General features: G+C 43.9%; 6 protein-coding genes and 1 long non-coding RNA gene across 7 annotated transcripts; 5 read left to right on the top strand and 2 right to left on the bottom strand.

Moving 5' to 3' along the window:
* Positions 1-25,325: 25,325 nt before the first annotated feature.
* Positions 25,326-39,230, bottom strand: LOC141207905 (uncharacterized). Its single transcript, XM_073664467.1, has 6 exons — positions 39,089-39,230; positions 38,780-38,959; positions 38,574-38,697; positions 38,393-38,490; positions 38,104-38,194; positions 25,326-26,863 (listed from the first exon to the last, which is right to left on the bottom strand). The coding sequence occupies exons 1-6, from the start codon at positions 39,164-39,166 to the stop codon at positions 25,536-25,538; spliced, it is 1,899 nt and encodes a 632-aa protein (XP_073520568.1). The 5' UTR covers positions 39,167-39,230; the 3' UTR covers positions 25,326-25,535.
* A 7,639-nt stretch (positions 39,231-46,869) lies between these two features.
* Positions 46,870-54,755, top strand: LOC141207929 (gastrula zinc finger protein XlCGF53.1-like). The gene is made up of 4 exons (XM_073664499.1): positions 46,870-46,934; positions 54,190-54,329; positions 54,459-54,563; positions 54,638-54,755. The coding sequence occupies exons 2-4, from the start codon at positions 54,261-54,263 to the stop codon at positions 54,689-54,691; spliced, it is 228 nt and encodes a 75-aa protein (XP_073520600.1). The 5' UTR covers positions 46,870-46,934; positions 54,190-54,260; the 3' UTR covers positions 54,692-54,755.
* A 76-nt stretch (positions 54,756-54,831) lies between these two features.
* Positions 54,832-59,828, top strand: LOC141207927 (uncharacterized). Its single transcript, XM_073664497.1, has 3 exons — positions 54,832-54,939; positions 55,136-55,226; positions 57,590-59,828. The coding sequence occupies exon 3, from the start codon at positions 57,676-57,678 to the stop codon at positions 58,612-58,614; it is 939 nt and encodes a 312-aa protein (XP_073520598.1). The 5' UTR covers positions 54,832-54,939; positions 55,136-55,226; positions 57,590-57,675; the 3' UTR covers positions 58,615-59,828.
* A 37,156-nt stretch (positions 59,829-96,984) lies between these two features.
* Positions 96,985-230,832, top strand: LOC141207933 (uncharacterized). The gene is made up of 3 exons (XR_012278209.1): positions 96,985-97,157; positions 97,240-97,363; positions 230,762-230,832. It is a non-coding gene; the product is annotated as an uncharacterized lncRNA (long non-coding RNA).
* LOC141207925 (uncharacterized) lies at positions 97,443-103,068 on the top strand. The gene is made up of 2 exons (XM_073664494.1): positions 97,443-97,544; positions 101,187-103,068. Exon 2 carries the CDS (start codon positions 101,336-101,338, stop codon positions 102,788-102,790), a length of 1,455 nt encoding a protein of 484 aa, XP_073520595.1. The 5' UTR covers positions 97,443-97,544; positions 101,187-101,335; the 3' UTR covers positions 102,791-103,068.
* LOC141207894 (uncharacterized) lies at positions 116,846-134,255 on the bottom strand. The gene is made up of 2 exons (XM_073664457.1): positions 134,167-134,255; positions 116,846-118,002 (listed from the first exon to the last, which is right to left on the bottom strand). Exon 2 carries the CDS (start codon positions 117,815-117,817, stop codon positions 117,134-117,136), a length of 684 nt encoding a protein of 227 aa, XP_073520558.1. The 5' UTR covers positions 117,818-118,002; positions 134,167-134,255; the 3' UTR covers positions 116,846-117,133.
* A 204-nt stretch (positions 230,833-231,036) lies between the features above and the next one.
* On the top strand, positions 231,037-235,638 carry LOC141207928 (uncharacterized). Its single transcript, XM_073664498.1, has 2 exons — positions 231,037-231,148; positions 233,405-235,638. The coding sequence occupies exon 2, from the start codon at positions 233,554-233,556 to the stop codon at positions 234,340-234,342; it is 789 nt and encodes a 262-aa protein (XP_073520599.1). The 5' UTR covers positions 231,037-231,148; positions 233,405-233,553; the 3' UTR covers positions 234,343-235,638.
* The last annotated feature ends 2,177 nt before the right edge of the window (positions 235,639-237,815 follow it).

Raw genomic sequence — 237,815 nt, 5'->3', positions numbered from 1 at the left:
TTTTGTATTATCATAAGGGTAACAGGATAAATTGCACCATGAAATTTGTTGTGTAATTTCTCCTGAACACGCCGATACCCCATATGTGGAGGCAAATTACTGTTTGGGCACATGGCAGGGTTTGAAAGGGAAGGAGCGCCATTTGACTTTTTGAATGTAAAATTTGTTTGAATAATTAGCAGACGCCATGTCACATTTGGGGAGCCCCTAATGTGCCTAAACAGCGGAAACCCCCCACAAGTGCCACCATTTTGGAAACTAGACCCCTTAGGGAACTTATCTAGATGTGTGGTGAGCACCTTGCACCCCCAGCTGCTTCACAGAAGTTTATAATATTGAGCCGTAAAAATAAAATTTTCACATTTTTCCCTCAAAAAATGTTTTTCATTCCCTAATTTTGTATTATCATAAGGGTAACAGGATAAATTGCACCATGAAATTTGTTGTGCAATTTCTCCTGAGTACGCCGATACCCCATATGTGGGGGAAAACCACTGCTTTGGTGTACGGCAGGGTTCGGAAGAGAAAGGAGCGCTATGTTGGCTGGGATAGGCAGCAGACACCATGTCACATTTGAAGAGTCGCTGACATGCCAAAACAGCAGAAACCCCCACAAGTGACCCCATTTTGTAAACTACACCTCTCAAGGAATTCATCTAGGGAAGTAGTGAGCATTTTTTAATTTTTAAATTTATACCATTGGGCAGTGAAAAAAGCATAATTATATTTTTACCACAAAAAAATGTTTTACCCTCAGATTTTACATTTTCACACAGGGTAATGGGTAAAAATGGTGCCAAAATGTGTCACACAATTTCTTCTAAAAGTGTCAATACCCCATATGTGGCTGTATCGTACCACTTAGCCATACGGTGAGATTTGAGGGGGAAGGAGCGCTATTTGACAATTGGAGAACAAATTATTGTAGAATAGGCATTTGGATTTGGGAGCACAAAATTTTCTGAATTTCTTTTGGGGGGCAAGGACCATTTTGCTTTTCCAGAGCCTTTCTGCTACCAGTAACTTGGAAGTCCCTTATATTTTTAACAGATGATGGACCTGAGTGGGGACTAGCTTTTTTTGAGGACTGAGTTGAAGCTTTTATTGGGAACATTTTACGTAACATTTATCCGGCGCTCTAGGCTGAGCACTTACATCGGGGTTTCCATCTAATTTTCCAAGTGATGTAATTCAGATGAAACCCCTGCAGGATCCATTCACTGTAATGAGGCAGCAGAGTTACTCTGGACTCCGTCTGGCCTCTGTTTAGTGGTGTCCTTTTTTTCAGAAGTGCACAAAACTGTGGCCAACCGCACTTTTATGCACGCCTAAAACAAATGACACCGTGGGATCCCAGGCTAGACGGCATCCAGAGTGGCCTATATCTGCCTCATTACAGGGAATCTTCCATCATGGGTTCTGGCTGAATCACGTATTTCAGAGATTTACACGGAAACTCTGGTGTAAGTGCTCAGCGCAGAGCACAGGATAAATGTGAGCAGAGCCTTACTGGGATCTTTGGGAGACATAATAAACAAATCAGTAGCAGGTGAATAATATTTGTTTTATTTATTTTTTATGCCGTTCCTAGTGTGATATAACTGATTAGATTACTTTATTCTTCGGGTCGGTGCGATTACAGAGATACCAGATTTATATCGGGTTTTTATGACTGACAGCTGTCACACACTAAAATACGCTTTTTTTGCAAAATCTAGTTTTTGCATCACCATATTTTGAGAGCTATAATTTTTCCATATTTCGGCCGATAGAGTCATGTGATGGCTTGTTTTTTGCGGGACGAGTTGAAATTTTTATTGGAACCATTTTTGGGCACGTGACATTTTTTGATCGCTTTCTATTCCGTTTTTTGGGAGGTAAAGTTAACAAAAACAAACACTTCAGGAATTGTTTTTTGAGTTTTTTTTTATGCCGTTCTGCGTGTGGTAAAAGTGATCAGGCAGCGTTATTCTTCGGGTCAGTACGTTTACAGCGATATTACACTTACTGTATTTTTTTCATGTTTTGGCGCTTTTATACAATAAAACAATTTTATAGAAAAAAAAATATTTTTTTTGCATTGCTTTATTCTGAGCGCTATAACTTTTTTATTTTTTGGCTGATGTAGCTGTATGGCGGCTTTTTTTTGCGGAACAAGATGACGTTTTCAGTGGTACCATTTTTATTTCTATTCTGCTTTTTGATCGCATTTTTTTCCACTTTTTGTTTGGCGATATGATGAAAAAGCATATTTTTTTGCTTCGATTTTTATTTATTTTTATTACGGTGTGCACAGAAGGAGTTAATTAGTGTGACAGTTTTATAGCTCGGGTTGTTTCGGACGCGGCGATACCAAATATGTGTACTTTTTTTGGTTTTGTAATAATTTACGGATTTATTGGTTTAATATTTTATTTATTTATTTTTATTTATTTTGTGATTTTTTTTTTTAATAGTTTAAAAACTTTTTTTTTAATTTTTTTTACATTTTTACTTAGTCCCTGTATGGGACATTAATTTTTATTTTTCTGATCACTGATCTCATGTAATGTAATACACATATATTACATTATATGAGATCTTCACTGACTGTTTCAGTCAGAGTCTCCTGTCTGACTTCAGCTACATACAGGCTGAAGTCAGACAGGAAGGACACCATATATGGCAGAGCTGGAGGCGGTCATGTGACCTCCAGCTGCCATAGCAACCCCAGGTCCTCAAACGAAACGGAGGTCTTCGGAGGTAAGTAAGACGACCCCCTCTCTTCCTGCTGTCTCCTATATGCCGTGATCACTATAGATCACAGCATATAGAAGACAGCAAAGGGTTAACATCACTGGGACCTGATCTAATCAGGTCCCGATGATGTACCCTGTCAGAGCTAACGCTCTGCACCGGAATCGCAGTGCTTGCAGGACCCTGGGGGTCCTGAGCACTGCGAGACCACCCACCGTTTTTAAACGTCGGCACTGCACAGAGCCCGGCAAGCGCCGACGTTTATCTACAGTGGGCGGTCGGGAACCGGTTAAACAAGCTTACAGCCTGCCATGACCTTGCTTGCTGCCACCTCAACAACACCGGAGCTACTGCAATCCCCCCAACCTACTGTCTCCTTCCCCACCATCCAGTAAAATGTAAGCCCACAAGGGCAGGGTCCTCTTCCCTCCGTACCAGTCTATCATTGTTAGTTTGTTTACTGTAAGTGATATCTGTATTTTGTATGTAACGCCTCCTTATGTACAGCACCATGGAATCAATGGAGCTATATAAATAATAATAATAATAATTTTGTATTTGTATAGCATAACCTTAGCAACTAGCCGTGATGGATTTTGAATGAGACCAAATATCTTTATTTCTGGAGTCTTCATAAGATTCCATATGGTCCCACTCGGGGGAGACATTAAAAAATGAACTGACCCTACTAACAGATATGTGGTGCTCATACATGCACTATGCACTTTATATTTATATGTATGAAGTAATCATATAGTTAGTGTTTATTAGATATTTCTCCATATGGATCTATATATGTATTTTCACATCTGGCATAAACTATAAGTAAAACTTTTTTACCTGTTACTTGTTCATTTGCAGTAGATTTCCCTTTTTTAATTCTGGTTTTGTTTTTAATTGTTGTCTTTTTAATATATGTTCAATAACATAATTATTATAGTTTGTGTATGGGAGTTGTTCGTCTTCGGCTTTTTATAACATTATGTGAAGCACCTGTGTGTTCCAGGTGCTCACCACAAAACTAGATAAATTCCTTGAGGGGTCTAGCTTCAAAAATGGTGTCCCTTGTGGGGGGTTGCCACTGTATAGGCACATCAGGGGATCTGGAAACCCGACATGGGGTACGCTCTCGAGTCCAGACATTTTTGCATACAAAAAGTTAAGTGGACTCCTTCCCTTCCTAGCCCTGCTGTAGACCCAAACAGAAGTTTCCCTACAACAAATGGGATATCGGCTTACTCAGGAAAAATTGCACAACAAATTGTATGATGCACTTTCTCCTGTTACCCTTTGGAAAATGCAAAATTTGGGGGTAAAGTAACATTTTTGTGGGAAAAAGTAACATTTTAATTTTTTCCCTTTGCCATTGCTTTAATTCTTCACACACTGGTCAGAATTGAAAAAAGTGACCTGTAAGGAAGGTGAAACAGAATCTGGGGTGAAAGGGTTAATAAGACTTACAAGTGGAACCGGTCCAGAAAGCAGAAGATCCAGCAAGTATCTGCCACATATTCCTGCAAATCCCCCAAATGTCATCACTAGTATCTACATTATTGTGCTGGAGCTAGGAGAGGAATAATGGCGTTGTGTGAGGACTTCTCTGGGCTTCTGTCCTTCATCCTGCAGTCGTCTGAATGGATCTAATGTGGACGGGAACCAGCTAAGCCGCATTCTGTCCACAGCTGTTACCTCACTGTTCACACCACACAGAGACCCCAAAAGAGTCTCCGTGCTGAAGGGGTTAATGCCCCCTGCGCCCGGTAATGGGGTCTCCACATACCTCCACCTGCAGAGCTGCCACCACATATATGGCTGCTCTGTGCGCACAGGAGCTGTGATGAGGTCACAGGAGGGGAGGAGTCAGGGGTCACATGATCAGGGGCCTCAGTGAATGCACAGTGTGAACTGTGCGGCTCCTGTACAGTGATATCCGGAGTGAAGACGCTACATGGAGACGTCTCCGCAGTCAGTGACATTTCCGGCATTATTTGCCCCTCACTACGGGCACAATTACCCCGCGCCGCCTTTTCTACAGTTTTATGTGTGAATGTAATGTGGGATTTTCCTGCTTGGAGACAAATAGACGACACATGAGGTGATTATCACCAGTTACCCGACGTCTACTATATGGCGGCATATGATTGTGCCATCCACTTCATACCAGGAGCTAAAAGGCCGAAATATTGTATGTTTAACCCCTTCCAGGGAGGGAGGCCTTGAAAGACTATATTCAGAAGAGTCCGGCTGAGGGCAGAGACAGACGGCCGTACTTCTCCTGCGAGGATCACATCATAAATCTCGTACTGGCCGACACCTCTCCTGACCTGAGCTTGACAGCTACATAGAAATACATCACGCTGTCATGTTCAGGTCAGGAGAGGTGCGGGCCAGTCCATTCAGTGCGATGCGATCCTCGCACGAGTTATACGGCAGTGTGTCTCTGCCCTAAGTGTCATATACGTCCATCCACCTCGCCGTGAGGGTTTGTCTTGTTAAAAAAAGGATGGAGAGTTGCATCCGTACTTGGATTTTAGAGAGATTAATAAAATCACGGCTCACAATTCCTATCATTTACCCCTTATACCGGACCTGTTTAAGCAATTATCTGGAGCTAAATGGTTTTCCAAACTTGACTTGAGAGGGGCATATAACCTTATACACATACATCAGGGTGACGAATGGAAGACCGCATTCATTACGCCTCAGTGCCATTTTGAAAATTTGGTGATGCCATTTGGGTTAACCAATGCACCTTCAGTCTTTTAAAATATCATAATATTTTTTGCTCACTAGTGGGTAGACTTGTGGTGATTTACCTGTATGACATATTGATTTATTCACATACTCTGGAGGAGCATCACGAGCATGTCAGAGAGTTTCTTCAGGCTCTACGTGACAACCATTTATTTGCAAAACTGGAGAAATGTCAATTTGAGGTCCAGCAGATAAGGTGACTGTCTTGACCGATCATAAGAACCTGTTGTATGTTGACGATGCTAAGTGCTTAACCCCTTAACCCCCGAGGGTGGTTTGCACGTTAATGACCAGGCCAATTTTTACAATTCTGACCACTGTCACTTTATGAGGTAATTACTCTGGAACGCTTCAACGGATCCCCCTGATTCTAAGAATGTTTTTTCGTGACATATTGTACTTCATGATTGTGGTAAAATTTCTTCGATATCATTTGCGTTTATTTGTGAAAAAAACAGAAATTTGGCAAAAATTTTGAAGATTTTGCAATTTTCAAAATTGGAATTTTTATGCCCTTAAATCAGAGAGATATGTCACACAAAAGAGTTAATAAATAACATTTCCCACATGTCTATTTTACATCAGCACAATTTTGGAACCAAAATTTTCTTTTGTTAGGGAGCTATAAGGGTTAAAAGTTGACCAGCGATTTCTCATTTTTCCAACAAAATTTACAAAACCATTTTTTTAGGGACCACATCATATTTGAAGTCACTTTGAGAGGTCTTTATGACAGAAAATACCAAAAAGTGACACCATTCTAAAAACTGCACCCCTCAAGGTGCTCAAAACCACATTCAAGAACTTTATTAACCCTTCAGGTGCTTCACAGGAATTTTTGGAATGTGGAAGAAAAAAATGAACATTTAACTTTTTTCACAAAAATGTTACTTTAGACCCAATTTTTTTTATTTTCACTGGGGTAACAAGAAAAAATAGACCCCAAAATTTGTTGTGCAATTTCCCCTGGGCACGCAGATACCCCATATGTGGGGAAAAAACACTGTTTGGGCGCACGGCAGGGCTCGGAAGGAGCGCCATTTGACTTTTTGATTGTAAAATTTGCTTGAATAATTAGCGGACGCCATGTTGCGTTTGGAGAGACCCTGTGTGCCCAAACATTGGAGCTCCCCCACAAGTGACCCCATTTTGGAAACTAGACCCCCCAAGGCACCTATCTAGATGCATAGTGCGCACTTGGAACCCCCAGGTGCTTCACAAATTGATTTGTAAAAATGAAAAAGTGAAAAAAAAAACACTTTTTCATTTTTATGAATCAATTTGTGAAGCACCTGGGGGTTCCAAGTGCTCACTATGCATCTAGATAGGTGACTTGGGGGGTCTAGTTTCCAAAATGGGGTCACTTGTGGGGGAGCTCCAATGTTTGGGCACACAGGGACTCTCCAAATGCAACATGGTATCCGCTAACAAATTGTCGGCTCAATTTGTTAGCGGACACCATGTCGCGTTTGGAGAGCCCCTGTGCGCCTAAACATTGGAGCTCCCCCACAAGTGACCCCATTTTGGAAACTAGACCCCACAAGGCACCTATCTAGATGCATAGTGAGCACTTGGAGCCCCCAGGTGCTTCACAAATTAATCCGTAAAAATAAAAAAGTGTTTTTTTTTCCACTTTTTCATTTTTACGGATTAATTTGTGAAGCACCTGGGGGTTCCAAGTGCTCACTATGCATCTAGATAGGTGCCTTGGGGGGTCTAGTTTCCAAAATGTGGTCACTTGTGGGGGAGCTCCAATGTTTAGGCACACAGGGGCTCTCCAAACGCGACATGGTGTCCACTAACAAATTGAATGGAAAATCGGCTCAAATTGTTAGCGGACACCATGTTGCGTTTGGAGAGCCCCTGTATGCCCAAACATTGGAGCTCCCCCACAAGTGACCCCATTTTGGAAACTAGACCCCCCAATGCACCTATCTAGATGCATAGTGAGCACTTGGAACCCCCTGGTGCTTCACAAATTGATTTGTAAAAATGAAAAAGTGAAAAAAAAAAAAACACTTTTTCATTTTTATGAATCAATTTGTGAAGCACCTGGGGGTTCCACGTGCTCACTATGCATCTAAATAGGTGACTTGGGGGGTCTAGTTTCCAAAATGGGGTCACTTGTGGGGGAGCTCCAATGTTTGGGCACACAGGGACTCTTCAAATGCAACATGGTATCCGCTAACAAATTGTCAGCTCAAATTGTTAGCGGACACCATGTTGCGTTTGGAGAGCCCCTGTGTGCCCAAACATTGGAGCTCCACCACAAGTGACCCCATTTTGAAAACTAGACCCCACAAGGCACCTATCTAGATGCATAGTGAGCACTTGGAACCCTCAGGTGCTTCACAAATTGATTCATAAAAATGAAAAATGTTTTTTTTTTCACTTTTTCATTTTTACTAATCAATTTGTGAAGCACCTGGGGGTTCCAAGTGCTCACTATGCATCTAGATAGGTGCCTTGGGGGGTATAGTTTCCAAAATGGGGTCACTTGTGGGGGAGCTCCAATGTTTGGGCACACAGGGACTCTCCAAATGCAACATGGTATCCGCTAACAAATTGTCAGCTCAAATTGTTAGCGGACACCATGTCGCGTTTGGAGAGCCCCTGATGTGCCTAAACAGTGGAACTCCCCCACAAGTGACCCCATTTTGGAAACTATACCCCTCAAGGATTTTATTAAGGTGTATAGTGAACATTTTGAACCCAGAGGTACGACACAGAATTTTCTAACATTTGGTCATCATATTGAATAAGTTGTCATTAGTCTTGAGCGCAAGTGCTCGCTACTTGAGTTTCCATTGGGTACTCAGGTATGCACCATGTACAGCGTGTGCTCGATTGACATGCTCGAGTCCCTGCTCCGCATGTTTCATGGTTATTAGACACCCAAAAAAAAACATGCGGGGATCGCTCGTGCATGGCAGGCAATCCCCGCAAAGTTTTTTTGGCCGCGAAGCATATGGGGCGGAGACTCGTGCATGTCACTCAAATACCCACGATACTCAATGCATACCAGAGCACCCGATTCAAACTCAAGTAGCGAGCACTTGCGCTCAACACTAGTCGCCATATCGTCATCTTTTTTTCTTACTTTTGAAAAAAATCCCAACCCCATCACAACCCTAACCCCAAACCCAGCCCTAACTCTAGGCCAACCCTAGCACAACCCTAACCTGAGAGTTTATTTTTTACGCCGTTCCTCATGCGGTATAAGTGATTAGACGACTTTATTCTTCTGGTCGGTGTGATTACAGCAATACCAGAATCATATGGGGTTTTTATGACTGACAGCTGTCACACACTAAAAGACGCATTTTTTGTAAAATCTAGTTTTTGCATAGCCATATTTTGAGAGCTATAATTTTTCCAGATTTTGGCAGACAGTCATGTGACGGCTTGTTTTTTGCGGGATGAGTTGACGTTGTTATTGGTGCCATTTTCAGGCACGTGACATTTTTTGATCGCTTTCTATTCTGATTTCTGGAAGGCAGAATAAACAAAAAACAACAATTCAGGAATTGTTTTTTTTGTTTTTTTTTATTCTGTTCCGCGTATGGTAAAATTGATAAGGCAGGTTTATTCTTCGGGTCAGTACGTTTACAGCGGTACCACATTTATATAGTTTTTCTATGTTTTGCACTTTTACATAATAAAAGCAATTTTATAGAAAAAATTATTTTTTAGCATAGCTTTATTCTGAGAGCTATAACTTTTTTATTTTTTGGCTGATGGAGCTGTATGGTGGCTTGTTTTTTGTGGGACGAGATGACGTTTTCAGCGGTACCATTTTTATTTATATTTGTCTTTTTGATTGCGTGTTATTCCATTTTTTGTTTGGCAGTATGGTGATAAAGCATTGCTTTTTGCTTCATTTTTTATTTTTATTTTTACCGTGTTCACTGAAGGGGTTAACTAGAGGGACAGTTTTATAGGTCAGGTTGTTCCGGATGTGGCAACACCAAATATGTGTACTTTTATTGTTTTTTTTTTTTTTTAATAATAATATATATTGATGGGTACATTATATTTTTATTTTTGGTGGATTATTTTTTTTATATTTTTGCAATATTTTTTTATATTTTTTTTCTCACTTTCTGATAGTTTTTATACTTTATTACTTTGTCCCACTCTGGGACTTTTTTTTCTCTGATCGCCTGCATGGCACAGGAATGCAGCACCATCCCTGTGCCATGCAGGCTTTCAGCGCTGGACAGGGAGAAGATTGTTTGGAGGTTCACTGCGCATGTCCAAAAAATCTTCCTGCTGTCTGGTGACCCGGATGTTGTCATGACGACATCGGGTCGTCATGGCAACATCCTGGAAGCCACGGCAGACAGCGCTGGAAGCCGGAAGAGGAGGTGAGTATCTGCGATCACCTCCCCTGGCCTCCGCAATGCTGCGATCGACTTCGATCGCAGCATCGCGGGGGTTAATGTGCTGGGAGCGGTGCGTGACCGCTCCCTGCACATAGTACCGGGTGTCAGCTGTGACAATCAGCTGACACCCGGCGGCGATCGCGCCCGCACAGCCTGTGTGCGCGTGCGATCGCCATGACGTACTAATACGGGTCTGGCTCTTAAGTCCCAGGGCACAGACGTGTATTAGTATGTCAATTGTTGTTAAGGGCTTAAACACCAGACGGGCTTGGTGGGCCTTGTATTTTTTGCCCGGTTTGATTTTGCCATTACTTATCTTCCCGGCTCTACGAATGTCAACACGAAATTCAAGTCAAGATTCTTAGTGAAGGGGTGGGGAAGATCTCAGGCAGCACATTCAGGATGCTCAGGACAGTGCGCAGGAAGGTTTACCTATAAATAAGCTTTATGTACTGCCCTCTTTAGTCATAGATCTTCTTAATGAAGTACATGATTCCTTTTTCGCTGGCCATGTGGGTTCTTCTGCCTCTTCAAGATCACTTTCTGGGTCTTTTTAGTGGCAGAATGCTCTTAAGGATATTGAAGAGTATGTCTGAAAATGCAAAGTCTGAAAGTCTGTGCCAGGGCTAAAGCCTCTAGTTGTCTCTTCCCTAACGATGTTCCATTACAAACCTGGACCCACTTGTCTATGGACTTTGTCACTGATTCGCTTAACTGGTGGTATTACTGTCATGTGGGTGGTGGTAGACCGTTTTAGCAAAATTGTTCTTTTGGTCCCACTTCAAAACATGTCAACTGCTAGGATCTTAGCAACTTTGTTAATTTCTCAAATCGTTAAATTTCATGGTGTTCCCAAAAACATAATTTTCGTTTGAGGAGTTAAATTTCTGGCTAGTTTTTGGCTTAGTTTTTGCTCCAGATTGGGTATCAATCTGTTTTTTCTCTTAGTGTATCATCCCGAGACTAACAGTCAAACAGAAAAGGATGAACCAGGAAATAGAGCAGTATTAGGGATGTTTTGTCTCCTCTAATCAGGAAGACCGGGTGGAATTTCTGTCCCATACCAAGTGTGCTCTAAATAACCATTCCTCTAAGACTACCGGGACCTTGCTTTTTTTAGCTGCTGTAGTTTGTAGTGTTTGGGAATTTTTCAGAATTACAATCCTCCATGTCAGAGGAAGAGAGATTTTGTCCCCAATTAATTAAGGTCTGGAGGGAGGTCAAAAGGGATCTTTTGGTAGCTAGTGACCAGGCCAAAAGTGGTGCTAACCACAGAGGTAGGAAGGCTTCTATCTTTAGGGAGGGAGATTTTGTGTGGTTGTCTTCAAAATATCTGCACTTAAAGATCACATCTAGAAAGTTTGTGCCTAAATTTGTAGGTCCTTATAAAATTATAAAAATTTTAAATCCTGCAAGTTAAGTTGCAACTTCCTATTGCCTGGAAAATCATAATTCTTTCTATTCTTCTCTTTTAAAAAAAAAATTGATGGGGCCTCAAGACATAATTGAGGTGGATTTGGAAGGGTGTAAGTAGTATGAGGTAGGGCGAGTGCTTTGTTCCATGTGGGTCAGGTGCCGTCCACATTGTCTCGTTAAGTGGAAAGATTATGGTCCTTAAGATAGCTCTTAAGTTAATTTGGGGATCTTCATGTGATCAGATAGACAGATTATTGGGTGGGGCTGGGGAAAATCCAGCAGTCATGGTACGCATGGGTACCAATGACAAAGTTAGAGGGAGGTGGAGGGTCTTTGAAAATGATTACAGGGAATTAGGAGAGAAGCTGAAGTACAGGGCCTCCAAGGAAGTATCTTCAGAAATACTTCAGATTCCACTATCATCACTAGAAAGTTAACTGGATCTTAAAGAGTTAAATAAGTGTCAGGAAGAAAGGGTTTGGATTCATGGAAAACTGGGCCAGCTTCTCTGTCAGCTACAGGCGCTACGATAGGGACAGGCTGCACCTTAACGGGGAGGGTGCAGCTGTGCTGCGGGAAAAAATGGTCAGATGGATGAAGGAGCTTTTAAACTAGGATCTGGGGGGAGGGAGGGTGCTTGTGCAAATAAGGGGATACAGTAGACAGAGAGACAGTAGGGGTCAATGAGGATTTTTGGGGGCTAGGACATTCAAGTAAATTAAGTAGGCGAGTAGGAGTAATAAATGTCTGCTGGCAAATGCAAGAGGTCTTGCAAACAAAATGAATGAATTAGAGGCTCTTGTGTCAGTCACAGATTACAATGTGGTGGGCATTAGGGAAACCTGGCTAGAAAGCCATGACTGGGTGACAAACAGAGGGTTACACTACACTTAAAAAGTTAGGAAAGAAACAAAAGATAGAGGGATGGGTATTTTCATTAAATCCAATTTATAACCTGTGCTCAATGACGACAATGTAGAGCCAGTATGGGTAAATCTACATGGAAATGGCAATAATGGAAAGCTGCTAATTTGCGATTGCTACAAGCCTCCTAATATAGCTGAACATGAAAAGGATGATATGCTGCAACACATTTAAAAGGCAACAAAAACAAGTCATGGCCATAGTGTTGGCTCCCTTGAAATTGTTCCAGAAAATTATTACAATTACACATGTTTTGTTATACCCGTATATTTCCTTTGTGTGTATTGGAACAACACAATAAAAAAGAGAAAAAAAGGCAAATTGAACATAATTTCACATAAAACCACCAAAAATGCGCCGGACAAAATTGTTGTCACCTTGTCAAAATTGCATCTAGATAGGTGACTTGGGGGGTCTAGTTTCCAAAATGGGGTCACTTGTGGGGGAGCTCCAATGTTTGGGCACACAGGGACTCTCCAAATGCAACATGGTATCCGCTAACAAATTGTCGGCTCAATTTTGCATTTGAAGAGTCCCTGTGTGCCCAAACATTGGAGCTCCCCCACAAGTGACCCCATTTTGGAAACTAGACCCCACAAGGCACCTATCTAGATGCATAGTGAGCACTTGGAGCCCCCAGGTGCTTCACAAATTAATCCGTAAAAATAAAAAAGTGTTTTTTTTTCCACTTTTTCATTTTTACGGATTAATTTGTGAAGCACCTGGGGGTTCCAAGTGCTCACTATGCATCTAGATAGGTGCCTTGGGGGGTCTAGTTTCCAAAATGTGGTCACTTGTGGGGGAGCTCCAATGTTTAGGCACACAGGGGCTCTCCAAACGCGACATGGTGTCCACTAACAAATTGAATGGAAAATCGGCTCAAATTGTTAGCGGACACCATGTTGCGTTTGGAGAGCCCCTGTATGCCCAAACATTGGAGCTCCCCCACAAGTGACCCCATTTTGGAAACTAGACCCCCCAATGCACCTATCTAGATGCATAGTGAGCACTTGGAACCCCCTGGTGCTTCACAAATTGATTTGTAAAAATGAAAAAGTGAAAAAAAAAAAAACACTTTTTCATTTTTATGAATCAATTTGTGAAGCACCTGGGGGTTCCACGTGCTCACTATGCATCTAAATAGGTGACTTGGGGGGTCTAGTTTCCAAAATGGGGTCACTTGTGGGGGAGCTCCAATGTTTGGGCACACAGGGACTCTTCAAATGCAACATGGTATCCGCTAACAAATTGTCAGCTCAAATTGTTAGCGGACACCATGTTGCGTTTGGAGAGCCCCTGTGTGCCCAAACATTGGAGCTCCACCACAAGTGACCCCATTTTGAAAACTAGACCCCACAAGGCACCTATCTAGATGCATAGTGAGCACTTGGAACCCTCAGGTGCTTCACAAATTGATTCATAAAAATGAAAAATGTTTTTTTTTTCACTTTTTCATTTTTACTAATCAATTTGTGAAGCACCTGGGGGTTCCAAGTGCTCACTATGCATCTAGATAGGTGCCTTGGGGGGTATAGTTTCCAAAATGGGGTCACTTGTGGGGGAGCTCCAATGTTTGGGCACACAGGGACTCTCCAAATGCAACATGGTATCCGCTAACAAATTGTCAGCTCAAATTGTTAGCGGACACCATGTCGCGTTTGGAGAGCCCCTGATGTGCCTAAACAGTGGAACTCCCCCACAAGTGACCCCATTTTGGAAACTATACCCCTCAAGGATTTTATTAAGGTGTATAGTGAACATTTTGAACCCAGAGGTACGACACAGAATTTTCTAACATTTGGTCATCATATTGAATAAGTTGTCATTAGTCTTGAGCGCAAGTGCTCGCTACTTGAGTTTCCATTGGGTACTCAGGTATGCACCATGTACAGCGTGTGCTCGATTGACATGCTCGAGTCCCTGCTCCGCATGTTTCATGGTTATTAGACACCCAAAAAAAAACATGCGGGGATCGCTCGTGCATGGCAGGCAATCCCCGCAAAGTTTTTTTGGCCGCGAAGCATATGGGGCGGAGACTCGTGCATGTCACTCAAATACCCACGATACTCAATGCATACCAGAGCACCCGATTCAAACTCAAGTAGCGAGCACTTGCGCTCAACACTAGTCGCCATATCGTCATCTTTTTTTCTTACTTTTGAAAAAAATCCCAACCCCATCACAACCCTAACCCCAAACCCAGCCCTAACTCTAGGCCAACCCTAGCACAACCCTAACCTGAGAGTTTATTTTTTACGCCGTTCCTCATGCGGTATAAGTGATTAGACGACTTTATTCTTCTGGTCGGTGTGATTACAGCAATACCAGAATCATATGGGGTTTTTATGACTGACAGCTGTCACACACTAAAAGACGCATTTTTTGTAAAATCTAGTTTTTGCATAGCCATATTTTGAGAGCTATAATTTTTCCAGATTTTGGCAGACAGTCATGTGACGGCTTGTTTTTTGCGGGATGAGTTGACGTTGTTATTGGTGCCATTTTCAGGCACGTGACATTTTTTGATCGCTTTCTATTCTGATTTCTGGAAGGCAGAATAAACAAAAAACAACAATTCAGGAATTGTTTTTTTTGTTTTTTTTTATTCTGTTCCGCGTATGGTAAAATTGATAAGGCAGGTTTATTCTTCGGGTCAGTACGTTTACAGCGGTACCACATTTATATAGTTTTTCTATGTTTTGCACTTTTACATAATAAAAGCAATTTTATAGAAAAAATTATTTTTTAGCATAGCTTTATTCTGAGAGCTATAACTTTTTTATTTTTTGGCTGATGGAGCTGTATGGTGGCTTGTTTTTTGTGGGACGAGATGACGTTTTCAGCGGTACCATTTTTATTTATATTTGTCTTTTTGATTGCGTGTTATTCCATTTTTTGTTTGGCAGTATGGTGATAAAGCATTGCTTTTTGCTTCATTTTTTATTTTTACCGTGTTCACTGAAGGGGTTAACTAGAGGGACAGTTTTATAGGTCAGGTTGTTCCGGATGTGGCAACACCAAATATGTGTACTTTTATTGTTTTTTTTTTTTTTTAATAATAATATATATTGATGGGTACATTATATTTTTATTTTTGGTGGATTATTTTTTTTATATTTTTGCAATATTTTTTTATATTTTTTTTCTCACTTTCTGATAGTTTTTATACTTTATTACTTTGTCCCACTCTGGGACTTTTTTTTCTCTGATCGCCTGCATGGCACAGGAATGCAGCACCATCCCTGTGCCATGCAGGCTTTCAGCGCTGGACAGGGAGAAGATTGTTTGGAGGTTCACTGCGCATGTCCAAAAAATCTTCCTGCTGTCTGGTGACCCGGATGTTGTCATGACGACATCGGGTCGTCATGGCAACATCCTGGAAGCCACGGCAGACAGCGCTGGAAGCCGGAAGAGGAGGTGAGTATCTGCGATCACCTCCCCTGGCCTCCGCAATGCTGCGATCGACTTCGATCGCAGCATCGCGGGGGTTAATGTGCTGGGAGCGGTGCGTGACCGCTCCCTGCACATAGTACCGGGTGTCAGCTGTGACAATCAGCTGACACCCGGCGGCGATCGCGCCCGCACAGCCTGTGTGCGCGTGCGATCGCCATGACGTACTAATACGGGTCTGGCTCTTAAGTCCCAGGGCACAGACGCGTATTAGTATGTCAATTGTTGTTAAGGGCTTAAACACCAGACGGGCTTGGTGGGCCTTGTATTTTTTGCCCGGTTTGATTTTGCCATTACTTATCTTCCCGGCTCTACGAATGTCAACACGAAATTCAAGTCAAGATTCTTAGTGAAGGGGTGGGGAAGATCTCAGGCAGCACATTCAGGATGCTCAGGACAGTGCGCAGGAAGGTTTACCTATAAATAAGCTTTATGTACTGCCCTCTTTAGTCATAGATCTTCTTAATGAAGTACATGATTCCTTTTTCGCTGGCCATGTGGGTTCTTCTGCCTCTTCAAGATCACTTTCTGGGTCTTTTTAGTGGCAGAATGCTCTTAAGGATATTGAAGAGTATGTCTGAAAATGCAAAGTCTGAAAGTCTGTGCCAGGGCTAAAGCCTCTAGTTGTCTCTTCCCTAACGATGTTCCATTACAAACCTGGACCCACTTGTCTATGGACTTTGTCACTGATTCGCTTAACTGGTGGTATTACTGTCATGTGGGTGGTGGTAGACCGTTTTAGCAAAATTGTTCTTTTGGTCCCACTTCAAAACATGTCAACTGCTAGGATCTTAGCAACTTTGTTAATTTCTCAAATCGTTAAATTTCATGGTGTTCCCAAAAACATAATTTTCGTTTGAGGAGTTAAATTTCTGGCTAGTTTTTGGCTTAGTTTTTGCTCCAGATTGGGTATCAATCTGTTTTTTCTCTTAGTGTATCATCCCGAGACTAACAGTCAAACAGAAAAGGATGAACCAGGAAATAGAGCAGTATTAGGGATGTTTTGTCTCCTCTAATCAGGAAGACCGGGTGGAATTTCTGTCCCATACCAAGTGTGCTCTAAATAACCATTCCTCTAAGACTACCGGGACCTTGCTTTTTTTAGCTGCTGTAGTTTGTAGTGTTTGGGAATTTTTCAGAATTACAATCCTCCATGTCAGAGGAAGAGAGATTTTGTCCCCAATTAATTAAGGTCTGGAGGGAGGTCAAAAGGGATCTTTTGGTAGCTAGTGACCAGGCCAAAAGTGGTGCTAACCACAGAGGTAGGAAGGCTTCTATCTTTAGGGAGGGAGATTTTGTGTGGTTGTCTTCAAAATATCTGCACTTAAAGATCACATCTAGAAAGTTTGTGCCTAAATTTGTAGGTCCTTATAAAATTATAAAAATTTTAAATCCTGCAAGTTAAGTTGCAACTTCCTATTGCCTGGAAAATCATAATTCTTTCTATTCTTCTCTTTTAAAAAAAAAATTGATGGGGCCTCAAGACATAATTGAGGTGGATTTGGAAGGGTGTAAGTAGTATGAGGTAGGGCGAGTGCTTTGTTCCATGTGGGTCAGGTGCCGTCCACATTGTCTCGTTAAGTGGAAAGATTATGGTCCTTAAGATAGCTCTTAAGTTAATTTGGGGATCTTCATGTGATCAGATAGACAGATTATTGGGTGGGGCTGGGGAAAATCCAGCAGTCATGGTACGCATGGGTACCAATGACAAAGTTAGAGGGAGGTGGAGGGTCTTTGAAAATGATTACAGGGAATTAGGAGAGAAGCTGAAGTACAGGGCCTCCAAGGAAGTATCTTCAGAAATACTTCAGATTCCACTATCATCACTAGAAAGTTAACTGGATCTTAAAGAGTTAAATAAGTGTCAGGAAGAAAGGGTTTGGATTCATGGAAAACTGGGCCAGCTTCTCTGTCAGCTACAGGCGCTACGATAGGGACAGGCTGCACCTTAACGGGGAGGGTGCAGCTGTGCTGCGGGAAAAAATGGTCAGATGGATGAAGGAGCTTTTAAACTAGGATCTGGGGGGAGGGAGGGTGCTTGTGCAAATAAGGGGATACAGTAGACAGAGAGACAGTAGGGGTCAATGAGGATTTTTGGGGGCTAGGACATTCAAGTAAATTAAGTAGGCGAGTAGGAGTAATAAATGTCTGCTGGCAAATGCAAGAGGTCTTGCAAACAAAATGAATGAATTAGAGGCTCTTGTGTCAGTCACAGATTACAATGTGGTGGGCATTAGGGAAACCTGGCTAGAAAGCCATGACTGGGTGACAAACAGAGGGTTACACTACACTTAAAAAGTTAGGAAAGAAACAAAAGATAGAGGGATGGGTATTTTCGTTAAATCCAATTTATAACCTGTGCTCAATGACGACAATGTAGAGCCAGTATGGGTAAATCTACATGGAAATGGCAATAATGGAAAGCTGCTAATTTGCGATTGCTACAAGCCTCCTAATATAGCTGAACATGAAAAGGATGATATGCTGCAACACATTTAAAAGGCAACAAAAACAAGTCATGGCCATAGTGTTGGCTCCCTTGAAATTGTTCCAGAAAATTATTACAATTACACATGTTTTGTTATACCCGTATATTTCCTTTGTGTGTATTGGAACAACACAATAAAAAAGAGAAAAAAAGGCAAATTGAACATAATTTCACATAAAACCACCAAAAATGCGCCGGACAAAATTGTTGTCACCTTGTCAAAATTGTGGGGTGTGGGTAAACAACTTTATTTCAAGCACGTGAAGCTCGTTCAAACTCAATTGTGGCAACATGAAAATCACACCTGAAATCAGATAAAAAAGGGAGAAGTTCATTCAATCTTTGCATTGTGTGCATGTGTGTGCCACACTAAGTATGGAGAACGAAAGAGAAGAAGAGAACTGTTTGAGGACTTGAGAACCAAAATTGTTGTAACCTTGAAATTGTTGATATTTTTCAAGTCCATCTCCAGAGATCTGGATGTTCCTTTGTCCATGGTGCGCAACATAATCAACACATTTACAACCCATGGAACTGTAGCTAATCTCTCTGGATGTGGACAGAAGAGAGAAACTGACGAAAGGTTGCAACGCAGGATAGTCCAGATGGTGGATAAGCAGCCCCACTAAAGTTCCAAATAAATTCAAGCCATCTTGCATGCTCAGGGTGCATCAGTGCCAGTGTGAACTATCAGTCAACATTTGAATTAAATGAAACGCTATGGCAGGAGACCCAGGAGGACCTCACTGCTGACACAGAGGCATAAAGAAGCTACACTGCAGTTGGCCAAAATGTACATGAATAAGCCAAAATCCTTCTGGGGAAGCGTCTTGTGGACAGATGAGACCAATATAGAGTTTTTGGTAAAGCACATCATTCTACTGTTTAAACAAAATGAAGCCTACAAAGAAAAGAACAGAACACAGTAACTACAGTCAAATATGGTGGAGGTTCAAATATGTTTTTGAGTTCTTTTGCTGCCTCTGGCACTGGGTGCCTTGACTGTGTGCAAGGCATCCTGAAATCTGAAGATTAAGAAAGGATTTTGTGTGGCAATGTAGTGCCTAGTGTCAAAAAGCTGGGTTTATGTTCTAGGTAATGAGTCTTCCAGAATGACAATGACCCCAAGCATACATCAAGAAGCACCCAGAAATGGATGGAAACAAAGTGCTGTAGAGTTGTGAAGTGACCAGCAATGAGTCCGGATCTAAATCCCATTGAACACCTGTGTACAGATCTTAAAATTGCTGTTTGGAAAAAAATATTAAAATTTGAGAGTCTTCAGTGGTTGATACCTTTGTTTAACTGAAAAGATGGTAACAAATTACAAGCTTTCGAGACTACTCAGATCTCTTCAGTAGACATAGTATAACACAAAATCTGAAGAGTCACATATTTATACACAACAGGGCACAGGAATAATGCAATAGATAAGACAAGTGACGTGAAACAGAACTATCAGTATGGGAGAGGGAGAAGCAGTTGTGGCTGTGAATATTGGAACAGTTCATTGAGAAGGAGTATAAAAGTTTTATTGCCCTGTGATTGAGGTCTGGTCCATGATTGTGATGCCCCCAAACAGTCTGAGGAGCACATTCCTTAGTTGATGTAGAAAGACATATATCCATGCGACACATTCATTCCTGCTCTGTGAGTGTGTCAAAGATTGTCATAAGTTTGTAATTCCACATTTTTCCGTCTGAGATTTGAAGTTACCTTTTAAAACAAGTAATTTCATGTCCATGATGCTGTGATCAGGGATAAAAAAATGTTAGGCCACAGGTAGATCTAATCTTTTTTCTTTTATTGTGTGGCGATAAGAATTCATCCTTGTTCTAAGTTTTTGCCCTGTCTCCCCTACATACAGACCCCTATCTGGACATTTGGTACATATAATTAAGCACGCTACATTAGATGTGATGCAGCTGAAAGTACTTGGGATCTTGTGGTTGTCTCCTGATTTGAGTTGGGAATCTTTATCTTGTCTGTGTTCATTATAAATAGACAGATTTTACATTTGTTTCTGGTTGCAGGGAAAAGTTCCTGTAGCTGTTGGTGAGGACATGGAGCTTCTGAAATGATGCTTTTTAGTTTTGGGGGCTGCCTAAAACACAGAAGTGGGGGATCTGGAAATATAGATTGTAAGCGGGCATCTTTTTGTAATAATGGTTGTAATTTCCATGTAGCTCTACTTAGCACCCCCAGAATTGGATTTTAGGGGACTATTAGAGGCACCAGATTGCTTTCTTGTTTAGTTTTGTAATGTAGGAGATGATTCCTTGATATTCTGGTGGCTCTTGCAATCTGGTTTTCAATTCTTCTTGTATGGTATCCCTCGTTCAAAAAAGTCCTTCTGAGGCCACCAAGGTGTTGTCTCTGTCCATAGGGTTGGAACATATCTGATTGTATCTTGTCACGGGGTCCTTCTCCAACATCACACAATCAACAGAGCAAGAGAAGATTGAACAATTCCAAGACCTTTATTATAGGCAATACTGAAAGATCCATATACAATCCACCACACAGAGGATAAAAATAGTCCAGAAACATGAATGCAGTCCGGTAATGGTACCAACGCCCTGGGAGATGAGAGTCCAACAATCCAGCAGACAGAGGATAAAATAGTCCATATGTTTCTCCATATATATTCCTTCAAGAAATATTTCCAAAGTCATCCAGGCTTCTCCCATTCTCTCTGGCATGCTGTCCTCACATCCTCGTCCCATACAGAATCCCACCAGTGTCTCTCCTGGCTGTGATATTTAAAAGTCCCTTCTCCTCATTCACAGGTCAGGGAGGGAGGTCCCATTGCTGGTATTTCCATTACATTGCAAAATCAACAAGCTAGCCTGGTTCAATATGTCATTAGCATATTAGCAAACAGCATTATTCACTGACCCTGGGCAAAGATAACAGTATAATAAACTGTGGGAGCTGATATCAGATGATAAATACCAGCTATTCATCAATTAACAAATATCAACTCATCCTACAAGAGAAGTCAACATTAGAGGGACACAGAGCAACAAGAGAACACTATGAAAATCAGTAAAATATAACTATACACAAAAAGATACCCACATATCATATCACACCATCACATATCTAATGGGTTGGTTGTAGACAATAGAGTTTTATTATGTGTTTTGGATGGAGACTGACCCAAGTAGAGGGACAGGGACATCTCTATTTCATTGTTCAATAGCTTGAAGGTGTCTAAAAAGTTAAATTCAGTACAGGAGTGAATAGTTGCGTGATGAGTTGATGGTGGGATGAAATATATTAAAGTGTTGTGAGGAGTCTGCTCTGTGGTAGGCGCTGGTTCATACAGGGATGCAGTGCGCAGGTTCAAACAAACTGGTGGTTTATTAAATGTCCATAAACCAGGCGGGAAACAAAACATAACAGCCTATTTTAGGTTCCAAAAAGGTATAACAGAACAAAACACAAAATATCTAGTCCATACAGCGCGGCCTCAGTCGTTTAAATGCAGATGCCTTTCTCTGCCTTCAGCAAGGTCTGAGCAGCACATGCAAGGTCTGCTCACTTTGCACAACACACACACACAGACTGAGACAAGCTCAGCTGTCTTAAATCAGGCCTTCCAAGACCTGGACTGGAGGTAAGTGAGCAGCTGATCACCCCAGCTCTTTTAGATGCCCGTAAAACACGGCCCTATAATCCGAGCCCATTAAATACCTCTCAGCACTATGTGTGCTGCAGCCTACTTTTCCGAGTCCTACATTATTATTATTATTTATTATTATAGCTCTATTTATTCCATGGCGCTTTACATGTGAAAAAGGGGTATACATACATGAACTATTACAAAGATCTTTAACAAAACGTGACAACAACTGGTACAGGAGGAACGAGGACCCTGCCCGCGAGGGCTCACAATCTACAAGGGATATCAACAAAAAGCAAGGATCCAACAACAAACATCCAAATAGGAATCTGAATGTGTGTTAAAACTTCATGTTTATTAGAATTCCTTTAAAATCATGCTGTTAAAATTATAAATCCAGGGGATATCTACAAGGGATAGTTCAGCATACAGTAAGTGAGGGTAGAGCTAGTCGTGCACCAGTATGGTGGAGCAATGGTTACTGCAGATTGTAGGCTTGTCGGAAGAGGTGAGTCTTCAGGTTCCTTTTGAAGGTTTCCATGGTAGGTGAGAGTCTGATATGTTGGGGTAGAGAATTCCAGAGTAGGGGGGATGCACGGGAGAAATCTTGTACGCGATTGTGGGAAGAGGAGATAAGAGGGGAGTAGAGAAGGAGATCTTGTGAGGATCGGAGGTTGCGTGCGGGTATGTACCAGGAGACTAGGTCAGAGATATAAGGAGACAGGTTGTGGATGGCTTTGTAGGCCAGGGTTAGGGTTTTGAACTGGATTCTCTGGGCAACGGGGAGCCAGTGAAGGGATTGACAGAGGGGAGAGGCCGGGGAATAGCGTGGGGACAGGTGGATTAATCGGGCAGTGAGCTTGAGGGACTGGGTAGAGTGGGCAGCCATTGACGTTGATAGATAGGTCAGGCGGGGGGATGAATGAGATGGCGGAAAGACCATGAATTCTGTTTTATCCATGTTAAGTTTTAGAAATCTGTCAGAGAAGAAGGATGAGATGACGGACAGACATTGTGGGATTTTGGTTAGTAGGGAGGAGATATCGGGTCCAGAGAGGTAGATCTGTGTGCCGTCAGCATAGAGGTGGTACTGAAAGCCATGAGACTCTATGAGTTGTCCTAGCCAATGGTGTAGATGGAGAAGAGCAGGGGTCTTAGGACTGAACCTTGGGGGACATCGACAGATAGGGGGTGAGATGAGGAGGTGGTGTGTTAGTGGGAGACACTGAATGTCCTGTCTGTTAAGTATGAGGAGATCCAAGATACGGCCAAGTCTTTGATGCCAAGAGATGAGAGAATTTGTAGAAAGAGGGTATGGTTCACTGTGTCGAAGGCAGATGACAGGTCTAGGAGGAGGAAGACAGAGTAGTGTCGCTTGGATTTGGTGGTTAGTTGGTTGTTGGTGACTTTAGTCAGGGCAGTCTCAGTAGAATGGTGCGGTCGAAAGCCAGATTGGAGGCGGTCAAAGAGAGAGCAGGAGAAGAGGTGGGAAGACAGTTCAGAATGGATGTGTTGTTCCAGTAGTTTTGAGACGTAAGGGAGAAGTGATATGGGGCAATAGCTAGTCAGAGAGGATGGGTCAAGGGAGGGCTTTTTGAGGATGGGTGTGATCGAGGCATGTTTGAAGTATGAGGGGAAAATACCAGTTGTTATTGACAGGTTGAAAAGGTGGGTAAGGGTTGGGATGAAGACTGTGGTAAGGTTGGGGATGAGATGGGACGGGATTGGGTCAAGTTCACAGGTGGTGAGGTGTGATTTGGAGAGTAAAGAGGAAAATTGGTCTTCCGTACATCACCAAGGCTTGGCACCTTGAGGACACTTACCTCCCGTCCACGACATGTCCAGCTGCAACCTTACAATCCCTCCCCCATCTGCCCACCTTTGGCACCTTCTGCCACCATACAAAGACCCTTGATAAGGTATCATCATTCCCATGTTTTTTCCCAGGCCTATGCTCCACCTGGAAACTAAAAATAAATAAAAAGGGAGCGCAAATTGCGCTGTTACCAGATTAAGTTGTGAGAAAACAGAAATTTCTCACCTTTCTGGGTTGTGAAATGCATAACACATGTGGTATGTATAGTGGAGGGCTGCAGGCAGCACTGAATCCACAGAGGGATAAACAACAGAAAGCCAGAAAAAGATTTGCGCACTGTGGAGCCATTTTACTTCCCATTGCTGTACCAGTCTCCTGTAGATAAATGTTGTTATGATATTCAAATAATTGTGAGTGAGGATGAATTTTGTAAGTTTCACCACAAAGGTGAAACAATCCTCCTTCTCTGTTTGCTTTCCCTCCCAGTACCTTTTCTTTCTACCAAGGTTAGGTTTCTGGAAAGTTATACTTATTCCTTTTATTTTTGGTTCTCATTAGCTTGTCTTCTTTGCCCTATATGAATGGGTTTCTCACTCAGGGTTTTTCATATCTTACTTCACACTTTTCTTTCCCTTTATTGACAGTGTGTTGCGGCCTCCTCTCTGGTATGAGAAACTCCTCAAATGCCTATTTAAGGGTTAGGTCCTAGGTTGTGTTTTTAGTTGTGCAGCTATGGCCTTTCTAATCTGTACAGAGACCAGTAGGGTGCAGTCGCGGCATTCTCCTCTGTGTGGGTTCTCCCGTGGCTATCAAGATGCACTTTCTAGTTAAAACATTTCCCACATTTTGAACATGAAAAAAGCTTCTCCTCTGTGTGACTTTTCTGATGTTTCTTAAGAGATGATTCCCATGTAAAATATTTCCCACACTCTGAACATGAAAAAGTTTCACCCCTGTGTGACTTTTCTGATGTGTATTAAGAGTTGATTTCCGTGTAAAATAATGTGAGTCACAACACTGCTGGAACAGCACCAACACGGGACCCGAGTATGAGTTTTTTTATTTTATCAAGGCCAAACATGAAAAAAGAGTTGTCCTAGTAGTGAACAACCCCTTTAAGAAGATCCAATTTTCGGTTAAAACGTTTTCAACATTCTGAACATGAAAAAGGCTTCTCCTCTGTGTGATTTCTTTGAAGTTTATTAAGAATTGATTTCCAAGTAAAACATTTCCCACATTAAGAACAGGAAAAAAGCTTCTCACCTGTGTGACTGCTCAGTCTGGTGCTTAACAAAATTTGATTTCTGTATGAAATATTTCCTACATTCTGAACAATAACGGACGGACGGGCTTCAGCACATAACATTGATTCAGGTAATGCCATTCATTAGCTTTTATCCCTTTGTCCACGTGACATAGTGATTGCGCTTCATACTTTTTGACAGCTGTTTCTGTTCCCTATGGGCACCTTTCTACACTATTAACAATATTGGTTGTAGTTTTAAGTTCTCCATAAGGTGGCAGCATGGTCATTACACAGCACCATACAAATTAATAGTGACAATTGCTTCACAGACATAGGTATTTTTCAATGCTATTATTAGATTCATTTTTACTTTTACATGTCATGAGATAGCAATATAGTCACATTTGTGAATAACATATTGTAAACTAGTGATTCATGATTTTTGGTGGCATTGGGATATAAAAAGTTTACACATATACTGTTTAGATTGCATATTTATTAGCCCGTCCATATTTGTGAAGCACTGTGATTAGTTTTATCATGTTTTAAATAATGATTTTTTTCCAATAAAATTTGATTTTATGGTTCAAATACTCGTTTAAAGACTTTTCTTAAGGGGCTTACGTCCCGTCTGAGAAGAGGAAATGTATTCTGAACAATAAGAATATAATTTAAGAAAATAAAAAAGGCTTTTACCCTGTGTGACTTCTCTGGTGACTAAGAAGAGATGATTTATCTACAAAACATTTCCCACATTCTGAACATGAAAAAGACTTCTCCCCTGTGTGACGTCTCTGATGTTTCTTAAGAGATGATTTCCGTGTAAAATATATCCCACATTCTGAACATGAAAAAGGCTTCTCCCCTGTGTGAGTTCTCTGATGTATATTAAGATGTGATTTCTGTACAAAACTTTTCCCACAATCTGAACATGAAAAAGGCTTCTCCCCTGTGTGGGTTCTCTGGTGCTTAACAAAATCTGATTTCTGGCGAAAACATTTCCCACATTCTGAACATGAAAAAGGCTTCTCCCCTGTGTGGATTCTCTGGTGCTTAACAAAATCTGATTTCTGGTTAAAACATTTCCCACATTCTGAACATGAAAAAGGCTTCTCCCCTGTGTGAGTTCTTTGATGTGTAAAAAGAGTTGATTTATCTAGAAAACATTTTCCACATTCTGAACATGAAAAAGGCATCTTCCCTGTGTGAGTTATCTGATGTCTGATAAGCTTTGATTTCTCTATAAAACATTTTCCACATTCTGAACATGAAAATGGCTTCTCCCCTGTGTGAGTTCTCTGATGTGTATTAAGAGTTGATTTCTTTGCAAAACATTTCCCACATTCTGAACATGAAAAAGGCTTCTCCCCTGTGTGAGTTCTCTGATGTGTGATGAGATGTGTTTTCTCTGTAAAAGATTTCTCACATTCTGAACATGAAAATGGCTTCTCGCTTCTGTGGATTCTCTGGTGGCTATCAAGATTTGTTTTCCATTTAAAACATTTCCCACATTCTGAACATGAAAAAGGCTTTTCCCCTGTGTGGACTCTCTGGTGATTGAGAAGAGATATATTCTTCACAAAACATTTCCCACATTCTGAACATGAAAATGGCTTCTCCCCTGTGTGAACTCTCTGGTGACTAACAAGATCTGATTTCTGGTTAAAACAACTCCCACACGAAAATCTATTATCTGCTGTGTGAATTTTTTGATGTTTAAGAAAAGACGTTTCAAGCGGAAAATGATTTCCATATTCTGAATGTGAAAATGGCTTTTTTGCTTTAGAAGCAATTCGTTTTTTAATGCTTATTTTGTGACTTTGATTTTCCTTAGTAGTCGGTAATGAATCAGAAGATAGAACCTGTTTCAAAGGATCAGATGACAGATCTTTGCTGTGAAGGGATGATGGTATATCTGGAATAATGGCATTCACTTCAATTGTATCCTGTGAGATCTCAAAATTATTTGATTTGAAAATTGAAGACGTCAGCTGTTCCTCTGATCTCCTGGTACAGACATCTGCCAAGAAGAAAGCAAATTATTATTTTTTTTAATAAAGTATCCTTGAATTTTATATTTTTGAACATTTCTACTTAAACTGTCAGTAAAAATGGCAAGTTATGCAAAAAAATTGAATTATTCACCAAGACACTGATAGTTCACAGTCTAATAGAAAACCTCATAGCATGAAGCAGTAGACCGTGGTGTTCAACTGATTGTTCATTCTGCCTCCCAAATATGGAATAAAAAGCCACAAAAGAATATTATGCAGTCAAAAATAATACCAATAAAAACTTCTATTCATCCCACAAAAAACAAGTCCCCACTCAGGTCCATCATATGTCAATGGAAAAACAGAGGTTTCCACATTATTAGTGGCTCAAAGGCTTTTGAAAAGCAACATGGCTTCCATAAACCAATCCAGCAATATCCACTCCCCCAAAGTCAGATCTCCCCCTCACTTCTGAGCCTTGCAGTGCCCCCAAGCCACATTTAGCCTCCATGTATTTGACATTACTATAGTGAGAAGAACCCACTTAATTGATGTTGTGTGTCTCCTTTAGCACAATCTGGGCACTATGTGTTGGGTAATGAAATAATATATTTGCAATTTTCAATCTACAACATCCAGTGTGTGTTAATTTCAGGAAAGTGCTGTGGAGTCAAAATACTCACTACTCCTATAGATTATTTCACTGAGAATTATAATTTCCAAAATTGAGTCACTTTATGGGGATTTCTACTGCTCTGGTTTTCTGCCATTTTGTTATATTAGGGCTTCTGTAATTGTGTCCCATCTCCTCCGGGATCTGCTCCTGTGACGTCACTAGGAGCCGCCTTATTCATCCTGCAGGTGGCGCTGGTGATGGAGGAGACGTCAGAACCAGAAGTTCTGGGTGGTGCAGGCTCTGTCCAGCCAGTAAGATTAGGGTGCCTGGGACCAGTAGTACCATCCAGTCTAGCAGTATGGGGGTGTGTGCTGTCCAGCTGGAGTAATCTGCTCCCTGCTTCAGCCAACTGGAAAGCACCGCACCCTACTAAAGCTGGAAGCATATTGCTGGAAGCTGCCAGATACAGCCTTGTTCTCCTCTGGTTCAGGCCTCTGTGCTCAGCTAACGGCTTGTGTATTTGTTTCTGTTGTGACCTCGGCCCGTTTACTGACTACTGGTGTCTTCTGATTTTGTATTTTCTCGGCCCTGCTGGTTCTGACCCGGCTACCTGACTATTCTTCTTGCCGTCTCACTCCACAGAACTGCAGGTAAGGCCACAGCCCCACTATCAGTATTTGTTCAGGATTCGGTCAGTATTTTCTCTCCGGAGTGGGAGCCAAAACCAGGTGAGGAACAATCAGAGAAAAGGTATAATAGAAACAAGTCACCAATTCTGCATTTATCACCCACTCCTGGTTTTGGCTACCATTCCTGAGAAAATACTGACCAAATACTGATAGTGGGGCCGTGGCCTTACACCGTGGCCCAAGCCTTGAGGTCTCTGTGTAAGTCCAGATATATGTGTAGGGGTTAACTCCTTTACCCCCCCAAAGCCTGTTTTCACCTTCATGACCAGTCCAAATTTTACAATTCTGACAAGTATCATTTTATGAGGTAATAACTGTGGAACTGACAAATAAAAACTGGAAAATGCCACTGCTCCTTCACACGCGGCAAGTTCAGCCGCAGGCAAGCCACCGGCCGGGGCTCCCTGCGTGCTCATGCCGCCAGCTCCACATCCAAGTAATCAGCACTGACAGCTTCAAGCATCGGACATCAAAACGCCGACGCAACGAGTTATTGCGGACCTTCTCATATAGGTCCCACTGCTCGTCTCTCGTGGGCTGTCATTCAGGAATGTTAATGGACAGTAATTAACTTCTAACTTGCATACAAGCATCGGGCAATAAAACGCTGACACAGTGAGTTATTGCGGACCTTCTTACATAGGTCCCGCTGCTCGTCTCTCGTGGACTGTCAGTCAGGAATGTTAATGGACGGTAAGTAACTTCTAACTTGCATACAAGCTCTAAACACATGGTGTGTATGGTGTATATGCAAAATCGTGCAGGTCCATGTAAACCTCATTGGTTGTATATATATATATATATATATATATATATATATATATATTTTTTTTATCGGTTTATATGCAAATTTTTCTTCATTTGTGCGGTCATTGGATTGATTATATATGATATAGCATAACCAGTGAGGTATTGTTTTTTGATATACAGATTGCTATTATATGGCTATTAAACTGCATTGATGTCATTTATACAGTCTAGATTGACCAATAAGGATCAGACTGCAGGATCCTCCACAACATATACAGTACAGACCAAAAGTTTGGACACACCTTCTCATTTAAAGATTTTTCTGTATTTTCATGATTATGAAAATTGTACATTCACACTGAAGGCATCAAAACTATGAATTAACACATGTGGAATTATATACTTAAAAAAAAAGTGTGAAACAACTGAAAATATGTCTTATATTCTAGGTTCTTCAAAGTAGCCACCTTTTGCTTTGATGACTGCTTTGCACACTCTTGGCATTCTCTTGATGAGCTTCAAGAGGTAGTCACCGGAAATGGTCTTCCAACAATCTTGGAGGAGTTCCCAGAGCTGCTTAGCACTTGTTGGCCCTTTTGCCTTCACTCTGCGGTCCAGCTCACACCAAACCATTCAGGTCTGGTGACTGTGGAGGCCAGGTCATCTGGCGTAGCACCCCATCACTCTCCTCCTTGGTCAAATAGCCCTTACACAGCCTGGAGGTGTGTTTGGGGTCATTGTCCTGTTGAAAAATAAATGATGGTCCAACTAAACGCAAACCGGATGGAATAGCATGTTGCTGCAAGATGCTGTGGTAGCCATGCTGGTTCAGTATGCCTTCAATTTTGAATAAATTCCCAACAGTGTCACCAGCAAAGCACCCCCACACCATCACACCTCCTCCTCCATGCTTCACGGTGGGAACCAGGCATGTAGAGTCCATCCGTTCACCTTTTCTGCGTCGCACAAAGACACGGTGGTTGGAACTAAAGATCTCAAATTTGGACTCATCAGACCAAAGCACAGATTTCCACTGGTCTAATGTCCATTCCTTGTGTTCTTTAGCCCAAACAAGTCTCTTCTGCTTGTTGCCTGTCCTTAGCAGTGGTTTCCTAGCAGCTATTTTACCATGAAGGCCTGCTGCACAAAGTCTCCTCTTAACAGTTGTTGTAGAGATGTGTCTGCTGCTAGAACTCTGTGTGGCATTGACCTGGTCTCTAATCTGAGCTGCTGTTGACCTGCGATTTCTGAGGCTGGTGACTCGGATAAACTTATCCTCAGAAGCAGAGGTGACTCTTGGTCTTCCTTTCCTGGGGTGGTCCTCATGTGAGCCAGTTTCTTTGTAGCGCTTGATGATTTTTGCAACTGCACTTGGGGACACATTCAAAGTTTTCCCAATTTTTCGCACTGACTGACCTTCATTTCTTAAAGTAATGATGGCCACTCGTTTTTCTTTACTTAGAATTTGTATTATGGCAAGAAAAAAGCAGCTAACAGTCTATTCAGTAGGACTATCAGCTGTGTATCCACCTGACTTCTGCACAAAACAACTGATGGTCCCAACCCCATTTATAAGGCAAGAAATCCCACTTATTAAACCTGACAGGGCACACCTGTGAAGTGAAAACCATTTCCGGTGACTACCTATTGAAGCTCATCAAGAGAATGCCAAGAGCGTGCAAAGCAGTCATCAAAGCAAAAGGTGGCTACTTTGAAGAACCTAGAATATAAGACATATTTTCAGTTGTTTCACACTTTTTTGTTAAGTATATAATTCCACATGTGTTAATTCATAGTTTTGATGCCTTCAGTGTGAATGTACAATTTTCATAGTCATGAAAATACAGAAAAATCTTTAAATGAGGTGTGTCCAAACTTTTGGTTTGTACAAACTTTTGGTCTGTACTGTATACAGTGCCTACAAGTAGTATTCAACCCCCTGCAGATTTAGCTGGTTGACACATGCAGAATTAACTTGGCATTGTGACATTTGTACTGTAGATCAGCCTGGAAGTGGGAAATGCACTGCAGCAACTTTTTTTTTTTTTTTTTTAAATGTTAAAAGTTAATTCAGAGTGTCATTTATTATTCAACCCCTCAAACCACAAGAATTCTGTTTGGTCCCCCTAAAGTATTAAGAAGTAGTTCAGGCACCAAGAATAATGAGCTTCACATGTGTGGATTAAAGATATCTTTTGCCAGCCTTTTCTGACTATTTAAGACCCTCCCCAAACTTGTGAACAGCACTCAGACATGGTCAACATGGGAAAGACAAAGGAGCATTCCAAGGCCATCAGAGACAAGATCGTGGAGGGTCACAAGGCAGGCAAGGGGTACAAAACCCTTTCCAAGGAGTTGGGCCTACCTGTCTCCACTGTTGGGAGCATCAGCCGTAAGTGGAAGGCTTATGAAACTACTGTTAGCCTTCCACGGCCTGGACAGCCTTTGAAAGTGTTCTCCCGTGCCGAGGCCAGGCTTGTCCGAAGAGTCAAGGCTAACCCAAGGACAACAAGGAAGGAGCTCCGGGAAGATCTCATGGCAGTGGGGACAATGGTTTCAGTCAATACCATAAGTAACGTACTCCACCGCAATGGTCTCCGTTCCAGACGAGCCCGTAAGGTACCTTTACTTTCAAAACGTCATGTCAAGGCTCGTTTACAGTTTGCTCATGATCACTTGGAGGACTCTGAGACAGACTGGTTCAAGGTTCTATGGTCTGATGAGACCAAGATCGAGATCTTTGGTGTCAACCACACACGTGACGTTTGGAGACTGGATGGCACTGCATACGACCCCAAGAATACCATCCCTACAGTCAAGCATGGTGGTGGCAGCATCATGCTGTGGGGCTGTTTCTCTGCCAAGGGGCCTGGCCATCTGGTCCGCATCCATGGGAAGATGGATAGCACGGCCTACCTGGAGATTTTGGCGAAGAACCTCCGCTCCTCCATCAAGGATCTTAAGATGGGTCGTAATTTCATCTTCCAACAAGACAACGACCCAAAGCACACAGCCAAGAAAACCAAGGCCTGGTTCAAGAGGGAAAAAGTCAAGGTGTTGGAGTGGCCTAGTCAGTCTCCTGACCTTAACCCAATTGAAAACTTGTGGAAGGAGCTCAAGAATAAAGTCCACATGAGACACCCAAAGAACCTAGATAACTTGGAGAAGATCTGCTTGGAGGAGTGGGCCAAGATAACTCCACAGACCTGTGCCGGCCTGATCAGGTCTTATAAAAGACGATTATTAGCTGTAATTGCAAACAAGGGTTATTCCACAAAATATTAAACATAGGGGTTGTATAATAATTGACCCACACTTTTATGTTTAAAATTTAATAAAATTCAACTGAGCAACATAACTTTTTGGTTTGTAAGATTTATGCTTCTGTTCATAAAACCTACTCTCGTTTGCAGTTTGAAGGCTCTAACTTATTTGCATCTTATCAAACCAGCTAAATCTGCAGGGGGTTGAATACTACTTGTAGGCACTGTATATAGTGCATGTGGTTTACTTTGTTTTTTCATAACAATATTTACGGGTACATATATATATATATATATATATATATATATATATATACACACACACACACACACACACACACACACACACACAATGGGTGCGGAAAGTGTTCAGACCCTTTGCTCAGTATTGAGTAGAAGCCCCCTTTTGATGTAGTACAGCAATGAGTCTTCTCAGGAATGACGCAACAAGTTTTTCACACTTGGATTTGGGGATCCTCTGCCATTCTTCCTTGCAGATCTTCTCCAGTTCCGTCAGGTTGGATGGTGTACATTGGTGGACAGCCATTTTCAGGTCTCTCCAGGGATGCTCAATTGGATTTAGGTCAGGGCTCTGGCTGAGCCAGTCAAGAATGGTCACAGAGTTGTTCTGAAGCCACTCCTTTGTTATTTTAGCTGTGTACTTAGGGTAATTGTCTTGTTGGAAGGGGAACCTTCGGCCAAGTCTGGAAGAGGTTTTCATCCAGGATATCTCTGTACTTGGCCGCATTCATGTTTCCTTCAATTGCAACCAGTCGTCCTGTCCCTGCAGCTGGAAAAACACCCCCATAACATGATGCTGCGACCACCATGTTTCACTGTTGGGATTGTATTGGGCAGGTGATGAGCAGTGCCTGGTTTTCTCCACACATACCGCTTAGAATTATCACCAAAAAGTTCTACCTTCGCCTCATCAGACCATAGAATCTTATTTCTCATAGTCTGGGATTCCTTCATGTGTTTTTGAGCAAACTCTATGCAGGATTTCATGTCTTGCACTGAGGAGAGACTTACAGTGCCTACAAGTAGTATTCAACCCCCTGCAGATTTAGCTGGTTGACACATGCAGAATTAACTTGGCATTGTGACATTTGTACTGTAGATCAGCCTGGAAGTGGGAAATGCACTGCAGCAAATATTGCTTTTTTTTTTTTTTTTTTTTAACGTTAAAAGTTAATTCAGAGTGTCATTTATTATTCAACCCCTCAAACCACAAGAATTCTGTTTGGTCCCCCTAAAGTATTAAGAAGTAGTTCAGGCACCAAGAATAATGAGCTTCACATGTGTGGATTAAAGATCTCTTTTGCCAGCCTTTTGTGACTATTTAAGACCCTCCCCAAACTTGTGAACAGCACTCAGACATGGTCAACATGGGAAAGACAAAGGAGCATTCCAAGGCCATCAGAGACAAGATCGTGGAGGGTCACAAGGCTGGCAAGGGGTACAAAACCCTTTCCAAGGAGTTGGGCCTACCTGTTTCCACTGTTGGGAGCATCATCCGTAAGTGGAAGGCTTATGGTACTACTGTTAGCCTTCCACGGCCTGGACAGCCTTTGAAAGTGTCCTCCCGTGCCGAGGCCAGGCTTGTCCAAAGAGTCAAGGCTAACCCAAGGACAACAAGGAAGGAGCTCCGGGAAGATCTCATGGCAGTGGGGACATTGGTTTCAGTCAATACCATAAGTAATGTACTCCACCGCAATGGTCTCCGTTCCAGACGAGCCCGTAAGGTACCTTTACTTTCAAAGCGTCATGTCAAGGCTCGTCTACAGTTTGCTCATGATCACTTGGAGGACTCTGAGACAGACTGGTTCAAGGTTCTATGGTCATATGAGACCAAGATCGAGATCTTTGGTGCCAACCACACACGTGACGTTTGGAGACTGGATGGCACTGCATACGACCCCAAGAATACCATCCCTACAGTCAAGCATGGTGGTGGCAGCATCATGCTGTGGGGCTGTTTCTCAGCCAAGGGGCCTGGCCATCTGGTCCGCATCCATGGGAAGATGGATAGCACGGCCTACCTGGAGATTTTGGCCAAGAACCTCCGCTCCTCCATCAAGGATCTTAAGATGGGTCGTAATTTCATCTTCCAACAAGACAACGACCCAAAGCACACAACCAAGAAAACCAAATCCTGGTTCAAGAGGGAAAAAGTCAAGGTGTTGGAGTGGCCTAGTCAGTCTCCTGACCTTAACCCAATTGAAAACTTGTGGAAGGAGCTCAAGAATAAAGTCCACATGAGACACCCAAAGAACCTAGATAACTTGGAGAAGATCTGCATGGAGGAGTGGGCCAAGATAACTCCACAGACCTGTGCCGGCCTGATCAGGTCTTATAAAAGACAATTATTAGCTGTAATTGCAAACAAGGGTTATTCCACAAAATATTAAACATAGGGGTTGTATAATAATTGACCCACACTTTTATGTTTAAAATTTAATAAAATTCAACTGAGCAACATAACTTTTTGGTTTGTAAGATTTATGCTTCTGTTCATAAATCCTACTCTCGTTTGCAGTTTGAAGGCTCTAACTTATTTGCATCTTATCAAACCAGCTAAATCTGCAGGGGGTTGAATACTACTTGTAGGCACTGTATGTCGGTCCACTGGTGGAGGACTGCAGTGACTTTGTGAAACTTTCTCCCATCTCCCTGCTGCATCTCCGGATCTCAGACACAGTGATCTTGGGGTTTTTCTTTACCTCTCTCACCAAGGTTCTTCTCCCACGATTGCTCAGTTTGGCTGGACGGCCAGGTCTAGGAAGGCTTCTGGTGGTCCCAAACTTCTTCCATTTAAGGATTATGGAGGACATTGTGCTCTTAAGAACCTTGAGTAATGCAGAAATTCTTTCGTAACCTTGGCCAGATCTGTGCCTGCCTTGCCAGCTTCAGTATAAACAACCAAAGGTTTAGCTTTGCTTAACATGAACATCACAGCTCCAGAGCTCGTGCCTCCAGGCCCTCTCCACACTAAATGCTCTGAAAGGCCGGGAGCCCACTAGCATAAGGTATCTGATCCGATATGCTAATGACATTCAGCTCATGCTCGCTGCGAGCGGGAGTCGAATGTCAGTGCTCTGATCCTCTAGCACAGAGAGGATCGCAGCACAGCTGCGGAGGGAATGGAGAAATCAATTTCTCCAACTCCTCTGTTGCTGGTGTCGGAGGGAATCGAACTGCGCTCGGGTGATATCCGAGTGCAGTGCGATGTTTCACACGCACCCAAAGTCTTATATATGTGTGTGTGATCTGAATCCAGCATGCTGCGATTTTTTTTCAGCGTGATCGTAATCTAATCGGTGCTGGAAAAAAAAACGCCACTGAGCCCACCACCGATTTTTGCAATCCGATCGGATGGCAGAGGGGGCTCTGTCCCTCTGCCTGTCTTCTAAATGCTGCGATGGATGTCAATCACAGTAATTCGGGGGTTAAAGTGCTGGGAGCGGTGCCCTGAGTGTTGGGTGTCAGCTATCAGATCAGCTGACAGCCAGTGGCGATTGTGTGTGCATAGCTCCTGGGCACACAAAATCGCCTGGACGTATACATAAGTCAAGGTCATGAAGGTGTTAAAGGGTGATGAGCAAGACAATCCCTGGGATTTGGAAAACGGAATAGATAGAGCCAAGCCTGTTTGTGGTGGCCATTTTTTGAGCTGCCAGGTGACCACGAACAGTGACCCCAATACATTGTGTCTGCAAACTATTCCAGCAAGATCTGCATTCAAATAGCTAAATGGCACTGCTTCCCTTCTTAACCTGCCATGTGCCAGACAGTAGTGTACAACCGTATATAAGGTATTGTCAGATTCAAGAGAAGTTGGAAAATAATTTGTAAGGTCCATTTGTTTCCTATTATCCTTTGTGAAGAATTCCAAAGTTATCACCACATAAAGTGACACATGTCAGATTTGAAAAATGGGGCCTAATTAGGAAAACAAAACTGGCTGCAGGAAGGGGTTAAATCAGAGTATTTTGGACACTAACTACTATAGTCAAAACTGTGAGTATAGACAACAACACATCTACTGAAATGATCAAACTCAACAGTCTTCATCAGTAATAAATAAGTAACTAGTGGTGAAACCTCTCTGGGGTAATTGGAGTATGGGGCTCAATGGCTCTTGGCAATCTAAAATTTCTATTTATTTTTCAAGTGATTTTCTCACTTGTCAGCACGTTCTACGTACGCTGTCATTTGGCTTTGTAGTTTACAGATCTGGGCAGGTAATGGTCAGCGTCTTCTAATCCCAGGGGGTCAGTGGACCTCCCAGGTTGCAAGTTCTCTAGAAAAGGGCTTTCACTGCCCTAAGCCAAACCTGGGCAAAGTGCGGCCCGCACATCCGGCCCTCTGGCTGCTCGAGTCCAGCCCACGGACTGAAATGGCCGAGGGGCTGGAAAACAGTGGCCTACGGGACGCACCACGCCCTCCCCCACCGCCTGCTCGCCGGCCGTCTGCTGTCTCCAAACTCTCCATCCGCGCCGACTACATTGGTGGAGGAGGGGCCTTTGGCCCCTTCCTCCACAAATCAGTATGTGAAGCAGCGGAGAGGGCAACAGAGGCAGAGCGTCGGGTGAAGCGAGGTGAGCATGGGCTCTCATGCCGAGCATGGGGCAGGCCATTGGGCTCTCATGCCGAGCATGGGGAAGGCCATGGGGCTCTCATGCAGAGCATGGGGAAGGCCATGGGGCTCTCATGCTGAGCATGGGGCAGGACATGGGGCTCTCATGCCAAGCATGGGGCAGGCCATGGGGCTCTCATGCCGAGCATGGGGCTCATGCTGCACATGGGCAGGCTGTGTGGAGCTCATGCTGTATATGGGGAGGCTGTGTGGGGCTCATGCTGAATATTGGCTGTGTGGGGGCTCATGCTGTATATGGGGAGGCTGTGTGGGGGCTCATGCTGTATATGGGGAGGCTGTGAGGGGGCTCATGCTGTATATGGGGAGGCTGTGAGGGGGCTCATGCTGTATATGGGGAGGCTGTGTGGGGGCTCATGTTGTATATGGGGAGGCTGTGTGGGGGCTCATGCTGTATATGGGGAGGCTGTGTGGGGGCTCATGCTGTATATGGGGAGGCTGTGTGGGGGCTCATGCTGTATATGGGGAGGCTGTGTGGGGCTCATGCCGTATATGGGGAGGTTGGGTGGGGGCTCATGCTGTATATGGGGAAGCTGTGCGGGGGCTCATGTTGTATATGGGGAGGCTGTGTTGAACTCATGCTGTGTATGGGGAGGCTGGGTGGGGGCTCATGCTGTATATGGGGAAGCTGTGTTGAACTCATGCTGTATATGGGGAGGCTGTGTGGGGCTCATACTGCATATGAGCAGGCTGTGTGGGGCTCATACTGCATATGAGCAGGCTGTGTGGGGCTCATGCTGTATATGGGGTGGCTGTGTGGGGCACATACTGCATATGAGCAGGCTGTGTGGGGCTCATGCTTTATTTGAGGAGGCTGTGTGGGGGCTCATGCTGTATATGGGGAGGCTGTGTGGGGGCTCATGCTGTATATGGGGAGGCTGTGTGGGGGCTCATACGATATATAGAAGGGGCTGTATTCAGGTTTAAGTGGTATATAGTTAGAGGTCAGCATGCTTAATTCAGCTCCATATTAATGTAATTAATTGATGCAATTAATTATTAATTATATTAATATTATCATTAATATATTGATATTAATATTGAGCAGAATTAATTTCAGCCAATTGGTTCGGCCCTTCACAACAGTCACGATCTCTAATGTGGCCCCTCGGGAAAATGAATTGCCCACCCTTGCCCTAACAGTTTTTGGGTGGAGGAGAATGTTGTGGTCTAGCGGCAAAATGGTGATCACACGATTGTGATACGTCCGGACTACACCACCGATAAAGCAGCCACAGCCGCTGACTGAGAAGAATCTGTGACTTCTCTGCATTTATTGGTTACTACTCACCTGGGTAGTCATATGTAGGAATCTCCTCTTTACACCGCTCATCACTCCTCACATATGTCTCTGTAGTATTAATATGGGTCAGATCTTCACCCTGAAACAAATATTGTAAAAGTCACAGACAGATGGAGAAGTCACATCTATGATCGGCTCTAATCCTGCCATCTCCACCGTTCTCATTACACAAGTATAAAACATATAATACTGGTGGATAAAACAAGACTGAACACAAGACCTTCACAGCTGTCTACACATCATAGGGGAGATCTCATGACACCTTCTCTCCATCTACCTGATGATCCTGAGGAATATTGGGATCTTCTTGTTTACAGTCCTGTGGAAGAAGAGGACGGGGACATCTCTCTGGTGTTGTCCTCTTACTGGATAGATCTGGAGGAAACACATACAGGGACTGAATTCATTCTTTACATACAGATAATTATAGGCCGTGTGTATTTAGTCCTGTCTATTACCTGGAGATGTGAGGGGCTGAGGAACCGCCATCATGACGTCCTTGTACAGATCTTTGTGTCCTTCTAAATACTCCCACTCCTCCATGGAAAAATAGACAGCGACATCCTGACATCTTATAGGAACCTGACACATACAATGATACCGTCATCCCCCGATCCCTTCATAGCGTTACTGTATAATGTCCCAGCATTCCCAGCAGTGTCACCTCTCCAGTCAGCAGCTCAATCATCTTGTAGGTGAGTTCTAGGATCTTCTGGTCATTGATGTCTTCATGTATCAGGGGGTGAGGTGGAGGTCCCGTGATTGGGCTCAGGGGTCTTCCCCATCCCTCAGACACAGGGTCCTGACAGCGCTCACTAGAGGTCTTCTTCACTATTCTGTAATCCTGGTTATAGAGAGACACATTAATAAATCTCCCTCCAGACTTTTCCAGAGTCCTCACCTCTCAAGTTCTGTCCATCTGTTATTCCCATAGATAAGAATGATGTAATGTGACGTCATCAGAATCTCTCACCTCTCCAGTAAGCCGGAAGAGGATCTCTAGGGTGAGGTGTAATATCCTCTCCGTCATCTTGTCTCTATCCATATCCATCCTTGATGAGTAAATCAGGAAATTCTCTTATATAGATCTTCACTGAGAGGATCTGATATTGTAGAGACCTGAATGAGAAGATGATGAGCCGATGTAACATCATAAAAATCCTGTGTAATAATACAATTACTGGAGATAATAAGGGAAACATATGAGGAGATTTATTATTTTACAGTATTTAGTTTTCTTCTTTACATCTACTAATAAAACCTATATATTTTAGGCCACAGACAACAAGCAGTTTCTTCCTTGGAGTTTGCATCTGAATACGTTTCTCATAGACTCATCTTCCATAAAGCTAAATGAAAAATAATTACTTCATGATGAGGACGACATCTTCATCTTCTACTATGTCTCTAGAGACATATTTAGCCAGAGTCGGTCACTGACTACATCTCCACCGGTCGTCTATATGTTTCCCGTCTTCACTGGACTGTAATTTTCTATCACGTTAGATCTCATGTTTGATTCACACTCAGAAGTTTGAGGCTTTTATAAAAGTTTGTTTGAAAAAGCATGGAGACAAGAGATATTTAATGCCAAATTCTCCATATGTATTTTTCTTTCTCTGGATATGATGGGATATTTTTTAACATTTTCATGCAGGTTTCCCTACATTGCATGAAAAACACCACAAAAAAATAAAATTGGGGATGGAGGTACTGGGGGAACATTATACTGTGTGTGGGAACCAAGAAAGGGGCACTGTACTATGGGAGCAATACATGATTCCTGCACAAAAAATCACCTCACAATTTGTCTATCTTCAGGGTAAATCACTATCTAACCATTTGATTAGAGCTGATACTATTAAGCTAAAGTTTCTAAACAGACTTTCTTCAAATCCATAAAGGGGCACTTTTCCGTGTTTTTCATGCCAGAACTGTTGGAGGATTATTAAAGGTGATAGTTTTCCCACCAATTAGTCCCCAGCGCGACTTTTGATCACCCAGGGCAGCGCGCCGTCATCTGTGCGTCCTGCTCATCTCTTGTTGGGACCTGTAGATTATTTTTTTGCTCCTTCATTCACAGTCGGAGCCGGCAGAACTTTCTCATTTCTTTGTAGCTTCACTATACGACATCCGGCTTTTCTGTAAGGCCGTGTTCATACAGTGCAGAAATACTGTGTTTTTGGCTTTCTGCAAGATTCGCACCAAACTACAGAATAACAATCTTCTCTAATTATTGCCGCATTTTTTAGGCCTTTTCCTCCTTATTTATCACAAGGGGGCACAATTCTCATGAAATCACATCCACTTTGCTTGGACAGTTAGGCCGGTTTCACACGTCCGGATATTTCCGGTACAGGAAAAACCAGTACCGGAGATATCCGCAGCCGTGTGTGGCACACGTGTGGCAACCATGTGCTGCCCGTGTGCCGCATCAGGAGCACACATATCGGCGCTTAGGAATCAGTGTACAGTTAGCGCTGTTCCTCATCATTGTTTCCTGCTGGCGCTGTGATCAGCACCAGCAGGGACAATGATGAGAGTAGTAGCTGTAATCCATGGGACAGATCACTCGTGCAGCAAGCGGGCCCCAGAGCTGCCCTCAGCAAGTGACAGGAAACCGCTCATGAGCTCAGCGCAGCTCTGGGGCCCGCTCGCTGCAGGAGTCATTCTCTTCAGTTCCTCGGTGTGATCGGTCGCATGGATTACAGCAGGTGACACTTAGGTGAGAATATGGATTTTTTTTTTCTATTTTTACAGGTGTAGAAACCGGGAGCAGACTACTACTCTCATCATTGTCCCTGCTGGTGTTGATCGCAGCGCCAGCAGGGACCAATGATGAGGGCAACGTCCAGCACCCCCTGGCGCTTGGGAACAGCGCTAACTGTACACTAATTCCCAACTGCCGGTATGTGTCACATGGATGGCATCCGGGTGCGGTATGTGTTTATATGGATCCTTTGACTTGAATGGAGCTGTGTGATCCGTGCTGACGGCCAAAAACGGATATGTCTACACGTGGATCACACGGACACACGCTCCGGAATGTGATTCCATGAAATATCAGCCCTCTGTGGTCTGAAGACACTGCAGAAATCTGCGGTTTTGGTGTATTTTTTCTCTATAGGCTTCTTCTGAAAAAAAAAGCATGAAGAAAAAAACACTGTAGCATTTTTAAGTGCAGAATCAAAGCTTTTCTGTACTAATAAAAAAGCATTAAAAACGCATCTTCACATCTGCACCAAAATTGCATCAAATAAGCAGGAAAACGCATAAAAGAAACGCAGCAAATACCAATAGTCAGAGAAGATTGTTACTGCGTCGTGTGCTGCAGACATCTACAGAAAACGTGCAGAAAAGAAGCATTAAAGAAAACGCCGCACTTAATCTACATGTGAACACGGCCACAGCGTTACGCTGTTAATACATTTCTTATAAGTTTAATAGAGAAAAAATATCAATCACGCCATTTACTGATTCCCATAAAGTGAAGTGAATATTATAAGTGTAATTTATGCGCTTCACAGGGAGGAGCTACGAAGATGTCCGAGAGGGGAGTATGAGCCGGAGAACAGCGGAGACGGGACGGGACAGTCCCACAGAATACGGGACGGGACAGTCCCATAGAGTACGGGACGCTGGGAGCTGTGCCACAGAAACCGCTGAGAAATAATCATCTAATGCTGCGATTCCAGGATTATTCTAGAGGGAATTGGCTGCGATATCCCCTGTGCAATATATATCTAGTATTAATGCTCCAGTAATGGGGGATCTCCACATACCTCCACCTGCAGAGCCGCCACCACATATATGGCTGCTCTGTGCGCACAGGAGCTGTGAGGAGGTCACAGGAGGGGAGGAGTCAGGGGTCACATGATCAGGGGCCTCAGTGGATGCAGGACTCTGCTGTGCTGGTTGTCATGGTGCTGGATGAGCTGAAGTTTATGTGTGGGGTCAGGAGGGGTTTACAGTGTGGATGTAGCAGAGCCGCGTGTGTACGAGGCGTACGGAGCGGAGCCGCGCGTGTACGAGGCGTACGGAGCGGAGCCGCGCGTGTACGAGGCGTACGGAGCGGAGCCGCGCGTGTACGAGGCGTACGGAGCGGAGCCGCGCGTGTACGAGGCGTACGGAGCGGAGCCGCGTGTGTACGATGCTTACGGAGCGGAACCGTGCGTATACGAGGAGTACGGAGCGGAACCGTGCGTGTACGAGGCGCACGGAGCGGAACCGTGTGTGTACGAGGCATACGGAGCAGAACCGTGTGTGTACGAGGTGTTCAGAGCGGAACCGTGTGTGTACGAGGTGTACGGAGCGGAACCGTGTGTGTACGAGGTGTACTGAGCGGAACCGTGTGTGTACGAGGTGTACTGAGCGGAACCGTGTGTGTACGAGGTGTACTGAGCGAAGCCGGGCCTGTACGAGGTGTACTGAGCGGAGCAGCGCGTGTACGAGGTGTACTGAGCGGAGCCGCGCGTTTACGAGGTGTACTGAGCGGAGCCGCGCGTGTACGAGGCGTACGGAGAGGAGCCGAGTGTTCGAGGCATTCGGAGCGGAGCCGCGTGTGTACGAGGTGTACGGAGCGAAACTGCGTGTGTACGAGGCGTGCGGAGCGGAACCGTGTGCGTATGAGGTGTACGGAGCGGAGCCACGCGTGTCCCCGCTTTCCCCCACATTTCCCAGAATAATGCAAAGTCACGTCCAATTATTATGGGATTCAATAGGTCCTTAACGACCGCCACTTCATGAGATGTGGTGCCACAGTCCGTGTTTACATCCACCGGGGCCATTGGCCCAGGAATCAGTCCATGAGGGAGTGTGGCCCTTATCAGGGTCTCCAAACTTCCTGAGTCCAATAGTCCAGAGACTTGTGCCCCCTTTACTGACACTGAGCATGCCTGAGGGCCCTTGCCATGTTGAGAAAACGCGTCGCAGGCAGGGTAGGCAAAATAAGAGCAACGTCGGCCCATGTTGCAGTCCATTGGCTCAGAGTTTACGGAACACCGGGCGGCAGTATGGCCAGGGGTATGACATCTCCAACACACTATATTATGAGGTGGGACGTTGGGCAGCAACTCAGACCCCTCCTGAACTCTATGACGCCCCCCAGGTGTGGCGCTAGCTACCTTCTTTTGGTTGTCCGCTGCCTTTTGAGAACCCCAGTATTGAGAGACTACGACCCCTTGTTTTTCCAACGGACTCTCAACCGCCTGGTATCTTTCCACCAACCCCACCAAGTCATCGGCATTATGGGGATCTCCCTGAGCAACCCAGGATTTCACCAACTTCGGAAGAGAGTGTATAAAACTGTCTATAATGACCTTCTCCACCATCTGTGCTGGGGAAGAAGATTCAGGTTGCAACCACTTTTGGACCAGGTGTAGGAGGTCGAACATCTGGGACCGGGGAGGTTTGTCACTGCAATAGGCCCAGTAGTGCACCCATTGCGCCCTGACAGTCAGAGTCACTGCTAAGCGTGCCAAAATCTCAGTTTTCAACTTAGCGTACTCTTTCGCGTCCTGCAAGGCCAAGTCATAGGCCTTCTGCGGCTCACCTGTCAAATGTGGCGCCAGCACCTCCGCCTACTGCTCCGGAGACAATTTTTCCCGCTCTGCCACCCTCTCAAAGACAGTCAAGAACGCCTCAACGTCATCACCCGGGGTCTTCTTTTGTAATGCTCTTCTTACCGTCTTCCTGACGTATGAGTCATCACCTGGATCTGAGGATGTGGCGGTCGTCCTGCCATGGATCTGCTCTGCCAAGATTTTCATTTGTCTTTGCTGCTGTTGGATCTGCTGCATCAGAAGTTTATTTGTTTCCTGCTGCAGCATGCTCTGCTGGTACTGCTGCTGGTGTTGCGCTTGTTGCGCCTGCTGTGCCTGCAACAAATGTTTAAGCAGGTACTCCATTTTGTCTGGCGACACTTGCTGGCTTATGGCGGACTTCACCCAGGACATATACGTCTTCTTGCAGCAGTCACACTGCTGCTTGGGATCTGTGCCCGTGCTTCTAGCACCAATTGTAGGGATTTGTACTCACTGAGCCACGTTGGAGGTAGGCACAGATTCACACAGTGATGCAGTCCGCGGGTTCAAACAAACTGGTGGTTTATTTAGTGTCCATACAACAGTGAGGAAACAAAAGTAACAGCCTTTTCCTGGCACAAAAAGGAATAACAGAACAAAGCTCAAAATAACAAGTCCATGCAGCACGGCTTCAGCCGTTTAAACAAAGTGCCTTCCTCTGCCTCCTGCAGAGTCTAAGGAGCACATGCAAGGTCTGCTCACCTTGCCCAACACACACAGACTGATAGAGACAGGCGCCGTTGTCTTAAATCAGCCTTCCAAGACCTGGACTGGAGGTAAGTGAGCAGCTATTTCCCCACCCCCCAGCTCTTTCAGCTGCTCGTAAAACCGGCCCTGTAATCCGGGCCAATTAAATTCCTCTCAGTACTATGTGTGCTGGAGCCGGCTTCTCCCAGTCCTATATCACCGAAGCTTGGTACTTCGGGGACACATACCTCCCGTCCACGACCTGTCCGGCAGCCACCTTACAATATATATATATATATATATATATATACAGTACAGACCAAAAGTTTGAACACACCTTCTCTCTTAAAGATTATTCTGTATTTTCATGACTATGAAAATTATACATTCACCCTAAAGGCATCAAAACTATGAATTAACACATGTGGAATTATATACTTAACAAAAAAGTGTGAAACAACTGGTGTGGGGGTGCTTTGCTGGTGACACTGTTGGGGATTTATTCAAAATTGAAGGCATACTGAACCAGCATGGCTACCACAGCATCTTGCAGCGGCATGCTATTCCATACGGTTTGCGTTTAGCTGGATCATCATTTATTTTTCAACAGGACAATGACCCCAAACACACCTCCAGGCTGTTTAAGGGCTATTTGACCAAGAAGGAGAGTGATGGGGTGCTACGCCAGATGACCTGGCCTCCACAGTCACCAGACCTGAACCCAATCGAGATGGTTTGGGGTGAGCTGGACCGCAGAGTGAAGGCAAAAGGGCCAACAAGTGCTAAGCATCTCTGGGAACTCCTTCAAGATTGTTGGAAGGCAAGAAGTCCCACTTATTAAACCTGACAGGGCACACCTGTGAAGTGAAAACCATTTCTGGTGACTACCTCTTGAAGCTCATCAAGAGAATGCCAAGAGTTTTGCAAAGCAGTCATCAAAGCAAAAGGTGGCTCCTTTGAAGAACCTAGAATATAAGACATATTTTCAGTTGTTTCACACTTTTTTGTTAAGTATATAATTCCACATGTGTTAATTCATAGTTTTGATGCCTTCAGTGTGAATGTACAATTTTCATAGTCATGAAAATACAGAAAAATCTTTAAATGAGGTGTGTCCAAACTTTTGGTCTGTACTGTATGTGTATAGGGTCAGTATGTATATATTCTGTACTGTATGTGTATAGGGTCAGTATGTATATATTCTGTACTGCATGTGTAGATTTATAAAGATAAGTGATATAGTGATCGTACACCTCGTACACACACCGCTCTGCTCCGTACACCTTGTACACGCGTGGCTCCGCTCCATACATCTCGTACACACGCGGCTCCGCTCCGTGCACCTAGTACATGTGCGGCTCCGATCCGTACACCTCGTACACTCGTGCCTCCGCTCCGTACATCTCGTACACACACGGATCTGCTCCGTACACCTCGTAAACACGCGGCTCCGCTCCGTACATCTCGTAAACACGCGGCTCCGCTCCGTACTCCTCGTACACACGCGGCTCCGCCCCGTACATCTCGTACACACGTGCGGCTCTGCTCCGTACACCTCGTACACATGCGGCTCCGCTCTGTACACCTCGTACACACGCGGCTCCACTCTGTACACCTCGTACACACTCGGCTCCGCTCCGTACACCTCGTACACGCGCGGCTCCGCTCCGTACACCTCATACACGCGTGGCTCCGTACACCTCGTACACGCGCGGCTCCGCTCCGTACGCCTCGTACACGCGCGGCTCCGCTCCGTACGCCTCGTACACGCGCGGCTCCGCTTCGTACACCTCGTACACGTGCGGCTCCGCTCCGTACGCCTCGTACACACACGGCTCCGCTCCGTACACCTCGTACACACGCGGCTCTGCTCCGTACACCTCGTACACGCGCGGCTCTGCTCCGTACACCTCGTACACACACGGCTCCGCTCCGTACACCTCGTAAACACACGGCTCTGCTCCGTACACCTCGTACACACGCGGCTCCGCTCCGTACACCTCGTAAACACACGGCTCTGCTCCGTACACCTCGTACACACGCGGCTCCGCTCCGTACACCTCGTACACGCGCGGCTCTGCTCCGTACACCTCGTACACACACGGCTCCGCTCCGTACACCTCGTAAACACGCGGCTCTGCTCCGTACACCTCGTACACACGCGGCTCCGCTCCGTACACCTCGTACACACGCGGCTCCGCTCCGTACACCTTGTACACACACGGCTCCGCTTCGTACACCTCGTACACACGCGGCTCTGCTCCGTACACCTCGTACACACGCGGCTCTGCTCCGTACACCTCGTACACACGCGGCTCTGCTCCGTACACCTCGTACACAGGCGGCTCTGCTACATCCACACTGTAAACCCCTCCTGACCCCACACATAAACTTCAGCTCATCCAGCACCATGACAACCAGCACAGCAGAGTCCTGCATCCACTGAGGCCCCTGATCATGTGACCCCTGACTCCTCCCCTCCTGTGACCTCATCACAGCTCCTGTGCGCACAGAGCAGCCATATATGTGGTGGCGGCTCTGCAGGTGGAGGTATGTGGAGACCCCATTACTGGGCGCAGGGGGCATTAACCCCTTCAGCACGGAGACTCTTTTGGGGTCTTGTGTTGCCCCTTTATAAGAATCATAAGGTCTTTGTTCTGTTTCCTGTAATAGATACATACGACCCAACTATGGAGACAGGAAGGGAGGAAACGTATTGTTCTCATAGTACAGGACCCCTTTACTGCCCCCCACAGTGTAATGCCCCATTATGCCCCTTATGCAGGATGTATGATGCCCCCACACAGTGTAATGCCCCCATTATGCCCCTTATACAGGATGTATGATGCCCCCACACAGTATAATGCCCCCATTATGCCCGTTATGCAGTTTGTATGATGCCCCCACACAGTGTAATGCCCCCATTATGCCCCTTATGCAGGATGTATGATGCCCCCACACAGTGTAATGCCCCTTATGCAGGATGTATGATGCCCCCACACAGTGTAATGTCCCCGTTATGTCCCTTATGCAGTATGTATGATGCCCCCCACACAGTGTAATGCCCCCATTATGCCCCTTATGCAGTGTGTATGATGCCCCCCACACAATATAATGTTCCCATAGTACCACCTGAGGTTTTACAGTTGGAATAATCCCTCTGGAGTTGGTTTTCCCTTTGCCTGCTCCCCTACATGTAGACCCTCGAGCATGTATACATGCATGTAGGGGAGCAGGCCTTACTAGATATCGAGGCTTTGTACAGTAATATACCGCATGAGGATGGTATCAGAGGAGTAAGACGTTTCTTGAAATCGAGATCAATAGAGTGTAGCAGACATAATGACTTCATGGAGGATCTTCTAAAATTCACTCTTACTCATAACTCCTTTGTTTTTGACAGGAAGTACTTCCACCAGCTCAGGGGTACTGCGATGGGTAGCCTCTGTGCCCCCTCATATGCTAACTTATCCCTGGACTGGTGGGAGGAATCCACAATATTCAGGGATGATGATAAGTGATGGCATCCATATATTGGGGTATGGTACAAATATCTTGATGACATTTTTATCACCTGGTCAGGGACGAGTGAACAATCTTTTGAATTTGTCGGGGAACTCAACATCAATAGAGTGGGCCTGAGATTTACATCTGAATTTATTATAATAATAATTTTTATTTTTATAGCGACAACATATTCCACAGCACTTTACAATTTTAGGGGGGACTTATACAGACAATACAGACTTTACAGAATAAGCATAACTCAGAAATTAAAAGGAGTGAGGGCCCTGCTCGCAAGCTTACAGTCTGTAAGGAAATAGGGGAGACACAAAAGGTAAAATGTTCATATATTGTATAATACAGCCTTAATATACTAAATAGGGTAAGTACATAACACCACATGAACTGGTCGCCAGCCAGTATGTGCCAGTATTTTTGAAGAAAATTTTAATATGGGCCAAACTGGGACAGTTAGATAAGTGTGTTGAGGTGATAGGCCAATCTAAAGAAATGGGTTTTTACGGCACGCTTAAAACTGTGAGTATTGGGAATTAATCAAATTGTCCTGGGTAATGCATTCCAAAGAATTGGTGCAGCATGCGAGAAAACTTGGAGACGGGAGTGAGAGGTTCAGATTATGGAAGATTTTAGTTTTAAGTCATTAGCAGAACAGAGGGCACGGGTAGGGTGATAGACTGACACGAGGGAGGTGATGTAGGGCGGTGCAGAATCGTCAAGAGCTTTGTGGGTAAGAGCAATAAGTTTATATTGAACTCTGTATTGGATGGGCAATCAGTGCAATGACTGGCACAGGGAAGAGGCATTGTTGTATCGGTTGGTGAGGAATATGACCCTGACTGCTGCGTTCAGGACGGATTGGAGAGGGGAATGTTTAGAAAGAGGGAGACCGATAAGTAAAGAGTTGCAATAGTCCAGACGAGAATGAATAAGAGCTACAGTAAGAGTTTTTACAGAGTCAAAGGTAAGAAAATTTCTGATTCTAGAGATGTTTTGGAGGTGTAGATGACACGAGCGAGCGATTTGATGTGAGGAGTGAAGGAAAGATCTGAATCAAGTATGACCCCAAGACAGCGGGCATTTTGCTGGCGAGTAATGATGGAGCCACAAACGGAGATGGCAATATTGGGCATAGGTAGGTTAGTGGAGGGAGGAAATACGAGTAGTTCAGTTTTTGACAGATTCAATTTTAGATAGTGTTAGAGACAGCGGAAAGACAATCACTGGTATTTTGTAATAATGCAGGGGTGATGTCCGAAGAAGAGGTGTATAATTGGGTGTCATCAGCATAGAGATGGTACTAAAAACCGAATCTGCTGATTGTTTGTCCAATAGGAGCGGAATATAAGGAGAAAAGAAGGGGGCCTAAGACTGATCATTGAGGAACCACGACAATAAGGGGAAGGGGAGAGGAAGAGGAGCCAGCAAAAGACACAGTGAAGGAGCAGGCAGAGAGGTAGATCCACAGTGTCGAATGCTGCAGAGAGATCCAGGAGAATCAGCAGGGAGTAGTGACCATTAGATTTGGCTGTTAGTAGATCATTAGACATTTTAGTGAGTGCAGTTTCAGTAGAATGTAAAGAGCGGAAACCAGATTGTAAAGGGTCAAGAAGGGAGTTATCTGAGAGATTGCAGATTAGACAGCAGTGGACCAGTCATTCCAGGAGTTTAGAGATAAAGGGAAGATTGGAAATAGGTCTGTAGTTAGCAGCACAGTTCTGGTCAAGGGATGTTTATTTAAGTAATGGATGTATGCTGGCGTGTTTAACCCCTTTATGACCCAGGGCATATTAGTACGTATCTGTGCCCTGGGCCTGATGCGTATTAATACACCCTGGCGATTTCGCCCACACACAAGCGGTGCGGGCGAGATCGCCACCGGGTGTCAGCTGATTGTTACAGCTGACACCCAGTGCTATGTGCAGGGAGCAGCCCCGCACCGCTCCCGGCACATTAACCTCCGAAATGCGATCGAAATCAATCGCAGCATTCCGGTGGCAAGAGGAGGTAAGCTCGATACTTACCTTGTCTGCCGGCGTCCAGCAGCATCGGAGTCCGGTCCCGGATGTTGCCATGGTGACCCGACGTCATCATGACAACATCTGGGACACCAGGAGGCAGGAAGTTGCTTTGGTCATGCACAGTGCACGACCAAAGTAACTTCTCCCTGTGCAGCGCTGACAGACTGCATGGCATAGGGAGCTGCTGCTCTCTATGCCATGCAGCCGATCAGGCTGCAAAAAGTGAAAATCCCATAGTGGGACAATGTGTAAAAGTAATAAAAATGTCAGAAAAAAATAAATTAAAAATAAATATATATATATATATATTGTACCCATAAAAAAATAATCTTATGAAAAAAAAAATAAACCAATAAAAGTACACATATTTGGTATCGCCGCGTCCGGAACGACCTGACCTATAAAACTGTCCTGCTAGTTAACCCTTTTAGTGAACACGATAAAAAAAAAGCAAAAAAACGAAACATAAAACCATGCTTTATCATCATACCGCCAAACAAAAAATGGAATAAAACGCGATCAAAAAGACAAATGTAAATGACTGTCGGCCGAAATATGGAAAAATTATAGCTCTCAAAATATGGCGATGTAAAAACTAGTCTGCAAAAAAATGTGTCTTTTAAGTGTGTGACAGCTGTCAATCATAAAAACCCGTTATGAATCTGGCATCACTGTAATTGCACCGACCCGAATAATAAAGTCGTCTAATCACTTATACCGCACGAGGAACGGTGTAAAAAATAAACTTTAGGGTTAGGGTTGTGCTAGGGTTAGGGTTGGGGTTGGGCTAGGGTTGGGGTTGGGCTAGGGTTAGGCTAGAGTTAGGGTTGGGCTAAGGTTAGGGTTAGGGTTGGGGCTGGGATTTTTTCAGAAGTAGAAAAAAAAAATGACGATAAGGTGACTAATGTTGAACGCAAGTGCTCGCTACTTGAGTTTGCATCGGGTGCTCGGGTGACATGCTCGAGTCTCCGTCCCAAATGTTTTGCAGCTGTTATACAGCCAAAAAAACCTTGCGGGGATTGCCATGCACCAGCGATCCCCGCATGTTTTTTTTTGGTGTCTAATAACCGTGAAGCATGCGGGGCGGGGACACGAGCATGTCACTCGAGCACCCGCGATACATGGTGCATATCTGAGCACCCGATGCAAACTCAAATAGCGAGCACTTGCACTCAAGACTAATGACAACTTATTAATATGATGACCTAATGTTATCAAATTCTGTGTCGTACCTCTGGGTTCAAAATGTTCACTATACCCCTTGATAAAATCCTTGAGGTGTGTAGTTTCCAAAATGGGGTCACTTGTGGGGGGTTTCCACTACTTAGGCACATCAGGGGCTCTCCAAACGCAACATGGCATCCGCTCTCGATTCCAGACAATTTTGCATTCAAAAAGTCACACAGTGCTCCTTCCCTTCTGAACTCTGCCGTGCGCCCAAACACTGTATTTTCCCCACATATGGGGTATTGGCTTACTCAGGAAAAATTGCACAACAGTTTTTGGGGTCCATTTTCCCCTCTTACCCTTGTGAAAATAAAAAAATTGGGGCTAAAACATAATTTTTGTGGTAAAAGTTAGATTTTTTTATTTTCACGGCTCCATGTTATAAACTTCTGTAAAACACTTTGGGGTTCAGGATGCTCACCACACATCTAGATAAGTTCCCTGAGGGGTCTAGTTTCCAAAATGGTGTCACTTGTGGGGGGTTTCCACTGTTTAGGCACATCAGGGGCTCTCCAAACACAACATGGTGTCTGCTAATTATTCAAGCAAATTTTACATTCAAAAAGTCAAATAGCGCTCCTTCCCTTCTGAACCCTGCCGCGCATCCAAACAGTGGTTTTCCCGCACATATGGAGTATCGGCTTACTCAGGAGAAATTGCACAACAAATTGCATAGTGCAATTTCTCCTGTTACCCTTATGAAAATGCAAAATTGGGAGCTGAAAAACATTTTTGCTGAAAAAATGTGAACATTTTATTTTTACGGTTCAATGTTATAAACTTCTGTGAAGCACCTGGGTGTTCAAGTTGCTCACCACACATCTAGATAGGTTCCCTAAGGGGTATAGTTTCCAAAATGGGTTCACTTGTGGGGGGTTTCCACTGTTTAGGCACATCAGGAGCTCTCCAAACGTAACATGGTGTCCGCTAATTATTCAAGCAAATTTTACATTCAAAAAGTCAAATGGCGCTCCTTCCCTTCCGAGCCCTGCTGTGTTCTCAAACAGTGTTTTTTCCTCACTTATGGGGTATCTGCGTGCTCAGAGGAAATTTCACCACAAATTTTGGGGTCCATTTTTTTCTGTTACCCCTGCGAAAACAAAAAAATTTGGGTCTAAAGTAACATTTTTGTGAAAAAAGTTAAATGTTAATTTTTTTCTTCCACATTCCAAAAATTCCTGTGAAGAACCTGAAGGGTTTTTAAACTTCTTGAATGTGGTTTTGAGCACCTTGAGGGGTGCAGTTTTTAGAATGGTGTCACTCTTGGGTATTTTCTGTCATAAAAGCCCTTCAAAGTCACTTCAAATGTGATGTGGTCCCTAAAAAAAATGGTTTTGTAAATTTTGTTGTAAAAATGAGAAATCGCTGGTCAACTTTTAACCCTTATAGCTCCTTACTAGAAAAAAAATTTGGTTCCAAAATTGCGCTGATGTAAAGTAGACATGTGGGAAATTTTATTTATTAACTATTTTGTGTAACATATCCCTCTGATTTAAGGGCATAAAAATTAAAATTTTGAAAACTAGTTAGGTGAGTGGTGGCAGCTGGAGAAAGGTACTGAAGGAGATGTGAAGGAATAGGGTCACTGGTGCAGGTGGTAGAGCGAGAGGAAGCAAGGAGCCTTGTCACTTCTTCTTCCGTTACTGTTTCGAAGTCAGAAAATGAGCAAGATACAATGTGGGACGGAGGAGCATGCATAACATGTGGGGATTGAGAAAAAAATTTCCTGTCGGATATGGTCAATTTTTTCTTTGAAATAATTGGCGAGATCGTCAGTGCTGAGGTCGGTGGTTGGGGCCTGTGCTTATTGATTAAGGAGAGAGTGAAAAGTGTCAAACAGGTGTTTAGGATTATTGGACCATGAGATGATTAGGTTGTCAAAGTAGGTTTGTTTGGATAGGTGAAGGGCGGCTTTATAGGTTTTAAGCATAAATTTATAATGGAGGAAATCTTCGGCCAGACAAGATTTTGTCCACAGCCGTTCGGCACACCTGGAGCACCACTGGAAAAAATGTGCTTGCAGCGTGTTCCAGGGTTGTCGCCGTCTGTGCCGAGTTGTTCTCTGTGTAGGAGGTGTGCCTTCATCCAGGGCGCATTGCAATGTTTCGTTATAATGCTTCAGTGCAGAGTCAGGGCATGAGAGGGAGGAGATTGGGGCCAATGATCATTGCAACGTTTTCATAAATTTCTGGGTGTTAATGGCATGTATATTTCTATAAGTGTGGAAAGTAGGGGTGTCTTGAGCAGGGTGACAGTTCTTGACAGAGAATGAGAGAAGGTTGTGATCAGAGAGTGGAAGAGGAGAGTTAGTAATGTCATGTATTGAACAGAGCTGGGCGAAGATCAGGTCAAAGAGTATTTCCATCTTTATGTGTAGGAGAATTAGTAAGCTGTGAAAGGCCGAAGGAGGAAGTTAGCGATAAAAGATGAGCGGCAGATAGGGAGAGGGAATCGCTAATTGGGATGTTAAAGTCTCCCATGATGGGGGTGGGGATGTCATAGGATAGAAAGTTTGGAAGTTAAGTGGCAAAGTGATCCACAAACTGACGGGAGGGGGCCGGAGGGCGATACACAACCGCCACTGGCAGGGAGAAGGGCCGGTAGAGTCTGACTGTGTGGACCTCAAAAGAAGGGATGAAAAGTGAGGGTACTGGGGGATAACCTGAAAAGTACATTTTGTTTAAAGGAGCAGACCAACACCAATTATTACCAGTTGCCTTTCCTGTATGTACTGATCAAGAAGGATTGTAATGGGACCATAGGGACACTCATCTACCATAAACCTTCAAGCACTAATAAACTATTGAAGTGGGATAACCACCACCCCCACCCCCATCCCCATAAAAAGAGGAAAACCCAAGGGCCAAATTTTACGGTTGAGAAGGTACTGCTAGAATGTCACAGATTTTAATATACAGGCAATAGACCTGAACACCAGATTAAGGGATGAAGGGTACTCATGGTACAGTTTAGATTCCGCACCATCGTTTGCAGAAAAATGGTCTTATCCATCAGCTTATCTTTTTCTCATTCAGATCTCTAAAATACCGGATCCTCTCAGTGAAAGTCGTCTATATAAGAACATTTTCCTGATTTATCCAGGAAAATGATGGACAAGATGGTGGAGAGGATATTACACCTCACCCTAGAGATCCTTTTCCGGCTTACTGGAGAGGTGAGAGATTCTGATGACATCACATTACATCATTCTTATCTATGGGAATAACAGATGGACAGAACTGGAGAGGTGAGGACTCTGGAAATGTCTGTAGTGAGATTTATTAATGTGTCTCTCCATAACCAGAGATTAATCACGAGGCCTCCACCTCACCCCCTGATACATGAGGACATCAATGACCAGAAGATCCTAGAACTCGCCTACAAGATGATTGAGCTGCTGACTGGAGAGGTGACACTGCTGGGAAATTATACAGTAATGATATGAAGGGATTGGCGGGATGACGGTATCATTGTATGTGTCAGGTTCCTATAAGGTGTCAGGATGTCGCTGTCTATTTCTCCATGGAGGAGTGGTAGTATTTAGAAGGACACAAAGATCTGTACAAGGACGTCATGATGGAGGTTCCCCAGCCCCTCACATCACCAGGTAATAGACAGGACTAAATGCACACGTCCTATAATCTGTATGTAAAGAATGAATTCAGTCCCTGTATGTGTTTCCTCCAGATCTATCCAGTAAGAGGACAACACCAGAGAGATGTCCCCGTCTTCTTCTTCCACAGGACTGTAAAGAAGAAGATCCCAATGTTCCTCAGGATCATCAGGTAGATGGAGAGAAGGTGTCATGAGATTTCCCCTATGATGTGTGGACGGCTGTAAAGGTCATGTCTTCAGTTCTGTTTTATCCACCATTATTATGTTTTATACTTGTGTAATGAGAACGGTGGAGATGACAGGATTAGAGCTGATCATAGATGGGACTTCTCCATCTGTCTGTGACTTTTACAATATTTGTTTCAGGGTGAAGATCTGACCCATATTAATACTACAGAGACATATGTGAGGGGTGATGAGCGGTGTAAAGAGGAGATTCCTACATATGACTACCCAGGTGAGTAGTAACCACTAAATGCAGAGAAGTCACAGATTCTTCTCAGTCCCCATCTGTGGCTGCTTTATCGGTTGTGTAGTCCGGCCATATCACAATCGTGTGATCACCATTTTGCCGCTAGACCACAACATTCTCCTCCGTCTGAAAATATTCAAATTTCTTTGTGTAATTGTGAAAGCCCTTTTCTATAGACCTTACAACCTGGAGGATCCACCAACCCCCTGGGATTAGGAGATGCTGACCGTTACCTGCTCAGATCTGCAAACTATAAAGACAAATGATCGCGTATGTAGAATGTGCTGACAAGTTAGAAAATCACTTGAAGAAAAATATTATGATGGGCCTGTAAGAGAAAGCGGAGGGTAATGATGCTGTTGGCTTCCTAGATCCCTGATATCTTATTGGATGAATCTACCTTCTCTCCCTTCTGTGCTGCTGAATGTGCCCATATGGTCCCTACAAGACCAGGTCCAGTCTTTCTGACCAAAGATCACTTTTATTATCGACATTAAATGTGCGGTGAGGGCCAAGTGTGAATTTCTGTACAATAACAGCAGAGTTTCCCTTTATCCTGACTTTTCAATTTCTTTTAAAACCAACTAACTTCAAACAGGATTGTGATAAACTATACAGAAAACATTACACCTGTGCCATGATATATCTCTAAGCTGTGCGTGGCTGATGGCTGTAATATACATTTATTCACGCCTGCAGGAGATGTGTTGGCATGGCTCGAGCCCTGGTTTCATGGATTCACTCCACGTCATAAATTCCATTATGTTTTCAATCCTAAGGAATTCAGATCACTGCACAATCTCTCCTGAAATGGGGAGCACTAATACTTTCTCTACTCTTCTGGTCAGGACTCATAGTTGCTCCAATGGTCCACCATAAATGAGTGCAAGTCCAGTTTAGTGTTGGATTTCTCCCTTCATACATACGTTGTTGTTGGGGATGTTACATGTTTTTATATTCTTTCTTTTTTTTACAAGTTCATTCTGTATGATAGTTTCATTCTGGTGGGATCGGCCGGCCTCACTTATGTGACTCTATAACTCCCTGGTCGTCTTTCAAAAAGATCTCCATTATCTCTTCCAAATGCCCGAGATCTAAATTTAAGACGCCTCATCTCTGCAGTATTATATAAAAGTTCACTTTAAATGTCTAATATTTCTTCTTGACACTCATCTGACAGAAAATATTGTCCCTTACGATAGTTTAGATTGTAGTTACTCATTTTTCCCTGATGAAGACTGTTCAGTTTGATCATTTCAGTAGATGTTTTATTGTCTGTAGTCACAGTTTTTGACTTCAGTAATCCTCTGATTTAACCCCTTCCTGCAGCCAGTATTATGTTTCTAATCAGACCCATTTTTCAAATCTGACGTGTGTCACTTTATGTGGTGATAACTTTGGAATTCTTCACAAAGGATAATAGAAAACAAATGGACCTTACAAATTATTTTCCAACTTCTCTTGAATCTGACAATCCCCTATATACGGTTGTACACTACTATCTGGGCACATGGCAGGTTAAGAAGGGAAGAAGCGCCATTAAGCTATTAGGAATGCAGATTTTGCTGGAATAGTTTGCAGACACAATGTATTGGGGGAGCTGGTCTTGGTCACCTGGAAGCTCAAAAGATGGTTACCACGAACAGGCTTGTCACTATCTACCTTTTTTACAGATTTCACAAATTACTTTGCTCATCGCCGTTTAACCCCTCTACATGGATCTGAACTTACACAGAGACCCCTAGGCTTGGGCCACGGTGTTACCTGCTATTCTGTGGAGTGAGATGGGAAGAAGAACAGTCAGGTAGCCGGGTCAGAGCCAGGAGAGCAGAGAAAGTACAAAATCAGAAGACATAAGAGTAGTCAGTAAACGGGCCGGGGCCACAACAGGAAACAAATACACAAGCCGGGAGCTGAGCACAGATGACTGAACCAGAGGAGAACAAGGCTGGATCTGGCAGCTTCCGGCAATATGCTTCCAGCTTTAGTAGGGTGCGGTGCTCTCCAAATGGCTGAAGCAGGGAGCAGATTACTCCAGCTGGACAGCACGCACACCCATACTGACACCCTGGATGGTACTACTGGTCCCAGGCTCCCTAATCTTAGTGGCTGGACAGAACCTGCGCCTTTTACTCCATATTTGGGAGGCAGAATGAACAAACAGTTGAACACCACGCTCCACTGGTTCATCCTATGAGATTTTCTATTAGATGGTCATTGTCCTGGTGAATAAGTGAATTGTTTAATATAACTTGCCTTTTTTACAGTCAGTTTAAGTAAAAATGTTCAAATATATAAAATTCAAGGATTTTTTATTAAAAAATAATAATTGGTTTTCTTCTTGGCAGATGTCCGTACCAGGAGATCAGAGGGACAGCTGACACCTTCAATTTTCAAATCAGATAATTTTGAGATCTCACAGGATACAATTGAAATGAATGACATTACTCCAGATATACCATCATCCCTTCACAGCAGACCTCAATCATCTGATCCTATGAAACAGGTCCTGTCTTCTCATTCATTACCGACTACTAAGGAAAATCAAAGTCACAAAATAAGCATTAAAAAACAAACTGCTCCTAATGCAAAGAAGCCATTTTCACATTCAGGATATGGAAATAGTTTTCCTCTCAAAAAGTCTTTTCTTAAAAATCAAAAAATTCACACAGCAGAGAAAAGATTTTCTTGCTCCAAGTGTGGGAGATGTTTTAATCAGAAATCAAGTCTTGTTAGGCACCAGATAACTCACACAGGAGAGAAGCCATTTTCCTGTTCAGAATGTGGGAAATGTTTTACAGAGAAATCAACTCTTATCAAACATCAGAGAACTCACACAGGGGAGAAGCCTTTTCCATGTTCAGAATGTAGAAAATGTTTTAACCAAAAATCATATCTTAATATACATCAGAGAACTCACACAGTGGAGAAGCCATTTTCATGTGCAGAATCTGGGAAATGTTTTGCAAAGAAATCAAATCTTTTCCAACATCAGAGAACTCACACAGGGGAGAAGCCTTTTCCATGTTCAGAATGTGGAAAATGTTTTACAGAGAAATCAACTCTTATCAACCATCAGAGAACTCACACAGGAGAGAAGCCATTTTCATGTTCAGAATGTGGGAAATATTTTACTGTGAAATCAAATCTTATCAAACATCAGAAAACTCACACAGGGGAGAAGCCTTTTCCATGTTCAGAATGTGGAAAATGTTTTAACCAGAAATCTAGTTTTCTTAAGCACCAGAGAACCCACACGGGGGCAAAGGCTTTTTCATGTTCAGATTGTGGGAAATGTTTTGTACAGAAAGCGCATTTTGATAACCACCAGAGAACCCACACAGGGAAGAATGCCGCAGCTACGCCCAACTAGTCTCTGTACAGACAAGAAAGACCCTAGCTGCACAACTAGAAACGCCACCACAGACCTAACTCCCTAATAAGTCGTTGAGGAGTTTCTCATACCTCCTTAGGAATCAGAGGGGAGGCTGCAACACATTGTCAACAAGGGGAAAGGAAAGTATGAAGTAAAATACGAAGACCCTGAATGAGAAACAAAAACTCATTAATATAGGGCAAAGAAGGCAAGCTAAGGAGAACCAAAAATAAAAGGAACAAGTATAATCTCCCAGAAACCTAACATTGTTTGAATGAAAAGGTACTGGGAGGGAAAGCAAACTGACCGGGAGGATAGTTTCACCTTTGTGGTGAAACTTACAAAATTCATCCTCACCAACTGTATATGTAAAACCCGTCCATTTATAATGACCACGGACAAGATAAAGATTCCCAACTCACATCAGGACCACAAGATCCCAGGTACTTTCAGCTGCATCACAATGAACTTAATTATATGTTCCAAATGTCCAACTGGGGGTCTGTATGTAGGGGAGACAGGGCAAAAACTAAAAACAAGGATGAATTCTTATCGCCACACAAAAAAAGAAAAGAAAGAATAGACCTACTTGTGTCCACACATATTTACGGCCACAACTGCTTATCCCTTTCCCATACTGATAGTTCTGCTTCACGTCACTTGTCTTATTTATTGCACTATTCCTGTGCCCTGTTGTGCATAAATATGTGACTCTTCAGATTTTTGTGTTATACTATATCTGATGAAGGACCTGAGTAGTCTCGAAAGCTTACTGACTAATGGCTAACTGAAAAGATGGTATCAACCACTGAGGACTTGCAAATTTTAATATTTTTCTCCATACAGCAATTTTAAGATCTCTCCACAGGTGTTCAATGGGATTTAGATACGGATTCATTGCTGGTCAGAACTGTCCAGAACTTTGTTTCCATCCATTTTCTGGGTGCTTCTTGAATTATGTTTGGGGTCATTGTCATGCTGAAAGACCCATGACCTAGGACGCAAACCCAGCTTTCTGACACTAGGCACTACATTGTGCCCCAAAATCCTTTGCTAATCTTCAGATTTCATGATGCCTTGCACACAGTTAAGGTACCTAGTGCCAGAGGCAGCAAAACAACCCAAAACATCTTTGAAGGGCCACCATATTTGACTGTATGTGTTGTAAATTTATTGATTATGTTGCGCACCTTGGACAGAGGAACATCCGGATCTCTAAAGATGAACTTATAACCTTGAAATTATTGATATTTTTCAACAATTTTGGTTTTCAAGTCCTCAGACTCATGCGAAGATTGAATCAACTTCTCCCTTTTTTATCTGGTTTTAGTTGTGATTTTCATATTGCCCACACCTACTATTTGCGACAATTGTGTTTTAACAAGCTTCACATGATTGAAACAAAGTTGTTTACCCACAATTTTGGCAAGGTGTCAACAATTTTGTCCAACCTATTTTATGTGGTTTTGTGTGAAATTATGTTCAAGTTGCCTTTTTTTTCTGTGTTTTCTTGTGTTGTTCCAATACACACAAAGGAAATAAGCGTGTATAACAAAACATGTAATTGCAATAATTTTCTGGGAGAATTACTTCATTTTCTGGAACAATTTCAAGGGATCCAACACTTTTCACCATGACTTGTTTTTGTTGCCTTTTTAATTTGTTGCAGCATATCATCCTTTTCATGTTCAGCTACAGTGGTGGCCAAAAGTATTGGCACCCCTGCAATTCTGTCAGATAATACTCAGTTTCTTCCTGAAAATGATTGCAATCACATTCTTTGGTCTTATTATCTTCATTTAATTTGCTTGCAAGGAAAAAACACAAAAGAGAATGAAGCAAAAATGAAATCATTGATCATTTCACACAAAACTCCAAAAATGGGCCAGACAAAAGTATTGGCACCCTCAGCCTAATACTTGGTTGCACAACCTTTAGCTAAAATAACTGCGAACAACCGCTTCCGGTAACCATCAATGAGTTTCTTACAATGCTCTGCTGGAATTGTAGACCATTCTTCTTTGGCAAACTGCTCCAGGTCCCTGATATTTGAAGGGTGCCTTCTCCAAACTGCCATTTTGAGATCTCTCCACAGGTGTTCTATGGGATTCAGGTCTGGACTCATTGCTGGCCATCTTAGAAGTCTCCAGTGCTTTCTCTCAAACCATTTTATAGTGCTTTTGGAAGTGTGTTTTGGGTCATTGTCCTGCTAGAAGACCCATGACCTCTGAGGGAGACCCAGCTTTCTCACACTGGCCCCTACATTATGCTGCAAAATTTGTTGGTAGTCTTCAGACTTCATAATGCCATGCACATGGTCAAGCAGTCCAGTGCCAGAGGCAGCAAAGCAACCCCAAAACATCAGGGAACCTCCGCCATGTTTGACTGTAGGGACCGTGTTCTTTTCTTTGAATGCCTCTTTTTTTTTCCTTTACACTCTATGTTGATGCTTTTTCCCAAAAAGCTCGACTTTTGTCTCATCTGACCATAGAACATTCTTCCAAAACGTTTTAGGCTTTCTCAGGTAAGTTTTGGCAAACTCCAGCCTGGCTTTCTTATGTCTCGGGGTAAGAAGTGGGGTCTTCCTGGGTATCCTACCATACAGTCTCCCTTTTCATTCAGACGCCGACGGATAGTACGGGTTGACACTGTTGTACCCTCGGACTGCAGGGCAGCTTGAACTTGTTTGGATGTTAGTCGAGGTTCTTTATCCACCATCCGCACAATCTTGCGTTGAAATCTCTCGTCAATTTTTCTTTTCCATCCACATCTAGGGAGGTTAAATACTTGAAGAAAGAAATACGACCATATCAACCCAAAATAATAATAAAATTTAACTTTTATTCATAAATAGTATAAAAAGTTACTTCATAATCAATATAGGGCACAGTACAAGAATACATAAAAACACATATCATGTATGATGACCATCTCATTGAAGGGACGATCCAGTCCACATGTAATAGGCTCCGAGGCACCACAGCAAAAAAGCATATATATAGTCCTTCATATAACAGACCAATAAAGAGGATTATCAAATGACCACAGTTCATAACCTATACTGTCAGGGTGCCATATACCTAGGCTAAGATATACCTTCATCATATCAAATGCCACATAAGGGACACTAGTAATAGCCACTATAGCACCATTATAATCGAGGTATAACAGCTAGAATGGTTCAGTTAATAGAGTTATGTTGACAGGGTGTATACCAAGCGAGTATAAAGATAGGTGAGTAAAAAACAAGTGCTGCGTTATGTAGGGGAGAATTACCTGGGCCACAAGCTGTGATGTCAGGGCACCCTCACGTGGACCGCTCGTCCACCCCAACGCACGTTTCGGCGTTTGCCTTCTTCAGGGGGTGTCAACTTCCTCTAGGGGCGTGTATATTTAAATGTGTTGGCCAATCGAGTGAAGGGGGTGGACCCGCAGTAATGCGCGCAGCGTCCCCGCTACCAAGCAACCGGTGGCGCGGGCGTCATGCAAGGGATCACGTGATGGTCACATGGACCCAAGCGATACAGGTCCTTGCATAGAGACGCCAGGCGGCACGGGGTACTCAGAAAGCGGCGACGCTCGCGCGTAAGGTCCTTAAACCTCCCATAGTCAGGAACCATAGCAAGAGGTATAAGCTCAATTAAATGACATATATACTTCCACTACCACCACATAGATATATAGGTAGATCGTATAATAGAGACAGTATCCCAACCAAATGAATTAACAATATGGCAATCTGCATACAATATATCATCACATCAAGTAGTATATATAACAATATGACAAAATGCCTATACAGATCATGTTCAATCCCATATATATATAGAGAGAGGAATGTGGAAAAATCATATTGTCCTAGCATTAATATATAGTAGGTGGAATATCAAAAGATAACATCCTATATATCACCATGATTAAATCAAGGGGGACAATATCTAATGTAGGGGTAGCGAACTTCTCAGATATAACTTCCATTTAAACCAATTAACATATAAGGATCTTCAAACGCGAAAGGAAGATCCACAATATATATACACTGCAGTAGTCGTTCCCGGATGAAATAGATTATTCAGTATATTCTTATTCACATATTCATCCATATGATATCAGCCATAATGAAGAGACAACACGCCAGAGGAAGTAAACTGCAAACGGATGATGAAGAATACTAAAAATAATAATAAAAAAATGTTAAAATCATAAAAACCACAACAAAATATGTGACAGGGGAGAGATTAAAGAAAGGGAGCGAAGCTGAGATTCTCATTCAGTCCATTGGGATGTACAGTATTTAATCGCCAAATCCATCTAGATTCGAGCTGAGCCAAGCGTTGGCTCAGTTTACCTCCACGAATACCAACTCTTAACGCATCTATCCCACGAACCCTCAGGAGGGAGCTATCGCAGTCATGATGGAGTTTAAAATGTTTAGGTATAGTCCTGAGTGTGGAGGGATCCGCGCAGTCGATCGCCGCCAATATCCCCAATACATGTTCTCTTATTCTCACTTTGAGTTGGCGCGTTGTTAGGCCAACATAAATAAGCCCACAGGGGCAAGTAGCATAATAAATAACAAAGCGTGAGATACATGTAATGCGGCTCCTTATTTCATAGGTTTTCGTGCCAGCTGCATTGGAGAAAATATTGGTTCTATCCATATTGGGGCAAGCGACGCATCGACCGCACGGAAAACTACCACATTCAGGACCCGATGCACCAAAAATTGTAGACATGCCAGACACAGTTTGGTAGTGACTATGTACAAGATAGTCACGGAGATTCTTGGAGCGGCGTACAGTAATGGGTGAGCGATCAGGAAGGATTTTTGACAATACCGGATCTATCAGGAGGATGGGCCAAGCTTGAGTCAAGCATTTCCTCATCCGTCCGAATTGTCCATGGTAGTTTGTTATAAATCTAGGTTTGTCATTGATCTTAGGATTTCTTTGCAAATAAAGCAAATCGTACCTATTCGAATATTTAGCGCGATAGTACGCTCTTTTAACCACCCGTTTACTGTAGCCCCTCTCATAGAATCTCTTCTTCATGTCCTTGGACTGTCTAACAAAATCTTCATCACTGGAACAAAGTCTGCGGAGACCCAGAAATTGCCCAGTGGGTACAGATCGAACCATCCACGGGGGATGGGAGGACGATGCGTGGAGCAACATATTCTTGGAGGTATACTTTCTATAGATGTTTGTTTGTATCAAATTATTATGATCCCTTGTAAGGGTAACATCAAGAAAGTTCACTGTGTCAATATCCCAATTGAAAGTAATATAGATATTCATCTCATTAGTGTTGAGGAGTTGCACAAATGTTTGCAAGTCCTCAACCGAACCCTGCCAGATCAGCAGGATATCGTCAATGTAGCGCGTCCAAAAAGGGACGCGATCCATTGACGCCCGCCGATCCGGCAGGGAGAGGCCCTTCTCCCACAGCCCCAGGAACAAATTAGCATAGGCCGGCGCAAAAGATGCACCCATTGCAGTACCCTGGAGCTGTAGGTAGAAGGACCCCTTAAAAGTGAAAAAGTTGTGGGTAAGGGAAAATTCCAAGAGGCACATCACCAAGTCGACAATATCTCTCGGTAGATTAGAGGTATTGAGGAAAAAAGCGCAAGCTCTTAGACCATCCACATGCTTGATATTAGTATAAAGTGATTCCACATCACCCGTCACAAGAATCATTTCTGGGTCCAAATACAATCCATCAACTTTCTTAAGTAGATCACATGTATCTAAAAGAAATTCTTTATTGGTCTGTTATATGAAGGACTATATATATGCTTTTTTGCTGTGGTGCCTCGGACCCTATTACATGTGGACTGGATCGTCCCTTCAGTGAGATGGTCATCATACATGATATGTGTTTTTCTGTATTCTTGTACTGTGCCCTATATTGATTATGAAGTAACTTTTTATACTATTTATGAATATAAGTTAAATTTTATTATTATTTTGGGTTGATATGGTCGTATTTATTTCTTCAAGTATTTATCTATGTCGAACGACTTAACCTATATTCCTACCATTAGGTGCTAGCCATTGAGCAGTATATATATTATCTTTAATATTCACCAATTGAGAAACTTATATTGGATCTAGGGAGGTTAGCCACAGTGCCATGGGCTTTAAACTTCTTGATGACACTGCGCTTGGAAGACACAGGAACATTCAGGTCTTTGGAGATGGACTTGTAGCGTTGAGATTGCTCATGCTTCCTCACAATTTGGTTTCTCAAGTCCTCAGACAGTTCTTTGGTCTTCTTTCTTTTCTCCATGCTCAATGTGGTACACACAAGGACACAGGACAGACGTTGAGTCAACTTTAATCCATGTTAACTGGCTGCAAGTGTGATTTAGTTATTGCCAACACCTGTTAGGTGCCACAGGTAAGTTACAGGTGCTGTTAATTACACGAATTAGAGAAGCATCACATGATTTTTCAAACAGTGCCAATACTTTTGTCCACCCCCTTTTTTAGGTTTGGTGTGGAATTATATCCAATTTGGCTTTAGGACAATTCTTTTTGTGTTTTTTCATTGAAGACAAATTAAATGAAGATAATAATACCAAAGAATTTGTGATTTCAATCATTTTCAGGAAGAAACTGAGTATTATCTGACAGAATTGCAGGGGTGCCAATACTTTTGGCCACCACTGTATATTAGGAAGCTTGTAGCAAAGTCCAATTAGCAGCTTTCCATTATTGCCATTTCCATGTACATCTACCCATACTGGTTTTAAAATGCAGAGGGCCAAAATGAAAAACTTGGACAAAGTTGTGGACCAACCAGTATACAGAATAATGGGCCCCACATAGTCCTCCATACAGAATAATGGGCCCCACATAGTCCTGCATACAGTATGATTGGCCTCACATAACTTTCCATACAGTATAATGGGCCCCACATAACTTTCCATACAGTATAATGGGCCCAACATAACTTTCCATACAGTACAATGAGCCCCACATAGCTTTCCATACAGTATAATGGGCCTCACATAGTCCTCCATGCAAAATAATGGCCCCACATAGGTGTGGTGGTTCTGGTGTCGTGGGTCAAATATAATCACCAAGAGTTGGGCATGTGTGCAGTACATTGTCGAAGCTCCCCCCCATATCGTCATTGAGCTTGAGGTCTTAAGTTGGTTTTAACGAAAATACCCCTCTACCTATTTTTCTTTCCTATCCATTTCAATGTAGTCTAACCCTCTGTTTGTCACCCAGTCATGGCTTTCACCCAGCCAGCTTTCTGTAATGCCCACCACGTCGTAATCTGTGGCTGACCTAAGAGACTCTGATTCATTCATTTTGTTTTCAAGACTTCTTGCATTTGCCTGCAGACATTTAATACTATTAACACATTTATTACTGCTACTCGCCTCCTTACTTTCCTTGAATGTCTCACTCTCTGTCTACTCTACCCCCTTATTTGCACAGCTACCTTCCCTCCCCCCAGATCCTAGGTTGAAAGCTCCTCCATCCATCTGACCATTTTTTCCCCCAGCACATCTGCATTCTCCCCATTGAGGTGCAGCCTGTCCCTATCGTAAAGCCTGTAGCCGACAGAGAAGTCAGCTCAGTTCTCCATGAACCTAAGCTCTTTCTTCCTGACAATTATCTCAAGTTCCCGCTGACTTTTTAGTGACGTAGTGGAATCAGCAGTATTTCTGAAGACACCACCTGTACTTCAGCTTCTCTCCTAATTCCCTGTAATCATTTTTAAAGACCTTTCACCTCCCTCTAACTTTGTCATTGGTACCAATGTGTACAATGACTGCTAGGTTTTCCCCAGCCCCACCCAATAATCTGTCTATCTGATCGCCTGAAGATCCCCCTGTTAGGGGCACACAAAATGTGTGTGTTCTCGTCTTAAGTTGTCTGCCGCCAAACTGTATATAGGATCTATACGGTTGGAGAAATCACAAATGAAAACTGAGTAGTGTCTCAAATAGGCTTTTTATAGGAAATATCAAGGACCTTTCCACACATTACCTCATTGCCTTATCTCATAATTATGGCTGACATCTGTCGCTAATGGGTCATTATTTTAATATGTAAACAATTAAGTCAAGCTGACTCTCAATTAAATCAGTTAAGTCTGTCTTGCAAGTAAGGTTCAAAGGTCAATCAGTATAGTCACTTATCTTTTATTATTCTGTAATTTCTCTAAAAGAAATAAAGATCATTAGCAAGCTCTTATTATCAGATTAATATGTTAGTCAATAATCATTAGGGATTTTCCATAATTCCATGTTCCACGTAGTATGTGGATGTTTGATCATTATGAGGTTATTGGTGCAATGTGGTACGGGCAGGAGGAGGGCATTTTGGATTGTCTGCAATTCTTAATACATAAAAGTATGGAGTTCCATTTTCATATAACTTCCATAATCATACATATATTTATCTATAACACCCCAAATTAACTTAGGAATTATCTTAAGGACCATAATCTTTCCACTTGACGAGATAATGCAGACGATACCTGACCCACCTGGAACCAAGAATTCGCCTTACTTCATACTCCCAATACCCTTCCAAATCCACCTCAATTATGTCTTGAGGTCCCCTCAAATTTTTTTAACCGCTTCCTGACCGCCCACTGTACATAAACGTCGGCGATGCCTGGGCTCTGTGCAGCGCCGACGTTTATGAACGGTCGGCGGTCCCGCAGCCCTCAGGACCCCCAGGGTCCTGCAAGTGCTGCGGTTGCGGTTCAGAGCGACAGCTCTGACAGGGGACATCTTTGGGACCTGATTGGATCAGGTCCCAATGGTGTTAATTAACCCTTTGCTATCTTCTACAGTACAGACCAAAAGTTTGGACACACCTTCTCATTTAAAGATTTTTCTGTATTTTCATGACTTTGAAAATTGTACATTCACACTGAAGGCATCAAAACTATGAATTAACACATGTGGAATTATATACTTAACAAAAAAGTGTGAAACAACTGAAAATATGTCTTATATTCTAGGTTCTTCAAAGTAGCCACCTTTTGCTTTGATGACTGCTTTGCACACTCTTGGCATTCTCTTGATGAGCTTCAAGAGGTAGTCACCGGAAATGGTTTTCACTTCACAGGTGTGCACTGTCAGGTTTCATAAGTGGGATTTCTTGCCTTATAAATGAGGTTGGGACCATCAGTTGTGTTGTGCAGAAGTCTGGTGGATACACAGCTGATAGTCCTACTGAATAGACTTAGCTGCTTTTTTCTTCCCATAATACAAATTCTAAGTAAATAAAAACGAGTGGCCATCATTACTTTAAGAAATGAAGGTCAGTCAGTGCGAAAAATTGGGCAAACTTTGAAAGTATCCCCAAGTGCAGTTGCAAAAATCATCAAGCACTACAAAGAAACTGGCTCACATGAGGACCGCCCCAGGAAAGGAAGACCAAGAGTCACCTCTGCTTCTGAGGATAAGTTTATCCAAGTCACTAGCCTCAGAAATAGCAGGTTAACAGCAGTTCAGATTGGAGACCAGGTCAATGCCACACAGAGTTCTAGCAGCAGACACATCTCTACAACAACTGTTAAGAGGAGACTTTGTGCAGCAGGCCTTCATGGTAAAATAGCTGCTAGGAAACCACTGCTAAGGACAGGCAACAAGCAGAAGAGACTTGTTTGGGCTAAAGAACACAAGGAATGGACATTAGACCAGTGAAAATCTGTGCTTTGGTCTGATGAGTCCAAATTTGAGATCTTTGGTTCCAACCACCGTGTCTTTGTGCGACGCAGAAAAGGTGAACGGATGGACTCTACATGCCTGGTTCCCACTGTGAAGCATGGAGGAGGAGGTGTGGTGGTGTTGGGGGTGCTTTGCTGGTGACACTGTTGGGGATTTATGCAAAATTGAAGGTATACTGAACCAGCATGGCTACCACAGCATCTTGCAGCGGCATGCTATTCCATCCGGTTTGCGTTTAGTTGGACCATCATTTATTTTTTAACAGGACAATGACCCAAACACACCTCCAGGTTGTGTAAGGGCTATTTGACCAAGAGGGAGAGTGATGGGGGGCTACGCCAGATGACCTGGCCTCCACAGTCACCAGACCTGAACCCAATTGAGATGGTTTGGGGTGAGCTGGACCGCAGAGTGAAGGCAAAAGGGCCAACAAGTGCTAAGCATCTCTGGGAACTCCTTCAAGATTGTTGGAAGACCATTTCCGGTGACTACCACTTGAAGCTCATCAAGAGAATGCCAAGTGTGTGCAAAGCAGTCATCAAAGCAAAAGGTGGCTACTTTGAAGAACCTAGAATATAAGACATATTTTCAGTTGTTTCACACTTTTTTGTTAAGTATATAATTCCACATGTGTTAATTCATAGTTTTGATGCCTTCAGTGTGAATTTACAATTTTCATAGTCATAAAAATACAGAAAAATCTTTAAATGAGAAGGTGTGTCCAAACTTTTGGTCTGTACTGTATATGCCGCGATTTTTAGTGATCGCGGCATATAGAAGATAGTGAGCGGAGAGGGAGTCGTCAACTTACCTCTCCGACGGCCCCCTGATGTCTTCCAGGACCTGCCGTTGTTATGGCAGCCGGAGGTCACATGACCACCTCCGGATCTGCCATATATGGTGTCCTGCTAGGCTCAGCCTGCAGCTGAACTCTAGCAGGAGACACTGACTGTGAAACAGTCAGCAAAGATCTCATGCAATGCAATACATGTCTATTGCATTGCATGAGATCAGTGATTAGAAAAATAAAAATTAATGTCCCATACAGTAAGTAAAAATGTAAAAAAAAGAGTCAAAAAATGTTTTCAAACTGTTAAAAATAAATCACAAAATAAATAAAAATAAATAAATAAAATATTAAACCAATAAATCCGTATATTTATGTAAAAACAAAAAAAGTACACATATTTGGTATCGCCGCGTCCGAAACAACCCGATCTATAAAATTGTCACACTAATTAACTCCTTCTGTGCACACCGTAATAACGGCCAAACAAAAAGTGGAAAAAAATGCGATCAAAAAGCAAAATGGAAATAAAAATGGTACCGCTGAAAACGTCATCTTGTTCCCCAAAAAAAGGCCGCCATACAGCTCCATCAGCTGAAAAATAAAAAAGTTATAGCTCTCAGAATAAAGCGATGCAAAAAAATTTTTTTTCTATAAAATAGTTTTATTGTGTAAAAGCGCCAAAACATAAAAAAATATACAGTAAGTGTAGTATCACTGTAAACGTACTGACCCGAAGAATAATGCTGCCTTATCACTTTTACCACATGCAGAACGGCATAAAAAAAAACTCAAAAAAGAAATCCTGAATTGTTGGTTTTTGTTAATTTTACCTCCCAAAAAAACGGAATAGAAAGCGATCAAAAAATATCACGTACCCAAAAATGGTACCAATAAAAATGTCAGCTCGTCCCGCAAAAAACAAGCCATCACATGACTGTCGGCCGAAATATGGAAAAATTATAGCTCTCAAAATATGGCGATGCAAAAACTAGATTTTGCAAAAAAAAAGCGTCTTTTAGTTTGTGAGGGTATGTGCTCACGTAGCGTTTTACAAGCGTATATGCTGCGGAATTTCCGCAGCATAAACGCTTCAAAAACGCATGGTAATCTGCCCCCCATGGTCCTCAATGACAAGCCGCACTGTCAATGCCCATGCTGCGAATTTTTCCGCAGCGTTTATGCTGCGCTCAAAAATCCGCAGCATGTCTATTAATTTTGCGGACACGCAGCGTAATCGCCGCCATTGACTTGCATTGGACTGCGTGACATCCGCATCACTACATGTGCACAAGCAGATATCACACGGTTCAATGTGCGGATGGTACCCAAGTCTGGAGGAGAGGAGATTCTCATCCAGACCTGGGCACCATAGAAACTGTGAAAAAAAGAATTGAAAATAAAAAATAAAGTTTATACTCACCTTCCGATGTCCTCCCGGTGTTATCTCTGCCGCGTCCGCTCTCTTGCATTGCTCCCGCTGTTGTGAAGGACCTGCCATGACGTCACTGAGTCATGTGACCCATCACATGGCTCAATGACGTCACCGCAGGTCCTTCACACCATCGTGAGCCGCCCAACACACCTTACGCGGCGGAGAGAACACCGGGAGGACACTGGAAGGTGAGTATAAACTTTATTTTTTACCATTTTATTCTTTTTTTTTAACTAACTTGGTCACACTACTATAAATCCATGCCGGTTGCATGGATTTATATAATGTGAACAAGTTGTCAAGCACTTTTCCAAGTGATGCTAAAATCGCTTGGAAAAGCGCTTGATAACCCGCATGCAGAAATGCATGCAAAGACGCTTTACAAACGCTTCTACCTGGCGGGAAAAATGTATGTAAAATCCGCATGCGTTTTTCCTGCCAGGGAGAAGCGTGAAAAATATGCTTCATTTCCGCAACGTGGGCACATAGCCTGACAGCTGTCAGTCATAAAAACCCAATATAAATCTGGTATCTCAGTAATCGCACCGACCCGAAGAATAAAGTTACACTGTGTTCCAAATTATTATGCAAATAATATTTTCTCAGATTTTCCCAAATTACCTATATGAATTGCAGTCATTGTAATTTTCCAGTCAAATAACTATTAGAGTACAATTGAAAGGTTTTTATACAAACTGCCTATGATAACAGTATATTTTTTAAAAAATAAAAAACTCAAACTGCGCTCAAAATGCATGTTCCAAATTATTATGCACAGCAGAGTTTTCAACCTTTTCATTTTAATAAAGAACAAAAAAATGGTCATTTTTGAAATTATAAGCATTAGCAGGTTAATACAAACTGAAATCAAACAGTTTTCAACTCAAAACTTTATTCTAGGTGATGTTACATTTGCACATAGGACCCCTTGTTCGAAAGGAGCTTCTGAACTCTCTCGTCCATTGAATTTGTCAGGTTTTGGATGGTTTCTGCTTCAATTGTTTTGCATGAGGACAGAATACCCTCCCAGAGCTGTTGCTTAGATGTGAACTGCCTCCAGCCATCATAGACACTCCTTTTGATGATGCTCCAGAGGTTCTCAATGGGGTTGAGGTCAGGGGAGCATGGGGGCCACACCATAAGTTTGTCCCCTTTTATGCCCACAGCAGCCAGAGATGCAGGATGTGTTATGTGCAGCATGAGACGGGGCATTAATATTATTAATAGCCTAGGAAGGGTTCATGAATATTGGCCCCCTCCGAGGCTAGAAACAACAGCCCTCAGCCGCCCCAGAAGTGGCGCATCCATAGGATGCACCAATTCTGTCACTTAGCCTCCGCTCTGCCCACTGCCCTGTAGCGGTGGCAGTGGGGTTATAGGGCTGGGGTTGATGTCAGCTTATAAGGCCAGCTGACATCAAACCCAGCTTAGTAATGGAGAGGCGTCTATAAGACGTCCCCATTACTAACACCATAGTGAAAGTGATATGTGAAATAACTACACTGCTCAAAAAAATAAATCTTACCAGCTTCCGCCATCATCTTCACAAGGTCTTTTGCTTTGGTCCTTGGGTTGATATGTACATGTCGGACTAAAGCACGTTCATCTCTGGGACCCAGAATCCATCTCCTTTCTGAGCGGTATGATGGCTGGACATTCTCATCCTGTTTGTACTTGCGTATAATTGTTTGTATAGATGAACGAGGCACCTTCAGGTATCTTGAAATTGTACCCAAGGATGAGCCAGACAAGTGCAAGTCCACAATTCTCTTTCTGGTATCTTGGATGATTTCTTTAGACTTTCCCATGATGCTCCACAAAGAAGCAGTGTGTTTCAGGTGTGCATTAAAATACATCCACAGGTGTGTCTGAGAAGCTTCGAAACACATGACATTGTTACGGATCCAGGTGGTGGAACCTCTGTGCTGGGATGCAAGGAGGGACTAGAGGGGCGTAACTAAGTGCCTACTCTGACCGACCCTGGTCACACGGTGGCTTAGTTGACTCCGTGAACCAAGGAGGGATCGGACAGGTGGACTAGGTACCACACTGGGACCGACCTTGTGTGAGAACAGGCAACTCCCATGGGTCAGATGGCTGAAGCTGACAGGTACAGTGGGAGAGCACGGCAGGTAGCCTGACGGGTGATAGACAGACTGGCGGGCACGGCTAACAGACTGGCTGGCGGGCACTGGAACCTGAGGGCTGAGGAGAGTGTTAGTACACAAACGACAAACTTGCACAGGCATCCCTTCCAATCCACAAGAAAGAAAGTCTTTCCTCTTACCCTCTTGATGGCCAAAATGTTCTCTACCTCAAAGACGTCCTCAGTGGAGACTGGAGCTGGAGCGGTACCTGGATCGTCAGAGAATGAATTAAGGACAACAGGGTTGAGGAGAGACATGTGAAAGGAGTTGGGAATCCGTAAGGAGGCCGGGAGTTTCAGCTTGTAAGCCACTCGATTTATTTGGTTCTGAATCTCGACCGGACCGATGAACCGCGGACTCAACTTATATGATGGTATCTTGAGACGGACATATTTGGAGAAAAGCCAGACCTTGTCTCCCAGACGGAATTTTGGCGGATCCAGACGTCTCTTATCAGCATGCTTCTTCATCCGCTCGGAGGACTGAAAAAGCGCAGATCTAGTGTCCTCCCAAATCACAGAAAATTCACTGATGAGAGACTCCGTGGCAGGATTGTCCACTGCAGCGGAGACGGGAAACGGAATCCGGGGGTGTTGACCGTAGACCACAAAAAATGGAGACTTAGCAGAGGACCCACTCACATGGTTGTTATAGGAAAACTCGGCCCAGGGCAGGAGCTCAACCCAATCGCTATGGTGAGCATTGACAAAGTGCCGAAGAAAGCTGGTAAGGATCTGATTGATACTTTCCACTTGACCATTGGACTGAGGATGATAGGCTGAAGAGAAATCCAAAGAGACATCCAGCAGCTTGCACGTGGCTCTCCAAAAGCGAGAAGTGAACTGAACTCCTCGGTCCGAGACAATGTGGAGGGGTAAGCCATGGAGACGGAAGATTTGACGGATGAAGTCCTTAGCCAGCACAGGTGCAAACGGTAGACCAGGCAGAGCGATGAAGTGAGCCATCTTGGAGAAGCGGTCGGCGACCACCCAAATGACTGTACAACCGGCCGATACAGGGAGATCTGTGATGAAATCGATTGCAATATGTTACCACGGAGCGGAAGGCATGGAAAGAGGAAGGAGGTGACCGGCTGTAAGGTGCCTAGGTATCTTGTTACGGGCACAAGAGGAACAAGTCGAGACAAAATCTGCAATGTCCTTGCGCAGGGTGGGCCACCAATAGTGTCGGGCAATGAGCAGAAGTGTCTTCCTCTGGCCGGCATGGCCAGCCAGTTTGGATGAATGGCCCCAGAGTAAGACCCTCTTCCGATCTTGAGCCGCTACAAAGGTCTTACCAGGAGGTAGATGAGACAGGTCAAACGGAGCAACAGTCATTATTCTGGAGGGATCAATGATGTGTAGAGGCTCCTCCTCCAGTTCGGAAGACAGAAAAGAGCGGGATAGAGCGTCGGCTTTAATGTTCTTGTCTGCTGGGCGGTAATGGAGATTGAAGCAGAATCGAGCAAAGAATAAAAACCATCTGGCCTGACGCGGGATAAGTCTCTGGGCGGTCTGCAAATACGTGAGGTTTTTATGGTTAGTGTAGATGACCACTGGGTGCAGAGCCCCCTCAAGCAAGTAGCGCCACTCCAGCGCTAATTTAATGGCCAGCAGTTCTCGATCTCCTATGGAGTAATTATGCTCGGCCGGAGAGAAGAGTTTGGAGAAGAAGCCGCAGGTCACCATTCGCCCGGACGAGGATTTCTGGGTGAGCACTGCTCCGGCTCCGGAGGAAGAGGCATCAACCTCCAGGAAGAACTGTTTATTGCCATCAGGATGGTGTAGCAGAGGAGCTGAGGAAAAGTCTTGTTTAAGAGAGATAAAGGCATTCTCTTACTCAGGAGACCACTCCCTGGGATTTGCTCCCTTACGGGTAAGAGCAGAGATGGGAGCTGTCCGGGAGGAGAAATGAGGAATGGAGAGGTGGTAATAGTGAATCCCAGACACCGCTGAATAGCCTTTAACCCCTCCGGTCGGGGCCACTTTAATACGGCAGATATGTTCTCGGGATCCATCCGCAGTCCGGTCTCCGAGTTGATATACCCCAGAAATGGCAGGAAGGTCTGCTCAAAGAGGCATTTCTCGTACTTAGCATACAGGTGATTCTTCCGGAGCCTCAGCAGTACCTGACGAACATCCCTCCAGTGAGAGGGCAGATCAGGGGAGAACACCAAGATATCGTCCAGGTACAGCACCACGCAGGAATACAGGAGGTCTCGAAAGATATAGTTTAGTAACTCCTGGAAGATGGCTGGAGCATTACAGAGACCGAAGGGCATCATGCGGTACTCGTAGTGACCATCCCGGGTGTTGAATGCAGTCTTCCACTCGTCTCCCTGGCAGATCCGGACCAGATTGTACGCCCCACGCAGGTCGAGTTTAGTGAAGACCTTTGCGCCCTTTAGGCGGTCAAACAGCTCCAAGATGAGAGACAGGGGGTACTTATTCTTGATGGTAATCTGGTTGAGGCCCCTATAGTCGATACAAGGACGAAGAGAGCCGTTCTTCTTCTTGGCGAAGAAGAATCCTGCTCCAGCCGGAGAGGTGGATTTCTGGATAAATCCCCTAGCAAGATTTTCTTCAATATATTCAGACATGGCACGGGTCTCGGCCAGCGACAAGGGGTAGATTCGCCCGTGAGGAGGTGAAGCACCAGGTATTAGGTCGATGGGGCAATCATACGGCCTATGAGGTTGTAGTGTCTCTGCCTCCTTTTTATCAAAAACGTCCGCATAGGACCAGTAGGGTGCTGACAGGCCTGGTACGTTAGCCGGAGTAGACAGGGGTCGAGCAGGACGAACTGGAACCAGACAGGTCTTATGGCATTCCTGACCCCAACGGAGCACGTCTCCCGAGCTCCTGTTCAGGACAGGCTCATGTCTTTGTAACCAAGGCAGGCCTAGCAAGATGGAATGAGAGAGACCGGACAGTACGAAAAAGGAGAGTGCAGCATTCCCACCTGAAGAGTTACCGGCTCAGTGACCAGCAAGATGGTTTCAGGGAGAAGCTTTCCATCCACAGAGGAGACTGCTAAAGGGTCCGCCAGACATATGGTAGGAATCTGAAAGTGCTCCGCAACGGCTTGTTGGATGAGATTCCCAGCGGCTCCGGAATCCAGATGGGTAGTCTCAAAAAAGCGGGTCTCACCACTGGTAACGGAAACGGACAGAGTCAAGGGCAGAGAGAAAAAACTCTTGCCTAGGACGACCTCTCCGAGCGGTTCTAGACACTGGAGTTTCCCGGTCTCACCGGGCAAGAGCAGATAAGATGCTCATTATTGCCACAATAGAAGCAACTCCCCTCAGCATCTTGACTTGGTCAATTTGCATAGGCTCTGGAGAAGACACCCGGGGGAGTGCAGGTTAGCAGACTAGACTTTGGAGGACGGGAGCGAGGTGGGGAGGTTTCCTCTCACGGGTCATCTCCTTAGCGCGTTCCAGGAAACGAAGGTCAATCCGGGTAGCTAATGACACCAGTTCGTCCAGGGAGGGAGGTATGTTACGTCCGGCTAGCTCATCCTTGATCCGTCCGGAAAGGCCCTCCCAAAAGGTGGACACCAGGGCCTCATTGCTCCAGGCAAGTTCAGATGCGAGGGTTCGGAAATGTACGGCATACTGGCCCACAGTGAGACTCCCTTGGCAGAGTCGGAGAAGTGAGGAGGCGGTAGAAGATTTTCGTCCGGGCTCATTGAACACCTTCCGGAAGGCCGCGAGGAAAGCCTGAAGATCGGACACCAGAGGATCCCCTCTCTCCCACAGAGGATTAAGCCACGCCAACGCCTCTCCGGTGAGGTGAGACATGATGAATGCCACCTTGGCCCTGTTGGAGGTGAACTGGTGTGCCAGGAGTTCAAAGTGCAGCGTGCACTGATTTATGAAGCCCCGACATAGTACGGGGTCACCACCAAAATGTGGATGCGCAGAGAGCCGGGGTCCAAAGCCGGGTGCCACAGCGCCGCAGGGTTGAGGTGCCGCTGGAGCAGGTGCCGCTTGGATAGAGGCGGACACAGTAGGGGTGGACAGCGCGTCCAGGTGGGAGTTGACTGTCCGCAGATAGGACAGGATAGTATCCTGTTGGGATCTCTGGTGAAAGACCTCTTGGTACAGGTCAGAGAGCGAAGGAGCCTGGGAGCCACTGGGTTCCATGGCCTGTGCAAACTGTTACAGATCCGGGTGGTGGAACCTCTATGCTGGGATGCAAGGAGGGACCAAAGGGGCGTAATTAAGTGCCTACTCGGACCGACCCTGGTCGCACGGTGGCTTAGTCAACTCCGTGAACCAAGGAGAGACCGGGCAGGTGGACCAGGTGCCACACTGGGACTGACCTTGTGTGAGAGCAGGCGACTCCCACGGGTCAGATGGCTGAAGCTGACAGATACAGCAGGAAAGCACGGCAGGTAGCCTGACAGGTGATCTGGGTTGGCAAGCAGGCGGGCTTGGCAGGTAGCCAGATGGGTGATCCGGGTTGGCGAGAAGGCAGGCACGGCAGGTGGCCTGACAGGTGATCCGGGTAGACAGGCTGGCGGGCACGGCTGCTAGACAGGCTGGCGGGCACGGCTGCTAGACAGGCTGGCGGGCACGGCTGCTAGACAGGCTGGCGGGCACGGCTGACAGGCAGCGGGACCTGAGGGCTGAGGAAAGTGTTAGCACACAAACAACAACCTTGCACAGGCACCTCCATTTTGGAGGAGGTGCTTTATATAGGAGTGGTCCTCTGGCCATTGGCCGGGGACTCTTTAGGACGGCGCGCGCGGCCTAAGCACAGTGCCCGGGAAGCAACAGCAGGTGCAGGGGAGCTGGAGGACGCCGGACCGGGACCGCGGCGGTGAGGGAAACGGCGTCTCTGCCCGGCAGGAGGCTCCGCTCCGTACACCTCGTACACCCGCGGCTCCGCTCTCTACACCTCGTACACACGCGGCTCCGCTCCGTACACCTCGTACACATACGGCTTCGCTCCGTACACCTCGTACACGCACGGCTCAGCTCTCTACACCTCGTACACATGCGGCTCTGCTCCGTACACCTTGTACACACGCGGCTTCGCTCCATACACCTCTTACATGCGCGGCTCCGCTCCGTACACCTCGTACACACGCGGCTCCGCTCCATACACCTCGTACACACGCTTCTCCGCTCCGTACACCTCATATACGTGCGGCTCCGCTCCGTATACCTCGTACACACGCGGCTCTGCTCTGTATGCCTCGTACACACGCGGCTCCGCTCCGTACACCTCGTACACACGCGGCTCTGCTCCGTACACCTCGTACACACACGGCTCCGCTCCGTACACCTCGTACACACGCGGCTCTGCTCCGTACACCTCGTACACACGCGGCTCTGCTCCGTACACCTCGTACACGCGCGGCTCTGCTCCGTACACCTCGTACACGCGCGGCTCTGCTCCGTACACCTCGTACACACACGGCTCCGCTCCATACACCTCGTACACGCGCGGCTCCGCTCCATACACCTCGTACACGCGCAGCTCCGCTCCGTACACCTCGTACACACGCGGCTCCGCTCCGTACACCTCGTACACACGCGGCTCTGCTACATCCACACTGTAAACCCCTCCTGACCCCACACATAAACTTCCAGCACCATGACAACCAGCACAGCAGAGTCCTGCATCCACTGAGGCCCCTGATCATGTGACCCCTGACTCCTCCCCTCCTGTGACCTCATCACAGCTCCTGTGCGCACAGAGCAGCCATATATGTGGTGGCGGCTCTGCAGGTGGAGGTATGTGGAGACCCCCATTACTGGGCGCAGGGGGCATTAACCCCTTCAGCACCGAGACTCTTTTGGGGTCTTGTGTTGCCCCTTTATAAGAATCATAAGGTTTTTGTTCTGTTTCCTGTAATAGATACATACGACCCAACTATGGAGACTGGGAGGGAGGAAACGTATTGTTCTCATAGTACAGGACCCCTTTACTGCCCCCACAGTGTAATGCCCCCATTATACCCCTTATGCAGGATGTATGATGCCCCCACACAGTGTTATGCACCCATTATGCCCCTTATGCAGTATGTATGATGACCCCACACAGTGTAATTCCCCATTATGCCCCTTATGCAGTATGTATGATGCCCCCACACAGTGTTATGCCCCTTATGCAATATGTATGATGCCACCACACAGTGTAATGCCCCCATTATGCCCCTTATGCAGTATGTATGATGCCCCCACACAGTGTAATTTCCCCATTATGCACCTTATGCAGTATGTATGATGCCCCCACACAGTATAATGTTCCCCCAGTACCGCCTGAGGTCCTGCAGTTGGAATAAGTCCTGAGGTTTTACAGTTGGAATAATTCCTCTGGAAAATGGTTTTCCCTTTGCCTGCTCCCCTACATGTAGACCCTCGAGCATGTATACATTCATGTAGGGGAGCAGGCCTTACTAGATTTCGAGGCTTTGTACAGTAATATACCGCATGAGGATGGTATCAGAGGAGTAAGACATTTCTTGAAATCGAGATCAATAAGAGTGTAGCAGACATAATGAATTTATGGAGGATCTTCTAAAATTCACTCTTACTCATAACTTCTTTCTTTTTGACATGAATTACTTCCACCAGCTCAGGGGTACTGCGATGGGGAGCCTCTGTGCCCACTCGTATGCTAACCTATTCTCGGGCTGGTAGGAGGAAACCACAATATTCAGGGATGATCATAAGTGATGGCATTCATATATTGGGGCATGGTACAAATATATTGACGACTTTTTTATCATCTGGTCAGGGACGAGTGAACAATCTTGAAATTGTCAGGGAACGCAACATCAATACAGTGGGCCTGAGATTTACATCTAAATTTAATTAATACCAGTTGCCTTTCCTGGATGTACTAATCAAGAAAGAACTGGATGGGACCATATGGACTCTCATCTATCATAAACCTTCAAGCACTAATAAACTATTGAAGTGGGATAACCACCACGCCCATCCCCATAAAAAGAGGAATACCCAAGGACCAATTTTTATGGTTGAGAAGGTACTGCCATAAAGTCACAGATTTCAATATACAGGCAATAGACCTGAACACCAGTTTGAGGGAAAAAGGATACTCATGGTACATTTTGGATTCCACATCATCGTTTGCAGAAAAATGGGAGAGACAGACACTCCTCCATACCTAACCAAGAGACCAAGAAAAAGATGGGATAACACGAGTAAGAAAAACTTATGACAATCAGAGTGACCATATCTTTAATATACTCAGAAAACTCTAGGATGTACTTGTGGCTGACCCGGACCTGAGGGTGCTGTGTGATCTACTCCCACAATAACTTTCAGAAAGGGTCGATTAATTAGGGACCATTTAGTGCATAGTTTCTACAAAAAACCTTCACCCAAGGGGACTTGGCTAGATAGAAGAATCTGCGGTTTCTTTAGATGTGGAGAATGTTGTACATTTAGTTGGATGAGACCATGTAAATCTTTCTTGAGTTCCTCCACTAGTAAGTGGGATTATTCAAACTGTAAAACCTCAGAACCACATGCACCTGCCCCCTAGATTATGTAGGCAAGACCAAGAGAGAGTCTAGGAGGAGGGTGGGGGAGCATTTGGGTGATATATGCCATCTTCGGGACACCCCATTAGCGAGACACATAAACAGTGTACATCGAGGTGAAACCGGAGACATCTCCTTTTGTATCATTGAGGTGGTTAAACCCAATGTGAGGGGAGGTGATCACAATACATGTATCCTCAAAAAAGAAAGTGAGTGGATTTTTAGACTGGATTCACTAGGCCCTAAGGGACTGAATGAACAAATTTTCTATGCCTGTTTTGTGGGAATACAGCCCCATTCTGGATTATATTTTTGGATTTTATACTCTACCCATTGCTACTCAGTTCCCTGTGAATGGGGTTCACATATTGTACTTCATCAAGATATCTGAGCTCCTATATCAGAATTATTTCTTATCAGTTATCTCCTACATATACTATTTCTTAAATAACAAGTGTGGTGATCCTTGTGTATCTCTAATTATGCAATAGGGGTCAAATATGACCATTTAGAAATATACTGTGGGCCATCATCCCATATTTTATGTAGTGATAAAGTAGATCTACATGCCTATTGCATGATGGGAGGATGTGCAACGCTTGTTTTTAATCTCCCATGATGATCTCAGAGAGAGGATTTTTCTGATGATGGAATGCAATCTAATACCATATGCGCTCCGGCGTGGAACGCAGACATTCGAGCATGCGCATTCGCAGACAATGTTCCAGTGTGTTATGCATAACTATGGGAATGCGCACTCACGGGTACCAGTGGGGCGGTGGCAATCAGTTTATCTGAACATGCACACTAGAGGATGGAGATTATTGGACTTCTAGCGCATGAGAAGTAGCGCAGGCGCAGTACATTATTGTAGAAAGACTCCATTCTATATATCCTATGACAATTCACCTCTAGGAATGGAAATGGGTCTCCTAGTCTGGGGAGGGATTTTGGATGATGTGGGATATTTATACATGGAGACCTGGCTATTAGGCACACTATGCTGAACATCATGAATTATCATCCTTGTATCAAGCCTCCTGATGAAGCTGTTGGGGAAACGCGTTGAGGCAGATTACTGAAACATTCTCTGAGTACCATACCCTTCCCTTTATACATACCTTGATACATATCTGGTTTCATGACTGCCCCATGGCTGATTAAAGGGAATCTGTCACCCCTGGGGCTTATCTGACCTTTAAAATGGGCATACAGATGATAGAAATGTGAATCTATACTTATACTTATGTCCAGATCCTGCGCCTGTGCGCTTTTTACGGTAGTGATGCACTTGTACTGTGTACAATGCTGTCATTTCAATGCAGGGATCTTGTGCCCAGGTGCCGGGAAGTCACAGTGACTCGCCTGCGCACAAGATCACTGCAGTAAAAAGTGAAATACGTGGGACTTGGACATGGTGACTGCACGTCATAGCAGGGCTGTGGAGTCGGAGCCCATTTTGGTGGAGTCGGTATAAAACTGTCTCACTAGTTCACCCCTTTACTGAACATGGAAAAAAATTTTTTTAAAAAAAACTAAGCAAAAAATGATTCTTTATCATCATACCGCCAAACAAAAATTGTGATAAAACGCGATCTTAAAAGACGAACTTAAATAAAAATGGTACCGCTGAAAACATCATCTTCTCCTGCAAAAAAACAAGCCACCATACAGATCCATCAGCCAAAAAATAAAAAAGTTATAGCTCTCAGAATAAAGCAATACAAAAAATTTAATTTTTCTATAAAATAGTTTTTATTGTGTAAAAGCACCAAAACATAAAATAACAATATAAATATGGTACTGCTGTAAATGTACTGACGTTAAAAATGAAGCTACCTTATTAATTTTACCACACTCGGAATGGCATAAAAAAAAAAATTCCGGAATTGTTAGTTTTTGTTTATTCTGTCTCCCAAAAATCAGAATAGAAAGCGATCAAAAAAATGTCACGTGCCCTAAAATTGTACCAATAAAAATGTCAACTTGTACCCCAAAAAACTAGCTGTCACATGACTCTGTCGGCCAAAATATGGAAAAATTATAGCTCTCAAAATATGGCAATGCAAAAATTAGTCTTTGAAAAAAAAATGTTTTTTTAGTGTGTGACATCTGTCAATCATAAAAACCCGATATGAGTCTGGCATCGCTGTAATCGCACCAACCCAAAGAATAAAGTCGTCTAATCACTTATACCACATGAGGAACAGCGTAAAAAAGAAACTATGGTTAGGGTTGTGCTAGTGTTAGGGTTAGGGTTAGAGTAAAGGTTGGGCTAGGGTTAGGGTTGTGTTAGAGTTAGGGTTGGGCTAGGGTTAGGGTTGTGCTAAGGTTACGGTTGGGCTAAGGTTAGGGTTGTGCTAGGGTTGGGTTTGTATTAAGATTGGGGTTAGGGTTGTGTTGGGGTTGGTATTTTTTCAAAAGTAAAGAAAAAAAATGACGATATGGCGACTAGTGTTGAGTACAAGTGCTCGCTACTTGAGTTTGCATCGGATGCTTGGGCATGCACCGAGTATCGCAGGTGCTCGAGTGACATGCTTGAGTCTCCACCCCATATATTTTGCAGCTGTTATACAGCCAAAAAAAACTTGGGGTGATTGTTTGCCATGCACGAGCGATAACCGCATGTTTTTTTTTGGGTGTCTAATAACAGTGAAAGATGCGGGGCGGGGACTCGAGCATGTCACTTGAGGACCCGCGATACTTGGTGCATGCCCGAGTACCCTATGCAAACTCAAGTAGCGAGCACTTGCGCTCAAGACTAATGACAACTTATTCAATATGATGACCTAATGTTATCAAAATTCTGTGTCGTACGTCTGGGTTCAAAATGTTCACTATACCCCTTGATAAAATCCTTGAATGGTGTAGTTTCTAAAATGGGGTCACTTGTGGGGGGTTTCTACTGTTTAGGCACATCAGGGGCTCCTCAAATGCAACATGGCGTCCGCTAATTATTCAAGCAAATTTTACATTCAAAAAGTGAAATGGTGCTCCTTCCCTTCCGAACCCTGCCGTGCGCCCAAACAGTGGTTTTCTCCCACATATGGGGTATCTGCTTACTCAGGAGAAATTGCACAACAAACTGCATGGTGCAATTTCTCCTGCTTCCCTTATGAAAATGCAAGATTGGAGGCTGAAAAACATTTTTGTTGGAAAAATGTGAACATTTTATTTTTATGGCTCAATAAACTTCTGTAAAGCACCTGTGGGTTCAGGGTGCTCACCACACATCTAGATAAGTTCCCTGAGGGAAGCACAAAGGACGAAAAAAACACAGAGATCAAGAATCCAAAGTAAGCCATCAAAATCTTAATTTTATTGGGTCAAGTTGTAACATATCAGGGTGGGAGAAAAAAGGACACAATTCCAGGTGGCAATCCGGAAAAAAAATCACTTATACACAAAAGTATAAGTTTGCAGGAAGCACCATAGCATGAAAACTCAGAAAAATGCACAGACACAAAATATATATGTATGATATGTACCAGCCGCAGATGATAAAGTACAAGTGAATAAATAAATAAGTATAAAAAGGCACCCCAAAAGAGTGGAATAAAGTGCTAGTGATTGAATGCCTAAAATGGGATATACAATATATATTCGATAAATGTCCCATATAGGTAGGTAGAAATACTTATAATTAGATCCCTATATGGAATATATATAGAGGGTGAAAAGGCCACTGTGTCTATCAAAATACTGATACTTACTGTGTTTTACCGAGGACCATTCCTCTTTCCATGCGCACATTCTGTGGTAGTGGGGAATTTTCCTTATATTTATTTATGTGAATTATCTTATACACTGCCCAAACACACTCAAATAACACATCCTAGATCTGAATGAATGAATGAAATATTCTCATTGAATACTTTGTTCTGTACAAAGTTGAATGTGCTGACAACAAAATCACATAAAAATCATCAATGTAAATCAAATTTATTAACCAATGGAGGCCTGGATTTGGAGTCACTCCCAAAATTAAAGTGGAAAAACACACTACAGGCTGATCCAACTTTGATGTAATGTCCTTTAAACAAGTCAAAATGAGGCTCAGTATTGTGTGTGGCCTCCACGTGCCTGTATGACCTCCCTACAACACCTGGGCATGCTCCTGATGAGGTTGCGGATGGTCTCCTGTGGGATTTCCTAGACCTGGACTAAAGCATCTGCCAACTCCTGGACAGTCTGTGGTGCAACGTGACGGTGGATGGAGCGAGACATGATGTTCCAGATGTGCTCAATCGGATTCAGGTCTGGGGAACGGACGGGCCAGTCCATAGCTTCAATGGCTTCATCTTGCAGGAACTGCTGACACATTCCAGCCACATGAGGTTTGGCATTGTCCTGCATTAGGAGGAACCCAGGGCCAACCGCACCAGCATATGGTCTCACAAGGGGTCTGAGGATCTCATCTCGACTACCTAATGGCAGTCAGGCTAACTCTGGCGAGCACATGGAGGGCTGTGCGGCCCTCAAAAGAAATGCCACCCCGCACTATTACTGACCCACTGCCAAGCCTGTCATGCTGAAGGATGTTGCAGGCAGCACATCGCTCTCCACGGCGTCTCCAGACTCTGTCATGTCTGTCACATGTGCTCAGTGTGAACCTGCTTTCATCTGTGAAGAGCACAGGATGCCAGTGGTGACTTTGCCAATCCTGGTGTTCTGTGGCAAATGCCAAGCGTCCTGCACAGTGTTGGGCTGTGAGCACAACCCCTATCTGTGGATGTCGGGCCCTCATACCACCCTCATGGAGTCGGTTTCTAACCGTTTGTGCAGACACATGCACATTTGTGGCCTGCTGGAGGTCATTTTGCAGGGCTCTGGCAGTGCTCCTCCTGTTCCTCCTTGCACAAAGGCGGAGGTAGCGTTCCTGCTGCTGGGTTGTTTCCCTCCTACGGCCTCCTCCATGTCTCCTGGTGTACTGGCCTGTCTCCTGATAGCGCCTCCAGCCTCTGGACACTACGCTGACAGACACAGCAAACCTTCTTGCCACAGCTTGCATTGATGTGCCGTCCTGGATGAGCTGCACTACCTGAGCAACTTCTGTGGGTTGGAGAGTCCATCTCGTGCTACCGCGAGTGTGAAAGCACAACCAACATTCAAAAGTGACCAAAACATCAGCCATAAAGCATTGGTACTGAGATGTGGTCTGTGGTCCCCACCTGCAGAACCACTCCTTTATTGAGTGTGTCTTGATAATTACCAATAATTATCATCTATTGTCTATTCTACACTGTGTTCCAAATTAGTATGCAAATAATATTTTCTCAGATTTTCCCAAATTACCTATATGAATTGCAGTCATTGTAATTTTCCAGTCAAATAACTATTAGAGTACAATTGAAAGGTTTTTGTACAAACTGCCTATGATAACAGTATATTTTTAAAAAAATAAAAAACTCAAACTGCACTCAAAATGCATGTTCCAAATTATTATGCACAGCAGAGTTTTCAACCTTTTCATTTTAATAAAGAACAAAAAAATGGTCATTTTTGAAATTATAAGCATTAGCAGGTTATTACAAACTGAAATCAAACAGTTTTCAACTCAAAACTTTATTCTAGGTGATGTTACATTTGCACATAGGACCCCTTGTTCGAAAGGAGCTTCTGAACTCTCTCGTCCATTGAATTTGTCAGGTTTTGGATGGTTTCTGCTTCAATTGTTTTGCATGAGGACAGAATACCCTCCCAGAGCTGTTGCTTAGATGTGAGCTGCCTCCCGCCATCATAGACACTCCTTTTGATGATGCTCCAGAGGTTCTCAATGGGGTAGAGGTCAGGGGAGCATGGTTGCCACACCATAAGTTTGCCCCCTTTTAGGCCCACAGCAGCCAGAGATGCAGATGTGTTATGTGCAGCATTTGCTGATGCTGGCCTGGCAGGTGATGCAAATGGCCTTTTTGGGGTTATCGGCAGAGTCTTTAAAAAACAACCAGACTCGGGAAGACCTAACAGTTGTACTGGCAACTTCCTTTGTGTTGGTGTTATGGGGAACGGTTGCCTGCTTCTGTCTGCGGCCACCACACTGCTTCTTCTTGCCTGTTGGGGTACTCTGCCTCCCCCCCTCCCTGTGTGCTGCTGGCCTCGCTCTGCATGTACTCCTACCAGGTTGAGTCATTTACTAATTCATCCACAGCCTCGTCTTCCACTTCCGCACCCTGGTCCTCCTCCTGACTTTCTGACAAATGTGTCTCATCATCGTCCACCTCTTGTGACATTTTCCCACCGTCGCCTTTGTGTGACTGTGGCTGTTCAAATATTTGGGCATCGCTACATGCGATCTCCTCTTGCCTTTAAGTCCTCTGTATCTGTGTGGATAAAGTCCTCTGTATCTGTGTGGATAAAGTCCTCTGTATCTGTGTGGATACAGTCCTCTGTATCTGTGTGGATACAGTCCTCTGTATCTGTGTGGATAAAGTCCTCTGTATCTGTGTGAATAAAGTCCTTTGTATCTGTGTGAATACAGTCCTCTGTATCTCTGTGGATAAAGTCCTCTGTATCTTTGTGGATACAGCCCTCTGTATCTGTGTGGATACAGTCCTCTGTATCTGTGTGGATACAGTCCTCTGTATCTGTGTGGATACAGTCCTCTGTATCTGTGTGGATAAAGTCCTCTGTATCTTTGTGGATACAGTCCTCTGTATCTGTGTGGATACAGTCCTCTGTATCTGTGTGGATAAAGTCCTCTGTATCTGTGTGGATAAAGTCCTCTGTATCTGTGTGGATACAGTCCTCTGTATCTGTGTGGATAAAGTCCTCTGTATCTGTGTGAATAAAGTCCTCTGTATCTGTGTGGATACAGTCCTTTGTATCTGTGTGGATACAGTCCTCTGTATCTGTGTGGATAAAGTCCTCTGTATCTGTGTGAATAAAGTCCTTTGTATCTGTGTGAATACAGTCCTCTGTATCTCTGTGGATAAAGTCCTCTGTATCTGTGTGGATACAGTCCTCTGTATCTTTGTGGATAAAGTCCTCTGTATCTGTGTGGATACAGTCCTCTGTATCTGTGTGAATAAAGTCCTCTGTATCTGTGTGGATACAGTCCTCTGTATCTGTGTGGATAAAGTCCTCTGTATCTGTGTGGATACAGTCCTCTGTATCTGTGTGGATAAAGTCCTCTGTATTGTGTGGATAAAGTCCTCTGTATCTGTGTGGATAAAGTCCTCTGTATCTGTGTGGATACAGCCCTCTGTGTCTGTGTGGATAAAGTCCTCTGTATCTGTGTGAATAAAGTCCTCTGTATCTGTGTGGATAAAGTCCTCTGTATCTGTGTGGATACAGTCCTCTGTATCTGTGTGGATACAGTCCTCTGTATCTGTGTGGATACAGTCCTCTATATCTGTGTGAATAAAGTCCTCTGTATCTGTGTGGATACAGCCCTCTGTATCTGTGTGGATACAGTCCTCTGTATCTGTGTGGATACAGTCCTCTGTGTCTGTGTGGATACAGTCCTCTGTATCTGTGTGGATACAGTCCTCTGTGTCTGTGTGGATACAGTCCTCTGTATCTGTGTGGATACTGTCCTCTGTATCTGTGTGGATACAGTCCTCTGTATCTGTGTGGATACAGTCCTCTATATCTGTGTGAATAAAGTCCTCTGTATCTGTGTGGATACAGCCCTCTGTATCTGTGTGGATACAGCCCTCTGTATCTGTGTGGATACAGTCCTCTGTATCTGTGTGGATACAGTCCTCTGTATCTGTGTGGATACAGTCCTCTGTATCTGTGTGAATAAAGTCCTCTGTATCTGTGTGGATACAGTCCTTTGTATCTGTGTGGATACAGTCCTCTGTATCTGTGTGAATACAGTCCTTTGTATCTGTGTGAATACAGTCCTCTGTATCTCTGTGGATAAAGTCCTCTGTATCTTTGTGGATACAGCCCTCTGTATCTGTGTGGATACAGTCCTCTGTATCTGTGTGGATACAGTCCTCTGTATCTGTGTGGATAAAGTCCTCTGTATCTGTGTGGATAAAGTCCTCTGTATCTTTGTGGATACAGTCCTCTGTATCTGTGTGGATACAGTCCTCTGTATCTGTGTGGATAAAGTCCTCTGTATCTGTGTGGATAAAGTCCTCTGTATCTGTGTGAATAAAGTCCTCTGTATCTGTGTGGATACAGTCCTTTGTATCTGTGTGGATACAGTCCTCTGTATCTGTGTGGATAAAGTCCTCTGTATCTGTGTGAATAAAGTCCTTTGTATCTGTGTGAATACAGTCCTCTGTATCTCTGTGGATAAAGTCCTCTGTATCTTTGTGGATAAAGTCCTCTGTATCTGTGTGGATACAGTCCTCTGTATCTGTGTGAATAAAGTCCTCTGTATCTGTGTGGATACAGTCCTCTGTATCTGTGTGGATAAAGTCCTCTGTATCTGTGTGGATACAGTCCTCTGTATCTGTGTGGATAAAGTCCTCTGTATTGTGTGGATAAAGTCCTCTGTATCTGTGTGGATAAAGTCCTCTGTATCTGTGTGGATACAGCCCTCTGTGTCTGTGTGGATAAAGTCCTCTGTATCTGTGTGAATAAAGTCCTCTGTATCTTTGTGGATACCATCCTCTGTATCTGTGTGGATACAGTCCTCTGTAACTGTGTGGATACAGTCCTCTGTATCTGTGTGGATACAGTCCTCTGTATCTGTGTGGATAAAGTCCTCTGTATCTTTGTGGATACAGTCCTCTGTATCTGTGTGGATACAGTCCTCTGTATCTGTGTGAATAATGTCCTCTGTATCTGTGTGGATACAGTCCTTTGTATCTGTGTGGATACAGTCCTCTGTATCTGTGTGGATAAAGTCCTCTGTATCTTTGTGGATAAAGTCCTCTGTATCTGTGTGGATACAGTCCTCTATATCTGTGTGGATAAAGTCCTCTGTATCTGTGTGGATACAGTCCTCTGTATCTGTGTGGATACAGTCCTCTATATCTGTGTGGATAAAGTCCTCTGTATCTGTGTGGATACAGTCCTCTGTATCTTTGTGGATAAAGTCCTCTGTATCTGTGTGAATAATGTCCTCTGTATCTGTGTGGATACAGTCCTCTGTATCTGTGTGGATACAGTCCTCTGTATCTGTGTGGATACAGTCCTCTGTATCTGTGTGGATACAGTCCTCTGTATCTGTGTGGATACAGTCCTCTCCTCTCTACATTCTGTGAATAAGTCAATTAGACCAAGGGTTACATGTGCAAGAGACACATGCACATCGCGCAAAGTAAGTAGTATTATAACTCCATTACCTTGGGCCATGCTGGGAAGGTTAGTGGCGGCGTGGAAGAAGTTCTGGGGATATGTATCTGCTACCCATTTTTAGACTATAGTCCATCACTATATCTTTAAATCTTTATCATTGGATTGTACACTGTCTATAGGGAGAGCTATCATATGATATATCACTCCAGTGCCCATTGATGGAATACTTTCTCTGTGACTCCTGATGAAGGGACGTCTGTTTGGGTGTATTTTTGGATTTTTATATTAATAGCCATGAGACATATACATATGTCATCGCGGACTTTCTTTAATTAATTTTCTTATATTTTGTGGCTGGCTGAAAAGGTTAACAATCATTATTTATTGATTGTTACATAGGGGATATAAGTCTCTTTGCAGGGTTCTTCCATGCTACCCTGTTTTTCTTCTCTAGCTGCCCTCCCCCTCCCTGTAACTCCTCCCCCATCATTTACTTATTCATATTTGAGAGTAATTAATTTTTTGTATAATCAATATTTTTCAATAAAGTTAATATTTTTACGATTAAATCCCATTTGGTGTTGTTTTGGAGATAACCTATAGGTATATGGAGGGATTTGTAACCCAACTCAGTGGTCCTCCTTTTTGTACATAAACAGCATGAGACCCCCATAGCCTCCCCATGTTCAGCATGAGTTCCCTATAGCCTGCCCATGTCCAGAATGAGACCCCCACAGCCTCCCTATATACAGTATGAACCCCCATAGCTTCCCCATGTCCAGCATGAGACCCCCATAGCCTCCCCATGTCCTGCATGAGATCCCTATAGCATTCCCATGTTCAGCATGAGACCCCCATAGCCTCCCCATATCCAGCATGAGATCCCCATAGCCTCTGTATTTCCAGCATGAGACCCCCATAGCCTCCCCATGTCTAGCACGAGACCCCCATAGCCTCTGCATTTCCAGCATGAGTCCCCCATAGCCTCCCCATGTCCAGAATGAAACCCCCATAGCCTCCCTATATACAGTATGAACCCCTCATAACTTCCCCATGTCCAGCATGAGACCCCCATAGCCTCTCCATGTCCAGTATGAGACCCCCATAGCATCCCCAAGTCCAGCATGAGACCCCCCATAGCCTTCCCATGTCCAGCACGAGATCCCCATAGCCTCCCCATGTCCAACATGAGATCCCCATATCCTCCCCATGTCCAGAATGAAACCCCCATAGCCTCCCTATATACTGTATGAACCCCTCATAACTTCCCCATGTCCAGCATGAGACCCCCATAGCCTCTCCATGTCCAGTATGAGACCCCCATAGCCTTCTCATGTCAAGCACGAGACCCCCATAGCCTTCCCATGTTCAGCATGAGACCCCCAAAGCCTTCCCATGTCCAGCACGAGACCCCATAGCCTCACCTTGTCCAGCATGAGACCCCCATATCCTCCCCATGTCCAGCGCTCTGCTCTTGTCTCCGATGCATTAACTCTCCACAATGCACAGCTGACGCGATGAAATGACATCATCACATCAGCTGTTTCTCATGCTGATCGGTGGAAGAAGGGGCTGGCGGCCCCTCCTCCACCAGTGCATTCACCGCGGATGGAGATTCACCGCGGATGGAGTCGGCGGTTGGGTGGAATAGGGCACGGTGCGGCCCGTGGACCACTGTTATCAGCCCCTATGCTGTCTTGGACCAGAAGGGAACAGCCAGAGGGCCGAGTGAGGCCCGGGGCCCACACTTTGCCCAGGTCTGCATTATAATATTAACCTGCAGGTAATTGATAGATAGATAATTGATTGAGAGATAATAGATAAATAGAGATATAGATAATATGGGATAGATAGAAAGATAGATAATAGATAGATAATACATATATGATAAATACATGGATGATAGACAGATGATAAATAGATAGATTTAGATAATAGATATATGATAGGTAATAGATAGATGATAAATAGATAGATGATATATAATAGATAGATGATAGATTATAGATAGATAGATAATACATATACAGTGCCTACAAGTAGTATTCAACCCCCTGCAGATTTAGCTGGTTTGATAAGATGCAAATAAGTTAGAGCCTTCAAACTGCAAACGAGAGTAGGATTTATGAACAGAAGCATAAATCTTACAAACCAAAAAGTTATGTTGCTCAGTTGAATTTTAATAAATTTTAAACATAAAAGTGTGGGTCAATTATTATACAACCCCTATGTTTAATATTTTGTGGAATAACCCTTGTTTGCAATTACAGCTAATAATCGTCTTTTATAAGACCTGATCAGGCCGGCACAGGTCTGTGGAGTTATCTTGGCCCACTCCTCCATGCAGATCTTCTCCAAGTTATCTAGGTTCTTTGGGTGTCTCATGTGGACTTTATTCTTGAGCTCCTTCCACAAGATTTCAATTGGGTTAAGGTCAGGAGACTGACTAGGCCACTCCAACACCTTGACTTTTTCCCTCTTGAACCAGGCCTTGGTTTTCTTGGCTGTGTGCTTTGGGTCATTGTCTTGTTGGAAGATGAAATTACGACCCATCTTAAGATCCTTGATGGAGGAGTGGAGGTTCTTGGCCAAAATCTCCAGGTAGGCCGTGCTATCCATCTTCCCATGGATGCGGACCAGATGGCCAGGCCCCTTGGCTGAGAAACAGCCCCACTGCATGATGCTGCCACCACCATGCTTGACTGTAGGGATGGTATTCTTGGGGTCGTATGCAGTGCCACCCAGTCTCCAAACGTCACGTGTGTGGATGGCACCAAAGATCTCGATCTTGGTCTCATCAGACCATAGAACCTTGAACCAGTCTGTCTCAGAGTCCTCCAAGTGATCATGAGCAAACTGTAGACGAGCCTTGACATGACGCTTTGAAAGTAAAGGTACCTTACGGGCTCGTCTGGAACGGAGACCATTGCGGTGGAGTACGTTACTTATGGTATTGACTGAAACCAATGTCCCCACTGCCATGAGATCTTCCCGGAGCTCCTTCCTTGTTGTCCTTTGGTTAGCCTTGACTCTTCGGACAAGCCTGGCCTCGGCACGGGAGGAGACTTTCAAAGGCTGTCCAGGCCGTGGAAGGCTAACAGTAGTTCCATAAGCCTTCCACTTACGGATGATGCTCCCAACAGTGGAGACAGGTAAGCCCAACTCCTTGGAAAGGGTTTTGTACCCCTTGCCAGCCTTGTGACCCTCCACGATCTTGTCTCTGATGGCCTTGGAATGCTCCTTTGTCATTCCCATGTTGACCATGTCTGAGTGCTGTTCACAAGTTTGGGGAGGGTCTTAAATAGTCAGAAAAGGCTGGCAAAAGAGATCTTTAATCCACATAGAATCATAGAATCATAGAATGGTAGAGTTGGAAGGGACCTCCTGGGTCATCTGGTCCAACTCCCTGCTCAAAGCAGGATTCACTAGATCATCTCAGACAGATGTCTGTCCAGCCTCTGTTTGAAGACGTCCATTGAAGGGGAACTCACCACCTCTCGTGGCAGCCTGTTCCACTCATTAATCACCCTAACTGTCAAAAAGTTTTTTCTAATATCTAATCTGTGTCTCCTCCCATTTAGTTTCATCCCATTGCTTCTAGTCTTTCCTTGTGCAAATGAGAATAAAGATGATCCTTCTACAATGTGACAGCCCTTGACATATTTGTAGACAGCTATTAAGTCTCCTCTCAGTCTTCTTTTTTGCAAGCTAAACATTCCCAAATCCTGCAACCGTTCCTCATAGGACATGGTTTGCAGACCAGTCACCATTCTGGTCGCTCTTCTCTGAACTTGCTCCAGTTTGTCTATGTCTTTTTTAAAATGTGGTGCCCAAAACTGTACACAGTATTCCAGATGAGGTCTGACCAAAGAGGTGTAAAGACCGATAATGACTTCACGTGATCTAGACTGTATGCTTCTGTTAATACATCCCAGAATTGTATTTGCCTTTTTTGCTGCTGCATCACACTGTTGACTCATGTTCAGTCTATGATCTATTAGTATACCTAAGTCTTTTTCACATGTACTGTTGCTTAGCTCTATTCCTCCCATTCTGTATATGCTTTTTTCATTTTTATTGCCCAGATGTAGTACTTTGCATTTTTCCCTGTTAAAAACCATTCTGTTGGTTGCTGCCCACTGCTCCAGTTTATTTAGGTCTTTTTGAATCCTCTCTCTCTCTTCCCTAGTATTAGCTATCCCTCCTATCTTTGTGTCATCAGCAAATTTAATCAGTTTACCCTCAATTCCTTCATCTAAATCATTGATAAAGATGTTGAACAATACAGGTCCCAGGACGGAGCCCTGTGGTACCCCACTTGAGACATTCATCCAGCTGGATGTGAAGCCATTTACAACCACCCTTTGAGTCCAATCACTAAGCCAGTTATGAATCCACCTAACAGTTGCCTGGTCCATTGCATACTTGGTCATTTTTTCAATAAGGATGGTGTGAGATACTTTGTCAAATGCTTTGCTGAAGTCAAGATATACTATATCTACAGCATTTCCCTGATCCACCCAGTCAGTGATTCTGTCATAGAAGGAAATTAAGTTAGTCTGACATGACTTGTTAGTTACAAACCCATGCTGACTCTGGTTAATAACTTCATTCTTATCCATGTACTTACATACATGTTGTTTAATAATTTGTTCAAAGATCTTTCCTGGTATAGAAGTCAGACTCACCGGCCTATAGTTCCCTGGGTCCACCTTCTTCCCCTTTTTGAAGATAGGAACAACATTTGCTCTTCTCCAGTCTTCTGGGACTTCTCCTGTTCTCCAAGAATTTTCAAAGATTATGGAGAGTGGTTCTAAAATTTCTTCTACGATCTCCTTCAGTACTCTGGGGTGTAATTCATCTGGACCTTCACACATGTGAAGCTCATTATTCTTGGTGCCTGAACTACTTCTTACTACTTTAGGGGGACCAAACAGAATTCTTGTGGTTTGAGGGGTTGAATAATAAATGACACTCTGAATTAACTTTTAACGTTTAAAAAAAAAAAAAAAAAAAAAAAAAATTTGCTGCAGTGCATTTCCCACTTCCAGGCTGATCTACAGTACAAATGTCACAATGCCAAGTTAATTCCGCATGTGTCAACCAGCTAAATCTGCAGGGGGTTGAATACTACTTGTAGGCACTGTATATATATATATATATATATATATATATATATATATATATATATATATAGGGTCCAATAATGAGCATGACATTTTGGAATCCATAAATAAAAAACCTTTATTACAAAATGGTTACAATGGCACAACAAGCACAAGAATGCCCACATTCAGAATGGTAAATCAAGAACTAGTACATCAAATACCAAATATGCATAAAAATAATATCTATACAACGAATGAGAAAAATAGAGGCGAGGACCGCCAACCCATATGTAATATAATGACCTATCATTACAACATCATAGCGAAAGATATGAACAAATATTATGTGTAGATGAAAGGAGGCGCCAATTAAGATGCACACTATCTAGTGCAATGTGCCCACCAGTTATACAAGAAATATATAATATAACAATAACATATAATGTAAAGCATGTGCTGGTGTTAGAGGACATGCACACCAGACGGACACAGAAAATAATGTTGCTATGTTGCTGAATGTAAAAGCACCTAAAGAGGGGCCACCACAAATGTAAAGGGGAGTAGTTGTAAAGGTCTCATAATGGGAGAAAAAGGAAGTAAAGCGGCATAATATACCTGATAGGCAGTCCAGGAACTGAATGTGGAGCGCTCCCCGACGCGCGTTTCGGACGCAAAGTCCTTCGTCAGGGGGTAATGATAGGTCATTATATTACATATGGGTTGGCGGTCCTCGCCTCTATTTTTCTCATTCATTGTATAGATATTGTTTTTATGCATATTTGGTATTTGATATACTGGTTCTTGATTTACCATTCTGAATGTGGGCATTCTTGTGCTTGTTGTGCCATTGTAACCATTTTTGTAATAAAGGTTTTTTATTTATGGATTCCAAAATGTCATGCTCATTATTGGACCCCACGTTCGGTGATTCTCTCGGTTGCTGTGTGTTTTAACCGAATGGTCTGCCATTCATATTGCATGTCCATATAGCACACAACTTGTGATACTATGGGTATTTTACACTGACCAACTGGTCCTTGCTGAAAAACCCTTATATATATGTGGCTATATCCTTGGTGTCTTTTGCATATATATATATATATATATATATATATATATATATATATATGTAGATATATATGTGTAGATATATGATAGATAGATAGATAGATAGATAATACATATATTATATATATGGATAGATAGATAATAGATAGAAAATAGATATATAATATATAGATGATAGATAATAGATAGATAATAGATATATGATAAATACATAGATGATAGATAATAGAGAGATGATAGATAGATGATAGATTATAGATAGATATATGGATAGATAGATGATAGATGATAAATAGATAGATGATAGATAATTGATAGATAGAGAATAGATAGATGATATAGATAGATAATAGATAGATAATAGATACATAAATAATATGATAGATATTAGATAGATAATAGATAGATAGATAATAGATGGATGATAGATAATAGATAGATAATAGGTAAATGGATAGATAATAGATAGTTAAATAGATGATAGAGATATAGATAATAGATAGATAGATGATATATAGATAATAGATCGACGGTAGATAATAGATAGATAATAGATAGATAATAGATGATAGATAGATGATAGATAATATATACAGTATACAAATAAACCATTAACATATTTTATTGGCTGTATAAAGACTGTTACGTTCTTTATATTGTTAAATTACCTGAATTATTTTATAACTTCCATAATCCCAACTGATAGCACATAGGTATCTCTGTGTGACCTGAAGATGTATGAAGAGCTCTACCACATTATTGCTTTATACCGGCATCACAATGCTATTCATGTTTTTGGGCGATACACACAGATGCCATTCTGCCGCAGACTGGGATCCACTAGACACCAGACACCTTGAGAAAGGCCTATGATAGGCCGAAACGTTGGAAATATCTGATTTCATTAGGGGTCTATCAAAATTAAGAAAACTTTCTTTGCTTCATTGCATAATAAAAAAATCATTTTCATGATAATTTGTTTGGTGGAATATATATATATTTTTTGACTGTTTCACTATTTTACTCCTGAGCACCACAAGCAGTGAGCGCCCATTATTCACTTACTATTAATTTTATTATTACACAGAATTGTAAATATTTTACACCAACTCATCTTCAATCCACTCAGATTCCCACAATATGAGATACTAATAATTTATCTATATAATTTTCCTAGAGAAGAATGGATAGAGACAGAGACAAGATGGTGGAGAGGATATTACACCTCACCCTAGAGATCCTCTTCCGTCTTACTGGAGAGGTGAGAGATTCTGATGACGTCACATTACATCATTCTTATCTATGGAAATAACAGATGGACAGAACTGGAGAGGTGAGGACTCTGTAAATGTCTGGAGTGAGATTTATTAATGTGTCTCTCCGTAACCAGGATTACACAGTAGTGAAGAAGACCTCTAGTGGGCGCTGTCAGGACCCTGTGTCTGAGGGATGGGGAAGACCCCTGAGCCCAATCACGGGGCCTCCACCTCACCCCCTGATACATGAGGACATCAATGACCAGAAGATCCTAGAACTCGCCTACAAGATGATTGAGCTGCTGACTGGAGAGGTGACACTGCTGGGAATGCTGGGACATTATACAGTAACGCTATGAAGGGATCGGGGGATGACGGTATCATTGTATGTGTCAGGTTCCTATAAGGTGTCAGGATGCCGCTGTCTATTTCTGCATGGAGGAGTGGGAGTATTTAGAAGGACACAAAGATCTGTACAAGGACGTCATGATGGAGGTTCCCCAGCCCCTCACATCTCCAGGTAATAGACAGGACTAAATACACACGGCCTATAATTATCTGTATGTAAAGAATGAATTCAGTCCCTGTATGTGTTTCCTCCAGATCTATCCAGTAAGAGGACAACACCAGAGAGATGTCCCCGTCCTCTTCTTCCACAGGACTGTAAACAAGAAGATCCCAATGTTCCTCAGGATCATCAGGTAGATGGAGAGAAGGTGTCATGAGATCTCCCCTATGATGTGTAGACGGCTGTGAAGGTCTTGTGCTCAGTCTTGTTTTATCCACCAGTATTATATGTTTTATACTTGTGTAATGAGAACGGTGGAGATGGCAGGATTAGAGCTGATCATAGATGTGACTTCTCATCTGTTTGTGACTTTTATAATATTTGTTTCAGGGTGAAGATCTGACCCATATTAATACTACAGAGACATATGTAAGGGGTGATGAGCGGTGTAAAGAGGAGATTCCTACATATGACCACCCAGGTGAGTAGTAACCACTAAAGGCAGAGAAGTCAAAGATTCTTCTCAGTCACTGGCTGTGGCTGCTTTATCGGTGGTGTAGTCCGGTTGTGTCACAATTGTGTGATCACAATTTTACCTCTAGACCACAACATTTTCCTCCATCCAAAAATGTTCACATTACTTTGTGTAATTGTGAAAGCCCTTTTCTGTAGAATTTACAACCTGGAGGATCCACCTACCCCCTGGGATTAGGAGACGCTGACCCTTACCTGTCCAGATTTGTAAAATACAAAACCAAATGGCAGCGTACGTAGAATGTGCTGACAAGTTAGAAAATCAGTTGAAGAGAAAGTGGAGGGTAATGATGCTGTTGGCTTCCTAGATCCCTGATATCTTATTGGATGAATCTACCTTCTCTCCCTTCTGTGCTGCTGAATGTCCTCATATGGTCCCTACAAGACCAGGTCCAGCCTTTCTGGCCAAACTTCACTTTTATGATCGACAACATTAATTGTGCAGTGAGGCCAAGTGTGAATTTCTGTACAATAACAACAGAGTTTCCCTTTATCCTGACTTTTCAATTTCTTTTTAAACCAACTAACTTCAAACAGGATTGTGATAAACTATACAGAAAACATTACACCTGTGCCATGATATATCTCTAAGCTGTGCGTGGCTGATGGCTGTAATATACATTTATTCACGCCTGCAGGAGATGTGTTGGTTCCGGCCCTGGTTTCATGGATTCACTCAACGTCATAAATTACATTATTTTTCAATCCTAAGGAATTCAGATTACTGCACAATCTCTCCTGAAATGGGGGCGCTAATACTTTCTCTACTCTTGTGCTCAGGAGTCATAGTAGCTCCAATGGTCCACCATAAATGAGTGTGACTCTGGTTTAGATTTGAAGTTCTCTTCCCTGATACATATATTGTTGTTGAGGATGTAACATATCTTTTATTCTGTATTTTTTAACAGGTTCATTTTGTATGATAGCTTTATTGTGGTGGGATCGGCCTGACTCAGTTATGTGACTCTGTAACTCTCTAGTCTTTAAAAGAAGGTCTCCATTACCTCTTCCCAATGCCCGAGGTCTAAATTTAAGACACCTCAGCTCTGCACTATTATACAAAGTTCTCTTTCAATGTCTACTATTTCTTCTTGAAACTCATCTCACAGAAAATATTGGCCCTTATCATTGTTTAGACCTCAGAGAGGTTTCACCACTAGTTACTCACTACTTACTGATGGAGACTGTTGAGTTTGATAATTTCAGTAGATGTGTTATTGTCTATAGTCACAGTTTTTGACTACAGTAGTTAGTGCCCAAAATACTCTGATTTAACCCCTTCCTGCAGCCAGTTTTGTGTTCCTATCAGGCACCATTTTCTTAATCTGATGTGTGTCACTTTATATGGTGATAACTTTGGAATTCTTCACAAAGGATAATAGGAAACAAATGGACTTTACAAATTATTTTCCAACTTCTCTTGAATCCAACAATACCCTATATACGGTTGTACCCTACTATCTGGGCACATGGCAGGTTAAGAAGGGAAGGAGCGACATTTAGCTATTTGAATGCAGATCTTGCTAGAATAGTTTGCAGACACAATGTGTTGGGGACACTGTTCATGGTCACCTGGCAGCTCAAAAGATGGCTACCACAAACAGGCTTGGCACTATCTACTCCATTTTCCAGATACCAGGGTTTGCCTTGCTCATCACCCTTTAATCCCAAGAAGAATAGTCAGGTAACCGGGTCAAAACAAGGGGGACAGAGAAAATACAAGATCAGAAGACACAAGAGTAGTCAGTAAACGGGCCGAGGTCACAACAAGAAACAAATCCACAAGCCGGGAGCTGAGCACAGAGGACTGAACCAGAGGAGAACAAGGCTGTATCTGGCAGCTTCCGGCAATATGCTTCCAGCTTTAGTAGGGTGTGGTGCTTTCCAATTGGAATAAGCAGATTACTCCAGCTGGACAGCACACACACCCATACTGCCAGACTGGATGGTACTACAGGTCCCAGGCTACCTAATCTTAGTGGCTGGACACAGCCTGTGCCGTCCAGAGCTTCTGGTTCCGACATCTCCTCCATCACCAGTGCCACCTGCAGAATGATAAAGGTGGCGCCTGGTGACAGATGGAGACGTTGGGGCAGCAGATCCCAAAGGAGATGGGACACACTATTTACAGAAACCTTAAAGAAGTTGTCCAGTACTTTTTATAATTGCCCCAATGTCCCCCAATGTATTTACCCTGTGCCCATAAGTCTTTTTGTAATTACCTTCTGCTGTCCTTCTTGCCTGTAAGTGACGCTATCACTGGCCGCCTACAGACATCACGTGAGGCGTGACATCAGTGACATGGTCCCCGCGGTGAATGCTAGGCTGTGGACGGGGTTACCCCATGCCTCACACCCGGCATCCACCACGCACTTTCCCTCTCCTCATTCATTGTGAAAGCGCGCGGTGGATTCTGGGTGTGACGCGCGGGGTAACTCTGCCCACAGCCCAGCATCCACCGTGGGGACCACGTCACTGATGCCACGCCTCACTTAACGTGATATCAGTGGAAGAAAGAGCCGGCTGCAGCCGGGGGTCATGTAATGCTTGTAGGCGGCCAGCGATATTGCCGCTCACAGGCAAGAAGGACAGCAGAAGGTAATTACAAAAAGATTTATGGGCACAGGTTAAATACATTGGCGAAATTGAAAAAAAGTACTGGACTACTTCTTTAATATAACAAAATGGCAGAAAACCAGAGTAGTAGAAATCACCATAAAGTGACTCCATTTTGCAAATTATAACCCGCAGTGAATTAATCTATAGGAGTAGTGAGTATTTTGACTCCACAGGCACTTTCCGGAAATTAGCACACAATGAATGGTGGAGAGTGAAAATTGCCCATTGGCCATTTTATTGCCCAACACATAGTGCCCAGATTGTGCTCCAGGAGACACACACCGTAAATTAATGTCGGTTCTTCTCACTATAGTAATGCCAAATACATGGAGGCTAAATGTGGTTTGGGCGCACTGCAAGGCTCAGAAGTGAGGGGGAGATCTGACTTTGGGAAAGCGGATTTTTCTGCAATGGTTTATGGATGAGAAGAAGTTTTTATTGGTATCATTTTTGCCTACATAACATTGTTTGATGGCTTCTTATTCCATATTTTGGAGGCAGAATGAGCAAACAGTTGAACACCACGCTCCACTGGTTCATCCTATGAGGTTTTCTATTAGACTGTGAATTGTCATTCTGTCAATAACTTGTCATTTCTACAGATGTTTTAAGTAGAAATGTTCAAAAATATAAATTTCAAGGATATTTTATTCAAAATTAATAATTGTTTTTTTCTTGGCAGATGACTGTACCAGGAGATCAGAGGGACAGCCGACATCTTCAATTTTTAAATTGGATGATCTTGAAATCCCACAGGATACAATTGAAGTGAATGCCATTACTCCAGATATACCATCTTCCCTTCACAGCAAAGATCTGTCATCTGATCCTATGAAACAGCTCCAGTCTTCTGATTCATTACCGACTACTAAGGAAAATCAAAATAAAAAAATAAGCATTACAAAACAAACTGCTCGTAAAGGAAAGAAGTCATTTTCACGTTCAGAAAATGGAAATAGTTGTACCCTCGAAAAGTCTATTCTTAAACATCAAAAAATACACACAGCGGACAATAGATTTTTTTGTTCAAAATGTGGGAAATGTTTTAACCACAAATCAGATTTTGTCAAGCACCAGAGACTTCACATAGGGGAGAAGCCTTTTTCATGTTCAGAATGTGGGAAATGTTTTAACCGGAAAGCGCATCTTTATAACCACCAGAGAACCCACACAGGGGAGAAGCCCTTTTCCTGTTCAGAATGTGAGAAATGTTTTAACCATAAATCAGCTTTGGTTAATCACAAGAGAATTCACACAGGGGAGAAGCCTTTTACCTGTTCAGAATGTGAAAAATTTTTCAACCACAAAGCACATCTTAATATCCACCAGAGAACCCACACAGGAGAGAAGCCTTTTTCATGTTCAGAATGCGGGAAATGTTTTGTACAGCATTCAAGTCTTATCAAACATGAGAGAACTCACACAGGGGAGAAGCATTTTTCATGTTCAGAATGTGGGAAATGTTTTTACGATAAATCTGCTTTGGTTACGCACCAGATAATTCACACAGTGGAGAAGCCTTTTTCATGTTCCGAATGTGGGAAATCTTTTAACACTAAATCTGCTTTGGTTAAGCACCAGAGAATTCACACAGGGGAGAAGCCTTTTTCATGTTCAGAATGTGGCAAATGTTTTAACCGTAAATCATTTTTGGTTAACCACCAGAGAATTCACACAGGGGAGAAGCCTTTTTCATGTTCAGAATGTGCGAAATGTTTTCGTGACAAATCAGCTTTGGTTAAGCACCACAGAACTCACACAGGGGAGAAGCCTTTTTCATGTTCAGAATGTGGGAAATGTTTTAATGATAAATCAGCTTTGGTTACGCATCAGAGAACTCACACAGGGGAGAAACCTTTTTCATGTTCAGAATGTGGAAAATGTTTTCGTGATAAATCAGCTTTGGTTAAGCACCAGAGAACTCACACAGGGGAGAAGCCTTTTTCATGTTCAGCATGTGGGAAATGTTTTAATGATAAATCAACTTTGGTTACGCATCAGAGAACTCACACAGGGGAGAAGCCTTTTTCATGTTCAGAATGTGGGAAATGTTTTAATGATAAATCAGCTTTGATTACGCATCAGAGAACTCACACAGGGGAGAAGCCTTTTTCATGTTCAGAATGTGGGAAATGTTTTAATGATAAATCAGCTTTGGTTAAGCACCAGAGAACTCACACAGGGGAGAAGCCTTTTTCATGTTCAGAATGTGGGAAATGTTTTAACCATAAATCAGCTTTGGTTAAGCACCAGAGAACCCACATAGTGGAGAAGCCTTTTTCCTAATCTTTTTTTTTAATCCAATATATTTTTGAGATTTTTTTTCATAATCTTTTTTTTTTACAAAACAAGAAACCAGTACATATAATAATAAGATAACATACCATAGGGATGACATACATGCATCTCTCCTATATATGCTTTCAGCTTGCCCATTACCATCTGATAACTTGCAGTTACTATATCTTACACTTAACATTCCACATTCTTGAAATCTTTTATATAACTATAATATTGTAATAAACATTATAATCCTATACACATATAGGTGTGCTATATTACCCATACCACATGTTAAGGAATTCCAATACACATTACAATGAAACATTAGACCTCGCCAATACCCCCCTCCCCCATAAGTCATGGTCTCTCCAACAATAACCCCCTTGATGTCATTCCAGGTGTATCCGACCATAAACATTAAATCTTGTTTTTTATATACCCCTTTTTCTAATCTGATAATATGATTTATCCTATTTTTTAGTTCACTAATTTCTGGAGGTGAGGGGTTAATCCATTTGGATGCAATATGTTTCCTAGCTTGAAATAAAATACGTGAAATCCCTATTGAAATTGGGTCAAATTCCATATCATCCTTTAATACAGGGGTCCTCAAACTACGGCCCGCGGGCCACATGCGGCCCGCCGAGGAGGTTTATCCGGCCTGCCGGGTGTTTTTGCCGCCGCTGCCTGTCCTGCTTAGCAGACGACAGTTCAATGCCGGCGGGCCCTGTAATCGTAGGCGGAACGACGATGCCGCGAGTAAAGGCGATGCGCTGCCACTCCGGAAGACTTGCTGCCCTCCGTATACAGCACAGACGACGTGATGACGTCACGCGCCTGTGCCAGAAGTAGACAGAATCGAGCAGGCGCCTATTCAGAGCAGTGGGATACATAGGTGAGTACTGGTATTTTTTTTTATTTTTAACACTGGATCCGGTCTGACATGCTTATTGGGGACATTTACCTGCCTATTGGGGACATGTACCTGCCTATTAGGGACCTATGCTGCCTATTGGGGACCTATGCTGCCTATTGGGGATATTTACCTGCCTATTGGGGACCTATGCTGCCTGTTGGATATATTTACCTGCCTATTGGGGACCTATGCTGCCAATTTGGGATATTTACCTGCCTATTGGGGACCTATCCTGCCTATTGGGAACATTTACCTGCCTATTAGGGACCTATGTTGCCTATTGGGGACATTTACCTGCCTATTGGGGACACTTACCTGCCTATTGGTGACACTTACCTGCCTATTGGGGACCTATGCTGCCTATTAGGGACATTTACCTGCCAATTGGGGACCTATCCTGCCTATTGGGGATATTTACCTGCCTATTGGGGACCTATGCTGCCTATGGGGACACTTACCTGCCTATTGGTGACACTTACCTGCCTATTGGGGACCTATGCTGCCTATTAGGGACATTTACCTGCCTATTGGGGACATTTACCTGCCTATTGCGGCCCTATGCTGCCTATTGGGGACATTTACCTGCCTATTGGGGACATTTACCTGCCTATTGGAGACACTTACCTGCCTATTGGGAACATTTACCTGCCTATTGGGGACATATAACCTGCCTATTGGGGACATATAACCTGCCTATTGGGGACATTTACCTGCCTATTAGGAACCTATGCTGTCTATTGGGGACATTTACCTGCCTATTGGGGACATTTACCTGCCTATTGGGGAAATTTACCTGCCTGTTGGGGACCTATGCTGCCTATTTGGGATATTTACCTGCCTATTGGGGACCTATGTTGCCTATTGGGGACATTTACCTGCCCATTGGGGACCTATGCTGCCTATTGGGGACATTTAGCTGCCTATTGAGGACCTATGCTGCCTATTGGGGATATTTACCTGCCTATTGGGGACCTATGCTGCCTATTGGGGATATTTACCTGCCTATTGGGGACCTATGCTGCCTATTGGGGACATTCACCTGCCTATTGGGGACCTATGCTGCCTATGGGAACATTTACCTGCCTATTGGGGACATTTACCTGCCTATTGGGGACCTATGCTGCCTATTGGGGACATTTACCTGCCTATTGGGGGCTTTTACCTGCCTATTGGGGACCTATGCTGCCTATAGGGGACATTTACCTGCCTATTGGGGACCTATGCTGCCTACCTGCCTATTAGGAACCTATGCTGCCTATTGGGGAGATTTACCTGCCTATTGGGGAGATTTACTTGACTATTGGGGACATTTACCTGCCTATTGGGAACATTTACCTGCCCATTGGGGACATTTACTTGCCTATTGGGGACCTATGCTGCCTATTGGGAACATTTACTTGCCTATTAGGAACCTATGCTGCCTATTGGGGACATTTACTTGCCTATTGGGGACCTATGCTGCCTATTGGGAACATTTACCTACGTATTAGGAACCTATGCTGCCTATTGGGGACATTTACTTGCCTATTGGGGACATTTACCTGCCTATTGGGGACCTTTACCTGCCTATTAGGAACCTATGCTGCCTATTGGGGACATTTACTTGCCTATTGGGGACTCTCACACCACACCAGTCTGAGCCTGAGGTAAAAGCGGAGTTCCACCAATATGGGCACTGGTGAGGCTGAAATTATATAGACTGGCAAGGCTTCATTGATGGGCAGTGCAGTCTGTATGTCTCTATGTGGGCAATTTTATTTTTGGTATTATTGTCTACCTGCAATTGGGGACATTTACCTGTCTATGGGGGACCTATGCTGCCTATTGGGAACATTTACCTGCCTATTGGGGACCTATGCTGCCTATTGGGGACATTTACTTGCCTATTGGGGACATTTACCTGCCTATTGGGGACACTTACCTGCCTATTGGGGACATATAACCTGCCTACTGGGGACCTATGCTGCCTATTGGGGACCTACAGTGGTGGCCAAAAGTATTGGCACCCCTGCAATTCTGTCTGATAATACTCAGTTTCTTCCTGAAAATGATTGCAATCACAAATTCTTTGGTATTATTATCTTCATTTAATTTGTCTTCAATGAAAAAAACACAAAAAGAATTGTCCTAAAGCCAAATTGGATACAATTCCACACCAAACCTAAAGAAGGGGGTGGACAAAAGTATTGGTACCCTTTGAAAAATCATGTGATGCTTCTCTAATTCGTGTAATTAACAGCACCTGTAACTTACCTGTGGCACCTGACAGGTGTTGGCAATAACTAAATCACACTTGCAGCCAGTTAACAAGGATTAAAGTTGACTCAACCTCTGTCCTGTGTCCTTGTGTGTACCACATTGAGCATGGAGAAAAGAAAGAAGACCGAAGAACTGTCTGAGGACTTGAGAAACCAAATTGTGAGGAAGCATGAGCAATCTCAAGGCTACAAGTCCATCTCCAAAGACCTGAATGTTCCTGTGTCTTCCGTGCGCAGTGTCATCAAGAAGTTTAAAGCCCATGGCACTGTGGTTAACCTCCCTAGATGTGGACGGAAAATAAAAATTGACGAGAGATTTCAACGCAAGATTGTGCGGATGGTGGATAAAGAACCTCGACTAACATCCAAACAAGTTCAAGCTGCCCTGCAGTCTGAGGGCACAACAGTGTCAACCCGTACTATCCATCGGCGTCTGAATGAAAAGGGACTGTATGGTAGGATACCCAGGAAAACCCCACTTCTTACCCCGAGACATAAAAAAGCCAGGCTGGAGTTTGCCAAAACTTACCTGAGAAAGCCTAAAACGTTTTGGAAGAATGTTCTCTGGTCAGATGAGGCAAAAGTAGAGCTTTTTGGGAAAAAGCATCAACATAGAGTGTACAGGAAAAAAAAGAGGCATTCAAAGAAAAGAACACGGTCCCTATAGTCAAACATGGCGGAGGTTCCCTGATGTTTTGGGGTTGCTTTGCTGCCTCTGGCACTGGACTGCTTGACCGTGTGCATGGCATTATGAAGTCTGAAGACTACCAACAAATTTTGCAGCATAATGTAGGGCCCAGTGTGAGAAAGATGGGTCTCCCTCAGAGATCAAGGGTCTTCCAGCATGACAATGACCCAAAACACACTTCCAAAAGCACTATAAAATGGTTTGAGAGAAAGCACTGGAGACTTCTAAGGTGGCCAGCAATGAGTCCAGACCTGAATCCCATAGAACACCTGTGGAGAGATCTCAAAATGGCAGTTTGGAGAAGGCACCCTTCAAATATCAGGGACCTGGAGCAGTTTGCCAAAGAAGAATGGTCTACAATTCCAGCAGAGCATTGTAAGAAATTCATTGATGGTTACCGAAAGGGGTTGTTCGCAGTTATTTTGGCTAAAGGTTGTGCAACCAAGTATTAGGCTGAGGGTGCCAATACTTTTGTCCGGCCCTTTTTTGGAGTTTTGTGTGAAATGATCAATGATTTGATTTTTGCTTCCTTCTCTTTTGTGTTTTTTCCTTGCAAGCAAATTAAATGAAGAGAATAATACCAAAGAATTTGTGATTGCAATCATTTTCAGGAACAAACTGAGTATTATCTGACAGAATTGCAGGGGTGCCAATACTTTTGGCCACCAATGTATGCTGCCTATTGGGGACGTTTACCTGCCTATTGGGGACATTTACCTGCCTATTGGGGACCTATGCTGCCTATTAGAGTGACCTTTACTTGCCTATTAGGAACCTATGCTGCCTATTGGGGATATTTACCTGCCTATTGGGGACTCTCGCACCACACCAGTCTGAGCCTGAGGTAAAAGCGGAGTTCCACCAATATGGGCACTGGTGAGGCTGAAATTATATAGACTGGCAAGGCTTCATTGATGGGCACTGATCAGACTGCATTATTGGGCAGTGCAGTCTGTATGTCTCTATGTGGGCAATTTTATTGCTGGTATAATGTTTTTGTAGCACTGTATATATAATTGGTATTTTACTAAAAGCAATTTGGAATCCCTAGGAAATAATGATATCAAGAAAAAGAAAAATTGACGCGGAGTGTAGGATATTCAAAGAACAGTGGACTTATGATTACTTTTTCATGCAGTACAAGGAAAGAGCTGAGTGTTTGATATGTCAGAATATAGTGTCTGGGTTCTAAGGATACAATTTGCTTCGACACTATCAAACTCAATATAAAGATAAATATGATTGTTTGGTCGGAGAAAGGAGAAAGGATAAAATATTGAAACTGAAAAATACATTGACAACTCGGCAAAATACTTCTGTGAAGCAGAAGCAGCTAAATATTTCATCACTGCGAGTAAGTTTTCAAGTTGCCAAGCTAATAGCGGGCACTGGCCGACCATTCCTGGGGGGAGAATTTGTTACAGAATGCCTTCTTTCTGTTGCCAAAGAGATGTGTCCAGAGAAGGCTGAATTATTTAGTACAGTCAGTCTTTCAGGACCTACCATTACACGAAGGATTGAAGAAATGGGAGACAATTTGCTTCAGCATTTGCAAAACTCTGCAAAAACACTTTCCTATTTTTCCTTGGCACTCAACGAAAGTAATGATATTCGTGATTCTGCACAACTTCTAATTTTTATTCGTGGGACGAATGACTGTTTCGAAGTCACAGAAGAGCTTGCTGCACTGCAAGGCATGAAAGGAAGAACTACAGGAGAGGAGATCTATGAAAAGGTTTGCCAAACTGTGAATGGTTTGGAGCTGGACTGGGCTAAACAAGCCAGTGTGACTACTGATGGTGCTCCTAGCATGGTGGGGTCTAAGGAAGGAGTAATTGCTCGCATTAACCAAGAGATGGACAAACATGACCATTCTCATCCAATACTGCCTCATCCACCAACAGGCGCTGTGTAGTAAATCACTGGAGTGGGACTCTGTTAGGAAAATTGTGGTATCTTGTGTTAATTTCATTAGAGCTAATGCATTAAACCACTGACAATTTCAGGAATTTCTGTCTGGGCTAAATGTTGCCTATGAAGATGTTCTGCACCACACAGAAGTGCGTTGGCTGAGTCGAGGGAGAGTTTTGAGACATTTCTATGACTTACTTCCACAGATTACAGCTTCTCTGCTTTCAAAAACAAAGAAGTACCGGAGCTCAATGATGCGGAATGGAAATGGCACCTTGCCTTTCTGACCGATGTAACAGAGTTACTTAACAGTTTCAATGTACAACTTCAAGAAAAGGGGCAGCTCCTCTGTGATATGCAATCACATGTGAAAGCATTTGAAGTAAAATTAGGCCTCCTCATCAAAGAAGTGAAGGAGGAAAATCTCTGCCATCTCCCCACAACTCAAAATCTGTTAGTGGAAAAACCATTGGTTGCATTCCCAAACAAAACATGTGTGGATTCACTGGAAAAGTTCCAAAAGGAGTTCCAATGTAGATTTAAAGATTCATCTCCATGAACAGGACATGCAGCTTTTCCGTAACCCATTTTTTTATTGACATTGAAAATGTGGATACAATTTACCAAATGGAACTGGCTGAACTGCAGAATTGTGACTCTCTGAAAGATGCATTCAAGTCAAGCAGCCTTCCTAATTTCTATGCATCTCTCCCCTCTGAGACATATCCTAATCTCAGGAACCTTGCACTCAAAATGGCAACCATCTTTGGCAGCACTTATGTCTGTGAACAGACTTTTTCCAGAATGAAACATGTGAAATCTCCAACCAGATCCAGACTAACTGATGCACACTTGCATCACTTGTTACGACTAGCAGTGACAAATATGGAACCGGACATTGACCATCTCATTAGCCAAAAGCTGGCCCATAGTTCCCATTGACATACCGGTAAGTTTGTTGATTTAACTTTACTTGCTCTTCATTTTAAATATTGTATTTATTCCCGTTTTGTTTTTTTTTACTTTAAAATAAGATATGTGCAGTGTGCATAGGAATTTGTTCATAGTTTTTTTTTAAACTATATTCCGGCCCTCCAATGGTCCAAGGGACAGTGAACTGGCCCCCTGTTTAAAAAGTTTGAGAACCCCTGCTCTAATATACCTAATAGGCATTTTTTGGGGTCTGGTTGAATATCTATTTTATATACCCTCTTTATAATAGACAGAACTCCTTTCCAGTATTTTCCTAACTCCCGGCATTCCCATAGCGGATGTAATAGGCCCGCAGCATCCATGTTACATCCTGGACATTCAGCAGCAGTCCGGTATCCTATGTTGCATAGGAATCTAGGCGTCTTATATTTCCTATGTATTAATATGATCTGGGAAAATCTCTGTGTCTCATATAAAGATAATTGGGGAACCAGTTCTAATACCGCTCTCCATTGATCCTCAGAAATTGGACCTATATCTCCATCCATTTTTGTCTAGCTGGAGAAGGAAATATTGTTAAATAAGAATTAAAAGGACTCAGTAAATATCAGAAATACGACCCTTAGTATTTCCCTTCTCTAATACCAACTTAACAAAAGTATTATTTTCTACCCAAAAGGGCGTCCATCTTGATTTGCATTTAAGAGTGTTCCATAAGGACCAATGAATATCCTACTTATTCATTGTGTTATTTCTCATGGCAGCCGCTAGTTCAAAAGTATTATTTGTGGTTACTCTGTCAATTACGGCTGATATCAAAGGCACATTAGTTTGAAACCAGAAGTTTACATACACTATATAAAAAGACACATCAGCATGTTTTTCTCAATATCTGAGATGAAATCAGAATAAACCTTTCCCGTGTTAGGTCAATTAGGATTACCATAATTTTTAATATTTTCCAAATGCCAGAATAATGAGAGAATGTTTTAAGGCATTTTTATTACTTACTCCAAAGTCAAAAGTTTACATACATTTCATTAGTATTTGGTACCATTGCCCTTAAACTGAATGACTTGGGTCAAACGTTTGGGATATCCTTCCACAAGCCTTTCAGAATAGTTGTTCGGAATTTGGGCCGATTCCTCCTGACAAAACTGGTGTAACTGATCCAGGATTGTAGGTCGCCTTGCTCGCATCTGCCTTTTCAATAGGACTGAGATCAGGGCTTTGTGATGGCCACTCCAAAACATTGACTTTGTTATCCTTAAGCCACTTTCTTACCATTTTGGCAGTATGCTTCAGGTCATTGTCTATTTGGAAGACCCATTTCCGCCCAAGCTTTAACTTCCTAGCTAATGTCTTGAGATGTTGCTTCAGTATTGCCACATAATCTTCTTTTCTCATGATGCCATCTATTTTGTGAAGTGCATCAGTCCCTCCTGCAGCAAAACAACTCAACAACAAGATGCTGTCACCCCCGTGTTTCACAGTTGGGATGGTGTTCTTAGGCTTCCAAGCTTCTCCCTTTTTCCTCAAAAGGTAACGATGGTCAGTATGCCCAAAAAGTTCAATTTTAGTTTCATCAGACCACAGAATATGTCTCCAAAAATTAAGCTCTTTGTTCCTGTGTGCATGTGCAAACATTAATCTGGCTTTTTTATGTTTTTTTTTTGAGTAATGGTTTCTTCCTTTTCTTGAGTAATGGCAGAGTAGCCTTTCGGCCCATGTTGATACAGTACTCGTTTCACTGTGGATATTTACACAATCTTATCAGCTTCCGCCATCATCTTCACAAGGTCTCTTGCTTTTGTCCTTGGGTTGATATGCACATGTCGGACCAATGCACGTTCATCTCTGGTACACAGAACCCATCTCCTTCCTGAGTGGTATGAAGGCTTGACATTCCATTTTTGTTTGTACTTGCGTATAATTGTTTGTACAGATGAACGAGGCAGCTTCAGGTATCATGAAATTGTACCCACAATTTGTAATCCACAATTCTCTTCCTGATATCTTGGCTGATTTCTTTAGACTTTTCCATGATGGTACACAAAGAAGCAGTGTGTTTCAGGTGTGCATTAAAATACATCCACAGGTGTGTTTCTAATTAACACAGATGCTGCCAAAAAGCTCAGAAAAAAAATCAGAAGCTTCAAAACACATGACATCATCATATGGGCAGTCCAAAATTATTTAAAGGTATAGTAATCGTAGTGTATGGAAACTTTTGCAGTAAGCAATAAAAATGCCTTAAAACATTCTCTCTCTCATTGTTCTGGCATTTGGCAAATTTAAACTAATTGACCTAAAACGGGAAATGTTTATTCTGATTTCATCTCAGATATTGAGAAAAACATGCAGATGTGTCTTTTTATATAGTGTATGTAAACTTCTGGTTTCAACTGTGTCTGTGTGTGTGTGTGTGTATATATATATATATATATATATATATATATATATACAGTACAGACCAAAAGTTTGGACACACTTTCTCATTTAAAGATTTTTCTTTATTTTCATGACTATGAAAATTGTACATTCACACTGAAGGCATCAAAACTATGAATTAACACATGTGGAATTATATACTTAACAAAAAAGTGTGAAACAACTGAAAATATGTCTTATATTCTAGGTTCTTCAAAGTAGCCACCTTTTGCTTTGAAAACTGCTTTGAATACTCTTGGCATTCTCTTGATGAGCTTGAAGAGGTAGTCACCGGAAATGGTTTTCACTTCACAGGTGTGCCTTGTCACGTTTAATAAGTGGGATTTCTTGCCTTATAAATGGGGTTGGGACCATCAGTTGTGTTCTGCAGAAGTCAGGTGGATACACAGCTGATAGTCCTACTGAATAGACTCTTAGCTGCTTTTTTCTTGCTATAATACAAATTCTAAGTAAAGAAAAATGAGTGGCCATCATTACTTTAAGAAATGAAGGTCAGTCAGTCCGAAAAATTGAGCAAACTTTGAAAGTGTCCCCAAGTGCAGTTGCAAAAACCAGCAAGCGCTACAAAGAAACTGGCTCACATGAGGACCGCTCCAGGAAAGGAAGACCAAGAGTCACCTCTGCTTCTGAGGATAAGTTTATCCGAGTCAACAGCCTCAGAAATCTCAGGTTAACAGCAGCTCAGATTAGAGACCAAGTCAATGCCACACAGAGTTCTAGCAGCAGACACATCTAGTCACCGGAAATGGTCTTCCAACAATCTTGAAGGAGTTCCCAGAGATGCTTAGCACTTGTTGGCCCTTTTGCCTTCACTCTGCGGTCCAGCTCACCCCAAACCATCTCGATTGGGTTCAGGTCTGGTGACTGTGGAGGCCAGGTCATCTGGCGTAGCACCCCATCACTCTCCTTCTTGGTTAAATAGCCCTTACACAGCCTGGAGGTGTGTTTGGGGTCATTGTCCTGTTGAAAAATAAATGATGGTCCAACTAAACACAAACCGGATGGAATAGCATGCCGCTGCAAGATGCTGTGGTAGCCATGCTGGTTCAGTATGCCTTAAATTTTGAATAAATACCCAACAGTGTCACCAGCAAAGCACCCCCACACCATCACACCTCGTCCTCCATGCTTCACGGTGGGGACCAGGCATGTAGAGTCCATCCGTTCACCTTTTCTGCGTCGCACAAAGACACGGTGGTTAGAACCAAAGATCTCAAATTTGGACTCATCAGACCAAAGCACAGATTTCCACTGGTCTAATGTCCATTCCTTGTGTTCTTTAGCCCAAACAAGTCTCTTCTGCTTGTTGCCTGTCCTTAGCAGTGGTTTCCTAGCAGCTATTTTACTATGAAGGCCTGCTGCACAAAGTCTGCTCTTAACAGTTGTTGAAGAGATGTGTCTGCTGCTAGAACTCTGGGTGCCATTGACCTGGTCTCTAATCTGAGCTGCTGTTAACCTGCGATTTCTGAGGCTGATGACTCGGATAAACTTATCCTCAGAAGCAGAGGTGACTCTTTGTTTTCCTTTTCTGGGGCGGTCCTCATGTGAGCCAGTTTCTTTGTAGCGCTTGATGGTTTTTGTAACTGCACTTGGGGACACTTTCAAAGTTTACCCAATTTTTCAGACTGACTGACCTTCATTTCTTAAAGTAATGATGGTCACTCGTTTTTCTTTACTTAGCTGCTTTTTTTTTGCCATAATACAAATTCTAACAGTCTATTCAGGAGGACTATCAGCTGTGTATCCACCAGACTTCTGCACAACACAAGTGATGGTCCCAACCCCATTTATAAGGCGAGAAATCCCACTTATTAAACGTGACAGGGCACACCTGTGAAGTGAAAACCATTTCCGGTGACTACCTCTTGAAGCTCATCAAGAGAATGCAAAGAGTGTGCAAAGCAGTCAACAAAGCAAAAGGTGGCTACTTTTGAAGAACCTAGAATATAAGACATATTTTCAGTTGTTTCACACTTTTTTGTTAAGTATATAATTCCACATGTGTTAATTCATAGTTTTGATGCCTTCAGTGTGAATGTACAATTTGGTCTGTACTGTGTGTGTATATATATATATATATGTATATATATATATATATATGTATATGTGTGTGTGTGTGTGTGTATATACAGTGTATATATAAGTAAATCGTCATCATTAGGATACCATATTTATAGCCTACAATATCCGGACTAGCAATCAACATACAGGCCAAAGGTTCAATGGCTATCGCGAGAAGGAGGGGAGACAGGGGGCATCCCTGCCGATTGCCCCTCCCCAACGCGATTGAAGCCGATAAGAGACCATTAGTTCTTATTTTAGCCTGAGGTCCAGAGTACAAAACCTGTATGTATGATAGGAATTTGGGACCCACCCCAAACCTTTTAAGAACCTCCCACAGGTATTTCCATTCTACGCCATCGAATGCTTTAGCCGCATCGAGAGAGAGAAAGAAAGAATAGCCTTATGTCCCATTATTACATCTGATCTTTGAAGAAAAAGCCTTCGTAAATTCATTGCTGTGGACCAGTTTGGAATAAAGCCTGATTGATCCTGATGAATAATCTCCGTAATAATGTGAAATAATCTATTTGCCAGGCCTTTGCAATATGTCTATCGATAGAAGAGAAATGGGACGATATGACTTGGGGTGTGTAATGTATAATGTTTAGATCTGTCTCTTTAAGAAAAGGAAGTCTTGTGACCGGAGAGTTAGAGACTGGAAGTGAGTTTTAGTTTCGGTTTCTAGTCTGCTGAGAAACATGTAATGCATTGTGCTGGAGGAAGAAGGAGAAGAATAAAATACAGATAAAATCTACTCTCTTGAATTTCTTGTACTGTGAGGACATTACAACTTATATAGCGCCATTAATTCCACAGCGCTTTACAGACATTATCGTCGCTGTCCCCATTGGGGCTCACAATCTACATTCCATATCAGTATGTCTTTGGAGTGTGGGAGGAAACCGGAGAACCCGGAGAAAACCCACGCAAACACGAGGGGAACATACAAACTCCTTGTAGATGTTGTCCTTGGTGGGATTTGAGCCCAGAGCCGCAGCGCTGCAGTGCTAACCACTGAGCCACCATGCTGCCCCCCATGTTATGCTTGATTTACTTTTATCAGTCACCATTTTTATCATATACATATATATTGTATATATTTCTTAAATATTTTAATACTGTATATATATCTTAAATATTTTTAATAATTATATTTTTGTGTATGGTATAATTTCTTAATATTTGCACAGTTTACCTCAATTTGTTATTTTGGGTGGGAATTGAACTCACTCCCGCTTCATTTTTTGTTTTGCCATTCATTTTGCTCGAAGATCTCTTCTTTATTCCTCTTTCATGGCTTCTCTGGAGGATTGTACTAACATTTTCCCACGTTACGTCACGATTTCACCCAGCCTCTCACTCTAACAGCTGGGTTATCCCCGAATGCTGAGTTCATCTAAGTTCAGCGGAGGGACTTTCCCAGCAGCATAGATTTTTTCCCACGCTATTCTCTTAGCGATTTCTTTGGCCAGTATCTTTAGTTTAGTATCTTATTTCTCTTATACATTAACATTAAAAATGTGTTTTATATGTCCATATAATGTCTAATAATTAATATTCTAACATTCCAATGTGACAAACACTTTTATTCACTACAATCCACTTCTTAATAAATTTATGGTTTTATACACCCCAATCGCCCCTTTTTAATCCTCTGGTTCATTCACTCTTCTCTATTACATCGCTCACGCCAATGTCGATACTTTTGTTCTGTGACTTCTTGCCCAACCTACATAACTATATTTTTACATCACACTATATTTATATTTAGATTAAATTTATCACCAGAAATGTGTATTTTATTATTGTTTACAAGATAAATGAAATTGAGAAAATAAAAATATGTAATTTTGAAAGCTTTTATCATCATTTCTTCTTAAATTATTTACATTATTAAACTTTGACATATCATGTGTTCTTTTTTGGCGCCACATTTTTTCAAATTCACCAGTGTATATACTGTATATGGCTGTGTTCTGTCATTTGTCATATGTTTTTTGCCCTGAGGAGGAAGTATATTACTTTGACACGGATAGACAATAAAATAAAGCATGTTTTTCTAGTGTGGACCTGGATTAACTGTCATCTTCCAGCAGCGCGGATTTTCCACTTTTCGTTCCTTTTCACATACTACTGTTTCAGGAAACCAACTGCACGTCAGCAGGTACCACAGTTATAACTACAGTCGGTAGCAGAGAGCTTTGGGAAGCACTCATAGTACTAGAAAACTGACCCTGCAGCTGGGACTGTGAAGATCCTAGCTTGTAGTATTTCCTGGCCAGATCCTGGATCATCTGGGTCAGATTCGCTGCCTGATCACAGAGTGTAGGAATTGGATCCATTATTGGATATAATGTGATGCTAGTCACCACTCATGGACAGGCTGTGAGGCAGATTAGTCAAACATACCGGGGTCAGATACCAAGAGAGCACTTAGAAAACAAAAGAGAAAAGACAGGCGAAGTCAAGTCATGATCTGAGGTCATAATACCAGGAAGATAGCAGATCAGAGCAAAGGGGCTAGGCAAATGGATGGTCAGAACGAGGTTTAAAGTCATACAACAAAGGACCAACAAACAGAGCACAGAATTACAAGGCAAACAACCGAGCAGATGCTATGTCTAGCAGAGGTCTGAGACTCAGCTAAGTTACTGGGTAATCACCTGGAACAGGGAACATCTGAAAGAAGCTCAACACCTCTCAAGACTCGGATTGGATGGCTGAGCTGTCCATCAAAACACCGACAACTCAGCACACCCCTGCACCACATGGCATGACTGAGCTGTCAGTCACAGCATCCGAGACACACTAAGCAGAGAAATTGTGACACTCTGATGTTTATTAGGCTGATATTTATTTAGAGTTGATTTCCGTATAAATTATTTCTCACATTAAGAACATGAAAAAGACTTCTGCCTGTGTGACTGCTCTGGTGACTAAGAAAAGATGATTTCTTCACAAAACATTTTCAACATTCTGAACGTGAAAAAGGCTTCTCCCCTGTGTGGGTTCTCTGGTGTCTAACAAAATATGATTTCTGGTTAAAACATATCCTACATTCTGAACAAAAAAAAGGCTTCTCCCCTGTGTGAGTTCTTTGGTGTTTAATGAGATTACATTTATGATTAAAATATTTCCCACATTCTGAACAGGAAAAAAGACTTCTCCCCTGTGTGAATTTTCTGGTGCGTGACAAGATTTGATTTCTGTGAAAAATATTTCCCACATTCTGAACAGAAAAAAGGCTTTTCCCCTGTGTGAGTTCTCTGGTGCTTAACAAAAACTGATTTCCGGTTAAAACATTTCCCACATTCTGAACAAGAAAAAGGCTTCTCCCCAGTGTGAGTTCTCTGGTGTGTAACAAGATCTGCTTTGTGATGAAAACTTTTCCCACATTCTGAACAGGAAAAAGGCTTCTCCCCTGTGTGACTTCTCCGGTGATTAACAAGATTTGATTTCCATAAAAAACATTTCCCACATTCTGAACAGGAAAAAGGCTTCTCTCCTGTGTGTATTCTCTGATGTCTGATAAGACTTGATTTCTCTGCAAAACATTTCCCACATTCTGAACATGAAAATGGCTTCTCCCCTGTGTGAGTTCTCTGGTGATTAACAAGACCAGATTTCTGGTTAAAACATTTCCCACATTTGAAACAAAAAAATCTATTCCCTGCTGAGTGAATTTTTTGATGTTTAAGAATATACTTTTCAACGGAAACACTATTTCCATTTTCTGAATGTGAAAATGGCTTCTTTGCATTAGGAGCAGTTCGTTTTTTAATGCTTATTTTGTGACTTTGATTTTCCATAGTGGTCGGTAATGAATCAGAAGACAGGACCTGTTTGATAGGATCAGATGACAGATCTTTGCTGTGAAGGGATGATGGTATATCTGGAGTAATGGCATTCACTTCAATTACATCTGGGATCTCAAGACCATTTGATTTGAAAACTGGAGATGTCAGCTGTCCCTCTGATCTCCTGGTACAGTCATCTGCCAAGAAAAAAAAAAACTAATTATTATTTTTGAATAAAATATCCTTGAATTTTATATTTTTGAACATTTCTACTTAAACTGTCTGTAAAAATGGAAATTTATGTAAAAAAATTTAATTATTCACCAAGACAATGACAGTTCACAGTCTAATAGAAAACCTCATAGCATGAAGCAGTTGACCGTGGTGTTCAACTGATTCTGCCTCCCAAATATGGAATAAAAGCCACCAAACAGTGTTATATAGGTGAAAATAATAACAAGAAAAGCTTCTACTCATCTCACGAAAAAACAAGTCCCCACTCAGGTCCATCATCTGTCAGTGGAAAAACAAAGGTTTCCACATTATTAGTGGCTCAGATACTCTACAAATACACCCTAGGGCGTGGAGAGCAATGAATATTCATCTTCCTTAATAGCGCGAACACTGTAGCCACAGCACAGCTCCTGCTGTGCTCGGCGGTCAGTGTGCCTACTATTAAAGACCATGAATATTCACTACTACCCACTCTCCTGGATTGTAGTGAATAATCATGGTTTTTAATAGTGGGCACACAGACCTCCGAGCACAGCAGGAGCCGCACTGCAGCTACAGTGTGTGCGCTGTTATGGAGAGTGAATGGTCACTGCTCTCAACACACACAGTCCCAGCATGGGGAGCAGTGACTATTCCGGCACAGCATCTCAGTGTGAGGGTACATGACAGAGACGCCATGCGCCCCCTGCCATGAGAGGCGCACACAGTGAGTGTCGGCAGCAGAGCGGGACGCCATGTTTTACCAGTATGGGGACCAGAGGTGGCCATGCATTACCAGGGCAGGGATCAGGGGGGGCATGCATTACCAGGATGGGGATCAGGGAGGGCATGCATTACCAGAATGGAGATGAGGGGGGCCAGGCATTACCAGCATGGGGATCAGGGGGTGCCATGCATACCAGGATGGGGATCAGGGAGGGGGTGCCAAGCATACCAGGATGGGGATCGGGGGGTGCCAAGCATACCAGGATGGGGATCAGGGGGTGCCATGCATACCAGGATTGGGGATCAGGGGATGCCAAGCATACCAGGATGGGGATCAGGAGGTGCCTTGCATACCAGGATGGGGATCAAGGAGTGCCATTCATACCAGGATGGGGATCAGGAGGTGCCTTGCATACCAGGATGGGGATCAAGGAGTGCCATTCATACCAGGATGGGGATGAGGGGTGCCATGCATATGGGGATGGGGGCCACATATAACAGGAAGGAGGGGGGCATATATACCAGGATGGGGATATTAAAAGAATTGGGGGACATTACCCCTTTAACAGTGTCAGCAGCAGACCCCCTTCCCCTAAAATAATGCATCATGACCACAATTTTTGCTTAATTTTTTTTTCTATTTTGCTACTCTAAAACCTAGGTGCGTCCTATGGTCTGGTGCGTCTTTTAGTCTGAAAAATACGATAAGTGTAGCAGCCAATAATCTATATAAAATATAAATAAATAAATTGGTCCCCTTGGGAGGTTGTGGGGCCTTGACCATATGGTATTTATCCTTACTTATATGTTATATTTATTTTTGCATATAATGTATCTAGTATAGAACTTTTATTTATATATCCACTGGGATTTAATTAAGAATTTATTTATATTTTATATAGATTATTGGTTGCTACATTTATTTATTATATCTATGCACGTTATCATATATTTAGGATTAACCATTCATTGTCATCTACATGCTATACCCCATATATATAGTTTTCTCCTTGTAATCCCTTCCTTTTTTGGTTTTATCATTTATATTAATAAAAATTAAAAAATGTTATATTTTAAATACATTTTTCTGTTTAGTCATTATTTATTTGAGTAGGTTTAGTGCATGAAATAAGTATTTGATCATCTACTAACCAGCAAGAATTCTGTCTCTCATAGACCTGTTGGTTTTTCTTTAAAAAGCCCTCCTACTCTGCACTCCTACCTGTTCTAATTGCACTTGTTTGAACTCATTACATCTATACAAGACACCTATCCACACATAATCAATATCACTCCAACCTCTCCACCATGGCCAAGACCAAACAGATGTCTAAGGACACCAAGGACAAAATTTTAGACCTACACAAGGTAGGGATAGGCTCCGCGACAATAGGCAAGCAGCTTGTTGAGAAGACAACTGTTAGTGCAATTAATAGGAAATGGAAGAAACACAAGATGACCGTCAATCTTCTTGTCTGAGGCTCTGTGACGACACAGCTTATCTTAATCAGCCATACGTCTAGATTTGTTAAGCCAAGAGAAATGCACTATTGTGTTTGTGTTGACTTTAAAACTTGTGTGTGTTTCTTTGGTAGGTCAAGAAGAACAGACCAGTATTTGTATAACGCTGAATGTTGTCTTCTCTTGGTTCTGAAACAATGACGTTTGTTACTATACTAATTGCATATTATACTAAAGCCAGCTAGATGTTGATTTAAAGAACCACCCCCCCCCCCCCCCCTGCTATGTCGGCTGTGTGGGTGATTGCCCTGTGGATGTGTACTTGAAAGAACAAATGTGAACTATTTAAAGAACCCATGCCTCTGTAGCAGGCAGAATTGAAAGAGACTTTACAAGTAGAATCAAAGATCAGACTCTCTTCAGACCATCAGCTTGGTAGCATCAGTTTATTCAAAGAGACACAGATTTGTATTCTACAAGATTCCAGCCTAAGGGTATATGGCCCTGACTGGAAAGATACGTATCTGCTCCATTGACCATCAGAGAGCCCATGGAAACATTTGGAGAGACCAGGTTGGGACGATGAAGTCACCTGGCCCCTTGGATATGTTGTTTGGGGTTGCCAGGTGGGACCCTCCGGTAGCCTGGAACCCATGGAGACATTCTATCTGAGAAGCCAGATTGAGACCAGCTGGTCATCTGGCCCCATGGAAACTCTTGGAGAGGCCAGGGTGGGACCCTTGGGTCTCCTGGCCTTGTACCTCGATGGACTGTCAGCTTCCTAAGCTTGTCGATACCTTCTCTCTGTGGGGGCCCGCCAAAAGCGGGGAGCCTCTGGTTGAGGTAATTAGCCTTGGAAGTCCAAAAGTTGCAGCTGTTCTATCCCAGGCGGGCCAGCAGAAGGGTGAGACTTTGTAATGTTGTGCCATCTTAGGTATTTGCTGGGACTGTTCTATGGGTTTATTGTCCATTTGGTGGTTCAATAAAGTATTGCCACACTGTTTTACCCTCACCCTGTGTTGTCTGAGTAGATTTATGCCCACGAAAGACCCTGTTTCTTCACAGGCTCCATGCAGGCTTCATCTCGCCTCGTGCGGTAAGGATGATTCTGAGAAAGGTCATAATCAGCCCAGAACTACACAGGAGGATCTGGTCAATGACCTGAAGAGAGCTGGGACCAGAGTCTCAAACATTACCGTTAGTAACACCTCGCCGTCATGGATTAAAATCCTGAAGCACTCCCAAGGTCCCACTGCTCACGCCAGCACATGTCCAGGCCAGTTTGAAGTTCGCCAATGACCATTTGGATGATCCAGAGGAGGCATGGGAGAAGGTCATGTGGTCAGATGAAACCAAAATAGAACTTTTTGATATCAACTCCACTCTCAATGTTTGGAGGAAGAAGAATGAGTACAACCCCCAGAACACCGTCCCAACTGTGAAGCATGGTAGGGGAAACATCATACTTTGGGAATGCTTTTCTGCAAAGGGGTCATGTATTGCGAGATTTTGGCCAATAACCTTCCCTCAGTAAGAGCATTGAAGATGGGTCATGGCTGGGTCTTCGAGCATGACAAAGACCCGAAACACACAGTCAGGGCAACTAAGGAGTGGCTCCGTAAGAAACATTTCAGGTCCTGGAGGGCCTAGCCAGTCTCCAAACCTGAACCCAATAGAAAATCTTTGGAGGGAGCTGAAACTCAATGTTGCCCAGCGACAGCCCCGAACCTGAAACATCTGGAGAAGATCTGTATGGAGGAGTTGACGAAAATCCCGGCTGCAGTGTGTGCAAACCTGGTCAAGAACTACAGGAAACATCTGACCTCTGTAATTGTAACAAAGGTTTCTGGACCAAATATTAAGATCTGTTTGTTTATTGTTTCAAATATTTATTTCATGCAATAAAATGAAAATTAATTATGTAAAAATCATACAATGTGATTTTCTGGATTTTTTTTTGATTCTGTCTCGCACAGGTGAAGTGTACCTACGATAAAAATTATTGATCTCTCCATTCTTTGTAGGTGGGAAAACTTGCAAAATCGGCAGCGTATCAAATACTTATTTTCCTAACTGTTATGTGTTGCGCAATAAAATGGCAAATGTGCAATTTTCACTTTGCAACATCGTCTGTGTGCTAATTTCCAGTAAGTGGATGTGGAGTCAAAATCGTCACTACTCCTATAGATTAATTCACTGAGGGTTATAATTTCCAAAATGGAGTCACTTTATGGGGATTTCTACTGCTCTGGTTTTCTGACATTTTGTCATATTAAGGTTTCTGGTGGGTCCCATCTCCTCTGGGATCTGCTCCTGCGATGTCTGCTTCTCTCGCCAGAAGCCGCCTTATTCATCCTGCAGGTGGCGCTGGTGATGGAGGAGACGTCAGAACCAGAAGCTCTGGGCGGCGCAGGCTCTGTTCAGCCACTAAGATTAGGGTTGCTGGGACCAGTAGTACCACCCAGTCTGGCAGTATGGGTGTGTGTGCTGTGCACCTGGAGTAATCTGCTCCCTGCTTCAGCCATTTGGAAAGCACCGCACCCTACTAAAGCTGGAAGCATATTGCTGGAAGCTGCCAGATACAGCCTTGTCCTCCTCTGGTTCAGTCCTCTGTGCTCAGCTCCCGGCTTGTGTATTTGTTTCCTGTTGTGACCTCGGCCCATTTACTGACTACTCTTGTGTCTTCTGATTTTGTATTTTCTCTGCCCTCCTGGTTCTGACCCGGCTAACGGACTATTCTTCTTCCCATCTCACACTACAGAACAACAGGTAATACTGTGGCCCTACAGATACACTAGAACTTAGTGATGTTTTTTTACATAGGGGTCTCTGTCTAAGTCCAAATCTATTTAGAGGAGTTAACCCCTTTACCCCCCAAGGCTGTTTGCACCTTCATGACCAGGCCAAATTTTACAGTTTTACAGTGCCACTTTATGAGGTAATAACTCTGGAACGCTTCAACGGATCCCACTGATTATGAGCTTTTTCGTGACATATAGAACTTTATGTTAGTGGTAACATTTCTTTGATATTACTTGTGTTTATTTGTAAAAATAATCAAAATTTGGCAAAAACTTAATTTTATGAACTTAAATCAGTTATATCACACAAATTAGTTAATAAATAACATTTCTCACATGTCTACTTTATATCAGCACAATTTTTTAAACAATTTTCTTGTTTGTTAGGAAATTAAAAGGGTTAAAATTTGACCAGAGATTTCTCATTTTTCCAACAAAATTTACAAAACCATTTTTTTAGGGACCACATCACATTTGAAGTGACTTCAGGGGCCTATATGACAGATGACATATACTCAAAAGTGACACCATTCTAAAAACTGCACCCCTCAATGTGCTGAAAACCACATTCAAGTAGTTTATTAACCCTTCAGATGCTTCACAGGAATTTTTGTACTGTGGAAGGAAAAATGAACATTTAACTTTGTCACAAAAATTTTACTTTAGACTCAAATTTTTTTTATTTTCGCAAGGGTAACAGGAAAAAATGGACCCAAAATTTGTTGTGCAATTTCTCCTGAGCACGCCGATATACCATATGTAGAGGAAAACTACTGTTTGGGCGCGCAGCAGGACTTGAAAGGAACACCATTTGACTTTTTGAATGCAAAATTTTCTGGAATAATTAGCGGGCGCCATGTCGCGTTTGGAGAGCTTTTAATGTGTCTAAACAGTGCAACCACAAGTGACACCATTTTGGAAACCTCTCAGGGAACTTATCTAGCACCTTGAATCCCCAGATGCTTCACAGAAGTTTATAACATTGAATCGTGTAAATAAAAATCACATTTTTCCAAAAACAATGTTATTTTAGCCCCAATTTTTTTATTTTCACAAGGATTGCAGGAGAGAATGGACACCAAAATTTGTTGTGCAATTTCTCCTGAGTGCGCAGATACCCCTTATGTGGTCGAAAACTACTTTTGAGGCACAGTGCCAAGCTCAGAAAAGAAGAGGTGCCATATTGGAGTTCACATTTTGCTGGACTGGTTTGAGGGTACCATGTCACATTGGCAGAGCCCCTGAGGTGTCAGAAGAGCAGAACCCCCCATATGAGACCTCATTTTACAAACTACACCTCTCAAGGAATTCATCTAGGGGTGCAGTGATCACAACAGGTGGGTCACCGAATTTTATACTATTGGGCAATTAAAAAAATAATTCCATTTTTACCACTAAAATTTTGTTTTAGACCCAGATTTTACATTTTTACAATGGGAAATGGGTAAAAATTGCATCAAAATTTGTCCCACAATTTCTGCTGACTGTATACCCCACATATGTGGTTGCACAGTACTGCTGGCATGACTCTGTTGTCGGGTATCCCGGGGGCAGGAGCTCCTTCCTGTCCCTAACATTAGGGGCACCCTAGCTGGTCCTGCTCCCCGGATTACTTCTGAAGGTAAAGACACCGGGCGCCACGTACCTTGTCTGAGTTCCTCAATCCGCCCACAGTCTGTTCCCTTCCACCACCCAGGGAAGAGGGGAGTAGTAATGTATGGCTGAACCCCAACCAGACTAACAAGGTAATACAAATAGGGCTAAAGGAAAATACCAATCATACAAATAAATGCACACAAACAACAGAGGTTAACACTGGGAAGTGGAGGATGGGGGACAAACCTAAATAGAAGAAGAAGAGGATAACACACAAACTAAACCACGCAACAGTCTTAGCTTAATCCTCCAAACGCCTTCTCAAACAACAACAGTCCAGCACACTCCTAGAACCATGCAGCATAAGCTAGCTCTGGTAGGATAGCCTGCCAAAGCCCAGTATATATAGGAGCGGGGAGTGGCTAACAGCGAACAGGTGAGAGCCTAAATGATGGTAAGCTTCTAGGAGCTTACAACTGAGCAGATTAACCCCCGGCAGAAACCTGCACTGTTTAATATGAAGGTGAAAGGCTTTTAATGAGTGGGAGGAATTAGAAGCTGCAGTCTTCTGGCTCCTCTCCGTCACAGTAAATCCATGTCAACTGCTTAGTCATACGGTGAGACTCGGGAGGGACAGAGCGCTATTGGTTTTAGCAGAAACCCAGTATAGTAATACAGTAGGCATCCTGGAGCACAGAATTTTCTGTATTAGTTTACGGACTCCATATACAGAACCCCTAAGTGCTACAAGAGCACAATCACCGCTCAAGTTACCCCATTTTGGAAATTATACCCTTTGGGAATTTATCTACAGGTGTTGTGACGATTTTGACTCCTTGGGTTTTCCAGAAACAAGCAGCAGTGGATGTTGCTGAGTGAAAATTGCAAACTTCCGTTGTAGTGACCAGTACCCTGTAGTGACTAGTAGATTATTCCCGGCTTATGCTTCTGGAGACATGCACCCATACAGTAAGAGGGCTCTCATCACTACAGAAATGCCAAACATGTGGACACTAACTGCGGTTTAGGCTTACTGGTGCTCAGAAGGGAGGGGGCATTTAGTTTTAGGAGCACAGAATTTGCTGAATTTATTTTGGGGTGCAAGGGCCATTTCGATTTTCCAGAGCCTTTGTGCCATCAGTAACATGGAAGCCCCCTATATTTCCGCTAACAGATGACGAACCCGAGTGGGAACTTGCTTTTTTTGTGGATTGAGTTGAAGCTGGAAACATTTTGGGAACATTTTACATAACATTTTGGATCACATTTATCCTGCACTCTATGCTGAGCACTTACATAAGGGTTTCCTTTTAAATCTCAGAGTGACGTAATTCAGATGAAACCCCGAGGCAGCAGAGTTACTCTCGACTCTGTCTGGCCTCTGTTCAGTGATGTCCTTTTTTCCCAGAGGTGCACAGAACTGTGGCCGATGACACTTTTATGCAAACCTAAAAAGACGGACACCGCCAAATCAAAGGCCAGACAGCATCCATGGTGCCTCCACCTGCCTCATTATAGGGAATATTCAGAGCGCAGGATAAATGTGAGCTGAGCCTTACTGCGATATTTGGGAGTTAGAATCAACAAATCAACAGCAGGTGAAGAATTGGTTTTATTTATTTTTTACGCTGCTCCTGTGCGGTATAGGTGATTAGACGACTTTATTCTTCGGGTCGGTGCAATTACAGCGATAGATTTATAGCGGGTTTTTATGTTTGGCTGCTATCACATACTAAAATACGCTTTTTTTCCCCCAAAAAACTAGTTTTTGCATAACCAGATTTTGTGAGCTATAATTTTTCCATATTTCTACTGAAAAAGTCATGTGAGGGCTTGTTTTTTGCAGGATGAGTTGACGTTTTTATTGATACCATATTTGGGCAGATTACATTTTTTGATCGCTTTCTATTCCGATTTTTGAGAGGCAGAATAAACAAAAAACAACAATTCAAGAATTGTTTTTTTTTTTGTTTTTTTTATGCCGTTCCACGTATGGTAAAATTGATAAGGCAGCTTTATTTTTCTAGTCAGTACGATTACCGCGATACAACATTATGTAGTTTTTTTATGTTTTGACGCTATTACAGAATAAAAACAATTTTATCGAAAAAAAAATATTTTTGCATTGCTTCATTCTGAGAGCTATAATTTTTTTATTTTTCCCCTGATGGAGCTGTATGGCGGCTTGTTTTTTTGCAGGACAATGTGACGTTTTCATAGATACCATTTTTATGTACAGTACATTCATCTTTTTGATCGCATTTTATTCCACTTTTTGTTCTGCGGTATGATGATAAAGCATTGTTTTTTGCCTAGATTTTTACTTTTTTTATGGTGTTTACTAATTGTATTAACTAGTGGGATGGTTTAATATGGTTGGGTCGCTCTAGACACGGCGATACCAAATATGTCTACTTTTATTGTTTATTTATCCATTTGATTTATAATAATATTTATTTATGGGTACAATATATTTTTTATTTTTTTAATTAGTATTTTGTGATTTTTTTAAAAAATATTGTTACAACATTTCTCCACTTTTTTACTTAGTCCCACTGTGGAACTTCCCAGCTTTAAAGGGGATACCCACCAGGCTAGGGAGCCTTTTAAGTCTGGAGTTAAGGGCATCTTTTTGTCCAGGCCTGACGGACTTTTGTCCCAAGCGGAGCTGATTTCATTCTGAAGAATTCTGGAATGTGCCTGACACCACTTTACACAGGGGATGCACAATGTCATGGTCCCCAGAACACTCATAGCTTCCCTGACCGTTACTTCCCTCTTTCTGCAAAAGGAACTGAATTTTTTTACTATGTCCCGAGCTTTCTTTTGAGGGAGTTTGGACAAGCCCCGGTGCGAATCTAATAGCACTCCCAAGAATATCTTCTGGTTGCTTGGAGCTAGGTCTGATTTTCCTAAATTTAGAACTCACCCCAAGTCTGACAATACTCGCATTACCCGACGCTGATGAAGAATTAACTGCGCGTCTGAATCTGCTACTAGAAGAAAGTCGTCTAGGTAGGGAATTATGACTATGCCCTCTCTCCTTAGACGGGAGACTACTTCCGTCACTATTTTGGTGAAAATACGGGGTGCCGATGACAGGCCGAACGGAAGACATTGGAACTGATAGTGGCTTACGCCACCTTTCCCTCTTGTTGCAAACCTGAGGTATCTCTGTCTTGAAGGGTGTATGGGAATATGGTAATATGCCTGCTTCAAATCCAAGGTACACATCACCGCGTCTTTGGGTACCAGAAGTATCACCGATTTTATTGACTCCATTTTGAACCTCTTGTACTTTACCCACTGGTTCAGGGGTCTGAGGTTTATAATTGTCCTGTACTCTCCCGATGGTTTTTTTATCGAGAACAGTCTGGAATAATGGCACCTGTATCTCTCTGAACGAGGGACCGGTGTTATTACTCCGTCCTGGAGAAGCTGCCTGATGTCTACTTCCAGCCTTCTGAGGGCCGCTGTTGAACTGGCTTCCGTGATCTGAAATCGTCGGGGGGGGAATTGAGAAAACTCGATCTTGTACCCGTGTTCTATAAGTTGTAAAATCCACTGATTTTGGGTTATTCTCTGCCAACTTCCTAGGAAATGCTGCAGCCGAATGCTGTCCAGTACAGGTCCAAAAACCTGTAGGCCGGAAAATGGGATAGCACAAAGTTTGTTTTTGGACTGCATATCGCCTGTCCAAGACCTCAGCCAGAGTGCCCTACGGGCCGAATTCAACAGCGCATCATTACTTGCCGCGAACCGGACAGATTCTGCTGACGCATCTGCCATGAAATTTACTGCCATCCTGACCATGTATAAAGCCTCGGCTATATCCTCCCTGGAAGCACTCTTTCTCAGTTTGGCTTCCAGGTCCTCCAACCATAAGCCTGCTGATCTGGCCATGGACGTGGCCGCAATATTGGTCTTGATGATTGCAGCTGAAGCCTCCCAGGCACTTCCTCTTTAATCATAGCCTTTACTTCGGCTCTAAATGTGGCCTGCTCCTCCGCCATAACTTTTGCTATACAGTCCTTGCACAGCTGTTTGTTATATGTGTCCAGAAGCCTGGTAGTACAAGTTGGGCATCGCCTAGCCCTCTTCTTAGGAACTGATCCCTTTGGGGTCCCTTTATTCTATGGACAGTATCAGACACAGGCAGTTTGTCAGGATAAATCACCATAGCTCAGCTACAAAAAAAAGGGGGCCCATAGATGCTCACTTACATGACCCAGGGAGATGGCCGTGGAATCCGTGTGCTGCGCGGGGCTACCCTCCATAGCTCACAATAGGTGCAGTGCCTAACCGACAGACACACATGGACAGATTTTACCTGTCTGCCGTCTTCGCCGCCATCTTCCCCAGGCTTCTCCTTCCTGCTGACCTCCTAACCGGAAGTGCGTTCCAGGGTGGAACTCATGCCGCAGCCGCGTCACTGGAATTGCGCTGGCCGGCAGAGGCAGCACGCCCAGAGCCCTCCGAGGAGGGAAGCGGCGCCTTCCAGGAGCTCCGCTCCACTGGGCTGGCTGAGGGACCAGGACGGGTTTCAGCCGGCAGCCTGTCTTGACAGCGGGAGGAGACAGGTATGGCAACCCCTCCGTCCCCTGGGCTGCTCCTATGCTTTCAGCGCTGCTGCGCCCTCTCATGTGCCTGTCCGACTAGGGACAGGAAAAACACAGGCGATGGAGGGTGGGGAGGGGCCTTTAACCTCTCGTGTGTTCCTGCCCCTAGTCGGACATGAAAGACTACCTCCTGGTGTGCTGTCAGGAGGGACGTCCTGGAAAAAAACATTACACTCACCTTCCGATGGCCCCCGGTCTCCTTCTCCGATGCGTCCGGTCTCCTCGGTGTCTCGCAGTGGTGTAAAAGGACCTTCCATGACGTCATTTAGCCATGTGACAGGTCACTCGACCGCCGACGTCAGCACTGACACCCACCCACAGCGCTGATACACACCCACAGCGCTGACACACACCCACAGCACTGACACACACCCACAGCGCTGACACACTGAGCTTCCTAGTTTTGATTCCTACGATACCACAGTGTCTATCGACTCCTGTAAAACATGATATTAGACCTTCCTAGCTAGCACTAAGCCGAAGTTCAAGCCTTACGTGTTTCATCATTTTTTTATAACTGCCATGATCATCAGGGGCTAGCAGTCTGTTTAATATCTAAATAGAATTCGTTACTATGATAGTTTCTTGATAAACATATCGGCATGGTTGCTGGCCATGTTCGGCGGCCAAGCAAGCATGTCTTTATAGGTAGGAACATCCCACCTCCTTCCTCCCTATTCTCAACTTGACCAATCCTTGGACGGAAGTGTGAAAAACTTATTGCATCATTCCCTAGAAGACTCATGGCTGTACTAGCTCAAAGGGGGCTTCTACTCAATACTGAGTAAAGGGTCTGAATACTTATGACCATGTGATATTTCAGTTTTTCTTTTTTAATAAATTTTCAAAAATTTCTACATTTCTGTTTTTTTTCAGTCAAGATGGGGTACAGAGTGTACTTTACTGAGAAAAAAATGAACTTTTTAGAATTTACCAAATGGCTGCAATGAAACAAAGAGTGAAAAATGTAAAGGGGACTGAATACTTTCCATACACACAGTACTTTCTATCTGTGCAGCATTATTCATAATCTTACATCTACCAGAAATATATGCTTTGATCCAGGGTGGGCACCTTATTACATGTAATATTTCATAAATGTATGTATATTTATGTATGTGCCTTTTATAAGGTGGTTTACATCTAATGCTTTTTCTGCCTTTTTAATTATGTTTTAACTTTTTGGTGCTTGTGTGTGGTATTTAATAAAATTTATAATTCTTCTTAAAATTATTATTTATTGTTATTGACTTACTTATTCAGAATGTCTGGTGCCCATTTTTACACCCTTTTATTGTTCTTCTCTATATATTTCCTTGGATGCTGGGGCACAGCGTTCCTTTATAAATGTGTGGTGCCAGGTCTTCTTGTCTCTATACCCAGCTCTCTTCAGGGAATTGACCAGGTCCTCCCATGTAGTTCTGGGCTGATTCCTGACCTTTCTCAGAATCATCGCTGCCCCACCAGGCGAGATCTTGTATGGAGCCCCAGCCAGAGGAAGATTGACAGTCATCTTGTGTTTCGTCCATTTTCTAATATTGTGCCAACAGTTGTTGCCTTCTCTATTGTCCTGTAGCCCATCTGAGCCCTGTACAGGTCTACAATTTTCTCCCTGGTGTCCTTATACAGCTCTTTGGTCTTGGCCATGGGGGAGAGATTTGAGTGTGATTGATTGAGTGTGTGGACAGGTGTCTTTTATACAGGTAACGAGTTCAAACAGCAGCAGTTAATACAGGTAGTGAGTGCAGAGTAGGAGGGCTTCTTAAAGAAAAACTAACAGGTCCGTGAGAGCCAGAATTCTTGCTGGTTGGTAGGTGATCAAATACTTATTTCATGCAATAAAATGCAATTTAATTATTTAAAAATCATACAATGTGATTTTCTGGATTTTTTTTACATTCTGTCTCTCACAGGTGAAGTGTACCTACGATAAACTTGAAAAATCAGCAGTGTATCAAATACTTATTTTCCCCATTCTTTTGCCTCTTGAGAAAGCCCATAATATAGGGGCAAAACGCGCGTCGAGGTTCTCTTCTGGTCACTTGGCACCTTAAGTTCATCCTGTTCCCGGTCTGCCTGTCACTTTTTCTCTACTGGCCCCCCCTACTAGCGATTGGTAAGGGATACTTGAATTTTTCTTGATATCTTACATATACCTGCACACTTGTGCGGCTACCCCTCATCTATGGTATATCTTACATGCTATTTGCTTGCCTTTCCCCTTCCCCCTTTTTTGTTTGGGGGGGCCTTTGATAAATACATTTTCTATATATGTTACCATGTACTGTATTTTGTAATCTGCTATTTACTCTGTGTTGCCACTGCTGTGGCCTTTTTACTATTTTGTATCCAATAAAGCTATATTGATTTTATGCCTATATATACTCTGTTTCTCCTGTTATATCTGCATTCAATATTGAGTAGGCTTGTGGCTATTAGAAGCTATGTATTTCCTAGTTGTCTTTTCGCCACGACTTTAAAAAATGAAGGCCGTCTTGCATATACTTATTTTCCCCACTGTAGCAGCAGCTAGGGACGTCCATCACGATAGCTTCATCCTCATCGCTAATGCTATAATATGAGAAGTTCAGCTAACAGGCTCTTGTGATTGGCATTATGTAGGAGACAGTGTATTGTACTATATGACTGTTGACAAGATTAGGGATAAAGCAAGAGAATCTCTCAATATCCTATAACTGCTGCTATAAGCACAAGATAAGAGAAACTGCCAATGTGTCGGCTTCATGAATTTTAAAGCTTACCACAGTGAATTTATTCACAGTTCTTCTGAATAAATTGTTCTGTTAGATACAAACGGTAGGAAGATCTGTTATCCTGATTAAATAAATATAATTGATATACAGTACAGACCAAAAGTTTGGACACACCTTCTCATTTAAAGATTTTTCTGTATTTTCATGACTATGAAAATTGTACATTCACACTGAAGGCATCAAAACTATGAATTAACACATGTGGAATTATATACTTAACAAAAAAGTGTGAAACAACTGAAAATATGTCTTATATTCTAGGTTCTTCTAAGTAGCCACCTTTTGCTTTGATGACTGCTTTGCACACTCTTGGCATTCTCTTGATGAGCTTCAAGAGGTAGTCACCGGAAATGGTCTTCCAACAATCTTGAAGGAGTTCCCAGAAATGCTTAGCACTTGTTGGCCCTTTTGCCTTCACTCTGCGGTCCAGCTCACCCCAAACCATCTCGATTGGGTTCAGATCTGGTGACTGTGGAGGCCAAGTCATCTGGCGTAGCACCCCATCACTCTCCTTCTTGGTCAAATAGCCCTTACACAGCCTGGAGGTGTGTTTGGGGTCATTGTCCTGTTGAAAAATAAATGCAAACCGGATGGAATAGCATGCCGCTGCAAGTTGCTGTTGTAGCCATGCTGGTTCAGTATGCCTTCAATTTTGAATAAATCCCCAACAGTGTCACCAGCAAAGCACCCCCACACCATCACACCTCCTCCTCCATGCTTCACGGTGGGAACCAGGCATGTAGAGTCAATCCGTTCACCTTTTCTGCGTCGAACAAAGACACGGTGGTTGGAACCAAAGATCTCAAATTTGGACTCATCAGACCAAAGCACAGATTTCCACTGGTCTAATGTCCATTCCTTGTGTTCTTTAGCCCAAACAAGTCTCTTCTTCTTGTTGCCTGTCCTTAGCAGTGGTTTCCTAGCAGCTATTTTACCATGAGGGCCAGCTGCACAAAGTCTCCTCTTAACAGTTGTTGTAGAGATGTGTCTGCTGCTAGAACTCTGTGTGGCATTGACCTGGTCTTTAATCTGAGCTGCTGTTAACCTGCGATTTCTGAGGCTGGTGACTCGGATAAACTTATCCTCAGAAACAGAGGTGACTCTTAGTCTTCCTTTCCTGGGGCGGTCCTCATGTGAGACAGTTTCTTTGTAGCGCTTGATGGTTTTTGCAACTGCACTTGGGGACACTTTCAAAGTTTGCCCAATTTTTTGGACTGACTGACCTTCATTTCTTAAAGTAATGATGGCCACTCGTTTTTCTTTACTTAGCTGCTTTTTTCTTGCCATAATACAAATTCTAACAATCTATTCAGTAGGACTATCAGCTGTGTATCCACCTGACTTCTGCACAGCACAACTGATGGTCCCAACCCCATTTATAAGGCAAGAAATCCCACTTATTAAACCTGACCGGGCACACCTGTGAAGTGAAAACCATTTCCGGTGACTACCTCTTGAAGGTCATCAAGAGAATGCCAAGAGTGTGCAAAGCAGTCATCAAAGCAAAAGGTGGCTACTTTGAAGAACCTAGAATATAAGACATATTTTCAGTTGTTTCACACTTTTTTGTTAAGTATATAATTCCACATGTGTTAATTCATAGTTTTGATGCCTTCAGTGTGAATGTACAATTTTAAAAGTCATGAAAATGCAGAAAAATCTTTAAATGAGAAGGTGTGTCCAAACTTTTGGTCTGTACTGTATATTGCAATAATTTTGAGTGATAAACTCTTTACTACTAATATCCTAGCTGACTTTCAGTTCAGGGACCACTGAGTCAATCATTTTTACATTTTGCTACTATATTTCTAGTTTTAATCGTGAAAAAATAAAAGTTAATTTTTACCCTTTACTCCAATTGGATTAGTCTGTGAATTTTGGAAATATAAGTTTTGGAGATATATAATAATTTGTCAGAGCAGTGAATGGATTTACAGATCTGGGCAGTTAACAGTCAGCATCTACTAATCCCAGGGGGTAGGTGGATCCTCCAGGTTGTAAATTCTATAGAAAAGGACTTTCACAATTTCATAAAGTCATTTGAACAGTTTTAGGTGGAGGACAATGTTGTACTTTAACGGCAAAATGGTGATCACATGACCAATAAAGCAGCCACAGCCGGTGTCTGAGAAGAATCTGTGATTTCTCTGCATTTAGTGGTTAGTACTCACCTGGGTAGTCATATGTAGGAATCTCCTCTTTACACCACTCGTCATCCCTCACATATGTCTCTGTAGTATTAATATGGGTCAGATCTTCACCCTGAAACAAATATTGTAAAAGTCACAGACAGATGGAGAAGTCCCATCTATGATCAGCTCTAATCCTGCCATCTCCACCATTCTCATTACACAAGTATAAAACATATAATACTGGTGGATAAAACAAGACTGAACACAAGACCTTCACAGCCGTCTACACATCATAGGGGAGATCTCATGACACCTTCTCTCCATCTACCTGATGATCCTGAGGAACATTGGGATCTTCTTGTTTACAGTCCAGTGGAAGAAGAGGACGGGGACATCTCTCTGGTGTTGTCCTCTTACTGGATAGATCTGGAGGAAACACATACAGGGGCTGAATTCATTCTTTACATACAGATAATTATAGGCCATGTGTATTTAGTCCTGTCTATTACCTGGTGATGTGAGGGGCTGGGGAACCTCCATCATGACGTTCTTGTACAGATCTTTGTGTCCTTCTAAATACTCCCACTCCTCCATGGAGAAATAGACGGCGATATCGTGACACCTTATAGGAACCTGACACATACAATGATACTGTCATCCCTCGATCCCTTCATAGCGTTACTGTATAATGTCCCAGCATTCCCAGGAGTGTCACCTCTCCAGTCAGCAGCTCAATCATCTTGTAGGTGAGTTCTAGGATCTTCTGGTCATTGATGTCATCATGTATCAGGGGGTGAGATGGAGGTCCGGTTTTTGGGCTCAGGGGTCTTCCCCATCCCTCAGACACAGGGTCCTGACAGCGCTCTCTAGAGGTCTTCTTCACTACTGTGTAATCCTGGTTATGGAGAGACACATTACTAAATCTCCCTCCAGACATTTCCAGAGTCCTCACCTCTCCAGTTCTGTCCATCTGTTATTCCCATAGATAAGAATGATGTAACGTGACGTCATCAGAATCTCTCACCTCTCCAGTAACCCGGAAGAGGATCTCTAGGGTGAGGTATAATATCCTCTCCGCCATCTAGTCTCTATCCATATCCATCCTTGATGGGTAAATCAGAAAAATTTGCTTATATAGAAGATATTCACTGAGAGGATCTGATATTGTAGAGACCTGAATGAGAAGATGATGAGCAGATGTAACGTCATAAAAATCCTGTGTAATAATACAATTACTGGAGATAATAAGGGAAACATATGAGGAGATTTATTATTTTACAGTATTTAGTTTTCTTATATACATATACTAATAAAACATATATAATTTAAGCCACAAACAACAAGCAGTTTCTTCCTTGGAGTCTGTAGCTGAATACGTTTCTCATAGACTCATCTTCCATAAAGCTAATTCTCGCCTCATTTACAGACACCGGAATCGGCATTAGTAATACTGCAGGAGATATTACACGTGACATGAGAAATAACTACTTCATGATGAGGACATCTTCATCTTCTACTTTGGTTCTAGAAACATATTTGGCCAAAGTCCGTCACTGACTACATCACCACCGGCCGTCTATATGAATGTTTCCCGTCTTCGAACTGTAATGTTCTATCACGTTAGATCTCAGGTCTGATTCAGACATAGAAATTTGAGACATTTATAAAAGTTTGTTTGTAAGAACACAAAGACAAGAGATATTTAATGCCAAATACTCCATGTACAGTGTATTTTTCTCTCTGGATATGATGGGATTTTTTTTTAGCATTTTCGCATAGGTTTCCATATGATACATGAAAAACACCCCAAAAAAATAAAATTGGGGATTTATATTATATTATTGGGGGATTTATATTATATTGGGGATTTATATTATATTATACAGTGTGTGGGTGGATGGCGATACTAGGGGAACAGTATACTGTGTGTGGGGGCCAAGAAAGGGGCACTGTACTATGGGAGCAATACATGATTCCTTCACAAAAACACCCTAAATGTAACATTTTTTAAAACAACCCCACAATTTGTGAATCTTCAGGGTAAATCGCTATCTAACCATTTGATTAGAGCTGATACTATTACGCTAAAGTGTCTAAACAGACTTTCTTTCAGATCCATAAAGGGGCACTTTTCCGTGTTTGTCATGTCAGAACTGTGCGAGGATTATTACAGGTGACAGTTTTCCCACCAATTAGAAGGGACACCTGTGGAAATTGGTGTTTTTTTACCAGCTACAGTTCTGATGTGATTTACTCTGTAAAGTGCCTTGTGGTAAAGTGGACAAAAGTCATGATCAATTACAATCAGACTGAAGGAACATCGCTCCTCTATTCAGCTCTATGAACCTAGGATGAAATCCACTGCGGCCACTGCAAGAAAAAGAATGAAGAAGAGCAGAAGTTTGGTGAGACCACCGTGGCCAGACATTTCTTGGATGGTGATAAAAGTTCTGATCTCCGATGGTCGGTGTTAGAAGAGACGACCGCAGCGGATTCACAATCACAACGCAGTAAACTTCTACAGAGACGTGTTCTGAATTTACTCCCTGGAATCACTTTCTCCCAAAGGGTTAAATGACGTCTGTAACTTCATTGTCTTTCTATGAAGCTTCTTCTCTGAACTTTATTGCTCTGTTTTCTGACGTATTTATATTACTCTCCAGAATCAGGAATGTATTAAGTCCTATATAAACTTCTGAGAAATAATTCTCTCTAATTCTGTGTTTCCAGGATTATTCTTGTGGGAATTGGCTGCGATATCCCCTGAGCAATATATTTCTAGTATTAACCCCTTTACGACCTTGCCTGTAATAGTACGTAGCTGCGCCCTGGGCTTTATTGACCAGCTATGTACTATTACGCGTGCGGCGATGGGGCCCGCACACAAGCGGTGCGGGGCGATCGCCGCCTGGTGTCAGCTCATGGTCACAGCTGACACCCGGTGCTATGTGCAAGGAGCGGTCCCGCACCACTCCCGGCACATTAGCTCCCACAATGCTGCAATCGAAGTTGATCGCAGCATTGCGGAAGTAAGAATCGGTACTCACCTCCTCTCCCGGCGTCCCGTGGCATCTGAGTCTGGTCTCGGATGTTGTCATGACGGCTCGATGTCGTCATGACAACATCCGGGTCAACAGAGGCAGGAAGTTACTTTGGTCATGCGCAGTGCATGACCAAAGTAACCTCCCTGTGTGCAGCGCTGACAGGCTGCATAGCATAGGGAGCTGCTGCTGTTCTCTATGCTATACAGCCGATCAGGCTGCAAAAAGTGAAAGTCCCATAATGGGACAATGTAAAAGCAAAAAAAGTGTAAGAAAGTTTAAAAAAAAAAATTAAAAGAAAAAAAATTGTAAAAATATAAAAAAAAAAATGAAAAAAATAATACCCAAAAAATAAAAATATAATATACCCATCAATAAGTATTATTATGAAAAAAACAAAACAATAAAAAGTACACTTATTTAGTATCGCCGCGTCTAGAATGACCTGACCTATAAAACTGTCCCACTAGTTAACCCCTTTAGTGAACACTGTAAAAAAAATTTAAAAAACTAAGCAAAAAATGATGCTTTATCATCATACCGCCAAACAAAAAATGGAATAAAACGCGATAAAAAAAACGAATGTAAATAAAAATGGTACCGCTGAAAACGTCATCTTGTCCCACAAAAAAACAAGGCGCCATACAGCTCCATCAGCCGAAAAATAAAAAAAGTTATAGCTCTCAGAATAAAGCGATACAAAAAAATTATTTTTTTTATAAAATAGTTTTTATTGTGTAAAAGCGCCAAAACATAAAAAAAACTATATAAATGTGATACCGCTGTAAACGTACTGACCCGAAGAATAAAGCTGCCTTATGAATTTCACCATACGTGGAACGGCATAAAAAAACAAACCAAAAAACAATTCCTGAATTGTTGTTTTTTGTTTATTCTGCCTCCCAAAAATCAGAATAGAAAGCGATCAAAAAATGTCACGTGCCTGAAAATGGTACCAATAAAAACATCAACTTGTTCTGCAAAAAACAAGATGTCACATGACTCTGTTGGCCAAAATATGTAAAAATTATAGCTCTCAAAGTATGGCGATGCAAAAACTAGATCTTGCAAAAAAATGCGTCTTTTAGTGTGAGACAGCTGTCAATCATAAAAACTCGATAGGATTCTGGTATCGCTGTAATCGCACCGACCCGAAGAATAAAGTCGTCTAATCACTTATACCGCACAAGGAACGGTGTAAAAAATAAACTCTAGGGTTAGGGTTCCGCTAGGGTTGGGATTTTTTCAAAAGTAAAAAAAAAAGAAAAAAAAAATGATGACGATATGGCGACTAGTGTTGAGTGCCAGGTGCTTCGGTATGCACTGAGTATCGCGGGTGCTTGACTAACATGCTCGAGTTTCCGCCTCATATGCTTCGTGGCCAAAAAAAACTCGCGGGGATTGCCTGCCATGCATGAGCGAACCCCGCGTGTTTTTTTTTGGGTGTCTAATAACCGTGAAACATGCGGGGCGGGGACTCGAGCATGTTACTGCATACCTGGTGCAAACTCAAGTAGCGAGCACTTGCGCTTAAGACTGATGACAACTTATTCAATATGATGACTTAATGTTATCAAATTCTGTGTCGTACCTCTGGGTTCAAAATGTTCACTACACCCCTTGATAAAATCCTTGAGGGGTTTAGTTTCCAAAATGGGGTCACTTGTGGGGGGTTTCCACTATTTAGGCACATCAGGGGCTCTCCAAACGCGACATGGCGTCCGCACTCAATTCCAGCCAATTTTGCGTTCAAAAAGTCACACAATGCTCCTTCCCTTCTGAACTCTGCTGTGCGCCCAAACACTGTATTTTCCCCACATATGGGGTATTGGCGTACTCAGGAGAAATTGCACAAAAGTTTTTGGGGTCCATTTTCTCCTCTTGCCCTTGTAAAAATATAAAAATTAGAGCTAAAACATAATTTTTGTGGAAAAAGTTTGATTTTTTTATTTTCACAGCTCCATGTTATAAACTTCTGTGAAGCACCTGGGGGTTCAGGGTGCTCACCACACATCTAGATAAGTTCCCTGGGGGGTCTAGTTTCCAAAATGGTGTCACTTGTGGGGGGTTTCCACTGTTTAGGCACATCAGGGGCTCCCCAAACGCGACATGGCATCTGCTAATTATTCAAGTAAATTTTACATTCAAAAAGTCAAATGGCGCTCCTTCCGTCCAAACCCTGCCGTGCGCCCAAACAGTGGTTTTTCCCCACATATGGGGTATCTGCGTGCTCAGGAGAAATTGCATAACAAATTTTGTCCATTTTTTCCTGTTACTCTTGCGAAAATAAAAAAATTGGGGTGTAAAGTAACATTTTTGTGAAACAAGTTAAATGTTCATTTTTTTCTTCCCCATTCCAAAAATTCCTGTGAAGCATCTGAAGGGTTAATAAAGTTCTTGAATGTGGTTTTGAGCACCTTGAGGGGTGCAGTTTAAAGAATGGTGTCACTTTTGGATATTTTCTGTCACAAAGACCCCGCAAAGTGACTCCAAATGTGATGTGGTCCCTAAAAAATGGTTTTGTAAATTTTGTTGGAAAAATGAGAAATCGCTGGTGAAATTTTAACCCTTATAGCTCCCTAACAAAAAAAAAATTTTGGTTCCAATATTGTGCTGATGTAAAGTAGACATGTGGGAAATGTTATTTATTAAGTATTTTGTGTGACATATCTCTCTGATTTAGGGGCATAAAAATTAAAATTTTGAAAATTGCAAAATTTTCACCAAATTTCCATTTTTTTCACAAATAAACGCAAGTGATATCGAAGAAATTTTTCCACAATCATGAAGTACAATATGTCACGAAAAAACAGTCTCAGAATCAGGGGGATCCGTTGAAGCGTTCCAGAGTAATTACCTCATAAAGTGACAGTGGTCAGAATTGTAAAAATTGGCCTGGTCATTAACGTGCAAACCACCCTCGGGGTGAAGGGTTTAATGCGCCAATAATGGTGGTCTCCACATACCTCCACCTGCAGAGCCGCCACCACATATATGGCTGCTCTGTGCGCACAGGAGCTGTGATGAGGTCACAGGAGGGGAGGAGTCAGGGGTCACATGATCAGAGGCCTCAGTGGATGCAGGACTCTGCTGTGCTGGTTGTCATGGTGCTGGATGAGCTGAAGTTTATGTGTGGGGTCAGGAGGGGTTTACAGTGTGGATGTAGCAGAGCCGTGTGTGTACGAGGTGTACGGAGCAGAGCCGTGTGTTTACGAGGTGTACGGAGCAGAGCCGCGTGTGTACGAGGTGTACGGAGCAGAGCCGAGTGTGTACGAGGTGTACGGAGCGGAGCCGCGCGTGTACGAGGTGTACGGAGCAGAGCAGCGTGTGTACAAGGTGTACGGAGCGGAGCAGCGTGTGTACGAGGTGTACGGAGCGGAGCCGTGTGTGTACGAGGTGTACGGAGCGGAGCCGCGCGTGTACGAGGTGTACGGAGCAGAGCAGCGTGTGTACAATGTGTACGGAGCAGAGCCGCGTGTGTACGAGGTGTACGGAGCAGAGCCGCGTGTGTACGAGGTGTACGGAGCAGAGCCGCGTGTGTACGAGGTGTACGGAGCGTAGCCGTGTGTGTACGAGGTGTACGGAGCGGAGCCGTGCGTGTACGAGGTGTACGGAGCGGAGCAGCGTGTGTACGAGGTGTACGGAGCAGAGCAGCGTGTGTACGAGGTGTATGGAGCAGAGCCGCGTGTGTACGAGGTGTACGGAGCAGAGCCGCGTGTGTACGAGGTGTACGGAGCAGAGCCGCGTGTGTACGAGGTGTACGGAGCAGAGCCGCGTGTGTACGAGGTGTACGGAGCAGAGCCGCGTGTGTACGAGGTGTACGGAGCAGAGCCGCGTGTGTACGAGGTGTACGGAGCCGTGTGTGTACAAGGTGTACGGAGCGGAACCGTGTGTGTACGGAGCGGAGCCGTGTGTGTACGAGGTGTACGGAGCGGAGCCGTGTGTGTACGAGGTGTACGGAGCGGAGCCGTGTGTGTACGGAGCGGAGCCGTGTGTGTACGAGGTGTACGGAGCGGAGGCGTGTGTGTACGAGGTGTACGGAGCGGAGCCGCGTGTGTACGAGGTGTACGGAGCGAAGCCATGTGTGTACAAGGTGTACGGAGCGGAGCCACATGTGTACTAAGTGTAGGGAGCAGAGCCGTGTGTGTACAATGTGTAGGGAGCAGAGCCGTGTGTGTACGAGGTGTACATAGCGGAGCCGTGTGTATACGAGGGTTATGGAGCGGAGCCGGGTGTGTGCGAGGTTTTTGGAGCGGAGCCATGTGTGTACAAGGCGTGCGGAGTGTAGCCATGTGTATAAGACATGTACAGAGCAGAGCTTTGTGTATAAGACATGCACGGAGCGGACCCATGTGTGTACGCGGTTTACGGAGCAGAGCCGTGTGTGTATGAGGTGTGCGGAGCGGAGCCGTGTGTGTATGAGGTGTGCGGAGCGGAGCCGTGTGTGTACGAAGTGTACAGAGCGGAGCCGTGTGTATACGAGGTTTATGGAGCGGAGCCGGGTGTGTGCGAGGTTTTTTGAGCGGAGCCATGTGTGTACGAGGCGTGCGGAGCGTAGCCATGTGTATAAGACGTGTACGGAGCAGAGCTTTGTCTATAAGACATGCACGGAGCGGACCCATGTGTGTACGCGGTTTACAGAGCAGAGCCGTGTATGTACGAGGTGTACAGAGCGGTGCCGCGTGTGTACGAGGTGTACGGAGAGGAGCCGCGTGTGTACGAGGTGTACGGAGAGGAGCCGCGTGTGTACGAGGTGTACGGAGCAGAGCCGTGTGTGTATGAGGTGTACGGAGAGGAGCCGTGTGTGTATGAAGTGTACGGAGCGGAGCCATGTGTGTACGAGGTGTACGGAGCGGAGCCACATGTGTACTAAGTGTAGGGAGCAGAGCCGTGTGTGTACAATGTGTAGGGAGCAGAGCCGTGTGTGTACGAGGTGTACATAGCGGAGCCGTGTGTATACGAGGGTTATGGAGCGGAGCCGGGTGTGTGCGAGGTTTTTGGAGCGGAGCCATGTGTGTACAAGGCGTGCGGAGTGTAGCCATGTGTATAAGACATGTACAGAGCAGAGCTTTGTGTATAAGACATGCACGGAGCGGACCCATGTGTGTACGCGGTTTACGGAGCAGAGCCGTGTGTGTATGAGGTGTGCGGAGCGGAGCCGTGTGTGTATGAGGTGTGCGGAGCGGAGCCGTGTGTGTACGAAGTGTACAGAGCGGAGCCGTGTGTATACGAGGTTCATGGAGCGGAGCCGGGTGTGTGCGAGGTTTTTTGAGCGGAGCCATGTGTGTACGAGGCGTGCGGAGCGTAGCCATGTGTATAAGACGTGTACGGAGCAGAGCTTTGTCTATAAGACATGCACGGAGCGGACCCATGTGTGTACGCGGTTTACAGAGCAGAGCCGTGTATGTACGAGGTGTACAGAGCGGTGCCGCATGTGTACGAGGTGTACGGAGAGGAGCCGCGTGTGTACGAGGTGTACGGAGAGGAGCCGCGTGTGTACGAGGTGTACGGAGCAGAGCCGTGTGTGTATGAGGTGTACGGAGAGGAGCCGTGTGTGTATGAAGTGTACGGAGCGGAGCCGCGTGTGTACGAGGTGTACGGAGCGGAGCCGCGTGTGTACGAGGTGTATGGAGAGGAGCCGCATGTGTACGAGCTGTACGGAGAGGAGCCGTGTGTGTACGAGGTGTATGGAGCGGAGCCGCATGTGTACGAGGTGTACGGAGCGGAGCCGCATGTGTACGAGGTGTATGGAGCGGAGCCGTGTGTGTACGAGGTGTACGGAGAGGAGCCGTGTGTGTACAAGGTGTATGGAGCGGAGCCGTGTGTGTGCGGAGTGGAGCCGTGACTATAATCAGCTTTTGGGGGCTAAATGGTTTTCTTACCTTGAGGGGCTTACTACAGTTTGATTTGCACCAAGAACGGTGATGAATGGAAAATAGAGTTTTTAACGTCTGAGGGTTTACTCGATAATCTCGTTCTGCTATTTGGATTCTCCAATGCACCAACAGGATTTCACAGCTTTCTGAATAATATTTCTCTGATTACATTGGGAGATTTCTTGTGATTTTCCTTGATTATATATAATTTTTTCTCGTGATTTGGATTCTCATCAGGAACATGTCCGTGTTTCTTCTCCAGAACCTACATCCTCCAGTCTACCTAAAGGCACTGCGGTTTTCTGTGGTATCCTTGGAGTTGGAAGCTGAGATCCGTAAAGTCCAGTCATTGGCCCCTTCCGCCACTTCTGGTTCCAAATTATTTGTAGCTTTGTACCTAAGATTGCGTCTGTTGCAGGAGTTTCATGATTCCATCTTGAATGGTCATCCTGAGGTCACAGCTATGCAGAAAGCTATTGCTAGGCTTTTTGGTGGCTATCTATGAATAATGATATTAAAGGTTTTGTATCCACTTGTGAAGTTTGTGCACACGATAAAGTCTGTCATAACTGACCGGCCGGTAATTGGCTCCATTGCTAATTCCTGAAAGACAGTGGACTCATCTGTCCATGGATTTCATCATGGATTTGCCTCGGTGTGGTGAGAAGACTGTTATTTGGGTTGTGGTTGACTGATTCAGTAAACAGGCTCATTTTGTTCCTTTGTCAGGGTTACCTAATGCTGAGACACTCTCCAGGTTGTTTATTCGTCATGTTGTGAGATTGCATGGAATTCCTCTTAACACTGTGTCTGATAGGGGAGTGCAATTTGCTTCCAAATTCTGGAGAGCGTTTTGTAAAACACTGGGGATTGACTTGTCATGTTCCTGTGCCTACCACCCTGAAACCAACGGTCAGACAGAAAGGATAAATCAATCTTTGGAACAAATTTTAAGGTGTTTTGTTGCGGCTCAGCAGGAGGACTGATCTTCATTCTTACCTATTGCTGATTTTGCCTTTAAGAGTCAGATCAATCAGTCCACTGGAACCTCACTGTTTTTTTCAATTATGGTTTTCATCCCCATTTTGGTGTATTTTATAAGATAAGTTCTGAATGTCCTGGGGTGGAGAACGCTATACAGAAAGTTGGGGATGTTACCTATGTTGAAAAAAGACCTAAGTCCATCAAGTTCAAGCTTTCTCCACCAATTATACATTTGTTGTCACTAAATTATCTATAATCCACAATGTTATGTTTACTGAGGAAATCATCCAGCTCTTTTTTAAAAGTTGTTATAGTGTCTGCCATTACTACCTCTTATAGTAAAGCGTTCCACAGTCTGACTGCTCTAACTGTAAAAAGCCCTTTCCTGTTTGCCGGAATGATCATTCTGCCACCTGTAATGAGTGCCCACTAGTCCTTAGCATCTTTGGAAGAAATAAGTCCGCTAGAGACTTATTCCTTATACCATTGTGCTGTCCAGAGACCCCCGAGCATACCCTAGGTATAAGAGTAAACGGCATACAATGGGTCCCATATTTAAATAAATTTATCTAATTACTGCAGCAAGAACTTCAATTGCTATTGCAAACAGTAAGGAAGACAGGGGGCATCCTTGTCTTGTACCTCTGTGCAATAAAAATCGATTAGTGATAGAGCCATTCGCTCTTATTTTAGTCTTTGGGTCTGAATAAAGCAATTGCACCCATTATATAAATTTGTCACCAAAGCCAATCTGCCTCAACGTAGCCCACAAGTATTGCCATTCTACACTGTCAAAGGCCTTAGTGGCGTCCAAAGACAGGATCACCCTTTGACCAATATTATCAGCCCTTGCTTGCATATTAATATAAAGCTTTCCGAGATTGATCGTGGTGGACATATTGGGCATAAACCCAGACTGACCCAGATGTATTATTGAGATCACTTTTCAGAGTCTGTTTTCTAGCACCAGGGTCGGCTCCAGGTTTTCGTGGGCCCCGGGACGAAAGAGTGGGCCCCTTTAATACTTACCACAATTCATGATGCACAGATAAGAAATATAAATAGTACAATGCCAAAGATTGTACTATTTGTCGCACAGTGTGTGCCCTGGGGGGAGTCAAACGTTTTCATTTTAGACCGGACAATATAGTCCTCCATACAGTATAATGGACCCCAAATATTGCTCCATACAGAATAATGGACCCCATATAATGCTCCATACAGTATAATGAGCCCCATATAGTACTCCATACAGAATAATGGACCACATATAATGCTCCATACAGAATAACGGACTGCATATAATGCCCCATACAGAATAATGGACCCACATAATGCTCCATACAGAATAACGGACCCCATATAATGCTCCATACAGAATAATGGACCCCATATAATGCTCCATACAGAATAATGGCCCCCATATATTGCTCCATGCAGAATAATGGACCCCATATATTGCTCCATACAGAATAATGGACCCCATATATTGCTCCATACAGAATAATGGACCCCATTTAATGCTCCATAGAGAATAATGGACCCCATATATTGCTTCATACAGAATAAGGAGCCCCATATAATGCTCCATACAGAATAATGGGCCCCATATAATGCTCCATACAGAATAATGGGCCTCATATAATGCTCCATACAGAATAACGGACTCCATATAATGCACCATAAAGAATAATAGACCCACATAATGCTCCATACAGAATAACAGACCCCATATAATGCTCCATACAGAATAATGGCCCCCATATATTGCTCCATGCAGAATAATGGACCCCATATATTGCTCCATACAGAATAATGGACCCCACATATTGCTCCATGCAGAATAATGGACCCCACATATTGCTCCATACAGATTAATGGACTCCATATAATGCTCCATACAGAATAATGGACCCCATATATTGCTCCATACAGAATAATGGGCGTCATATAATGCTCCATACAGAATAATAGACCTCATATAATACTCCATACAGAATAATGGACCCCATATATTGCTCTATACAGAATAATGGACCCACATAATGCTCCATACAGAATAATGGGCCTCATATAATGCTCCATACAGAATAAAGGACCCCTTATAATGCTCTATACAAAATAATGGACCCCATATATTGCTCCATGAAGAATAATGGACCCCATATATTGCTCCATACAGAATAATGGACCCCATATATTGCTCCATACAGAATAATGGACCCCATATATTGCGCCATACAGAATAATGGGGCATCATATAATGCTCCATACAGAATAATGGACCTCATATAATGCTCCATACAGAATAATGGACCTCATATAATGCTCCATACAGAATAATGAGCCCCATATAATGCTCCATACAGAATAATGGGCCTCATATAATGCTCCATACAGACTAATGGACCCCAAATATTGCTCCTTACAGAATAATGGACCCCATATAATGCTCCATACAGAATAATGGGCCACATATAATGCTCCAAACAGAATAATGGACCCCATATAATGTTCCATACAGAATAATGGACCCTATATATTGCTCCATAGAGAATAATGGACCCCATATAATGCTCCATAGAGAATAATGGACCCCATGTATTGCTCCATACAGAATAATGGGCGTCATATAATGCTCCATACAGAATAATGGACCCCATATAATGCTCCATACAGAATAATGAACCCCATATAATACTAATTACAGAATAATGGGCCACATATAATGCTCCATACAGAAAAATTGGCCCCATATAATACTAAATACAGAATAATGGGCCACATATAATGCTCCATACAGAAAAATTGGCCCCATATAATGCTCCATACAGAATAGGCCCCATATAATACTCCCTACATGATGGGCCCCATATCATGCTCCATAGAAGATGGGCACAATATAATGCTCCATACATGATGGGCCCTCTATAATGCTCCATACATGATGGGCCCCATATAATGTTCCATGGAAGATGGCCCCCATATAATGCTGTGTACATGAAAAAAAATCAAATACTTCCCTCTCCTCGTTCCTTGCTGGCTGCAGCTCTGGACTCCTCAGCGTCGCCATCTTCCTACTCTTTGTGATGCTCATAGCACAGGGTGCGCTGATGTCATCGCTCCCTCTGACTTGAGAAGTCACAAGTCAGCAGACGCGGAAGAAGCTGGAGCTGTGGGGAACAGGGAGAGGTAAGTATTCCAAGTGCTGGCAGCCTGAGCAAGTGCGGCACTGGCACTGGGCTCTCCCAACTCACTGGCCCCATAGAGCGCCAATGTCCCCGACGGTGAGTGGGCCCGCCCCGCTGGCTCAGGGCTGACGCCAGCCCTGGATGGCAGCTTGTGAAGAAGTTTGACTTTACTGTTAAAAGAGGGATGGGTCTATAGGATGCCGGCAAGCTAGGGTCCTTGCCTTGTTTACGTAACACCATTATTATGGCTTCCTGCATGAATGTGGGCATTCATACAGGAAGCCATACAATTGCCTTCTACCCTCTTATCCCTCTATCCCAGTGAGAGTCCGGTATATTATTAAAGTCCTCTATTATAATATAGGGGATTTGTGAGAAGCCGGAAATAATAGTGAGAATTTTATGTATAATTCTCCTGGAATATGGTGGTGGTATGTAGATAGATTATATTAATAGAGATTTAGTAATTAATTTACAGAACAAACATATCTAGTGACCCTCTGTATCTCACTGTAAGACGCTCACATTGTGCACTAGGGTGTACTAATATACTGACTCCCCGAGAGTATGGAGAGCGCGTGGAGTGATAGTCGGCTGTAATCTCTTCTTGTTTAGTAGATGAAGTTTCTCAGAGGTAAGATGTGTTTTTTCCATTTAAAGATACTGAAAGATCACCTGTCTTTTAACACTAGAAGACCCCTTACATTCCAGCTATTTGCACTGACCCCACCATATTTAATGTAGTAGATATGTCGTTTCCAATATCCTATCAGCAGAGCATTTCTGTTTTACATAGATAGTTAAGCGCTAATTACAAGATTGTCAACAAAATAAAACATACCCCAAAAAATAAAAAAGACCTCCACCCATAAAACCCCAACCATAATAGTCAGATATAAAACACCTTTCTCCGGGTGAGAGACTGGGCGAAGTATTTCCATTTTTAAAGTATAAAAAATGGCTGCTCAGTCACTGTTGAACATATGGGAAAATCCCCCCTAGAATTTACGTCTCCTTGGGAGATAATTCAACCCCAATTATACATAAGGACTGTGATAAAATCATAATAGAACCTGAAGAAAAAACAACATTTGTAAAGAACTGTCCAACAAGCTGGGACACTTCTTCCCATACACTCACGGATCACTGTGTTTTTGAAGAATTAGGGTTTGTACCACAGGATCTACAACTTGTAACATCCCGAATGTGATCCTGGTGTATTTCATATTTGATCCTCTCATTCATATCCAGCCAGTGAAGGGTTTATGAATCTTGAATAAAGTGCACAGTAGCTCGGGCTACCACCCTTAACTTGGCAGGGTAGATCATTGAATATCAGGATCTGGAGATATTTGTGGATACTTCCCAGGCTGCTGGTTTATTCAAGACGTCAATTCAGAAAGGTTTATTAAATTTCTGTTTTTATTCGAGGAGTTTCAAAGTGACAAGCACTAGAGATGAGCGTTGTTCTACTCGAACTGTTCGCCAATCTCAAATTCGAGCTGTTTTGGGCGGTGTTCGAGCCGTTCGGCGAACACGAACAATTTGAGAAAAATTCGGCTGTTCGAGGTTATGTTCGATAACTGTTCGTGCACCAAAATCATAACTGGATTTTTTCTCTGTAATGATGAAAATTAATGTTAATACGCAGTTTGAGTGTACAGCGGGGTGGGGGGAGGGGCAGGGGATGGATCTCTGCAGGAACAATGAAGATCTCCATTTTTTTTTCTCTTTCCCGCATTTACAGTGGGGAGGTGCAATCTGTCAGCCTATCAGCAGCGCACACACGGAGCGAAGTGCTTTTTTTCACACAAGCAAGGGCATGTGTCATTGGCAGTGTATGTCACATGTCCTTGCCCTATAAGACCAAGCCATTTTCCCCGTCGCCACCATTTTCTCACTGCTGCAGCTGCGTGTTAGACGGCACCGCTGTTGCTCTGTGCGCTATACCTTATTAATTTCAAGCCAATTTTCGCACAAATATACAGATAGCTTGGGAGTAGGGAATAGTTGTGATTGCAGTCCTTTTAAGGACTAGGTTACAGCATTTCCTACGACTTTTATCAGGGAGGTCTGTGCTCTTAAATAGATCGGTTGTGGGAGTAAAGACTAATTGTAATTGCAGTCCTTTTCAGGACTAGGTTACATCAGTTCCTATCAGTTTTTGCCAGGCAGGTCTGTGCCAGTGCTGTGCAAGTTTTTTTCACAGCATTTGGCTGAATCTAGCAAAGCTAATCCTTTTTGGCCTATTGCAGAGTGTGTTAGTCAGTGGAGTAGCCTATCTGTGTTGCAAGATATACCACCTGTGTATAGAATACCAATTTTTTTACTGCACCTAGTGAAGTAAAATCTTTTGGGCATAGCATCATTCTATTAGTCCATCTATACTGACCTCCATCAGGTTGCAAATTAAAACTAATTTTTATCTGCATCTACAGTACCTCTGAAAAAATATTTGGGCTTCTAGCTGTGTGTGGGACTTGTTCTATTAGTCCATCTATACTGACCTCCATCAGGTTGCAAACTGAATATATTTTTTTCTGCATCTACCTCTGAAAAAATATTGGGCTTCTAGCTGTGTGTGGGTCTTGTTCTATTAATCCATCTATACTGACCTCCATCAGGTTGCAAACTGAATATATTTTTTTCTGCATCTACCTCTGAAAAAATATTTGGCCTTCTAGTAGTGTGTCGGACTTTCTCTATTAGTCCATCTATACTGACCTCCATCAGGTTGCAAACTGAATATAATTTTTTTCTGCATCTAGCTCTGAAAAAATATTTGGCCTTCTAGTAGTGTGTCGGACTTTCTCTATTAGTCCATCTATACTGACCTCCATCAGGTTGCAAATTAAAACTAATTTTTATCTGCATCTACAGTACCTCTGAAAAAATATTTGGGCTTCTAGCAGTGTCTGGGACTTGTTCTATTAGTCCATCTATACTGACCTCCATCAGGTTGCAAACTGAATATAGTTTTTTCTGCATCTACCTCTGAAAAAATATTGGGCTTCTAGCTGTGTGTGGGTCTTGTTCTATTAATCCATCTATACTGACCTCCATCAGGTTGCAAACTGAATATATTTTTTTCTGCATCTACCTCTGAAAAAATATTTGGCCTTCTAGTAGTGTGTCGGACTTTCTCTATTAGTCCATCTATACTGACCTCCATCAGGTTGCAAACTGAATATAATTTTTTTCTGCATCTAGCTCTGAAAAAATATTTGGCCTTCTAGTAGTGTGTCGGACTTTCTCTATTAGTCCATCTATACTGACCTCCATCAGGTTGCAAATTAAAACTAATTTTTATCTGCATCTACAGTACCTCTGAAAAAATATTTGGGCTTCTAGCTGTGTGTGGGACTTGTTGTATTAGTCCATCTATACTAACCTCCATCAGGTTGCAAACTGAATATATTTTTTTCTGCATCTACCTCTGAAAAAATATTTGGCCTTCTAGTAGTGTGTCGGACTTTCTCTATTAGTCCATCTATACTGACCTCCATCAGGTTGCACATTAAAAATAATTTTTATCTGCATCTACAGTACCTCTGAAAAAATATTTGGGCTTCTAGCTGTGTGCGGGACTTGTTGTATTAGTCCATCTATACTGACCTCCATCAGGTTGCAAACTGAATATATTTTTTTCTGCATCTACCTCTGAAAAAATATTTGGCCTTCTAGTAGTGTGTCGGACTTTCTCTATTAGTCCATCTATACTGACCTCCATCAGGTTGCAAATTAAAACTAATTTTTATCTGCATCTACAGTACCTCTGAAAAAATATTTGGGCTTCTAGCAGTGTGTGGGACTTGTTCTATTAGTCCATCTATACTGACCTCCATCAGGTTGCAAACTGAATATATTTTTTTCTGCATCTACCTCTGAAAAAATATTGGGCTTCTAGCTGTGTGTGGGTCTTGTTCTATTAATCCATCTATACTGACCTCCATCAGGTTGCAAACTGAATATATTTTTTTCTGCATCTACCTCTGAAAAAATATTTGGCCTTCTAGTAGTGTGTCGGACTTCTCTATTAGTCCATCTATACTGACCTCCATCAGGTTGCAAATTAAAACTAAATTTTATCTGCATCTACAGTACCTCTGAAAAAATATTTGGGCTTCTAACTGTGTGTGGGACTTGTTGTATTAGTCCATCTATACTGACCTCCATCAGGTTGCAAACTGAATATATTTTTTTCTGCATCTACCTCTGAAAAAATATTTGGCCTTCTAGTAGTGTGTCGGACTTTCTCTATTAGTCCATCTATACTGACCTCCATCAGGTTGCAAATTAAAAATAATTTTTATCTGCATCTACAGTACCTCTGAAAAAATATTTGGGCTTCTAGCTGTGTGCGGGACTTGTTGTATTAGTCCATCTATACTGACCTCCATCAGGTTGCAAACTGAATATATTTTTTTCTGCATCTACCTCTGAAAAAATATTTGGCCTTCTAGTAGTGTGTCGGACTTTCTCTATAAGTCCATCTATACTGACCTCCATCAGGTTGCAAACTGAATATAATTTTTTTCTGCATCTAGCTCTGAAAAAATATTTGGCCTTCTAGTAGTGTGTCGGACTTTCTCTATTAGTCCATCTATACTGACCTCCATCAGGTTGCAAATTAAAACTAATTTTTATCTGCATCTACAGTACCTCTGAAAAAATATTTGGGCTTCTAGCAGTGTCTGGGACTTGTTCTATTAGTCCATCTATACTGACCTCCATCAGGTTGCAAACTGAATATAGTTTTTTCTGCATCTACCTCTGAAAAAATATTGGGCTTCTAGCTGTGTGTGGGTCTTGTTCTATTAATCCATCTATACTGACCTCCATCAGGTTGCAAACTGAATATATTTTTTTCTGCATCTACCTCTGAAAAAATATTTGGCCTTCTAGTAGTGTGTCGGACTTTCTCTATTAGTCCATCTATACTGACCTCCATCAGGTTGCAAACTGAATATAATTTTTTTCTGCATCTAGCTCTGAAAAAATATTTGGCCTTCTAGTAGTGTGTCGGACTTTCTCTATTAGTCCATCTATACTGACCTCCATCAGGTTGCAAATTAAAACTAATTTTTATCTGCATCTACAGTACCTCTGAAAAAATATTTGGGCTTCTAGCAGTGTGTGGGACTTGTTCTATTAGTCCATCTATACTGACCTCCATCAGGTTGCAAACTGAATATATTTTTTTCTGCATCTACCTCTGAAAAAATATTGGGCTTCTAGCTGTGTGTGGGTCTTGTTCTATTAATCCATCTATACTGACCTCCATCAGGTTGCAAACTGAATATAATTTTTTTCTGCATCTAGCTCTGAAAAAATATTTGGCCTTCTAGTAGTGTGTCGGACTTTCTCTATTAGTCCATCTATACTGACCTCCATCAGGTTGCAAATTAAAACTAATTTTTATCTGCATCTACAGTACCTCTGAAAAAATATTTGGGCTTCTAGCTGTGTGTGGGACTTGTTGTATTAGTCCATCTATACTAACCTCCATCAGGTTGTAAACTGAATATATTTTTTTCTGCATCTACCTCTGAAAAAATATTTGGCCTTCTAGTAGTGTGTCGGACTTTCTCTATTAGTCCATCTATACTGACCTCCATCAGGTTGCAAATTAAAAATAATTTTTATCTGCATCTACAGTACCTCTGAAAAAATATTTGGGCTTCTAGCTGTGTGCGGGACTTGTTGTATTAGTCCATCTATACTGACCTCCATCAGGTTGCAAACTGAATATATTTTTTTCTGCATCTACCTCTGAAAAAATATTTGGCCTTCTAGTAGTGTGTCGGACTTTCTCTATTAGTCCATCTATACTGACCTCCATCAGGTTGCAAATTAAAACTAATTTTTATCTGCATCTACAGTACCTCTGAAAAAATATTTGGGCTTCTAGCAGTGTGTGGGACTTGTTCTATTAGTCCATCTATACTGACCTCCATCAGGTTGCAAACTGAATATATTTTTTTCTACATCTACCTCTGAAAAAATATTGGGCTTCTAGCTGTGTGTGGGTCTTGTTCTATTAATCCATCTATACTGACCTCCATCAGGTTGCAAACTGAATATATTTTTTTCTGCATCTACCTCTGAAAAAATATTTGGCCTTCTAGTAGTGTGTCGGACTTCTCTATTAGTCCATCTATACTGACCTCCATCAGGTTGCAAATTAAAACTAAATTTTATCTGCATCTACAGTACCTCTGAAAAAATATTTGGGCTTCTAGCTGTGTGTGGGACTTGTTGTATTAGTCCATCTATACTGACCTCCATCAGGTTGCAAACTGAATATATTTTTTTCTGCATCTACCTCTGAAAAAATATTTGGCCTTCTAGTAGTGTGTCGGACTTTCTCTATTAGTCCATCTATACTGACCTCCATCAGGTTGCAAATTAAAAATAATTTTTATCTGCATCTACAGTACCTCTGAAAAAATATTTGGGCTTCTAGCTGTGTGTGGGACTTGTTGTATTAGTCCATCTATACTAACCTCCATCAGGTTGTAAACTGAATATATTTTTTTCTGCATCTACCTCTGAAAAAATATTTGGCCTTCTAGTAGTGTGTCGGACTTTCTCTATTAGTCCATCTATACTGACCTCCATCAGGTTGCAAATTAAAAATAATTTTTATCTGCATCTACAGTACCTCTGAAAAAATATTTGGGCTTCTAGCTGTGTGCGGGACTTGTTGTATTAGTCCATCTATACTGACCTCCATCAGGTTGCAAACTGAATATATTTTTTTCTGCATCTACCTCTGAAAAAATATTTGGCCTTCTAGTAGTGTGTCGGACTTTCTCTATTAGTCCATCTATACTGACCTCCATCAGGTTGCAAATTAAAACTAATTTTTATCTGCATCTACAGTACCTCTGAAAAAATATTTGGGCTTCTAGCAGTGTGTGGGACTTGTTCTATTAGTCCATCTATACTGACCTCCATCAGGTTGCAAACTGAATATATTTTTTTCTGCATCTACCTCTGAAAAAATATTTGGGCTTCTAGCAGTGTGTGGGACTTGTTCTATTAGTCCATCTATACTGACCTCCATCAGGTTGCAAACTGAATATATTTTTTTCTGCATCTACCTCTGAAAAAATATTGGGCTTCTAGCTGTGTGTGGGTCTTGTTGTATTAGTCCATCTATACTGACCTCCATCAGGTTGCAAACTGAATATATTTTTTTCTGCATCTACCTCTGAAAAAATATTTGGCCTTCTAGTAGTGTGTCGGACTTTCTCTATTAGTCCATCTATACTGACCTCCATCAGGTTGCAAATTAAAAATAATTTTTATCTGCATCTACAGTACCTCTGAAAAAATATTTGGGCTTCTAGCTGTGTGCGGGACTTGTTGTATTAGTCCAGCTATACTGACCTCCATCAGGTTGCAAACTGAATATATTTTTTTCTGCATCTACCTCTGAAAAAATATTTGGCCTTCTAGTAGTGTGTCGGACTTTCTCTATTAGTCCATCTATACTGACCTCCATCAGGTTGCAAATTAAAACTAATTTTTATCTGCATCTACAGTACCTCTGAAAAAATATTTGGGCTTCTAGCAGTGTGTGGGACTTGTTCTATTAGTCCATCTATACTGACCTCCATCAGGTTGCAAACTGAATATATTTTTTTCTGCATCTACCTCTGAAAAAATATTGGGCTTCTAGCTGTGTGTGGGTCTTGTTCTATTAATCCATCTATACTGACCTCCATCAGGTTGCAAACTGAATATATTTTTTTCTGCATCTACCTCTGAAAAAATATTTGGCCTTCTAGTAGTGTGTCGGACTTTCTCTATTAGTCCATCTATACTGACCTCCATCAGGTTGCAAATTAAAACTAATTTTATCTGCATCTACAGTACCTCTGAAAAAATATTTGGGCTTCTAGCAGTGTGTGGGACTTGTTCTATTAGTCCATCTATACTGACCTCCATCAGGTTGCAAACTGAATATATTTTTTTCTGCATCTACCTCTGAAAAAATATTGGGCTTCTAGCTGTGTGTGGGTCTTGTTCTATTAATCCATCTATACTGACCTCCATCAGGTTGCAAACTGAATATATTTTTTTCTGCATCTACCTCTGAAAAAATATTTGGCCTTCTAGTAGTGTGTCGGACTTTCTCTATTAGTCCATCTATACTGACCTCCATCAGGTTGCAAATTAAAACTAAATATTATCTGCATCTACAGTACCTCTGAAAAAATATTTGGGCTTCTAGCTGTGTGTGGGACTTGTTGTATTAGTCCATCTATACTGACCTCCATCAGGTTGCAAACTGAATATATTTTTTTCTGCATCTACCTCTGAAAAAATATTTGGCCTTCTAGTAGTATGTCGGACTTTCTCTATTAGTCCATCTATACTGACCTCCATCAGGTTGCAAATTAAAAATAATTTTTATCTGCATCTACAGTACCTCTGAAAAAATATTTGGGCTTCTAGCTGTGTGCGGGACTTGTTGTATTAGTCCATCTATACTGACCTCCATCAGGTTGCAAACTGAATATATTTTTTTCTGCATCTACCTCTGAAAAAATATTTGGCCTTCTAGTAGTGTGTCGGACTTTCTCTATTAGTCCATCTATACTGACCTCCATCAGGTTGCAAATTAAAACTAATTTTTATCTGCATCTACAGTACCTCTGAAAAAATATTTGGGCTTCTAGCAGTGTGTGGGACTTGTTCTATTAGTCCATCTATACTGACCTCCATCAGGTTGCAAACTGAATATATTTTTTTCTGCATCTACCTCTGAAAAAATATTGGGCTTCTAGCTGTGTGTGGGTCTTGTTCTATTAATCCATCTATACTGACCTCCATCAGGTTGCAAACTGAATATATTTTTTTCTGCATCTACCTCTGAAAAAATATTTGGCCTTCTAGTAGTGTGTCGGACTTTCTCTATTAGTCCATCTATACTGACCTCCATCAGGTTGCAAATTAAAACTAATTTTTATCTGCATCTACAGTACCTCTGAAAAAATATTTGGGCTTCTAGCTGTGTGTGGGACTTGTTGTATTAGTCCATCTATACTGACCTCCATCAGGTTGCAAACTGAATATATTTTTTTCTGCATCTACCTCTGAAAAAATATTTGGCCTTCTAGTAGTGTGTCGGACTTTCTCTATTAGTCCATCTATACTGACCTCCATCAGGTTGCAAATTAAAAATAATTTTTATCTGCATCTACAGTACCTCTGAAAAAATATTTGGGCTTCTAGCTGTGTGCGGGACTTGTTGTATTAGTCCATCTATACTGACCTCCATCAGGTTGCAAACTGAATATATTTTTTTCTGCATCTACCTCTGAAAAAATATTTGGCCTTCTAGTAGTGTGTCGGACTTTCTCTATTAGTCCATCTATACTGACCTCCATCAGGTTGCAAATTAAAACTAATTTTTATCTGCATCTACAGTACCTCTGAAAAAATATTTGGGCTTCTAGCAGTGTGTGGGACTTGTTCTATTAGTCCATCTATACTGACCTCCATCAGGTTGCAAACTGAATATATTTTTTTCTGCATCTACCTCTGAAAAAATATTGGGCTTCTAGCTGTGTGTGGGTCTTGTTCTATTAATCCATCTATACTGACCTCCATCAGGTTGCAAACTGAATATATTTTTTTCTGCATCTACCTCTGAAAAAATATTTGGCCTTCTAGTAGTGTGTCGGACTTTCTCTATTAGTCCATCTATACTGACCTCCATCAGGTTGCAAATTCAAAATAATTTTTTTCTGCATCTAACTCAGCCAATAGTTTTGGCCTAATACCACAGTTTGGCCACTCAGCTCTGCTCGGTTACCATCCATTGTTTTTTTGTGCAAACAACTCCAGAGTTGTGAATTAGTTAACCACCAAAATGAGTGGAAAAAGGCCTGCTGCTGGTGGAAAGGGGAATAGGCGTGTTGGGAAGGGGAAAAAAGGTTGTGTCCGTGGGGTAGGTGTTAAAGCAACAGTAACATCTGCAGAAGAAAGACCATCTTCCAGCCAAACTAAAATGTCTACTTCTTTTAGCGGACAATGTGATAAGATCCCTTTCTTACGGCCACGCCAATCGCTACAAATTCCAGATGAGGCACAAAAACAGCAGGTGCTTCAACGGATATCAAGTGCTCCTTTAAGTGGGCTCTCCTCCACATCAACTTCAACATCACAAATACTCCAGTCCTCAAAGGTGTCACCCAAATCGCACTTGCTTCCTCACAGCTCCCAAATCTCCAGCTGCCCGTCTGAGTATGAGGTAGAACAGATGGTTGAGTCTGCAGAGCTGTTTACTCATACTATAGCCTGGGAATCAGAGGTCGACTCCAGCGCTTCTGTGAATCCAGACGAGGAAATGATCTGCACTGATGCCCAGAATCTTTATGAGTCGGATCCAGGACCAGACGCAGAAGGTTCTGACCATAATGTAGACCCTCATTCCCAAACTGTAACTCCTGTTGGTGGAGACAATGAGGAAGACGATGATAAGACTCAAATACCTGATTGGAGAGACAACTTTAGTTTTTTGTCAGGGCAGGAACAGGTTGGCTCTGAGGACGACGGGTGTGATAACGCACAGGGTGATGATGATGAGGTCGGAGATCCCACTTACTGTCAACCCACAGTCAGCCAAGAGATGAGGTCAGCAGAGGAGGTGGAGGAAGATGCTAGTGACGACGAGGTCAGGTTGCGCCTTCCTGGACAGAGACGTAGTACTGGAAGCACGTCAACAACTGCATCCTCAAACACAACTCTGCCTCTCACCACAAGTCGTGGTGGCTCTTCAGGTCGCATGGGTGCTAAGCCTTGCATAGCCTGGGCATTTTTTCAGATCGATAAAGATGACCCAACTCGTGTTATCTGTAACATTTGTCAGCAAAAGCTAAGTAGAGGCCAAAAAATACATAGTTTGAGTACTTCATGCATGAACCGGCACATGGACATGAAGCATAAGTTGCAGTGGGAAGCTCAGTGTGCTACAATGCGGCCTAGCCGGCCGGGCCAACCACCGTCTGCCATATCTTGTGCATCCGCGGCCTCTTCATCCTCTGTGACTGGGGGGACAGCAGTCACACCTGTTTTGGGGCGCAGACCTGCCACCTCTTTACCCGCAACAGCCAGCGTGATTGGCAGGTCATCATTTTCTTTGGAGGTGGTAACACCAGCTGGTGTTGAGCGCTGTCCGACATCGATAGCACCACCTTTGGATCAAGGCAACCTAACATGTCCGCCTGCATCTTCCTCACAGACCGGCAGTTTGCCGGGGACACCCTTATCAACCCCGTCTAAGCACAATAGCCAGCCCTCGGTCCCTCAGATGTGGACAAGTAAAAGACCATTTCCTCCTAGCCATGAGAAAGCTAAGAGGTTGAATTTCACCATCTGCAAGCTCTTGGCTACAGAAATGCTGCCTTTCCGCCTGGTGGACACAGAGGATTTTCGAGACCTTATGTCCGTCGCAGTGCCCCAGTACCAGATGCCCAGTCGGCACTACTTCTCAAAGAAAGGTGTGCCTGCGCTCCACCAGCATGTCGCACACAACATCACCGCTTCTTTGAGAAACTCTGTGTGTGACAGGGTGCATTTCACCACAGACACTTGGACGAGTAGGCATGGACAGGGGCGTTACATGTCGCTGACTGGGCACTGGGTAACTATGGTGACAGCAGGACAAGGGGCTGCTGTCCAAGTCTTGCCGTCCCCACGAGTTGTGCGTCAATCCTCTTTATGTCAAAGTTCCTCCACTGCTTCTGCCTCCTCAACCTCCTCTCGGTCTTCCACCTGCACCCAAAGCCTGTCTGGTCATGCCACAAGCTTTCTAACTGCGCAGAAGGGATCCTGCACACCTCCTTACTATGCTGGCAGTAGGGCTCAACGTCATCAGGCGGTTTTTACATTGAAATGTCTGGGAAATGTGAGTCACACAGCTGAGGAGTTGTGGTCAGCTCTGGAGAACCAATTTCATGAATGGTTGTCTCCACTGGACCTGAAACCAGGGAAGGCCGTGTGCGACAATGCTGCAAACCTGGGTGCGGCCCTTCGCCGGGGCAATGTCACACACGTGCCTTGTATGGCTCACGTGTTGAACCTGGTTGTCCAGCCAGCAATTTTTAGCCCACTATCCCAGACTAGATGGCCTTCTGCAGAGGGCACGGTCGCTGTGTGCTCACTTCCGCCGTTCGCATCCCGCAGCTCAGCGACTTACATCTCTACAGAAGTCGTTGGGCCTGCCACTTCACCGGCTAAAATGCGATGTGCCTACCCGGTGGAATTCAACTCTGCACATGTTGCAGCGACTGTGGCAGCACCGACAAGCCCTGGTGCAATACGTTCTGACGTATAGCCTGGGCCAACGAGATTCAGAGGTGGGGCAAATCACGCTGGAGGAGTGGTCTCAGATCAGGGACCTATGCACCCTTCTGCACAGTTTTGAAATGGCGACGAAGATGTTTAGTGCTGACGATGCCATTATCAGCATGACTATTCCGGTGATTTACATGCTGGAGCACATGTTAAACAGAATTCGGAGTCAGGTGGTGGCACAAGAGGAGGTGGAGGAAGTAGAGGAGGAGGAGTTGTATGCGGAAGGGCTAACATCTGCAAGGTCCAGAAGGTCGGCAGCACCAAGGCGGCAGGCATGTGAGGGTGGGGGAGATGGTTTTACCAGGGCGCATGGTAGCAGCCAAACTAGTGAGGAAGGTGCAGGAGCCCAGGAAGAAGTGGAGGACGAACTGATGGAAGACTCATCAGATGAGGGAGACCTTGATCACATTTCTGTTGTGCGAGGTTGGGGGGAGAGGACAGAGGAAGGAAGCATGATTGTTACCTCGCCACCAACACAACAGGGACTTGGTGCTCCTGGATGCGCAACACACATGAGTGCCTTCTTGCTGCACTACCTGCAACATGACCCTCGAATTGTGAGAATTAGAAATAATCCTGACTACTGGGTTGCCACACTGTTAGATCCCCGGTACAAAAGTAAATTTGCAGAAATTATTCCTGCCATAGAAAGGGATGCACGCATGCAGGAGTATCAGCAGAGACTGTTGCAGAATCTTACATGTGCTTTTCCACAAAATACCAGTGGTGCACGTAGTGAATCTCACAGTTCCAACTTGCCAACCGTGGGACCGTCAAGTGTTCAGCACTCAAACCGTAACAGAACCACAGTATCTGCTGGTAACATCAATTTTGCGGAATCATTTCACCACTTTTTTAGCCCATCCTTTGCAAGGCCACAGGAGACAAGAAGTCTGACACATAGTCAACGCCTAGAGACGATGGTACAGGAGTATCTCCAAGTAAACATTGAAGCCACGACTGTGTCACTGGACCCTTGCTCTTTTTGGGCTTCCAATCTGGATAAATGGCCGGAGCTAGCCACTTACGCCTTGGAGATCTTGTCATGCCCCGCAGCCAGCGTTCTGTCTGAACGTGTGTTCAGCGCTGCTGGTGGTGTGCTGACAGATAAGCGCACGCGGCTCTCCACTGATAATGTAGACAGACTCACGTTCATAAAGATGAACAAATCATGGATCCGAAACGACTTTTCTACCCCTGTGTCATCCTGGGGAGAGTAAAAGCTTGATGATTGGTTAAAATCACCCTACCAAACGTTTTAAGCTTTCAAATTACTAATCATGTTTATCTGTATCTTGACTGGAAAATAATTTGGGCTTTGTAGCAGTGTGCAGCACTGATCCTATTAGGCCATCTATAACAAGCTCCACCAGATTTAAAATTAAAAATAATTTTTAGCTGCATCTAGCCCGGAAAATAATTTTGGGGCTCCGAGATGCGCAAGACACATAAGTGCCTTCTTGCTGCACTACCTGCAGCATGACCCTCATATTGTCAGAATTCGAAGTAATCATGACTACTGGGTTGCCACACTCTTAGATCCCCCAAACTTTTCGATCAACCTTTTCATTTTAATAAAGACCAAAAAAATGGTCATTTTTGAAATTATAAGCATTAGCAGGTTGTTAGAAACTGAAATCAAACAGTTTTCAACTCAAAACTTTATTCTAGGTGATGTTACATTTTCACATAGGACCCCTTGTTCGAAAGGAGCTTCTGAACTCTCTCGTCCATTGAATTTGTCAGGTTTTGGATGGTTTCTGCTTCAATTGTTTTGCATGAGGACAGAATACCCTCCCAGAGCTGTTGCTTAGATGTGAACTGCCTCCCGCCATCATAGACACTCCTTTTAATGATGCTCCAAAGGTTCTGAATGGGGTAGAGGTCAGGGGAGCATGGGGGTCACACCATAAGTTTGTCCCCTTTTATGCCCATATCAGCCAGAGATGCAGATGTTTTATGTGCAGCATGAGATGGTGCATTATCATGCAGAAAAATGATCTTGCTGTGAAATACACGGTTCTTCTTCTTGAACCATGGCAGGAAGTGCTGTTTGAGAAAATCCACATACATTATGGAGTTCATCTTTAGCGCCTTCAGGGATCCTAAAGGGGCCGACAATCTCTCTCCCCATGATTCCAGCCCAAAACATTACTCCACCTCCTCCTTGTTGGCGCTGTAGCCGTGTTTGCGTGGGGTGTCCATCAACCAGCCATCCTCCACTCCATCCATCTGGACCATCGAGCGCTGCACGGCACTCATCCGTGAACAAAACAGTTTTGAAATCAGTCTTCATGTAATGTTTGGCCCACTGGAGCCGTTTCTGCTTGTGTGAAGTGGATAGAGGAGGTCGACAGGATGGCGTATGCACAGCTGCAAACCTCTGAAGGACCCTGCATCTTGTTGTTCGGGGGACGTTGGAGGCACAAGCAGCTTCAAAAACTTGTCTGCTGCTATGACAAGGCTTTTTTGCCGCTGCTCTTTCAACCTGACGTAATTGCCTGTAGGAAAGAGTCCTCAATTTGCCCTTATCAGCACGCACACGTGTGTACTGTGAATCAGCTACATACTTCTTGATTGCCAAGACACTTCATCCTGATCATCGCACAATGTTGATTGTAGTCATGCCTTGACCTAAACACTCCACAATTTGTTGCTTCTCAGCAGCCGACACATCCTTTTTCTTTCCCATTTTGGCAGAAAATGTAGGCTGCTTAATAATGTGAGAGAGCCTTCTTAAGTAGTCTTGCCTTTCATTGGACACACCTGCCAAACTAATTAGCACAGGTGTCTGCAATTGCTTACAGTGATATAAAGAGCCCTGACACACATCACCATCAATGAGTTTAACTGACAAACAAACAAATTCTTCCCTTATCACTCCTAAACACTTTTTGCATAATAATTTGGAACGCGGTGTACATGTGCTTTTCCACAAAACACCAGTGGTTCACGTAGTGAATCTTACAGTTCTAACTTGCCAACTGTGGTCTGTATGGAATTGTTCAATAAAGGGCCCAAAATTAAGATAACATAGATGGGAGAGGTCTCTATGAATAGGAATTCCTAAGTATTTGATACCCTGTGAGGGCCAGGCAAAGGGAAAGTTGGACTGGATGGAATCCTATATGGATTTGGGGAGGGAGACATCGAGGGCCTCAGACTTCGCTGCATTGATTTTAAAATTTTACCATGTAACAAAGTGATCTATTTCAGCCATAACAGCATGGATGGATATATGTGATTGAGTGATATATACTAGGACATCATCAGCAAATAGAGAGCACTTGTACTCGGTGCCTCCCACCTCAATCCACCTAATATTGGGGTTATGGCGAATTGATGAGAGCAGGTGCTCCGTCACTAGGATGTATAAGAGAGGGGACAGAGGACATCCCTGCCTTGTCCCATTGGTGATTGTGAAAGGTGATGAAAATGTTCTGACGCACCCCCTGGGCCTTGGGACACCCGGAGCCGGACCCTTTTTGGTGGATGCTGGTGGTTGTAGTCTTCGTGGCGGCGACCCGGTTCCGTGGCTCAGGGCGGTCAAACCAGTGGCGGAACTATTTATGTGGTTTTGATGTTTAAATGTCCGACTACGCCACCCGTGGATTGCGGTCAGAGTGAACCGCCGCTACAGGGCAGACCGCTGAGGCTGGTGTTGTGGGTGCAGCAGAGCGTAGCATAACTCCCCACGGGAGGAGTATAGCCTCAGGGCAGTGTATGCGGAGGATGGGGGTGATGGTGCAGGGCAGCAGCAGTAACGACACGGAGTCAGTGATGCAGTCCAGGGCCTTTACTCACAGTTCTTATTATCCAGACCACGTCTGCAGGTAACGGCTGCCCACGTCGTACTGTGCTCACCAGGTGAGGGGCTCAGACAACTCCCAGATAACTTTGGAGCACTTCACAGGACCCCCTTTGTGTGTCCTTTGTCTGGCCTTTCTTACCAACACTTCTGTCCGGCTGCCTCGGGCCTCCTCTTGGTAAACTTGGCGCCAGTTTCCCTGACCCTATGTGGTGCCTTCCTAGCGGGTGTAGCGAGGGGCTGCGCCACATAAAATGTCAGAGCCTCCAGTTTCTAGCTGAGGGTCGTTTCCTGCCTCCACTAGTTCGGGGACCGGTCTCCCCCTTTGGCCTGACCCCTCCACGCAGGTGGATTCGGGCGTGCGGTGGCGACTCGCCCGTCCGCACCCCTGGGATCCCTTCATTCCTCGTTCCTGGAGCCTTCTCCGCTCCTCTTCCTTCCTTCTCCCTCTTCCAGGCCTGGGCCTCTGTTACTAGGCCCGCCTCCGGAGCAGAGCTCATGCAGAGCCCCTGCTCCCTGCCACTTCTGCTCAGACTTCTCTGCACTGAACTAAGATGGTGCCCACCTTTTATACTCCCTTCTCAATGCACCCAGGAACTGCTTCCTCCCTGCTCCTGCACTACAGGGTTCCCCTTCCTCAGTGTTCCCTCCCCCCACTCCAGCCAGGGACAGGGACTGTCGTGCCCATCTCAGGGGCATATTGGTCGCCCTGCCCCACGGCAATGTGGTGTAATGCATGCAGGTGTCGGGTCCTGATCCACACTCCATCCTTACCTGAGAGTGAGATATCACACCTCTGGGTGAGGTGCAATACGTCTGTAGCAACCGAGCCCTCAGGGTGCTACAGTTCCATTTATCTTCAGCCTAGGTGACGTATTGCGATACAGGGCCGTGATTTTGGCTATAAAAGGGTCCCCTACACCCCTACCCCAAGCTTTTTAAGAGAATCATATATGGCGTGCCAGGAGACTCTATGGAATGCTTTCTCAGCATTCAACGAGAGTATCTAATTACAAATTTTTAACTGCATCTAGCCCAGGAAATACTTTGTGCCTAGTAGCAGTGTCTGCTAGTCAGCGGATTATCCCGGCTGTTAAGCAAGCTACACCACCTGTAGTTTAGACACTTAATTTTTTCAAAGGAAATGCTTCGGGACCATGGGATACTCAGTGAAGAGCATCAGGAGGCACCCCAAGGCATAGGGGCTGGGACTGGCAGTAGGATGCCTTGCGGTGGACAGCCGAGCTCGATCCTTATAAAAGCTTTTTAACTGCAGCAGCTTTAGTGGACGCTACTGGAGCTGGAATTACGCGGCTGCTGGCATGAGACTTGCCCTCCAATAGATCCTTGTAAATGGATTTAAAGTGTATTCATTCAAATTAGAGAGACAATTTAAATTAAAAAGCTTAGAGCTGCCTCCACCACAGGGGGGCTCGCTCGACCCACCAGCGGACAGGCACCAGTATTGGGAGAGGGGGGCTGGCCATCAGGGTTCACCGCGGCTCTGGCACAAACCCGGCGACACGGAGGTGGCACGGGCAGGAGCGGACTGGCCGTGTCGGCTTCTCACTTTTTGGATTTTAGAAGGGCATGACATGCCTATATCTGTGTCTCCCCCTCCTTTTACTCCTCCACCTCTTTTATTTTCGCATGACTATATGTACTTGTCACTTTTCCATGTGTTAGTTGTGTCTTCTGAGCAGTTTGTCAGCTTTTGGACACCTTTGAAGGTGTTTTCTATGTGTTTCTATGTGTTTTTGTTTGCCTGCCATTGGTTTTAACGGTGTTCGAAGGTGTTCGACTAACAGTTCGACGAACAGTTCGACGAACACACGGGTGTTCGACGAACCGAACCGAACTCGAACACTACGGGGGTGGCTCAACACTAACAAGCACTTCTTCTTCAGGAGACAACCACATACAGACAAAATCCTGCAAGACAATGTTAAGGCTTGAGGTTTGAATTAAGACACCAAATCAACACATGACTGTCTGAGTTGTGTCAAAGTTCACTGGATTGGCAAACGATTACATCGGAAAATAACAAAATTGTGTGTATTTCAATTATACAAAGAAATTCCTCCTAAAAAATGTATCACGATTCATATACTATAAACCTATTCAGCATTATTTAAAAATTGTATATATATAAGTTCAAATGTTCACTAAAATAAATGTATGTATTCACTTATTCTAATAGCAGGAGTTGGGCTAGAACCTATGTCTCTATAGGGAAAACCACTGTGTCCTGTGTTCTTTACTCATTAAGCCGCTATGTGTATTTAGGAATTAGCAGATGATTAAAAAGAAAAGCAAATCCAAGGGTCGGAGAAAAGTGTGTAAAAAACTTGTAGCTCATTGTATGTCAATAAATTCTTGATTTATTTTATTTAATGTCTTTTTGATGAGCTAAAATGCTCTTATCCGAATTCCTCTAAATATTATTTTAGTTTATTATATTGGTTACAGTCCATTTGTCGTGTTTCATATGTCAGAATATTATTTTGTGTCATTATACTGATATCAGTGTGTTTTATCAATTCCTGTATAATTTTATTAGAGGGAAAATAAATATCATTATAAATTAATTCCACGCTTCCTTCTTTAATTAATTAGTTTCTCATACAATGTGATGGTGAAATATGGGGAGAGAGCGTGGCTTACCTCTGTCCATGAATACGGCCGATGGAGTAAATATATGGCTATGTGCTTAACTTGGAAGGATTTCATCTGCTGAGGGGTCACCTAGGGCAGTGGTGACGTCACGGGGGGATCCGGTCAGGGAGATCTTTCTTTTTACTACAAGCCTTCGTTATCAGGGACTGTAGGTAATAGAGGACGGGGAACATCAGAGGAATCCCGTGCTTGCTACATGGATTCTCTCAGAAGGTAAAACGGTAGTGACTGGAATTACAATGAGTGGAGTTTTATACTCTGAGAAAAAAAGACAATCACTTCATGGAGATCTAAATGCTCGATGTTCCGGGAGTTTGATAAAATTGTGACATCTAAAAAATATACAGGGTGGGCCATTTATATGATACACCTAAATAAAATGGGAATGGTTGGTGATATTAACTTCCTGTTTGTGGCACATTAGTATATGGGAGGGGGAAAACTTTTCCAGATGAGTGGTGACCATGGCGGCCATTTTGAAGTCAGCCATTTTGATCCAAACTTTATTTTTTTCAATGGGAATAGGGTCATGTGACACATCAAACTTATTGAGCATTTTATAAGAAAAACAATGGTGTGCTTTGTTTTAACGTAACTTTATTCTTTCGTGAGTTTTGTACAAGTTTATGACCACTTATAAAATGTGCTCAAAGTGCTGCCCATTGTGTTGGATTGTCCATGCAACCCTCTTCTCCCACTCTTGACACACTGATAGCAACACCGCAGAAGAAATGCTAGCACAGGCTTCCAGTATCTGTTGTTTCAAATGCTGTACATCTTGTATCTTCACAGCATAGACAATTGCTTTCAGATGACCTCAAAGATAAAAGTGTAAGGGGGTCAGATCGTGAGACCTTGGTGGCAATTCAACTGACCCACGACTACCAATCCACTTTCCAGGAAAATGTTCATGTAGGAATGCTCAGACCTGACACCCATAATGTGGTGGTGCACCATCTTGTTGAAAAAACTTAGGGAACATGCCATCTTCAGTGCATAAAGAGAGCAACACATCATCATGTAGCAATTTCAGATATCCAGTGGCATTGAGGTTTCCATTGATGAAGAATGGCCCCACAATCTTTGTACCCCATATACCACACAATACCATCAATTTTTGTGTTCCAACAGTCTTGGAGGGATCTATGAACTGTGCGCTAGTGTCAGTGTGTGGTTTTGTGTGTGGTTTTGTTCACCATTCACAAAAAAGTTTGCCTCATCATTGAACATAATGTTCTGCGTAAACTGAGGATCCTGTTCCAATTTTTGTTTTGCCCATTCTGCAAATTCAGTGCGCCGATCTGGGTCATCCTCGTTGAGATGCTGCAGCAGCTGGATTTTGTAAGGGTGTCATTTGTGAGTAGCTAATATCCATCGAAGGGATGTTTGACTGATGCCACTCTCAGGTGACATGCGACGAGTGCTACGCTGTGGGCTCTTGCTGAATGAAGCAAGGACAGCCACTGATGTTTCTTCATTAGTGACAGTTTTCTTGCATCCACATTTTGGCAAATCCAACACTGAACCTGTTTCATGAAATTTGGCAAGAATTTGCTAAATGTAGCACGGGAGATGGGTGGTCTCATAGGGTGTCTTGCATTGAAATCTGCTGCAATGACCCGGGTACTGCATTCACCAAACATCAACACAATTTCTATCCGCTCCTCACGTGTTAACCTCTGTGACATGTCAATGGCTGTAAACAAAGAGAAACTTGTAATAACTCATGAAAGAATAAAGTTACGTTAAAACCAAGCACACCATTGTTTTTCTTATGAAATTCTCAATAAGTTTAATGTGTCACATGACCCTCTTCCCATTGAAAAAAATAAAGTTGGATCCAAAATGGCCGACTTCAAAATGGCCGCCATGGTCACCACCCATCTGGAAGTTTTTCCCCTCCTATATACTAATGTGCCACAAACAGGAAGTTGATATCACCAACCATTCCCATTTTATTTAGGTGTATCCATATAAATGGCCCACCCTATACATAGGATATTAAAAGATTATCATTGTACCATAGTTAAATGTCTTAATCATAGGAAATATATCTATATAAGAACTAAATATTAAAATTTGAAAGGTCGAGGGTTTTATCTAAAATAATTAATTTATTTTAATTGGTTAATAAAACCATGTCACAGATCATGGATAATATTGTAGTAAATAGATATTACAATAAAATATCTTATTAAAGATCATGTAAATTATTACAATTAATACTAATGTTAAGGGAGCTTCCACATCAGACTTTCTATCTCCAAAATGACCATATATGTAGATTTCTTACCATCTAAAGCAATGGTCTCAAACATGCGGCCCGCGGGCCACATGCGGCCCCTGAGGCAGGCATCTGCGGCCCGCGGTGCACCACAAGTCTCACCCTAGCAGAGAGGATGAGTGCGCCGCTCTGTAGTGGCTATGGCCCTGCGTTATGACATCCCTCTGGCGCTGCGTTATGACATCCCTCTGCAAGGAGGTGGGCACTGCTATAGAATAGTGAGCAAAACGGGGTGCTACAGTAACCTGATATAATTGTATAATATAGTTTGGAAGAAAAAAGACTCAGGATATACAACCGTGCACACCCAATATTAGAAAAATGAAAAAATCTTTATTACATGATTACACACTGACAACACAAGAAAAAATAAAAACATTTAAAAACAGACAAGGCATAACAATATTCATGGGGGAAGAACAATAATAGTGTTCCAAAGCAATAAATCCCCCCTTAGGCCACAGGTATAATATATATAATTTTAATATCTCATAATACAATAATGGTTTTTAACCAAGCTATGTCACCCTAGTGGAGGGTAGCACAGCACCACTAGACCAAACATAGGTAATGGACCAGGCACTCCCAAATAATGAGACTATACATCATAATAGATCAAGGAATGAAGGAATGAGTGGGAGTAATAACCTGCTAGCACTAGGGGCCCGTATAGTATCAGCATTTACCAAAAAGTGTCATCCCACGTAAGGTACGACATCGGATCATGAGTTAAATCATGTATGGCAAAATGGGCACTCCTGAGTAGTCAAGGGATAAATCAAAAATAATAAATTGACATAGTTACCTGTTGGCACCGAACACCCTACGCGTTACACTGCTGGACCGCAGCTTCGTCAGGGGTATGTTGTCAGTGAACACATGTGTACATTAAATAATCTATCCAATTTAGTGTGATTCCCTTCAGGTGAGTATAGATGCCCTCAGAAAGTCTCTCCAGCATCGTGGCAAATCGGACGGTAACTTCCTGTTTCCACAGCGTGCCGCCCACGTGCTGTGATGTAACGCAACCGGAACTGGATAAGACGTCATATCCGGTCGGCGAACCGCCGCCCCTTCCTATCTCTCATGCGTTCCACCCAGACGCTATGGTGGAACGCAACCGGAACTAGGTAAAAGATCATATCCGGTTTTGGAAACCTCCCCCTCAGAGATCAAGAGGGATGTAGTCCCTTGGGATGGTCACAATAGGAAAGAAGCTGGCATTCCCGGGGAAGAGAGAACGCAAAAAATATATGTATACCCCCGGAAGTAGCGCGTCCGCTACAAAAAATTACCGGTACAAAGAAAAGAGGGCTGGCCCTGATCAAGGAAAGTGCCTGGCCAGGCCAATGAGCAAGATGAAAAGTGTGATTGGAGTCAGAAAGTCACCAAATGTGCATAAAAGTGTGACCAATAATAACAATACAAACAAAAACATAAAAGACTTACCAGACAAACCAACCACAAACAAACATAGAACAAACAACAATCATGTACAAATTGTGGGACATTACAAAGGTGGCTAATGAAGCCAAACAGCAACATATATGGATATACGTACAATTATAAATAAGGACCTGGCATTTAAGATGATAAGAATGCTGGGGATTAACTTGTTATGGGATGGAGGAAATGCACAAGCCAGCCACACGAGAAGAGATGGAAGGATAAAAAGGATAAAGAGGAAAAAGGTTGAACCAGAGAGCCCTCAATCTAAAGCGGGATTCCAATAGCAAGGATACCATGGGAGTTTAAGCCAAGTAATCAGTAAATGAAAAGTCCTCATTTATACCCCTAGGGGCCACTGTATCAAGAACAAAGATCCACCTAGATTCAGATCTCAATAGATCCTTGGTGTGATCTGAATTACGTGAATTGGGCCTCATCTTCTGGAGGCCCATGACTCGCAATTTATTGGGGCTACCAGAGTGGCATTGGAAGAAGTGCAGAGCCACCGAAGAGATGGCTTTGCCCTTCTTCAAATCCTGTTCAGCAAGATGGATGTTGGAAACATGTTGCTGTACCCGTCTACGGAGTTCCTGCGACGTTTGACCAATATAAACCTTCGGACAGGGACAGGTCAATGCATATACAACATTAGTGGACCTACAATTGATAAAGTCCCTCAAAGGGTATTGATGGTTGTCAATCGGATTAGTGAAAGTTTTACCAGAAGAGAGAAATGGACAAGCAGAACAATCGCCACAAGGGAATGAGCCCTTAAATTTACTGCCGCCCGAGGTACTACAACTGGGGCGTGTATAGTGACTATGCATAAGTTTATCCCTTAAATTTGGGGCACGTCTAGCCGTCAACAACGGTCTCTCTGGTAAAATGCTAGAAAGACGACTATCCGTCTTAAGTATATTCCAATGTTTCCGAAATAGACTACCCACTTCATTCCATTGATTGTTAAACCTGGTGATAAATCTAATCTGTGTATCCTCCATATTGACACGTGATTGTAGCAACATCTCCCGTGGTTTGACCAAAACCTTCTGGTGAGCCTTGGAAATTACCGCTTTAGGATATCCGCGCTCCCGAAAACGTGAGGTTAAATTGCTGGCCTCGGTTTTGTAATCCTCCTGTGTTGTACAGTTCCTTTTAGCCCTTGAGAATTGTCCCACCGGTATGCTGAGGAAGATATACAATGGGTAAGATGAATGTTAAAATCATTAACGTTCAGCCTATCAATGAAGGCAAGTGCCTCGGCTTCCGTGCCCGTCCAGATAATCTGCAGAAAAACCAGGAATTCCTGATAAAGGAAGCAGACAAAGGGGGAAATATTGTTTTATGGCCTCGTGGCATGTACACTGCTGAAGTACATAGACAGCTCAATAACACCAGATTTTATTTGAGACTTCCCTCGGACCCCACACAGGTCTTCTCGGCTAAGCTTGAACGACTACTTTTGAAGGCTTTCTCTATGGGAACCATTAATAAACAAGAGAGGGAATTTATGATAGTGAGGAAACCTACCATACCCACTTTCTATGTCTTGCCCAAAGTCCACAAAAATCTGGAATGTCCACCGGGTCGACCTATTGTGTCAGGCATAGGAAGCATTTGTGAAAAGGCATGTATTTACATAGATTTTTTCTTGCAGCCCCTCGTTACCAGTTTACCCTCTTATCTCAGAGATTCATCTCATCTGATACGGACTCTCAACTCTCTTTGCTTACCTGACCAGTTCTTATTCATCACTGTTGATGTTGAATCGCTATATTCATATATAGCCCACAAAGATGGCATAGCAGCAGTCCTCTATTTTCTGAATGCTACAAGTGGAGGTAATCGTTTACATGACTCTTTCATTGTGGACCTCTTGAACTTCATTCTTACCCACAATTATTTTGTGTTTGATCATATCTTCTATCGACAAATCTCTGGGACCGCCATGGGGGCACGGTGTGCGCCCTCCTTTGCCAACCTTTTTCTGGGTTGGTGGGAGGACACACACGTGTACCCCTCACAGGCATACAATCGGGGGGTCTTCAAGTGGCTACACTTCATAGATGATATCTTGATTATCTGGACGGGCACGGAAGCCGAGGCACTTACCTTCATTGATAGGCTGAACGTTAATGATTTTAACATTCATCTTACCCATTGTATATCTTCCTCTGCAGTTAACTTCCTGGATCTGGAGATCAGGAAAGTGGGTGGCTCACTTGTATCCAAATTACATAGGAAATCGACTGCCACAAACAGTCTCTTACACTACTAAAGTTTTCATCCTAGAAACTTGAGAGACAGCATACCGGTGGGACAATTCTCAAGGGCCAAAAGGAACTGTACAACACAGGAGGATTACAAAACCGAGGCCAGCAATTTAACCTCACGTTTTCGGGAGCGCGGATATCCTAAAGCGGTAATTTCCAAGGCTCACCAGAAGGTTTTGGTCAAACCACGGGAGATGTTGCTACAATCACGTGTCAATATGGAGGATACACATATTAGATTTATCACCAGGTTTAACAATCAATGGAATGAAGTGGGTAGTCTATTTCGGAAACATTGGAATATACTTAAGACGGATAGTCGTCTTTCTAGCATTTTACCAGAGAGACCATTGTTGACGGCTAGACGCGCCCCAAATTTAAGGGATAAACTTATGCATAGTCACTATACACGCCCCAGTTGTAGTACCTCGGGCAGCAGTAAATTTAAGGGCTCATTCCCTTGTGGCGATTGTTCTGCTTGTCCATTTCTCTCTTCTGGTAAAACTTTCACTAATCCGATTGACAACCATCAATACCCTTTGAGGGACTTTATCAATTGTAGGTCCACTAATGTTGTATATGCATTGACCTGTCCCTGTCCGAAGGTTTATATTGGTCAAACGTCGCAGGAACTCCGTAGACGGGTACAGCAACATGTTTCCAACATCCATCTTGCTGAACAGGATTTGAAGAAGGGCAAAGCCATCTCTTCGGTGGCTCTGCACTTCTTCCAATGCCACTCTGGTAGCCCCAATAAATTGCGAGTCATGGGCCTCCAGAAGATGAGGCCCAATTCACGTAATTCAGATCACACCAAGGATCTATTGAGATCTGAATCTAGGTGGATCTTTGTTCTTGATACAGTGGCCCCTAGGGGTATAAATGAGGACTTTTCATTTACTGGTTACTTGGCTTAAACTCCCATGGTATCCTTGCTATTGGAATCCCGCTTTAGATTGAGGGCTCTCTGGTTCAACCTTTTTCCTCTTTATCCTTTTTATCCTTCCATCTTTTCTCGTGTGGCTGGCTTGTGCATTTCCTCCATCTCATAACAAGTTAATCCCCAGCATTCTTATCATCTTAAATGCCAGGTCCTTATTTATAATTGTACGTATATCCATATATGTTGCTGTTTGGCTTCATTAGCCACCTTTGTAATGTCCCACAATTTGTACATGATTGTTGTTTGTTCTATGTTTGTTTGTGGTTGGTTTGTCTGGTAAGTCTTTTATGTTTTTGTTTGTATTGTTATTATTGGTCACACTTTTATGCACATTTGGTGACTTTCTGACTCCAATCACACTTTTCATCTTGCTCTTTGGCCTGGCCAGGCACTTTCCTTGATCAGGGCCAGCCCTCTTTTCTTTGTACCGGTAATTTTTTGTAGCGGACGCGCTACTTCCGGGGGTATACATATATTTTTTGCGTTCTATCTTCCCCGGGAATGCCAGCTTCTTTCCTATTGTGACCATCCCAAGGGACTACATCCCTCTTGATCTCTGAGGGGGCGGTTTCCAAAACCGGATATGATCTTTTACCTAGTTCCGGTTGCGTTCCACCATAGCGTCTGGGTGGAACGCATGAGAGATAGGAAGGGGCGGCGGTTCGCCGACCGGATATGACGTCTTATCCAGTTCCGGTTGCGTTACATCACAGCACGTGGGCGGCACGCTGTGGAAACAGGAAGTTACCGTCCGATTTGCCACGATGCTGGAGAGACTTTCTGAGGGCATCTATACTCACCTGAAGGGAATCACACTAAATTGGATAGATTATTTAATGTACACATGTGTTCACTGACAACATACCCCTGACGAAGCTGCGGTCCAGCAGCGTAACGCGTAGGGTGTTCGGTGCCAACAGGTAACTATGTCAATTTATTATTTTTGATTTATCCCTTGACTACTCAGGAGTGCCCGTTTTGCCATACATGATTTAACTCATGATCCGATGTCGTACCTTACGTGGGATGACACTTTTTGGTAAATGCTGATACTATACGGGCCCCTAGTGCTAGCAGGTTATTACTCCCACTCATTCCTTGATCTATTATGATGTATAGTCTCATTATTTGGGAGTGCCTGGTCCATTACCTATGTTTGGTCTAGTGGTGCTGTGCTACCCTCCACTAGGGTGACATAGCTTGGTTAAAAACCATTATTGTATTATGAGATATTAAAATTATATATATTATACCTGTGGCCTAAGGGGGGATTTATTGCTTTGGAACACTATTATTGTTCTTCCCCCATGAATATTGTTATGCCTTGTCTGTTTTTAAATGTTTTTATCTTTTCTTGTGTTGTCAGTGTGTAATCATGTAATAAAGATTTTTTCATTTTTCTAATATTGGGTGTGCACGGTTGTATATCCTGAGTCTTTTTTCTTCCAAACTATATTATGACATCCCTCTGGCGCTGCGTGATGACATCCCTCTGGCGCTGGGTGATGACATCACGCCAGTGCACAGAGAGCGGAGGCGTGACTTTCCCCCCCATTGCTGGATTTTGTAGGTGACATATGCTGTGGCTGTACATGTACAGCAAGATGATAGCGCCGGCTCACATGCAGAGCCGACCCTATCATCCGCTGAGGTAAGCTGTACATCACAGCTGACAACCTACTTTAATGGCCACGATTGGTATTAACACCGATCGCAGCCGTTTAACCCTTTAGATACCGCCATCAATTGTGACAGCGGCATCTAGATGGCTATTTCAGGGGAGGGGCTTACTCTTAAGCCTATGGTAACCTGAGACCAAATAATGGCCTTTGGGTTAGCCATCTTTGGGGCCTGGAATATGCAGGGTCCTACATGTGAATTGTCAATATAAGACAGACAGACCTAATATTCTGCAGTGCAGAAGTATTGCAGGATATTAGATCAGTGACTGTAAAGTAAAAGTTAAAAGCTACATAAAAAAATCTAAATAAAATATGAAATAAAAGTATTCTGCTACTAAACTTGAAAGTGAAAAAAAAAAGTACACATTTGTGGTATAAATCTGTACCATATCCCTGGCTTACTGTGCCTTCACATTACGCTCAATGTCCCCATCGGGGCATACGTCCGGACCCCCCCACAAAACGGGATTCAGACATATGTGCCTATGGGGCCATATACTGTAATGGTGCCGACACAGCGAACGTGCGTTCTGCTGGCATCATTTTCGGAAGTGTACACATACTGGAAGCAGACATTCAGATGCAGTCTATTATGTCTGAGTGTCCGCCTCCTGTAGGCGTGCACTCCAGAAAATCAGGCAGAGCGCACGTTTGCTCTGCCGGCATCATTACAGTCTATGGCCCTGTAGGCACAAATATCCGTACACCGTTTTCTTGTAGGGTTCGAACGTATGCCCCAATGGGGACATTGAACAAAAGCGTTTTTGCAGCGTTTTTCACCCATAGCAATAAGAAAGTGGGAAAACACTGATTTTGCAGGTTTTTTGGTGAATAAAACTGACTTTATTAAACGTACTGTAGATTCCTATAATCTCCACCAAAAAACGCCACAAAACCTGTTTTTTAGGCCGGTTTCGCATATATTTCCGTTACCGGAGATATCCGTTTTACATGTTGCATCCGTGTGCGGCCCATGTGCTGCATCAGGATCACACATACCGGCACCAGGGAATCAGCGTACAGCTAACGCTGTTCCCAAGCGCCGGGTGTTGAGTGCTGCACTCATCATGATTCCTTGCCTGCGCTGCAATCAGCACCAGCAGGGACAAGGATGAGGGTAGTAGTAGTGTCTGCTCCCGCTGTGTCCCTGTGTAAAACAAAGAATAAAACAATAAAATCCATATACTCACCTCTTCTAGGTGTCCCCCGCTGTAATCCTCTGATACCAAGGAGCCAGGGAGAATGAGTGGCTCCGGAGCTGAGCTCAGGAGCCGTGTCCTGTCACTCACTGAGCGCAGCTCCAAAGCCGCTCATTCTCCCCGTGGAGCGCACTGACACATGGTCTGTGGAAACACATTGAGATGTGCACAGACCAATTCATTCATCGTGTATTGATGTCTCCAGCACGTGTGGAAACTGTCACCACTCATACTGGAAATACTGACGTGTGAAAGAGCCCTTATAAGCAAGAGCAAATTTTGGTTGCAGAGAAAACACTGCAAAAACGTAATGTGTGATCATAGCCTCATGATGAATAAAAAATAATAAACGCACCAAAAATGGAGCTTTTCCATCATACTGACAGAAAATAGAATAAAAAATGATCAAAAACCCATATACCAAAAATGGTATAGCTGAAAACGTCAGAAACAGGAATAATCTGCAGGTAAATAGTGTTACAACGTTTCCTGGCAGCTTTACTAAAAGTTCAGCTACTGGGAGAAACTGAACTATATTTCTTTCAAGAGCCATCGGCTTTCAGTCATGCAAGGAGTTGCTTAAGCCGGCTTACTACACTATGAGTAGTTGCTGTAAGCACGCTCCAGCACTTGGATTGCCAGCTCAGTGTGCAGCGCATCTGTGCGGAGAAAATCAGAAGGTGTGGGGCGTGCTTACAGTATAGTGAGCAGTGCTGTGAGCCATGAATGTAGCTTCTATGACTGAAAGCCCATAGCTCCCGGGAGGAAATAAGTTACTTCTTTCCTGGTAGCTGCACTTACAGTAAGACGGCCATGTAGCATTGTAAAGATATTTACCTGCAGATTGACTCTATATCACCAGGTAAATAGCGTTTTCTGACATTACAGGTTCTCTTTAATATTGACATGTATGGCATTGCTATGTTGAGAAACTACATAAAGAGATTCTGCAGGACTTAAAGGGATTGTCCATTGCTTTTATATTGATGGCCTATCCTTTGTAATGGCTGCAACTGGGTAATGCAAATCTACGCCTCAATAAGAGTGGATATGAAGTGCCGAGCCGTGGCCACTATACAGTTGATGGAGCTGTGTAGTTCCGCTCCGCAAGTGAGCACATACCACGGGCACCAGGAACTGCTGATCAGTGGGGGGAGCTGGATGTTGCATCCCACCGATCAGATATCCATCACCTGTCCTAATGATAGGCCATCAAAATAAAATTGTCTGACAACCCCTTTAATGATTAAATGGCCACTTCATTGAATAAATCAGTGATATGAAATCAGTGGGGTGCGGGCGCCCGGCACACCCCTTTATCAGTTGAAAACTGCTCTGGCAGTGAACTAAGCAATGTATGGGCAGAACACAGCAGCCTCATATATTGCTGACGCCCCTTTCACATTGTGTTCTTGCCCATGTGTGTTGGTCCCGTCGGGGCTTATGTCCGAACCAATATAAAATGGGATTTGGACGTATGTGCCAACGAGGATCATAGAATATATAATGGTGCTGACAGAGTCAATGTGTGCTCTGTCCTGCATCATTTTCGGGCGTATACACCTACTGGACGCAGTCTACTATGTCCGAGTGTCGGCCTCAAGTAGGCGATGCACGACAGAGCAGATGTTCGCTCTGCCAGCACCATTATAGTCCATACTCTGCATACGCCCGCAGACTATGATGCATTTCTATGGGAGCAGGACGGAGTTGCTAACAGACATATTTTTCAATACACAGAGCACCAGTTTAACATCATAAATGGCATCGTCATCAAAAAAGCGCAAGATTGCTGATGAAAAACGAATATTTCAGGAAAAGTGGGAAAACTTATATTTTGTCACAGAGGTCGGAGAGAGCCCGGAGTCTGATTTGTCTTCATTTGTCGCAGCTTAAGGACTACAATGTGCGTTGTCATTACATGACGCAGCATGGAGGACAGCATGGAGCAATGTCTGGCAAACAGAGAGGAAAAGCTTCAGCAGATGAAAGCGTCTCTTCAAAAACAGCGAAACTTCTTCCCAAGTATTAACGGGTCAAGTGAAGCTTCTGGAAAAGCGAGTTTTGTACTCAGTAACATGAGAGCAAATCATTCACGACCATTTACTGAGGGTAACAGATACTCCATACTGTGCTGTGTTCATTCGTGGGGTTGATGAAAACCTAAACATAACCGAGGAATTATTGGATTTATTACCAATGAAAGGCACAACGACCGGTCGGGACATTTTTAAAGAGCTTGAAGGTTGTATTAACCCAGCAGGACCGCCATGGGATAAACTGGTGTCTGTGGTAGCGGATGGGGCACCAGCAATGTGTCCTGAAAACATTGGTGTTGTGGGATTATTGAAAGCAAAACGAGGCCAGCGTTCATTGTCAGGTCCTTTCAGTGCTATACACCGCATTCTGCATCAGGGGGCGCTGTGCGGAAAAAGTGTACAAATGAAAGAAGTTATGGACTTTGTGCTTAAGACTGGTAACTTTATACGGGCAAGAGGTCTTAACCATAGGCCGTTCACTTCATTCCTGTCTGATATGGACAGTGAATATGGAGACTTGCTGTAGCATACCGAGGTCAGATGGTTGAGTCGGTGAAGAGGGTTGGAAAGATTTTTTGCTTTGAGACAGGAGATAGATTTTTATGGCGCTGAAAGATAAAGACGCTTTCCAACTTTCCTTCCCAGCTTTTCTATCTGACTTAGTGTTTCTAACAGATGTCACAGAACACCTCAACGCACTCAACTTGAAGCTCCGGGGCCCAAAGCAGATGATTACAATGATGATTGCTGGTATAAAAGCAATCAGATGTAGCTGTCTTTGTGGCCCAGCAGCTGCAGTCTGGCAATTTGGCTCATTTCTCAGCTGTGCAGTCGCTGGTACGAGCTGAACCAGAACGCTTGAACTACTCTTCCAATATAATTTCTCAGTTACTACAAGAGTTTGATAGACGTTTTCATGGGTTTCAGGATCTTGAAGCTGAATTTACACTCTTTGCCACTCCGTTTGCGGTAGACATTGCTTGTGTTTCAGAAGATCTGCAGATGGAGATTGTGGACTTGCAATGCGACGCTGTTCTTAAACAGAAGTATATGGACATTGCTGTTCCAGATCTCTATAGGTTTGTCGCACGAGAAAAATTTCCAAATCTTCTTAAAGCCGCTGCCAGGATCATGGCCATGTTCGGAAGTACATACGTACAGTACAGACGAAAAGTTTGGACACACCTTCTCATTTAAAGATTTTTCTGTATTTTCATGACTTTGAAAATTGTACATTCACTCTGAAGGCATCAAAACTATGAATTAACACATGTGGAATTATATACTTAACAAAAAAGTGTGAAACAACTGAAAATATGTCTTATATTCTAGGTTCTTCAAAGTAGCCACCTTTTGCTTTGATGACTGCTTTGCACACTCTTGGCATTCTCTTGATGAGCTTCAAGAGGTAGTCACCGGAAATGGTCTTCCAACAATCTTGAAGGAGTTCCCAGAGATGCTTAGCACTTGTTGGCCCTTTTGCCTTCACTCTGTGGTCCAGCTCACCCCAAACCATCTCGATTGGGTTCAGGTCTGGTGACTGTGGAGGCCAGGTGATCTGACGTAGCACCCCATCACTCTCCTTCTTGGTCAAATAGCCCTTACACAGCCTGGAGGTGTGTTTGGGGTCATTGTCCTGTTGAAAAATAAATGATGGTCCAACTAAACGCAAACTGGATGGAATAGCATGCCGCTGCAAGATGCTGTCGTAGCCATGCTTGTTCAGTATGCCTTCAGTTTTGAATAAATCCCCAACAGTCTCACCAGCAAAGCACCCCCACACCATCACACCTCCTCCTCCATGCTTCACGGTGGGAACCAAGCATGTAGAGTCCATCCGTTCACCTTTTCTGAGTCGCACAAAGACACGGTGGTTGGAACCAAAGATCTCAAATTTGGACTCATCAGACCAAAGCACAGATTTCTACTGGTCTAATGTCCATTCCTTGTGTACTTTAGCCCAAACAAGTCTCTTCTGCTTGTTGCCTGTCCTTAGCAGTGGGTTCCTAGCAGCTATTTTACCATGAAGGCCTACTGCACAGAGTCTGCTCTTAACAATTGTTGTAGAGATGTGTCTGCTGCTAGAACTCTGTGTGGCATTGACCTGGTCTCTAATCTGAGCTGCTGTTAACCTGCGATTTCTGAGGCTGGTGACTCGGATAAACTTATCCTCAGAAGCAGAGGTAACTCTTGGTCTTCCTTTCCTGGGGCGGTCCTCATGTGAGCCAGTTTCTTTGTAGCGCTTGATGGTTTTAGCAACTGCACTCGGGGACACTTTCAAAGTTTTCCCAATTTTTCGGACTGTCTGATCTTCATTTCTTAAAGTAATGATGGCCACTCGTTTTTCTTTACTTAGCTGCTTTTTTCTTGCCATAATACAAATTCTAACAGTTTATTCAGTAGGACTATCAGCTGTGTATCCACCAGACTTCTGCACAACAAAACTGATGGTCCCAACCCCATTTATAAGGCAAGAAATCCCACTTATTAAACCTGACAGGGCACACCTGTGAAGTGAAAACCATTTCCGGTGACTACCTCTTGAAGCTCATCAAGAGAATGCCAAGAGTGTGCAAAGCAGTCATCAAAGCAAAAGGTGGCTACTTTGAAGAACCTAGAATATAAGACATATTTTCAGTTGTTTCACACTTTTTTGTTAAGTATATAATTCCACATGTGTTAATTCATAGTTTAGATGCCTAAGTGTGAATGTACAATTTTCATAGTCATGAAAATATAGAAAAATCTTTAAATGAGAAGGTGTGTCCAAACTTTTGGTCTGTACTGTATAAGAACAGTTTTTCTCTTCAATGAAGCTTAACAAATCAGCATTATGGTCAAGACTTACAGATGAACATCTTCGTGCAACATTGCGATTGGCCGACACTCATGATTTCAAGCCCAATCTTGACATTCTCGTATCTGGCAAATGCTGCCAACTGAGCAGCCAGATTGAATTCTGCGACACTTGAAGTGGAAAACTGGATTGTTAAAATAAGCAGGTGGAGTAAGCCGGCAAATTTCCGTTAAGTTTAAACCTAGCAGTATTATAGTACAGTAATGGAGAATTGTTATAGTAGTTCAAATAGATAATTGTTTAACAATAATTTTGTACTGTATTAAATTTGAAAGGAATGCGGCCCGCCAGCTTACAATTTTTTTTAAGTGCGGCCCATTTACTCTATCGAGTTTGAGACCCATGTACTAGTGGAAGTCACGAGTGCAAGGGTTCATGGGCGCCAGTAGTGGAAGACATAGTGCGCGAAACCGAAGAACAAGTAAGCAGACCGGCTGATCAGCACTGCAGTGCCGAGGCCGAGTTATGGCGAAATAGGGAGCGACAGTGCGCCTCACCAGTCCTGGAGTATATTACAGAGGAAGGATACTGTGTGGAAAATGCTTCATACTGTAAAGGAAACCTCCAGAACACTTTGTGCCCCCCGATATCCCTTGTATGCCGGGACGTTGCTAGGGTCCTAAAAGATCAGGGGCCAAAGCCCCAAAGTAGGTGTTTCCCCATACAACCTCCCCGCCACTTAAAAGAGGACCTATACATATATAATTACAGTACACCATTGTTGCTAACCTAAAATACACAACTGAAAGACCAATATTCCCAAAATTACTTCTACACAATGCAATAATAATCCCGCTACACAATGCCCTCTACCATCAACACTACACAGTGAGTACATAGTATTATGATATGACCATTGCCTCTACATAAAAAACACACTGTACAAAGACCATCTGACTTCTCACATATCCAGCACCGTCCCCATCTATTCCCACCCTGCACAACCTCCCCATGCTGCCAGCTCTTCCCACGTGGAATAGGAACCTCAATACTTCAAAAATTATGTCATTACTATGATTACCCTCCACCAATTAATGCTACAAAGACTGTGTGCCAGATAGAGGGGACCTATAAAAATAATAGCGTCCCATAGAAAGTAGTAAAGACCCCACTGTGCTGCCTAGCAAGTAATAATGCCAGATATGCTCTTATGAAAGTTTCAATATCTGAAGTGTTCCCTCCAAGCAACAAATACCGTTGAGTATCCCCTTTAAGTAATAATGCCCCCTTAAATCCACAATCAAACTACACCCAACTACAAAGTTCTTCTTCAAGTCTATGGACGATGATTTCTGGGAGGTGAAAGAAGAAATTTCTGATGATGCACCCATTTAAAATAAATAATGTCCTTAGTGCCCCCATAGCACCCTGTATATTGTATGATAGTCCAACAGCTCACTACACACTGTATGATGGTCCCCACAGCTCCCTATGCACTGTATGATGGTCCCCACAGCTCCCTACGCACTGTATGATGGTCCCCACAGCTCCGTATGCACTGCATAATGGTCCCCACAGCTCCGTATGCACTGCATAATGGTCCCCACAGCTCCCTATGCCCTGTATGATGGTACCCACAGTTCCATATGCACTGTATCATGGTCCCCACAGCTCCCTATACCCTGTATGATGGTCCCCACAGCTCCGTATGCACTGCATAATGGTCCCCACAGCTCCCTATGCCCTGTATGATGGTACCCACAGTTCCATATGCACTGTATCATGGTCCCCACAGCTCCCTACGCTCTGTATGATGGTCCCCACAGCTCCCTATGCACTGTATGATGGTCCCCACAGCTCCCTATGCACTGTATGATGGTACCCACAGCTCCATATGCACTGGTATCATGGTCCCCACAGCTCCCTACGCTCTGTATGATGGTCCCCACAGCTCCCTATACACTGTATGATGGTCCCCACAGCTCCCTAGACATTGTATGATGGTCCCCACAGCTCCTTAGACACTGTACGATGGTCCCCACAGCTCCCTAGACACTGTATGATGATCCCCACAGCTCCCCCATGCACTGTATGATGGTCCCCACAGCTCCCTATGCATTGCATAATGGTCCCCACAGCTCTCTATGCTCTGTATGAGGGTCCCCACAGCTCCCTATGCTCTGTATGATGGAACCCACAGCTCCCTATGCACTGTATGATGGTCCCCACAGCTATCTAAGCTCTGTATTATGGAACCCACAGCTACCTATGCACTGTATGATGGTCCCCACAGCTATCTACGCTCTGTATGATGGTCCCCACAGCTCACTATGCACTGTATGATGGTCCCCACAGCTCGTTGCTCCTTAGATACTGTATGATGGTCCTCATACTTCCCTATACACTGTATGATGGTCCCCACAGCTCCCTACACACTGTATGATGGTCCCCACAGCTCTTTAGATACTGTATGAGTGTCCCCACAGCTCCCTAGACACTGTATGATGGTCCCCACAGCTCCCTATGCTCTGTATGATGGTCCCCACAGCTCCCTATGCTCTGTATGATGGTCCCCACAGTGGCCTATGCACTGTATGATGGTCCCCACAGCTATCTACGCTCTGTATGATGGTCCCCACAGCTCACTATGCACTGTATGATGGTCCCCACAGCTATCTAAGCTCTGTATTATGGAACCCACAACTACCTATGCACTGTATGATGGTCCCCACAGCTATCTACGCTCTGTATGATGGTCCCCACAGCTCACTATGCACTGTATGATGGTCCCCACAGCTCGTTGCTCCTTAGATACTGTATGATGGTCCTCATACTTCCCTATACACTGTATGATGGTCCCCACAGCTCCCTACACACTGTATGATGGTCCCCACAGCTCCTTAGATACTGTATGAGTGTCCCCACAGCTCCCTAGACACTGTATGATGGTCCCCACAGCTCCCTATGCTCTGTATGATGGTCCCCACAGCTCCCTATGCTCTGTATGATGGTCCCCACAGTGGCCTATGCACTGTATGATGGTCCCCACAGCTATCTACGCTCTGTATGATGGTCCCCACAGCTCACTATGCACTGTATGATGGTCCCCACAGCTCGTTGCTCCTTAGATACTGTATGATGGTCCTCATACTTCCCTATACACTGTATGATGGTCCCCACAGCTCCCTACACACTGTATGATGGTCCCCACAGCTCCTTAGATACTGTATGAGTGTCCCCACAGCTCCCTAGACACTGTATGATGGTCCCCACAGCTCCCTATGCTCTGTATGATGGTCCCCACAGCCCCCTATGCTCTGTATGATGGTCCCCACAGTGGCCTATGCACTGTATGATGGTCTTCACAGCTCCCTATGCATTGTATGATGGTCTCCACAGCTCCCTATGCATTGTATGATTGTCCTCATAGCTCTCTACGCACTGTATGATGGTCCCCGCAGCTCCTCATGCACTGAATGATGGTCCCCATGGCCCCTTATACACTGTATGATGGTCCCCATGGCTCCTTATGTACTGTATGATGGTCACCGCAGCTCCCTACGCTCGGTATGATGGTCCCCACATCTCCCTATGCACTGTATGATGGTCCCCACAGCTCCTCAGGCACTGTATGATGGTTTCCACAGCTCCCTATGCATTTTCTGATGGTCCCCACAGCTCTCTACGCATTGTATGATGGTCCCTGCAGCTCCTTATGCACTGTATGATGGTCCTCACGGCTCCTTATACACTGTATGATGGTCCCCACGGCTCCTTATACACTGTATGATGGTCCCCACGGCTCCTTATACACTGTATGATGGTCCCCACGGCTCCTTAAGTACTGTATGATACTCCCCACAGCTCCCTACGCTCTGTATGATGGTCCCTACAACTCCCTATGCACTGCATAATGGTCCCCACAGCTCCATATGCACTGCATAATGGTCCCCACAGCTCCCTATGCACTGCATAATGGTCCCCACAGCTCCCTATGCACTGCATAATGGTCCCCACAGCTCCCTATGCACTGCATAATGGTCCCCAAAGCTCCCTATGCACTGTATGATGGTCTCCACAGCTCCCTATGCATTGTCTGATGGTCCCCACAGCTCCCTATGCACTGTATGATGGTCTCTATAACTCCTTATAACTGGCATGATTGTCCCTACAACTACCTATATCCTGTATAATGGCCCTCACAGCCCCATATATACAGTACTGTATGATGGCCCCCGCAGCCCAATATATACTGTATGTTGGCCCCCACACCCACTTGTACACTATATTATGGCCCTTACAGCTCCCTTTATACTGTATGATGGCCCCACGGCCCCTTATAAACTGTATTCTGGCACCCACTCCCCATTTTATATAATATGATGGCCCCACTGCCCCTTATATATAGCATGATGACTCTCATAGCCCCTTATAGTATGATGACACTCACACCCCTTATATATACAGGTGCATCTCACTAAATTAGAATATCATTAAAAAGTTTATTTATTTTAGTTCTTCAATGGTGAAAATGAAACTCATATATTCTATAAAGTCATTACAATCAAAGTGATCTATTTCAAGTGTTTATTTCTGTTAATGTTGATGATTATGGCCAGGGGCGCACATAGAAATCATGAGGCCCCATAGCAGAAGCTCTAATTGGACCCCCCCCCCACCAAAAAAATAAAGAAATATTTGTCTGTGTCACAGAAGAGCCGATCTCACAACTTTCCAGCCTTTACTTCGTTTTTCTAATGTTCCTCCTACTGAAGTCCTAGATCCCTCTTTCATTGCCCCCATGAAGTATGATGCCAATAAAAGTGCCCCCCAAACACAGTATGATACCCCATGGTGCATTCCTCCACATTAGCCTCTACATGAACAGTATAATGACCTTATTGTACCCCACTTCAACTCCCAAGGCAAAGTATGGTGACCCTAACACAGTATGATTCCCCCAACTGTGACTCCCACACAGCCCTCCATACAGTATAATGGGCCTACATACAGTATAATGGCCCACACTAGCCCTCCAAACAGTATGATGGACCCCACACAAACCTTCACACCGTATAATTGCTTTCATACAGTATAACGGCCCCCCACATAGCCCTCAAAATATCATAATGACCCCACATAGACTTCCATATAGTATAATATGCCACCCATAATCCTCCATATAGTATAATGCACCCTCCAAAATCCTCCATATAGTATAATGCACCCCCCATAATCCTCCATATAGTATAATGCACTCCCCATAGTCCTCCATACAGTATATTTCACACCCCAAAGGGTAAAATGCAGCCCTCATATAGTATAATGCACCACACAGTCCTGCAGTATTATGGGCACCACATACTCACTGATTTTAAAATACCATATGTTTTAAATAAGACGACCCGAGTATAAGCTGAGGCCCCTAATTTTACCACAAAAAAACTGGGAAAACGTATTGAGTTGAGTATAAGCCTAGGGTAGGAAATGCAGCAGGTACTGTAAAATGTCACCATCCTGGTATGTATGGCTCCATCATCACCAATCCTGGTATGTATGGCACCCCTCATCCCTCAATCCTAGTACATATGGTACCCCTCATCCCCCAATCCTGTTATGTGTGGCCCCCTCATCCCCCAATCCTGGTATGTATGGCTCCCTCATCACCAATCCTGGTGTGTATGGCACCCCTCATCCCCCAATCCTGGTACATATGGCACCCCTCATTCCTGAAAACCCCTTTAATCTGACTTTATAGAAAAAGTCTATATCCGGCTACTGTCCTCCCCTCATGAATCACAAAATATGCCAAGTGTGAACAACTCCTGTCCCCAAATGAGGACTTGCAGGCGATCAGTTGATAGTCGGGGATTGGGCAGTGAACACCCTCAGGCCACACCACTGCTATGTAGCACGTGAGCCTCGGGGGAGCGAGGAGGATAGGTGAGTATTGGGGGGTGGGAGGTTGCGGCGGCGGAGGAGCGGGCACACTCAGTAGCGGCTGCTGTAGCTACCACGTGTGCCCGCTGCTAAAGGGACATGAATATTACCTCTTCTCCACTTCCATGGGCGTGGAGAAGAGGGAATATTCATTCTCTTTAGTAGCGGGCACGGAGGAGCGCTGAGCCGTGGCTCCTGCTTACAGTGCCTGCTACTAAAGAGAATGCATATTCACGCTTGTCAATGCTCATAGTCCCGGCGTGGAGAGGAGTGAATATGCCAACAGGTGAACGGCTCAGCGCTCCTCCGTGCCCGCTACTAAAGAGAATGAATATTCCCTCTTCTCCACGCCCATGGAAGTGGAGAAGAGGTAATATTCATGTCCCTTTAGCAGCGGGCACACGTGGTAGCTACAGCAGCCGCTACTGAGTGTGCCTGCTCCTCCGCCGCCGGAACCTCCCACCCCCCAATACTCACCTATCCTCCTCGCTCCCCCGAGGCTCACGGGCCCCATAGCAGTGGTGTGACCTGCCATCATTGGCGGTACGCCACTCATTATGGCTTATAGCCAATGAAATCACAAAAGTCATTATCTCAGTAAATTAGAATACTTTATAACATCAGCTTGAAAAATGTTTTTAAAATCCGAAATGTTGGCCTACTGAAATGTGTGTTTAGTAAATGCACTCAATACTTGGTCAGGCTCCTTTTGCATCAATGCGGCGTGGCATGGAGGCGATCAGCCTGTGGCACTGCTGAGGTGTTATGGAAGCCCAGGTTGTTTTGATAGCAGCCTTCAGCTTGTCTGCTTTGTTGGTTTGGTGTCTCTTATCTTCCTCTTGACAATACCCCATAGATTCTCTATAATAGATTCTCTATGGGGTTAAGGTCATGTGAGTTTGCTGACCAATCAAGCACAGTGATGCTGTTGTTTTTAAACCAGGTATTGGTACTTTTGGCAGTGTGGACAGGTGCCAAGTCCTGCTGGAGAATGAAATTTCCATCTACAAAAAGCTTGTCAGCAGAGGGAAGCATGAAGTGCTGTAAAATGTCCTGGTAGACGGCTGCGCTGACTTTGGTGTTGATAAAACACAGTGGACCTCCACCAGCAGATGACATGGCCCCCCAAACCATCACTGATTGTGGAGACTTCACCCTAGACCTCAAGCAGCTTGGATTGTGGCCTCTCCACTCTTCCTCCAGACTCTGGGACCTTGATTTCCAAAGGAAAATTGGAACTCTGGGACCTTGTGGATGGTGTCAATGACTGCCTTCTTGGCATTTGTCAAGTCAGCAGTTTTCCCCATGATTGTGGAGCCTACTGAAACAGACTATGGGACATTTTTAAACACTTAGGAAGCCGTTGCAGGTGTTTTATGTTAATTATTCTAATTTACTGAGATAATGACTTTAGTGTTTTCATTGGCTGTAAGCCATAATCGTCAACATTAAAAGAAATAAACACTTGAAATAGATCTCTCTGTCTGTAATGACTCTATATAATATAGGAGTTTCACTCTTTGTATTGAAGAACTCAAATAAATTAACTTTTTGATGATATTCTAATTTAGTGAGATGCACCTGCATATGATGACTGTTGCCCCCAGTGGAATATGTGCGGTGTCTATTTTGGGATATTTTAGTACACCCATGATGATACTATAGACAGCCATTATACCTGGAATGGCCCCTTTCTTGCGTGCCTTGCTTTTTTTTGCTTACATGTCTAACAATCACATATGTGTTGTGTCCCTTCCCCCATCATCCTATTCTTCTATAGCTGAATAGATATGATAGATTTTATACTCCCTGGACTCCTTTGATGGTCTTTTACCCTGCGGGGTTTTCTTTCATATATGGACTCGCTGTGTGGTGGTGATGGTAGAGGACATTGTGTAGCAGGATCATTTTGGCCTTGTATAGTAGTAATTTTGGTAATATTGGTCTTTGTATAGTGTATTTTAGATTAGTAACAGTGGTATACTGTAATTATATATGTATAAATCCTCTTTTAAGTGGCAGGGAGGTTATATGGGGAAACATGTACTTTGGGGCTGGGGTCCCTGATCTCTTAGGACCCCAGCAACGCTCCTGCACTGGGGAAAAGCAGGGTCTGGAGGCCACTTTAATATCATCATTTTATGGATATGACGCCAAAGAAACTAATGAAGTGCTTTGCAAAGTGCCATAATTAAAAAAATAAAATGGCGCAATTTTACAAGACCCGTAGCGTCTCCATTTTTCGGGATCTGGGACCGGGTTTATTTTTTGCACACCGAGCTGAAGTTTTTATTGATACCATTTTGGGGTAGATCCGATGTTTTGATCACCCGTTATTGCATTTTATTGCAATGTTGCGGCGACCAAAAAACATAATTCTGGCGTTTAGAATTTTTTTCTCGTTATGCCGTTTACCGATCGGATTAATTCTTTTTTATATTGATAGATCGGGCGATTCTGAACACGGCGATACCAAATATGTGTATGTGGGTGGTATTTTTAGAATTTTATTTTGAATGGGACGAAAGGGGGGTGATTTAAACTTTTATATATTTTTTATTTTTTTTTAATATTTTCAAAAACATTTTTTTTGTACACTTTTTGCATGCTTCTATAGTCTCATTAGGAGACTAGAAGCAGCAACTGTCCAATCACCTCTGCTACATAGAGGTGATAAGCAGATCAGCTCTATGTAGCAGAAATGCTCCTGTGCTATGAGCGCCGACCACTAGGTGGCGCTCATAGCGTCAGTACATGACAATCACTGGGGTCTGCTGCAGACCCAGAGTTGTCATGCCCACCCATCAGTGACCCGCGATTACGTGACGGGGTCACCGATGGGCGGGGTAAGTGATGCTCTTCCGGCGCAGCGCTGTTAAATGCCGCTGTCAGAGATTGACAGCGGCATTTAACATGTTAACAGCCGCGGGTGGATTGCGATTCCACCCGCGGCTGTTGGGGGCACATGTCAGCTGTATAAATCAGCCGACATGTGCCCGGTTCAGTGGGGGCTCAGCGCCGGAGCCCTCACTGAACCGGGGGTGATAGCCTAGTGCGTACTATTACGCCCCATGCTTTAAAGGGGTTAAATGGAGTATAATATTTGACAGTTCCCAAAAATTTCAGGATGTTTACGGCAGTAATATGGGATCACGTCTGATGACCACGGTTTTAGGCATTGGCCTTGTAGTGTGGTATTGGTCTGCGACCAAGTGTGAATAGGTTCAAGAAAACACAGCTGGTAGACTTTAAATGGAGAGTAGTATTTGGCACGCTCCACAAAATGTCACGGTTATTAGGTAAGGTGTGTATAGGAAAATGTTATTTAAGGAAATAAAATGTACATTTTATTGGGGATTCCACCGCAGTCAGTGATTTTAGTCCAGTGTTTTCCTGTAACTCACATAGCAGTAGAAGACAAAGACAGAAACACAATACACAAATCCCCTGCAGTAAAATAAACCGCAATAGTGCATGAAAATAACAAAGGGGACTTAGTTAACAGAATTGTGATCAAAATAATGTGAAAGCCATCGGTAAAGTTTTAAATATTAGAGTTAGGACTGTCCCATAAGGGTCGCCGTGACGACACGGGATGGCTTTCGCATTATTTCAATCAAAATTATGTTAACTAAGTACGCTTTATTATTTTCATGCACTATTGCGATTTATTTATTTATTGCAGGGTGTTTGTGTATTGTATTTCTGTCTTCGTTTTTTTTCTGGCTAGTGGCCATGTGTGAACATGCTCTTACATGCTGCATGCACGACAATTAAAATTCCAGTTCAGGTCTCGAGTGTTTTTCATATAGCAGTAGGTTATATGGATTAAAATAAAGGTTCATTTAAATAGCTGTCATGAATTATAACATGGGGCTGTGGGATATTTGCAGTCTGTGACTTTTTTGTTTAGTAATTTATTTCCTGAAGTGTAAACTTGATACATAAAACAGCAGTGTCCGTTATGATGACATCACAAAGCACATGACAGCACCGAGAACATGACATCATAGACCTCACATGACATCATAACTGCTACAGAATGTACAAAGTTCTATTCCTGAGCCATCTTGTGTCACAGCTTGAAGAGGACCAGTCCAGGTAAGTAGCTCATCACTGAACGCTGGGGATCGGGTCACATCGGAAAGGGAGGAGGACTGGCTGCACAGCATTGTGTCACAGCACAAACAGCAGAGTAGGATCAGGAAGAGATCTGCAGTGTGTGCTGTATGGACTGTGTCCTCATCCCCATGATATTTCCAGATGATTATTAGCTGCATTGTTTTCTTTCTTCCTGACCTTCCTCAAGGCTGCTCTGAGATCTGTGGAGTAACTATCATACGTCTGGCAATTATCAAGTGAGTAGACTTTTTGGGATTCAGCAAGAAGGTAGGTGTGCGTGCATGTGACTGTGTGTGTAGGCACAGCATTGAAGGTTTGTGTGACCCCAGATCTAAAGGGAAGTGTGTCTCTGACCCCAGCACTAAAAGGATGTGTATCTGTGACCCCACCAATAAAGGCATGTGTGTCTGTGACCCCAGCACTAAAAGGATGTGTGTCTGTGATCCCACCAATAAAGGGATGTGTGTCTCTGACCCCACCAATAAAGGGATGTGTGCCTATGACCCCACCAATAAAGGGGTGGCTGTGTGATGGTTTGTGTGTCCCTGCACTAATGGGGTGTGTGTTTGTGTCCTCAACACTGCAGCACTGAAGGGGTGTGTGCACGTGTGTTTGGCACATGTGTACATGTCCCTGAAATGCAGCACTGAAGGGATGTGTGTGTGGCCCCAGCACTGAAGGTGTGTGACTGTGTCTGTTTGTGTGACCTCAGCACCAAAGGGATGTGTGTCTGTGACCCCAGCAATAAAGATGTGTGTCTCTATGGCCCCATCAATAACGGGGAGGCTGTGTGATGGTTTGCGTGTCCCTGCACTAATGGGGTGTGTGCTTGTTTCCTCAACACTGCAGCACTGAAGGGGTGTGTGCACGTGTGTTTGGCACACGTGTACATCTCCCCTGAAATGCAGCACTGAAGGGCTGTGTGTGTGGCTCCAGCACTGAAGGTGTGTGTCTGTGTCTGTTTGTGTGACCTCAGCACCAAAGGGATGTGTGTCTGTGACCCCAGCAATGAAGGGCTGTGTCTCTATGGCCCCATTAATAAAGGGGTGGCTGTGTGATGGTTTGTGTGTCCCTGCACTAATGGGGTGTGTGTTTGTGTCCTCAACACTGCAGCACTGAAGGGGAGTGTGCACGTGTGTTTGGCACACATGTACATGTCTCCAGAAATGTAGCACTGAAGGGCTGTGTGTGTGGCCCCAGCACTGAAGGTGAGTGTCTGTGTCTGTTTGTGTGACCTCAGCACCAAAGGGATGTGTGTCTGTGACCCCAGAAATGAAGGGGTGTCTCTGTGACCCCATCAATAAAGGGGTGCATGTGTGATGGTTTGTGTGTCCCTGCACTAATGGGGTGTGTGCTTGTTTTCTCAACACCGCAGCACTAAAGGGGTGTGTGCACGTGTGTTTGGCACATGTGTACATGTCCCTGAAATGCAGCACTGAAGGGATGTGTGTGTGGCCCCAGCACTGAAGGTGTGTGACTGTGTCTGTTTGTGTGACCTCAGCACCAAAGGGATGTGTGTCTGTGACCCCAGCAATAAAGATGTGTGTCTCTATGGCCCCATCAATAACGGGGAGGCTGTGTGATGGTTTGCGTGTCCCTGCACTAATGGGGTGTGTGCTTGTTTCCTCAACACTGCAGCACTGAAGGGGTGTGTGCACGTGTGTTTGGCACACGTGTATATTTCCCCTGAAATGCAGCACTGAAGGGCTGTGTGGGTGGCCCCAGCACTGAAGGTGTGTGTCTGTTTGTGTGACCTCAGCACCAAAGGGATGTGTGTCTGTGACCCCAGCAATGAAGGGGTTGTGTCTCTATGGCCCCATTAATAAAGGGGTGGCTGTGTGATGGTTTGTGTGTCCCTGCACTAATGGGGTGTGTGTTTGTGTCCTCAACACTGCAGCACTGAAGGGGTGTGTGCACGTGTGTTTGGCACATGTGTACATGTCCCCTGAAATGTAGCACTGAAGGGCTGTGTGTGTGGCCCAGCACTGAAGGTGTGTGTCTGTGTCTGTTTGTTTGACCTCAGCACTAAAGGGATGTGTGTCTGTGACCCCAGCAATAAAGATGTGCCTCTCTATGGCCCCATCAATAACGGGGAGGCTGTGTGATGGTTTGCGTGTCCCTGCACTAATGGGGTGTGTGGTTGTTTCCTCAACACTGCAACACTGAAGGGGTGTGTGCACGTGTGTTTGGCACACGTGTACATCTCCCCTGAAATGCAGCACTGAAGGGCTGTGTGTGTGGCTCCAGCACTGAAGGTGTGTGTCTGTGTCTGTTTGTGTGACCTCAGCACCAAAGGGATGTGTGTCTGTGACCCCAGCAATGAAGGGCTGTGTCTCTATGGCCCCATTAATAAAGGGGTGGCTGTGTGATGGTTTGTGTGTCCCTGCACTAATGGGGTGTGTGTTTGTGTCCTCAACACTGCAGCACTGAAGGGGAGTGTGCACGTGTGTTTGGCACATATGTACATGTCTCCAGAAATGTAGCACTGAAGGGCTGTGTGTGTGGCCCCAGCACTGAAGGTGTGTGTCTGTGTCTGTTTGTGTGACCTCAGCACCAAAGGGATGTGTGTCTGTGACCCCAGAAATGAAGGGGTGTCTCTGTGACCCCATCAATAAAGGGGTACATGTGTGATGGTTTGTGTGTCCCTGCACTAATGGGGTGTGTGTTTGTGTCCTCAACACTGCAACACTGAAGGGGTGTGTGCACGTGTGTTTGGCACACGTGTACATCTCCCCTGAAATGCAGCACTGAAGGGCTGTGTGTGTGGCTCCAGCACTGAAGGTGTGTGTCTGTGTCTGTTTGTGTGACCTCAGCACTAGACGGATGTGTGTCTGTGACCCCAGCAATGAAGGGCTGTGTCTCTATGGCCCCATTAATAAAGGGGTGGCTGTGTGATGGTTTGTGTGTCCCTGCACTAATGGGGTGTGTGTTTGTGTCCTCAACACTGCAGCACTGAAGGGGAGTGTGCACGTGTGTTTGGCACACATGTACATGTCTCCAGAAATGTAGCACTGAAGGGCTGTGTGTGTGGCCCCAGCACTGAAGGTGTGTGTCTGTGTCTGTTTGTGTGACCTCAGCACCAAAGGGATGTGTGTCTGTGACCCCAGAAATGAAGGGGTGTCTCTGTGACCCCATCAATAAAGGGGTGCATATGTGATGGTTTGTGTGTCCCTGCACTAATGGGGTGTGTGTTTGTGTCCTCAACACTGCAACACTGAAGGGGTGTGTGCACGTGTGTTTGGCACACGTGTACATCTTCCCTGAAATGCAGCACTGAAGGGCTGTGTGTGTGGCTCCAGCACTGAAGGTGTGAGTCTGTGTCTGTTTGTGTGACCTCAGCACCAAAGGGATGTGTGTCTGTGACCCCAGCAATGAAGGGCTGTGTCTCTATGGCCCCATTAATAAAGGGGTGGCTGTGTGATGGTTTGTGTGTCCCTGCACTAATGGGGTGTGTGTTTGTGTCCTCAACACTGCAGCACTGAAGGGGAGTGTGCACGTGTGTTTGGCACACATGTACATGTCTCCAGAAATGTAGCACTGAAGGGCTGTGAGTGTGGCCCCAGCACTGAAGGTCTGTGTCTGTTTGTGTGATCTCAGCACCAAAGGGATGTGTGTCTGTGACCCCAGAAATGAAGGGGTGTCTCTGTGACCCCATCAATAAAGGGGTGCATGTGTGATGGTTTGTGTGTCCCTGCACTAATGGGGTGCGTGTTTGTGTCCTCAACACCGCAGCACTAAAGGGGTGTGTGCACGTGTGTTTGGCACACGTGTACATATCCCCTGAAATGCAGCACTGAAGGACTGTGTGTGTGTGGCCCCAGCACTGAAGGTGTGTGTCTGTTTGTGTGACCTCAGCACCAAAGGGATGTGTGTCTGTGACCCCAGCAATAAAGATGTGTGTCTCTATGGTCCCATCAATAACAGGGTGGCTGTGTGATGGTTTGTGTGTCCCTGCACTAATGGGGTGTGTGCTTGTTTCCTCATCATTGCAACAAGGGGTGTGTGCACGTGTGTTTGTCACACGTGTACATGTCCCCTGAAATTCAGCACTGAAGGGCTGTGTGTGTGGCCCCAGCACTGAAGGTGTGTGTCTGTGTCTGTTTGTGTGACCTCAACACCAAAGGGATGTGTGTCTGTGACCCCAGAAATGAAGGGGTGTCTCTGTGACCCCATCAATAAAGGGGTGCATGTGTGATGGTTTGTGTGTCCCTGCACTAATGGGGTGTGTGTTTGTGTCTTCAACACTGCAGCACTGAAAGGGAGTGTGCACGTGTGTTTGGCACACATGTACATGTCTCCAGAAATGTAGCACTGAAGGGCTGTGTGTGTGGCCCCAGCACTGATGGTGTGTGTCTGTTTGTGTGACCTCAGCACCAAAGGGATGTGTGTCTGTGACCCCAGCAATAAAGATGTGTGTCTCTATGGCCCCATCAATAACGGGGAGGCTGTGTGATGGTTTGCGTGTCCCTGCACTAATGAGGTGTGTGCTTGTTTCCTCAACACCGCAGCACTAAACGGGTGTGTGCACGTGTGCTTGGCACACGTGTTCATATCCCCTGAAATGCAGCACTGAAGGACTGTGTGGGTGGCCCCAGCACTGAAGGTGTGTGTCTGTTTGTGTGACCTCCGCACCAAAGGGATGTGTGTCTGTGACCCCAGCAATGGAGGGGTTGTGTCTCTATGGCCCCATCAATAAAGGGGTGGCTGTGTGATGGTTTGTGTGTCCCTGCACTAATGGGGTGTGTGCTTGTTTCCTCAACACCGCAGCACTAAAGGGGTGTGTGCACGTGTGTTTGGCACACGTGTACATGTCCCCTGAAATGCAGCACTGAAGGGCTGTGTGTGTGGCCCCAGCACTGAAGGTGTGTGTCTGTGTCTGTTTGTGTGACCTCAGCACCAAAGGGATGTGTGTCTGTGACCCCAGCAATGAAGGGCTGTGTCTCTATGGCCCCATTAATAAAGGGGTGGCTGTGTGGTGGTTTGTGTGTCCCTGCACTAATGGGGTGTGTGTTTGTGTCCTCAACACTGCAGCACTGAAGGGGTGTGTGCACGTGTGTTTGGCACATGTGTACATGTTCCCTGAAATGCAGCACTGAAGGGCTGTGCATGTGGCCCCAGCACTGAAGGTGTGTGTCTGTGTCTGTTTGTGTGACCTCAGCACCAAAGGGATGTGTGTCTGTGACCCCAGCAATAAAGATGTGTGTCTCTATAGCCCCATCAATAACGGGGAGGCTGTGTGATGGTTTGCGTGTCCCTGCACTAAGGAGGTGTGTGCTTGTTTCCTCAACACCGCAGCACTAAAGGGGTGTGTGCACGTGTGTTTGGCACACGTGTACATCTCCCCTGAAATGCAACACTGAAGGACTGTGTGGGTGGCCCCAGCACTGAAGGTGTGTGTCTGTTTGTGTGACCTTAGCACCAAAGGGATGTGTGTCTGTGACCCCAGCAATAAAGATGTGTGTCTCTATGGCCCCATCAATAACGGGGTGGCTGTGTGATGGTTTGTGTGTCCCTGCACTAATGGGGTGTGTGTTTGTGTCCTCAACACTGCAGCACTGAAGGGGAGTGTGCACGTGTGTTTGGCACAGATGTACATGTCTCCAGAAATGTAGCACTGAAGGGCTGTGTGTGTGGCCCCAGCACTGAAGGTGTGTGTCTGTGTCTGTTTGTGTGACCTCAGCACCAAAGGGATGTGTGTCTGTGACCCCAGAAATGAAGGGGTGTCTCTGTGACCCCATCAATAAAGGGGTGCATGTGTGATGGTTTGTGTGTCCCTGCACTAATGGGGTGTGTGTTTGTGTCCTCAACACTGCAACACTGAAGGGGTGTGTGCACGTGTGTTTGGCACACGTGTACATCTCCCCTGAAATGCAGCACTGAAGGGCTGTGTGTGTGGCCCCAGCACTGAAGGTGTGTGTCTGTGTCTGTTTGTGTGACCTCAGCACCAAAGGGATGTGTGTCTGTGACCCCAGAAATGAAGGGGTGTCTCTGTGACCCCATCAATAAAGGGGTGCATATGTGATGGTTTGTGTGTCCCTGCACTAATGGGGTGTGTGTTTGTGTCCTCAACACTGCAACACTGAAGGGGTGTGTGCACGTGTGTTTGGCACACGTGTACATCTCCCCTGAAATGCAGCACTGAAGGGCTGTGTGTGTGGCTCCAGCACTGAAGGTGTGTGTCTGTGTCTGTTTGTGTGACCTCAGCACCAAAGGGATGTGTGTCTGTGACCCCAGCAATGAAGGGCTGTGTCTCTATGGCCCCATTAATAAAGGGGTGGCTGTGTGATGGTTTGTGTGTCCCTGCACTAATGGGGTGTGTGTTTGTGTCTTCAACACTGCAGCACTGAAGGGGAGTGTGCACGTGTGTTTGGCACACATGTACATGTCTCCAGAAATGTAGCACTGAAGGGCTGTGTGTGTGGCCCCAGCACTGAAGGTGTGTGTCTGTGTCTGTTTGTGTGATCTCAGCACCAAAGGGATGTGTGTCTGTGACCCCAGAAATGAATGGGTGTCTCTGTGACCCCATCAATAAAGGGGTGCATGTGTGATGGTTTGTGTGTCCCTGCACTAATGGGGTGCGTGTTTGTGTCCTCAACACCGCAGCACTAAAGGGGTGTGTGCACGTGTGTTTGGCACACGTGTACATATCCCCTGAAATGCAGCACTGAAGGACTGTGTGTGTGGCCCCAGCACTGAAGGGGTGTGTCTGTTTGTGTGACCTCAGCACCAAAGGGATGTGTGTCTGTGACCCCAGCAATAAAGATGTGTGTCTCTATGGCCCCATCAATAACGGGGTGGCTGTGTGATGGTTTGTGTGTCCCTGCACTAATGGGGTGTGTGCTTGTTTCCTCATCACTGCAACAAGGGGTGTGTGCACGTGTGTTTGGCACACGTGTACATGTTACCTGAAATGCAGCACTGAAGGGCTGTGTGTGTGGCCCCAGCACTGAAGGTGTGTGTCTGTGTCTGTTTGTGTGACCTCAACACCAAAGGGATGTGTGTCTGTGACCCCAGAAATGAAGGGGTGTCTCTGTGACCCCATCAATAAAGGGGTGCATGTGTGATGGTTTGTGTGTCCCTGCACTAATGGGGTGTGTGTTTGTGTCCTCAACACTGCAGCACTGAAAGGGAGTGTGCACGTGTGTTTGGCACACATGTACATGTCTCCAGAAATGTAGCACTGAAGGGCTGTGTGTGTGGCCCCAGCACTGATGGTGTGTGTCTGTTTGTGTGACCTCAGCACCAAAGGGATGTGTGTCTGTGACCCCAGCAATAAAGATGTGTGTCTCTATGGCCCCATCAATAACGGGGAGGCTGTGTGATGGTTTGCGTGTCCCTGCACTAATGAGGTGTGTGCTTGTTTCCTCAACACCGCAGCACTAAAGGGGTGTGTGCACGTGTGTTTGGCACACGTGTACATATCCCCTGAAATGCAGCACTGAAGGACTGTGTGGGTGGCCCCAGCACTGAAGGTGTGTGTCTGCTTGTGTGACCTCCGCACCAAAGGGATGTGTGTCTGTGACCCCAGCAATGGAGGGGTTGTGTCTCTATGGCCCCATCAATAAAGGGGTGGCTGTGTGATGGTTTGTGTGTCCCTGCACTAATGGGGTGTGTGTTTGTGTCCTCGGCACTGCAGCACTGAAGGGGTGTGTGCACGTGTGTTTGGCACACATGTACATGTCTCCAGAAATGCAGCACTTAAGGGCTGTGTGTGTGGCCCCAGCACGGAAAGTGTGTGTCTGTGTCTGTTTGTGTGACCTCAGCACCAAAGGGATGTGTGTCTGTGACACCAGCAATGAAGGGGTTGTGTCTCTATGGCCCCATCAATAAAGGGGTGGCTGTGTGATGGTTTGTGTGTCCCTGCACTAATGGGGTGTGTGTTTGTGTCCTCAACACTGCAGCACTGAAGGGTTGTGTGCATGTGTGTTTGGCACACATGTACATGTCTCCAGAAATGCGGCACTTAAGGGCTGTGTGTGTGGCCCCAGAAACTGAAAGTGTGTGTCTGTGTCTGTTTGTGTGACCTCAGCACCAAAGGGATGTGTGTCTGTGACCCCAGCAATAAAGATGTGTGTCTCTATGGCCCCATCAATAACGGGGTGGCTGTGCGATGGTTTGTGTGTCCCTGCACTAATGGGGTGTGTGCTTGTTTCCTCATCACTGCAACACTGAAGAGGTGTGTGCACGTGTGTTTGGCACACGTGTACATGTTCCCTGAAATGCAGCACTGAAGGGCTGTGTGTGTGGCCCCAGCACTGAAGGTGTGTGTCTGTGTCTGTTTGTGTGACCTCAGCACCAAAGGGATGTGTGTCTGTGACCCCAGCAATGAAGGGCTGTGTCTCTATGGCCCCATTAATAAAGGGGTGGCTGTGTGATGGTTTGTGTGTCCCTGCACTAATGGGGTGTGTGTTTGTGTCCTCAACACTGCAGCACTGAAGGGGTGTGTGCACGTGTGTTTGGCACACGTGTACATGTTCCCTGAAATGCAGCACTGAAGGGCTGTGCATGTGGCCCCACCACTGAAGATGTGTGTTTGTGTCTGTTTGTGTGACCTTAGCACCAAAGGGATGTGTGTCTGTGACCCCAGCAATAAAGATGTGTGTCTCTATAGTCCCATCAATAACGGGGAGGCTGTGTGATGGTTTGCGTGTCCCTGCACTAAGGAGGTGTGTGCTTGTTTCCTCAACACCGCAGCACTAAAGGGGTGTGTGCACGTGTGTTTGGCACACGTGTACATGTCCCCTGAAATGCAGCACTGAAGGACTGTGTGGGTGGCCGCAGCACTGAAGGTGTGTGTCTGTTTGTGTGACCTCGGCACCAAACGGATGTGTGTCTGTGACCCCAGCAATGAAGGGGTTGTGTCTCTATGGCCCCATCAATAAAGGGGTGGCTGTGTGATGGTTTGTGTGTCCCTGCACTAATGGGGTGTGTGTTTGTGTCCTCAACACTGCAGCACTGAAGGGGTGTGTGCACGTGTGTTTGGCACACATGTACATGTCTCCAGAAATGCAGCACTTAAGGGCTGTGTGTGTGGCCCCAGCACTGAAAGTGCGTGTCTGTGTCTGTTTGTGTGACCTCAGCACCAAAGGGATGTGTGTCTGTGACCCCAGCAATAAAGATGTGTGTCTCTATGACCCCATCAATAACGGGGTGGCTGTGCGATGGTTTGTGTGTCCCTGCACTAATGGGGTGTGTGCTTGTTTCCTCATCACTGCAACACTGAAGGGGTGTGTGCACGTGTTTGGCACACGTGTACATGTTCCCTGAAATTCAGCACTGAAGGGCTGTGTGTGGCCCCAGCACTGAAGGTGTGTGTCTGTGTCTGTTTGTGTGACCTCAGCACCAAAGGGATGTGTGTCTGTGACCCCAGAAATGAAGGGGTGTCTCTGTGACCCCATCAATAAAGGGGTGGATGTGTGATGGTTTGTGTGTCCCTGCACTAATGGGGTGTGTGTTTGTGTCCTCAACACTGCAGCACTGAAGGGGTGTGTGCACGTGTGTTTGGCACACGTGTACATGTCCCCTGAAATGCAGCACTGAAGGGCTGTGTATGTGGCCCCAGCACTGAAGGTGTGTGTCTGTGTCTGTTTGTGTGACCTCAGCACCAAAGAGATGTGTGTCTGTGACCCCAGCAATAAAGATGTGTGTCTCTATGGCCCCATCAATAACGGGGAGGCTGTGTGATGGTTTGCGTGTCCCTGCACTAATGAGGTGTGTGCTTGTTTCCTCAACACCGCAGCACTAAAGGGGTGTGTGCACGTGTGTTTGGCACACGTGTACATGTCCCCTGAAATGCAGCATTGAAGGACTGTGTGGGTGGCCCCAGCACTGAAGGTGTGTGTCTGTTTGTGTGACCTCAGCACCAAAGGGATGTGTGTCTGTGACCCCAGCAATGAAGGGGTTGTGTCTCTATGGCCCCATCAATAAAGGGGTGGCTGTGTGATGGTTTGTGTGTCCCTGCACTAATGGGGTGTGTGTTTGTGTCCTCAACACTGCAGCACTGAAGGGGTGTGTGCACGTGTGTTTGGCACACATGTACATGTCTCCAGAAATGCAGCACTGAAGGTCTGTGTGTGTGGCCCCAGCACTGAAGGTGTGTGTCTGTTTGTGTGACCTCAGCACCAAAGGGATGTGTGTCTGTGACCCCAGCAATAAAGATGTGTGTCTCTATGGCCCCATCAATAACGGGGTGGCTGTGTGATGGTTTATGTGTCCCTGCACTAATGGGGTGTGTGCTTGTTTCCTCATCACTGCAACACTGAAGGGGTGTGTGCACGTGTGTTTGGCACACGTGTACATGTTCCCTGAAATGCAGCACTGAAGGGCTGTGTGTGTGGCCCCAGCACTGAAGGTGTGTGTCTGTGTCTGTTTGTGTGACCTCAGCACCAAAGGGATGTGTGTCTGTGACCCCAGCAATGAAGGGCTGTGTCTCTATGGCCCCATTAATAAAGGGGTGGCTGTGTGATGGTTTGTGTGTCCCTGCACTAATGGGGTGTGTATTGTGTCCTCAACACTGCAGCACTGAAGGGTTGTGTGCACGTGTGTTTGGCACACATGTACATGTCTCCAGAAATGCAGCACTGAAGGGCTGTGTGTGTGGCCCCAGCACGGAAGGTGTGTGTCTGTGTCTGTTTGTGTGACCTCAGCACCAAAGGGATGTGTGTCTGTGACCCCAGCAATAAAGATGTGTGTCTCTATGGCCCCATCAATAACCGGGAGGCTGTGTGATGGTTTGCGTGTCCCTGCACTAATGGGGTGTGTGCTTGTTTCCTCAACACTGCAGCACTGAAGGGGTGTACGCACGTGTGTTTAGCACACGTGTACATGTCCCCTGAAATGCAGCACTGAAGGGCTGTGTCTGTGGCCCCAGCACTGAAGGTGTGTGTCTGTGTCTGTTTGTGTGACCTCAGCACCAAAGGGATGTGTGTCTGTGAACCCAGCAATGAAGGGGTGTGTCTCTATGGCCCCATCAATAAAGGGGTGGCTGTGTGATGGTTTGTGTGTCCCTGCTCTAATGGGGAGTGTGTTTCTGTCTTCAACACTGCAGCACTGAAGGTGTGTGTGCACGTGTGTTTGGCACATGTGTACATGTCCCCTGAAATGCAGCACTGAAGGGCTGTGTGTGTGGCTCCAGCACTGAAGGTGTGTGTTGGTGTCTGTTTGTGTGACCTCAGTACCAAAGGGATGTGTGTCTGTGACCCCAGCACTGAAGGGGTGTGTATCTGTGACCCCTTCAATAAAGGGGTGGCTGTGTGATGGTTTGTGTGTCCCTGGACTAACGGTCTGTGTGTTTGTGTACTGAGCACTGCAGCACTGAAGGGGTGTGTGCACGTGTGTTTATTGTATGTGTATAGAGGTGAGTGTGTATTTCTGTCTGTGTGTTTGTGTGTGTATGTATGTGTGTGTTGAAGTGAGTGTGTATGTGTGTGAATGTTCATGTATGTATTAAAGGTAACCCATCACTTCATTTCAGGCCCCTAAACCACCACCATTGTGAAATACCACTGTGTAATGAGTTTATAAAGATGCCCCTGTATAAATCATTCATTTCTACATTGTGTAGACAATGAGCTTATAATGAACCAACAGTTTATACAAGGACATATTTATTATTCTGTTGGTGCCTTGGTGGTGATTTCATTCCCAGTCTCCTTAAAGGGTTATTTGGGACTTAAGAATTGATGACCTATCTGTAAGATAGCTCATCAGTATGAGATCGGGGGGTCTGACACCTGGCACCCCCACGATCAGCTGAAATCTGCTCCGGCAGGTGCCAGACACATGATAAGCATACTTGATAGGACGCTGCTTCTGGTCTATAGGACGCACACAATACTGAGCAAGAATTTTTGTTGTTAAAAAGTGCGTCATATAGTCTAGAAAATACAGTTAATGACGGTCACTCTTTAACTAAGAAATGCATCTTAACTTATGAAGGACTATATCCGTCATAATTCTGCTCCCCGCATTTCTTGCAGGCTCACACGCCGAGTCTGCATCTTTCTCGGCAGATGATGGCTGTGTTATTCAGCAATCATACGCCTCTAACAGTCGCAGGTTGAGCGGAGCTCTGCCCACGACAGTTAGCCTATTAAATCTTGCTATCAGTGTGTGACAGCGGCATTTAATGTGCGCCAGCAGGGGGTGCACCATTCCATCTCTTCATTGGCGCACCCGTGACTGGATCACTGAAGATCCCTGTGTCTGTCATCACTGGATTCCTGTGACAGCCAGCCTGTTGCTAGTGTTCATAGGAGACCGTGATTTCTGCTATATATAGCAATGCTGTATATAGCACAAGCAATCAGATGATCGCAGGTTCAAGCCCCCTAAAGAGACGAACAAATACAGTGAAAAGTAACAAAAAATGAAAAAAGTATAAAAGTTCAAATCATCCCAGTTTTCCCCCCATTAAAAATTAAGAAATATAAAACATTTAAAAAATACACATATTTGGTATCGCTGCGTTTGTAAAAGTCAGATCCATCAAAATATAAAATAAATTAATCCATTTAGTAAACGGCGTAACTAGAACATTACATAAAATGCCAGAATTACAGATTTTCAGTCGTTGCAACAAGAAAAAAATATATAATAACAGACAATCAAAACATTGTATATACCCCAAAATTATATCAATATAACCATCAGTTTATAGTGCAAAAAACTAGCCCTCACGCAGCCCCATTCCCGAAACATGAAAACGCCGCGGCTTTCAGATCTCGGAAAGTGGCGACACAAGCAAATTATTTTTCATCACTTAAATATAAATCCTATAAATCGTCACTTAAGTAGAAGAGATGAAGCTTTACTACCTCCTGCTCCAGCTCCAGCACTTCACCGCTGCCGCTGATCTTTAGTCACTGGCTGCAAGGGTGACATCATGACTGCAGCCAATCACTTAGCTCAGTGGGCCATGCTGACAGAGCTTCTAAGCTCAGTGATTGGCTGCAGCAATGATGTGTGCTGAAGTTGAGCCATCACCCCTGCAGCCAGTCACAATAGACCACAGGCAGCGCTGAAGATCCAGAGCTGGAGCAGCAGGAGAAAGTAAAGCTCTGTGTGTTTTCTCTACCACTGGGAACCTCCTATATATTACATAAAAACATTCCTGAAAACCCCTTTAATCTGACTTTATAGAAAAAGTCTATATCCGGCTACTGTCCTCCCCTCATGAATCACAAAATATGCCAAGTGTGAACAACTCCTGTCCCCAAATGAGGACTTGCAGGCGATCAGTTGATAGTCGGGGGTCTGGCAGTGAACACCCTCAGCAATCAGCTGTGTTTTGCTGGACGTAGCGGCCTCTTCAGGACACATGTGGTATTACATGGTGCTCTTTCAGAATAATATGTAATATGTAATACATGATATCTTGAAGTCTTCCAGAAGAAGATATTGGCAGACAGGTAATGACTTATTACCTACCAGCCATTGTCTCCTTTATCACTCGCTAGTTCTTATACACATTTGGATGATTTCACATCTTCGTTGGAAGCCGTATTAGGAACCTCCATCGCAGATTTTATCATACAGGACGAGTTCTCAGCCAACAGCTATTTGGCCATTGTTCACATGACGTAAGCCTACGTTATATACAGCAATATGCAGCAGGATACACGAGATCCAGGGAAATATCCGATCGCCAGAAATGGGGTCAGGAAGGAATTTTTTTCCCCCCTGAATCAGAATTCTTTTGGGGGGGTTTCTTTGCCTTCTTCTGGATCTTTGGGTTCCAATGACTCTCAGGTGGTCCCCAATGACCGCAGCTCGTTTTGTGGTCTCCACCGGGGCCAATCTGAGAGTGACTGTGACCATAGTTTAATTTCTTAAAGGGCCAGTAATATTTTTATTACAATGTTGCTTATTGCTATTTCAATAAAAAAAATTAATTATATATATATATATATATATATATATATATATATATATATTGTTTTGTGTGTTTTTTTTTCCTGGATTTCACCTTACACAGTGAGAATGATAAGAGTAATCACAAAATATGGGGGCTCCATACACAGAGAGAACTCTGGTACCAAATTCCATGACAATTGTTCTGGGGTTCAGTCTGTGATGGAGCAGTAACATTGTATCCAGGACGTCGTACACACCATGCTACAGAAAGAAGACTGAAGAACGGGACGCAGCCGCAGAATACAGGAGACACAGGGTCTTGTGTAACAGTAAAAAACAGGAAAGATGATCAACAAGTGGCCGGGGGGCTCCAGGACCAAACCAGGAGGGAGGCCTCAGTCATCAGTGGCCAATATTCCCATGAAGTGGCCACATTTACCAACCGTTCTGCAGCCACTCGTTTACCTTTGTCCAACACCTCCGTCGGTCCTTGCAGTTATTAGGCCACCACCGAAATTCTTTTCTGACCACACACAGACACGTACATAGAAACCGTGCATGCCGCCATCACCGTACACAACCAGAGTCCTGGTCCAGACCAGTGGCCTTTCCAATTCAAGTCTACTTGGGTTTAAACAAGGGTCCTGTCTCTAAGAGAACCATGTGCTTGCCACTTGGAACAGCAGTAATACAGTAACACCAGGTTAATATTCTTCGGGCACAGAGATGCACAGACAGTGAACCCTCTTAAAAAGAAGAATTGGACTGACATTCCCTAAGCAATAAGTACCCACACAATTGGAGGGACAGATTGCTAGCCCTTGCTGCACCATGGTGTATGCCCAGTGGTGGCCACTCTTACTCTAAGTTGGCTCTTCAGATTGCATGGTGATAAAGAACCTGAGGGCCATATACCTTCAAGAAAAAGATCTCATAAGGACACGTCGCCTTGAATTGTGAAGAACACAATAATGTTTTCCATACAATTCTATTGTGTTCTATTCAGGATACATTAAAAAAAGTCTGGTCCTTAGAAGTTATAAAATGAGGTCAATACAACCTCAGGTGAAGAACAACACATCCCAAATTACACCAGGTCATCGAATATTTACCAAAAAATAGACTTAAATGCAGAAACAGGGTGTGAAAAATTAAAGGGGTTGTCCAATGAAAACAAGCTGCAATCTACAGGAACCTTCATCCCCTTTAGATTGGAACGGTGGTACGCATGCTAAAATGCTGCTCCATTCATTCTATATAAGCGGCCATGAAGTGCGCCTGACTTTTTTGGAACGATGAGACAGAGTGGCCTTACAGAGAAGGGTCCTTGGATTGGACGCCAAGTTACAGACCCCAAAGCAGCACTGAATATGATGTACTAGTGGGAGTCACGAGTGCAAGGGTTCAAGGGCGCCAGTAGTGGAAGACATAGTGCGCGAAACCGAAGAACAAGTAAGCAGACCTGCTGATCAGCACTGCAGTGCCGAGGCCGAGTTATGGTGAAATAGGGAGCGACAGTGCGCCTCACCAGTCCTGGAGTATATTACAGAGGAAGGATACTGTGTGGAAAATGCTTCATACTGTAAAGGAAACGTCCAGAACACTTTGTGCCCCCCGATATCCCTTGTATGCAGGGACGTTGCTAGGGTCCTAAAAGATCAGGGGCCAAAGCCCCAAAGTAGGTGTTTCCCCATACAACCTCCCCGCCACTTAAAAGAGGACCTATACATATATAATTACAGTACACCATTGTTGCTAACCTAAAATACACAACTGAAAGACCAATATTCCCAAAATTACTTCTATACAAGGCAATAATAATCCCGCTACACAATGCCCTCTACCATCAACACTACACAGTGAGTACATAATATTATGATATGACCATTGCCTCTACATAAAAAACACACTGTACAAAGACCATCTGACTTCTCACATTTCCAGCACCGTCCCCATCTATTCCCACCCTGCACAACCTCCCCATGCTGCCTGCTCCTCCGACGTGGAATAGGAACCTCAATACTTCAAAAATTATGTCATTACTATGATTACCCTCCACCAATTAATGCTACAAAGACTGTGTGCCAGATAGAGGGGACCTATAAAAATAACAGCGTCCCATAGAAAGTAGTAAAGACCCCACTGTGCTACCTAGCAAGTAATAATGCCAGATATGCTCTTATGAAAGTTTCAATGTCTGAAGTGTTCCCTCCAAGCAACAAATACCGTTGAGTATCCCCTTTAAGTAATAATGCCCCCTTAAAGCCACAATCAAACTACACCCAACTACAAAGTTCTTCTTCAAGTCTATGGACGATGATTTCGGGGTGGTGAAAGAAGAAATTTCTGATGATGCACCCATATAAAAGAAATAATGTCCTGAGTGCCCCCATAGCACCCTGTATATTGTATGATAGTCCCACAGCTCACTACACACTGTATGATGGTCCCCACAGCTCCCTATGCACTGTATGATGGTCCCCACAGATCCCTATACACTGTATGATGATCCCCATAGCTCCCTATACCCTGCATGATGGTCCCCACAGCTCCCTATGCACTGTATGATGGTCCCCACAGATCCCTATACACTACATGATGGTCCCCACAGCTCCCTACGTACTGTATGATGTTCCCCACAGCTCCGTATGCACTGTATGATGGTCCCCACAGCTCCCTACGCACTATATGATGGTCCCCACAGATCCCTATACACTGTATGATAATCCCCATAGCTCCCTATACCCTGTATGATGGTCCCCACAGCTCCGTATGCACTGCATAATGGTCCCCACAGCTCCCTATGCCCTTTATGATGGTACCCACAGTTCCATATGCACTGTATCATGGTCCCCACAGCTACCTATGCACTGTATGATGGTCCCCACAGCTATCTACGCTCTGCATGATGGAACCCACAGCTCCCTATGCACTGTATGATGGTCCCCACAGCTATCTACGCTCTGTATAATGGTCCCCACAGCTCACTATGCACTGTATGATGGTCCCCACAGCTTCTTAGATACTGTATGATGGTCCTCATACTTCCCTATACACTGTATGATGGTCCCCACAGCTCCCTACACACTGTATGATGGTCCCCACAGCTCCTTAGATACTGTATGAGGTCCCCACAGCTCCCTAGACACTGTATGATGGTCCCCACAGCTCCTTAGACACTGTATGATGGTCCCCACAGCTCCCTATGCTCTGTATGATGGTCCCCACAGCTCCCTACGCTCTGTATGATGGTCCCCACAGTGCCCTATGCACTGCATGATGGTCTTCACAGCTCCCTATGCATTGTATGATGGTCCTCATAGCTCTCTACGCACTGTATGATGGTCCCCGCAGCTCCTTAAGCACTGTATGATGGTACCCACGGCTCCTTATACACTGTATGATGGGCCCCACGGCTCTTTATGTACTGTATGATGGTCCCTGAAGCTCCCTACGCTCGGTATGATGGTCCCCACAGCTCCCTATGCACTGTATAATGGTCTCCACACCTCCCTAATCCCTGTATGATGGTCCCCACATCTCCCTATGCACTGTATGATGGTCCCCAAAGCTCCTTAGGCACTGTATGATGGTCCCCACAGCTATCTATGCACTGCATAATGGTCCCCACAGCTCCCTATGCACTGCATAATGGTCCCCACAGCTCCCTATGCACTGCATAATATTCCCCACAGGTCCGTATGCACTGTATGATGGTCCCCACATCTCCCTATGCACTGCATAATGGTCCCCACAGCTCTCTATGCACTGTATGATGGTACCCACAGCTCTCTACGCACTGCATAATGGTCCCCACAGCTCCCTATGCACTGTATGATGGTCTCCACAGCTCCCTATGCATTGTCTGATGGTCCCCACAGCTCCCTATGCCCTGTATGATGGTCCCCACAGCTCCCTATGCACTGTATGATGGTCTCCACAGCTCCCTATAAATTGTCTGATGGTCCCCACAGCTCCCTATGCCCTGTATGATGGTCTCCACAGCTCCCTATGCATTGTCTGATGGTCCCCACAGCTCCCTATGCACTGTATGATGGTCTCCACAGCTCCTTATGCACTGTATGATGGTCTCTACAACTCCTTATAACTGGCATGATGGTCCCTACAACTTCCTATATCCTGTATAATGGCCCTCACAGCCCCATATATACAGTACTATATGATGGCCCCCGCAGCCCAATATATACTGTATGATGGCCCCCACACCCACTTGTACACTATATTATGGCCCCTACAGCTTCCTTTATACTGTATGATGGCCCCACAGCCCCTTATAAACTGTATTCTGGCACCCACTCCCCATTTTATATAATATGATGGCCCCACTGCCCCTTATATATAGCATGATGACTCCCATAGCCCCTTATAGTATTATGGCACCCACACCCCTTATATATACAGGTGCATCTCACTAAATTACAATATCATCAAAAAGTTCATTTATTTTAGTTCTTCAATGCTGAAAATGAAACTCATATATTCTATAAAGTCATTACAATCAAAGTGATCTATTTCAAGTGTTTATTTCTGTTAATGTTGATGATTGTGGTCAGGGGCGCACATAGAAATCATGAGACCCCATAGCAGAAGCTCTAATTGGACCCCCCCCACACCAAAAAAATAACTAAATATTTGTCTGTGTCACAGAAGAGCCGATCTCACAACTTTCCAGCCTTTACTTCGCTTTTCTAATGTTCCTCCTACTGAAGTCCTAGATCCCTCTTTCATTGCCCCCATGAAGTATGATGCCAATAAAAGTGCCCCCCAAACACAGTATGATACCCCCATGGTGCATTCCTCCACATTAGCCTGTACATGAACAGTATAATGACCTTATTGTACCCCACTTCAACTCCCAAGGCAAAGTATGGTGACCCTAACACAGTATGATTCCCCCAACTGTGACTCCCACACAGCCCTCCATACAGTATAATGGGCCTACATACAGTATAATGGCCCACACTAGCCCTCCAAACAGTATAATGGCCCCACACAGCCCTCCAAACAGTATGATGGGCCTACATACAGTATAATGGCCCACACTAGCCCTCCAAACAGTATAATGGCCCCACACAGCCCTCCAAACAGTATGATGGACCCCACACAAACCTTCACACCGTATAATTGCTTTCATACAGTATAACGGCCCCCCACATAGCCCTCAAAATATCATAATGGCCCCACATAGACTTCCATATAGTATAATATGCCACCCATAATCCTCCATATAGTATAATGCACCCTCCAAAATCCTCCATATAGTATAATGCACCCCCCATAATCCTCCATATAGTATAATGAACTTCCCATGGTCCTCGATAGAATATAATGCACTCCCCATAGTCCTCCATACAGTATATTTCACACCCCAAAGGGTAAAATGCAGCCCCCATATAGTATAATGCACCACACAGTCCTGCAGTATTATGGGCACCACGTACTCACTGATATTAAAATACTGTATGTTTTAAATAAGAAGACCCGAGTATAAGCCAAGGCCCCTAATTTTACCACAAAAAAACTGGGAAAAAGTATTGAGTTGAGTATAAGCCTAGGGTAGGAAAGGCAGCAGCTACTGGAAAATTTCACCATCCTGGTATGTATGGCACCCCTCATCACCAATCCTGGTATGTATGGCACCCCTCATCCCCCAATCCTGGTACATATGGCACCCCTCATCCCCCAATCCTGGTATGCGTGGCCCCCTCATCCCCCAATCCTGGTATGTGTGGCCTCCTCATCCCCCAATCCTGGTATGTGTGGCCTCCTCATCCCCCAATCTTGGTATGTGTGGCCTCCTCTTCCCCCAATCCCGGTATGTGTGGCCTCCTCATCCCCCAATCCTGGAATGTGTGGCCTCCTCATCCCCCAATCCTGGTATGTGTGGCCTTCTCATCCCCCAATCCCCTGGTGTGTGTGGACCCCTCAACCCCCAATCCTGGTATGCATGGCCCCCTCATCCCCCAATCCTGGTAAGTGGGGCCTCCTCACCCCCTCAATCCTGGTATGTGTGGCCCCATCACTGCACACTGTCTGTCATCACTGTATTCCTGTGACAGCCAGCCTGTTGCTAGTGTTCATAGGAGACCGTGATTTCTGCTATATATAGCAATGCTGTATATAGCACAAGCAATCAGATGATTGCAGGTTCAAGCCCCCTAAAGAGACGAACAAATACAGTGAAAAGTAAAAAAAAAATGAAAAAAGTATAAAAGTTCAAATCATCCCAGTTTTCCCCCCATTAAAAATTAAGAATTATAAAACATTTTAAAAAATACACATATTTGGTATCGCTGCGTTAGTAAAAGTCAGATCCATCAAAATATAAAATAAATTAATCCATTTAGTAAACGGCGTAACTAGAACATTAAATAAAATGCCAGAATTACAGATTTTCAGTCGTTGCAACAAGAAAAAAATAAAAATAATAACAGACAATCAAAACATTGTATATACCCCAAAATGATATCAATATAACCACCAGTTTGTGGTGCAAAAAACAGCCCTCACGCAGCCCCATTCCCGAAACATGAAAACGCCGCGGCTTTCAGATCTCGGAAAGTGGCGACACAAGCAAATTATTTTTATTATTTTTTTTACAAATTTCAGAATTTTTTTTCATCACTTAAATATAAATCCTATAAATCGTCACTTAAGTAGAACAGATGAAGCTTTACTACCTCCTGCTCCAGTTCCAGCACTTCACCGCTGCCGCTGATCTTTAGTCACTGGCTTCAAGGGTGACATCATGACTGCAGCTCTGCAGCCAATCACTTGGCTCAGTGGGCCATGCTGACAGAGCTTCTAAGCTCAGTGATTGGCTGCAGCAATGATGTGTGCTGAAGTTGAGCCATCACCCCTGCAGCCAGTCACAATAGAGCACATCCAGAGCTGGAGCAGCAGGAGAAAGTAAAGCTCTGTGTGTTTTCTCTACCACTGGGAACCTCCTATATATTACATAAAACATTCCTGAAAACCCCTTTAATCTGACTTTATAGAAAAAGTCTATATCTGGCTACTGTCCTCCCCTCATGAATCACAAAATATGCCAAGTGTGAACAACTCCTGTCCCCAAATGAGGACTTGCAGGCGATCAGTTGATAGTCGGGGGTCTGGCAGTGAACACCCTCAGCAATCAGCTGTGTTTTGCTGGACGTAGTGGCCTCTCCAGGACACATGTGGTATTACATGGAGCTCTTTCAGAATAATATGTAATATGCAATACATGATATCTTGAAGTCTTCCAGAAGAAGATATTGGCAGACAGGTAATGACTTATTACCTACCAGCCATTGTCTCCTTTATCACTCGCTAGTTCTTATACACATTTAGATGATTTCACATCTTCGTTGGAAGCCGTATTAGGAACCTCCATCGCAGATTTTATCATATAGGACGAGTTCTCAGCCAACAGCTATTTGGCTATTGTTCACATGACGTAAGCCTATGTTATATACAGCAATATGCAGCAGGATACACGAGATCCAGGGAAATATCCAATCGCCAGAAATGGGGTCAGGAATGGTATGTGTGGCCTCCTCATCCCCCCAATCCTGGTATGCATGGCCCCCTCATCCCCCAATCCTGGTATGCATAGCCCCTTCATCCCCCAATCCTGGTATGTGTGGCCTCCTCACTCCCCAATCCTGGTATGTGTGGCCCCATCACTGCACACACAAAAAATAAACACTTATACTCCCCTTCCTTCCTCACCTCTGCTCCAGAGCTGCTGTGTTCTGTCTGCCAGCAGCTCATGTTGGTATCTGAGCAGCGCGCGCTCTCAGTTGTCGAGGTGAGCTGCTGCTGCTGCCGGCATATTCACTCCTCTCCACGCCGGGACTATGAGCGTTGACAAGCGTGAATATGCATTCTCTTTGGTAGCGGGCACTGTAAGCAGGAGCCACGGCTCAGCGCTTCTCCGTGCCCGCTACTAAAGAGAATGAATATTCCCTCTTCTCCACGCCCATGGAAGTGGAGAAGAGGGAATATTCATGTCCCTTTAGCAGCAGGCACACGTGGTAGCTACAGCAGCCGCTACTGTGTGTGCCCGCTCCTCCGCCGCCGCAACCTCCCACCCCCTAATACTCACCTATCCTCCTCGCTCCCCCGAGGCTCACGGGCCCCATAGCAGTGGTGTGGCCTGCCACCATTGCCGGTACGCCACTCATTATGGCTTACAGCCAATGAAATCACAAAAGTCATTATCTCAGTAAATTAAAATACTTCATAACATCAGCTTGAAAAATGTTTTTAAAATCCGAAATGTTGGCCTACTGAAATGTATGTTCAGTAAATGCACTCAATACTTGGTCAGGCTCCTTTTGCATCAATTACTGCATAGTGCGGCAATGTGGCATGGAGGCGATCAGCCTGTGGCACTGCTGAGGTGTTATGGAAGCCCAGGTGGCTTTGATAGCAGCCTTCAGCTCGACAGCATTGTTGGGTCTGGTGTCTCATCTTCCTCTTGACAATACCCCATAGATTCTCTATAATAGATTCTCTATGAGGTTATGGTCAGGCGAGTTTGCTGGCCAATTAAGCAGAGTGATGCTGTTGTCTTTAAACCAGGTATTGGTACTTTTGGCAGTGTGGACAGGGGCCAAGTCCTGCTGGAGAATGAAATTTCCATCTCCAAAAAGCTTGCCGGCAGAGGGAAGCATGAAGTGCTCTAAAATGTCCTGGTAGACGGCTGCGCTGACTTTGGTCTTGATAAAACACAGTGGACCTACACCAGCAGATGACATGGCTCTCCAAACCATCACTGACAGTGGAGACTTCACACTAGACCTCAAGCAGCTTGGATTGTGGCCTCTCCACTCTTCCTCCAAACTCTGGGACCTTGATTTCCAAAGGAAAATTGGAACTCTGGGACCTTGTGGATGGTGTCAATGACTGCCTTCTTGGTATTTGTCAAGTCAGCAGTCTTCCCCATGATTGTGGAGCCTACTGAAACAGACTATGGGACATTTTTAAACACTTAGGAAGCCGTTGCAGGTGTTTTTTGTTAATTATTCTAATTTACTGAGATACTGACTTTTTAGTGTTTTCATTGGCTGTAAGCCATAATCGTCAACATTACAGAAATAAACACTTGAAATAGATCTCTCTGTCTGTAATGACTCTATATAATATAGGAGTTTCACTTTTTGTATTGAAGAACTCAAATAATTTAACTTTTTGATGATATTGTAATTTAGTGAGATGCACCTGCATATGATGACTGTTGCCCCCAGTGGAATATATGCGGTGTCTATTTTGGGATATTTTAGTATACCCATGATGATACTATAGACAGCCATTATGCCTGGAATGGCCACTTCCTTGTGTGCCTTGCTTTTTTTTGCTTACATGTCTAACAATCACATATGTGTTGTGTCCCTTCCCCCATCATCCTATTTTTCTATTGCTGAATAGATATGATAGATTTTATACTCCCTGGACTCCTTTGATGGTCTTTTACCCTGCGGGGTTTTCTTTCATATATGGACTCGCTGTGTGGTGGTGATGGTAGAGGACATTGTGTAGCAGGATCATTTTGGCCTTGTATAGTAGTAATTTTGGTAATATTGGTCTTTGTATAGTGTATTTTAGATTAGTAACAGTGGTATACTGTAATTATATATGTATAAATCCTCTTTTAAGTGACAGGGAGGTTATATGGGGAAACATGTACTTTGGGGCTGGGGTCCCTGACCTCTTAGGACCCCAGCAACGCTCCTGCACTGGGGAAAAGCAAGGTCTGGAGGCCACTTTAATATCATCATTTTATGGATATGACGCCAAAGAAACTAATGAAGTGCTTTGCAAAGTGCCATAATTTTCACAATTCTGAAAATAAATTGTAAGTTTAGTTCCACTATAAGTGATGTTAATTCTGTTATGAGAGCTAACCTTCTGAGACAGTTTATCAATGCCGTGTGTGAATTGACACATTAAGCTTTGCTACATCTATACATAGTGAAGTTCAGGATCAAAATGCTGCAGGTCCCATCTCTTCTACAGAACAATCCCATGGAAATAAAGCTGATCATTTTATCAGATGGGATCATTAGACCTTACCTGGTTGGATCCTTTGTTTCTGGTGGTTTCTTTCCCAGGTCGTCATTAAGGCCCTTTACAATAAGCTCCAAAAACTCATCGGACTTTCTGAATCTTTCAAGCGTTTTCTCCATCACAGAAAGGACAGAAAGGACGCGCTTATCCTGGCAGAAGAGAATCACAGATATATTGTTCTACATCTTCCAGATGTTTGGATTTATCTACAGACTAATGATTAATCTCGCATGAAGAATGATAATATTATCAGAGATCACAATTTTTGGGTAAAATTATTCAACTTTAAAAAAATATATATATAGCAATTACATTATTCTGACAAGACCAATTTTTTGTTTTTTTCCTCCCCTTTTTCCCAAAAAATATAACGTTGTTTTTTCATTAACATAGACGGAGGGCTTGTGTTTTGTGGGACTAGTTGTTATTTGGAATGAGAACATTCAATTTAGCACATAAAGTATTGAAAAATGGGGAAAAAATCAAAGTAAGGTTATTATTTTTGTCTGTTTGGGTTTTTTTTATGAACATTTTAAAAAAATGTGGTTTGTGAGACCATTTTCATCTTGCGAAGACCTAATTTTATAAAATGATCCCATTGATGGAGTTGTCGGCTTTTTCTTGTGGAGAGATCAGTAGTTACAAGTTTCTGATTGCAGTTTTGGGAGGGAAGAAGAGTGACCCAAAACTACAACCACAACCCTGGCACTTTACTGTCCTTTACAGCATTGACCCGACGTGTAATAGATTTATATGTTATGAAAGATTGGACTTATGTCAATGCAGCAGCAACAAATATTGTTTTACGCTTTTTCTTTTTTATAGTTGGCCAGAAAACCGCAGAACCTTAAGCAGAAAATGACATGAATGAGAACATCTGCCCGGCTTGTACCGGATCCGGGGGTGTTACGTACAAGGCGAAGGTCCCAGAATAAGGATTTGCTTCATTTTGGTGCAGAGTTTCTAGTAGTTTCTGGTTACTACTGTTACAGGCAGATGCCGTCTGCATAATACAGACAGCACTGCCTCAACCCCCTCCATGCATGTGGACCCCGGCACAAACACTCCGGTACATCCTTTTATGCTGAGACATTAATAATTCTACAATTATCACACACAACTTATATACAGAAACCTCCCAACCGTCCCCGATCCAATGGGACTGTCCGGCTGTCGCTGGAGGTCGGGGCTATGTCCTGACGAGCTGTGTTCTGTCAGGACAGTCTGTGTAGTACAAGAACGTCTCATGCCGTGCTGCAGTGATCGCTCCTGGAGAGGGGCAGCATCCGCTACGCACGCCTCGTACACGCCCGGCTCCGCTCCGCACGCCTCGTACACGCGCAGCATCCGCTCCGCACGCCTCGTACACGCCCTGCTCCGCACGCATCGTACACGCGCGGCTCCGCTCCGCACGCATCGTACACGCGCGGCTACGCTCCGCACGCATCGTACACGCGCGGCTACGCTCCGCACGCCTCCGCTCCGTACCCCTCGTACACGCGCGGCTCCGCTCCGTACCCCTCGTACACGCGCGGCTCCGCTCCGTACCCCTCGTACACGCGCGGCTCCGCTCCGTACGCCTCGTACACGCGCGGCTCCGCTCCGTACGCCTCGTACACGCGCGGCTCCGCTCCGTACGCCTCGTACACGCGCGGCTCCGCTCCGTACGCCTCGTACACGCGCGGCTCCGCTCCGTACACCTCGTACACGCGCGGCTCCGCTCCGTACACCTCGTACACGCGCGGCTCCGCTCCGTACACCTCGTACACGCGCGGCTCTGCTCCGTACACCTCGTACACGCGCGGCTCTGCTCCGCACACCTCGTACACGCGCGGCTCTGCTCCGTACACCTCGTACACGTGCGGCTCCGCTCCGTACACCTCGTACACGCGCAGCTCCGCTCCGTACACCTCGTACACGCGGCTCTGCTCCGTACACGTGCGGCTCCGCTCCGTACACCTCGTACACACGCGGCTCCGCTCCGTACACCTCGTACACACGCGGCTCCGCTCCGTACACCTCGTACACACGCGGCTCCGCTCCGTACACCTCGTACACACGCGGCTCTGCTCCGTACACCTCGTACACACGCGGCTCTGCTCCGTACACCTCGTACACACGCGGCTCTGCTCCGTACACCTCGTACACACGCGGCTCCGCTCCGTACACCTCGTACACACACGGCTCTGCTCCGTACACCTCGTACATACGCGGCTCCGCTCCGTACGCCTCGTACACACGCGGCTCCGCTCCGTACACCTCGTACACACGCGGCTCTGCTCCGTACACCTCGTACATACACGGCTCTGCTCCGTACACCTCGTACACACGCGGCTCCGCTCCGTACACCTCGTACACACGCGGCTCTGCTCCGTACACCTCGTACACACGCGGCTCTGCTCCGTACACCTCGTACACACGCGGCTCTGCTCCGTACACCTCGTACACACGCGGCTCCGCTCCGTACACCTCGTACACACGCGGCTCCGCTCCGTACACCTCGTACACACACGGCTCTGCTCCGTACACCTCGTACATACACGGCTCTGCTCCGTACACCTCGTACACACGCGGCTCCGCTCCGTACACCTCGTACACACGCGGCTCTGCTCCGTACACCTCGTACACACGCGGCTCTGCTCCGTACACCTCGTACACACGCGGCTCTGCTCCGTACACCTCGTACACACGCGGCTCCGCTCCGTACACCTCGTACACACGCGGCTCCGCTCCGTACACCTCGTACACACACGGCTCTGCTCCGTACACCTCGTACACACACGGCTCTGCTACATCCACACTGTAAACCCCTCCTGACCCCACACATAAACTTCAGCTCATCCAGCACCATGACAACCAGCACAGCAGAGTCCTGCATCCACTGAGGCCCCTGATCATGTGACCCCTGACTCCTCCCCTCCTGTGACCTCATCACAGCTCCTGTGCGCACAGAGCAGCCATATATGTGGTGGCGGCTCTGCAGGTGGAGGTATGTGGAGACCCCGTTGCTATTGGCTCGGCTCCTTCTGTGCACTGGGCTTTCGCTTTCTCACACACAGTCGCTATTTGCGCATGCGCAGTGGGACCTCGTCCTTTACCTGACTTGTGCTTCTCCTGCTGTATATAAGATGCTGACTCCCAGTAGACAGTGGACACTTATTGTCTATAGATCTATATGAATCCTGTAATGTTATATTTCTCAGTAATATTGAGCCGCAGACTAGATGTGACGTCTGATTACAGATATATATATACAGGTGACGTTTATACGCAGGATTCCCCCTGGTTGCCGTCTGTACAGTCTCCTGCGCTGATCTCATCCGCGTCCCGTCTCATTTGCTGGTGATCATTTTGTAGATCATTCGACCACAGATATTTTCCATGCTTGTAGTGTTTTAACCCTCGGGCGATTTTCCATTTTTTTCCTTCCCATAACGTTTTGATTTTCCATCCACATTGCCGTTGAGGGTTTTATCGATACCATTTTGGGGTAGATCCGATGTTTTGATCACCTCTTATTTAATTTTATTGCAATGTTGCGGCGACCAAAAAAAACGTAATTCTGGCGTTTTGATTTTTTTCTCATTATGCCGTTTACCGATCAGATTATTTTATATTTTGATTGGTCAGATCTTACTGAACACGTCAATTCCAAATTTGTGTATTTTTTTAATGGAGCAAAAGGGATATTTTGTATTTTTTTTCTTCGATTTTTATGATATATGACATAACCTCATGCGTTGTGAAGCGGTTAATACTATAACTATTGGCCAAATGGACCAGGTCCTTCCTCCCTCTAGGATTTAGCCTGCTTTATATAAGAAGGCTAAATCCCAGCCGTTGATTTATTGGTGTCTTTATTTGAAGTAAATAGATTTTTCAAGTGAGTCAACATCCAAAGTTGTACATTAATTTTTAAGGCTGTGTGCCCACGATGCAGAAATGCTCAGGATTTTTTTTGAGCGTTTCTGCATCTCCCTGGCAGAAAAAATACATGCAGATTGTACATGCGGATTATACATGCAAATGGCATGGATTTATATAGTGTGACCGTAAAGAATGTTAAAACATAAATCTATACTTACCTTCTGATGGCCCCCGGAGTCTTGATTCCATTTGTCTCGGCTTGCCGGCAGCTCTACACTAAAGGACCTGCTGTCACATGACTAAATGACATCAGCGCAGGTCCTTCAGTCCACCGCGATCTGCCGGCAAGCCAAGACAAGCACACCGGGGGCCATCAGAAGGTAAGTATAATATTTTTTTTTTATTTTATTCTTTTTTTTTTACAGGTTCTATGGTACCCGAGTCCGGAGGAGAGTCTCCTCTTCTCCAGACCCGGGTACCATCCGCACATTGAAACGCATGGAATGCTCATGTACAGATCCAGTGATGCGGAATCCAAGCGTTCCCATACAAGTCAATGGCGGCAAAAACGCAACGCTTCCGCAAATTAATTGGTCATGCTGCGTTTTTTTCCACAATGATAATCCGCAGCGGAAATTTCCGCAGCATGTGCACAGCACATGCGGATTATCATTGGGGAACATGGCAGGCCTTGCCGCTGTGGAAACACTTAAAAAACGCATAGTGGGCACACCGCCTAATACCATTTTATATTTTTAATGTATTTCGATTCAGCCAAAAAAATTAGCAAAATTTATTTTTTTGTGATAAATAAAACTAGCAATTTTATTATACAAATAATTACACTCAGTGCTGATTGTTCAGTTTGTCCAAAATTCAACTTTTTACGAATGTAGACCAGTGCTGACCGACAGCACCACCGTTTTTAATAGTGGACAGAGCTTTACGGGGAAAAGCGTAACGGAGCGCAGCCGACAATCATCAGAAGTTACAACAGAAAAACAATGTAAGTTAGTACAGAAATGTACAGGGTTACGGGAGTATAAGGACATCCTCCGTGCAACAACTCTATTCTAGCTGACTCACTACAGAAAACCAAGTAAATGAGCTGAAGTGTAAATTGATATATGTGGAAAGTGTAAGAACACGTTCACACTATGGCCAGTCCAGTGAGAAAACACAAGATAAAAAAAATTAAGCATATACCGTATTTAGTGACAAAAATGTTAAATTCTTGGATAAAGGTTGGACTTGATGGACCTAGGTCTTTTATCATCCTATGTAACTACAACCCCTGGCAAAAATGGTGGAATCACCGGGCTCGGAGGATGTTCATTCAGTTGTTTAGTGTTGTTGAAAAAAAGCCGATCACAGACATGGCACAAAACTAAAGAAATTTGAAATGGCAACTTTAGGGCTTTAAGAAACACTAAAAGAAATCAAGATAAAAAATGTGGTACTCAGTAAGGGTAATTTTTTTCACACCAAGTAGAGGGAAAAAATTATGGAATCATGAAAAACAAACACACAAAAGAATACTCAAATACATCACTAGTATTTTGTTGCATCACCTCTGGCTTTAATAACAGCTTCCAGTCTCTGAGGCATGGACTTAATGAGTGACAAACAGTACTCTTCATCAATCTGGCTCCAACTTTCTCTGATTGCTGTTGCCAGATCAGCTTTGCAGGTTGGAGCCTTGTCATGGACCATTTTCTTCAACTTCCACCAAAGATTTTCAATTGGATTGAGATCCGGACTATTTGCAGGCCATGACATTGACCTTATGTGTCTTCTTTCAAGGAATGTTTTCACAGTATTTGCTCTAGGATGCATTGTCATCTTGAAAAATGATGTCATCATCCCCAAACATCCTTTCAATTGACGAGATAAGAAAACTATCCAAAATATCAATGTAAACTTGGGCATTTATTGAAGATGTAATGACAACCATCTCCCCAGTGCCTTTACCTGACATGCAGCCCCATATCATCAATGACTGTGGAAATTTGCATGTTCTCTTCATGCAGTCATCTTTATAAATCTCATTGGAACGGCACCAAACAAAAGTTCCAGCATCATCACCTTGCCCAATGCAGATTCGCGATTCATCACTGAATATGACTTTCATCCAGTCATCCACAGTCCACGATTGCTTTTCCTTAGCCCATTGTAACCTTGTTTTTTTTCTGTTTAGGTGTTAATGATGGCTTTTGTTTAGCTTTTCTTTATGTAAATCCTATTTCCTTTAGGCGGTTTCTTACAGTTCGGTCACAGACATTGACTCCAGTTTCCTCCCACACGTTCCTCATTTGTTTTGTTGTGCATTTCCTGTTTTGGAGACATAGTGCTTTAAGTTTCCGGTCTTGACGCTTTGATGTCTTCCTTGGTCTACCAGTATGTTTGCCTTTAACAACCTTTCCATGTTGTTTGTATTTGGTCCAGATTTTAGACACAGCTGACTGTGAATAACCAACATCTTTTGCAACATTGCGTGATGATTTACCTTCTTTTAAGAGTTTGATAATCCTCTTATTTGTTTCAATTGACATCTCTCATGTTGGAGCCATGATTCATGTCAGTCCACTTGGTGCAACAGCTCTCCAAGGTGTGATCACTCCTTTTTAGATGCAGACTAATGAGCAGATCTAATTTGATGTAGGTGTTAGTTTTGGAAATGAAAATTTACAGGGTGATTCCATAATTTTTTCCCTCTGCTTGCTGTGAAAAAAATTACCCTTACTGAGTACCACATTTTTTATCTTGATTTCTTTTAGTGTTTCTTAAAGCCCTAAAGTTGCCATTTAAAATGACTTTAGTTTTGTGCCATATCTGTGATCTGCTTTTTTTCAACAACATTAAACAACTGAATGAACATACTCCGAGCCCGGTGATTCCATAATTTTTGCCAGGGGCTGTATGTAAATAAATAGTGTGCTATTACAAATTATTTACTTACTATAGGCTCAACTTGTTTTTTTTTTTATTGAGATTTGTCTCACTACAGAGATGACTAGATTGGAGTTGCTGCACTGAGGTTCAAGATTTCTGGCACACAGAACAGAATAAGGATGTCCATTGTAGCGTTCTCACTACAGAGATGACTAGTTCAGAGTTTCTGCACTGAGGTTCATGATTTGTGTGCACACAGTACTGTCTATCATGGCTCATTCAGACATCCATACACATCTCGGAATGCAATGCATGTACTGGCCTTGGGTCTCCTGACCCAAGCATGAGGCTTCATGTATTTCTATGAGGCTGTCACACTCTGGGTGGCAGAGCCTTGGCAAGTCCATGCATTGCATTCTGAGGTCAGACCGAGATGCATGGACGTCTGAATCAGTCCTTATACAGATTACACTAAGGCTTCCATACACATAAAGCTAAAGTTGGCAGAATCAGCCAACAATCTGACGGGTATTGGGGCTTCCCGCCTCTTCCTTGATAATTGATGTCAGGGGAGAGAAAGATCCGGCGCGTTGGAATTCCAGTAGTTGAACTTCTTGTTCTCTCTGAAGATAAGCTGCCACCAGTGGAACTCGACACCTGCTCTCTAATAGAGAGCACAAGAACATTTGGCTAAGCACTCCTTATGATAGTCATGAGACAGCTTTCAACCATAGGATTGTAGGGATTGGGTGTTTATGGGCCTTAAACAGTTTGTGTAGTGAAAACAAGTTATCACCGATCCAAGAGACAGGTGATAACTTGCTGATCAGTGAATGTCCGACTCACACTGCTTGGAAAAATGGGGAATTTTTATCTCTGTTACAGAATTAGGCCTCTTTCACACGTCCCGATTAGTGATGAATGAGCACTAAAATGCTCGGGTCGAGCAAATTGGAATGCTCGAGCTTTCGGTCCGAGTAACGAGCTCAATGTAAGTCTATGGGAAACTTGAGCATTTTTCCGGCGCCCCTCCCCCCTTCCTGGAGGTCTGCAGAGGGCCTAAAAAGTGCTGAAATGACATGAGAATAGCATGGGGAAGACCCTGGAAGCATCTCTGACTCCTAAATGCCACTTTTGCGGGCTCACAATAAAACATACAAAAACGAAGCCAAAATGGATTTTCTTGGGAAAAATGTTAAAGAACATCTTTTCAAGGGTAATGACTTGTATATAAGGTAAAATAAATAACCAAAAACAAAAATGCTCTTCCACTCCTTTGGCTATGTTCACACGTAGCGTTTTTGCACTTTTGCATTGCTTTCAACTGTGAAAAATACATTTACTGGTAAATGTTATTGTGAAGAAACGTCAGCAGGGAGACCCCACAGAATCTCGCTGTTGCCACCACTTATAATGGATCCGCCACCCGCCTGATGTCACACTACGCCAGATGGAGCACGTCATACGGATCTACCCGTTGCACCTACATGACGTTCTGCACCCCCCTCAAGGATGCTTAAGGTCAGATTGGTACAGTTCTATACAGTCACCCCCTGTACACATGGGTACAGAGAGGCACCAGGGAGTGAGAAAAGGTGTTCCACTCAGCCACTGACATGGCACCACACTCGCTCAAGCCCCTGAGAGGCTCTTTCACTACTCCAGTGAAGTAGAGCCTTGTCGGCCTGGTAGAGCTGCCACAAGTTTCTATTTGATATTCTGTAACGGACTTATATCTGTCTAGAAACCAGCCCGGTAGCATGTTCATTGGACCGAACAACAGACGTAAGGTTCGTGGATCGAGATAAAAGAACAGCCCAAGTACAAAAGTATGGTACAACAAGTATAAGCAGAACTTGAGTCAATTACCAGTTTAGATGGAATGGCCTGGCTTGTGTGGGAGGGCTGCCACATGGAAGGCTGTGTGCCCTCGCTTAGTGGATGGACTTTTCCCACATGTCATGTCAGGGTTCCTGGAGTACTTAACCCCTCTGGCTGACTCCCAATCCGGCTTTGTGGCTACGCCCAAATCTCCTCCCCTGGTTGCTCTTAGCGAAGAGGCTCCCAAAACCTCTTTACTGGATGGTCTTAAGGAATCGCTTCTGCTACTCGTGGAGACCAAACAAAGTGGTCCTAGGGGCTTCTGAAAGGCTGTGCTGCATATCTCCCTTTCCTTGCTTGCTGGGCGGTGAAGAAAGTAATGGTGAGATTCTCCATTCTTTTAGGTTTCCAAAAATCCATTTTGTGTATCACTCGGATGTATCGTCTTCCCATAATTCGCTGTTGATTTATGTTTCTTGAACAAAGAATCACATGGCGTGGGGGGAAGGGCCCGCCTCCTGCAGTTGCTGGGGGATTTCTCACGCTTGTCGGCCCCCTCCTTTGCAAGCTGCAGTGTCAAATTTCACTGTACATGGAGATCTCTGTAATCCTGCCAACAGTGCACAGTGATTGACATGGGATTACCTTGAATATCTTCAGTCATTTTAACATTTTACTACCTTATCTGGCCTTGTGGTTTGTGACACATGATCAGACACATCCTGTTTCATTTATGAAGGAGGGATTCTGAAAGTCACAAAGCCTATTTTTTATAGGGCCATCAGGCGGCCCTTACTATTGTTAAAGGGCCAGCAGTCAGCCCTCACTAATGTTAGAGGGCCAGCATCTGCCTATGCTTTGTTGTTCCCATTATTAAGGAGCGGTTCTCCTATACTGTTATAGCAAATGCAGTGACTTCAAGGGCTGCCAAAAATTAAGACACACTCCAATACCCCTTTGAAAAGACATAGAGGAAGACCTCAGTAACAAAATGTTCCCATTACAAAGGAGCGGTTCTGCTCTAAAGTTATTGCGTATGCAGTGACTGCAACGGCTGCATAAATTTTGGAAAAAACCCAATACCAATTTAGAGACACATAGAGGAGGGCCTCAGTAAAAAAAAAAATGTTCCTATTATTAGGAAGTGTGTTTCCTATACTGTTATTGCCTATGCAGTGACTGCAAGAGCTGAAAAAAAATTTGAACGCATCCCAATACCCATTTGAAGAGTCATAGAGGAGGGCCTCAGTAAAAAAAAATGTTCCCATTATTAGGAAGCGTGACAAAAACGCTAGCGGCAGGGCAGGCCAGGACCTCCAAGGCGTAGAGAGCCAGTTCATACCACGTGTCCAGCTTGGATAATAATTATAAGGCACAGAGGAATAACGGAGGACGTTGGTACGGTTGTCAAGTTACTCCTTCAGCATCTTCGAAAAATTATCCCTCATTGTGAGAGTACCCCGCGCATCAAGGCCTGTGAGATGAGTGGGTCTGAGAAAACTCTTCCAGACCTTCGATGGTGTTCCCCTGCCTCTGCTGAATCGTATTTACAGTGGGTACGGAAAGTATTCAGACCCCTTTAAATTTTTCACTCTTTGTTTCATTGCAGCCAGTTGGTAAATTCTAAAAAGTTAATTTTTTTCTCATAAAAGTCCACTCTGCACCCCATCTTGACTGAAAGAAAACAGAAATGTAGAAATTTTTGCAAATATATTAAAAAAGGAAAACTGAAATATCACATTATTATAAGTATTCAGACCCTTTCCTCAGGCACTCATATTTAAGTCGGTTATAGGAAGTTTTGCCCCCAGCAGTTCGCCCCATCTGTTCACCCCAGGTACATTTCGCCCTCGCACATTTCGCCCCTAGGAATATTCGCCCCCGCACATTTCGCCCCCCATGTTTTGCCCGCGGACGTTTTCAAACTGTTTTATTAAAACACTTGTATAAATAATTCTAACAAAAAGGAGACAGATATAAATATATTTATACAAACAAATGTAGAACAATGAACTTTACAAAACAATACGTAGAATAAAGCCAAGTTGTACATTAGGGCCAATGAAAACAAAAACCTTTTGTGCCTGAGTCCACAGCACTTTAGTTGTAAAAATTGTTGAAAAATGTGATTTCTGTATTTACCATAAAATTCCTTTCTGGTTTGATATATTAGCCGACACAAGAGCGTGAGTATACACCCGGCCACTAGAGGGCATTCCATCTTGTAACCCCGAGATATACCAGGATCAGGGCGGTGGTGTCCATATGAGCCATCCAGATCTCCCTGAAGGAGAGACGTCCCCCCCCCCCCCAAGCTGAAATTACCACAGGAGGCTGCCTGTGGGGCTCTCTGCAAGATGACGGGGTGCCTGGAAAAACTGAAAATAGGCCCAGGAGGACGCATATTGCTAACCAGAAAAGATTCTGGAGCTGTGAAACCACACGGTGTCCCCAAATGGCAATGGTGACAGAAGGCACCTGGGTCTTCTGTCTGGATGTTTGCAGAGGAAAGGAATAGTGCAAGGATAGGAGACAAGAGACTGCAAGGGAGCCTGCAGCAATGCCAACACCGGCAGGAGCCCAGGAAAATAAACACTGTGAAAACTGCTTGAGGGGAGATAAATCCCACTCTCAAAACCCCATCACCCACTGACCCCAAGCTGGGTGGGGTAGGTTGGAGTATCATGGCACCCTATAGGCAGAACAAAATTTGCAATCTACAGGGTGGGCCATTTATATGGATACACCTAAATTAAATAGGAATGGTTGGTGATATCAACTTCCTGTTTGTGGCACATTAGTATATGGGAGGGGGAAAACTTTTCCAGATGGGTGGTGACCATGGTGGCCATTTTGAAGTAGGCCATTTTGGATCCAACTTTATTTTTTTTAATGGGAAGAGGGTCATGTGACACATAAAACTTATTGAGAATTTCATAAGAACAACAATGGTGTGCTTGGCTTTCCTTAATTTTTTTTACAAGTTTATGACCACTTATAAAATGTGTTCAAAGTGCTGCCCATTGTGTTGGATTGTCAATGCAACCCTCTTCTCCCACTCTTGACACACTGATAGCAACACCGCAGAAGAAATGCTAGCACAGGCTTCCAGTATCCGTTGCATATCGTATCCTCACAGCATAGACAATTGCCCTCAGATGACCCCAAAGATAAGTCTAAGGGGGTCAGATCAGGAGACCTTGGTGGCCATTCAACTGGCCCACGATGACCAATCTACTTTCTAGGAAACTGTTAATCTAGGAATGCTCGGACCTGACACCCATAATGTGGTGGCACCATCTTGTTGGAAAAACTCAGGGAACGTGCCATCTTCAGTGCATAAAGAGGGCACCACATCATCATGTAGCAATTTCAGATATCCAGTGGCATTGAGGTTTACATTGATGAAGAATGGTCCCACTATCTTTGTACCCCATATACCACACAATGCCATCAAGATACAAGATGTACAGCATCTGAAACAACAGATACTGGAAGCCTGTGCTAGCATTTCTTCTGCAGTGTTGCTATCAGTGTGTCAAGAGTGGGAGAAGAGGGTTGCATTGACAATCCAACACAACAGGAAGTTGATATAACCAACCATTCCCATTTAATTTAGGTGTATCCATATAAATGGCCCACCCTGTAGTTGCGATAAAAGCCTTATTTTGAGAGACTACCTGGAAACTACCTGCACCCCTGTAGCAGAAGCCAGTGGAGGTTGATCAGAGCCTAGAAAAAAAAAGCAACCGGTCAGAAGTAAGGGAACGTGAGTGGGCCCCATAACACAGATAACGCCTCCTAGGATGGCGCAGAAAAAATCAATAGAGAAGCATCAAGAGAGTACAGAAAGAGAGGGGGGGACACGGCAAAGAAGGGGGGGAGACACGGCAAAGAAGGGGGGGGACACGGCAAAGAAGAGGGGGGAAAACACAGCAAAGAAGAGGGGGGAAGACACAGCAAAGAAGGGGGGAGACACGGCAAAGAAGGGGGGAGAGACACAGCAAAGAAGGGGAGGAAGACACGGCAAAGAAGGGGGGGAGACACGGCAAAGAAGGGGGCGAAGACTCGGCAAAGAAGGGGGGCAGACATGGCAGAGAAGGGGGGGAGACACAGCAAAGAAGGGGGGGGAGACACAGCTAAGAAGGGGTGGAAACATGGCAAAGAAGGGGGGGAGACACGGCAAAGGGGGAGGGGGAAGACACGGGACCCCGAGCACCAAGCAAGTAACAGCGCCTCCTCCTTCCCCACACAGACCCCCAGCACGCAGCCCCATGCAAATAAAAGGATCCCCTCCTTTCCCAGGCAGATCCAAACCTACAAAATCCTCCTACAATGGAGCATGAGGCCCCGCCCCTTCTGGTGACATCATCAGATTGCATGCTCACATGGGTATGACGTCAGCAGAGGTCCCTTAGCCGACTTGGCTTTACTGTCTATCCTGCCTGTTTCCCAGGTGGCTCCTTCTGTCCCGGTGTGAGGCTCAGCAGGTGCAGGTCTGTGCAGACTCTGCGCTATTCTCTGTGGATTATTCCTCTTCCTTCTATATCGCCGCCATACTCCACAGCGCTGTACACATTATTATCGCTCTCACTATAGTCATTATTCACACCTGCGATTCCTATCTGTGTCTGTCCAGTGATTGCTGTTTCCTCTTTGCCTCCAGACAGTAATGTCCTACCCTCTGTACCGGCCACTGTAATAATTCTCCCTTCTCCCCCTGTGACCCCACAAGATAATATTCCCCTATTCACCTGCAGCGGCCAGAACTCCTTCTATGTGCCCGAAATAGTATTACTGCCCCCTGTGTGCCCCCATATATTAGTAATGTCGCCTGTGTGCCCCCATATATTAGTAATGTCCCCTGTGTGCCCCCATATATTAGTAATGTAGCCTGTGTGCCCCCATATATTAATAATGTTGCCTGTGTGCCCCCATATATTATTGTCACCTGTGTGCCCCCATATATTTGTAATGTCACGGGCCATATACCAGGATGCACTATATGGGACCATTATACTGTGGGTACTGTATGTGGCCATTATACTGTGGTGCACTATATGGGACCATTATGCTGGGTTGCTGCACTATATGGGGGGCATTATACTGTGGCGCACTATATGGGGCCATTAGACTGTGGGGCACTGTATGGGGGGCCATTAGACAGTGGGGCACTGTATGGGGGGCCATTAGACAGTGGGGCACTGTATGGGGGGCCATTAGACAGTGGGGCTCTGTATGGGGGGCCATTAGACACTGGGGCACTGTATGGGGGGCCATTAGACACTGGGGCACTGTATGGGGGGCCATTAGACACTGGGGCACTGTATGGGGTCATGATACTGTGGGGCACATTATAGTGTGGGGCACTGTATCGGGGGGCCATTAGACTGTGGGGCACTGTATCGGGGGGCCATTAGACTGTGGGTCATATTATAGTGTGGGACACTGTATCGGGGGGCCATTAGACCGTGGGGCACTGTATCAGGGGGCCATTAAACTGTGGGGCACTGTATGAGGCCATTAGACTGTGGGGCACTACATGGGGCCATTATACAGAGGACTCGGTGACTCTGAAGAGCGGTGTAGTTACTGAGGTCACTGCTCATCAGAGCCGCCAGGTCTTGTGGAACGCAGTGGGCCTCAGAGTGGCTGCTGCTACGGACTATGGAGCGTCGTCCTCTGAACAAGGCTCCATAGCCTTTGGATGTTGGATTCAGGGATCAGCGTGGGAACGCCATGGACTATGTCGGACCTGCATTGTTTTTTTGTTTTTTTTTCAAAAATAAATTGGTGAACCAGGAAGAGTGTCGGGGAGTCTTTCTTCAAATACATTTTTTTTTTCTGTATGGGTATTTTTTTCTCCATTACTAACCCCAGGGCTTGATGCCAAATGTGTTTTTTGACAATTCACAGCTGTCATCAACCTCAACTATTATTACCCCAATTGCCACCGCACCAGGGCAATAGAGAAGAGGTGGGCAAAGCGCGTATTTTCAGGCTGGAAAGGGTCAATAACCAGGATCGTTCTGAGCCTGATATCAGCCCGCAGCTGTCTGCTTCACCTTGTCTGGTTATGAAAAATAGTGGGGGACCCCACGTGTTTTTTGTTTTCATTTATTTATTAGGGTAAACATCCTTTAGTGCCACATGAAAGGCACTTAAGTTTATTATATGTAGGGGCTTGTGAAATTATATATAAAAGCCTCAAACTTCTGTGTGTGAATGAGACATGAGATTTAACGTGATAGAAGATTACAGTCCAGGGAAGGTGGGAAACATTCATATAGACGACCGGTGGAGATGTAGTCAGTGAAGCACTGTGGATAAATATGTTTCTAGAGCCGTAGTAGACGATGAAGATGTCGTCCTCCTCATGAAGTAGTTATTTCTCATGTCACGTGTAATGAATATCTCCTGCAGTATTACTAATGCCGATTCCAGTGTCGGTAAATGAGACGAGAATTAGTGTTATGGAAGATGAGTCTATGAAAAACGTATTCAGCTGCCGAGACGAGGAAGAAACCGCTTGTTGTCTGTGGCCTAAAATATATAGGTTTTATTACTAGATGTAAAGAAGAAAACTAAATACTGTAAAATAATAAATCTCCTCATATGTTTCCCCTTATTGTCTCCAGTAATTGTATTATTACACAGGATTTTTATGATGTTATATCGGCTCATCATCTTCTCATTCAGGTCCCTGTAATATCAGATCCTCTCAGTGAAGATCTTCTATATAAGAGAATTTTCCTTATGGACCCATCAAAGATGGATATGGACAGAGACAAGATGGTGGAGAGGATATTACACCTCACCCTAGAGATCCTCTTCCGGCTTACTGGAGAGGTGAGAGATTCTGATGATGTCACATTACATCATTCTTATCTATGGGAATAACAGATGGACAGAACTGGAGAGGTGAGGACTCTGGAAATGTTTGGAGGGAGATTTATTAATGTGTCTCTCCATAATCAGGATTACACAGTAGTGAAGAAGATCTCTAGTGAGCACTGCCAGGACCCTGTGTCTGAGGGATGGGGAAGACCCCTGAGCCCAATCACAGGACCTCCATCTCACCCCCTTATACATGAGGACATCAATGACCAAAAGATCCTAGAACTCGCCTACAAGATGATTGAGCTGCTGACTGGAGAGGTGACACTGCTGGGAATGCTGGGACATTATACAGTAATGCTATGAAGGGATCGGGGGGATGACGGTATCATTGTATGTGTCAGGTTCATATAAGATGTCAGGATGTCGCTGTCTATTTCTCCATGGAGGAGTGGGAGTATTTAGAAGGACACAAAGATCTGTACAAGATCTCCTCATGATGGAGGTTCCCCAGCCCCTCACATCACCAGGTAATAGACAGGACTAAATACACACGGCCTATAATTATCTGTATGTAAAGAGTGAATTCAGTTCCTGTATGTGTTTCCTCCAGATCTATCCAGTAAGAGGACAACACCAGAGAGATGTCCCCGTCCTCTTCTTCCACAGGACTGTAAACAAGCAGACCCCAATGTTCCTCAGGATCATCAGGTAGATGGAGAGAAGGTGTCATGAGATCTCCCCTATGATGTGTAGACGGCTGTGAAGGTCTTGTGCTCAGTCTTGTTTTATCCACCAGTATTATATGTTTTATACTTGTGTATTGAGAACGGTGGAGATGGCAGGATTAGAGCTGATCATAGATGGGACTTCTCCATCTGTCTGTGACTTTTACAATATTTGTTTCAGGGTGAAGATTTGACCCATATTAATGCTACAGAGACATATGGGAGGGGTGATGAGCGGTGTAAAGATGAAATACCTACAGATAAGCGCCCAGGTGAGTAGTAACCACTAAATGCAGAAAAGTCACAGATTCTTCTCAGTCACCGGCTGTGGCTGCTTTATCGGTGGTGTAGTCCGGCCGTATCACAATCGTGTGATCACCATTTTGCCTCTAGACCAAAACATTCTCCTCCATCTAAAACTGTTCAAATGATTTTGGGCATTGAAAGCCCTTTTCTATAGAACTTACAACCTGCAGGATCCACCTACCCCCTGTTGGCTTCCTAGATCCCTGATATCTTATTGGATGAATCTACCTTCTCTCCCTTCTGTGCTGCTGAATGTCCTCATATGGTCCCTACAAGACCAGGTCCAGTCTTTCTCGCCAAACTTCACTTTTACGATCGACAACATTAAATGTGCAGTGAGGGCCAAGTGTGCATTTCTGTACAATAACAACAGAGTTTCCCTTTATTCTGACTTTTCAATTTCTTTTCAAACCAACTAACTTCAAACAGGATTGTGATAAACTATACAGAAAACATTACACCTGTGCCATGATATATCTCTAAGCTGTGCGTGGCTGATGGCTGTAATATACATTTATTCACGCCTGCAGGAGATGTGTTGGCATGGCTCGAGCCCTGGTTTCATGGATTCACTCCACGTCATAAAATCCATTATGTTTTCAATCCTAAAGGAATTCAGATTACTGCACAATCTCTCCTGAAATGGGGGCGCTAATGCTTTCTCTACTCTTCTGGTCAGGACTCATAGCAGCTCCAATGGTCCACCATAAATGAGTGCAACTCCGGTTTAGTGTTGGCGTTCTTTCCCCCATACAAAAGATTTTGTTGGGGACGTAACATTTTTTTATTCCATATCTTTTTTTACAGGTTAATTCTGTGTGATGGTTTGATTGTGGTGGGATCTGCCTCACTTATGTGCGTTTGTAACTCCCTGGTAGTCTTTAAAAAAGAAAAAGGTCTCCATTTCATCTTCCAAATGCCCTTACGATACGTTAGATTGCTAAGACCCACCGAGCCCCATGCTCTAATTACCCCCGAGAGGTTTCACCACTAGTTACTATTTGCTGATGAAGACTGTTGAGTTTGATCATTTCAATAGATGTGTCATTGTCTATACTCACAATTTTTGACTGCACTAGTTAGTGTCCAAAATAGGGATTGCCTTGCCCATCACCCTTTTACCCCTCTACATGGATCTGGACTTGCACCCCTAGGCTTGGGCCACGGTGTTACCTACTGTTCTTTGATGTGAGACAGGAAGAAGAATAGTCAGGTAGCCGGGTCAGAACCAGGAGAGCAGAGAAAATACTAAATCAGAAGACACAAGAGTAGTCAGTAAACGGGCCGGGGTCACAGGAAACAAATACACAAGCAGGGAGCCAAGGGCTGGACAGAACCTGCATCACCCAGAGCTTCTGGTTCTGATGTCTCCTCTATTACCCGCGCCGCCTGCAGAATGAATAATGCGGCGCCTGGTGACCGAGGCAGATGTCACAGGAGCAGATCCCAGAGAAAATGGGACACACCTTTTGCAGAAGCCCTAAAATAACAAAATTGCAGAAAACCAGAGCAGTAGAAATCCACATAAGTGACTCCATTTTGGAAATTATAACTCTCAGTGAATTAATCTATAGGAGTAGTGACTATTTTGATTCCACAGACACTTTCTGGAAATTAGCATGCAGTGGATGTTGGAGAAAGAAAATTGCAAATATATAATTTCATTACCCAACACATTGTGCCCAGATTGTGCTCGAGGAGACATACACACCATAAATGAAGTGGGTTCCTCTCACTATAGTAATGCCGAATACATGGATGATAAATGCGGTTTGGGCACACTGCAAGGCTCAGAAGTGAGGGGGAGATTTCAATTTGGGAGAGTGGATATTGCTGGATTGGTTTATGGAAGCCATGTTGCTTATCAAGAGCCTATGAGCCACTAATGGTGTAGAAACCTTTGTTTTTCCATTGACAGATGATGGAACTTTTTTGTGAGATGAGTAGAAGTTTTTATTGGTATTATTTTCGCCTACATAACATTGTTTGATGGCTTTTTATTCCATATTTGGGAAGCAGAATGAACAAACAGTTGAACACCACGCTCCACTGGTTCATCCTATGAGATTTTCTATTAGACTGTGATCTGTCATTGTCTTGATGAATAATTCAATATTTTAAATAACTTGCCATTTTTGCAGACAGTTTAAGTAGAAATGTTCAAAAATATACAATTCAAGGAAATTTTATTCTAAAATAATAATTGGTTTTATTCTTGCCAGATGACTGTACCGGCAGATCAGAGGGACAGCTGACATCTTCAACTTTTAAATCAGATAATCTTGAGATCCCACAGGATACAATTGAAGTGAATGCTATTACTACAGATAAACCATCATCCCTTCACAGCAAAGATCTGTCATCTGATCCTATGAAACAGGTCCTGTCTTCTGATTCATTACCGACTACTAAGGAAAATCAAAGTCACAAAATAAGCATTAAACAACAAACTGCTCCTAAAGCAAAGAAGCCATTTTCACATTCAGAATATGGAAATAGTTTTCCTCTCAAAAAGTCTATTCTTAAACATCAAAAAATTCACACGACAGAGAATAGATTTGCATGTTCCAAGTGTGGGAGATGTTTTAACCAGAAATCAGATTTTGTTAAGCACCAGAGAATTCACAAAGGAGAGAAGCCTTTTTCCTGTTCAGAATGTGGGAAATATTTTAACCGTAAATCAAGTCTTGTTACACACCAGAGAATTCACACAGGGGTGAAGCCTTTTTCCTGTTCAGAATGTGGGAAATGTTTTAACCAGACAGCACAGCTTAATTACCACCAGAGAACCCACACAGGGGAGAAGCCTTTTTCCTGTTCAGAATGTGGGAAATATTTTAACCATAAATCAAGTCTTATTACACACCAGAGAACTCACACAGGGGAGAAACCATTTTCCTGTTTAGAATGTGGAAAAAGTTTTGTGAGCAAATCAAATCTTTTAAGTCACCAATTAATTCACACAGGGGAGAAGCCTTTTTCATGTTCAGAATGTGGGAAACGTTTTAACCATAAATCAAATCTTGTTACGCACCAGAAAAGTCACACAGGGGAGAAACCATTTTCATGTTTGGAATGTGGAAAATGTTTTAAACTGAAAGCGCATCTTAATAGACACCAGAGAATTCACACAGGGGAGAAGCCATTTTCATGTTCATAATGTGGAAAATGTTTTGTGAAGAAAACATGCCTTCTTAGTCACCAGACAACCCACACAGTGGAGAAGCCTTTTTCATGGGAAATGTTTTACACGGAATCAACTTTTAATAAACATCAGAGAAGTTACACAGTGGAGAAGCCTTTTTCATGTTCAGAATGTTGGAATTTTTTTTAACTGAACATTGTATCTTCTTAAAGGAGTTGTCCACTAATACTGCCAACTCCAGAACCAGGCAGTAAGAACTAACACTGGCATTACCTAAGTGTCAGCGGTGAGCTTATATAGCAGTGGCCAACACTGAACAGCTGAGACAATCCAGGTAGGAAAGCTCTGGGTGCTTCAACTGAACAGATTAACCCTACCACTGCTAGCAAGGAAAAAACCTGCACTTTTGAATATGATGGTGAAGTACTTTTAACCAGTGCACAAGTACATGAAACCAAACACCGCAGTCTTCTGGCCCCTCTCTGTTGCGGTAACCCAGTGACTCTAACTGTAAAATTGCAATCACTATTAAGCCTTAGTCCTAAAGTACACCACATATTTAAGTTCTGCTGGTATTTTTTCGGGAAAAAGGCAACAATTTTAATGGAAGTGGTCATCAGAACATGATACCTGACCAACCTAGGCGGGGGGATGTGTTAGGGGTCCTATTACCTTACCCTGGGCTGCAGAATTAAGAATCCACCTTGCTTCTTGTTTTAATAATAACACATGAAGATTTCCAAATTGTGGAGGGACCTTGACCTGTTCTATTCCTGCAAAACACTTCGGATCAGCATTATGATAATCATGCATGTGTCTTCTAAGTGGAGAAGCTCCCTTTCCAGTGATTATAGAGCGATAATGTTCTCTAAATCGGAAAAAGGTCATATAGTTTTACCTTTGTTATAGAATTTACATGGGGAGAGGACATATACCACATGCTTAGTTCTACATGACACAAAGTCCTTCACATGTGAGGTCAATGGTCCTAAGCGGAACCTTTTATCTGTGATCTGCAGGTGGTAGAACGAGCAGCTGCCGCATCTGAAGTGTCTCTAGCCAGTTACCTGTATTGTGTTCAGTTCTGTTTCTGACTATTAAATCTCCCAATTTACTACTTCTACATGAAGATAGGGGTTTAGTATTGGCTTTCTCGTTTAGCTCTTTGTCACTTTCGATCAGGTGTCCGTTTTGTCTTATAGCTGTATGGATCACCTTATCCATTGCTTTGTGTTTGACAGTTAAAGTTAACCTCTCTACGGTACTCTGCTTTTTCTTATCTTTCTGTTTTAATAAATCTTTTTGAGTTTTTTTACAGACTCTGTCTGTTCATTTAGTAGGGGTAATGGATATCCTCAACTAAGAAAATTATTTTTGAGTTCATTTGCTTGTCTGGAAAATGTGTCATCAATGTTATTGATCTTTCTTAATCTCAGGAATTGACTGTAAGGAGCCATCTCTTTGTGTGCTGTGGATGTGCACTGTTATAATGTAACAGCAAATTTGTTGCAGTGTTTTTTTTCTACATTTCTGTTTTTCCTTCCTGTATGTTTATTTTGATATTGAAATATTCTAATGAGTTCCCCCACAATTTGCAGTAAATTTCATATTTTGAACATTAATTTAATTCAGATAAGGAACAAAAGAAAAAAAACCTATGCATTAGTGCCCGCCCATCCAATAAATACATCATCTACATACTGGAGATACGCACGGATGTGTCTAATACAGTGTTTCCCACACCCCATCCTCACGGCCCCCCACAGGTCATGTTTTCAGGATCTCCTTAGTATTACACAGGTGATTGAAGTATCATCAAGACATCAGGAATTCTCTCACCTGTGTAATACTAAGGAGATCCTGAAAACATGACCTGTGGGGGGCCGTGAGGATGGGGTTTGGGAAACACTGGTCTAATATATGGGTTTGAGGTAGTGGTGACATATTTATCTTCATAAAAAGCCAAGAATAATTGGCAAAAACACATGCCACAGGGGTACCCATTGCAGTTCCAGCCTGCTGAAGGAACCACTTGTCCAGAAATTTAAACGTGTTATGGGATAAAACAAAACCCAAAGCTTCACTTACAAAGTCATTATAGTCCTTATTTTCACTTGCATTGTTTAACCCCTTTTCCCCCGAGGGCGGTTTGCACATTAATGACCAGGCCAATTTTTACAATTCTGACCACTGTCACTTTATGAGATAATAACTCTGGAACGCTTCAACGGATCCCCCTGATTCTGAGATTTGTTTTTTCGTGACATATTGTACTTCATGATAGTGGTAAAATTTCTTCGATATGACTTGCTTTATTTGTGGAAAAAAATGGAAATTTGGTGAAAATTTTTGCAATTTTCAAAATTTGAATTATCATGGCCTTAAATCAGAGAGAGATATGTCAAACAAAATAGTTAATAAATAACATTTCCCACATGTCTACTTTATACTGTCTACTTTTTTTTTGTTAGGAAGTTATAATTTCTCATTTTTCCAACAAAATTTACAAACCATTTTTTTAGGGACCACATCATATTTGAAGCGACTTTAAGGGGCTTTTATGACAGAAAATAGCCAAAAGTGCCACCATTCTAAAAACTGCACCCCTGAAGGTGCTCGAAACCACATTCAAGAAGTTTATTAACCCTTCAGGTGCCTCGCAGGAGTTTTTGGAATGTGGAAGAAATATGAACATATAACTTTTTTTTCACAAAAATGTTACTTTAGACCTCAATTTTTTTTTATTTTCGCTATGGTAACTGGAAAAAATGGACCCCAAAGTTTGTTGTGCAATTTCTCCTGAGCACGCAGATACCCCATATGTGGGGAAAAAACACTGTTTGGGCACACAGCAGGGTTCGGTAGCAAAGGAGCGCCATTTGACTTTTTGAATGTAATATTTGGTTGAATAATTAGCAGACGCCATGTCGTGTTCTGGGAGTCCCTGATGTGCCTAAACAACTGAAACTAGACACCTCAGGGAACTTCTCTAGATGTGTGGTGAGCACCCTGAACCCCCAGGTGCTTCACAGAAGTTTATAACATAAAGCCATGAAAATAAAAAAAATCTAACTTTTTCCACAAAAATGATCTTTTAGCCCCAATTTTTTTATTTTTACAAGGGTAAGAGGAGAAAATGGACCCCAAACACTGTTGTGCAATTTCTCCTGAGTATGCCGATACTCCATATGTGGGGAAAATACACTGTTTGTGCACTCGGCAGGGTTCAGTATGGAAGGAGCACTGTGACTTTTTGAACGCAAAATTGGCAGAAATCAAGAGCGGGCGCCATGTCGTGTTTGGGGAGCCACTGATGCGCCTAAACAGTGGAAACCCCCCAAAAGTGACCCCATTTTGGAAACTACACCCCTCATGGATTTTATTAAGGGGTATAGTGAACATTTTGAACCCAGAGGTACGACACAAAATTTGAAAACATTAGGTCATCATATTGAATTAGTTGTCATTAGTCTTGAGTGCAAGTGCTC

The sequence above is a fragment of the Phyllobates terribilis genome, unplaced genomic scaffold (genome assembly GCF_046119375.1).
Source record: "Phyllobates terribilis strain yellow unplaced genomic scaffold, ASM4611937v1 Scaffold_167__1_contigs__length_4167997, whole genome shotgun sequence".
Lineage (NCBI taxonomy): Eukaryota > Metazoa > Chordata > Amphibia > Anura > Dendrobatidae > Phyllobates > Phyllobates terribilis.
Note: the sequence above shows the minus strand (reverse complement) of the source record. Positions and strands in the feature narration are given on the sequence as shown.

What these genes read in the sequence shown, in the direction of transcription:
- LOC141207905 (XM_073664467.1), bottom strand. Translation starts at nt 39,166, where the DNA reads ATGGATATGGATAGAGACAAGATGACGGAGAGGATATTACACCTCACC. An exon ending in TCAGCCCCTCACATCTCCAG is followed by an intron (nt 38,491 to 38,573) that starts GTAATAGACAGG and finishes TGTTTCCTCCAG; the next exon opens with ATCTATCCAGTAAGAGGACA. An exon ending in ATATTCCTCAGGATCATCAG is followed by an intron (nt 38,195 to 38,392) that starts GTAGATGGAGAG and finishes TATTTGTTTCAG; the next exon opens with GGTGAAGATCTGACCCATAT.
- LOC141207929 (XM_073664499.1), top strand. Translation starts at nt 54,261, where the DNA reads ATGATGGACAAGATGGTGGAGAGGATATTACACCTCACCCTAGAGATC. An exon ending in TTTTCCGGCTTACTGGAGAG is followed by an intron (nt 54,330 to 54,458) that starts GTGAGAGATTCT and finishes CTCCATAACCAG; the next exon opens with AGATTAATCACGAGGCCTCC. An exon ending in TTGAGCTGCTGACTGGAGAG is followed by an intron (nt 54,564 to 54,637) that starts GTGACACTGCTG and finishes TGTATGTGTCAG; the next exon opens with GTTCCTATAAGGTGTCAGGA.
- LOC141207927 (XM_073664497.1), top strand. Translation starts at nt 57,676, where the DNA reads ATGAATGACATTACTCCAGATATACCATCATCCCTTCACAGCAGACCT.
- LOC141207925 (XM_073664494.1), top strand. Translation starts at nt 101,336, where the DNA reads ATGAAACAGCTCCAGTCTTCTGATTCATTACCGACTACTAAGGAAAAT.
- LOC141207894 (XM_073664457.1), bottom strand. Translation starts at nt 117,817, where the DNA reads ATGGAAAATCAAAGTCACAAAATAAGCATTAAAAAACGAACTGCTCCT.
- LOC141207928 (XM_073664498.1), top strand. Translation starts at nt 233,554, where the DNA reads ATGAAACAGGTCCTGTCTTCTGATTCATTACCGACTACTAAGGAAAAT.